Source organism: Gopherus flavomarginatus, chromosome 3 (assembly GCF_025201925.1).
Source record: "Gopherus flavomarginatus isolate rGopFla2 chromosome 3, rGopFla2.mat.asm, whole genome shotgun sequence".
NCBI lineage: Eukaryota > Metazoa > Chordata > Testudines > Testudinidae > Gopherus > Gopherus flavomarginatus.
In genome coordinates this window covers 84,289,596-84,577,953 of record NC_066619.1, presented here as the reverse complement: position 1 = coordinate 84,577,953, position 288,358 = coordinate 84,289,596, and the positions used below count along the sequence as shown (strand labels likewise).

The following is a 288,358-nucleotide window of genomic DNA, read 5'->3' as shown; positions in this document are numbered from 1 at the left end:
TATTTTCACAACACGCCGGCAAAGTATCTCATTTTTAACACACGGGGAACTGAGGCACAGAGCAATTAAGGCCAGAGTTGTCAAAAACGTAAACTAATTTGAGTGCTTAATTTGAGAATCCTGTGTCCTGATTTTACAGAAAGCTTTGTGTTTTATAGCACTTTATATGTGCAGAGCGGAGATCCCATTGAACTCACTTGCCACTCTGAGGGCTCAGCACTTCTGCAAATCAGACAGACCCCCAGGGTCTCAAATTGGATACCCATAGATTGAGGAATGTTACACTGGTCACATATAAAAACTTGGGTTGATGTAACTTGCCCAGCATCACACAGAAACTCTGTGGCAGTGTCAGGGATAGAATCCAATTCTCTGGGATGGCATTCAGCTGCCTTAACCATGAGACCTTCCTTTCTCTTCTTGCAATCCTCTGCTTCATTCACAACACACCTTCCAACTTCTGCAACAAATGAGCCAGTGGTCCTACAGACAACAGTCTCCTTCACTACAAACCCTGATTCATACCCAGATCAGGTCCCTCTTGTGCACTGAAAGAGGCAGGGGTCCTGTGGGAAAACTAATGTGATCATGTAATTAAAGACTGTATCATAAGGCATACACACAAGGGAATCTAATTAAGGGTACACAAGCAACCTCAAGTCTGGCATTTCCTAACTTTTAAATGCTTGCTGTTGCAACATTCATGTTCTTAGAACATATTTAATTTTTATGAACATTCCTATGCTTAAAATATATATATGTAAAAAAAATTTTATCATGTGGAACCGTATTGACACCCTGCATGGGTCATCATCAGGGTTGGGACTTTTAAATCCATAGCACAGTTTTCTACCACTCAAACTAACAGAGTAACTGGCAGAAGAAGGCTATTATCTTGTGTGTGGATCTACCACTATAGAGGGCTGGAGATGCAGACTTTGCTAGACAGCAAGGGACTGTCAAAACATGGGAACAAGGGGTTCAATATCAGGTTTTGTAGAGGAAGGTGCTCAGTGATTACAGACCATAGAATATCAAGGTTGGAAAGGACCTCAAGAGATCCTCTAGTCCAAACCCCTGCTCAAAGCAGGACAATCTCCAAACAGATTTTTTTTTTACCCCAGTTCCCTAAATGGTCTCCTCAAGTATTGAACTCACAATCCTGGGGTTAGCAGGCTAATGCTCAAACCACAGAGCTATCCCTCCCCACTGTAGATTTGTCTTCCCCAGCCTCTCCTTCTACTCTAATCCACAGCCTCTCCCTTCTATCCCCTTTGTTTCTATCTCCTGTCTTCTGCCCTCTCTCTTTTTGCCCCTCTCCCCTACTTTCCCCCCTCCTCCTGTGCCCTACATCTGTTCCCTTCACCTCCAGTTTCTCAGCCTTTTAAACTTTGAATCAGGTTGCTTCCACCTTCTCTTCCAATCGAGGAGAAACTGAAAGTACAGAAGAGCCCAGGGGTGAAAGTAACTTAAAGGATTTACCGGTACTCGAGAGTCCTGCGGAGGGGGAGGGGCCTCAACTGGAAGAGGCGTGGCCTCTATCGGAAGAGGTGAGGCCTTTAAATCTGAGGATTTAAAGGGCTCAGGGATTTGGCTGAAGCTAGGAGCCAAGCCCTTTAAATTAAACCCAGAGCTACCAGCTGCAGAGGCAGCTGGGAGCCCTGGGGTTTGGGCAGGGGTGAAAGTAATTTACATTTCTTACCCATATGGTCCAATTGCAAGCAACACACCCACCTCTCCTACGTACTTCATGGATCCCTCCCATTGCATGACAAAGATAGAGAGAATAAAGCCAGTATTACTACTACCAGTACTGTCTGTAATAAAACTTTACTATTGGAATAAGCCTGAAAAAGTGAAAACTCACTGTCACATTTTTCTCTGTGTCTTCCCTCCTCCTCCTCCAGCCAGGCTGCCATTGCTAGGCTCTGTGCTTTCTCCCTGCCTGGCACTCAGCAGCTGCTGCAGGGAGACTGCTTCCTGCATAAGAACAGTTTAAACTCAGTTGTTCCCTGATGGTTCAGACCCCAGGGTTAAGAGAGGTTTCTGGAATCTTTGTTAATTTCACTCCGAGTTGTTGGGGCGGGCGGGGGAAAGCTGTGTGTGACCATGGCAGGGGCAGTTCTTTTCTGCCCCCTGGATGAGGGGATCTCCAATACTACTAATACACAATAGTAGGGGCCGGTTGCTGGGGTCGGGGCAGTCGGTGGCAGGCTGCAGCTGCATTGTTTGTGACACACACATTCATTTGTACACATACATATTGTATGTATGTGTATGTGTATGAATGTGTCACAAACAATGCAGTTGCAGCCTGCCACCAACCAGCAGTGACCCCAGAAACCGGTCCCTGTGGGTTGCTGCCTGCAGAGAGCCAGCAGGTGCCACTGGGCTGGGTCTGCCAAGGAGTAAGTAACCAAGGCAAAAAACCACAGCCAGCCAGCCAGTGAGGGAGGGAGCCGGGGGAGGAGGAGAGGAAGGGAAAGTCAGGGGTGAATGAAGGACAACTGGAATAGCCTTCATGAAATACACAAGATATTTAAATAAAGTTTTATCAATTTCAGCCTCTTCACTCTGCAGGCAGGACAAAACAAAAAGAGATCTGAGATTGCACCTGCTGTCCTAAGGACATTTCAGGTGTTTAAATCAATATAGAAAGAGGGTGATTGGAATGAAAACTACTATTTCTTTCAAAGGAGGCACAATAATTTAGCTGAATATTCAGTTTTCCCCTCCAATCCTTTTGTGGTTTTGTCTATGGGGGCTATTTGCTTTCCCTGTAAATCTTTAGTTGCTTTAGCAAAATTGCTTTGCCCAAAATAAACCCTAATCCACCATGTTCTCCATGTTTTTTGTGTTTTTTTTTAAACAGTAACATTTCAAAGAAGATCTGCAAGCAGTTTGGACATCACAACCATGATCCTCTGCTGGGGAGGGAATGGGATAGATTTGAACTTGGAAATGGTTCCTGATTTTGATTGCATTTAGGAGATCCCCTCATCCCGGGGGCATAAAAGAACTGCCCCTGCCATGGTCACACAGACCCAACAACAACTGGGAGTGAAATTAGCAAGGCTGCCAGAAACAGCTCCTAACTCTGGGCACTGAACTGCACAGGGAACAGCTGAGTTTAAACTGTTCTTTTGCAGGCAGGAATAGCAGACATCTCAGCCAGTCTACTGCAAGCTAGAGCCCAGAGAAAAACCCCTGCTGGGTGGAATGGGAAGGAATTCAGTGCCTTGTCTGCAGCCTGGCTGAAGAAGGGGGAGGGAGGAGATGAGAAACCAATGTGACAGTGAGTTTTCCCCTTCCACCTGATTTTATTAGCTCAGGATTTAAGCTGTGCAGCCAAATGCTTGTATTTGTTGTGTATATTAGTAGGAGATATCCCCTCATCCCCAGGGGCAGACAGGGACTGCCCCTACCATGGTCAAACACACTCTCCCCTCGACCCCCTTCCCCCAGCTACTGTGAGTGAAATTAACAAGGAGGCCAGAAACCTAGTCCTGGGGGCTGAACCATCAGGGAATAGCTGAGTTTAAACTATTCTTATGCAGGCAGCAGGCTTCTCTCTCCCTCCCTCAGTCAGTCTCCTTTTTTTACCAGTCCTCCATACCGGCCCGTACCAGCTTACTTTCACCTCTGGAAGAACCAGTCTCCCTGCTCTTAGTTCTGGTGTTCTAGCACCACAACAGCCAGGAGCAGGAACTGCAGGGAAAGTCTGAAATACAAGCTCTCCCCTTTCGGGACCATTTCCTCCTTTCTTTCACCTGTCTTGCCTACAACTCCTCCTTTGAAAAGTGTGCAAGTGTATGGAGCCCCCCCCCCCATCTGCTTCAACGCCCTTGCAGAGCTGACAGAAAGGAAAGGGTTTGGTTGGCACTGCCCAGTTTGAACCAAGCCCATAATATAGAGAAAATGTTGGCTGAATATGAGGGAGAAAAATTTCACTGTCAGGAAGTTATTGGATTTTGGACCAGACCTTCAAGTGAAAAGGCAAAAGCTCCCTTGCTTGAAAATCTTGAAACTAGACTGGAGAAAACACTGATCCGGTATGGGTTCCCAGGGGCTGGCCTAGAGAGATCTAACAGATCTTTTCCAACTCAGATTTCTGGTTTCCAACTGATTCTTGTATAGGACAGTTGGCAATATTACAATGATCAGTTATGTCTGGCCATAGAGGTCAAAGAACAGAACATACACAGCTACCACTGTGATGCCTTTCACACCTCTTTGCAATGGTAATAGCAGAATATGTGAAGTATCTGACACCCCCTCTCCTTTGCCATAGATAGGCGTTATTCCATCATTTATCAAATGTACACAAATTCCTTTTCATATGCAAATATGCCATTTGCCTCAGAGCTCTAGCCAAACAGTTGTGCAGTGCTTTGTCATGAAGATAATATCTTTAATCACAGAGTCCTTTGTTTCCATTCTATTGAACAGGTGTTGCATAATGTCAAAGCTATTGTAACATCATATTCATTTGTTAATGGAGTGTAATGAATATGTTGTAAGGACATGAATGTGTCAGTCTCATGGTTAGGGTTAGTGGTTTCATGTGATGTGGCATGTGTAGGATAGTGATATAGACTCAGAGATGCAGGAGTACATTACAGCAAATTTAACTGATGTGGCCTGTTTTAGCTCTTCTCATTTTTGGAAAGAAGAGAATACATGAAAGACTTTACTGCAAGAGTACGTTGTTCAATGTGGTTAATTCTACACTGACTCCACTCCCATCCCCTTTACAGGTAGGTTGTGTATGTGACACTTTTCAAAATAGCATCATCTACATGCAACAGATTTATGCCATATCAGAACAAACCACCTTATCTGGTATCTTGTTTCACACAATGGTCTATCATCAGATGTGGCAGAGAAAGTTGACTACCTCTCATCTTCAGGCTATAATTTTTTTAATGTGGGTATTTATGGGGAAATTTTAAAAAGCCTAGCATCTATAATTACACTAGCAAAGGCAAGCATTGCAAGATCAATCTGTTCTTATGCTTCATGGCATAAGCTGCTCCCAGGCCAGGGGTTGTCACCTTCCTCTGAAAGATCTGATGATAGACTACTGTGTGAAACAGGATTCTGTAGTAGGTGAACCATGTACTTTTTTTGATATGTCATGTATGCAGCTATAGCTGTATGCAATATAACCAGCGCTGTTATCACAGTCCACTTCACCCCTTTCCCACACTCAACAATGCCAGCTTAAAGGTCCCTTTCATTTCCTTCTTTCTCCCCCCTATATTCATGTCTTCTCCTATGAAGCCACCCTCCAAAAACCCAGAGCAGCAGATCCTACCCTCTCTCATCATTTAAATTCCATCTAAAGACCTTCTTCCACAAGACTCAGAGATAACAGAACTATGATAAATATTCATTATTATCCATTATTTTATTTATTCTTCCAAATAATTCTAACAGGTTAGAGATGCACTGGGAAAAGTCATGCAGGTTTGGTTTATATCATACTTTGCGCATCTACTATAGGTGCTGTATAACTAGAGTTTATAACAATATTGATATTATAGTAGTGCTTAAAGGCTCCAACTCAAATCAAGGCCTTACTGTGCACTGTGGAAACACACTCTTGAGATAGTCTCTGCCCGTAGCTAATAGTCAAAAACATGAAATGAGAAGTCATTTGCCCAGGATCACACAGCAGTTCATTGATGACAGAGCCAGCAGTAGAACTCAGGTCTCCTGGCTTCCAGTCCAGTGCTCTCTCCTCTAGGCCATGTTACCTCCCCAGTTGTTTCTCTCCCTCTCTCTACCAAACTATTTATCAATCTTGAGAATTGGTCATCATCTAGTTCTCCAGCAGAATAAATGTAATGGTAAACTAAACATTTTTGTTTGTTGTTTAACTATTGATAATTAGCACCCTCAGAACGTGTGAATGAATGTTCTTAGGACCTAAAGCTTTAATGCAATTTAACTGCATAAGTCGTTACCTTTATCTCTGATAATGCCCCAGGTTTATTACCTGTAAAGTGCAACCTCAGGATAGATATTTAAAGTACGTGAGTTACATAAGTCGCATGAAAAAAATCTCATTACACAGTGTGCAACTAACGGCAGAATCAGGATAAGGCTGAAGAACAAATGAAATGCAACCCTTGCTTCAAAGGTAGGGATGCCCTGGATTGCTTAGTGAATACATGGCCCTGAGCAGACTGGGCTCTTGGCTATAGCACATGGAGGCTAATTAAAACCCAGTTTCTACCAAAGGTGTATCGACAAGCAGGATAGAGGTGGTTTTCAAACCTCTTCCTTCCTAAAGAAAGTGAAAAACACTAAACAGAGTCTGACAAACTGATAGTCTTGTTGAACTCATAGACAACCCAAGTTTTACATGCAATTTTGAGACACGTGAGGTATCTGTGGTCGATATTCATTTTCTATCAGATTGTCCAGCTCATCCAAACCATGAAATGTATTATTAACTCCAAGAGAAGTCACTCATAATCGGTGGGCAAAAATGCTTTGACAACAGCACATAGCAGGGGAATAATACCGATTGTATGTGGAAACACAAAACAAAAATATAAACAGTTTGATAGTAATAGGTCAAATTCTATTCCCAATTATATGTGTGTAGATTACTTCAGTTAAATTATCCTGGATCTACACCAGTGTAATTGAGACCAAAATTTGCCTAGTAAGTATAATGTATCTTATCTTATCTTATAAACAGTCAATAATATGCTTACTGATATCCACCAACTATTAAATTTAAATAGTATAGCAGCTAGACAGATAGGAGGCTTGGCTGATGGTAGGTTTTCCAGAAACATTTTCCCCTGCAGAAATAGGCTGCCCTCTATTAATTTATAAACAATATTTTTCATTCATGGGATTAATCTATTAGGATTGCACTGCATCATTTAAGTGATTATGGGGGCAACACCCCACTGTATGAGGCAATAATCCAGGTTCAAAGCCAACCTGTCTTTCATCCTTAATTGGAAAGAAAAACTGGGAATATTATTGTAAAGAACAAGACCGCGCCCTTCTTTTTCAGCTGTTTCACTGGGATCCTTTTAACATTTGTTTTCAAATAAAATGATAAAGATTAAAGTCAGTCTAAGTAAATCTGCAGTGGACCAAGAAGCCACATAGCAGGAGAAGGCACAGAAAGCTCAGCCAGTGTAACTCTGGCTTTATGAAAGTTCACATATATGTCTGAAGGTTTGAGAATCTACATGTACCTAATGCAACTATGGAAGGTCCCTGGCCTCTTAAAGTGAGGAGACAGTAAAATTATTAGAGTGCTGAAATGATGTGACCCATACACACAGATGATAAATTATTTTAAGGAGTCTTAACATCAAGGAAGAATCTTACTGGCAACAAGTGACTGGATTGGTTGAGAGAGTCTAATTGCAGTGTAATTCAGGGCAGAGTCACTCTAGCCATTGCATGTAACCCTTAAAATAAGCAGAAATAGAGCCCGGATTCCAAAATTATTTTTTTTAAAGTTCCATAACAGTCTCCATCAAGCCAGCTATTAACTGCTCCATAACACTCACTGATAACTCTTAAGGTTTTGCTACCATGATCTCATCCTCAATTCTCATTATAGAATAGACTAAGAGTTAGCTTATCATGCTGGAAAAACTGAGGCCCTAAGTTCAAAGAGCATTTACAGCATAAAGATATTAGCTTCCATCATGTCCCCAAAGCTGTGTTTACTTGCTAAGAAATCTTGGAGCTTGCTCTTTTCTTCCATAATACCATGCAGGTTAAAATCAGACTTAATGTAATAACTAGCATGATGAGAATCTCCACATCTGTAAGGCAATATTACTCCTGAAATGCTCAGCAATGACACTTAGAGCAGAGTTACGTGCTGTGTTCACATGCAAGATAGACTTAGTAAGAGATAGGATTCCAGAAACAGGACCCAAAGCTGAACTGTTTGTTTGAAACATCTGTTGTTACCTGAGGCTGGTTTAACTACCATGTCATTCATGAGAAAGTGTTAAAATGACTCTAAAGAAGTTTCTTTAATGATATTTACCCATCAGGTTTTATTTATCCATCCTCAGTCAAACACTTCCCAAACTTGTAGCTAATGAGCTATTATTTCATTCAAATTACGCAGTGTTTCCACAAGAGCTTTCAGATTATAAATGGATTTTGTCCAGACAGCATACTTCCATGTGTCCCCAAATTATCAACTGACCTGTATTAATCCAGAATTTGTAAAGAGTTATTAGGCAAAACAGCAATACAGTTACAAGAGTAGAAGCTACACATTACTGCGCCCAAGCAGAAGTGACAGCACTAAATCTGCATTACGAACGTATTTCAAAAGGCTACGCCTACTGGATGTAAGTAAAGAACCCAGATGAAGTGTTAATTGAAAGTCAGAGAGGTAACAAGCTATGAAAATAAGATTAGAAGAATAGTTCCAAAGAAAAAGACAGGCTCAACAAATGACAGAGAAATTATTCATAAGACCAACCACTGTACTTGGAAAAACACCATAAGCAACTGATTATATCTTAATATATTTATGCTAAATTCAGAACTGTGAAAAACAATTATTGAAGATGTTAAATCCACATACTGTAAAAGCTACATGGGGACAGACTGACCTTGCCTGAAATTCAGGTTAAGTCCAGAGAGCTTCTACTATTTCCTTTTACTTGCTCTCTATGCTCCATTTTGACTAGTGGTAGTATGGTTAGTGTCAGGAGAAAGACTCACTGCAACTTGAGTTACCCTAAGCAGCCGTTGTTTGAGTGCTATTATGCAAGGCAGGCTTATCTAACTTATAGGTTTTCAATTTTATTTTTATTTAGTGCCCCTAGTGGTAATGTGATAAAAGAATCTAAAAACCAACAAACAGATGAGGAACGTTACATCATCTTCAACCAGGCATAGTTTAGTGAGGACCATTGTGCCTGCCAGAGTGACCACAGTTGATGGCATTGCACCAGGTATTGTGTAGTGAAGTTCCCAGATCTGGCTCGCTCCTGCGAATTCATGAATCTCTGGGGTGGCCCCGCAAGTGACACCAGATAGGGTCACAGGATATAACCTTTGAGCATGGATGCAGAGTTTGAGTGTGCAGTATGCTGTGGTAATTTTGTCCATCCTGGTGACGTGACTGAAGAACATGTAACACCGCATTTACAGCATAAAGATATTAGCTTCCATCATGTTGACGTATGCCACATGAAGCAAGCCATTAAATTCTTGGTGCAGCTCACCAAGAGGCTGGAGGATAAGGACAGCTTTCATAGTTGACTACCCAACAGTGAAACCTGATTGCTATGGATGACAATATTTTTTAAAGAGCAGCTGCATCCTACCAAGCAGAACACAAGCAAAGACATTTTCAGGGTCTGATGCAATGAGATCAGTCTGTAGTTGCCATACTGCAAGATTCTTTGCCCTTGTGCAGAGATACTATGATGCCATCTTTCTATTTTGCTGGTACTTTGCCAGACGCACACACTATTAATGGCTGATGCAGGCTGATGTTCACTGGTTCCAAGGCACCTTTGAGCTACTAAGGTGGAATACCATCAGGGGCAGCAGCACGTCCATTCTATAGCTTTTGAATGTTTGTATTTACTCGAGTGATGTAGGACATTACAGAAGCAGCAAATACATGATGATAATAAATTTCTAAATAATAAATTGTTCCATTTGTTTTGAGTGTTTTTGATAGTGCCCATCACAGGTGTATCTAAGTAGTGACCACTGATATTTATATCCCCTGATCATTCAGGGAAGAACTAATTTGATATATTATTAGTGTGTCTCACTGGAAGATTTGCTATGACTGGAATTCACAATACTAAATATGGCACCATCCATTTATACAGTGCTATTGCATTAAATACATCCAATGCTGCCATGGTGTTGAGAATATTCTTTGCTCTTTTTCTCCCCTCCTCATATTACCAACACTGGATTCTGATGGACCCTTCTTGCCCTCCCCGTTATTTTTGCTGGAGCAGTATGATTAACAACAGTTCTGCACCACTACGAGTGAAATCCTAGCCCCATTGAAATCAATATAAAAACTCCCATTGACTTCTCAGCAGGCAGGATTTCACTCCACTGCTAGTATGTAGTGCAGCAGCCTTTTGTACAGATAGGTGGACAGTGCAATCCCTATTCCAAATATATTTTAGTTGTAAACCTACTCCAGAAGCTATGGAAGGCCCTGACACCCAGGAGGCCATGTGGCAGTTGGACCTGCTGTGCTGCCACCAAAAGCAAAAGTGTCAGGTTCCAAAAACTGCCTCCTTCCCTTTGTCCTTGATTTGTCTGCAGGAGAGGGACAAAGCAAGAAGTAGTAAGGACAACATAAAAAAGCAGGGGCCAGCAGAGGTGGGGAAAAGCTGCCAGATCCCAGTCTCATTGTGTGTATCTCCTCTTGTTTCTGGGAAAAGACGAAAACAGCTGGTGGTTTCCTGCAAACTGTCTGTCTGTCTGCCCCCAAACTCCAGTGGTGGCTTCTGGAGCGGCACTTGTGGAAGGCAGACACTCACCCAGGGGATAATTAGGCAATGTTCTTTTTTGGCAGCCAACAGGAAAAATGAGGAAACAGCACTGAAGACTGATCAAGGGTCTGAGAATGGAGAGTGGTATTGGAGAAAATCAGCAGATCGGGACCAGCAAGGACTTGTGTAAAAGTGGTGTGGGTTACAATGAACATGTTGGGTGGGTACCATAAAGGGTAGGACATGTGAACAGTGCATTTCAAAGGTGTGTATGGGTGCCCTACTTACATATGGCCTTGGGGTACCATCTGAATATCGTTATACCCAACTGGTCTTGAGTTAGTTAGCGGATTTAAGCAAATCAGTTATACTAACTGTGTCTCAGTTTCTCCACTTATAAAATGGGGATATTTACTTATCTGCCTCACAGAGGTGTTATGAGGTTTCCTTAATTAAATACCTTCAGAGTTCTTTGAATATGTAAGGCATTAGAAAAGTATCATTTGACTATGCAAATGATACTTTTCTAATGCCTTCTCTCATTTTATATGCACAATGGTCAGGAAATTTAAAATTATGCTCCCCACAGCATGTATCATTTAGCCACAAAACACACACATAATAGAAAATGCTACATGTGAGCAAGGAGGACTGAATTATAGTTGATGTGGGAATCACAATCTTGAATATTTGTCTTGGGTTTATATATATATTTGGGTATATACAACTTCTCAACCATAACATTGTAGGGGGTTCTCAGCAGTTAAGAACCATGCAGTATTGTAGCTAGCAGTCTCATAATTTTGATATATCCTCCCCTAGTTAAGAAGTCAATTGAGTCATTCTTGTTTACACCAGCCAAGGTTCTGGCCCAATTAGCCCAGCTGCTTAATTTGAAGGGTGATTCTTTTAAGCTGTATTTTCATTTTACTTACACACATACTTACATTAAGGTGATACTCCTAAATTAAAGGCTCTGTTGTACAGTCCTCTTGAATTTAACATATATTTAGCAACAGCACTAGATGGAAATGGAGTTGCTCGTTCTATTTGTTGTTATCAAAATACTTAACCTTGTTTAAAAGCCCAGCTTTACGTAGCATAGTTACAAAGAATAGTTGTCTTTCATATTGAAGCCTATGCATTTCTGGGGACCTGTATCCAGCCATTTTAAGTCAACAAACATGTCTTTTCCCTGACCCTTTTGAGCTTTTGTTCAAAAGTTTGAAGGCTACTTACTGACAAGTGATTTGTTTCCATTAGAACATGCCTCATTCCAGCCATCCGTGACCATTTTGTACTTAGGGCTTTATAAGCAGCACGTCTCAACATTCCTAAAATCCCAGAGAGGATCTGAAAATAGAATAAGAAATAAGCATTTAAATTAAAAGCAACAGTCCATGCATGAAGCTGCCAGGTTTTTATGGTAGATAGCGTCTTTCTGCCCCCCCTTTCTTCACAGGATTGTAAGCCTCATTTTCCATGATATTTTGCAATGCCATGGAGGTTTGCATTCACTCATCTATTTATAGAAGTCTGTTTTAAAGTGAAACAGGTGTCAAGTTGAATGAGGTTGTTGCCTGCATACATGTCCTTTCTGGGGGGCGGGAGGGGGGAGGTGGTGGAGTTTTACTACTTTCTGCACTTGGGGGATTTACAATTCATTTGCTAATCTCGGTGCAGTAGAAAGCGGGGGAAGGGGAATTTAGTTTTCTACTAAGGAGATGAAATGCTCTCACTCCTCACACCATAAGGCCTTTACTTTTGTTTCTTAGTTCGTTTAAAGTGAACTTAGTGCTTGAGAAAGATGCCAGATGGCCTATTCTGAGGAATTAAATCCTCTACATAGCCATAGAACAGGTTTACTACAGGTAATGGGAATACATGTTCCCACCCAATCCTTGTACCACTCAACCTTGTCCTAAGGGGATCATTTCTAAGACACAAATGTTAGTCCAATCACCATACATCTTCAATCCATGGGTTCTCATGTTATTTGTGGTATGGTAGCACCACCAAGGAATTATCAGGAATCAGGGCCCCATTGTGCTAGACGCTTTACAGTCAAATAACAAAAGACCAGCTCTTGAACTAAAGAGCTCACAGTCTACATGACCAACAGGAGGCAACTGGTGTATGAAGCAGACAAATGGATTGGAGGTGGGGTAGGAGAATGAGGTAAGCACATGTCTCAGTTTGGTACTTGCTCTAATTGCTGTGTTAGCAGTTTTTATTATATGAACACTAATATCCCAGGAACTGGAGTGAGGCTGCAGACCTGATAATTGCGACTTGTATCAAACTGAGTTTCTCATCAATCATTACCATTTTACCAGTGCTCAAGAGAATTGCCAGGCACGTCACAGTACAGATAAGGAGATGTTACTCCTGCCCCAAGGAGCTTCCATGATAAATTCAAACTTGACATGACGAGGGGAGGAAGAACATGGGTAACATCAAGAAAGTTATGCACAGCTCAATAGACTAAAGAAATTCTTTGGTTAGAGAGACTGAATTTTTTCTTTTTAATAAGCTAAATAAGTAGGGACAGACTGTTAAGATTCACGCAGGTCTTCGGGGGGGGGGGGATTTGAAAGAGAAGGGAGTGAGTATCCATGCATTCCATGCACATGGAGAAGCAGGGAGGAAAGTACACAGATCGGTGTGGGTGGTGCATTAAGGCTGGCATCACTGGTGGAGTGGAGAGGAGAGGGTTGTGGGGCTGAGATAAAGGATGTAGTTGGATAAGTAGGGCCTTGAAAGCAAGGACAAGAAGCTTGAATGCAGTGCTGGTTTTGAACTGTGACTCTGAGGTGAAAGGCCCCATCTGCCATTATCAGTCTGCTTCTCCAGTCAGTATCACTTGTGGTGGTAGGATTTTGTGATGTTCACATTTATTTAACAAGACCTGGACTGGTAAATCTGATAGTCCTCTAAAAATATACACGTTTAGTTACTATTTAACAGTAATTCAAAAAAGGTAAAATATTTAGGTTTACCACAAGAATGTTGGCCCTCAAAGAATAACGGACAGTTATCTGTGGTTCCTTGAAAGAGAAAATCCACAGGGGGCCATCAATGCTACAACAAGGACTAATTTTTCATTAAATTAGAAGAGTAAAAATGCCAGCGTATTGCTTGCGTATGCAGTTACTGTGATTCATCATGCATTTATAGTAACTGAATATACAAATGACTATAAATGCAAATAGCTAGTTCAAAAGTTAAGTAATGACCATGATTACATAAGCAATCATGCCCTAAAACCATATCACTGCTGTTCCTGAATCAATAAAGTAAGTCTGAAGTAGGATCTAGTAAGAATGACATATAATTAAAAAAAAAAATTTTTCATCATAAACTGGCACACTGCACAAAACATAGAATAGAAAATGCTTAAAGTAAACATTATATGGTAGGTGGGGCAGGATAGGTGGGGACATAAATCTAGCAGCTGGATAAACCAGGAATCACTAAATTCATAGAATTGGATATTGCCACTCTATAAACAAAATTTAATTGTGCAGGCTTCATTTTCTAATATTCCCCAAAAGATCCTTGTAAGCTGAAGATACCCCATAGACTAGGGCCTGTTGGTGGTTACATTGTTTTCCAGTGAGTAGCACAACTCTTTCTCACTCGTCCCATTTCAGGCTGTATTATATGTGACAAAGTTCCCACTCTCAGAAGGATTTAAAGCTTATGTTTTAAACTAGAAAGACTGAAACAGCTTGGGACCTGGTGATCTGAAAGGATAACAGTTCAGTTGCCTTTAGTGGTGAAGCCTGAGTATGAGCATCCCCAGGAAGTGAACTGCTAGGAGGGTGTTTTCCCCTGACTCTCCCTCCTGAGTCCATCAAAGCCCAAATTCATTAGCCTCCTGAACCCTCAAAACTCATATTTTAGACTGTACATTTTTATCTTGTACATTGCCTGAAGCTTAAGAGAAGCACTAAATAAACTGAAATGAACAGACATAGCACTGCTACCTGTTGTTTATCTGTTAACACACAAGCACACAACTCAGTCAGTCTCCAGCAGAACAGCTACATTCACACAAGTTATAGACATTGAATCAGAAATATAGGGCTTGAAGAGACCTCGAGAAACCATCAGGTTTATCCCCCTGAACTGAGACAGGACCAAGTAAACCTAGATCATACTTAACAGGTATTTGTCTAACCCAATGACAGGGATTCCACAACCTCCCTTGGAAGCCTGTTCCAGAGCTCAACTACTCTTATAGTTAGAATGTTTTTCCTAATATATAAACTAAATTTCCCTTGCTGAAGATTGAGATGATATCTTCTTCACCTTCCTTCAGTGGACCTGGAGAACAATTGATTACTGCCTTCTTTATAACAACTTTTAACATATCTGAAGAGTGTTATCAGTCTTTTTTACTCTTTCCCTCATAGGTGAGCTTTTCTAAACCTTTTACATTTTTGTAGCTCTCTTCTGGACTCTTTCCAATTTGTCCACATCTTTCCTAAAGTGTGGCTCCCAGAAATGGACACAATACTCCAGCCGAGGTCTCACCACTGTGAAGTAGAGAAGAAAAATTACTCCATTGTCTTTACAGATGACACTCTTGTTAATACATCTCAGAATTATATTAGCATCTTTTGCAAATGTATAAAAAATTTTCTAGAGAAATCCATGTTGGCTATTACCTATTATCCTGTTGTTGCTTACTAATGGATTGTTTAATAATTTGTTCCAGTATTTTCCAGGTTTTGAAGTTAGGCTGACTGATCTATAGCTCCCTTTGTCCTCTTTGTTCCCCTTTTGAACTACAGGCACTATGTTTGCCCTTCTCTAGACCTCTGGGACCTCATCCATCCTCCATTACTTCTATGATAATCACTAAGCATTCCAAAATTACTTCAGCTAATTCTTAAAGTATCCTAGGGTGAATTTCACCAGGCCCTGCTGACTTGACTACATCCAAGTTATCTAAATATTCTGGTTTATGTTCTTTCTCCTTTGTTGTTAATACTAATTGTGTTAAGTATCTAATCACAATTAATTTTTCTAGTGAAGACTGAAGCAAAATAGGCATCAAACACCTCAGCCTTTTTTATTTCCTCTGTGGTTAATTTTCCTTCCCAGCTAAGTAGTGGATGTACACTTGTCTTCATCTTTCTCTTGCTCCTAATATATATTTATAAAACTTCTCCTTATTTCATTTTATGTCCCTTGCTAGATGTAAACTCATTTTGTGCCTTAGCCTTTCTGGTTTTGTCCTGATATGTTTGTGCTATTCTTTTGTACCCATCCTTAGCAATTTATCCATGTATCTACTTTTTGTAGGATTCTTTTTTGATTTTCAGGTCTGTAAGGAGGTTCTGATGGAGGCATTTTGGTAGGAAAGTACACAGATAGGTGTGGATGGTGCATTAAGGCTGGCATCACTGGTGAAGCAGAGAGAAGAGGGTTGTGAGGCTAAGATAAGGGATGTGGTTGGATAAGTAGGGCCTTGAAAGCAAGGACAAGAAGCTTGAATGCAATTCTTGTTTTTGACCTGTGATTTTGAGGTGAAATTCAATTTTTGTATATATTTTTGATGGATAATATCAATTTTATTTTTGTAAATTTATATTTGACAGTTACACAAAATTATTGAATTATTTTTTTTTAATTTTTTGTCAATTTAAAATATTCACAGCTGATGAAATTATGGTGGTCAGTCAGACAATAATATTTTAATTATAGTAGATGTTCAGATTTTAAAAGTTAGTTTTATAACCATTAAAACAAAAAAATGTCAACATCAGATGTCAAAATACACTATCCTTAAAACAAATTCAAATAAAGTCTGAAGCAGAATTTTTCTTATTTTTCCTACCTGTACTTTCCATCATCTATGGAAATATTTTTTTCATCAGTTTGTGTGTGTATAATAAAATTGATGTTTACCGGTATGTACCAATAAAAATCTAATCCTTCCAAGCCTACATATTAGCCTCTTACTATTCTTTCTACCTTTCACATTGTCATTTGCTGTTGTGCCTTTAATACTGTCTCTAAGAAACTGCCAGCTCTCCTAAATTCATTTTTCCCTTAGATTTTTTCCCCATGGGACCTTACCTACCAGTTCTCTGGGAGTTTCTCAGTCTGCTTTTTTGAAGTCCATTATCTTTATTCTGCTGCTCTCAGAACTTCTTTTTCTTTGCATCACAAAGTCAATCGTTTCATGATCATTTTCACCCAAACTGCCTTCTACTTTCAGAATTGCAACTAATTTCTCCTGTTACTCAGACTCAATGGCTGTTCCTCTTGTTACTTCTTCCACCTTCTGAAACAAGAAGTTGCCCCCAATACATTACAAGAACTTATTGGACATTTTCCAACAGATGTCTGGGTAGTTTCTGTTATTTGTTCTAGAGACATTCCTCACCTACATCCTCCTCCTGATGTGATGGTCTATACTAGACCTCTAACATGATGTCACCCCTGTTTTTTTCCCCTTTTATTTTCACACTAAATTCTCACCTCCTTCTGGACTTCAGAACAAGTGTATATATTCTTGATGTATACTGCAACATCTCCTCCGTTTTTCTCTGCCAGTCCTTGCTGAACAAGCTATCCCTATATACCTCTACATCTGTATTCCAGTCATGAGATTTGTCCCACCAAGTCTCAATGATGCTAGTTAAGTCACAATTTAGTTTATGTACTAACACTTCCAGTTCTTCTTGCTTACTCCCCATACTCTTCTAGGAGTTGCCCAGAGACCTCTTTCACTTGGTCCCCCAAAGACTCAGTCCTACTCTCATTTTGTAACTCAGGTTCCTTTATTTGGCATAAGGCAGAGCTACGTTGAGTTGATCAGACTCGAGCATGGGGTGGGTACAGTGTGTAGCACATATCCAAAGTTACAAAGCAAACCTCTTCCTTCATATACATTTACATATTACATTATATTGCATCAAACGTTTTGATATTGGCTTGGTCACTTGGTTAGAACCAATCCCTGTACAACATGCACTATCTAAGATTTAGCCCTGGACTATACTACGAGTTTAGGTCGAATTTAGCAGTGTTAGATCGATTTAACCCTGCACCTGTCCACACGATGAAGCCATTTTTGTCATCTTAAAATTGATTTCTGTACTCCTCTGCAACAAGGGGTTTAGCGCTAAAATCGACCCTGCTGGGTTGAATTTGGGGTAGTGTGGACGCAATTCAATAGTATTGGCCTCGATGAGCTATCCCAGAGTGCTCCATTGTGACTGCAGTGGACAGCACTCTCAACTCAAATGCACTGGCCAGGTAGACAGGAAAAGCCCCGCAAACTTTTGAAATTCATTTCCTGTTTGGCCAGTGTGTCGGGCTGATCAGCACAGGTGACCATGGAGTCCCAGAATCTCAAAAGAGCTCCAGCATGGACCAAACAGAAGGTACTGGATCTGATCGCTGTACGGGAAGACAAATCTGTGCTATCCGAACTCCGTTCGAAAAGACAAAATGTGGGAATATTTGAAAAAATCTCCAAGGGAATGAAGGACAGAGGTTATAACAGGGACCCGAAGCAGTGCTATGTGAAACTTAAGGAGCTGAGGCAAGCCTACCAAAGAACCAGAGAGGCAAATGGTCACTCCGGGTCAGAGCCCCAGACATGCCACTTCTATGATGAGCTGCATGCCATTCTAGGGGGTGCCCCGACAACAACCCCACTCCTGTGCTTCCCTCCTCCGCCACCCCTACCGAGCTACCTTGGCAGCTATCCCCACATTTGTGTGACAAATTAATAAAGAATGCATGAATTTGAAACAATGACTTTATTGCCTCTGCAAGCGGAAATCAAAGGAGGGAGGTGAGGGCGATTGGCTTACAGGGAAGTAGAGTGAACCAAGGGGGTCGGTTTTCATCAAGGAGAAACAAACAGAACTTTAGCACCGTAGCCTGGCCCGTCATGAAACTGGTTTTCAAAGCTTCTCTGATGCACAGCATGCCCTGCTGTGCTCTTCTAACAGCCCTGGTGTCTGGCTGCACATAATCAACAGCCAGGCGTTTTGTCTCAACCTCCTGCCCTGCCATAGATGTCTCCCCCTTACTCTCACAAATATTGTGGAGCACACACCAAGCAGTAATAACGATGGGAATATTGGTTTTGCTGAGGTCTAACCAAGTCAGTAAACTGCGCCAGTGAGCTTTTAAAAGTCCAAAGGCATATTCTACCACCATTATGCATTTGCTTAGCCTATAGCTGAACTGCTCCTTATTATTGCCCAGGATTCATGAGCCATGGGAGCAAGGGGTAGGTACAATCGCGGGGTGCTGCTGACTGGGAGAACAGCCTGAGACAGAAGCCTCCAGCTGGCATGATATTCCAGGCAGGACTGAATCTCCATTAGATGAAACAAAGAAGAGAATGACCTGGAGTCATTCCCATTTTTGTCCATGTCTGCCCAGGCACCCCCGACCAACCTAACCAAGGTCAGCCAGGAGCACTCAAGGGACAACGACGACAGTTAGCAGTTGTATTGCACTGTCTGCCATCTGCAAGTCAAGGCAAGGGGATGCTGCTGTGTAGCACTGCAGTACAGCTTCTGCCAGCAGCACCCAGGAGACATACGGTGACAGTGAGCTGAGCGGGCTCCATGCTTGCCATGGTATGTGATCTGCATGGGTAACCCAGGAAAAAAGGCAAGAGGGAGGGAAGCCTGACGACATGTACCCAGAACCACCTGCAACAATGTTTTTGCCCCATCAGGCATTGGGAGCTCAATCCATAATTCCAATGGGCAGTGGATACTGCAGGAACTGTGGGACAGCTACCACAGTGCAATGCTCCGAAAGTGGACACTAGCCTCGGTACTGTGGACGCACACCGCCAACTTAATGCGCTTAGTGGGGACACACACAATCAACTGTATCAAATCGATTGCTAAAAAAATCGAATTCTATGAAATCGACCTAATTTTGTAGTGTAGACACCCTTATTCTTTACCTCATTTTACATTCCAGGGTTATTTTACCATTGTTATCTTGTCCATTGCAAATGGTTCCTGGATGTTTCCCCTTTTCTTAACTAGTACAACATTCTGCTTCCACTCTGCTGATCCATTAACCTCCCTAATCCTGTCTCCAAAAAAAAAAAGAAGTCTCACCCATGTCAAATTACTCATGTCAAGCCAAGCCTACAACTCTATGCATTTTTTTATGGACATCTAGATGTTGAGCTGATTCCCCACTATTTTCCCTCTTGCTCCTATTACCCTATTGTAATTTTCCATCTAATGTTCTGTTACGGTAACTTTTAAATACTTACACGTGGGCTTTTGTCACCTATCCCCTTTGAATCCATTTTAAAGCCCTCCTCTGCCAAATTTCCTCACCACCTTAAGCTTGAGTGTGATGTATGTCTACACTGTTCTTTCCATTCATGATGTATTTTCAGTGTCTGAAGTACAATATGTCTCAAGGGTGGCAGCACTAGACTGAGAGTTCCTTGACACTGGGGCAGTAATTTGAACAGTGCTGAGCACACTGGCAGTGCTCAATAAATAACAAAATAATAGGCCCCATAAAAGCAAGTAACGTGCAGCTAAGGCTGCACACTCATCTTTCAAAGATGTGTCACCCTTAGGGAGTTCACTTACATTAACATAAATATTCCATTAGTAGAACCGTTTTTAACGTACTTCTCTCTCAAGACGCATTCTGCAACATGATTCTTCAACCACTTATGATTGACTAATGCGTATCACATTTGAATAATATAATAAGACAACTGAGTTAAGTGATTGACTGCCTGGTGAAAAACAGTGTTAATTTTAATTAAAAGCAAGCAGCAGTCTATTAATTTTCTAGAAAAATAACTGCAGTATTTGGCTTACAAATAAAAATATTTCAAGAAAAAATTCTAATGCTATATTTGGTTTTTAATTAAAATCTTTGGAATTACCACTTGTATATCATTTCCAAGTTATTTCCATGATCCAGAGCCAAGAATAGCAAAGTTCTATATGTTTGATCATTACCATGTTAACATTACCTAGCAGCAGTTTGTGAACGGACCAGTTATATCCAGGTTAAATCCACCTCTAAAAAAAAAACTGGAAAAATGTGTTGGGAAAAACATGCTCTTCCTCACGAAATCCTGCATTGAGCTCTAAGAGTTGGAAGAGACTTATTAAGTAGAGTGAGAAGAATATTAGAGATGGGCTGAGACGAAGTATCTGTTCTGTCTGGGCTACTTGCTGGTTTAATACTTCAGGAACCATTAGTAATAACGACAGTATCAAGCTGTGGCTATCTGGTTAGATCAAAAGTATACTATGACTAATAAGAAACTCTGCCCACCAATACCCAAAATAGACTATCTTCCCCCCTATAGGGGAATGACAGTAAGTAAAGACTATATTACAATTTAAGTTTAACAAGGCTGCTAGGCCAAGCCTCCTACAGAGACGCTTCGAACACACTCAGCTAGTGTGAAGTGGCAAAGCTCCACTGACTTCCATCGAGCTATGTCAATTTATTACATCTGAGGACCCAGCCCTTGAATGCACCAATATTCTGATGTTTTACATTATCTCACTGAAGTAGTGACACCAGATTTCCACTCCAGGCAGATGGAAATCTGACATAAGGGTCATTTAAAGTGTAATTATTCCCACTGTATCACAGTTGCAGAATGTTTATTTGCTCTGTGCTGATTTACTGTGAAAATTCAACTTCTGCTAAAAATGTACCTCTAGTGAGGTTCCAGCAGCTTTGTGGAGATGCAATAAATATATACATATAGGAACATTAATTCAAAGCTCCACAAAGAAGTTTTTGCTCTTTTCTTAAGGTTTGCTACCTGCAGCTATGTCTTCATTTCTTTTCTCAGAGTAAGTCTTTGCTTTTGCATATATTAATTTTTAAAATCCCTAAAATGAAAAAAGCTAAGATGACACATTTTCATTTTAAATCAAATTTAACAATTTCTTTTGTACTGTAACCATTTTAAAGCCAAAAGGAGCTTTAACTGAATAAATCACATAATTTCTTATGCTCACAGCAGATGATGTTTCCACAGAATTTCTCCATTGTATCCAAAAAGGTAAATTTCAGAAAAATTACTTGTTTTTAAGTAGTTTCTTTGCCAGTCATATAATCTCACTAAAGAACCTTCTTTTAATACAATTAGACCTTCAACTACTAATGGAGAGCCTTTTTTTTCTTTTACAACACACTTATTGCTGACTTTATTTATTTATGTATTTTTTTAAAGAGAGGCCCACTCACTTCTCACATCCCTATATGTGATCACAATTATTGCACCGGGTGCACAACCTGAGTGTTCATTTATGCTAATGGCCATTTGACATAGTCATGGACATTGTTCTGTCCAATCTGTGCACGTGCACAATTACATGTAAAAGGGGACATCCACTTAACAAAAACAAATTGGCTCTTAAAAGTTGCATGCAAGGCAAAAAACAAGTTAGGAGTGTATATATATATGAGATTTTTCTATGTACATAGAGTATAAGTTAAGTGATCTCTATGATCTCTGAGAGTCATGCTGATTACAATCTATTGAGAGTAGAGAGTCTTGGCAACAGCTGCTGCAGGAAATTATTTTAGTTTGTGTGACCAAGGGTCCAATATTTTCAACTGTGTATATAAATTCCCTCTGTTGGCTGAACTGCTGGAGCTGCTCTTCCAGGTGCCAATTCAGCAAAGTACCTATGCACACACCTAACTTTAAGCATGCAAGTATGTCACATCCTTAAAGCTAGGCAAATGCTTAAGTTTCTTATTGAATCAGGGCCTTAAAAAAGATAGATTTACTTACCTTACAATGACTGGAGATCTTTGAAATGCTTTTGTCCATACAGAGTCCACTGTAGGTATGTGCACAAGGCAAGAATGGTTTAGCCAGCAATGTCCTTTGGGCTGAGCATGCACCATATGCTCCCTCACACCCCCTTCAGCAAGAGTAATAAAGGTAGAGTAGCCCCAACTTCCACTGAGTTCCTTCACTAATACAGAATATCTAGGTAAGGACTCCATGTCGGTAGGACAGGTGGGCAGGTTGTGGGATCAATGTGGAGAAAGTCAACTCCAGTTACTCCAAGTTAGGAAACCTCTCGTTCATCTTTGCACATTTGTCCACATGGCTCCCACTGTAGGTGAATGACTAGCAATTGCTTTTCCAGGAGGGAGGAGACAGGAGTCCTATTGAGATAACAATTTTAGGACATCCCTGCCAAGTTGGGCATCTGATCCAAAAGCTGGCACACTGGAATAGAGACTGGTAAACATATGAACAGAACACCATGTAGCTACCCTACAAATCTCAGAAATAGGGTCTCCCCTGAAACAAGCTACAGCTGTTAACTGAGCCCTAACTTGAGGTGTGTGTGCAGAGTATGTAATTTATTTAAAGTGTAGAAAATCTTAACACAATCTGTTTCCTGCTTAGAGAGGTTTTGACAGGAAACAGCCTGCCCTTTAAACTTATCACTAAAACCTACAAAAAGTCTGGATGATTTATGAAATGGCTTTATTGTAGACAGGTAAAAGAAAATAAAGCCTGAGGAGTTAGCCTCATAAGAATCAGGAACAAGTACTGTAAGTGGATTTTCTCAAATAAATGTATACAAAAATCACATTTTGGTAAACATTTTTAATGTGGCCTGAGTGTAATTCTGTCTTCACGAAATACAGCCTATGGAGGGCCAACCATCAAAGACTGAATATTTTGCTCACCCTGTGAACAGAGTTGATAAGTTACCAAAAATGCGGTAGTAACAGAGAAGTGATCTAATGAACATGACAACATGAGTAAAAAGAAAGGGCCCGTCAAAGACCACATTCAAGTTTCAGGAAGGAAATGGCTCCTTAACCATGAATCAGGCCTTTTAAAAATTCAGAGCGGGGAGAAGTGGAGGAGGGAGAGGAATGGCCCTCAGCAGGTGGGTCATATGCAGATCTAGCAGCCAGATGAACTCTAACAATGCTGATAGAGTCCTGAATGTGTCAAAGACAGCAAGTAGTCCAAGATAATTGCAATCGAAGAAACCAAGGACTGAATGTGTCTCTGAATGAAACGCAATCTAAAAAACTTCCATTTAGCTTTATATGTCCTTCTGGCAGAGGCCTTTCTGCTCTGGATCAAAATCTCTTGTACCGCCAGTGAATAGCTTCTGTCCACAAAACGTAGTCAGCTAACCTCCGTGCTGTCAGACATAGACATGCCAGGTCTGGACATAGCACCAGGTTTTAGTTCTGTGAAACGATACCTGGGAGGTTCAGAAGTGAAAGAGTTGGTGTGATTAACAGATGCATTTTGTTGGAGTACCAGAACTAATGTGCCCAAGCAGGAACTATCATTACCTGGGCTTTGTCCCGACTTATCTTTCTGAGGCCTTTGGGAATTAGCAGAAAAGGCAGAAAGGCATAAAGCCTACTTTTCCCAACAAAATGTTTCTGCCAGAGATCATGGACTTACTCCTCCTTTACAGCCAAACACTTGATGGACACTTTGTGTTCACATTGGTAGCAAACAGGTCCATTGAGGAAATCTTCCAATTTAGGAAGGCTTGATCTAGAACCAAGTCTCATGAATGATGGAGTTTTTTCTGCTTAGTTCATCTGCCAAATGATTTGGGGTACACACAAGATGGAGGGCTATCAGGCTGATCTGATTCAGTGTACCATCTTGTGACATAAAAGGGAGATAATCTCACTCACCCTTGAATATTTAGAGCACAGCCATTGCATTGTCCATTAGGATCTGAGTGAAGGAGAGGTTAGACGGACAACCCTGAGCTCTAATATATTTATGTGTAACCAAGATTCTGCTCAGGACCACATGCCTTGTATTTGGAAAGAGTCCAAATATGCATCCTAGTCTCATTTGGATGCATCCATCACCAGAGTCTTGGAGTGGGTGGTGGTTGAAAAATAACACCCTGACTGATGTTCTGAGGGTCCAGTCACTAAAGCAGAGATGTCAGGACTTTTGGAGGAACTTCTACATGATGTTTTTGATTGGTTGATAAACCAATTTTAACCATCCTTTAAGAGGCTAGAGGTGTAACCTTGGATATGGACTCATATACAAGCTGCCATATGAACCAGTAAACTGAGGCAGACTCTCACTGAGATTTTTGGAGGAGACCAAAGGCATGACATGAGGTGTTTCGTCATGGAAAGTCTTCCATGAGGAACATATGCTCTTGCCAATATGGAGTCCAGCACGGCTTCTAGAAATTCAGTGGGTTGAGTATGAGTGAATGTGGACTTGTCCTGAATGAACATAAGGCCTAGCCTGGAAAACAGCTGGAGAACTGTGTAAACATCCTTGGGAACCTGTTGAAATCAGCCAGTCAGTGTAATAGATATACAGTTTACGCCCTTGACTCCTTAGCTGATCCCTTACCACAGCCAGGCATTTGATAAATGCCTTTGGAGCTTGTTGAGAGGCCAAATGGTAGGACTCTGAACCTGTAGTGAAGTCCATTGACCATGAAATGCAGGTACTTCCTGTGAGTTGGGTGGATTGTCATACGGGAATATGCATCCTGCAAGACAATGGGATCTAAGGCAGGGATTACAGAAGAAAGGGTGATCATCCAAAACTTAAAGATTTTGTTGAGATGTTAGAGATCCAGTATAGGATGCCATTCATCTTTCTTGTTCTGAAAGCATGCAGCTGAAGAAGACTATCTCTAAGTGCAGTAGGATGTCATAAGAAGAATCGCTGAAGGGAGACTGTGTAGGGTGATGCAGATTTGGTAGAGACTGAAATTGGATTGCATATCTTTTCTGAATAATTTCTAAGACCCACTGGTCATTGCAGTCCACGTATCAGCAAAAATGAAAGGCGCTTGCCAAAGGGAGGACAGAAGGGTTAAAAGTCCTCTAAAACTGGTCCAGGACTCTTGAGCACAGTCTCAAATATGTGATCCTTCACTTGAAGAATTCACAGCACTATCACAGGAGAAGATGAAAGGCGTCTTTTCTTCTGGTAGTAAAGCTTTGATAGGGAGTAGGAAAAACAATGCTGCCTGAAGGCACATTACACCAGGGTGGATTAATTTAAATCATTTTGATTTAAATCAGTTTTAAGTATGATTGAATCAGCAAGCAGAAAACCTTGATTTAAATCATCACTATTAATCTTGTTTGCATTTATACTTTGTTTAGGATAAATAACTATTGATTCACATTTGCTTGGTATAATTTTCTTTTTGCTAGCCAAGAAGATAAATAAATATGTATAAGCACAGTGTAGAAATTATATAATTTAGCTGGCATTTATTTATATTCTTAATTTTTATATTTTTTAATGTTAGAAAATGGTGAATGATTTTTCTTATTTGCTAGATGAGGAATAATTATTACTCAAACTGCATTTGGATTGAAATTGGAATTCAATTAAAAGTGCCCAAAAACCGCATTTTAAAATGTTTTCTATTAGTTAAATAAAATAGTTTAAATGTGCAAGATGTGACAGAGAGGGCAATTTCCTCCAATATGCCGGACAAACCTTACTGAATTAAGTTAAAGTTTATTGAATTAAGCTCAAGTATTTTAGAAACTCATTGAATTAAAACATAAATGTTTATGTGTTATTTTGGTATTATATGTAACTTGCCTGGGATTTATAACTAATGTAAATGTTTGGAGGTGTTATGAACTTCAGCGAACTGTTTAAAACAATGGGTTAAGAACAAGGAAGAACTGTTAGTTGAGCAGGTTTTCTGGGACATGTTTAGGAGAAGGGGGATACAAATCCCCCAGATTCATCCTTGTGAAGCTGTGCCTTAAGCGGGAACCCATTGTCTGGCTGACTACCTATTCAGGGTCTCTTCAAACATCCCAACTGGATAAAAAAGTGACTCTAAGTTTCAGAAGGGTACTTGTTCTGCGCTAACAGGTGTTATGGACTTGTGGCCATGGAAAAACTCCAGGGTGGGAGTTGAAGGACCTTTGCTGGAACCAGGGGGTGATTCTCTGGTAAGCTTTTTGGCATGCGTGTCCATGGTAGCCAACAGGGAGGGACAGGAGGAAGGGGATGATTGCTATTGATTTCAGTGGGAACAGGATTAAGCCCTATTGCAAAAGAGGAGGATTTGGATCTGATTTAGAAAAACAACAGGCAATTGGGAAGGATGTAGAGAAAAATTGCCATGGGAAGCTTCATGTGAAGGCACAGGCGTGTGGAATAACCACAGGAAGTGGCTCCTAGGTGAGGGTAACTCTTATGAGACACAGGAAAGACGAAGGGAAGTAGATTGACAGGCATGGGGGTCGGGTGTCAATATGCACGGAACATAAAGGATCTGGTCCAAACCACCCCTTCCATGTTGTAAATGTAAACATTTCTAAGAGCAGTACTGTGCTCTCTGTGGCAAACAGTTCCAGAAACATCCAGGAGCCTTGAGAGTTAATATGCAAGATGCTGTTTAAGCTTCACATGTCAAGAGAAAAGCAGCTGAAACATACAAAAAACAAAACAAAACAGAAATTTCAGCACTTAAACCATACAGACACTTAATGCCTACAACTCGGTTTAAAGCAATAAACTCCAAACAGCTGAACGTTCAGGGGACATTTGATCACATACAATTACGAAAGTGTGTCAGAAAATATGAAGCTTATCACAGAACTTAGCTTGTGAACTTGCCTGGGGGACGATGCTCACCAGTTACTTTTGCTAGCTACACAAAGTACTTATGCTAAGCAGTGTTTGTAGTAATGGGCTGAGTCAGTTTACAATCCTGCAGGTGCTGCTGAACTTAGGCAAGCTGGGCAGCCTGTGGGGAGGTCAGGGGCCTTTGCTGCACATGCCTGGAGAGAGCTGCACTAACTTTTTACAAGGTTCCAATGCAGCTATATAATACCTATGAGTAACAAACAAAAGCCTATACTGCAACTATAGTGAGCTCTTATCTGAAGATAATTAAATCCAGCATCATGCTAAATGGAATTCAAACAGGGAAGGGCTTATAGTGCAAAAACATTCTTCATGAACCTTCATTCCATTTACAAATGGTTGTTCAGTTTAACCGTATTTGTGCCTCTTTTTATTTGCTAGTCATGTTCTCAGAAATATGCAGGAAATGAGCTGTTCTTGTACAAGTACCCTTATTCATATGCAAACAAGGCTGTTCGTGCATGAATAAGCATGTTCACTTTTATTATTCCTGCGTAAAACATTTTAGCCAACCTGTCAAGAAGAAGAAATACCATGTGACTTAGGTGACCTATTACATTATAACATTAGGTCTTGTCTACACCACAGCTTCTTCCCTAATAATTCTCACTATCATTATCAAACACAGCAACAACTGTAGGTTCTCTAGTGTAAACGGGCACACCAGCTGCCAGCGTTTTAACCACCATATCTAAACTTTTTCCTTTTTTTTTTTTTAAACATTACATGAATCTAGTTTTGCTGACGGGTAGCTCTGAAGACTGAAGATCTCTATTTAGGAACAGAACTCCTATAGCACAATCAGCAGCAGTGTGACTTTCTCCACAGTGTCTCCTCAATGGACACAAGCCTGGCCTGACCTCTCAGGGTCAGTGCTGGTAAATCCCCAGCAGTGATGGTGTGATTAAAATAAAAATCATTCAAATCCAAATAGTTTTGAAGCACAAAAGAGTTCCATTCACCCCTTAATGGTAAAATCCTGAACGAATACTGCAGGCACCGTAATCCAAAAGCCAGAGCATGCCTAAAAAACCTCTTAAATTTCAGATATGCTGGGGTTCCCCATGTATGCAGTGCATTCAAAAACAGTTCTACTGGGCAGCCCCAAAGCCTGTGTAAAATCAAGGCAGCGGGTTGGAACTCTTAACCTCTGCTGCTGCTGGCCGTGGGTTGGAGTTCCCCATTGCTGTTAACGCTAGGAGAGCAGGTAGGGCTACTACTCCTTCCTCTTACACATTTGACTCCAGTGTGAGTTTGGTCTGTGTATGGCCTGAAGCCCCAGTGAAAAGGAGCAAAATTCATTTCTGGTGTAAGCCTGTGGAGTTGTACCTGGACCTAATATGTAGGACAATCTGTTTAACGACCACCTTTTAAAAAATATCATACAGACAAAATATGTTCATTATTCCATGTTCAGTCAAAAACAGGGGTTATGTAAAGTGATATAACACACACCACACCAAAGATGTGGATGACTCACTGCCCTTATGCAAACTAAGTTGTATAAGTCTGTTTTTCACAGCAGTTTAAAAAACCCCATAAACAATGCGTTCAAGTTCTCAGTTATGAAAGTTAAAAATGTTTAATAAAAGCAGAACTCACTCAGCTTTTTCAGGGTCCTTCACACTCACATCTGGTGAAGTGTTTACTAACTACTTAAAATAGAAAGTTGGAACTTAATACACCCTTACATTTATCATAGTATCCAAACACCAAGCATCACCGAATTGGAATTCACTTCAAACAGAACAGCCCTGTAAATAGTCAGATCATCAGTTTTACATTTGCAGAGAATGTAATTATATCCACTGAGATTCCACACCTACTCCAGTTAACAGAGGCAGGGTGGAAAGAGAGAAAGAAAATTTCACTTTATAGAATATTCCATCCAAACTACCAAATTCAGGCCAGTTTTAAGATGACAGTTATCATGGGAGTTGTTTCTTTGTAACAAAGACAAAATGTTTTTTTGTACTTTTTATTAATAACTATTATTAATAAACATTTCTAAGAGACTGATCCCCATAGTATCTGAGTGGCCCAACTTAAGGAGATTAATTCAGTAGTTAATGAATGTGTAACACAAATTAGGTTTCCCAGTAGGTTGTCAGAAGTGTGATCTACAGTAATTAAACAGCAAAGAGTCCTGTGGCACCTTGTAGACTAACAGACGTATTGGAGCATGAGCTTTCGTGGGTGAATACCCACTCCGATGAAGTGGGTATTCACTCACGAAAGCTCATGCTCCAAAATGTCTGTTAGTCTATAAGGTGCCACAGGATTCTTTGCTGCTTTTACAGATGAAGACTAACACGGCTACCCCTCTGAGTAATTAAACAGAGGTTCAAGAAAGATGATTACAAATAACGTAAACAATGTTTTTAATTGCAGTGATTACTTAGGAATTATCAGAATTAACAAAATCTACTGACAATATTACTAGGATGGCATTAGACCAAAAAATTACAAGAGTTCATTAACCTGCTACTATAGGATCCCATTCTAACTCCCCTACGTCCATGAATAGTCCCATTGATTTGAAATCAGGCCCTACAGGTGCATGTTCTTTGAATGGAATGTGAAATCAATGGAACTTCTCACAGAGTAAGTCTCTGCTCAGCATGACCAAGGAACATAGATCTGTCCTCATCACTAGCAGCACTATTCCAGTGACATTGAGCAAACAGCCAAAGCATAGACACCAGAGCAATATGTAAAGTTCCTCTGATCAAGCTTATCATAGAGCTGTTCTTGTGGTAAGTAAAGTGGCACTGGAAACAAGGGGCAGGAAGACAGTAGGGCAAGCAAGAATACCAAGAGAAAGGGTAGAGAAGGGGGTAACAGGAGCCTTGAAAGCCTGGGGAAAGGAATGGGGAATTTGAGAGGAGAGAAGAAAACATGATTTAAAGACTCTGCTCTGTGGATTATATAAAACAAAACAGGCACATTTTGAATTACTGGCTACAATTCTGTCTCAGGGTTCTCGTCCTCATGTATGCCTTTTTGAGGTTTGCTTCTGGTTTTTGACATCAGAAGAACCCCCTGATGAAATTCTAGCCCCATACTTCAAAGGCTGCCTGTTTCGTTTTATTTAATACACAGACATGAAATCTGGTTCGATGCCCACTGCCTTTATTTATTCAACATGACAGCCACACAGAAAGAAGTACAGAATATATTTAGAGCGAATAAAAGCCTAGACACCAAGGCCACAAGCCACAGCTCTATGGGTGCAGGAGATATTTTTAGCAAAGCAGTGTTCAATGTTGTGGTAAATCAACATTCTTGATTTGAATAAAAGCACTGGTTTGTGAGCCGCAGAGTTCAAGTTACAGATTGTAAAAACCAAGATCTTACTCTCTGTCAATATAGGAGAGTTGGACCAAAATTCATTTCCAGATATTTCATTGCTAACCAGACTTCAGGTTTCAGCTCATATCAGTTTATCACCTTTGAAGAATGGGCTTAGAGTACACTAATAACCTGACAGCATGACTGCATTGCCAGCTACAGACTCCGAGAGCTGTTATAATTCAGGGACCACATCTGACCTCACCAACACTGATTCTACACCAGAGTAATTCCATCGGCTGCAATAGTTATTCCTGATTACTACCAGTGCAACAGAGAGGAATCAAACCCTCAGATGCTAAAAAAATTCCAAGCACAGGTCTCTGTTTGCCCCTTAACCTTACATCAGGTTCATCTAATCCTAGATTGGGAGAAAAAAATCCATCAGAATTCAAAAACACTCTAGGTTTGAGCTCAGTGAGCAATGTAATGCCTAATAATATGTATAGTCACAGAGGATCTTTACCCCCAGTTTTAAGTATAGATCAGTGCAGGACAAGACTGAACAGGAAAAAGTACAATAGATAGCAACAACAAGAAAATGTTTCTGAAGAGCTAATGCCACCCAAAAAGACAAAGCAGCTTGGTGAAAAGTGTTCCAATAAGAGGAAATTTATAAAGTCCAGTTGAATAATCAGATACAAAGTCAATTTGGCTGACACAAAAACCAGCATGTCTTAGGAGGACACAAAGGAGCTGGAAGAAGCCACAAAATGGAATAAATCTAAGGTCTAGAGTTAAATTTAATCCTTTCAATAGTTGTGCAAAGTAAGTCCAAGATCTGCAAATACTTTGCAAAAGGCAGTGAAAGGACCAGGTTGTATGTAAAATATTTCTTAGGCCCAGATTCTGTGAAGGCTTACACATGCTTAACTTTACACAAGAGTAGTACCAATGAAGCCATGTAAGATTGGACACACATACAAGTCTTTGCAAATTAGTGACCTTAGATTATAAGGTCTTTGGGACAGGGAATGTGTCTTTCCTGAATGTGTGAGTGCTCAGCATAGTATGTGTGATACCAGACTATGAATAATAATACTATTTCAACATATTAAACTTTCCATTGAAATACTGTCATTTGGAGGAACATCTGATAAAAAATCTTCATGCATTCCATTATTTCTGGAGTAAACCAGAAACGCTAAGTCAGAAATGTTTGACATTTCATTTCTGGGATGATTTCATTTTACTAAAATTAATTTTGCTAAGAAGAGATATAAAAAAAATCCTTGTGACTATAGCTTTAAGGCCTGAAAAAGCAAGAGGAGTTGCATGTGCTCAGCATGTCTCAGGATCATGTTCTCCATGATGATGTTCCTGAAAAAGTATAAGTAGCAAATATGCTTATCTTTAGAAAGAACAGAATCTAGGGTCTTTGCTACCCCACACTTGAGGTACTATTTCAAGTACATAAGTACTTGTATATAAGTACATTCAAGTACTATTTTCAAGGATATAAGAATTAAAACAGAATTCAATTATTTAATTAATGCAAAGTTGCATTTGATGATTTCTCTCTGAACTCTCCACTGATTCTTAAAATCTGTTATGCTGTAAACATCTTACTGTTTGGTGACTAGAGAATATAGGGCAAAACTGTTACTCTACTCACACTCTGTGTGTGACCAGAAAAAGGAAGGACGGAGTGAGCATGGGCTTTTCTGTTACTCTATTGACAGTAGCACTAAGGACATGAATGTGTGTTCTGCAGACATGATGGTCCAAATGCCAAACTACACATAATCAACCCTACTAGGATGATATCATGATACTTTTTTAAATAGGTGTTTTCTGCATGTCCTGTCTCAGAAAATGAACATTTTGGTCTTATAAGACACCAGGTATTCACTGTCTGAAGTTGGATGTCCCTGATACGGTGACTTTTCTACACAAGCAATCTATTATTGTTAGGGAAACGAATTAGCTGAGGGTTTGTTTTTGTTGTTGTTTTTAAATCTCAGGAGCAATGGCTGTATGGTGGCACCTGTAAAATGAGTTTGTGATGTTAATACAGTAAGAGGGGACAAGTGGCCACATCCTTAAAAACTGTCATTATAGGCATCCATTTTCAGCAGAATAGCCAAGAGATGAGGACCCTGGAGACTGAACCAGCCTTTCACCAATAGAGGTCTTTCCTGTGTAAATGCTGCTTGGGAGATCCACTTGAACTATACATGAATAGAAATTATATACCAGCAGCATGGTCCTGTACCAGTCTTTCCAAATAGGGCTTTTTAACCAGAGCTTCTTGTACTGGCACAGTTTAAAGAGCACATGCTACACTTTTAATTGAAGTTATGCCATTCCAGACATGAAAATAATGTTGAGCCTATGTAACTGACAATGAATTTATTCCATATCTAAAACCAGAGCCTTTAACTAAAGAAGGGAACATTAACAACAAACCTCAGGTCACCTGAGTCAGGTGTGCATTGTGCATGATGCTGCTTTTGAGGACACTGCTAACATCAACAATTCAAGCAGCCCTCTGTGAACATTTTACAAATATTAATAAAAGAAAAAGCTAGGACCTGATCCAAAATGTATGGAAGTCTTTCTAGAGATTTCAGTGGGCTTTGGATCAGGCACTGAAGGAGTAAAGGATGCCTCTCCCGCACAATGGATGGATAATCCTAATGATAATAATACTAGTAATGGGAATACAAGGCTTATAAATAAGTTGACTGGAGCACTAATGAGAACTGAGAACAGTGGTACAGTTTAATGGAACTCTTTGCTGACCCAGTGTTTGCTTTGTTGAATCCTGAGAATGGACTTTTGTTAATTTTAGCATGTGCCTTTAGCAAGTACGCATAGGGGCTTATGTTTTCGCTGAGTCAGCCTGGATCAGTAATAAAAAGGTAGCCATGTGCAATAGCGACCTGGCATTTGAGCAACTCAACCCATTTTGTAATCTTTGGACACAACAACTGAAGCTGTGAGTTCATTTGAATTCCAATATAAAATGATTTGGTGAGCAAAACAACATTACTCTGCATTTTTCTACTTTACATACTGTGACAAAGTTCCTCATCTACCTTAGTGGGTCCTGCGCTTATTGGCAGATTTTGCTCACTTCAGCAATCTTCCCCACAGTCTGGATCAACTCCTCCTGTGTCTGATCAGGAGTTGGGAGGTTTGGGGGAACTCAGGACCACCTTCTACTCCAGGTTCCAGCCCAGGGCCCTGTGGATTGCAGCTGTCTATAGTGCCTCTTGTAACAGCTGCATGACAGCTACAACTCCCCGGGCTACTTCCCCATGGCCTCCTCCAAATATCTTCTTTATCCTCACCACAGGGCCTTCCTCCTGGTGTCTGATAATGCTTGTACTCCTTAGTCCTCCAGCAGCACAGTCTCTCACTCTCAGCTCCTTGTGCCTCTTGCTCCCAGCTCCTCACACACACTTCCTCTCCTCTAGCTCCTCCCTCCCTGACTGGAGTGAGCTCCTTTTTAAACCCAGGTGCCCTGATTAGCCTGCATAGATTGCCTGCAGGTGATCTAATCAGTCTGTCCGCCTTAACTGGTTCTAGCAGGTTCCTGATTACTCTAGTGCAGCCCCTGCTCTGGTCACTCAGGGAACAGAAAACTACTCATCCAGTGACCAGTATATTTGCCTTACCCCTACCAGACTCCTGTACCCCACTGGTCTGGGTCTGTCACAATACTTATTAGATAGACATATTTGAACTGCTACTGTATATTGCTTCTTCTGATAAAAATTGTCACACGTGCATACACCTCTTTTAAACTAATTTCCAAGGATAACTGCAAACTCTCATTGTCCACATAGCTGGACACGTAAGTAACAGAATATCTCACTACTGAAATATGCAAGACTTGCAGCCCTACAAGTAGGTCCAATGGATATTTTAAGAGAACACTGATATGAAAAAGGTAATAAAAAGGGAAGAGTGGATAATCATGACTGTCAACTCACACATGGTGTGTGGGTAAGACCTGCCCAGCACTGGCTTCATCTACAGAGCCCATTAGTAATCTGCAATCTAAGCCCAAATGGTTGTTGTCTGGAGTTGGAGATGTGTTTCTTATCAAGGCTTAGGTTTCTATCAGCATCTAAGGGAGTCCTGACCACAGAACTCTGCCTTCCTCTTAACCTGAAGCCCTAAAATAACATTAGGGAAGAGAAGAGGGAAAGAAAGTGAGAGATGGGATAACATATCCCCAAATATACATTGCAACAAGCCCATTTAATGTGCTGTAGAAATATGAGGCCAGGGTAGAAATGGACTATTTCAGACCTCAGGCCTGTAGGAGTAGAACAACTAGTATGCTTTTCAAAGGATCTCAAAGAGATTTAAAATCATTAAACTTTTCACATTACCCTTCTGAAACAAGTATTATCTCCATTTACACATGGGGAAAATGAGGCACAGAGCAATTAAGTGACTTACCCAAATTTACACAGCAGCTCACTGTCAAATTCAGAAGTAGAGCCCAAGAGTCCTTACTGCAAGGCCTACTCTCCAGACCACTAGGACACATTCTTTCCCCAAAGGACATATGTATGTCTGGCTGACCCCTCCATTATTCCTGTTAATAAAAAGACACTCTCTTCTAGCAAGACAGGTGGAATTTTAAGGGCACCAGGAGTGTACAAAGCAGGTTAGAGACAGGCAATGAGATGGGGAAATTAGCTCTTTCCATCTGCACAACCCAAGACTGGCTTTTGCCCTGCAGAATCTTAATTGCTGATGGTGATGTGCAAGAAGGAAAAATAAACTCTGTAATCTGGGCTTATGTTCATATAGCTGCCTGTTAGAAAAGAAATATCTTTTCGCTTTGAGTTTGAGCATAGTGGCACTGGAATCACTGAGATAAGAAATTTACACAGCCATTTACGAAGTTATTTTTCAGAGTCAGAGCCACATTTTAACTCAAAACAGCTACAAGAGGCTCCATTGCTGTAATGTGATGAGTGCTCCCAACATCCTTCTGTGGGAGAGTGCTCTGCACCTCACAGGATCTGGCCTAGAATTTCCAGTCTGATGTGCATTGAAAAGTTGAGAAATATGTCCTTTATCCAGGAGTCAATTAGGGCTAAATATTTTGCATGTACCAAAACTGAAAAAAATTCTGGCCTATCTTACCTCTGGCAGACACTTACAATCTCCCTCTGGGATAGGCTCCCCAGCCCAGTTCTCTCCCCTACCCCACCTCCACCAAGATGACCAGGTTATCCTCTCAAGTAAGGTGGCCTATCTCACTCCAATAAGCACACAGCAACCAGCTCTGATTATATGTTTATTTAGCCTTTGACACACACTTCTGTTGAAGCCCATCTGACCATGGAGACTAGATGTTTTTACACACACACATACACTCTTCTCTGTGTTTATAATCATTAGCAGTTTTCCTTTAAGGGCAAACTGCTCCTTGTTATGAAATAATGTAAACGCTGTTGGTGTGGTAACATTTTGTAACAGTGTTGTGTTATGCAATTAAGGCTGTGTGGTTCACATAGATTACAATGCACCTGGAGTCACCAGTAATGTCCTGAAGTCTTGGAACAGTCAATAATATATTTACTTATAAAAAACGATCCAAGCCCTAGCACCTGCCTATGTCCTTTTACAAGGAGTAATTAATTAGGAAAATTGAGCTCCATGTAGTTTCCCTAACTATAATTATCCACCTGGCTCCACAACATACTTTTCCCTTTTATTTCCCTTCCCTCATTACCTTGTAAATCTTAAAAAATAACATTAGGTCAAAAGACAGTTGTTCCTTTTCCCCTCTTTTCCTTTAGGAGGTGGGGCTGGATTCTCCAACCCTCACTCATGCTAAGAAGTACTTGCTTACACAAGCAATCTGGACTGTACACATGAATAAGTGCTACTTAGGACAAGGGTCACAGAAGTAGGCTCTGTTCTTTCAGGCTCCTTTGCTTTGCTTTAGCGTCTCTTCCTCAGTCCTGCAGCTGAGAATGTAGAAACTTGCCAAATGCTCATGTTAGCAAAATGAGTCCTATTACCAAGAACATTATATTTTATTTATTTAACAAGGGGGTATTTCTAAGGCAGCCATTGAGATAAACCTGGGCAGCAGCATGAATGAAATAATTATACAGTATAGAACATTTTTTCACCTCTTTGTTTAATTCCAGCAAAGAGCAGAACCGTTCATGGCTAATTTTACAATTAGCAAAACCAATGCTTCTATTAAGCACACTGCAGACCATACAGCTGTGCCTACATGAACACAGTTGGCTCTAGGCTGCAGCCTATCCCATCCCATCAAATATTGGCAATATGGCTGCCTGAGGATCCCATCTCAAGACAGAATAAGGGTTTCAATCCCACAGTAACCACATCTTCACCTGGGAGAAGTATAGGCAGTTGTTCAGCCACTTCAGTGTGCCTCCTGTTTTCATAGTGTCAGAAGGCCAGAAGAGAGAATTAGATCATCTAGTCTAACCCCCTGTATTATCACAGGCCAGAGGATTTCACCCAGATACTCCTATATTAAGCCCAAAGATTTTAGTAGACCAAAGCATTTCAGTCCTCAGGAGATTTAATTGTGTGCCACAGGCAGAGAATAGGAGACTACAGCACCACCAATGCCCATAACCCCTGCAATGGCAGGGAATTCATTAGGTGAGATATGCCTATGAGATCCAAGAAGATGAATCACACCCCATGCTACAGAAGAAGAAAAAATCCAGAGGGGCTTGTCAATCTGACCTGGGCAAAAATTCCTTCCTGACCCCAAATCTGATTATCAGTTTGACCCTGAGCAAGTGAACAAGACATCTAGAAAAAGGATTCTCTGAACCATCTAATAGCACTAGTCTGTCCCACCCAATGACCCATCTCCAGTGGTGTCCAATCTCTGATGAAACCCCCGCTCCCTCTCTCAGAATAAATCTTGTCAAATGTGCATGGACAGAGATTCCTCCCTGACCACCCCAGGCGATTGACTGAAACCATGAAGCATGAGATTTGATTATAGTCATTATTGTAGAGCTGCAAGTGTTACAAGAATGTTGTGGGTTATGTTGCCAATCCTGTTCTCCCCACAGCTCATGAAGTAAGGAATGCACTGGAGACTCAGATTCACAGATTCCAAGGCCAGAGAGAACCATTAGGACCTCCCAGCCTATTCCCTCTCCCTCTTCCTTCCCTGACACTCATGGACCATAGGATTTCTCCCAGAAGCCGGATTAAAGCATATTGTTTAAAAAGATATCCACTCTTGTCATAAAGACTCCAAACGATGGACAGTCTATCACTCCCCTTGTTTCAATGCTTAAACACTCTCACAGCTAAGAAATTACATCGTATTTCAAGACTGGATTTATCTAACTTTAACTTCAACTGTCTCAGCTAGGGAGTTCCATTATCAGGCCCTTCTTATCTCAGGTTTTGGGAATGGTGACATCACCGCAGTATCCAAGTGCTCCTACCAGAAAAACCTGCTGCAAGTGGGAGAGTAGTCTGAAGGCTCTCCAGACAACCATGCACTACTGCAGTGTTCCAGGGCAATCAGTGTTCAGAGAATAAAAGTGTTGCAAGTTGGAGCAGGAGCAGGTCTTACAAAGGAGATAAGTCAGGGATAGATGGGACTTGCGGTGAGAAAGAATGAGACATATGTGGAGCTGGCAGGCTAACAAAAGTTTTTTGTTTGTTTTTTGATATAAAATTCTACTAACACCTCACCATTGAAATATAATTCTGGAATCTCTTCGTATATCAAATTATTTTAATTCTGCACTTTCTTTCTTTGCTACTTTTTGTGAAAATGAAGGTTCTTCTGTGCCATCTTGTCACTTCCTTAATCACATGGAACCATGTAACTCACCTGTGCTTTCGCCTTCCATTCTCTAAAGAGCAATGGAAAAGATCAGAACTGCCTGAATCACCTTCAGAAAGATGTTAAGAAATACTATTTCTGCATTCTGAGACTGAATACTCTGTAAAAATAGTCTGTTTCTTTGGCTTAAAAAATGCTACAGCTTGTCCTCAATAATTATCTAACTGGTACAGACAGTGTGATGTGTCCATTTTCCCTCCTCCTTCCTCACTGCTACCGATGTAAAAGCTGTTGGTTCCTCTCATATATATCATTCTCCTGTCCTCAAGCTAATGTCTGGTCTGCATCCTTCCTTTATTATTTATTTGCATTACAAATACAATAGGCACCCCATTGCGCTTGGAGCTGTACAAACATTACAAAACAATCCTGCCTCTGAAGATTTCATAGTCTGTTGCTGCTGCCATTGTCTGTCTTCTGTTTGTATTCATTTCCTTTTCCAATCCCAGCTTCGCTCCGTGCTTCATATCAGAACCCAAATCCATTATCACTTTGACTGCCCCTCCTTGAATTCTTCCATGGCCCTTACTACTGGATCATTCTTCCACCAGGACCCAGGAATACCAGGTGAGGGAAAGGAGAGCTGACAGAGTCAGCAGGGGGAGTCAAAGCTTACTAGTATTGCTGTGTGGCTGTCGCCCCTGGCAGGGCCATCAATGGGTTGCACTAGGCGCACAGCTTCCGAAGTTTAATTATGCAGCTGGACTAGGTTTGCAGTAGCTAGAGCAAATGTGCAAATCTACAGCCATATACCCCAACCCTTGGGTGGCTTACTGAGGGCTGAGGATTACTAAGCAAATTTAAACACACACACACACACACACACACACGAAGCAAAGGATGCTGAATAGAAATCAGTAATTATGTTTTGGAGCATAACGTGTTGAACTCTTTTCTTTTAAATAGCTTATAAATGATGAGGCAAAATAAATGCCTGATACTGACAACTGCTGAGCTCCCTAGACTCCAGGACAGATGCTCTGCACTTACAAGATTTGGCCTTGAGGAATTGAGGTCTGTTGATATAATACTGCCTGATTATATAACATTCAGTATATTTATATTTTTTTACAACAATAGCAACACCCTACCCCAAGGTGACCGAAGAACCTGTTGTTTGTTCAGCACCCTGCACCTATTGTTCAGGGCTATCTTCACCAATGGTACTGTATACATAACAATACTTATTCATTTCTTTCACTTGAAAGGCTTATTACATTTGATTCCTCTCCACAGGAACTGCCCAGAGTGACAACCATCAAGAACTGAGGTAATAGTGTTACACAGTTGACCTATAGGTACTTCTGAAAAATATTATGTTCTCGAACTGCTATGTAAGCCGACTAAAAGCACAGCCAACCCCCCCTTCTCTGTCATCCAGTAGCTACTTCATTAAACCACAGCTCTACTCCAACAAATGATTTTAAAAGAGAAGTAAAAGCCCTAGTTGAATAAGACGTTTTTTATGAAAGCTTTTCCCACACACATAACTCACACTCCCATTTTAGTTTTCATAGTTACACATAACTGGGTGTGTCTGAATGTCTATTCAGCAGAGCTGAAGCTGCTGATTTCAGGCTCATTCAGACTTTAAAGTGAAATTCATGCAGTTGCTCCATGACATTAATGGAAGAGTAGGTCTCATCAATCTGACAAAGTGTCTTTACAACAACAGATGGTAATTTGTTGACACTTAAAGCTTAAAATGGACTCTCTTGCAAAATCACTTAAAAAGCTTTCTTTAAAAAAAAAAAAAAAATCACAAGTGTACAGATACTTTAACCCAAAGAAATTGCTGACAGATTTGTTTTCAGCCCAGCAGAGTAAAGAGCTGACAATATATTTTTGCAGGGTATGGTAACTTGGGTCTATTTTTAGGCTTTTTTTTCTTTAAAAAAGGCACACCAAAATAGCAGTGGGCTTAAAAATCACCATCTGCTTCTAGCAGTGAAATAATTCTCAAAGGAATGGATGGGAGGCATAAAAAATAAACTGATATTCTCCACAGTAAGTCTTAAAAGTCACAATTTTGTATTTCTAAATGGTGTTTATCTAATTACACAATAAAGGACAGTCATAGTTCTGTTAGCATTTAAGAAGTCTGTTGAGCTATTAATATAAGCTGTTTACAATTCTGTTGCAAATCTCTGACTGGCAAAAGCCATTGTTATTATTTTATAAGTTCAAAGAGCCTGGAACTGTTGACCTTTAGGGCACACAGCAGAGTCCATCTATTTTCCCTGGCTTTAACAGATGTGGCGATTTTTTTTTATGGTCTATGTTCTGCCAATATTCTTTTGGTTCTGGGGTTTGGGTGAAATTGACAGAGTTGTAATTTGTAATAATTGTATCTTTAAATAATTTACAGGGCATAGAACCATAGTTAGGCACTCTTTTCTGTATAAATTGAAATGAAATGTCAATAATAAGATATAAATTTTCTTCTACTGTACTTCATGAAAACCAATCTATTTTTTCAGGTATTAACATTAATGATTTTAAACTTTAGAAAACACAGAAAACTACAATGAACTGTTTTAAACATTATCCTGCATGGTTTAAAAAACAACCACCCCTTTTAACCCACTGAACATCAAGAAGAAGCATTTCTGTTTATCTAGCTTGTAGTATCATTTAGGTTAAACTTCACACTCCAGTGCAAAGAGATGGCACAAGCATAGGCCCAGAGGTCTATGTAATTTATTATCCTATCTGATGGTAGCAACTACCAGATTCTTCAGAGGAATGTGCACAAAAACAATTATGGAATAAACTGCCTCCAGGGAAAATTTCTTAATCTTTGTCAGTCAGTGACTGACTAACATCCTGAGGCATAAGGTTATATTCCTCCAAAAAACTAAAATTAAACTTAAATGTTACAGTCAACACGGCTTTTGTAAAAGGAAACCATGCTTCTCCATCTATTAGAATTATTTGAGGAGGTGGGGCGGGGGCAACGAACAAATGAACAAGGGTGATCCATTGGATATAGTGTACTTGGACTTTCAGAAAGCTTTTGACAAGACCCCTCACCAAAGGCTCTTAAGCAAAGTAGGCAGTAATGGGACAAGAAAGCTGGCCCTCTCATGGATTAGGAACTGGTTAAAAGATATCAAGGATCTGTACGGGGACCGATGCTGTTCCACATATTTATAAACGTTCAGGAAAAGGGAGTAAACAATGAGGTGGCAAAGTTTGCTGTTCTGGGTCCAGTTCTTTTCAATATCTTCATCAATGATTTAGATAATGGCACTGAGAGTAACTGATCAAGATTGTGGCCAATACCAAGTTGAGAGGAGTTGCAAGCGCTTTGGGGGTGGGATTGAAATTCAAAGGGATCTGGAAAACTGGAGAAATGGTCTGAAGTAAATAGGATGAAATTCAATAAGGACAAATGCAAAGTACTCCAGTTAGAAAGGAACAATAAGTTGCACACATACAAAACAGGAAATAACTGCCTAAGAAGGAGTACTGTGGAAGGGATCTGGGGGTCAGAGTGAATCATAAACTAAATGACAGTCAACAGTGTAACACTGTTGCAAAAAAAGCAAAAAATCATTCTGGGATGTATTAGCAGGAGTGTTTTAAGCAAGAGAGGAGAAGTAATTCTTCTGCTCTGCTCCACACTGATTAGGTCTGAACCAGAGTACTATGTCCAGTTCTGGGTGCCACATTTCAGAAAAGATGTGGACAAATTGGAGAAAGTCCAGAGAAGAGCAACAAAAATGATCTGTAAAATATGATCTAGGTCTAGAAAATATGACCTGTAAGAAAAGATTGAAAAACTTGGGTTTGTTTAGTCTGGAGAAGAGAAGACAGAGGGGTCATGACAACAGTTTTCAAGTTCATAAAAAGTTGTTACACGAAGGAGGGAGGAAAATTGCTGCTGTTAACCTCTGAGAATAGAACAAGAAACAAATGAGCTTAAATTGTAGCAAGGGCGGTTTAGGTTGGACATTCAGAAAAACTTCATAACTATCAGGTTGGTTAAGCAGTGAAATAAATTGCCTAGGGAGGTTGTGGAATCTCCATCATTGGAGATTAAGAGCAGGCTAGACAAAACATCTGCCAGGGATGGTCTAGGTAATACTTGCCCTGCCATGACTGCAGGGGACTGGACTAGATGACCTTCTGAGGTCCCTTCCAGTAATATGATTCTATGAAAATTACTCAAGATAAGTAAGTCCAAAGCTGACTGCAAAGAATTACAAAGAGATCTTACAAAACTGGGTGAGCGGGTGACAAAATGGCAGATGAGAAACAATATTAGTATTTTTAAAGTAATGCAGTTGGAAAACATAATCCCAACTATACATACAAAATGATCGGGTCTAAATCATCTGCTACCATTGAAGAAAGAGCTTGGAGTCATTGTGGATAGTTCTCTAAAAACATCTGCTCAATGTGCAGCAGTAGTCAAAAAAGCAAACAATGTTAGAAGCCATTGGGAAAGGGGTAGATCATAAAACAGAAAATATCATACTTTTACTATATAAATCCATGGTGTGCCCACACCTTGAATATTGTGTGCAATTCTGTCAACCACATCTCAAAAAAGAGAGATTAGAATTGGAAAAAATACAGAGAAGGGCAACAAAAATGACTAGAAGGATGGAACACCTTTCATATGAGGAGAGATTAAAAAGACTGGGACTGTTCAACTTAGAAAAGAGATGACTAAGGAGGGATATGATAGAGGTCTGTAAAATCATGACTGGTGTGGTAAAAAGGAATAAGGAAGTGTTATTCACCCCTTTAGATGACACAAGAGTCAGAGGTCACCAAGTGAATTTAAGAAGCAGCAGGTTTAAAACAAATGTAAGGAAGAACTTCTGCACACAATGCACAGTCAAGCTGTTGAACTCATTGCCAGGTGGTATTGTGAAGACTAACTGGGTTCAAAAAAGAATTAAATACGTTAGCCACAATGGTCAGGGATGCAACCTCATGCTCTGGACGTCTCTAAACCTCTGACTTCCAGAAGCTGAGACTGGATGATACGGGATGGATCACTTAATGTATTGCTGTGTTCTGTTCATTCCCTCTGAAGCCTCTGGCACTGGCCACTGTGGAAAGACAGGATACAGAGCTAGATAGAACATTGGTCTGACCAGTATGGCCATTCTTGTATTCTTATGTTAGCTTAAATGGTACATAAGGCCTTCTGTGGGATCTCTGTAGAGGGGTCAAGTTAGCTCTAAGTTCACTAAGAGTTGCAGAGACCTAAGAATCAGTCCTTTACAGCCAAGATTCCCAGTGACCTCACTGAGGATTGCATATGCATTAGGAATGCATGACCAGAATAATATTAGTGATGTTAAGTGTGATCCAGCTCCCATTATGTGAATGGAAACAAACTCCTACTGGCTTCATTGGGAATTAGACTGAACTCTTAATTTTAAATATTCCCAGGTTATAGGATATTAATTACTGATAATTTGATATTTATGTATATATTTATTTATTTAGCGCATTCACTATTAATGGAGTGAAAATCAAGTCACATCACAGATTAAAGATAATGTCTATAAAATGGAAGAAAAACACACCCTGAAAACTAACAACCAACAAAAACACACCCAAATACTCTGCTCTAGTCATATAGATCAGTGGTTCTCAAACTTTTTTTTCTGCTGACCACTTGAAAATTGCTGAGGATCTCAGCACATAACTTAATGATCTTTCCAAATGTTGTTTGTATCGTTAGCTAACTACTGTAAAGTGCTTTGGATAAAAGCGCTATATAAAAAAACCCTTAATAATAATTAAGATTTTTTTTCTACAAATAAAAGCACACAACATATTTTTAATATCAGTAGGCTTACCTTTCTAATGTGATGGATGTGCCCTCTCTCCCCTGACACATTAATCCCCAAGCTGGGGCTGGGATGGAAGGGGGTCTCCCCCACCACAGAGTTGAGGCTGGGAAGAAGGGCCATCTCTCCACGGCAGCCACAGCCCTGGACCTGGGGAAAGTCACCTATCTCTGGCCACCGCAGCCCTGAACATTCTTAATTCCCCCCATCCCCTATTCTCACCCCACTGCCCACTCCCACCTACCCTTATTCCCCCCAAGGCCACCACCTCACCTTACATGTGCATCTTCTCCAGCGTCTAGACACCGCGGCTCCACTAATTAGATGGGTGACCCTTCATTCTCTTGTGTGCGGCTGCTCAGGCACGCATCTTAGACGGAACTATCTCGTGGACCACCCGAACGGAGCTCCCGCGGACCACAATTTGAGAACCTCTGATATAGATTTTTCCAGGTAATAAATCCCCCACCCTCAAATTATGTAAATCATCATTACTAATTGCAGTGCCTTCACCTTCCGTTGAACTTAGTGGGTGTTCAGGGCACTTAGCTACTCACGGGAGTTGCTCAGCAACTTGCACAATTGGACTTCTATAATGGCATATCAGAGCCACAAGATTTCCTTCATTATTCATAGATAATAAATAATATGGTCTTCATGATGTGAACAAATGTTTTGATTTTTTTTTTAAATTAGTACATGTAGGCTATGTATACATTGATTCTCCATAGTCATTTCCTGCAAGGGTTTAAACAGTGAAATCCCAAGGGTAAATAAACTAACATTTCTTCCCTTTTTATCTTAAAAGTGTCTACAATGAATTGGTTGCTAAAGAAACCTAATACACTTATGACACACTGTTTTGAAATCCTTAGTGGAGTTCATCTGAAACCTCAGCATAAGTGGCATCTTATCTTCGTACTATTCCAGGAAGAAATGCATGGCATTTCGTCATCATAGCTGAAAGACTAGCTGGCTCTGCACGTAGGCTCTGGGAGAACAAGGGCCCTTAGCTATAATGAGACCATGCTGGTAGCTAATGCTTAGTCAGAGTCTGCTTTCTTGAGCATTTGCTACTGCGTGTAGTAATTAGAATGCAGGAAAGGGCATAAATTAGAGATCACACACAAAAGTCAATGTTTAACTTCATTTGCTTTCAGTTAAAATTATATTCTAAGGAACAGAACACAGGTGGTAATATGGTAATATTCCTAAACCATCCCTCCTAGTGGAATATTAGTTCTACAGCCCTTACTCATGTATGCAGTTCTACTTAATATAACCGGACTATTTGCAAGAGTAAGGATTACTCACATAACTGAAACAACGAGGAGTCTGGTGGCACTTTAAAGACTAACAGATTTATTTGGGCATAAACTTTAATATGACTGAATAAAGGGTTTAAAATAAACAGTGCTCTCCTTGTCATGAAAAAAAAGCATTTTAAAGAAATTCAAAGTGCAAGCTGATCTTGTGGGCTGAATTTCTAAGGATGCAAAACAACTTTTTCCTTAACAAAGCTATAGAACATTATGAACACATAGCAATCAACACCAGAGGTAGAAAATAAGGTATTTTGGATGGATCTTTGTGTTTGAGGTAGAGTGGGAAAGGGACAAAATATTTATTTTTACAAGTTTTTGACCTGTAGAAAAAGGGAATGGAAAGCCATGGCCATTCAAAGATTAAACATTCACAGCCTCTGCTTGGTAATGAAAACAGGAGGAAAAGCATGGAGTATTATTTCAGAGATCTAATTAGTATTGCCAGTAACAGATTAGACAACAATACCCTGCCTATATAGCTGCTTAGAAATATCATATTGGTAGGGAAAGGGTGAGAGAAGAGGACTGAGAAATTATGGAGATTTTAAAAAAATGTGCTCAGTTTCAGCTATGAAAATTCAAATATAATATTTAGGAAGACTCAATTAATTTGTGGCCAAATTTTTATGGTCTTACCGAGTAAAAACTGAGTCTATACTCTGGATGTTAGCTTGACTAAAAAGTTACCTCAGCATATTGCCTCTAGACTCAAAACATATTCTTTTTATTTGTATGTATTTGTTAACTATAATCTTATAAAGGGGAGTAGAACCCAGGAATTAACACCAGAGTTGTTTCATTTAGGACCAGTGTTCTCTCACAGCAGAATAAATACACAGCAACTTCAGTATCTTCAGTAGGGCTATTCTGGATTTACCCTGCAATAACTGAGAGCTGAATTAGGCCCACACTGGACCAAATGCTGACCTCATTTATATCTGTTTAGCGGCAACGATTTAAATGGGGCTTCACAGATCTAATAAGGGAAGCTTAGCTCATTTGCTGAATACTGGAAAGAGTTGGCCAAGATTTTCTAAGGAAATTCAAACTTACACAAGCAAAGGAAAAACACTGTGAATGAGATGCTGCTGTGTCCAAAATTAATCTTGGGTGAAACTTTAACACCTAAAAATAAATCTTGCTTTCAGTTCCCCCAAACAGGCTTCTCTATTCCACTCTGAAGCAGTGGTTAATCATGTACAGTACACAATATTAAGCAGTAAAGAGTTCAGTTATTCCTGAAACATATTATTTTGAGGCTATGTTCGAGTCTTCCATATTTATGTGATGAGAGTTATGTCACAAAGTTAATCATTCCCAGGACGCTAGCATTCACGGTAATGAAAAACTTCTTGTGCAAGCAGTCATTAATCAGTGAGTATAACATTGCATAATGTTTCCGAAGCATGTGTTATGTGATCAGAGTACAAGGCTGCATAATACAGCAAAGTGTCTGTGCCATATGCTGACCTTTTCTAAAACAGAAATGGAGCCATGTGATGCGTCACTCTTGCCAGCAGTCATTTACTGCCAATAATTAAGTTTGATGATATGAAGAAACATAAACTTGTACTCCTTTGGAGTTCTGAAAGGAAGAAGCTTTGAAGTTCCTGGTTTCTGGCACAGAGTGGAGTATAAATATGGTCACGTTGGCATGGATAGATTACTGTTGTCCATTATGAACACCACCCCGTTACAATGGAATCATGCACTCAGTTCAAGTAGTTACTGGCATTTACGTTAGAGAAAACACATGCCACTTGGCTTTGTGATCCAGAAGAGCATAAAGGTTGAAGGAACAAAACAGCCAAATGTATGAATGCTACCTCAAATCTCAATACATCACAACAACATTTGATGTTCTTGAGCAATAATTCAGTAAGAACATCTTACTTAATCTCCCCTACCCGTATTACACAAAAGAACACTTGTGAAACACTCCAGACAAATATGCTGTAATTACAAGAAATAAATAAAAAAAACCTTGTGAAGTACAAGATGTTTGTGTTACTCTGAATACACATATCCATGGAGGTACAGTTTTAATTAGCTTTTTAACAATGGAAACAATGCTTTAGAAGCTTCAATGAGCAATCTTAAACCTAAGCGTAGCAGATATAATGTGCATATATACATATATATCATAGATACATGTACGCATTACACAAAATGATCCAGATCCTCAGGTATGCTGCAGCTGCTTTGTGCTTCACTTCTGGTGAACTCTGGCTATGGAGCTGGAATACCACCTCCAAATGATCGCCCTAGCGAAGAGCTATCCTTAGATTGCATCAGCACAGCACAGAATCGTCCTATGTAATTTCCTGCCCCCGGTGCATAGTTGGGGCTTCCTTGCACTTCACTGATTCACCGCTTTTGTTTTATCCCTTTAGGATTGTTGGCAGCATACGCGCCAACTCCGTGGGTGCTCCAGCCCTGGAGCACCCATGGAAAAAAAATTGTGGGTGCTCAGTACCCACCGGCAGCCCTGCCAATCAGCTCCTCCCCCTCCCCCACATTGCCTCCTGCCAGCCAGCAGGCTGTGCCAATCAGCTGCTCCTGCCTACCGGTGATCAATGGTGTGCAGGAGGTGCTGGGGGAAAGGGGAAGGAGCGGGGGCGGGGTATGTTCTGGGGAAGGGGTAGGGCGGGGACTTGGGGGAGGGGTGGAGTGGGAGCAGAGCTTGGGGTACAGCAGGGGTTGAGCACCCCCTAGCAAATCACAAAGTCAGTACCTCTGGTTGGCAGCTGGTGTAACTAGGGAGACCAGATCAGCACTTCCAGTCTGTAGGCATTAATATGTGTTAAATAACTCCTATTCTATGCTATTCAGGTTCTAACATTGTGATCATCACCATAGTATTTGAACAACTTCCAGCAGTGCATGTTCCATCCCAGAGTTGACTGCATTTCAGTGATCAGGAAATTGATTTTTGATATATCTTACCTGTGGCAGAGTTGTTTTGATGTAAGAAACTCCAAAATATTCTAAATGCAGGCACACAGACCGGCATCAAGTGAAAACATTAGAAGGGGATCTGTAGAAGTGTATTAAAAGTGTAGAAGCTAGAAACTTTGTATAACCCCAAAACTAAAAGGGTTACTTGAAACCTTTGCTTAGATCCACTTCTGCACTCCTGCTTGCAAAGCATATTTGCTACTGAGTTTCTACTGCTCCTTCCACGGGGCTGGAGATGAAGTTGTGCCAAGAAAGCAAGACCAAAGGTTTCATAAAAGTTGCTCTCAGTTTTCCATGCTTCCATGACATCAGCCATTAGGGAACTTTTCATTTTTACTTATTTAATTTAATTCATTATTTATTTATATTTCACTGATTTTTTAAACAAAAAATGAAATAAAAATAAAAATGTGGACCTCATAACTTGCACTAATCCTCATCTCACATCTGTACTGTGGGGTGGAAGGCACTGGATTCACAAAGGTACTTGGGTGCCCTGCTACCCAGTGGAATTCTGAGCCCTAAGTCAGGCACCCAGACTCCCCATGCATTGTATGGGGAGAGTTAGGCACCTAAGAAAGATGTTTTTAAAAGTCAGCAGGCTGAGCGCGAGCCGCCTAAGCTAGTCAGAGGAAAGAGGCAGGGCAGAGTGCTTGCACCCTCACAGTATTCAGGTGTCAAACTGACAGGCTGGAGGAAGGAGAATGTCTCTGTTTGGTATCCTCAGACATGAACCTTCCCCTGGAGTTAGGCACCTAAGCCAGGTCGGCTCTTTCTTGCAGCAAACCAGACACAAAGAGAGACACTCTCACCCCATTATAGCCAATACTCCTCTGGTCAGAGCACTCACCTGATTTGGAGCAGGGAAGTGAACCTAGGTCTCCCACTTGCCAGATGAGTGCCTTACCTACCAGGCTATTTTGTATTCTACTCAGCAAACACCTATGGGATCAGGCCCCACAGGCAAGACAGGTGTGAGAATGCCAAGTTTGAGAATTCTAGACACGATAAATCAACCGACGAGTGCTCTCCCGTCGACTCTGGAACTCCACAGGGCGAATAGCGTAGGTGGAGTCAACAGGAGAGCGTCAGCTGTCGACTTACCGCAATGAAGATACCGTGGTAAGTAGATCTAAGTATGTCAACTTCAGCTACGTTATTCACATAGCTGAAGCTGCATAACTTAGATTGATCCACTCTCACCGACCCCCGAGCATAGACCAGACTTCAGCTAATAAAATTCAATCCTAGAATCCTACTGTAGGTAAACAACAGCTATAGGACACTGGTTCCACACAATGTTTTAAAAAATTCCTACTTTCCTAGCATTTCTACTTTTTAGAATGATGGACTCGCAGTTCTTACAAGAATATACAAGCAACAACATTGGATTATGGAATATACAAGTAACAACATTATGTAACATGAAACACAGCCCCTACCTTATTAAAGAGTATGATACTGCAGACACTGCTGGGAACAGTACTTGCTACTGTGAATAATTCCATCAGAGTCAATGGGCTGTTCTTTTAAGTCCTATCCAACATGACTAAGGATTGGGGCAACAGCAGCTCCAATCTTGCAGTCTTTACAATGAATTACACCAATTTATAGAAATAGTTTGACAAGTGTTCAATTTTAGGAAGCCAGTGGAACTGCTTCTTGGAGCAAAAATTCATCACATGAGTAAGGGATGCAGAACAATGCTCTATCTACAAGAGCACTCAGATGTGTTTATTTATATTCAGCTATAATGAAAGCACAGCAAACTTTTCCCATATCATTTAAATATTAAATTTTGTCTTCCTAAGATATACTATGCAGATGATCCACAAATAGTTTTTTTCAGAACTTGTACCACTGGCATTTGATTTTTTAAAATATGTTATGAAAATTTGAGCCAAAAATGATATCACAAAATCCCTTATGTTTTAAGAAAAATGTTAAATCAATTAGAGATAGCTGAAATAAAAGAACGATAATTTTTTGTTTCACGCCAGTTTGCTGTGTAAGTTTTTTAAATATAAAACAAAACTTGTTCATGTTCTTTTGAAAGTGATTGTATTATGCAGTGTGAAAGCTGGAATGTACTCATTTCTTTAACACAAATATGATGTTATAAACATTTTACTAATTAAACTCTTTAGAAATGATAAACAGAGTTGGAATCACTAATCAGGACTTTGAAGTGTTTTGTGCACACACACAAAAGCAATGAAACTTGTAACATTCAAAACACAAACTTGCATAGGGAATTCTTTACCAAGTCAAAGGTTTTTCATTTGAGTGCTTTACATGGAAACCCAACAGAAAGTTATTATAACACAAATTGCATTCAAGATCAGGGTATTGAAAGGATCTGTTCCAGTCTGACAGGCCAAAAATTTGTATGTATGCATAATGAATTCTGTAAGATTAACAAAAACTACATTGAGTTCTATTCAGAAGCTGCAACTGAATGTAATTTGAGGCTATATATATATATATATATATATTTTATATATATATTTTTAATAAACTGATGGTTTCAGATTCAGTCTTTCTGTAGAAAATAAACAAACCATTTTTGTGAATTTGTTAAAACTATCCTATTAATGCTTTTTTAAAGTTTTGTGTTAACGGTGATTAAACAAATCTATTCAGGTTCTCATATCACACCCTCCCCATAGTACCTGTGCAGCTAGAAAATAATACATGTCCAAAGAAACAATACCAAAAAACAGTAAAATGTACAGGATGAAAAAGGAGTCCTTTAAGAGAATCATGTATGGAGGAGACTCATGACTTCTTACTTTTTGTTACTGTTTAGCTAAACATACCTCTCATTTGGTTTATCTGCTTATTATTCTATCTCTTCTGATTGTTTAAGGATAGCTGTCTCTTTTTAAAATTATTGGTAAAAGTATGTATGACAAGCACACCTTGGGACAAACATATCACTCCCCCTCCCCCATATAGTAACTTCATCATTCCCATTGTTGACGGTGTTATTAGATGTAATGTTTGAGAGATTCAAGCTTACGGCCCAAAAGAAAGAAATGAAAGAACAACAGATTTGATCATGGGTGAATGTACAACAAAGAAACATCTTACAAACAAAAATAAGAAGTGGCTGTGCATGATGTATAGTAGTGCTTAGTATTTTGAGTGCAGTTGGTTAAGAGCACCTCTAGACAGGCTACAGTAAGAACCCTGAAGAAATACTATGAACAAGTATCATTGCTTGAAGACTGACTGACATTTTACAGAAACACAGACCACATAGAAATGCTCCATAAACCAACACATTCAAAGTGATCATAGAATCATAGAATATCAGGGTTGGAAAGGACCTCAGGAGGTCATCTAGTCCAATCCCCTGCTCAAGGCAGGACCAATCCCCAATTATTTATTTAGCCCCAGATTCCTAAATGGCCCCCTCAAGGACTGAACTCACAACCCTCGGTTTAGCAGGCCAATGCTCAAACCACTGAGCTATTCCTCCTCCCATTAACTAGCTTATTAATCTCAACAGACTCTGAAACATTTTGAAAATTGTTGGGAAAAAATTGTAAAGTGACAGAGCGACTTAAGTCATTAAGGGCTGGTCTACACTGGGAGGCGGGGAGGGTTTCGAATTAAGATACACAACTTCAGCTACGCTATTTGCGTAGCTGAAGTCGAAGTATCTTAGTTCGACTTACCTGGCCATCCTCGCGGCAGCAAGTCGACTGCCGCGGTGCCCCCGTCGATTTCATTTACTCTCCTCCCAAGATGGAGTATGGGCGTCTATTAGCGGATCGATTTATCACATCCAGACGAGATGCGATAAATCGATCTCCAATATATCGAACACTACCTGCCAATCCAGCGGGTAGTATAAACATACCCTTAGACACTTTTGAAACTTTTCCCCAGCGAGTCAATAAAGGTTATTTGGAAAAGATGTTAGTATAACAGTAATTGAGAAAAGTCAGTGCTTTAAGATTAATTCATTCATGGATTTTAAGGCTAGATTGGACCATTATGATTATCTAGTAAGACCAGCAGCAAAAGAGGCCTCCCAGCCCAGGCAGACAGACTCATGCTAGCAGTACTGAAGCTAACATGCTAAAAATAGTGTGGACATTGCAGCTCTGGCAGAGACTCAAGCTAGCCACCCAAGCTCAAGCCTGCTTCTGAAATATTATAAATATGAGTTTGGTGAGAGAGAGTGGATGAAAGCTGCTTATGCCCCTGTGTCCCTCCCACCCCCGACTCATGGAACAATCTTTCAGGAAAGCTAAAGAGTGCATATAAGACACTTATACTGCAGCTAAAAAAGGAGAGACAGTGTATGTACAGGAAGACAGAATTCTGCCAGAAACTGACAGGGCTGAGACCCAGTATTTGAAGGAGTGACAGATAGCAGGTATAATGAGCAGAGTTCAGACTAATGAGCAGAGGTCAGACTAGTGAGAGAATTTTTTGCCCCAGTACCCCAATTCAGGAAGCAGAATTCTAATTTTGACATTAATTAATCAAGATGAAGTCATTATGATATTATTTCACTTTTAATTTATACATACACAGAGGTCTCTTGCATATCTTTTGCTGAACAATTTTCCCTCAAAACTATTCAAGTATCATGACCTACAAGTACTTTAGAAAAAAGTCTCCATCTTATACTCCCTTTGCAATATTATTCAAACTGCTGACTTCAAGAGAAGGACCTCAAAATGCCACAGCATGGCCACATCTTTCCCTGAGAAAAACGAATGTTGTAACTATTGTGACAGCAAAATATTTTACTTAAATCAAAACTCCTAGCCTAAATCAAGAATGTACATAGTGGGTTGAGCAGACTATTTTTTCTGCCATAGTATTTCAAGTCAATAAAATGTTTTCATATACATGTACTGAAGTTATTTAATCAGTGCTTGTTAGAAAACTAAAGGAAGCTCAATAACCAGACTGTGTATCATAGTTATGAGACACAAACCATCCTGCATAGATGTAATATTTTTTCTCCTATTAACATAATTATTTCCTACTCAGTAAAAATGAAAATGATATTTTAGCATTTTGAAAATAGGAGAAAATGACCTTACAGGCTTTACATGACTATAAAAACAAGCACCAGTGCTTTATTTGCAAATTATCATGCATGAAATGATCAACTCAGCAAGTTTATCACTCAGCAAAGTGCAGTCCACCAGATATAATCAATTTACATGTAAAGATATGGCTAAATATGAATTTTAATGAGTTCTTGTCATTTCATGTTGATCAGCGGCTATATCTCCATAGTTCTGGAGAGTGACCATAGCTAATGTTGCAGAAACAGCAGTGCATGCAGAAGTTTCACAAAGACAATGCAAATCAAACATGAAGGAGGTTGTTTCCATATAAATAAGTTAATATCTGATTGCTCAGCCACATTTACTTACCAGTAAGTTGACAGAATATTTTAAAGAGACCATTTTCCATGGCACCTCCACACACACAGTACAGTAGTTTCTTCACTTCAAAGCCCAGAGGTTTATGTTTCAACAAAGGAAAAGAGCATTTCAATTCAGAGCAGCTGTATATAAGTACAGTATTATTAGAACCTGAAAAAATGGTCACACAAGATCCAGCATTTTGGGAGCTTTTAAAATGTGTAACTATAGCTCCGCAATAAAAAGTTTAATACCACCTGGAAATAAAAAACAAAAAGAAATGGGGCAAGTGAATTAAAAGTTACTCCTTAGCAGATAGTATTAGTGAGATGATGTTTCGGAGGTATCTGGGATGAGAGGCAAGGTTTACCATATAGCCTTGTGTGACTGAACATGAAGATAGAGTAACACAGAACACCACTGTATAGTAGCCTCAAAATGAAGCTTATCTTACTTATTACAGTATGAGACAAGTAAATAAAGTTTATAATCTTCCAATCATTCTTCTGATTTCGACTAACTTTATTAATAATTTACATATTCAGCTAGAATAGATAGTGAATCATTTAGAAATCTTATTTGGTATAATTTCACATTTTTGGTGTGTAGAAATCACTTATTTTGATAAAATGGAACAACAGACAAACATTCCATATTACTTTATAGACTTTGTCTATTAAAAGAATTTACTTTTTTTTTTTTTAAATTGTGGAATGGTTAGTTTCATACATATGAAATAAAAGAAATGCTTATGAACCTGTGACCTTGCAAATATACAGAGCAACCTTCATAAACCAGGCTGAGTATGACTTGATACATATTCTTGAGCCAGGCACATGTCTGGACACATTCCAGATGTTGTAATGTAGGTAGGGTTTGCTTTTACTTTGGTGGTTGTGATATGCCATGCGCTGAGGCAAAGTGCAGCCAAAAGGTCCTTCCAGCCATGTTTATCTCATTTGTATTTTCAAGGTATCAGTTTCTCCTATTCTCCCTTGTAGTGAGGGGGCCTCTTTTCTTTAAAAGCAAGAAGACCTTCAATTCTGTCTTTTGTTGGAATAGTCTGCAAAGAACAGATTAACTTTGTATTATCAATACCGACATTTAAAAAATAAGGTATATTGACACCTTTCTTTAATGGACACGATCTGCAGACTATAGTATAATACAGAAATTACAAAAGAGTGTGAAAACACTCTACACACAACTGATTCAGAGACTGAGGGCCGGATCTTCAGCTGGTATAAATAAGTATCACTCCACAGAAGTTACTTCAGCCATGCTGACTTATACCAGTTGAAGATCTGGCCTTCTGTGTTTTAAGATAATTATTAAACACTATTATTTTAGTACAGAAAGAACATTTTATCATTAAAGCTGTAAAATAAGACGACTATAAAAACTCCATTATTTTACACCCACAGTTATACTTTCCCAGGCAGTTTAACACTGCTGACAGTGGATGCACCCAGAACTACTGATTGGGGGTAGGGGAGAGTTAAAATTCTCACAAGTGCTTGACAATCAACTATAGTGCCTGCAGTATTTCCCTATGTAACATGTAAATACCTCCTTTGGCAGAGATATGGCAATGGTTTGAAGGGATTAAAAAGATGCTGAAGTGATGGGCATAGTTAAAGATTCCTCAAATAGAGTAGTCAGATAACAAAACAGGCTCTTGTTCAACTGTCTAAATGAATAAGCCTCATATCACTTTAGTTTGAAACCCTGCCCACACCTACAAAATTAAAACTACATAAAACCAACCACGCACTGTACGCTTACTTCTAACCATGCACTTCTACTCGCACAGTTCGTAGTCTGACCTCCTGCATAACAGAGCAATAGGACTTCCATGTTTCAAGTTCAATAGCTGTACTTGATCTAAAGCAGCCAATCCTGATTTAAAAATTTCCAGTGATGAAGAATCCATCACAACACATTAAGTTTTTTCAATGATTAATTACCCTCCTGTTAAACAACTGCATCACATTTTTAGTTTGCATTCGTCTAGCTTCAACTTCCAGCTACAGGTTCCTATTATACTTAGATTCAAGTGCCCTCTATTATCAAATTTCAGTTCTCATTGAGGTACTTACAGACTTGGATCAAGTCACCCCTTAGCCTTCTCTTTGATACACTAAACAGATTGAGCTCCTAAATTGTTTCACTGTAAGACATATTTTCCAATAATGTAATCATTCTTGTGGCTCTTATCTGAACCCCCTCCAATTTTTCAACCTCTTTCTTGAAGTGTGGAAACTAGAACTGAACACAGTATTACTGTAAGGGTCATACCAATGCCAAATACAGAAGTAATATAATAGCTCTACTCTTACTTAATTACTTACTACTCTGTTTAAGGGGTTGGGGTAAAACATGCAGGGAATCTCTTCCCTCTGTGTAGGCAGCAAGGCAGAATCTCTTTAGTTTATGGACCAGATTATGGACCAGACCCTTAAGCATTACGTATCAGCATATCTCCACTGAAGTCAACAACGATATGCCAATTTACACCATCTGAAGATCTGGCTCTGTGTCCAACTTCCCCTCCCTAAATAGCCCCTTTATACAAAGGGATGACTTTGTCTTAAACTCCACTTCCTTCTTTAAGATTTCCATGTAAAAACTAAAATAGAAATGGCTAAGAGAAAAGGTTAAATTTCGATCTGAAATGCTGCTGGGAGAAAATATAAATTACTTTTGAGCTGCGTTTCTGTATGATTTTCAATGCAGTCTTTAACTGAGGGGTTTTGGGGGTTTTTTTGCATAATTGTGTTACATACCTGAGCATAACAGGCTTCTTCAATTGCTAAGCCTGTTACTAAATCCACCTGGGAAACAAAAAATAAATATTGTAAGAGTGAATAACTTTCTGTACATAGCGCACACTTCATTTTCTGACAGTTAACTCAAATACTGTATTCCAATATCCCAAACATTAAAGCAATCCAGCAAAGTCCCTCTGCACAGTAACTTTATGCAGAAATTCTTCACTACCCTGTGGTTATGGGTTGGTCGGTATTTCTGTAATCAGTTTCCTTATTCTGTGATGTAACCACTATTCAGTAGATTGTCAGACCCAACTGCAATTTCAGCACTTAAAAAGGGTCAAATTCATGATCTTTTTATACTTCAATATAGCTAATGTTTTCATCCCTCAGCCACGAGGCCGAGAAAAAGTGAAAAAACAGCAGTCATATACTCAGACATGTTTTTGTGAAATATGGTAATACATTGATAAGGTACATATATTCCTGATGTGATATAATATTTCTCCTTCCATTATTTTATTACATAATATTAGTATATTTTACCTATATAAATTGTATAATTTTACATGTCCTTTATTTGCTTTATCAATAATATGCATTGATAATATATATATATATATATATATATATATATATATATATATAATATGTAGCCTTGACAATAAATACATTTATTTACATTCATGCATTTTACCTATAATGATTTCAATGTTGTACAATTTAAAATATACTTCAATTTTACCAAAATATTGTAGTAAATTAACATATATATATAAAAACATGTATGAAAGTCCAACAAATTACAAAGTGTGTTTCTCAAGAAATGCTATTACACAACCAGCAATCACATGATCAACAAAAGCTTTGGTGATGCAGTAAGACTGCCAATAATGGATAGACTGACTACCCACCCAGACCATCTTAAGGACCTATCTAGAGACTGATCTGTAGGAGCTTGATCTGCCAGGAAGCTATATCTCTTAAGGATTTGTCTTGATGATTAGGAAAATATATAAGGATGAAACCAATTTTGATCTTGGACTGCCTCTGGGACCCTCTGAGATTTCTTTGTGTGGTGGCCAAAACAGTTGAAAGGGCTTATTTTCCTCCTCCATTATTTCCTCTCTGTTTAGCTACCTGCTTTTCATAAGTGTTATCTATTCCATGAGTGGGCACTTTTTCTACTAGCCTCTGAAAGCTGGGACCTTGTGTACCACATTGGGTTTGTCAACAAGGTCATTTTCACTCACCTACCTACTGTGTCGGGAACTTAGAATTTTTTCTTACAAAAGTTTCTACCTTGTGTACCACTGAATTCAACCTTGGATTTATACCCTTAAAAAACTAATTTGTATTTGTGAGCTTAATTTACACCCTTTGTGTACTTTTACTTTTCATCGTTAATGTAACCCTACTCAACTCAGGTGTCTGGGTAGTTGTATGTCAACCTTTAAAACAAACAAATAAAAAACCTGAAACAGAGTACATCCTTAACTTATCCTGTTATACTGAGGTTTTACATTGCAAATGAGCTGTGATCACACTCTTCTCTGGGCCAAACTGTGCTCTAAGTTGTGATGCTGCAAAAATTCATGCCCGGGTTTAACTTTAAGTATCTGAGTAGTCCCATTGAGTTCAGCAGGAGACTCATAGGCTTAAAGTTAAGCACAAGTGTGAGTCTGCTCCCATCTTAATGAACTCTAGAGCTAGATCAACAGAGAACACTCAGGAGTGGCTGTTTGGCATATCTTTTTGTATTTAAATCAGATTCTTAACACTATTCTATTCTATACTAAATTATTATAAGCAGCAATGTCCTTTTTGGCCTTCAGTTTTACTGGCAAACCTTTATCCTGTTGATGATGAGATTGATTTTCGTATCATTTGGTTTTAAAACAACCATAGTTTTTACATGAATTTAGGAAAGCTTTTTTCCCCACCCTTTGGCATAAATTACTATTAAACAAGTTGTATGATTACTTTCTAACATTAATAACTCATGCACATTGTATCAAGTTATAGTAAGTTTTGGTACTGTAGTGCCCCATCAGCATCAACCATATCTTCAGGAGCAGGATGAAATCAATATGAAGTCATAAAAGTAAGAACCATTGCTTTACTTTAGACTGGATTCAACTAACTAGGTTTTGAAAGACTATATGGTTTGAAATTTAAAACAAGTCTAGAAAGAACATTAATTTTTAATCCTCTATTTTAGGAACTGTTCCCCGCTCTCCAGGCTTCCACTCACTGTTACCAACAAATATATATCCTTACCTCCATCCCTTGATTGATGGCCAATTTTGCAACTCTTATTGCTAGAGGTCCCTAAAATTAAAAAATAAATCAGATAGATCTACATGTCAGCAGATACAGCAAAACTGCGGTTCAAAGTGTCTACATATGAATGCTATCAAATTAGCAATCTGTAGGTTTTGTCTGTTCTTTTTAATGAGTAATATGACCATGATACACATTTTCTTCCAAATATATGTATCTAGAACTAAAAAAAACTAAAAGCAGCATATAATTTTCAAAAACGACATGGTACCAAAACAACATAAAAAGCCTAAATTGTAGAGGTGCTGAATGCCAGCAGCTCCAATGGACTTCAACTTGAGTTGTGGGTGCTCAACACCTTTGGAAATTAGGTTCAAAGTAACCAAATTATGACAGTACTATAGGACTCTATGTGATCTACTATATTATGTCCTAATGAGCATATAATAAAAAGACATGGAAGCACCTAAACAAAAAGAGAATAAATCAATGCTAGCCTCAAAACTAAAATGCATGAGCTGCAAAACCAAGCCAGCAGTCAGATGGTTGACCTCTGTCAAACCGTGCAAGGGAGGGAAGGAGGTAGGGAGACAATGCAAGAAGCTCAGTCTCCCACAGAAGGGCCAGGAATGATAGGAATCCTTTCGTCAGGGAGTGCAAGCACTTTGCACAGTTAGAGCCACCACAGGCACTAGCTTCTACAAACACATGTATTGGCCAAAAGAGCTGGTAGGATGCAGAGGGGAGAGGTTAATGCATTCTCTTCAATGGTTATATAGAATTGTACCTGCATGAGAAACAATGCCGTCAGAGCTCCTATTAGAGCAGTTAACCTCTGCACTGTCTCCAGTGTGAATCTGTGGCTACAATTCATAATCCAGGCCCTCTTTCCTTTAAAATGTGTTGTGGCAAACCCAGGACAAATAGCTACCAAAGGAGGGATAGTAATTAGTCCCAGAGGGGCTAAAAGGCCTCTCCCTATTCATTGAGGGGAGATAGCCATGGAGAAATAAGGTTCAGCTGGAACAGGGGTTGCCAGGGAACTAATTAGGTTCAGCTGGCCCAAATTGTTGGAGACCTTTTTAAACCCTCCCTGGCAGGGAGGGGAGTGAGAGAAGCTGCCAGTGAGTAGGTGCAGCAAGACTCTGAACTCTTCCAGCCAGGAAGACTTGCGCTCTTCCCAGAAGGGGAGAAAAACAGAGCAAAGGACTGACTGAGAAAAGGATCAGCCAGACCCTGAGCAACCGGGAAGGACTTTACTTTGCCCAAGCCTGTGTCTCCAAGGAAAAAGGGGACTGAGCCAGCAGAGAAGGAACAGGTACTTTGCCACAGTGTGTTTTTTCATATGTTGTTTGACAATAAGATTTTAAAAACAAAACTCAATAGTTCTTTTCAACGTTAGTTTTATGTACTGTATAATTTGCAGTATTTTCCACCCTATGAGAGGGATTTCTGAAGTTACTGTGGAAAGCCAAATAAAGTGGTGAAGTAAATGAGGATTTTATTTTAAATGACACTCAGTATAGACCAGGATCTGGATGGGATTAATCTTCCTGCAGAGCCTTCAACAGGGAAGAGGATTTATCAACAGCTCCCCCAGAACTCAATCATATTCTGGACACACTGGTGATTCTCCCAAAAATCTTCTCTAGTGCCAGTGTGCAAAGTCTCCTGAAATGTTCCCCTGAAGATATTCCATTTCTGTTGTGAGCTCAGTATCAACCTACAGTGTTCAAGGACTGATCATTTCTCAAGGGCCGTGAAACACACAAAAAGATTATTAATTTGTTAAGTGCTGACAACGAGGTATCAAATAAATATCAAAACAGTTCCTAACACAAAGAATTTATGGTCTACAAGATAGATATAAAAAACAAGGTATACTTAGGAGATCCAAAGGAGTCACTGTTCACATAAAATATGTATGTTTATGATTATATATATATATACATACACACACATATACATACATATATATATTTTCATTTAAAAAAATAAAACATTGAGAATCGCGGGGTATGTCTACACTACGGAATTATTCCGATTTTACAGAAACCGTTTTTTAAAACAGATTGTATAAAGTTGAGTGCACGCAGCCACACTAAGCACATTAATTCAGCGGTGTGCGTCCACGTACCGAGGCAAGCGTCGATTTCTGGAGCGTTGCACTGTGAGTAGTTATCCTGTAGCTATCCCGTAGTTCCCGCAGTCTCCCCCGCCCACTGGAATTCTGGGTTGAGATCCCAGTGCATGATGGTGCAAAAAACAGTGTTGCGGGTGATTCTGGGTAAATGTCATCACTCAATCCTTCCTCCGTGAAAGCAAAGGCAGACAATCATTTCGTGCCCTTTTTCCCCTGGATTGTCCTGGCAGACGCCATAGCATGGCAACCATGGAGCCTGTTTTACCTTTTGTCACTATCACCGTATGTGTACTGGATGCTGCTGACAGAGGCGGTACTGCAGTGCTACACAGCAGCATTCATTTGCCTTTGCAAGGTAGCAGAGATGGTTACCATCCCTACTGCACTGTCTGCCATTGTAAATTGGCGATGAGATGATGGTTATCAGTCATTTTGCACTGTTTGCAATTGGAAATTGGCGATGATGGTTATCAATCCTTTTGTACCGTCTGCTGCTGTCATGGGTGCTCCTGGCTGGCCTCACTGTCGGTTGGGGGCGCATGGACAAAAATGGGAATGACTCCCCGGGTCATTCCCTTCTTTATGTTTTGTCTAAAAATAGAGTCAGTCTTGCCTAGAATATGGGGCAAGTGTACTAGAGAATCAGAGAGCACAGCCGCTCTGTGTCAGAGCCCCAGAGATCCCGCAGAAATGATGAGCTGCATGCCATTCTAGGGGGTGCCCCTGCAACAACCCCACCCATTGCTTCCCTCCTCCCTCAATCCTCCTGGGCTACTGTGGCAGTGTCCCCTCATTTGTGTGATGAAGTAATAAAGAATGCAAGAATAAGAAACACTGACTTTTTAGCGAGATAAAATGAGGGGGAGGCAGCCTCCAGCTGCTATGATAGTACAGGCAGGACATTAAAGGGGGCGGGGGGAGAGAAGTGCAGCCTCCTGCTGCTATGATAGTCCAAGGAGTACAGAATCTTTTCTTTAGACATAAAAGTGGGGGGGGGGCGGCGATGGCGCTCAGCCTCCAGCTGCTATGATGAAGACGGTTACCAAGCCTTTGGTACCATCTGCCGGGAATGACCAGGAGTCATTCCCATTTTTACTGAGGCCAGCCAGGAGCACTCATGGGATGATGAGGATGGTTTTCCACCATTTCGCACCGTCTGCCATCAGGAAAGGAAGGGGAGGGGATGCTGCTGTTCAGCGCCGCAGCACCACGTCTACCAGCAGCATGCAGTAGACATATGGTGACATTGAAAAAAGGCAAGAAGCGATTTTTTTTCCCTTTTCTTTCATGGGAGGCGGGGGGGAAGGAGGGGTAAATTGACGAGATATACCCTGAAACACCCTGGACAATGTTTTTTGACCCTTCAGGCATTGGAAGCTCAGCCAAGAATGCAAATGCTTTTCGGAGACTGCGGGGACTGTGGGATAGCTGGAGTCCTCAGTCCCCCCTCCCTCCCTCCATGAGCATCCATTTGATTCTTTGGCTTTCCGTTACGCTTGTCATGCAGCACTGTGCTGAGTCCCTGCTGTGGCCTCTGTCTATCATATCCTGGAGATTTTTTCAAATGCTTTGGCATTTTGTCTTCTGTCAAGGAGCTCCGATAGAACAGATTTGTCTCCCCATACAGCGATCAGATCCAGTATCTCCCGTACGGTCCATGCTGGAGCTCTTTCTGGATTTGGGACTGCATGGCCACCCGTGCTGATCAGAGCTCCACGCTGGGCAAACAGGAAATGAAATTCAAAAGTTTGCGGGGCTTTTTCTGTCAACCTGGCCAGTGCATCCGAGTTCAGATTGCTTTCCAGAGCGGTCACAATGGTGCACTGTGGGATACCGCCCAGAGGCCAACGCTGTCGAATTGCGGCCGCACTAACCCTAATCCGACATGGCAATACCGATTTCAGCACTATTCCCCTCGTCGGGGAGGAGTACAGAAATCGGTTTAAAGAGTCCTTTATATCGATATAAAGGGCTTCGTTGTGTGGACGGGTGCAGGGTTAATTCGGTTTAACGCTGCTAAATTCGGTTTAAACCCGTAGTGTAGACCAGGCCTCAGATAACTGAGCTCAAGGGGGAGAAGTGGCATCTTTTGTGGATTGGTAGGAGGAAGAAGAAAGATACAGATTAGGCCATGACCAGTTTTCTCATGGATACTGGAGTGGGGAGGAGGGAAGTGAGGTTGGTGAAGACTGATGTCTATGGCAGAAAGGGGGCATGTCACAATCAATCACCACCAAGGCTCTTGCAGCTTTTCCCAGAAGGTCACACTGATTTCTTCCTAGAGTTTTGGTGTTTTGGGGATGGAAACCGGTCTAGCTTCCTCATGTTTGCACGCTACAGTGAGGGAGGATGATAATTTGGTGTTTTGGTTGATGGTACAGAAGAAAACAACTATTGGATGAGCTGCAAGCAGAAACACTGATATGTGTGCACTTCCTTGTGAGAGAGACAGAATGGTCAGCTACATAAACAGAGATGGATTAAGAGTTATTGAGGCCCTGGGCACAAAGAACATTTGGGCCCCCCACACCTCCAAGGCCCAGGGGCACCAAAAGCGGAGCGATCCAGGGAGGCCATGCCCACTCACTTTTTAACATGGGCATAGTAGTCTCGGGCAGGTGCTAAGTGGTGGTGGTAGGGGTTTCACTTCGTGGTGGGGGAGCTGATAAGACTTGCCTAGGGCAGGTGGAGGGTCTGGGGCTCCCTACAGTGTCCTTGGCTCCTTGGGCAGCTCTTACCATGGCCCAGCTCCAGCTTCTGGCTTGGCAGGGGTTGGGCCTTGGGGGAAAGGTGGAGCAAGGGGTGGATCCCCAGAGGGAAGAATAGGAGCAGGGGGTGGGGCCACAGTTCCAGTGCCAATGGCCCCCCACTTCTACACTGGTTCCGGCGCTCCTGTGGGAGCCCCCAAATTGGCCAGGGCCCCTGGGCACAGGCCCTATGGATTAATTCTCCACTGTACAGAAAAGTTCCTCCACCATGCTCCATGACTGACTGCCATGAAAATGTTGAGAATGTTGCAGTTCTCTAATGCTGAATATTTGGAGTATGGCTGTCTGAAAGTAGTCATACTTCAGGTCTCTCTGCCACGGTTACATCAAGTGAAAGGAAAATAGTGCACGCAACCTAGAGCAATGCATGAGAATGACGACATCACTGTGCTGGTGAATGTAGTCCAGAAAGCAAACCAATGAACCTTCCAGTAAAAACAATATGTTGCATAAACGCAAAAAGACATTAATTTTGGAAATAAATTTCACTGTTAAGTTTCCAAGGGGATGTTTAGTAACAAATGTAATTATGAAAAAGAATGAGGATTTAAACAGTCATAGTGTTCGCTTAATGTATTTTACATGCAGAGAATCTGTACATTTTACTATGGCAAATCATACTGAGAAATCCAGACTCCCTGAACCAAAGGTTTAAGAGAAAACTTTATATGGCTAGAGGATAGATCTCTATTTTCACTTGACCTTTCTGTCTTTCTCCTATCCTCAACTGTTTCCCAAAGTGCTCAGTGTTATTTCAATAGTAATATTGTAGTCTCTAGAATTTTTTACTTTGGTAAAAAAGTAATCTACAATGTTAATTAAAAGTAAATAGGAACACAAACCTTAACAGTACAGACAATAAATCAAGATAATGGTAATTTTCTTATTGGTTTACTTGGTTCCTTTGCATATTTACTATTTAACCACTGTACTATGCTACAGTGAACTAACCCACTCCAAAACAAAATCTAAATATGACTCCATTATGTTGTACCTGAGGTAAAAATTCTTGTGCTAGGGCTAAAGCTCTTCTGTAGGCAGCATCCCCTGATTCATTCTGTTCCACTACATGACTGATCAATCCTATTGATTTTGCTTCTTCACCATCTACAATACGTGCAGAGAAGATGAGTTCTTTTGCTAGAGATACACCAATCGTACGAGGTAATCTCTGTGTCCCGCCTGTAATTTGTAGAAAACAGAAAATGCAAGCATAAGTTTTATGGCAGTTTAGTCTATACACTATATGCTCTGCTTTAAATTGCCTGATTTAAACATTGCCATGTTTAAATACATAACAGTTTCTTTTGTGTATACTCACACAATTTTACTATACTATGATATACATGACTATAGTAAGATTTTGCGAAGTGCCTGAATCACTTTTGAAAATGGGGCTTAGGCTCCTAAGTGGCTTAGGCACTTTTGAAACATTAACCATATAAAATCAACTTTTCAGCTTCTTAGAAAGAGGTTTCTTATTTCCTGATAGCAGTTAATATAAATACAGTTTCCATTAATCAGAAGCCCATTTATTCATAACAAACCATAGCTTAAAAGGACAGCTACTTACTAGTAACTGGTTTTCTCTAAGCATTTTTCCTATTTAATCTGTGTATTTAACGTCATCCATAACCACAATACGACCAGTTTTGCAGATCTATACTCTATATAACATGCCACAAGACTCCATACTGCATTTGCTGTGGCCAGACACTGATTCTATGCACAGACTCAAGCACAGTAGGCAACATCTATAAAAAGACTACATCTAGTGTTGCCACCTGGTTGGGTTTTGTACTGCCTTGTTGGTGAAAAGATTAATAAACCTTTTTTATTTTTCTCACTTGGCACAAATGACTGCTCTACAATTGACAACCCTGGTAGCCTGGACCGCAGTACCATGTTAGGATAAGGTAAGAAAAGTGATCAAATAACATAACACATTGTGTTACTGGTTTGTTTTGGTTTTTAAATGAGTCTCTAAAACATTTTAGTAATAATTAGCTATATTCAGCACTGGGACCCTTTTTGTTGGTGATGATGGGGTGGCCATTGGTATGGCTGTAGCCAGTGGCCATTTTTCTGCATCTTAGAGGTGGCAACCATATCAATGGCCCACACTTTTCCAGTTCCATCCTGCTGTTTGAAATCTAGCACAGGACTACAAAGAAACAAGGACATAGTGTGACATGCATGGATCTGTAGAAATAATATTCTCAGAGAGCTTTAGTTAGTGGTAGTTAGCCTTCCTTTCTACTTCAAGAAAATTTCTGTGAATTCCCGCTTTGGTGTGATTAACAAGTAGAAACAATTTCCAGATGGTGGCTGAAAAGTGCTTAATTGTTCAGAGAATAACAAATTTCCCCAAACAAGCATGCAATATGAATGAGAGCGTAACACTGAGTAAGGCTCTGAACAGAACTCCACATGGAAGCCTTACAACATCTTAGAAATAGATATGTCCTTTAACGCTGTAGAAGTTACCTTTGTTCTAGTACAATGGGCTCTAAAACTATCTGGGATTGGGACTCCTGCTTTGACATGGCAGGTCTGAATCAAGTATCTGAGCCATTTAGGCAAATTTTAAATAGAGATTTCTTCCCATCCAGGATTATTTCAACGAACACATGAGAGCACAGAGCAAGAGAGAAAACGTATGTGTGATGGGGTAGTTATAGGGGAAATCCAGGGAGGCAAGTCTGCACTAACTGAATTAACAGGTGTTCAACCAATATAAAATGGATGTCATTTCAATTTAAAAAATGGCAGACTAAATCAGTATTTAATTAAAGCCAATCTGTTTCCTTTATTGCTGTTTTCGAAAGTATTTAAATATGTCTCTGGGACAAAATAAACTAATTGGAAATAAATCAAAAGCTTTTATGAATCAACTTGCATTTATTTTTATTAAGTGCAACCAGCTTTAGCACGACTGTGCTCATTTTCATAAAAACATACCTTGTTTTCAACGCATTACCCAATACTAAGATATGGTCGGCAGATTAAAAAATAGTGGCTTGTTTTGTTACAAAAATTGAGATATGAGGTCTAGCAAAGGGTGGCTATAGCTGCAATAAACATCATTTTTAAAATGTCTACAATAGCAGTGAAAGCAATTGATGTCCCCTTTTCGAAAAAATTGACTTGCTAACACAAGAGAATTTCAATCAAATGATCCCAGTCGTAACCCTAGTTTGGATAAAACTCCAGCAGCTTTCTGAGCTTTTACCACCACATCAGTTAACACGTGTAATGTGTAATTACATTACAATTTGTGTAATAACCCAGCCACTCCCACTCCCAAGCCTGAATGGAGACTGGGAGTGGCTGGGTTATTACACACATTGAATCTATTTCCTCATGTTAAGTATCCTCACACCTTCTTGTCAACAGTCTGGAATGGGCCATCTTGATTATCATTACATTTTTTTTTCTCCTGCTGATAATAGCTCATCTTAATTAATTAGCCTCTTAGAGTTGGTATGGCAACTTCCACCTTTTCATGTTCTCTGTATGTATACATGTCTTCTTACTATATGTTCCATTCTATGCATCTGATGAAGTGGGCGGTAGCCCACGAAAGCTTATGCTCAAATAAATGTGTTAGTCTCTAAGGTACCACAAGTACTCCTGTTCGTTTTGCAGATAATACAACACTACTCAAGACAGTTAAGTCCAAAGCAGACCCCAAAGAGTTGCAAAGGGATCTCACATAACTGGGTGACCGGTAACAAAATGGCAGATGAAATTCAATGTTGATAAATTGAAAGTAATGCACATTGGAAAACATAATCCCTACCATACATATAAAATGATGGGGTCTAAATTATCTGTTGCCACTCAAGAAATAGATCTTGGAGTTGTGGATAGTTCTCTGACTACATCCACTCAATGTGCAGCAGCAGTTAAAAAAGCTAACAGAATGTTGGGAATCATTAGGAAAGGGATAGATCATAAAACAGAAAATATCATATTGCCTTTATATAAATCCATGGTACGCCCACATCTTGATATTGCATTCTGATGTGGTTGCCTCATCTCAAACAAGATATATTGGAATTGGAAAAGGTGCAGAAAAGGGCAACAACAATTATTAGGGTTATGGAACAGCTTCCATATGAGGAGAGATTAATAAGACTGGAAGTTTTCAGCTTGGAAAAGAGATGACTGAAGGGAGGATATGATAAAAGTCTATACAATTATAACTGGTGTGGAGAAAGTAAATAAGGAAGTGTTAATCACTCCTTCAGATTACACAAGAATCATGGGTCACTCAACGAAATAAATAAGGAGCTTTAAAACAAACATAAGGGAGTACTCCTGCACCCAATGCACAGTCAATCTGTGGAACTCTTTGCCAGAGCACATTGTGAAGGGCGAGACTATAACCGGGTTCAAAAAAGACCTACATACGTTAATGGAGGATAGGTCCAACAATGGGTATTAGCCAGGATGGGCAGGGATGCAAAACCCGGCTCTGAAATGTCTCTAGTCTCTGTTTGCCAGAAGCTGGGAATGGGCAACAGGGGATGGATCACTTGCTGATTACCTGTTCTGTTCATTCCCTCAAGCACCTGGCATTGGCCACTGTCAGAAGACAGGATACTGGGCTAGATGGACCATTGATCTGTCCCAGTACGGCCATTCTTACTTTCTTATGTATGTATGTTCCAAAATAATACAACCCCCACAGAGTAAGCCAGCTCATTAGACTTGGCTACCTCGTCAGTGGGAGTTACAGACATTAAATAAACGCAGGATCAGGCTCAAGATGAGTCAGCATGCGTCATGGTACAATTCCCCACTCTGAACCTTAGCGTCCAAAAGATGGGGTACCAGCATGAATTCCTCTAAGCTTAATCACCAGCTTAGAACCTGTAGCGCTGCCACCAACCAGGAATTCCAGTGCCTGGTACACTCTGGTCCCCCCCAAACCTTGCCCGGGGACCCCCAAGACCCAGACCCTCTGGATCTTAACACAAGGAAAGTAAACCCTTTCCTTCACCGTTGCCTCTCCCAGCCTTCCCCTCCCTGGGTTACCCTAGAAGATCACTGTGATTCAAACTCCTTGAATCTTGAAACAGAGAGGAAAATGCACCTTTCCCCCTCCTTCTCTCTTCCTCTCCCAGATTCTCCCTGAGAGAGACAGTAATCCTAACACACAGAGAGAAATCAGCCTCTCTCTCCTCTTCCCTCCTTTCTCCCCACCAATTCCCTGGTGAATCCAGACCCAGTCCCCTGGGGTCTCACCATAATAAAAAAACAATGAGGTTCTTAAACAAGAAAAGCTTTAATTAAAGAGAGGAAAACAGTAAAAAATAGCTTTGTAAATTTAAAATGTAATAGGTACAGGGTCTTTCAGCTATAGACACTGGGAACACCCTCCCAGCTTAAGTATACAAGTACAAATTAAAATCTTTTCAGTAAAATACCAATTTGAACTCCTTCCAACCAAATACACATTTGCAAATAAAGAAAACAACCATAAGCCTAACTCACTTTATCTACCTAGTACTCACTAGCCTGAACTTATAAGAGCCTGTATTGGAGAGATTGGAGAGAAACCTGGTTGCACGTCTGATCCCTCTGAGCCCCCAGAGTGAACAACAACCAAAACCTAACAGCACACACAAAAACTTCCCTCCCTCAAGATTTGAAAGTATCCTGTCCTCTGATTAGTCCTCTGGTCAGGTGACAGCCAGGCTTACTGAACTTGTTAACCCTTTACAGTCAAAGAGATATAAAGTACTTCTGTGCTATTAACTTTTCATATCTGTTTATGACAGCATGTCTCTCCAAACCTCATCTCTGTGCCAAAAAATGGGAAGATGCTCTTTCAAAAGGAATGCTTAATACACTGCTGTTCTACCACCATCCTGTAAGTTAACTAACATTTTTGCATTCCAGCTGTATATGTCTTTTCATTTTTCACCCAAAGAAACTGTCACACTTTAATTGATGTCTATCCTTGTGCACAATCTAAGTGTGCATCAGTACAGAGCTGATGTCTGTTAGAGAAGAATAGGTTCCTCAGAAGTCAATCTTTTTACCACAGCCTGTACCAGAAATACAATCTTGAAATACATCACATTCAGCTTTTGATAAAAGACAAACTCTTTGTCCAAATCTGAAGGTCAGGATTCTTATATCTACTGACTGCACCTCTTCTGTTCCTTCCTTGTTCACTAGTGCTTAATATATTTTCCTACTTATATATCTTTTCTTCCTTTACAGTTTTATCTTCTCTGTTACTGCCTCTATCAGGAAATGTTGAAAACAAAATTTAATTGAGCAACAATATTTCATAACTTTGACCAAACAGTGGATATGTTTAAGCATGAAACAATGCTTATGGATGAAAAATGTTCTCTTGCCAGTATCTTGCACAATAAGGATTAAAGAGAAATAAAACAGTCTACACTGCAAGGCCGTTAAGCAAACAAGCATGTTCTCTGGTTAACATTCACAGAACATTAGCCAACAGTTCAGTGTATCATTCACATATTCAGCAGTAAGCACGGCATATATTCAAAAAAGTGTCAAATTCGATCAAAGATGTACATAAGTTACATAAATCTGCAGGGGAAACAGCAAGAGTATACTGTAGAAAGATGTTCTTTTTTGATAATACATACAAAACATATAGTTCCTGCCAACTGCAATCAGAACTAAAGGAAGTAACACCCAATTTTCAAAGGCACTATTTAAACTAGTCATTTCATCTAAAAGTAGAACACTACTTGATGGAAGAGGTATTGTTGCATTTTTTCAAATTCAGTGTCATATTATTTCATGGACTAGTATTCTGGTATTTACTGACTGTGCTGATACAAAATAACTCATCTGTAGCTGAACTATAAATGCATTCTTACCAGAGGTAATGCCATTTAATGCAACTGTAAATATAAGGTTTGGATGACACTCCATTTGATGTGAAAACCAACACCGGAAAAGATATCTAACTACTGGTAGGAAAATGATTAAACAATGTTCTTATTCAACAAAATCTTGATTTTCTAGAGATATATATTTAGTGTCAGTAATTTATCAATTAAAAAATTATAAAAATATAGTACACAACTGGTTTTGATTAAGGGAATTACATGAACATTTCCCAAAAGCATATCCAGAATGATGAAGTAACTAGCTTACTGGAAATAGATTAATCATTCTGGCAAAAGATATCTAAAACCAGTAGTTTCTCAAAGTTCAAGGCTCCATCACAACATATCAAGAAAAATCCTGTGGTGACAAAAAAGCCAATATTTAATTCAATCATACTGTCATTCATTACGCCATGTAAAAATAATGTTATCTTATTTACACCAACTTTTTTTACTTAAATTAGGTTGGCTTAATTGTGATGCACTTAAATTTTTCTTGTAAAAAGCCCACTACGTATTTATATTTTATTAATAACTAATAGTGAGCCAAAGCTCATCAGCCACAGATTTCCCAGTTATTTGAGTTAGCCAAGAAATGTCTGGAATCTCTACTTCATGGTTCCCATACAAAAGGAAAGGGGAGTAACAGACTTTCTCCTACTCATTAAGACTGTTAGTGTGAAATACATACATCTACTGTAAATTATTTTCCATCTTCCCGCAACACACAAATATTTGAACTCATAAATAAGCTACATAGAGAAAAGTAATGATAGATAAGATAGAAATATAATACCATCTTTAACCATGTTGCTTGTTTTGTTATATATACAAACACACATTTTTTTATTTTTATTTAAATTTATCTGCCATCTATTCACAATCAAGATAGCTCTCCAAATTTAAACATTAAAAATCTAAAATGTATCAATAGAATATTTAGGTTCAAATTTCCAATTACACAACTACCAGTTTACGCCTTGATCCTGCAAAGATATATGCACATTACTTAAGCTTCTGTTTAAGTCTTTGCAGGATCAGAGCTCTCCCACAAAAGAAAAACCACAGATCCAACTCAAGTTATATAGCCTGATCCCAGAGACAGGTCCCACGGGGATTCAAAACCCCTCCTGCTCAAAGGTCACTGAAACCTGTACGCCAGAAGTGGGCAAACTATGGCCCATGGGCCACATCCGGCCCAAAGAACTGTTCTCCCTAGCCCCTGAGCTCCTGGCCCGGGAGCCTAGCCCCCAGCCTCTCCCCTGCAGCCTCAGCTCACTGTGCCACTAGTGCAATGCTCTGGGTGGTGGGGCTGTGAGCTCCTAGGGCAGCGCAGCTGCAGAGCCCAACCTGACCCGGTGCTCTGCGCTGCACGGGGTGTGGCTGGCTCTAGCCGAGCAGCGCAGCTGCCTGTCCCGGTGCAGCCACGCCACCAGTCACTGGTGCTCCAGGCAACACAGTAAGGGGGCAGGGAGCAAGGGAGCGGGGTTGGATAGAGGGCAGGGGAGTTCAGAGGGTGGTCAGGGGTGTGGATAGGGGTTGGGGAGGTCAGAGGAGAGGAGGGGTTGGATGGGGTGGCGGGAGGCAGTCAGGGGCGGGAGATTCAGGGGTGGTTGGGGACAGGGAGAAGGGATGGTTGGATGGGGCAGAGGTCCAGGGTGGTAGTCAGGAAGGGGCAGGGGGTTGGATGGGGCAGCGAGGGGCAGTTATGGGCAGAGGTTCCAGGAGTGGTCAAGGGACAGAGTGCATGGGGTGGGGGTGCAGGGGCGCAAAGGGGCAGGGGTCTGGGTGGGCCGTCAGGGGTGAGAAGCATGAAGGGTCAGATAGGGGGCGGGACCGGGCCACGCCTGCCTGTTTGGGGAGGCACAGCCTCTCCTAACTGGCCCTCTGTACAATTTCTGAAACCTGATGTGGCCCTCAGTCCAAAAAGTTTGCCGCCCCTGTTGTAGGCACTTAAACAAACTTGGTGCCTAAATTTCTGTTGTAAGTTTCCTAGGCACCTATGTTTCTCCCTCTGGGCGTGTGCACTGCTGTCCCACTGTTGGAATCCGGACACCTAAGCTGCAGTATACTTTTTACAATACTCTTTACAACAGTTCTGGACAGGCAGCCCAATATATATTCAAGCAGCTCCCATAGGCCGGGAGCTGCAGGCAGTTGTGCCTGCAAACGGTCAATGTAAACATTATCTTGTGGCCCCCCAGCAGATTACCCTGATGGGCCACGTGTGGCCTGCGGGCCGCAAGTTGCCCACCTGGGAGCTGCAGGCAGTCGTGCCTGCACACGGTCAATGTAAACATTATCTTGTGGCCTGCCAGCAGATTACCCGATGGGCCATGTGTGGCCTGCGGGCCGCAAGTTGCCCACCACTGCTCTATGGGTATGTCTACACTGCAATTAAACACCTGTGGTTGGCATGTGCCAGCTGACTCAGGCTTGTGGGGCTGTTTAATTGCAGCATACACATTTGGGCATGGGCTAGAACCCAAGCTCTGAGACACTTTGCCCTCTTCCCACAGGATCCCAAAGACTGGGCTCCAGCCTGAGTCCGAATGCCTACACTGCGATAAAATAGGCCCTCAGCCTGAGCCTCATGAGTATGAATCAGCTGGCACAGGCCAGCCACAAGTTTTTAATTGCTGTGTAGACATATCCTGTAACATGTTCTAGCAGTCTTTCATTGCAAACTCTACTTTTGCTAAAAGACCAGGCAGTTTAATTTACAACTCAGACCTTGACTTTCACACACAGTTTTAATCACATATATGTAACAACTACATAGAGTTGATTTAAACATCATAGAACACTTCAAATCTGTGTGTGTGTGTGTGTGTGTGTGTGTGTGTGTGTGTGTGAGTGTGAGAGAGAGAGAGAAGCTAGCAGATTGAATCAGTAAAGCGTAATATCTGGCCTAAGAATATATGAGAGCTTACAAAATGACACAAAAGCTTATGTGACTTATTAACATGAGAAACTCAGATGTAAAGATGTAAATACACTTTTTAGAATTCATTGGAAGTTAAATATTCATAGGCTTCATATCAGACAGATTAAATGTTTTGAGTAATTTGTAAAAAAAAAAAAAAGATGAGATGTTTCTGATAAAAGCTATCAATTTTTAAGGGGTGTAAGACTAAGAATGGATTCCCTATATGCAGACATCTGCCCACGTGAAATGCATGAAAACAGAAAATGAATCTGAAAGCTTGTACTTACAGAGAGCAGATTTGAAGGGGTAAAAATTTCTTTGGGGTAAATGAGTCTTCAAAGTTACAGCTGGGGAACAATCACATCTGTTTGCCTGACATTATTAAACATTTGATTCATCAGCTACAGCAGTCACCATTCATATAGTTTTAAATACTTTTGACTCTAGGTAGTGTCCTAGTGATACAATAATAATTAGCTCATCATGACAATGTAGAAATTGACAATGCAAGACCACTTTACAAAGAAATTGAGTAAGGAGAAAAAAATGTACTTAAATGTATTTAAATACAATAAATGAGAGTGCCCATGCGTATTTCACAAGCTACCTGCCTTACAATACATATAGCTCTTGGTGGAAATATTGTTTATATTGTTCTGAAGTACTGTAGTGATAAAAAGTGAACTTAAAAGAAGTCCCCCTCTTCCCCCCCACCCCACACAAAAGCATAATCCCCAACTGGGTGCAGATGTAAGTGAATGGCCCAAGAGAAAGTGCTTTCTAGCCTTATTAGGTATATGCCCACATATTTGTGAACAGAATCAGCTCTTGGCAGCAACAGTAAGCCGGCCTAATGGAGCACCAGCCTACTGTTGTTTTGTATAATCATATCTAGATTTCCAATCACAGTGACTTTAGTCCTAATATTATTTAAGTATTAGAAATTTGACCTGAATTTTAAATAACTGATTTCATACTTTCTATTATCTCCGTCTCAGACTGGTGAGTGACAGTGACAAAATCAAGACAGAATAGAAATGTGAAAGTCTTGCATAATAATTTAAAATAGAACAAGCAAACTGCAGAAAAATGCAGTTAGATTATCACAGATGGAAAGGTATTTCATTTTGATTTACCTGAAAGGATGAATCCACAACCCAAAACTGGGGCATTGTTTTAAAATCAGATAATCTGAAGTTTTAGCTGTCTGTGAACTAGTCAGCTAATTTTTCCTTCCTCAGCCTGACCTCCTCCTCACAGAAATCTATCGCTTTCCCTCACACCCGCCATACAAATAAATTTATCATTTTGCTGAACCCCACAAAAATACAGAAAAGATAATCATTTTCTTCCACCCCAAGTTTCATCAAATCCATCTGTTCTCAACCCTCCCCACCAAGAAGTCCATCTGCTCCCAATTATCCAAAATTAATCTGTAAATGCCCACCCCTGAAATTCTCTGACTCATGTGAGGCTACAGAAGGAGAATTTGCTGACCTTGGTGACTATTGGTAGCAGAAGTCCTGGGAAACAATAAAACAGCAGGCTGTAGCTAGGACTAAAGCTATGTGCTTCAGCAGCCAAGCACCTTGAGCAGTAGCAAATCTGTGGAGAAGTTCTGTAGCTAAGACAATCAGCACAAATGAATGAGGAGAGAACAGACCAGACCAGTATCCCAAAGAAGGGACCATAAGGGCCAGTCAAAGGCCATGTTCAACTATAGAGTAACTCTACTCATGCTGCTAAAGACCAATAATTATTATGGAGAGACAAGCTGCATCACTCACAATAGTTCAGGCTGAAACAAGACTTGTGTTAGCAGGACATTTCTGACCACCATTCCTCCAGTCTCTCTAACTTAATCAAAAATTAGCTGAATACCTTCAAAATTGGTATGTTGTATTCTACAAACTTTGTGGTAAATCAGAAAACTGGATTTTGAGAAACTACATCTGATATTTTTAACTAATCTGTTGTTTTGAAATCTTAACTTTATTGTGTTTGCTCTATTTCACTTATTCCTGTATCTAAAAATTCCAGAATGACCTTCTGTTCTTTGTCTCCATGAAGAGAGCTCCTTGTTATTTTGCAGATGTAGTGGATACCTGATCAGAGATTCACAGCTACAATCAAGTACATACAACCTGTAGGCCACCATGCATACATATTTTATACGTTATTTCTGTATGCATATTTTAATTTGTATCCCAAAAGTGGCATTACTTGCCATGTTTGGTAAGCATATCTATATGTAAGAATAATTACAGGACATATTTGAAATTCTTTATCAATTAAACAAGAAGTCAATATAAACACAAAATATACACAGCTACAGCATGTATTTTATATGACATATTTCATATAACAGTCAGTGAAGCACACAAAATTGGGTGTGACCTTAACACAGTTCAGGTCTGAGTTTTCAGAGGTAGCAGGGCTTAAATTCTCATAGATTCTCGGAGCCTCCCCCCCCTCAAGAGGCTAGAAAAACTCTCGGACCCAGCGGGGGGGGGGGGGGGGAGGGCTCCAGGCTTCAGCTACTGGGCTGGATGGGGGGAGCTTGAGGCTTTGAAAATATTTATTGGAGCAAGTATCTATTGACTTTAGCTGTAGTTGTGAATGCTCAACACTTCTGAAAATCAGGCCCTGTCTCAAACTATGCACCGAAGTAACAGAAACCCACAATTCATGGCCACCTTCAAAAAATTTAAATTTTTAAATTTAAAAAGGGACTTGCCAAGCATCACATATGAATTTTATGGCATAGCCAGGGACTGAACCCAGTTTTCCCAAGTCAGTCAATTGTCTTAACCACAACCATCTTAAGAACATAAGAATGGCCAAACTGGGTCAGACCAAAGGTCCATCCAGCCCAGTATCCTGTCTACTGAGAGTGACCAATGCCAGGTGTCCCAAAGGGAGTGAACCTAACAGGTAATGATCAAGTGATCTCTCTCCTGCCATCCATCTTCACTCTCTGACAAACATAGGCTAGCGACACTAATTCCTTACCCATCCTGGCTAATAGCCATTAATGGACTTACCCACCATGAATTTATCTAGTTCTCTTTTAAACCCTGTTATAGTCCTAGCCTTCACAACCTCCTCAGGCAAGGAGTTCCAGAGGTTGACTGTGCACTGTGTGAAGAGCTTCCTTTTATTTGTTTTAAACCCGCTGCCCATTAATTTCATAACTAACATTAGCAAAACTGCCTATATATTTCACATTTCTCATTCTCAGAAACCACAGCACCAATTTTATTGATTTTTTTTTTATAATATCAACCCAAGACAGACAACAAGCATGGTAAATTTCAGCACAAATGGTTATAGTCTGGTAAAGTTATAAGAAAATGAAAGGGGGATGGAGCTGAATGGTAAATGTTCGGCAAACTTAATATAAAGGTGCCACCAACATCTACTAAATAAAGCATGAATACTGCCTGTTTTGATTACTACAAATGAAACCACTTCATGGCATTTTTTTTATTTACTTACATATTCTGTTGAGGTATAATACTATAATAAGGTTTTAGTACATTTGGTGCATTTAAAATGGTCTCCTTTGTCCTGCACTCATTCTGCTGAAATAGTCTGTTATTTTACTTTATTCACATTAGTAACACATTTTAAGAAATGGATTTCACTGATTTCACTGTTTTCCAATTAAAATGTCTCACTTGAAATTATATAAACACTTTTTAATTGTATCCTCAGCAGGCACAAAGCAGTATAGTTCCATTGATTTCAATTGAGCTAAGCCAATTTACACAAACTGAGACTCTATCCTTACTGTTTATTGCTTCAGAACATTGACATGATTTTCCTCAATAGTACTGCTCTTCCACTGTCTTCCTTAGTCTATGTCACCTTCTATCCAATTTATAACACCTACAAAAAATAAAGTTGTCCATTTACAGGAAATCAAAAAGAAAGAGCTGAAACAAGCAATTGTTTCTAGGCAGTTGCTGTCCAGCCATTGGGGTGCAAAGGGGAAAGTGACCTCTGTAACTCATCCTACCTGCTACTGTGACATAATAATGGAGAGTTAAAGTCAGTGACTAGTTCATAAAATAGAATCCAAGAGGTATGTAGATAACTAGCATTTCCCTTTCTGAACCCTCTGAAAGGGAGAAGTGTCAGGATCTGCTTGGTGAGATTGGGGGTAGGGTTGCCACGCAGATGCCCTTGTCACTTCTTCTCCAGAACAGGAGGGTGGGCACCTTTCGACACTTAGAACATTAATGTTCCATTAAAATATATTTTATTTTTTCATTAAACTCCAGATCCATGATACAAGAGAGGGGTTATTTGGAAGTACACAAGCCAGGCATCAAAAAGTGGTGAATTTATGTCAGTTTAGCACAAAAAGCTAGCACGGTAATTGGGGGCAAATTAATGTTAAAAAATATTTAAATATTTAAAAAGATCGGTTGGACAGTAGCTGCTGTTGCGGATAGTTTACATAAAACAAATAGGCACCCACAGAGCACATGCCTATCACCACACTGATCAATTTGCTTGTACGTTATAACCCGGCTCTAGCACCTCATCCCACTCTCTAGATGAACACCAATCTGTTGTGAGTTGACTTCTTAAGCTTCTAAGCCCACTGGGTACGGGTAGTGACTCATCAATATTCCTAGCTCTAGGTCTGTGAAGCACTCCCTAGAGTACAGACCCTGTGTCTGACAACTTACTTGGACAGTGGGACACTGCAGTCTGGCCACCTAAGACTCTGGAACAAGTCAGCCCTCCTGAACTCCCTGTTGCTTTTGAGTTGACTCTGTTCAACTCATTGTGGGAGCTCTGGTTTCTAGTTAAATCCTTCAGGGACAACATGGCAGGCCCTCATGGAATATAGATTTAGGAAAGGAATTTCTTAATCACAATTACTTTACTGTTGAAAGCACACTAAAGAGTTACAGATATTTGGAAAATAACAGTTATGAATGCAGCCCCCTTGAGTCTGATCACACCCTTCTCACGAATTCTGGCTTTAGTCAGCAAACTTATGGCAGGAAGCTTGTCATGCCTTCTTGGACTGGTCTGCTCACATGTGGTGTTGGTCAGCACCAGTTGAGAGAAGCAGTCACCTTTTAAAAATGTGTCTTTCCCCTTCTTTGTTGTGCTCCAGGCTGAAGACCTGCAGCACATTTTCTCAGCTAGCCTTCTATGTAGAGTGTTCTTGTGGGTTACTGTTAATAATTAGGATTACTTTAGTGCTTGCTAGTCATGGACCAGGATTCCATCATGCTAGGCACTGTACAAACACAAAACAAAAAGATGAGAGATGGCAGTAGAGAGAGAATTCAGAGCTGATGTCTCTCTCGGCATCAGCCCTCGCTAAAGTGTTCCACACTGTAGCACAAACACAATATCCAGAACAGACTGACTCAGACAAGGTTAGACTGGTTTTCTACACCACATGGGTATTTAATCCAACATGAAGGTTACAATGCAAAGTGAAGTTTGTAATGAAGGTTACAATCACAAAAGGCACACTGTTGACTCATATCCAGCTTCTCTTAGGTCCTTTTCTGTAGAACTGCTGCCTAGCCATTCAGCCCCTAGTCTGTAGCAGTGCATGGGATTCTTTCGTTCTAAGTGCAGGACTCTGCATTTGTCCTTGTTGAACCTCATCAGATTTCTTTTGGCCCAATCCTCTAATTTGTCTAGGTTCCTCTGTATCCTATCCCTACCATCCAGTGTATCTACCACTCCTCCCAGTTTAGTGTCATCGGCAAACTTGCTGGGGGTGCAGTCCACACCATCCTCCAGATCATTGATGAAGATACTGAACAAAACCAGCCCAGGACCGACCCTTGGGGCACTCCGCTTGATACCAGCTGCCAACTAGACATGGAGCCATTGATCACTACCCGTTGAGCCTGATGATCTAGCCAGCTTTCTATCCACCTTATAGTCCATTCATCCATCCCATACTTCTTTAACTTGCTGGCAAGAATACTGTGGGAGCCTGTATCAAAAGCTTTGCTAAAGTCAAGGAATACCGTCCACTGCTTTCCCCTCCTCCACAGAGCCAGTTATCTCGCCATAGAAGGCAATTAGGTTAGTCAGGCATGATTTGCTCTTGGTGAATCCATGCTGACTGTTCCTGATCTCTTTCCTCTCCTCTAAGTACTTCAGAATCGATTCCTTGAGGTTCTGCTCCATGATTTTTCCAGGGAGTGAGGTGAGGCTGACTGGTCTGTAGTTCCCCAGATCTTCCTCCTTCCCTTTTTTAAAGATGGGCACTACATTAGCCTTTTTCCAGTCATCTGGGACCTCCCCCGATTGCCATGAGTTTTCAAAGACAATGGCCAATAGCTCTGCAATCACATCCACCAACTCCTTCAGCACCCTCGGATGCAGCGCATCTGGCCCCATGGACTTGTGCTCATCCAGCTTTTCTAAATAGTCCTGAAACTCTTCTTTCTCAAGTCAGCCCTCAAGTCAGAGTGCCTGTCACCTCCTCCCCATGCTGCGCTGCCTAGTGCAGTAGTCTGGGAGCTGACCTTGTTCATGAAGACACAGGCAAAAAAATGAATTGAGTACATTAGCTTTTTCCACATCCTCTGTCACTAGGTCGCCTCCCTCATTCAGTAAGGTGCCCACACTTTCCTTGACTTTCTTCTTGTTGCTAACATACCTGAAGAAAACCTTCTTGTTACTCTTAACATCTCTTGCTAGCTGCAACTTCAAGTGTGATTTGGCCTTCCTGATTTCACTCTTGCATGCCTGAGCAATATTTTTATACTCCTCTCTGGTCATTTTCCAATCTTCCACTGCGTATAAGCTTCTTTTTTGTGTTTAAGATCAGCAAGGATTTCACTGTTAAGCCAAGCTGGTCGCCTGCCATATTTACTATTCTTTCTATACATCGAGATGGTTTGTTCCTGCAACCTCAATAAGGATTCTTTAAAATACAGCCAGATCTCCTGGACTCCTTTCCCCCTCATGTTATTCTCCCACAGGATCCTATCCATCAGTTCCCTGAGGGACTCAAAGTCTGCTTTTCTGAAGTCCAGGGTCTGTATGCTGCTGCTCTCCTTTCTTCCTTGTGTAAGGATCCTGAACTCGACCATCTCATGGTCACTGCCTCCCAGGTTCCCATCCACTTTTGCTTTCCCTACTAATTCTTCCTGGTTTGTGAGCAGCAGGTCAAGAAGAGCTCTGCCCCTAGTTAGTTCCTTCAGCACTTGCACCAGGAAATTGTTCCCTACACTTTCCAAAAACTTCCTGGATTGTCTGTGCACTGCTGTATTGCTCTCCCAGCAGGTATCAGGGTGATTGAAGTCTCCTATGAGAACCAGGGCCTGTAATCTAGTAACTTCTATTAGTTGCCAGAAGAAAGCTTCATCCACCTCATCCCCCTGGTCTGGTGGTCTACAGCAGACTCCCACCACAACATCACCCTTGTTGCTCATACTTCTAAACTTAATCCAGAGACTCTCAGGTTTTTCTGCAGTTTCATACCGGAGCTCTGAGCAGTAATACTGCTCTTTTACATATAATGCAACTCCCCCCCCCCCTTTTCTGCCCTGCCTGTCCTTCCTGAACAGTTTATATCCATCCATGACAGTACTCTGGTCATGTGAGTTATCCCACCAAGTCTCTGTTATTCCAATCACATCATAGTTCCTTGACTCTGCCAGGACTTCCAGTTCTCCCTGCTTGTTTCCCAGGCTTCTTGCATTTGTGTATAGGCACTTAAGATAACTTGCTGATCATCCCACTTTCTCAGTATGAGACAGGAGTCCTCCCCTCTTCGACTCTCCTGCTCGTGCTTCCTCCCAGTATCCCATTTCCCCACTTACCTCAGGGCTTTGGTCTCCTTCCCCCGGTGAACCTAGTTTAAAGCCCTCCTCACTAGGTTAGCCAACCTGCTTGCGAAGATGCTCTTCCCTCTCCTCGTTAGGTGAAGCCCATGTCTGCCTCGCACTCCTCCTTCTTGGAACACCATCCCATGGTCAAAGAATTCAAAGCCTTCTCTCCGACACCACCTGCGTTGTCATTTGCTGATTTCCACAATTTGACAGTCTCTACTCGGGCTTTTTCCTTCCACAGGGAGGATGGATGAGACCACCGCTTGCACCTCAAACTCCTTTATTCTTCTTCCCAGAGCCATGCAGTATTAATAATAAAGACATGTATTTTGTGGGTCACTTCATTCCCAGCTGACTTCAATGAAGATAGACTGGATATGAATTTTGGCCAATATATTGATAGCCTATAAGCTGGATCCTTAGGTACATGAGCGTTCCACTTGATGCTATTGAGACAGAAAGGGTGGGCAGAGATGTAAGAGACCTTTTATTTTCTCTGATCCTGGGAGCAGCCAGGAGCTAATTAAGACGACCTGCAAGTTACTATAGCCGCAAGTCTGCTTCAAATATGTGACAGAATAGCTCCCAGCAGTCAACATGGACAACCGGAGTGTAGTGTGCTCCTGCCATGCCTCCTCCCAGGTCCTATGTAGATAGGGACAATTTTAAATCCTTTATCTGCTGCTGGAGCAGCACAAAAGGCATTACCCTGGATCAAGGATTTAGCCTTTTTTATACAGAAGATGCATATAATTCTGTACATTTGCAAATACTATACTTCAGTGTTTCAGCATACGTCAAAATTTCAGACATACGAAAATTTTAAGTTATATCAAGCCACTTTTTCCTCTAAGTCTCACCTGAAGCCCTCCGTCTCTTTAGCTGATGTTTAACTTTTGGTGCAAACTATTTTGTAATTCTATGAATAAAGACTATTGTACAAAAATAAATTGTATTGCATGGAGCATATAGTACATGACAGTTTATAAGCAGTTTTTGAGGTTGCAATGGACCTTTGCTAGCAGCTCTCATTATTAGTGTAACAAGGACTAAAACTTTCAGACTAGCATCAGCTGCACTTAAAGGCCACTCAGATGGACAATTTTTGGTTATCAGTATGCTGTAATTCTTTAGAATTTGAAGTCAATATTGATAAGGACATATAAACTAGGACTAAGGAACAATAATCAACTGCTTAACCTGAATTAATGTTTTAACTTTAAAAAAAATACAAGACCAAAAGAGTAAATTTAATTGGAAAAAGTGTACTTCATGCACACAAGCAGAAAATACTGCCTTTTTGGACCATCTTTAGCACTAAAATACCATTTTATATAATATATTGGATACTTATGACCTAATCTCGTTCTCAGTCCTAAGTTTATATTGTGAATAGTGAAATCTGTGTGATCATCAGGCCATCTGCCTTAGATGCTCTTATGGCTGCATAAGGTTGGATCAAGGAATGAATAGATCTTCATTTTTCATTATGTATTAGCCTGTAGGAATACCCAGAAATCTAATTAGATTAAATAACAGTATTATAGCAACCCACAGTGCATGTATTCTGATTAAAAAAGATTTTTCAAAAACATGAGACTATGGACCAGATTTTCAAAGAGCTTCAAATTGGCTTCTAATTTTGTACATCCAAATCCCAGCTGCATGTGCAATTTTTAAACATTTGTACATATAAAAGCTATGTTTAAAATATAATACAAAATAGTAAAATAAAATAGACATTTTACTTTTGCTGGGATTTCAGCTTCTCTCTCAATACATAAATTACATGCTTTAAATTTCATGTTAACACTGTTCATTCAAACAATACTACAATATAAAAATCATGGACAATGGGGCATAATATAGGGTGTTAAAATGTTTGATGTAATATTGAATAAAAAATCAACCTTTTTACTGGTGGTTATATTAATAGTAATTACCATTAGGGCTGTCAAGTGCTTAAAAAAATTTATCGTGATTAATTGCACTGTTAAATAATAATAGAATACCATTTATTTAAATATTTTTGGATGTTTTCTACATTTTCAAATATATTGATTTCAATTACAACACAGAATACAAAGTGTACAGTGCTCACTTTATATTTATTTTTTATTACAAGTATTTGCACTGTAAAAAAACAAAATAAATAGTATTTTTCAAATCTCCTAGTACAAGTACTGTAGTGTAATCTCTTTATCAGAAAGTTGAACTTACAAATGTAGAATTATGTACAAAATCCCTTATATTCAAAAATTAAAAAAAAATACAATTTTGGATCCTGCAAGTCCACTCAGTCCTACTTCTTGTTCAGACAATCACTCATACAAACAAGTTTGCTTACATTTGCAGGAGATAATGCTGCTCGCTTCTTGTTTACAATGTCACCTGAAAGTGAGAACAGGTGTTCTCATGGCACTATTGTAGCTGGTGTCGTAAGATATTTACGTTCCATATGCACTAAAGATTCATACATTCCTTCATGCTTCAACCACCATCCTAGGGGACATGGTTCTATGCTGATGATATGTTCTTCTCGATAACAATCCAAAGCAGTGCAGACTGACGCATGTCCATTTTCATCGTCATGAGTTAGATGCCACCAGCAGAAGGTTAATTTTTTTTTTTTACGTGGTAGTTTGGGTTCTGTAGTTTCTGCATCGGAGTGTTGTTCTTTCAAGATTTCTGAAAGCATGCTCCACACCTCATCCCTGTCAGATTTTGGAAGGCACTTCAGATTCTTAAACCTTGGGTCAAGCACTGTAGCTCTCTTTAGAAATCTGACATTGGTACCTTCTTTGCGATTTGTGAAATCTACAGTGAAAGTGTTCTTAAAATGAACAACATCATGTGCTGGGTCATCATCTGAGATTGCGATAACATGAAATATATGGCAGAATGTGGGTAAAATACAGAGTGGAGACATACAATTTTCCCCCAAGAAGTTCAGTCACAAATTTAATTAACAAATTTTTTTAAACGAGCATCATCAGCATGGAAGCATGTCCCCCGGAATGGTGGGCAAAGCATGAAGGGGCATATGAATGTTTAGCATATCTGGCGTGTGAATAAGAAGAGGGCAGCATTATCATCTGTAAATGTAAACAAATTTGTTTGTCTTAGCGACTGGTTGAACAAGAAGTAGGACTGAGTGGACTTGGAGGCTCTGAAGGTTTACATTGTTTTGTTTTTGAGTGTAGTTATGTAACAAAAAAAAATCTACAATCTAGTATGCAGGATAGATCCATGAATGGCTAGTAGCCAGAATGGACAGGGATGGTGTCTCTAACCTTTGTTTGCCAGAAGCTGGGAATGGGCTACAGGGGATAGATCACTTGATGATTACTTATCTGTTCATTCCCTCTGGGGCACCTGACATTGACCACTGGCGGAAGACAGAATACTGGGCTAGATGGACCTTTGGTCTGACCCACTATGGCTGTTCTTATGTTCTTATTTGTAAGCTGCACTTTCACAACAAAGAGATTGCACCACAGTGCTTGTATGAGGTGAACTGAAAAATAGTACTTCTTTTGTTTATCATTTTTACAGTAAAAATATCTGTAATAAAAATATACACTTTGATTTCAATGACAACAGAATATATATGAAAATGTAGAAAAACATTCAAAATATTTAATAAATTTCAATTGGTATTCTATTGCTTAACAGTGCGATTAAACAGCAATTAATCACAATTAATTTTTTATCGCAATTAATTTGAGTTAATCGTGTAAGTTAACTGCAATTAATCGACAGTCCTAATGATCATTACTCAGTTCATAACAACAGTAATGGACAACTGGCCTGGACAGTTTGCATGCTAAAAGACAGATACACATAAGATGAGAAACTAGGATGTGCTTGTTTCCCTCTTACACAAAAATTAATAACTCACTTCTTGTGTGCCTCCCAGAAGTGGGTTTTTAAGCAGCATGTGAATGAGAAGAATGTAGAATTGGTGTTCAGAGATAAGTTAACTGTGGCACAGAGAGGGTAAGTGAATTGCCCAAAGACACAAATGATCTTGCCTTTTCTCTATTCCTCCCTGCCTCTTCCACTCTCATCTGTGGCTTCTTCTATGCAAACCTGTAAGTCTGGAACACTCTCTTTGACCTTGTTTTTCTTGATTCCTTCCTCAAAGCTCTCTGTGGGCACATGGAATGCTGACATAGAAAAGCAAAGACTACATCAGCTATTTCGTAACCATTTTAAAAATAAAAAAGTACTTAAAACTTGAAAAAAATAACAAAAGCAAAACAATCTATGCAATTCAATTTTATTGACTGAGAATTTTCTCTCACCTACTACTACTGCAGTCATACTCCGAAGCTTCTAAGGCATTTTTTAGCTAACACAACTTCTACCTGCTCTCGGAGTAGAAAACTGAGGATTCAGCCTGCCCCAGCCAGTACAGAGTGCTGTTTCAAGTGCAGCATTCAGGCCAGGCAGCAGCAGACTGAGGCTCCACCATAAACTACATTCACACAAATAAAGCAAAAACATAATGTTCTGTGCACTTCCAACTACCACACCCTCTCTGAAAGAGTCTACTTGTTCCCTGATGACTTTAAAACACAGTCCTCTCCTATCAATCAACAACAAAAATCAACCCCCCACAATGGATATGTATTAAATATCACTGCCCAATATATTTGCCTTTTTCTTACATCCCATTATTATTTTTCACCTATATACTGTCTACATACATCCCAATTCTGCAGACTTATGCATGTGGTGAACTTTAAGCAAGTGAGTAGTTTCATTGACTTCCCTGGGAATACTCACATGCTTAAAGTTAAGTCAATCTTAACTTTGCAGGAATATTCAGAATATCATTTGCCACATTATTCAATCTATCTGGGTTTCAAAAGTTTGCAATTGTGAAAATTTATACTAACAATTCTTACGGTGTAAGTAAAAATTAAATAAAATGAATAACAAGCACAGCAATATTGTGACAACGATCCTAACTGCTATCAGTATGGTACACAATGTGTATTCATTCATGGGCCTGGCCATGACAGTAATGTTGTTCCTTCTGGCAGGACAGCTCTAAAACCAAAATGCATTTCACACACGTCCCCATACTTCTTGCCCTTCCTTATCAGACACTGGAGGGATAAAGCAGCTTAAAGCGGTAGGTTCAAATACACAGGAGACCTTTTTTCTATTTCTGAGAATGGAGACATTAGTGGCTCTCCTTCAACATTCTGTTCTGGATTTGTTCCTCCACTTTTACTTACCATTGGGACCAGAGAATGATATGGTTTTATTTAAGTGTGTGGGATCACAAGAATGTAAGTACTCCCCGCCCCCACCAAGACTGAAGCAGTATTTTCTGTAAGTGCAAGTTGTATGTGCATGGCATGCTATGCCTGAACAAGTAGAGGCTGGATAGTGACAATCTCTCTCCCTTAATACCAATTGATTGGAGAAAAAATAAGATGGCTGTAGAGTGGGCACAAAGCTAAAAGTTTTGTGTTGGGACTCATCCTGCTTTGATTGGAGCTTTTCAAGTAACTCATCATGTTAGCAGATGTCAGAACCCTGCATAAAGCTGAAGTTCTGCTCACTCGTGGTAACTGCATCTCCAACCTTTAAATAAGGGGCGTGAGAGAGAATTTCTTGAGAGGGAACTAGGACAGAGCAGGAATTTAGAACATTCACAATGAGCTATTAGGCCTCTTCCTTTTTATAACAATATTAGCTATAGGCTTATCACACTATAGCAAAAAGATCCAAATTAAGTGAATGCTCTGCCCGCCTCTTTTAGTTTAGATAATTTAAAGTTCGAAACCATTTCTTAATCTTCAAATGCAAAATAGACCTGCTTTTTTGTTGAAGCAGCATCAGGAGAAGAATATGACTTATCAAAAAAATTAAGAATATTTAGCTTATCCACCAAATACACACATTTATATCATGTATATTAGTGTGTGCTCCTATTTTTCTTTACAGGCACCCAAGCCTTTAGGAGTAAGATTTAGTTGCCAACAGAGAACTCAGACAAAAGAGCATATCAGCCATCTGAATAAAGCTGATTTGTCTGCTTTCACAGATTGAAATGTAGACAACATTAAGAAAAAATCTTGCACAGCTAGGCACTGATATCTCTTTTGGCAATCTTTACTTTTTAAAATAAGTTTGTTTTTGATTATGGTTGACAACTGAAAAATAAATCCTTTGTTGTGGATACCAGACTGTAGATGATGAAAGAGTGAGCAAGGCAAGAAGGGAAGCTAATGTTTCTGAATACTGACACAGAGTTTTGTAATAGCTGGCTCGAATAAGTCTCTGGAGCCACAGTGGTTCTGTGACATAACTCAGGAAACAATATTTCATAAATCATTTTGTCAAACTTCTTTGTACTGTGAACTAATAACCCATGCAGCTGTACTTTTAAGGTGGACTACATAAATGCCAGTTAATCTGTTGAAATTTCCAGAAGCTCAAAAGAAACAGAGAGAGAGACAAACACAGAGAGAGAGAGAGAGGATGAGTTAACAGTGGCCATGAGAAGCTATTTTACTTCCTGTCTTATTACACTTATAACTGAATATGAAAAAAAGTGAATAGCAACTATTATATATTGATGGCAGATCTCAAAATGGGTAAACTATTACACCAAATTACCTAAACTAGATTTCATAAGATTTTATTTTAATGTATTTCAGGTTTAATGCTGGAGATAAAAAGAATGGATTTTATATTTGTATATTATGTTGATCTAATGGAGAGCTCCCGAATACTCCCAGCTCCTCTACTACCTACCAGCAAAAAACAGAAGCCCAGTAAAGTATCAACACTTCAAATTTGGAAAAGGGAAGTGTAGGGTGCCTAACTCCTCCTAGCCACCAACTTTCATGAGAGTTCAGGAGTAGGGTCGATGGGCTGTGGTGAGAACCCCATCAGAACTCTTCAGTTGGAACATGTTAAGATATTGAAGATGAACTGAGGTCCATTTGTCATTTGTGGCACAAATCAGGGGCTATATTATCTTCTCTGACTATCCTACCTTATATCAGTAATTTATGGAGAAACTCCCCTTTATATAATTTGTCCTTCTTGGCAAAAGTACTTAAAAGTTGTGTGCGTGAGTGGATGGGTGGGGATATGGGCTCCAGGTGGGGCCAGAAATGAAGAGTTCAGTGTGCAGGAGAAGGCTCTGGGCTGGGACTGGGGGTTAGGGTGTGTAGGGGGGGAGTGGCAGAGGAGAGGGCTCCGGCTGGGGGTGTGGGCTCTGGAGTGAAGCCGGTGATGATGGGTTTGGGGTGCAAGAGGGGGCTCAGGGCTAGGACAGGGTATTGGGGGGGTGCTAGCCTCTGTTTGTCAGAGGGTGGAGATGGATGGCCGGAGAGAGATCACTTGATCATTACCTCTTAGGTTCACTACCTCTGGGGCACCTGGCATTGGCCACTGTCGGTAGACAGGATACTGGGCCAGATGGACCTTTGGTCTGACACAGTATGGCCATTCTTATGTTCTAATGTGTTTATCTAACTTATGCTACGTGCATCAAGCCGAGTACCCACATAGTTAAGCAGAGCTCTATTTGCCCTGTTGTACAACCCTCCACCCCTTGGGATGTTCTCTGAGTTATGGGGAGCTGGAGAACTCTCTGCTGGCCATTTACAGCCACAATCTGGCCCCTTTACTTCACCTGACAAGTACAAAGAAGCTGGTATACAAAGAATTTGGCCTCCTATCACACTGTAATCTTTGACCTGATGCAGCTGAGGAAATCTTGGTTTGTGGCTTCCAGTGGAAGCTACTCTGTGCAGATAGGATTGATGTTGCATATCCTATTTGAACTTAAATATAGTATGATCTTTATTCTGTGATGTAAATTGGCTAGGAACACAATTTTGACTATCTACTTTAAGAATTCACCAGCCTTCCCATTTGTCATCATAACTTACTACTTTGCAATTACTGATATTACAAATCTATTTGAAAATTAACACCAATAAAAGTAAAATTTTGATCATTGGTTTTTGTAATTTGATTCTGGACAAAGTTTGGTAGGATGATAATCAGACTCTCCTCTTTCCAAAATGACTAGGGGTTTGGAGTGTTATTGGATTTAGCTCATGGCTCTTTCTTTTCCAAAATGCTTGATTTCTACCCATGTCATTTAACACTGTCAAATGTTCATGAATATTTTTGTAAAATATACATAAAATATAGGTATGATTATTTTAAACATTGGTCTTCTTACTGTTAAGCCTTTCACTACTGTTCATTTAACCTAGCGTGGATATTTGAGAATATAATATTGCATTTATCTCACTGGGATCTTGATAAACAACATTTAAACTATAAGGCTGCATTACAGACTAAAAAGTTATTGCAAGCTTTCCTGCTCCTATTAAACTTTCACGTTTTCACCATATAATATTGAACTATCTGAGAATGACAACTATTGGACTTCTATTTTATTTTTACAAAACTTAATCTGAATGTTAGCAGACCTGGTAGTAACATTGGTGGGATTATTTTTGTAAAATTCACTCGTGTAGCCAAAAGCCATATACACTAATAATGATAGGCTGTGAGCCCAAATGCTTACGTAAGTAACAGTAATAGTTTGGACTTCGTGTTTCTTCATCTTTAGATTGCTAAGTGCGTTACACAGATAGGTAGGCATTACTACTTCACAGAATTCGTAACTAAGCACAGAAATTTGAAGCAGTTTGCTGGGGGACACTATAATCTATTATCAGAGGGGTAGCCGTGTTAGTCTGGATCTGTAAAAGCAACAAAGAATCCTGTGGCACCTTATAGACTAACAGACGTTTTGGAGCATGAGCTTTCGTGGGTGAATACCCACTTCGTCCCATGCATCTGACGAAGTGGGTATTCACCCACAAAAGCTCATGCTCCAAAACGTCTGTTAGTCTATAAGGTGCCTCAGGATTCTTTGTTGCTTTTATAATCTATTATATGCATCTAGCAGGCTTGAGAGGTGGATTCTGTTTCCCAGCTCTGTCACAACTTTATATGTGACTTTAGGCAAACTGTTTAATCTCTCTGTGTCTCAGCTGGCCCATCTGAAAAATGGAAGTGATAATATTTTACTGTCCCATGGGGTGGATATGAGGCCTCACTAAATAAAGTTTGTAAAATGTAAAGCATTAACATGGCCACATTGGAAAAACAGACAATGGAATTTCTGGCTTCGAGCTCTCTGTTCCTTTCTGCAGGTCAAAGCGGACATTTTAGTGACCTGGTAACAGCAGATTTCCTAAAACTCTGACCTGTCCTGAGAGGAAAAGTGTTGAGGTCAGTTTGGAATCAGGGCTGAGAGAGGGAGCAGGCAGCAACAAACAGCAAGGGCAGAGTAAGGGGCAACCAACAGTAAAGGGGAGGAAGGTAATAAACAGTGAAGGGGGGAGGGCAGGGGAAGCAGACAGCAAACAGGGATGGGGGACTCAGGCAGGGCAGGAGAGGCAGACAATAAAATGTGGGAGAAAGGAAATCCACAAGGGGGAGGAGGACATGCAAGATAATGATAGTGGGAGCTAACTTGTCTCTTTCCCACTCTGCTCCTCATCCCAGCCAGTCTTCTCACCCAGCCAGTCCTAGTTTCCAATCCCATCTTCTCATCCCAGTCCCAGCCTCCTCGTCCAGTCAATCCCAGTCCCCTTTTCCCCCAGCTCTTCATCTGATTTCTTTCTCCCTCAGCCCTGGCCTCCAGTTGCTCTCCTCCTATACACACACATTCCCCATCCCCGCTGGTTCCCAATCCTAGTTTCCTTCCCTGGTATCCTAATGCAATCTCAGTGCTCCCCGCTCCTCCCCATGACTCCTTTTTCCAGTTTCTTTGGGCAGCCAATTCCAGTTCTCTCTCCATAACCTGGCTCATCATCACATATCTCCCCACTCCTCACCTCCTTCACTCTGTCCCACTGGTTCTCAGTCCCATTCTCCTTACCCAAATAATCCCAGTCTCCACCCCCACTAGCCAATCATAGCCACTCCCTCATTTACTGGCTCCCAATTCTCCCCCTTTCCCTTCCCAATTCCCAGTCACAGTCTCCCTGCCCAGCCAGTCACAGTCCTCTCACTCTGGGTTTGAGTCTGAATTGCACTGCCCAGCCAATGGGTCCCTCACAACTCCCTGTCCTAGTCTTCTTGTTCAGGCAATTCCAGTCACCCCTTCTCACCTCAACTCCTAGTTTCTACCCATCCCCCAGACTCTTTGCCTCAATCTACTCATCTCGCAAGTTCAGCTCTCATCCCTGTGAATCAGGCAGCTTCCTCCTCCATGCTGCCTGAGCCCAGCATGTCATTGAGAGAACAGGGCAGACAGGCTCCTTGTTCTCAGGTCAGACGTCTAGCTCTGGCATGGCCTACAATAGCCCAGAACTCCAACTGCAGGGAAATTTCTGCTCAGTCCTGGGCTGCAGCATGCTTAGTGAGGATGGAATTTAGCTGCTAACATTGAACTCTGTATTGAACACGTGCAAACTGTGATTTTGCAAAAGCTTATAACTTGGACAAAACTGGGCAGATTTTCATGGTCATGGCCAAAGGCCCATTCCTGACACAAAGGTCATCCCATACCAAATTAAAGTTCCTGTTCCAAAGCATGGGGGTCCTTGATCTTCTCAAAGGAAAGTCACCAGAATTTTTTAATATGGCCAAACAACATATTTGTCCCTTCCTTTTTCTCAGAAATGGCTGAACTGTTTTGGCTAATTTTTATTATTATTATTATTATTATTTAATTTTAGCCCGAGGCAGACACTCAGTCATGAAAATTTTAGCTCAAATGATTAAAGTTTGCCAAAGTTGTAAGTAACCAAAAACAGGGTCTTATAATGGAAAGGCAACCTTAATAACAGGCATTGCTACCCACTATAAATAAGAATAAAATTTGTTTAGCATACCTGGAATAGCACAAATTAATTTCAGTGAAGAAATACTATGCCACAAAATTAATGTGAATTTTGAAATGTGTTACTAAAAACTATAGGAATTTAGTTTCCTATATATATCACCTTTGATTTGAAAAAAAGCAGGAGTATAGAAGGCACAGAAGAAGAGATACATCAAAACCATTAAAATTAGAATGATATACCATACTACAAAAACAATTTAATGTGTTTACACTGCGATGTTATATAACACAGTGTGATATAGATACATCATCAGAACTCATTACAATGTCATATGAAGTGCAGTTATGTGATGCTCTAAGAATGAAATGTAACCAAGTAATACAGTGAGCTGATGAAATTTCATCTCCACTTTGAATATTTTAGAGATTTTTCTTTTTACATCCCCAATTGCCATCATGAAGTTATTTTGTACCTCATCTTAAATACTTTGGTGCTCCAGTTTATCCTCATGACCAGAGTGGTACAAGGAGGTCAGGACAACCTGCTTTGGATGACAGGAAGCACAAAAATAACTCTGATGGCTAAATATAATATCAATAATAATAATAGATACTGTGGTAATATCAACAAGATACTATCAGTTTGCTGAAATTTAGGAGTTGGGGTGAAATATATTCAGAACTCCCTTTGGTATTCTCTTCACACAGAAGCCTAGAAACTATTTTATTAAATATTAATAACAACATAAAAGACATTTGGTCTTATTTTCATTTTAATTAGCCAGGATATACATGCCATTCACTTTGAAGCCAAAAGCTGCTCCTTTGAATTAACCTGCAGGGGATACTGGAAAAGTGAGGCAACTAGCATTTAGATATTTCTCCTCTCTCCAAGAGATAATTAACATCTAATCTTTGCAAACCATTCTAACATTACCTGATCCCCATATATGAATTTTATATTGATTCCTAGAATTTAAGCATTATTAGTCTATTATAGCACCAGGTCAGCCATTTCTTATAATCCAGCAGAACTCAGTAATTGAATAAATGTACTAACACTGCATCTAACTACTGACCCTGCAGAGGGAACAAGAATTCATACTGGATGAGACAAAACTTACAGTAATCACCGAGAAAGGAAAGTATACAAGCATATATAGAGCCAGTTAAGTTTTTCAGGGAAAGATCAGGGCAACCAAAGCACAATGACTTAATGCTAGCCAAAGCAGCCCAGGAGAATAAGAAGGGTTTTGGCAAATAATACTGTGGTAAAAGAATGAGAAAGTTAGATAATCAAAACATGGAAGAAGAAATCAGTGATAAATTATAAAGAGGCTGAGATACTTATTTGAATCTATCTTTAATAAGAAAAATAAAGAAAAAGAGATATAAACGATTAGAAAGTAATGAAGACTTTTCATTATAACTTATGAGCAAAACAATTTTTTCACTAGCCTTATTCTCAAACAATTGAAGCATTTTGGCTTAACTGCCCCTCTCCTCACCCCCCAAAAACATCAGTCTGAGACAGACTTGGCATGGAAAATTTCAGCCCAAATTGTTGAAGGTTGTCAAAGTTATAAGCAACTGAAAACAGGGTTTTATAATGGGAACTGTCAAGCAAAGGCAGTGCTACGAGCCCTCCCTATAACTAACTACACACACACACACACACACAGGAACAGCGGAAATGTTTCTCACCTCCGCTCTGGCCCCTTTAAGACATATAAAAGGTCCAGAGTGACATAAGAGCCTCATGTTCAGATGTGGAACATTCCTTTGGTGTTGGCACTGTGAAAGACAGCCAAAAGTCTGCCTTTCAAGAACTCACTCACAAGGTCTAATGTAGGGCAAGTGCTGGGCAAGTCAAGAGTGAGGCCACAGCACACAGCACTGCAGAAATTCTGGACAGCGCTATGGCCCATAGGACAGCCCAGGGAGCTTGCAATAAGGTAGACAGGCACTCAGGGCTGTCTATATTACACAAGGGGTTGCAGAGCAGGTCAGAATTGTAAGGATGCAATGGTGGCTTAAAGCAACCATGCCCCCTAAGCCCCACCCTGGGCTGCAAGGCCTGTGCTATGCCTAATAAAGGAGCAGAGCAGAATCTCACTCATGGTTCTCAATATCATATGCAAGCCAAAAACCAAACTGACCAAAGTGAAAGAAATCTAATGTTTTTGTTGTCTTTCACAAACTTCCCTAAAAACACGTTCAATCCACTGCTTATGATGCAGAATTTTAAGTATGTTTCATAATCTATCATACCTAAGAAAAATGGGATAGACATGACAAGTTGAAATTGACAAATGAGTGTCTGGGTTGTTCATATAGCAGTCAAGGACTAAAAAGTTTGTAGGTTTGGATACAAGTAATTTTTGAGAACCTTTTCCATCCACTTGCACTACAATTTCAGTTAATGGAAAACAGCAATTCAATATGAAAGACTATTAGTAACACTGTGAAAAAGATTTCATAATATTTAATTACAAAGAATCTATTTTTACAAGTTAAAGCACAGTAAATACAATAAAAAGGAATAATTAACAAAAGACAATTAACAGAGAGCAGCCATCTTGCAGTCTGATGATGTAAGTTAGGACAAAGGAAACAGCTCACCATTGGAATAAATGAAACATTGGATAATTTCAAAGTTGTGTAAGGCAATTACTATTTTTTAAAAATCTGGTTAATTTAACAGTAGTTAAACCCTATAATAATAATAATAATAATAATAATTAATAATAAAGCATTAAGAACTTACCTTACAACAACTTTGAAAAAATCTGATTTCCCATCCATTCCACTGCAATGGTGAAATGCATTTCTTTATCTCAATCTACGTAACTGGAATGGACTTCTTGCTGGGAAGTATCAGAAAAACGTCAGACCCCACAGAGAATGACTCCATCACTATTCACTGAACGAAGATATGGAAAATGACAAGTATTTCTAAAATCTTTTGAAAAATATTTTTGATATGTAGTATGTACTGAAATTAACTACCTATCATAGTTTTCCTTTAACAAAAACATTGCTTGGATCTCTGTAGGCACAACCTTAAAAAAAAACAACTAAGAAAAAAATGCATCACAGGACTTATGTATACTTTTAAGTATTATATTTATTTCAAAGTTTAGGCAAAAAGAGAATGTCCCTTTATTGTAACATATGTCCTTTTAATACTGATTCATAGAATATTAAAATTATCACATACAGCTATCAGCACTAAATGAGCACAAGAGTTTGAAACAGATGAGAATCTGAGAACACTTTCCTCTGTTACAAGAACAGGCAGTTATCTAACAGTTCTACGTACAAGAAGAAATTCACCTCACTGAAGAAGGCCTGCCCTCAGACCTCGTCACCACCTAAACCTACTTAAAACTTCAATATGGTGCTCCACTGGGGCTTAAGTGGATGCACAAGGATTTTGCAGGCCATCTGTTCTAGAATGATTTTTATCCAAAGGGCTCTGGTAGTGCCAAGGGGCATGCACAACGGCCTTATGCACAGAGGTGAATTTCACCCCCTTTTCAGTATATCTGCTGACTAGAGAAGTGTTCTGAATAGCACAAACTCTTAACTTGGCTCCTGTAACACATTATTTCTCAAATCAAACATATTATACATGCAAAACTCTCTGACGAGCATTTCTAATAGACTCTCTCTGTCTCTCTCTCTCTCTCTCACACACATACACACACACACACACTCTTAATGCTTCCAAACTACAGAACAATTTAAAGCATTTTAACAATCAAATAAATTTGGTTAAAATTAATCTTTGTATGTTTATTATACACATAAGTATATTACATTAACTGCAAATCAAGCCTATTTTAAATATAGTCTTGTTAAAGCTACAATGATGAAATTAGGGAGGGTTGTTTTTTGTTTTAGTTAAATGCAGAATCCATTTTAGTAGCCAATCAAGACAGTAAATAAGATGACTGGTGATTATATTATTGGTTAATAAAGTCAAAACTGAAGATAGGACCTAGATGTACAAAACTAACATTAAAAGTTTCATGAAAACACAATAATGTTTAATACGGTAAATGCACCACATTTTAAACATTACCAAAAGCTTAGATTAAACACTCAGTAATGATCTTCAAGTAGTATACTACTGGTTTCCCACTGACTTCAATGGGCTCTGGATCAGGCCCCAAATGCCTCTCCCCATAGACATACAGCAGACAGATGACATTTTAAACAGCAAATGCTCAGAAAGTGCCTTAGCATCTCAAACCACATTGCAAGTAGGAAACCTTAATTCAAACCATCACAAAAGCAAAATACTAGATAAAAGAAAGTTGATTAAGCAACTGAATATTGATTGTCTATGTCAGAATTCGCTATGGAAATATTAACTCTCTTTTTCCCCAACTTGTGTTTCTCTTCTAGTTTTTGTTTATGGGATGAACTATATGTTTTCTATATGTTTTGATATGCTAGGGTACATTCTGAACATTTGCTGTTTGAGATGCTGCTTCTTTTTTTTAAGTAATCAAGAAGCAGACTGGTTACCCAAATTTTTAAAACAGTTTGCCTACCAAGCCACTTCTTTTTACTGGATATGTTTTAAAAATTAAACTGCTGAGGTTTACTCTCATTTGCATTGATCATAAAAGTATGACATTTCACATTTCTTTGCATTTATTTTTTTTTAAATGTGCCTAGACAGAAGTCACCTCCTGCAAATGCTTGGCTCATAAGGCAAGTTCCATAGATGGACTTACACTGACTAAACATTTCTATAGCGACATAGTATCTTTATTACTTAAAATACTGACATCATTTCCATTACAACCACCTATGATTTCAAGGGTCTAGGAAACAATAATGAACATTTATGCTGAAATTTGATGCAGAAAATCTAAGGCCAATAATAATTGTTTTTAAATCAACTTTTTGATTCCAGATACACAGGGTTTGCGAGGTTAAAAAAAAAAAAGTATATTCAAGTTTATTGCAGAAAGGAAAGGAAAAAAGACCTCCATGGTAGCACTATCTGAAATGCTCCTATTCCTTGCCTGTGGCCAGTTAAACATGCACTACTGCAGGGCTTGAATGCGTGGACAAGATGATGGTGCTTTGAGGAGGGATTGTGTGGTTTATTAGTAACTGGAAAACTTTTTGGGAAAGGAGGCGCCTATATAGGATGGAGGGGCTCCACCTAAACCAAAATGAGCAGATTATGACCAGCAGAGGAGTTTTCGAACTAATGACTGGGGGAAAGCTGACAAGTGTGGAGGAACACACGCATCAGACAGAGAAATCCTTTAGTGGAGCCTTTATTTAAGGGGATAATCTATATCGTAGTAAAAGGGGGTAGAAGCTGATGAAGTACAGACAGGAACTAAAGAGAAATAGTTAAATGAAAAAGAGTCCCATTCAATTACATCACATGAAGGCAGACAACTAAATATTGACAAATTTTATACATACTTCAATACAAATTCTAGAAGTCTAAATAATAAGATGGGTGAAGTTTTATACCTGGTATTAAATGAGGATACAGATATAATAAGAATTCCAGAATTTGGTAGAATGATGATAATCAATGGGACATGGTAACACCAGGGTACAAAATATTCAGGAATGACAAAGTAGGTCACGCTAGTGAGGGAGTGGCACTATAAGTGAAAGAAAGCACAGAGTCAAATATAGTAAAAATCTTAAATGAATCAAACTGTACCATAAAATCTCTATGGATAGAAATTTCATGCTTGAATAACAAGAGCATAGCAGTATGAATATACTATTGACCACCTGACTAGAATGGTGATGGCAAGTGTGAAATGCTCAGAGAGACTAGAAAGGCTACAAAAAAGAGACGACACATTAATAATAGAGGATTTCAACTATCCCCATATTAACTGGGTATATGTCACCTCAGAATGGGATGCAGAGATAAAATTTCTAGACACCATTACGACTGCTTCTTGGAGCAGCTAGCCCTGAAACTCACAAGGGAAGAAGCAATTATTGATTTACTCGTAAGTGGAACACAGGATCTGGTCCATGAGAAGCATATAGCTGAACTGCACAGTAATAGCGACCATCACATAATTAAATTTAACCTACTTGAAAGGCAAAAATACCAAAGAAACCAACCACAATAGCATTTAACTTCAAAAGGGGATTACACAAAAATGAGGAAGCCAACTAAATGGAAATAGAAAGGAACAGTCACAAGAATGAAATGCCTGCAAGCTGCATGGAAACTATTTTAAAACACCATAATAGAGGCTCAAATTATATGCATAATCCAAGTTCAAAAAACAGTAAGAGGACAAAAAAATGACACCATGGCTAAACAACAGAGTAAAGGAGGTAGTTAGAAGCAAAAAGACATATTTTAAAAATTAGAAGTCAAATGCTACTGAAGAAAATAGAAAGGTGCATTAACTCTGCCAAATCAAGTGGGGGCAAAAAAGAATGTGAAGAGAAATTAGCAAAAAACACAAAAACTAACAGCAACATTTTTTGAAGTACATCAGAAGCAGGAAGTCTGCCAAACAATCAGTGAGGCCACTGGATGATAGAGGTGTTAAAGGAACATTCAAAGACGACCAAGGCTATTGCACAGAAGCTAATGAATTCTTTGCATCAGTCTTCACTGCATAGGATGTGAGAGAGATTGCCAAACTTGAGCCATTCTTCTCAAGTGACAGAATGTGAGACTGTCCCACACTAAAGTGTTAATACAGGGGTTTTTGGAACAAATTGAAAAATTAAACAGTAATAAGTCACCAAGATCAGATGGGATTCACCCAAAAATTCTGAAGAAACTCTCATATGAAACTGCTCAAGTACTCACTGTGGTTACGTAATCTATTGCTTAAAATCAGCCTCTGTTCTATATGACTAGAGGATAGCTAATGTAATGCTGATTTTTAAAAAGGTTCAAGAGGCAATCTTGGCAATTACAGTCTAGTAAACTTAACTTCAGTACCAAGCAAATTGGTTGAAACCATAGCAAAGACCAGAATTATCAGGCACATAGATGAACACGGTATATTGGGGAAGAGTCAACATGTAAAGAGAAATCATGCCTCACCAATCTAAAGGAATTCTTTGAGGGGGTCAAAAAGCATGTGGACAAGGGTGATCCCGTATCAGTAACTCGTTAAAAGGTAGGAAACAAAGAGTAGGAATAAATGGTCAGTTTTCATGGTGGAGCGAAGTAAACAGAGGGATCCCCGAAGGATCTATACTAGGACCAGCGCTGTTCCACATATTAATAAATGTGCTGGAGAAAGAGGTAAACAGTGAGGTGGCTAAGTTAGCAGGGGATACAAAATTACTCAAGATTGCTAAATTCAATGTTGACTATGAAGAGTTACAAATGGATCTCCCAAAATTGGGAAAGTGGGTGACAAAAATGGCAGATGAAATTCAATGTCGGTAAGTACAAAATAATATATATTGGAAAACATAATCCCAAATGTACATACAAAATGATGGGGTCTAAATTACCTGTTATCATCCAAGAGAGAGTGTCTTTGTGGATAGTTAGTTCTGCTCAATGTGGCAGTGGCAGTCAAAAATGCTAACAATGTTAGGAACCATAAGGAAAAGGATATCTAATAAGACAGAAAATATCATACCACCACTATATAAATACATGGTACTTCCACACCTTGAATACTACTTGCAGTTCTAATCATCCCATTTCAGAAAAGATATATTAGAGTTGGAAAATGAGAAGGACAACAAAAATGATTAGGGGTACTGAATGTCTTCCATACATGGAGAGATTAAAAAGACTGGTATTGTTCCACTTAGAAAAGAGATGACTAAACAAGGATTATGATAGAGCTACAAAATCATGAGTGGTATGGAGAAAGTGAATAAGGAAGTGTTATTTACCATTTCACATAACACAAGAAGCAGGGGTCACCCAATGAAATTAATAAGCAAAAGGTTTAAAACACCCATAAGGAAGGACTTCACATAACATACAGTCAAGTTGTGGAACTCATTGCCAGGTGATGTTGTGAAGGTTGAAAGTATAACTGGGTTCAAAATAGAATTTGGTAAGTTTATGGAGGACGGGTCCATTAATGGTTATTAACCAAGATGGTCAGGGATGCAACCGCATGCTCTGGGTGTCTATAAATCTGTTTGCCGTAAGCTAGGAATGAGCAGGAGGAAATGGATCACTTGATGATTACCTGTCCTGTTCATTCCCTCTGAAGCACCTGGCATTGGCCACTATCGTAAGACAGGATACTGGGCTAGAATGACCATTAGTCTGACCCAATATGGCCATTATTATGTTCTTGTGTTAAGTGATCTTTCATCTCTTCCTTTAGGAAAAAAATCTTGCAGGAAAGGAAAACTTACTGATAGTTGCTCATTACACACAACTTTGTACTCTCATCACTTCTGAGGGGAGGTTTTTGAGATAGAGCTGGGTGAATTTTTTTGGACAAAGTTTATTCACCAAAAAATGCAGTTTCAGATAGATGAAAACTGTTCACAAATTCAATGTAAATTTGATAGTTTTGGCCCGCAATTTTTGAGGGGTTGGAAGGGAGGGAGGGGGTTGCCCTTATCGCCAACAGCTCAATGTTAAGGGCACTTTTCTGAGATGTAGAAGACCCAGGTTTGCATTCCTACTCTGGAATGGGAATTCACACAGCTCTAATTTGAAGGCATGGAGTGTGGCCTGTCAACAGCACATAACTGCTCATGGGAATTCCTATCTCCTAATCTGTGGATACTAAGGTATTCTTGCGCAGGGATTGCCCCCTACCCTTTCAGTTTCCCAGGCTTAGAGCGTTGCTACCTTAGCCTCTCATACATACCTTTGCCCATCACTATGGCCTAGATCCTTCCCAGAAATGGGTGCGTGAGTGGATGGTGGAAGACATGGATCAGAAGTTAATGTTGTAACAACATGCAACAAATAACACTAACTATGTTTACTCTTTAGATATAATCTCCAAAACCTCCCCTCCCACCTCCTCCACCCAAAGCATACCATAGCACACCTGCATAGTTGTTGCACAGAAGGGCTTCTTTGGTCATGGAGGGAGGTGGGATAAAAATGCCATGTAGGTTTCCTGTCACTTCCTCTGATAGCTTTTGGGGCAATATTTCTACTTTTTTAATCACCTGATGTCAAATGCACAGTAGCTATTTTCATAAAGGTTTTTAGATTCTATGATTTTTCTAAACGTATATTTAGCACATATCCTAAATATTACGAACTGTTAAATGAGACATCGAATAAATAATTGTATGTATCTATATGCTCAGTTGGGATGTATCTAATACATAGTATCTGGTTTTTAAAATTCAGAATATATATTTGGACATTATGATCTCAAATAAATATATATCCACTAGTATTCCATGGAATAATTTTTCCTCTTGCATCTTTAGCAACTTCATTGGAAACTGAATTTAAGTGGATCTTAAAATATATTCCTCATTCTTAGCCAGGGAGCACTGAATCTAGCACATACAGTATGAAAGCCATCATGCACTATTCTGAAACACATGGAGAATTAAAAGACAAATTGAAGAGGAAAATTTCTATTTTAGTACAACCAATCACAAAACCACAACATTCATAAAACAGATTATATCCCCGGCTCTGGTTCCTTTGCACCACACCAGCTATGCTAGGCTTTTATTTTCTAGCTATGTAAAGTCTGATTTTCAAAGTCAGGCAGAACTGCCCACATACACTTGTATGTACATAATTTATGTGCCCAGATAGGGGCTTAATGTGCAAATGCAAGTACCTGATTTGCATGAAATGTGACCCCTAATATGGTTTTTACAGCTTTTAGTGGCAATATACGCAGTCCTTCCCATTTTCATGAAGTCAAAAATTAGATTCTTGAGATACATCATGAGTTATTTTCTTTGCAATTGCTACTCCCTCTATCGGAGTCTATGGTTTATGCTTAAAGCACCCAGAGTAATCACATAGAAAAATTACTGATCCCATTTTGCTGGCTGGGAATGTATGCTTGTCCAAAAACCCCGTCAAGGTTTTTTTCCCCACTTTGAACTTTAGAGTACAAAAAGTGGGGACCTGCATGAACACTTCTAAGCTTAATTACTAGCTTAGATCTGGTACACTGCCACCAGCCAGAATTTAGTGTCTGGCACACTTTCTGTTTCCCCAAAACCTTCCCTGGGGAACACAGATTCAAACCCCTTGGATTTTAAAACAAGGAGAAATTAACCATCCCCCCTCCTTTCCCCCCAGACTTTCCCCTTTCTGGGTTGCCTTGAGAGGCTTCACACCGATCCAAACTCCTTGGATCTTAAAACAAGGAGGAATTAACCATTCCCCCTCCTTTCCCCCTACCAATCCCTGGTGAGTTCAGACCCAATCCCCTTGGATCTTAAAACAAGGAAAATCAATCAGATTCTTAAAAAGAAAGCTTTTAATTAAAGAAAGAAAAAAATAAAAATTATCTCTGTAAAATCAGGATGGAAAATGCTTTACAGGGCACTCAGATTCATATAGACCAGAGGGACCCCCCACCCCGGGCAGCCTTAGATTCAAAGTTACAGCAAACAGAGGTAAAAATCCTTCCAGCAAAAAGACACATTTACAAGTTGATAAAACAAACATTAGACTAATCCACCTTGCCTGGCTATTACTTACAATTTTGACACATGAAAGACTGATTCAGAAAGATTTGGAGAGCCTGGATGTACGTCTGGTCCCTCTTAGTCCCAAGAGCAAACAACGAACAAAAAAAAAAAGGGACGAACAAAGACTTCCCTCCACCAAGATTTGAAAGTATCTTGTCCCCCTATTGGTCCTCTGGTCAGGTGTCAGCCAGGTTTACTGAGCTTCTTAACCCTTTACAGGTAAAAGAGACATTAACCCTTAAACATCTGTTTATGACACCCCCTGATTCATCAAACACTTTTAAGTAAGTGCTTAAGTTCCACTAAAGTCAATGGGAGTCAAACACTTGCTTAAGTGATTTCCTGAACTGAGATCTTAAGAATAAACATAGATGAAGCCATTGGTATGATACTGCTGTATATATTAGTTAGAATGAACATTTTTTTGCTTAAATTAGATACTTGTCACAGAAGCCCAGAGACTTCAGCATGGGGGCTTTCCAGATTATTAAAGCTAACGCAAATAGAAAGTATTTTAAAAGGGCAAGCTCAAGATGACTCTTGGCACAATGACATATTGTATTACTGAGTTATTTAAAAAAAATCTACTAGAACAAGCAATACAGATGTTATCTCTATTAAATGCAAACTCTGCAGTAATAAAATTTGATGGTAAAAATATGTCAGCTTCTACTGTGTGGTGCAAATCCTCTGTCAAACACCAGCATTTATCCAGAATTCTGAACTGCTGCTGACACTTCAGGAGAGAAAATTCTGAAAACAATTTTGTTTTGAGATTGCTTTTACAATCCTCTATAGGTTTTAGAAGTGAAAGCATTTACATTCCATTTTCTCAATCTCGTTTAATATTGCCCTAACTGAGCTAAGTATGGGCCCCAACAGACACTCCTTGAATGCCAATAAACTTCAATGAGAATTCTGGATGATCAAGAAATGCAGGGTAGGTCCCTAAAGCAAGTGATCAGGGCTACGGAGTACACTTCTCAGATTGCAGAGGCTAGTGGAGGCTTTAACATGCTGCATATGGAAAATATGAGTCACATTTGAGTGAGTTAGTTCAAAAGTAGCAGTTATTTTTTTTCTTCTAACTGCTAGCTCATAATCAGTATTAGGGAAAGCTTAGTGGTCCGGAAAGCTTAGTGGTCCCGAAAGCATGTGCAATTGTTTCTATCCATGGAGGGTGAGAATATTGAACCATCTTGTTTAGTCTCTCACTTCCATTCCAATATGATTTCAGCAACCTATAGCTCACTAGCAAGATAAGACAAGAGAGTGAGAGAGAGAGACAGACTAAGGGCTGGTCTACACTTAGAATGCTGCAGTAGTGCTCTTTGAAGATGCCACCTATGCTAATGGCATAGATTCTCTCATCGGCGTAGGTACTCCAGCTTCCCGAGAGGCAGTAGCTATGTCGATGGAAGAAGCCCTCTTATCGACATTGCGCTATCTACAACAGGAGTTCACTTGCTGTAAGTGGTTCACTCAGGAGTGTGGATTTTCCACAGCCCTGAATGATGTAGTTATACCAACATAAATTCGTAGTGTAAACCAGGGCTTAGGCATAGATTGTCACAAGCCTTTCCTGAACACATGGGGGATTGTGGGAGAGAGAGAATAAGAGGAAGAGGCTTCTCCTTTTATGTCCCTGTGCAGAAGCTAGCAACAATCAAGATAGGCAACACAAGCTCTCTACTAGGCCAATGGTGCTGCCAAATCTAGCTACCCAAAAGGGACTGGAAGACTGTGGCCATCTTTCACCTTCCTTGCTCCCTGCACTGGCTAACGGAGTCAACTAGGCATGCTGGACACAAGAGGCATATGCTGTATACCTTAAGAGAGTTACAAAGGGTCTGATTCATGAGTCATACCCTAAGGAGGAATTCAGGTCAAATCTTCAGGAAGATCACCAATGGCACTTGCTGAAGTGTGGCCCCTACTCACACTTTGTCTTTCAAACCACGATCTGACCCTAATGCTTCATAAAGCTTGGAAGCTGGGATTCCAGTCTACTAATGGTATAAAGCATTTCTAGCTCCGACAGTTTGAAAAGACAGAGCACATTTGAATTAGGATGGAAGACAAGCAAGCTGGGAATTAGAATATTAGGATCACATATCTGAGAACCTGCTGGGGCTAGAAACCATACCATAGCCTCGTACATTCAAAAAATGACAATCCCTAAATCCATTTGCATAATCCATAATATCCAACCCTGGTAATTTTTGAGATATAGGATATTAAGATTTATTATTGGCCCCTCAATCAAACAGCACTGAATATAGCAAGTCCCAGACTTCAGACCAGTTTAACTTTTATTCCTTCACTGAAGTCTGTTTTATGAAAAAGAGAGGGCAAGGACTAAAAAGTACCTTCCATGACTAAACCAGTTATCCAAGCATCATTAGGACATGGATGGTGCGTTAAGGCATTTTTCTAATCTGTTGTGAAGTTTATTTCTCTTTAGGAAAGTGAGGATTTTTATAGTATTTCACATGGGAGTTAGGCTGCTGCTGCTAACCCACATGTTCCCTTAGGAGAACACTTGAGGTAAAATGCTACTTATAAAAACCTGAGGTGGGAACAGAGTAAAAAAGCTTACCGTACTTACTGGGACATCTCTGGGCTGCCCTCTGTAACCCCGTAAATTAGGGAGCCTGCACAGGTGGTTTGTGTCATTATGGGATTGAGCTGGCTAAGAATGCTGTAAATTGGAATTCATATCCAGTGCTCTCTGATACATCATCACGGGCAGATAGCAAAAAATAAAGACCTAAGATACTAAGTAGTACAAAAAACAGTCAGAGAAAGAGCGTCTCGAAAAAAAATTTTGCAGTCAGAATTTCTTTATTAAAGTTTCACCTTTCTTACCTAACTATATAAATACACTGATATGTACTGAAATAATTTATCATTATTATTTGTATTACTGTTGCACCTAACGGCCCCATTTGTACAATGACTCTGTGCTAGGCATTGTACAAATGCTTAGTAAGAAACAGTCTCTGACCTGAAGAGCTTTCAGTCTAAACCAGTGGTCCCCAAACTTTTCATGGTCATGCCCCCTCTTACCCTGTCAGCGCCCCCCCCCCAACTCCCTCAAGCTAGAACCGGGAGCAGGGCCGTGGCTTGGAGAGGCACACAGCCAGGCGTAAGGGGGGCCGAGGCTGGGGTCAGGGCCGGGAGTGGATGCCATGGTTGGGGCTGGGAGTGGAACTGCAGCTGGGACTGTGGCAGAGCTGGGGCTGGAGTGGAGCTGAGTGGTGCTCCCTTGCCGCCCCACATGGGGATTGATCCATGCCCTGCCACACCCCACAAATATTCTTCCCTGCTCCCTAGATGGTGCGCCCCACAGTTTAGCTGTTCTAAACAGACAAGGTGTATGTGACTGCGATGTCAACTGCCAAAAGGCACAAAGTACATAGGGGTACAGGATCCCCTGGGTTCACCAGAAGAATGTCAAGTAAGGCCTCAAATAAAAGCCTGTGTCACACTGGTCATCATAATCATTGTAAAATATATGTACAGAAAACAATGCACACACAAAAAATTATGTTCTCTAGGTATGTGAGTTGAGACAGGTCACCAAAACAGAATCCACATACTTCTGGCAGTCAAGGGGGAAGAGATGCTTATCTCACTCTGGCCGGTCATACGCAAATTGAGTATTGTATCATTCGCAATGAACACACATTTATAGTCTGAGCAAAATGCCAATCAACAGATTACAGGAACTGGAGGAAAAAATAAAAAACAGCAGAAGTTATCCTGTTTACGAGTACGACAATTAACTTTTGAAAGTATATCCGGGGTACAGATGAACCTCAGATTTCTCTTCAGTCTGTGAGGACAAACTGCCAGCAGGTTTGATCTTTAGAGAGGGAGTCTCAACCAGAGTGGTTGAAAATGCTTGGGAAAGAACTTGGGGTAAGCTATCATGTAGGAGATAGGGAAAATGCCTTGTATGTGTACTCCCTGGAAGATGCGTTGTGATTTTGTTTTATATATAACCGTTTGTTTCCAATATTCCTACTCTCGATCACTTGAATCTCTGTTCTTTGATAATAAACTTTTACTTATTTTCAGTGTATTTATATCTCTATCTAAGTGTTGTGTATCAAGCAAAGTGGTGATCCTGAGTTGAATCTTATAAGCTGGTGTGTATCAATACTTTGGGAATAGCAGATCTAAGAGTTCTGTGAGTGTTCAGCGGAACAAGGGCTGAGCACTCTGGAGGGATACCTGGAGGACTCGAGGCTGGTGTGTGCCTATCAGTAACCTATACAGAGAGAGCAAGGCCTGTGGAAGCCTAGAAGGCAGTGCTTATGTTGCCGGAGGTTGGTAGTTTCTGGTAGTTAGTCCACAGCAGACACGGACAAGGTTCCCTCAGGCTAAGGGCAGGTTGTGGTAAGGTGCTTCACAACCCAGGTACCCATGGGAAGCACTACAGAGTACAGAGGGTAAATGTTCTGTAATGTAATCTTCAGTATTAACTTTCCAGGGAAAGGGGGGTCCTTCCGATATCAGGACAAAAACTATTTCTTCTATTTTTCTCTAGTTCTCAGAGAGCCATATACTAAGCTGCTTAATAGCAAATGAAGTAAAAGCAATATGATCCATCTCAAAACATAAGTACTCTCCAGCTGAAAAGTAGATGAATCTATGCGTAAAACCTTCCATTCTACACAAGGCTATTGTTTATATCTTACCTCCCTGGTATAGTTACCTAGCTGAATCAAAGAAACAACTAAATCAGATATACAACAACAAAAATCTACTAACCAGAAAGTCTGGGAAGGTTCACAAAAGTTACACAAATTAGGCCCCAAAAAATGAGTGCTTCGAGTTAGGCTTCTAAGTGCTGCTTTGAACACTCAAATAAGGAGTTTAAAGCCTACCTTTAGTTACCCATTTTTTAAAATCTTGGTCATCAATACATAGAATCATCTAGTTTTTATCTAAGGCATAAGTGTCAAAATGATTTAATACAGTTTTTTCAAATCTTAATACAAACACTTTTGATAAACTGTAAGCATTTTTAGCAAAAAACCTGATTGCAATGACTTTTTGATATGCTATCAGGATTGATTTCCTCAAATATAGACATCACACAAATAAATCTAGTATTTACAGCCAACAAAACATTAAAGGGATATTTTGGATAGCTGTATACTACAACCTTGTTTTTTTGTCCTTCAAAAGAGCTTTAATTATGTCTAAGAAGTTTTTTCCAGTCACTACAATCACGGCTGCAGTATATTTTACAAATCTGAGAAGAATTATTAAAATCTTTCTTTTAAGTCACTGACAACCAGATTGCTGAGGCTTATGAATAGATCTTGAAAAATGTTAGGATTTTCAATGTTACAGCACCAATAAGACTTCAGTTCAGGTTGACATCAGCAGCCTGCAATTTAGTTACTTACCATTGCCAAAGTCATGGATAGGTTAACAGAATATTGGAATTTTGACCGTCAATCTCTTTGTAGGCTCATCTCAGAAGTTAACCTGTCAAAAAGCCAAGCCTATCTTCATCAGAATGGCTTGGCACAATATTTTTTTTTTAAATCAAACCTCCAAAATTTCAGACATACAAATGATTTATTTTAGATTCATGCACAGAAACCACATTTTAGAAATGGTGATAGAATATTCAAGTTGTTCCCCCTTTTCATAATACTGTAAAGTGTTATTTACTATATAACACTGAAATGACACTTTGTTCCCCTTCTACCTAAAGAACATCAGAAATGGTTTAATCATAAAATACTTTTGAGTAAAAATACATGTTCCTTTTGTTTCTATTATTTTCTTCCCTATTTCAATAAGTAATCTCACAAACATATATGTGCTTGGGCTTGGCTACAGAAGAATGCATACTAAAAACACAAAACTTAGAACAGCTGCTAGCAATAAAACAAAATGTTTCTCAGTGCAGACTGATTAGGATAAAGGTAAATATAGAAATAATAACATGCATATGTCTGAATTGGGGCTCTGGAATAAAGTTGTTTCATTTATTCCCATAGACTTCCTGATATGCAACAGCCTTCCACAGTGAGATAACTTACTTACAGTCATTCTCTGAACCACAACCGAGTTATACACAACTGAAGTTCATCTGCTGAGATCAAAGCTAAAAATCTTCCTTTGCTAAGCATTAAATCATTAAAGTCTAAAATTCACTTTACTTCATCACCTAAGGCCTGAAATCTTCAAACAATATTCTAGACTGTCCTCAACCTTAATTCAAAATATTTCAGGAGCTAACACCTACACAACTTGTGCCTATAAATTGACTTATCATATCAACAGAGCAATTTGTCTCCTTAGACATATGCTCATGTGATAAAGCAATATCAGGTAAGCAGTCTCTATTTAGGAACCTCATGATTAAATGGCTTTGGGTTCCAGTATTTTAAATTTCTTATTTAAAAAATATTAAAGTTGTCTAATTTAAGACATCAGCTAAAAAAAATCTGAGCTTTTTCATATAATGTGCAAGATGAAAAATACAAAATAACTGTCTGCAGTAAGTGAAACAAACGTGGTCAATGTTACGATAGGAATTTTGACTAGCTCATTAAATTGGTTAGTGAGGCTTAAATTGTGTTAAACATATGTCTACTGCATCTACCCAGACTGCTGTAATTAAACTTGCTAGGGTTTATTGCCATAAAATAACTCCACATGAACAGTGCAATATTTTGTAATTTCCTTGTATTGAAATTAAATATACATTTAATAATAAAACTAATAAAAGTACCATAAAAAGGACATGAACTGCTATTTTTACAATTCTTCTCTGAATTAGTGTTAGATACAAATTTAATCACCAGAATTCATAATTCACTGATAAAAAAGTTAGCCATCAGTCATGTATTCAGCAGTGTGGTCTTTTGTGAATGCAATGTTTTCTACACAAAAAATTCTAAAACTATCTGTGTACATTTTAAAAACATCTCAAAGCCACTCAATGTTTTTAAGCCCTGACAACAGAAAAATTAACTGGCATTGTGCAGTTTCATACATTTGGTCAGAGCCAGAAACTACTCCAACTGAAAGCAATAGGAATTCTTGCAGTAAGTTCCACAAAAAAGAATTAGGTCTGAAGAAGGCATATTGATAAGTTCCTGCTGCAGCTAGGAGAACAGTGAATGCAACATAGGGCCTCAAAGGAAATCAAGTAATAGTAGGGAGAAAATGGTAGAGTCTCATGGTATGCCTATTACAGAGAAATAAATTGTTTGTACTTTAACCAATCGAACATAACCAATTCAATTCAACCAATTCAGTGCACCCATACTGGCCATGTGGAGCTGATTTAAGAAGCATTAATGACAGCCCCACATCCATACTATTATCATCTAAATCAATTCAGATGCAGTACATCCTAGGTACCTATTCAACAATGCACTGGCCAGTCTAGGAATGGAAGGTTGAAGGGTTGGAGGAGTGTGAAGACCAGAGCCCCCAACATCACTTAACTGGCAGCTGCTTTCAGTGAAACACCTATAGTTCATCTACTGATTATCTCCTTTCTGCATACCTCATCCACCCACCTTCTACGCTCTCACATAATCTCTCTCTCGCACACAAGCACATAGATGGCATCTCCACTAATGCTCTGGTTCAAAATGTCCTCCACTGGTGAACTAAAGTTGGTTTACTACAGGTGCCCTCTCCTTAGTGTTTCCCCATCCATACTAACCCTCGCCCCCTTTGCTTCAATTCACCCCCAGTCCCAGGGAAAGTATTTATACCTTCTGCAGACCCGGACTTGCAGCCAGCAAATAATACTCTCCAAACATAGAGTCAAATGAATTAATTGAGGATGGAATGAGGGTATGAAGGGCATGGACTGGGGACTCTCAACTGGCACAGTATGGAAATTTGATCAACTGAACCAGTTGCTTCACAGCCCCTTTCTCTGCCCCCTTTGTGACCAGAGAGGCTACATCTATATTAACTGGTACACTGTGGAATGATTCCTGGAAGACTATACTCTCTATCCACTCTAGCACCTAGACAGTTCAAACCGAACTACTTAGGCTCTAACCAATTCTTCAATTTGCCAAGAGGTAGTCCACTCAAACCATTTGGGCTTTTGCATTGGAAATCAATCTTTTTACACATGTTCAGAGGGCTTTAACCAGCCATGGATCACTGAATTACTATGAAAAAGATAAGGCCATTCCTTTTGTCAGGAATGTAAAGAAAAGCTACCACACATATTGGGGGCAATGGAGGGAGGTGAGAAACAGCTACATAGCCTATACAAATTAAAGGCCTGATTCTTCAGAAGTGCTGGGTGCCCATAACATATTGAAGTTGAAGGTGGAGCTAGATAGGAAACTGCTTTCCTGTCCGAGGAAAAATTTTGAGATTTAAATTTTTTTTCTCATCCTAATTCACCCAGGGCTGGCGCTTTCATTTAGGTGGCCTAGGCAATCGCCTAGGGTGCCAGGATTATTGGTGGGCGGCGTTTTGCCGGAGGGGGCGGCAGGCGGCTCCGGTGGAGCTGTCGCAGTCATGGCTGTGGACGGTCGGCTGCTCCCACGGCTCTGGTGGAGCTGCCGCAGTCGTGCCTGCGGGCGGACGGTTGGCTGCTCGCACGGCTCCGGTGGACCTCCCGCAGGCACGACTGCAGCAGCTCCACCGGAGCCATGGGACCAGCACGCGGGGCAGCGAAATTGCCGTGTGCCTAGGGCGCTAAAACCCCTAGCGCCGGTTCCGCAATCACCACAAGATGTTGAAATTTAGACATTCTTTGTAAACTATTCAGGTGAATCAAAATGTTTCATTTAGATAATTTTAAAATGTTTCATTTTGATTTTGAATGTTTCTTTTATAAATATTTTACTATAAATTACATTTTGAAATGAAAAGTCATTTTGAACAGAAAAACAGTACTTTTCATTTAGAAAATGTTTTGATAATTTTGAAACTTTTTCTAAAAAAATTTGAGAGAGAAATTTATTAAAAATGACCTCTCATGAAAAGTTTCCATTTTGAATCAGTATCTTCTACAGAAAAAATGTTTCATTGAAAAATGTCTGAATCTCCAGTTGTAGATAGTCTGCATTCAGGCCCTAACCAAAATTTAGTGCTGGTAGAAAAAATTGGTATGAAAAGTTTCATGACTGCAAGTTTTAAGCAACACCACACTGACAGGATACAGAGTTAGGTAACCCACGCACACCTTGGGTGTGTTGAGACACAAGGCTGTTTAAGGTTCCTTTAAGAAGCCTGCCGGTTCTGTAAGTGCTGTTTTTTCTTCAAAGAGTTATTTTGTTATCACAGTTGCTCATTTCTGTGACAAACTGTGAAACAGAGTACAACAATTTCAAAGGGTTCTGCTTCCATCAGAGTTACCAGCATTTCTTAAAGTTCTCGTTTGTTAAAATTAATTCTACAGTCTTAAACCCACCTAATTATTTATAGCTTTGCTAAATGCTCTTTGCAGAGCAACTTCAATTTCAAAATCTTCCTCAACCTGTGCAGAATAGAGAGTAATAAAACACTGAATTACTCTCCTGTGCACAGTAGTGTTTGTTGGGGGATAGTGAGACAGAAGTGTATTGAGAGGAGAAGACCATGAGTCATGAAGTCCTCAATTCTAATCCTAAAATGTGAACACTATTCAAAGACCCCAACTGATGTAAAATGTATCTGCCCACCTCCATGGCTCAGGACAACTTTAGTACATCAAATTTATGCTCTATTCCCTTCACTGGCTCTTCTAATGCTGCTCCAAGTTCAAGGCCTTGGTCCTAATCTTCATAGCCATATTGTAGCAGGTCCCAACTACATTAGAGACTGCATATCCATCTATGAAGCTTCAAAATAGCTGTGCTTCAGTGGAATAATGCAGATCATAAAGCCCTACACAGAGTGCATGAGTGCTTGAGAAAATGAATTATTAGTCAAGGTATCCCAATTGTGGATAAATTTCCATAATAATTTAGAGGATTCCAGATTCTGATCACTTATAGAAAATACTGCAAAACTTGCCTCTGCAATATAGCTTTTCCACCAGAAACAGAATAATTTTCAAAAACAACAAAAACAGCTCCCACATACAACTCTGCCCTCTATATAAGATGCACAAGATGTGTAATTAGATGCCTAGTCCATTGTTTTCACTGAGCCTTTACCGAAATACTGCACTACTGTCCCTGTTTAAAGAAATTCAAACCTGCAAGTACAGTAAATGATATTCTGTGTGTGTGCGCGCCCCAAGCAATAGATGGGTTTCCACTGGTAGCACGGAAAATTTGGCCCTTTTTCTGCTATGATAGCTGGAGAACTGTTACATCCTCCAAAGCTTCCCTAGCTTGAATTAATGTTGAAAGCAATACTGGTAAAAGGCCTTGTTACTACTGCTATTATTAGGCTGGAGATCTTCAATCAGATCATAGCTTCCATCCAACCCATTTTATAAAAGTAAAGTAAGATCTACACCAATAAGATCAACAATGCACATATTTATTTTTATACAAACTGGATTTATCTGCGCACATTTTATAGTAATGGAAAACTGAATATTCACCTATTACTATTACAGTGTTTATATTCCAGTTGATCAAACTTATAACAATGCTTTTCTTATAGTGTTAATACACCAAAAAGCTCAGCAGGTGATGAAGAGCTAACAATTAAAAATGGATACTTATCTTCTGCAAAGGACATTATACAAATTGGGCTTGTTCCCTTATTTGTTTCATTATAATTTACAATGAAGGCCTGAAAAGTTCCCCCCACTGCTTCCCCCCCAAAAAAAATAAAAATAAAAAAGAAGACAGGATCTATGTTATAAACAGGTTTCCCTCTGACTTTTCACCTTTGATATATCAGGAAAGTAAATTGTGTTTTCCCCTATTTTTGTTGAAGGACTTGTTGAGTGCCTCTATGATGTATATTGTTAACTTCCTCACCTTCATAGAAGGGGTGGGATATTGAATCTTCAACAAAGGCTTCCTTCTCCAAAATACCAATTAGTCATAGATGCTAACATAACCAAACAAAAAACAGGTTGTAACAAATCCCTTTCCCTCTCAACTGCTCAGCTTTTAGTCTCTTGCCTCTTGTGATGTTATCATTGCACTAGTTTATAAGGCAAAGAAAACTCATAAAATCAACCCCTGAAGGACTTCTTTATACTTCAAAGAAACAAAATAATGCACAAGCTCAATTTTGCTTTTCTGGAAAGTCACCTTTAAAACTGTAGCATAAGTCCCAACTTAGAAGTGCACATGGTAGCTGGAAAAAATATATTTTTTTTAATTACTTCTGTAACTTCATTACAAACCAGTTGTCCAAGTACAGATATATCATACTTTCCTATACAACAAAATTGCCAAGTTCTACTGCACTGTTAACTATATTAATATATAATACCTGAGTGCTGATTCGCAAGACTATAAAACAGTAGGCTGATGAGGACCACAGTTCAACTCATCTTTACCCCAGTGAGACAGTGTGATTCATATAATAGACATTTTCTAAATGTCTGAGAAACTATTCCACTTAAACTCCCCCATAAAAGAAGGATTAAAGTATAATACAAAACCTTAACTGGCCAGAAGGCCTGATGCACAGAGACCTGAGAGTTGATGGGGTCAAGCAAACAGTGATCTAATGCAAAGACTATTTAGTTACAGAGATCTATATGTGAACATTAAAATGTCCATCTTATTTGCACAAAAACACTGAGGAGAATTGCAATAGAAGAGTTATTTTAGTATGTTGTATACAGGTATTCTCATTTTATGATTAATTTATTCATCTATTTATTTATCGTGTATTAATTTCACTTGTAGTTCCAACAGTCTTCAGAAAACATTGTGCCTTCATTTCAGAAATTTGGATTCTGCTGAATTCAATGCTCTGGAAAGGCCACAATATACCATAAATTTTAACTCTGTCACCCACATTTTTGAAAGTGAATATACAGAAGGTTATATGTGTGTCATAGTTCAGAATGACAAAAGTTGAAAAAATTAATTAAAAAAATCTTGAAAAAACCCTCAGTGAAGGTGGTACTCTTTCCCTCTCAAAAAATAATCTTGGGTTTTTCACAACCCTACCCAAATTTAAAACAAAAATGTAGGAACTGACACAACACTATTTTTGCAAATAGAAAAATCTTATTTATTGCATAAAATCTGCTCATAACTCTCCATTTTTTCCTAGTAAGGGTATTCCAGAACACCAAGTATCCAGCAGTAGCTAAATCTGCCCTATGAAAATGCCTTGTAATTGAGCTATTTCTAAAACTTTTACATAACCTGTGATATATAAAATAGCAGAGATTCTGTAATAGCAACCAAAAATACTAAGCAAATGTTGATACAACTATCTGCTCTTCAAAATGAATCTCAACTTTATATATCTTAATACATTATGTGCTACTTAGGTGCACATAACATCTTAATGTAGTTCATGTAATTGTATACCTAGTCCATTGATTTCACTGAGCATTCACCGAAATACTGCACTACAGTCCCTGTTTAAAGAAATTCAAATCTGCAAGTACTGTAAATGATACTTTGTAAAAAGAGTCACATGTCTTTCGTTAAGTATTTGAAGTTTCAGTATAAATGATGTAAATACTTTTCTCGCTAGACTAAATGCATGTACTATATAAAAGCATACAAATATTTCAGATGCAATATGGCATTATTCAATCTCTATTTATGGTCACCTAGCCTATTCTTAGTCTATATATACTACCTCAACTACCTAGCTTCAGTAAAACATTCACAAATGTAAGTACTGTACCAGCTTATATGAATATAACTCATGTTATATACCTCACTAAACTACATTTCCAAGTATATGGTAAAGCCCACTGCTGTGTGAAATTCCAGGGTAATCGTCCTGAATCAATCACGTCTACCAACCATCATGCAAAAGTTCAGCAATTGAAGCTCTCTGATACGGAGTGGAAATACACAGTGGAAATACACAGTAGGGACTCAAGGCAAGGGAATATCCTTGATCTTAATATCTCCAAATCTTTTCTGGCAAACTACATTCAAACTAGACAAGTCTGCTATTGAAATATGAGAATGGGAAAGATTGTGTAGATTACAAAAATGGTGGTTTCTGTTATCCTTTTTTCAAATTCTGAAAGTAACAAAAGTATGATTAGATAGAAAGAAAGTTTCAACACTCTCTGGTACCTTGGCACTGCTTATTGAGGATTATTATAATTTTGGTTATTTGCTTCTATCATCTTAAACTATATTTACCAAAACATGGCATTATAAGATTGATTTTCAAAGATATGTTACATAGGAGTTCACATACTAGTTGACTATAAGGCAAGAAGGGACCATCATCATCATCTAGTAGTCAGACTTCCTGCACATTGGAGGCCACAGAACCTAACCCAGACTTCCTGCACATTGGAGGCCACAGAACCTAACCCACCCACTCCTGTATATAGACACACCACATTTGACTGAGTTAATGAAGTTCTCAAATCATGATTTAAAGACTTTAAATTACATAAAATCCACCATTTACCTGCAAGTGGCCTGTGCCCTATGCTGCAGGGAGAGGCAAGAAAACAAAACAAACAAATAAAAAACCCAGCGTTTCTGTCAATCTGACCCGGGGGATAATTCCTTCCCAATTCCATATATGGAGAGCAGTTGAACCCTGAATATGTTGGCAAGGCCCACTGCACAAACACCTGGGAAAAAATTATCTGTAGTAACTCAGAGTCCTCCCCATCTAGTGTCTTATCTCCAGCCATTGAAAATATCTGCTACTAGCATTTACAGATGGGCCACATGCCATTGTTGGCAATCTCATCATACCATCCCCTCCATATACTTATCATGCTCAGTCTTGAAAGTCAGTTAGGGTTTTTTTGCCCCTCACTGCTTACTGTGGAAGGGTATTCCAGAACTGCCTCCTCTGATGGTTAGAAACCTTTGTCTAATTTCAAGCCTCAACTTGTTGATGACCAGTTTATGTTCATTTGTTCTTATGTCCACATTGGTACTTAACTTAAATAAGTCTTTTCCCTCCCTGATATTTATCTCCCTGATGTATTTATAGAAAGCAATCATATCTCACCTCAGTCTTCATTTTGTTAGGCTAGATAAGCCAAGCTCCTTAGGTCTCCTCTCATAAGAGGTTTTCCATTCCTCTGATCATCCTAGTAGCGCTTCTCTGCAACTGTTCCAGTCTGAATTCACTTTTCTTAAACATGGGAGACCAGAACTGCACACAGCATTCCACATGAGTGCTTTCTATAGTAATACTAACACTGCCCTGTTTCTACTGGAAATACCTCTTCCAATGCATCCTAGGACTGTATTAGCCTTTTTCATGGCCGCTCATAGTCATCCTGTGACCAACTAGTAAACCCAGCTCTTTCTCCTCCTCTTATCTCTTCCAACTGGTAAATCCCCAGATTATAGCAAAAATTCTTGCTGTGAGTCCCTACGTGCATGACCATGCACTTTGCATTATTAAATTTCATCCCATTTCTATTACTCCAGTTTTCACAAGTCCTTTGGATCTTCTTGTATGATATTCCGGTCTTCCCCCATATAGGCAATACCTCCCAAGTATGTGTCATCTGCAAATTTTATTGGCACACTCCCATTTTTTGGGCCAAAGTCATTAATGAAACTGTTAAATAAGATTGGTCCCAAGACTGATCCCTGAGGAACTCCTCCAGTAACCTCCCTCCAGCCTGGCAGCCTTTCAGTATGACCCATTGTAGTCTCCCCTTTAACCAATTCCTTATCCACCTTTCAATCCTCATATTAATCCCTATCTTCTCCAATTTAACTGTATCAAATGCCTTATTGAAATTCAGATAGATTAGATCTGCTGCATTTCCTTTGTCTAAAAAAGCAGTTATCTTATCAAAGAAAGTGTTGAGATTGGTCTGGCCCCATCTAACCTTTTCTAAAACCAAATTGTACTTTATCCCAATTACCGTTTATCTTTATGTCCTTAACCACTTTCTCTTTCAAAGTTTGTTCCAATACCTTGCATACAATTGATGTCAAACTAACAGGTCTATAGTTTCCTAGATCATTTTTCCCCCTTTCTTGAAAATAGGTACTACATTAGCAATTGCCAGTCATAGGGTACGATACCCAAGTTTATGGATTCATTAAAAATCCTTGCTATTGGGCTTGCAAGCTCATGTGACAGTTCCTTTAATATACTTGGGTAAAGGTTATCTGGGCTCCCAGATTAGGTCCTATTAAACTTTTTGAGTTTGACTTCCACCTTGGATGTGGTAATTTCTGCTTCCATATCCTCATTTCCATTAGCCACCTTGCCACTAACCCTAAATTCCTCATTACTCTTATTAAAAACTGAGGAAAAGTATTCATTTGGATATTAGACCGTGCCTAGATTATCTTTAACCTCCACTACCACCTCAGTGTTTAGTGGTCTCACTTCTTCTTTCCTTGTTTTCTTTTTATTTCTATGGCTACAGAACCTTTTACTACTGGTTTTAATTTGATCTGCAAGGTCCAACTCTGCTTGGCTTTTGGCAGTTCTCATTTTATCATTACACTTTCTGACCTTCAAGAGGTAGCTTTCCTAGTTGATCCATCACGTCTTCCATACCTCATAGGCTTTCTAATTTTTCTTAATCACCTGTCTGAGATATTTGCTCATCCTGTTTGGTCTGCAACCCTTCCCTATGATTTTTCCCCCCCCTGCTTAGGGTGCAAGATCAGATATTTTCTGCAACTTTGACATAACGTAATTCCAAGCCTCCTCCATATTCAGATTCTTGAGTTCTTCAGTCTAATCCACTTCTCTAATTCCTTTAATTTCATAAAATTTGCCTTTTTGAAATCAAGGACCCTACTTGCCCACCTATTTTTGTTTATCCTTCCATCTAGTTTAACCTGAATTAGCTTATGATCACTCACACCAAAGCTGTCTTCTGCAACCAGTTCTTCAGTGTGGTCCTCATTACTTACCAATATGAAATCTAAAATGGTATCACCTTTTGTTGGTTCAGTGACTATTTGGTAAAGAAATCTGTCAGCTATACTGCATCAGGCCAGTGGTCTATCTAGTCCAGTTTTGTGTGTCTGACAATGCTCAGTACCAGAAGCTTCAGAGGAATGAGAGAGAAATTCTGCAGTAGGCAGTTTTAGAATAATCTGCCTATAGGGAAAGTTTTTCCCTAACTCCATTTAGTTAGAGTTGGCTTATGAAGCATGGGGGTTTATTTCCTTTCTATTTGTTTAATTTTTTTTATTCCTTAATATAACAACTTGATTTTTTTATATACTGTATAAATGTCCAATCTTTAATTAATCTTGCTAACCTCTTAGCCTTAAAATCTATGTATCTGGAGGGAATGAGTTCCTCAGCTAATTGTGAGTTGCGTTACAAATCATTTTAAATCATTTTTAAAGTTGCTGAGTTTCAATTTCATTTATCAAATTAAATCAACCATTTAATTTTGCTGCAAAGCAATATGTCTAGTGGCCTTTCTCACAAGGAAAGTGGCTGAGTAAATGGCACTAAAAATTGAGGTAAAAGAAGGGAGATTGATAACCACTAAAGAAATTTGTTTGACTGTTTGGTGGAATATGCAATTTGAAGCGCAGAGTGTGATAGATAGATAGATAGATAGATAGATAGATAGATAGATAGATAGATAGATATAATTTTTTTATCAAATTAAATTTTGTTTCTGTAAATGAAAGTAAGGCAAGTTTTCACAACACTGATAAAAACCACAAGTAACTTCTGACAAAAAGAGTCTCAATCATTACTAAAAATGAAAATGTTAGTCATATGGATGTGTCTAGCATTTAGATGAACTGATATTCTAATGTAGTTCTTGGAAAACATTTTTCTCCTACACACATTCTTATAGCTGATTCTTTTTTTCATTATGGAAATGATTACTACTATTACACCACTGCTATATTTCTGCATACTACTACACCACTTCCGTATTTCTGTAATGATTGATATAATTTACTTAAATCAGATGCTCGCACAGATGAAGCCGCACTGCAAATGCAAATATCCCAGCGTCACTATTCCCATCGTTACATAAAATTAGTTTATGGATTATTTTGGATTTGTAAATCATTTAGAAATTTCCTTACTGTTAATCTATTTTATATATGACTAAATGTTACAAATCATCGAATTTTTTTATACTATCTTTCATGGAAAACTGAATATCTAAACTCTGTTTCACAATACACAACAGTCTATATCTGACTCTAAATTATATTCACTTCCAAAATCTACATTAATGCAGAGTTAAAATTCACCAGCAAGGCCTCATATCCTTCCAGATTGTTGAGTGCATGTAATATTGAAACCTTTAAAATGAGGAAGGGAAAGTATAATAAACATTTTTGAAAACTGGAAAATGCAAAGGTAAGGTACATAACACTTTGACTTCACAACCTTAACTCTTTCCTCTGCATGCCACCCCACTTCACCTCAAACACACATAATAAAACACTCTATCCTTCCAAATGATTTGGAGCACTGCAGAAAAGAGCCCAAATACAGTAAAAGAAACTTGTTTTCACCACGGTAAAAGTTGTGTTTAGGGCAGGTTAAGGAAACACCAGCTAGCTACTATGCCTGATCTATATATATATATCTATCTATATCTGATCACCATTTTGTATACTTCACAAAAACCACACCAGCACTGCCAGATGTTATCCACTCTCAATTGTTGTCTCATGAATTCCTTCTGGAATATCACCTGAACTTGCCTGTGAATAAGTCCTGTAACCCATCACAGTGTGCATGCAGAATGCTCGACACTTGATTTATGGCTTATTACAACAATTTGTATCTCACTAACCCCCACTTTTTGTCCTATGACTGCAGAGGTCCATTAGAATGGTCCATTACAATAGGTGCTAACTGCATATGTTAACTTCTCTAAAGTATCTGTTCCATCTTGCATTTAGCTGTGACACTCAGACCTCAAAAGCTTTCCTCTCATCAACAGAAGGTGGTGCAATAAAAGATATTATCTCACCCATTTTGTCTTTCTAATAGCCTGAGACTGACATGGCTACAACAACACTGCATATAGAAATCCCAATGGGAAGAACAGACTATTGTGCACATCTACTTGCCCTATCAACATAATTAAGCACAGAGAAGATGGTTCCATGATCTCTCTGGGTGTAGAAAACCCTCTCTTCATATTGTTGACAGTGCTGTGGCTATGTGCTGCAGGTAACCCCTGTAACCAGTCAATGCAGCTATCCTTAACACCGTGAACAGCAGCTGAGAATATAATTCTGTGGGACACAACACACAAAATAGCTCATGTTGTTAGTCATTCTTCATGTATGCTTATTATTGGACATCACTGGCTGGACCATTTTATTCCCAGTGACTACTGTCACTCCATAGTTCAGGTATATCCCACCCTTAACCAGCAGCCTTACCTTTGTGCTGCCTTGTTTTCAGAGGTTTTGGTTTGTTTTACTGCAACTCTATTTCCTGCATTTTAGATCTTTAAACATCAGTGCACTTGGCATCCCAAAGACTTGGCTGAATAAATCTCATGATTGCAATATTGGTACAGAGGGGCATAGCTTGTTCAGTAAGGATAGGCAGGGGGAAAAAGGAGGAGGTGTTCCTTTATACATCATGGATACATACACTTGTTATGAGATTCACGAAGAGAAGAAAGGCAGACCAGTTGAAAGTTTTTGGGTGAAGATAAAAGGGGAAAACACAGGGATAATATCATGGTAGGGGTCTATTATAGACCACGATACCAGGAGTAGGAGGTGGATGAGCCATTTTAGAACAAACAACAGAAATATTGAGAACAGAAGACCTGGAAGTAATAGGGGACTTTACCCAGACATCTGTCAGAAAAATAATACTGAAAAAACACAGTAAGTTCTTGGATTGCATAGAAGACAGCTTCTTGTTTCAAAAAGTGGAGGTAGTAACCAAAGATACAGCATTTTAGCCATGATACTGACTAACAGGGAGTAATTGGTTGCAAATCTGAAGGTAGAAGGCAATTTTGGTTGAAGTAATAAGACTTCATGATTCTAAGGAAAGGAAGAAGTGAGAGCAGCAGAATAAGGACAAGGCATTTCAAAAAAGCAGACTTTAAACAAATGCAGAGAACTGATAGGTAAGGGCCAATGGGAAGAAAACATAAGGGGAAAAGGAGTCCAGGAGAGCTGGTAGTTTCTTCCTTCCTGAAGTGAAGGAAAGATAGGAAAAATAATAAGAAGCCAATATGGCTCCATCAGGAGCTCTTTAATTATCTGTAAATAAAAAAGGAATCCCACAATAGAGGATATATGGACAAATTGCTAAGGATGAGTACAAAAGAATAGTACAAGCCTGTAGGGAAAAAATAAAAAAAGCTAAGGCACAAAATGAGTTACATCTAGCAAGGGACATAAAAGGCATATGAAGAGGTTCTATAAAAACATTAGGAGCAAGAGAAACACAAAGGGGTAGGTCCTCTACTTAGCAGGTAAGGAGAGCTAATAACGGATGATATAAAAAAAGCTAATGTGGTTAATGCCTGTTTTCCTTCACTCTTCAGTAAAAAGATAAATTGTGACCAGATACTTAAACACAATCAATATTAACAACAAGGGGAAGGAGTGCAATCCAAAATAGGGAAAGAACAGGTTAAAGAATATTTACATAATTTATATGCATTCAACTCATCAGGGCCTGATGACATTCATCCAAGAGTACTTAAAGAACTAGCTGAAGTAAACTTGGAACAGTGAGTGATTTGCTTTGAGAACTCCTGGAGGACAGATGAGGTGACAGAGGACTGGAGAAGGGCAAACATAGTACCTATCTTTAAAAAAGGGTACTTTAAAAGAGAATCTGAGAATTATAGACCTGTCAGCCTAACGTGGATACCTGGAAAGATATTGGAACACATTATTAAACAATCAATTTGTAAATACTGTGACGGGGCAAGGCCAGATGGCTATAGTAAAGTAGTGAGGAATGGATATGTTAAGCCGCAGACTAAACAAATCCCTTGTACCGTGGTAACCAAACTGCAGTTGCTCCAGGTTAATCAAGACACCTTGGGCCAATTAAGATCCTTCCAGAAGGCAGTGGAGATAGCTAGGTGGATTGGGACACCTGAAGCCAATCAAGGACTGGCTGGAACTAGTTAAAAGCCTCCCAGTTAGTCATGTGTATCAGGAGCTGTACTGTTGGAGAAACTAAGCAGTACAAACCCATATCAGCTGCAAGGAAGGAGGCTCTGAGGTAATGGTGAAGGAGATATTGAGTAGGGGCTGCTGTGAGGAAGTGGCCCAGGGAATTGTACATGTCCTATTTCCAAAAAGTCAGATACTATAGCTGCTACTATTAGGGTCCCTGGGCTGGAGCTTGGAGTGGGGGGAGGGGGCTGGGCTGCCCCCTCCCATCCCTGATTAATCATTGAGACTGGGAGACAACAGAGACTGTGTGAAGGAGGATTGCTTCTCCTCACCTCCCTTGCTGGCTTATGATGAAAATGGCTCAGTAAGCTGTGACCCTTGCCTCTAGAGAGAGAAGGGCTATGTGGAAGATCACAGTGAGCCTCTGAGGCTATAAAAATCCTCCAGGAAATGTGGGACCCATGGAGACAAGGACAGAGCTTTGACACAGTACCTACAAGATAATAAGCTTATAAGTAACAGCCAACATTTGTCAAGAACAAAATCATGTCAGACCTACTTTCCTTCTCTGATGGAGTTACTGGCCTAGTGGACAGGGAGGAAAGCTGTAGATGTGATTACATATCTTGATTTTAGTAAGGCTTTTGACACAGTCTCACATGACATTTTACCAAGCAAACTAGGTAAATGTGGTTTAGATTAAACTGCTATAAGGTGGATGCAAAACTGGCTGAAAGACCAGGCTTAGAGCATAGTTATCAATGGTTTGCTGTCAGTCTGGGGGGATTTTTCTAGTGGGGGTCTCATGGGGGTCTATTCTGTGTCTGGTACCATTCAATATTTTCATTGCTCACTTAGATAAGGAGTGGAGAGTATGCTTATAAAATCTGAGGATGATACTAAGCTAGGAGTAGGTGCTGGCGCTATGAAGGATAGGATTAGAATTCAAAATGACCTTGACAAATTGGAGAATTGGTCTGAAATCAGCAAGATGAAATTCAATAAAGACAAGGAAGGAAAAATCAAATGCACAACAATAAAATGAAGAATAACCAGTTAGGCAGTAGTACTGCTGAAAAGGATCTGGAGGTTACAGTGGATCACAAATTGAATATGTGGTATATTAACAGGACATATGTAAGACATGGGAGGGAATTGTTCCACTCTACTTAGTAGTAGTAAGGCCTCAGCTGGAGTACTATGTCCAGTTCTTGGCACTACACTTTCAAAAAGATGTGGACAAACTGGAGTGTTCAGAGGACAGCAACAAAAATTCTAATGGTTTAGAACTTGACCTATGAGGAAAGTTTAAAAAAACTGGGCATGTTTAGTCTTGAGAGGTGACCTGATAAGAGAGTCTTCAAATATGTTAAGGGCTATTATAAGAGGATGGTGATGAATTGTTCTCCATGTTCATTGAAAACAGGACAAGAAATAATGGACTTAATTTGCTGCAAGAAAGATTAGGTTAGATATTAGAAAAAACGTTCTAATTATAAGAATAATTAATCTCTGGAATAGGCTTCCAAGGGACGTTGTGGAATCCCCATCGTTGGAAATTTTTAAAAACCACATAGACAAACTCCTGTCAGGGATGGTCTAGGAATACTTGGTCCTGCCTCAGCACAAAGGGCTGGACTAGATGACCTCTTGAGGTCCCTTCCAGACCTACAATTCTATTATTCTGTGACGTCCTGGAAAGGTAGAAGGCACTGCTGGTCCTTAATTTGATATTAATTGTGGTTCTGAAAGTCAATTTCCCTTGTTTAAGAAAGTGATGGTAGGGAGGGAGGGGCATGATTTCAGAGCCCTTGTTGGGGGGCAGGACACAAGGGGTCTTAGTAAACACAGGTTGTTAACTGTGTTACCTATATTTTGTCTTGCTTTATGGTGGACTGAAGCAAAATAGGCATTAGAAACCTCACCATCAAAAAGGCTGAGGTTGAAAGGTTTGGGGAGCTCACATCAGAAGTCCAACAGTTCCTGACACCAACCATGGACACTATTTGGCCCTGTGATAGTTCTGAGATGCATGAAATTTTCCTTTGTTCATTGTTTTTTCTTTCAGAATGTATTTGAAAGGGCAAGACAGTTCCCTATAAGAACATACATAAAAACGGCCATACTGGATCAGACCAAAGGTCCATCTAGCCCAGTATCCTGTCTTTTGACAGTGGCCAAAACCAATGCTTCAGAGTGAATGAACAGAACAGGCAATCATCAAGTGATCCTATAGTGTATTTATTAACTTGTTATTCTTTGCTCTCCGAGTGCTGAGCAACATGCGGCTTTGCGGCCAAAACATTCTGTACTAGGTGATCTAGCATTCCAAGGAACAGAATAACAGCTGCCAGGATATTTGGCACTTTCAAGTCCATCGTGTAACTGTCCAAGGGGCTTTCTATTGCATAAGTGCTAATAAACCTGGCTGGGAACAAGTTTCAAGGCTGCAACCACACCAGCAAAATTCTGACCTATAGTTCTTCATTTGTGGGAACTCCATTGTGGATAGAGTGCTAGTATTTTTACCACTGTGGATCCAGTTCTCTGAAAGACTGACTGGTTTTAGGTCCAGTGTATTTAGGGTACCCTACACTAGATCTAGTGCAAAGTTTGCTCATTCTATTAAAATCTGCAGCAAATTTGACCTACAAGTTGTGTGTCATCTTATTCATAGCCAACTTTTCAGCAATTAAGTTATGCATCTAGTGTCAAACTTCAGTAGATTTCAATCAATGCCCGACAGCTACCAGTGCTTTTTCAGACAGAGTAATTATAACAAACAGTATTTAGTCTTAATCTTTCTGCATTTTTTTTCTATCCAGAGTGCAATCAACAGGATCTGAAATAAGTTCTGGTTTGTTTTCCTTCTTTGATTTTTCTTTTGTATTAAGCAAAATTAAAGTTCAATAAGAACAAACAATTTACATTCAGAAGGTATGGATAGAAATTCACTTTGTTTTTATATTTTATTTCCTATTATAACAAGTGTTGCTCTGATCCCTGCTGTGGCTTTTCTATGACAAACTTCTATGGAAATTGCTAGCTAAGTCCACGGAATTTCCGTTTGCTGAATTTTATTTCTCCACCACAACATTTTTCTTTATCCTCAAATTTTCAGTGTAATGTTGATTGTTCATATCAAAAAAGATGAAGCTACTGCATACACTTCTATGCTATATGTTCTGGGCCAGATTTTTAGAACTGCACTCAGATTAATTGTTTTGTGCATGCAATCTGGGTTACTGCATAAACAAATGGCCAGATGATCAACTGATTCTTTGTGTACACAAAAACTATGACTGCATAAGCTTGTTGTTACCAGCATAAATTATACACAATCAAATATAAACAAATCTTGCCATGTTTGTTTTCTATTACTCCAAAAATAAGAGAGCTCAGAAAAAAAGCAGGCAGTTCCTTCTGAAAAAATATGACATTAGGAGCATGAGCTATGCTGTTATATTTTGTATCTGTACAAAAAGTGCCTTTATATAAATTCCTCCTTTTTCATTCAAGGACATTAAAACATTCTATAGATTATAAGGCTTATAACACAGATTATGTCTTCTAGCTGAAGGATGAAGGTAAGGGATCCTAGAGAGAATGTGTCATCTTGGTGCCAGTGTAATATTTACATCTGAGTCCAGGTCTGGAGGGGAAGAGTTCCCTTGCCAGAGTGTCTGGAGAGATTTGAAGTTGTCCTAGCAAGCTCCTCAAGTCCACAGGAAGAAGGGTATAGTTGTCCAATTCAGAACCACTCTGAGCCATATTTGGGCCTGGTTATGGCCGTATTGCGTAACACTGAGGCAGGAGGTGGGTTGAAGAAAATGGTCCGTAGAATAGACCAGTTACCAAAAGTTGTAGGGGAGAGGCACAACAGAAGCATTTTTTGCCATTCTTCCCCAGCTCCTTCTGAGAGGAAGCTTCCCTTGTGCACCCAAATCCTCATCCATGTCATTTTGTAGCTTTAAGGAGGCCTGGAAAAAAAAATGACTTCTGAAAAAGGTTACAGCTGCTTCTAGGAAGGCAAGAAAACATCTAGGGAAGTCTGTATATTTGGAGTTGGAAAAAGTGAATATGAAAATTGTGCATTTGGATCACCAACACCGGGCTGACTTAAGACGTGAATGCGGCTCACATTCATTCATCTATGCGGGCAGAACCTATTTCACATTTTTTTCCAGTTTAGACAACACTCCAATTTTAGCTATATTTGAGACTGAGGCAGCAAGTTCCCCAAGGGAACACCAAATTGATCCTATGACACCATAACTTGTTTCTGTTCCACAGCCTCTGTAGCAGAAAAGCTTTGGATTTATGAGATCTCATAGGCAATAGGGCTGAGGTGGATATAGTATCCTCACATCCTAAGGGTTACCTCTGCAAGTAACTTGAAGCCCTAAGGGAACCTATGATCCAGGCATCAGTTCTTAGCCTGTCAGGTCCCCATTAGCTATATTCTTGTGAACCAAGTCCTGGATGACTGAATTTCTGTTACACAACTTAGCCCATAGGCATAGGGTGGAATCCCAAGAGAACCTCAACAGGCACTATGAAGAATCAAAGGAACTGAGAGCTCTGGAATCATGCAAATTGGTTTCTAAGATTTCTAATAGTAAAAGAGTCTATGAATGGTTCCACCCCTTTCTACTCACCTACAAGGTGAGAGTCTCATAGATAGAGCTTTGGAAGGAAGGAAAACCCTCTCCCAAAAGCACGGTATCAAGTTTTTGCATCTGAAAATGCCCAAACAGGAAGTACAATGTAAAAACACTATCCTGGAACAGAGAATCACCATCTCGGATCTGATCAAAAGCTTGTAATAGGAAATACATTACATCTCAGTGTTCTGAGGAACTCCATGCCAGATCTGTTTGCTCAGATCCCTATGTTGGGCACAGAATCAGTAAGGCAAGTAGTTCTGCAAAGATCATGGTGATAGAAGTGCAGTACTGGACTCCATTGACCTGGGTGGATCCAGGGCCTCAATGGAACAGAACCAAAAGACAAGTGACTCAACAGTTAAAGGTGCTAGATCCTCATGTTGGCTGGATCCCTTCTTGACAATTGTACTTGGTAATCCTTCATGTCAGGCTGTCAAATCTGGATTCAGGTTCTCACCCTAGAGCATTGTTTGGCTGCTAGATCCCAAAGCAGGTTTGATTTCTGGTTCCATATCCATACTTGACAGCTACAGATACACGCTCAGCATGCTTTTGAGGCTTTTATTTTTGTAGCTCTGTATCTGTGCTCTTTTGTGATTTTGCAGCTACCAGATCCATGCTTCATTGTTTCATCTGGATTTTGCAGCCCCAGATCTGTTTGACTGCCAGATCCAGACTTTGCCAACTCGGATCCATGCTCAGCTGCCAGATCCAGATCCAAGCTATGCAGCCCAAGATCTGTGCTTGTCTGCAGGTTCTGATCTGTGTGGTTCTAGATCCCTTTGAAACCAGCTCCAACAATCATAAAATCATTTTAGGCACACAGATAGGTCTCCAAGATCAACCTGGACAGAGCCAGGGACCTTGACAATGAGCAGATTGAGGAGCCTCCCTCACCAGCAGAGTTGTGAGAGACAGCCAAACCCTAGAGGACTATCTTTGAAGCCAATGCTGGATTTATTCAGTGACAGTTTAGCTGATTGGGCCTAAGGAGCTTCCCATATTAGCAGGGATGTTTGAAGCAACCCTCCCACTCCTGCAGGTTCAGACATAGTCTATGCTGGACAGGCATCTCTTTTCTTTTAATAAAAAACCTGACAAGCTATAAACAACATTTGCACCAAAAGGGCAAAATGAGAGCGGGAAAAAGAAAAAAAAAAAACATTGAGGCAAGTGTTGAGGATACTGTGAACAATCCAAGCTCACCTCACCTTTGGCAGCTTGAAGGAACAGAGGGGCAGATTGGGGCCATTCCCCCTGGCTTTTACCTTCAGAACGCTCCAGTATGTGAAGGAGAGGAGGGGCGAGTGGCCCTAGTGGACACTGCTGTCCAGAAGCTCGCAGTGCAGGCATCTTGAATGCTCAAGTGGGAATATGCAAAGGCCACTCAAAGAAGAAACCCAAATATCATGAGACTTGTGATTTTTATCAAAAGAGCTGGCAACTCTGCCACTGAAGAAGAGAGAGGTCAGAACTGAACACTTTGAAAATCCCACCACTGGCACATTAAGATATTCTTTAATGTTATCTGGCCTGCCTTCACTGCATAGACCAAGAACTATGCAGAGACTAGGCCAACAAAATAACCAAGTCTTCTCATTAAGATGGAATAATATACTTCCCCTTCTAAACCTAACCCCCAATTAGTAGTCTTACCAGAAGAACCAATAGTGCATGACACAAATGAACATATACTGTGCATTAACCATACTTTATACAACTGTACTCTAATTCTGTCGTAACACAAAATAATTCTAGCAACTATATATTTCTTTTAATAAATTCACAACAATGAAATTGTAATGCATTTTAAAAACATTAGATTCTTAAAATAATCTTATATGCCTTAAAAATACTGCCTTCAGATTCTCCCCCCGCCCCCAAAAAAGTTATCCAGAATGTGTAACTAAGATATCCACTAGCAAAAAGTTCTATAAAGCAACCACTTGAGGTTGCTTATCCCCTCAAGATATTTACCAACTACAAATATTTTTCTCTGCTTAAGTAGCTAGTTGGTTTTCATAAGCAGCTAGGCTCTTCAACATGATCAAAACCAAAATACTACAGTGTATTGAAATCCTGTAACTAATCATCTAACAGAGTAACCATGACTATTTCCAGACGTTTCCTCTGCCTCTGTAAACTAGTGACGGATTGCAGTTATTAACAGGTCAGTGAATAAATTAATTCCAGGGCACTGGAAATTATGTTCGTGAAATGAAAAGTGGCCTTGCTGACATTGCATCACTATTTCTAGACAGTGTGCTTGAACACCAAATAAATCTCACAACTTGGATGAGTTCCAAAAGCCAGTGACCTAGTTTCATTAGGGTGCAAAAACAATAGCAAGTGGTCCTATGAGAGGAGAATATTCAAATAACTCTCTATAGGAGAACAATTACATTCCATAATTTTATTTTATTTTTACATCACAAATTATCCATTCTGACAGATCACTGAGAATCCCCATCCCCACAAAAAATTCTCTTAGAATTAAAGTTCCTTTAACATTACATTACTCACACTGACATCCCTGTTTTGCATTCACATCCACTGTATTAGATTTTTTTAGAATTACTTTTACATCTCATTCATAATATCTTAATATTGTTTTAAATCAGATTATTTTTGATTTTCCAGTGAAAAATGTAACACTTCATGCTTAAACCAAAGAGAGCTTTACTAATAAAAGTATGTCTATTTTTAAATATTCAGCATACAGTAATCTGCTCAGTAATCTTTCTTGATTAAAAATTCCTTGGCTTCTTTTCAAAAAACACACAGAGTGTGGATGAGCTCAACAGCTGCCAACATAATTTTTTCAAGAACTCACCAAGCATTACTGCCTCTATAAAAGGCCCCATTTATAGAATGAAGCATATACTGTAGAAATCAACTCCTTCCCTCCCATCCCACAACCACCATTTATATTGAAATGAAGACATATTGGCAAAGTATCGTAACAATAATATGCAGCAAAAATCACTTTGTCTTAGATTGATCATCTTTCGAAAACGTCTTACTATCCTCTGCAAATTGCTTTCCATTCACTAGCAAAGTAAAGTACAGAAGATAAATTGGTATGCTATGTAAAAAAGACTGTTCTTGTAAAACAAACATTTGCAGGACTTTTTTACTAACCAAATTGGGAATATGACATAATTAATGCAACATATTGCTTTCAAAGAAGTGTCACTTGCAGCGCAACCCAGCAAATCCTACTCACACAAGAGGTCCTTAATTACATGAATATGCCATTGACTAAAATGCAACTATTCTTTCTATGCATAAGAGTTACTTGTGTGAAGAAAAGACTGACAGGTCCAAATTTTGAAAAACAGAAGCATACTATTCTTATTACCCCCACTATGATTTACATTACCAGATACACTGCTACTGGACAAAAATTAAAAAAATTATTCAATTTTTACATAGCCTTTACTCGGGCAAGTTCTCACGGACTTGAATGTGAATTTTGACTGTGTAATGACATCAGGAACTGTGCTCAGTTTAGAGGGACATTTAGGTACTCAGTGATGAGTTTGGGGATTCTGAAAAACAAACAACACTATATTATGTATAAATTTATAACTACTTTTTAAAAAAGCTTTTTAAAGCTTAATTTTAAAGGAAATTAAATTGGGAAGTTTTAGCATTTTGTCTGTCCCTTTTATCTATATCCCATGGAACAACACAGGTGGATAAGGCACAATTTGTCCCCATATTGACAACTTTCTGAATAACAAATGTAAGTTTCTTCACTCTTTCTCCTTTACCTCTTGTTTCTTCCATGTTATATTTTCAGGTTTGTGCTAAAGAAAGCTAATATTATTAATATAGCAAAACATTTAATTATCCATAACTCTGCAATTAAAAACATTAAAGAAAGACAAATAACCCTCCTTCTCCCACAAACAAACAAGGCATCTCCCCAAAAACGCTGCATGGGATTCACCTTCCAATTGTGGGGTCTAAGAAACTAATAATAAACTAGCACAAAGCACATTTGGTTCTATTGCCAAGTGTTAGTGGCTAGCCTTGAAAGAGTAATTTAAAGAACTTTCAATATGTGCATGACCACTTGTTTTTTTTAAAGTGAGACTTGACCACATTATGTGCTCAGTTGTATTTAACACTGTGAGTTAAAACATTTTCTAACACTATGTGTTTTTCCAGTGTAGACAAGGCCTAAGAACTGGTGGTTGGCAACAACAAATTTCTGCAAGCTTCTGTTCCTAAAACAAAGGTCAGTTCAAGCCTTTTCCTGACCATCTCAGTGGTAGAGGAGAAGTAAACATTTCCCATCTGCATAGATCCACTCCTGGCTTTTCATCTTCATAGGGATTAATCAGTATCTCTACAAGACACTCTCTTCAGCCTGCCTGCATTCTCTCTGCCTGTCCTGCGACTAATAAGTACAGCTCACTCTCCCTTTAGTGCCTCTGTTACCATAGAGACAAGAAGAGTTAAACAGAGCTGTGCTCACTAGCAATCAGTCTACCAGGGAAACAAAAAGGGAGGGTTGTGGGGAAAAGGGCAGTGCAGGGTTACTGCTTAATCCTTGCAAGGCTGGTGAACAGGGAATATGCTTCTTCATAAAGAAATGGAACCAGAATGGAAAGATTATTTTAAATCTTCATCAGCTCCAGAAAGAGTAAAGGATGCTATGGCTGAAAATACTTAAACCTGTATTTTTCTGTATTTTCTTTGTGTCCTGCCCCATTTCACTAGAGAGGGGTCTTGAGTGCCCCAAATACATAAGAAATGTATTAAGCTTATTGTGAATTGTCTCCACATAGTTTGCACTCTGCCTAAACGTGGATTTTTATTCAATGTCACAGACACTCCTATACTTCATTATACAATTGAATTATAAATACAGAAGTTTGCCCTTGCATCATTTTTCAAACATTCACCATTTAGTCATCAGTGTCATGGAAAACTACAATGAAACAATCTCAGAAAGAAGCCAGTGACATGATGCAACCCACACTCACTGAGAGAGAACGTGAATGGGACCTAAAGCTGTAGGTATTATGGAGGAGGGAACAGGTCACACCTTCTATCAGTTATTCACATGAAGCGAGCAACAGATTAGTTTCATACTGACCAATACAATTTTTGAAAGATATGAGGAGAACTGTGTGAAGGGGAAACAGCTGATACTTTCTTTTGGTTGTGTAGCTGAGATCACCTCTTTTTAACAAATGTGGGGAAAGGAAGAGACTGTAATACAATGGATTCAAGATCCCAAACTTTGGGGTTTAAAATTCTAGCTAAGGTCACAAAAAAACAACACTTTGGAGTTCTAATTCTCACCCTTAGGGTACACAGTAAAAAACAAACAAACAAAAAAGTGTAATGGCAGCAAGTCTCAAAGCCTGAGTCAACTGACTTGGACTTGCAGGTCTAAAATTCAGGCACTGACTCCGTGGGTGCTCCGAGGTGGGAACACCCATGGGGAAAAAATAGTGGGTGCTCAGCACCCACCAGCCACAACTGTTCAGCCCTGCTGTCAAATCGCCGCTCAGGGAGGGAGCACCCTCCAAGAAAACTAGACATTGGTGCACCTATGCTAAAAATAGCAGCTTGGGCTAGAGTCTGAGCTCTGAAACCCAGCAAAGGGAAAGGGCTCTGACCCTGGACTCTAGCCCCAGCCCAAACATCTAGACCACTATTTTAGCCCTGCAGAGTGAGCCTGAGTCAGTTGACCCAGGGTCTAAAATTCACTGCATTTTTTTTTCCTGTGTAGATGTGCCCTGTTTGAACACAGCATGATGAATTCTGATTCTCTAAGGAGCAGGTCATTGTACTACCAAGAATTCAGTGAAACATTCTCAGTTTTGTACATAAAGATGTTGCTATTGTATAATTGTATTTATAATTTGGTAAACAGATTTTGAATATTAGCATTGTGTGACATTTTAAAACTCTGCCTCCACACCAACATCATTAGAATTGCTCAGAAAGCCAAGTATAAAATGACTCATTTGGTGAAAGACAGCTTATTTTTATTTAAGAAAAAAGAACAAATCATATGAACCATAATTCTCCATAACCTACAGAGGCAGAACTAATTTACCTCCCGCTGTTAGCATTCTACATATTTTGTTTAATTACTTTGAAACAAGAGTGGATGTTCAAACATCTGTTTTCAACACTATTAGCATTTTTTTTTACTTGAGGCCATTTATTTAACTTGATACATAAAATAAACATTACAAAATATTAACAGGCAAATAAGGTTCTATAGATTTACGTTGATTGAAGAAAAAGCCGATAAACGTTCATATACCAAGTTACTTGTCTTATTACAATACCAAATCATGACAGCTATCATGAATGCTCAACATTGGGACCAATGTGAGATCTATTTTAGAGACAAGATGCATGAAGTAATATCTTTTATCGGACCAACTTCTGTTGATGCAAGGTACAAGTTTTTGAGGTCAGCTCTGTGAAGCTCCAAAGCTACTTCCTTGCCCCAGAAAACGAATCTAAAGCAAAACAGATCCACCTTTTATTTGCTTTCTTTTTTCATAGTCTTTACTAAGGACAGAATTCAATACTTTAAACAACAACTTCTAATCTGGCTCTTCATTCCAGGAGGATTAAGATGTTAAATTTCTATTTTAGAAATTTGAAAGTTTTCCCCCTAAAAAAATTTCCTTTTTTTTGTTACATTTAGCCTGTCATTGTATCATAGAAATTAGAGGTGGAAAAGAGTAATCAAATCTTTTATTCCATCAGCCTGCCAATGCAGGAGTAGTCTCAGCAGTAAATAAATTATATTTTTAATTATATGGAAGGCAAAATGTTATATTTTGTTTTTGTTTCAAATATTCTTAAATTAGCATCTGAGCAGAGAAAAATTACAAATTGTTTTTGATGTCATGAGTCCTGTTTCCCTCCCCTCTCTGCCATTACCAAGTTGTACAATAATTTTCTACTTTAGTAGAAGCTACAGTTTTTACACCAAGAAGATATTCTACCATGAAAATGTAGGTCAAATTTCAGGCTCAAAGTGTCACAGTCTTTCTTTAACCTTTTACACCTGCATAGATTGTACAACTGCTGTTTGCATGAATGCATTTTGCATGTGTCACATCTGGAAATTCCCCTCGTATCTTACTCATCACAAAAGGAATATTTTTTAATTGTAAGGCAAATCCATTAATACAGAACTTTATTCTGGTTTTAACTGTGAAATGGGAATAATTTAAGGGATGCTGAAGAGTCACAAATATCCACTAAGATCAACTGACACACTTTCCTTCATTTTCTTTTCATACAAAAAATAAAACTACTCATGTTCTTGCTCTATATTCTTGGAATCCACAATCTGATAGCTCTGACTTTCTAAAACAGGTAATCAGCAAAAATGGTCAGAAAAAAATAAACAATAAAGTTTTCTTAGGTGACAGTTACCAAACTGGAGAGAAACAAATAAACTTGAAAAGCTTCAATTAATTTTTCACTTGCTCTACATCTGCACCACACATTCAAGAGATAATCAGTCCCATGTGTCTAGGTACATATGCTTTATACAGTTGCATCACTGGAAAAATCATTAGTTGCATCTCTGGAAAAATTTGAGACATATTGAGAAGATGACAAATGATATTTATAAGATTAAAGCAGGGGTGACCGAACTACAGCCCGTCATGGCTTTGGATTCGGCCAGCGGGATTGCCACGCCTGTGGTGCTGCAAGCCCCATGCCACTCCCAGAAGCGGCCGGCGCCACGGCTCTGCAGCCCTGGAGGAGAGCAGAGGGTTCTGAATGCTGCCCTCACCTGCTGGCACCGCCCCCCCCCCCAGCTCCCATTGGCTGGGAATAGGGAACCGCAGCTAATGGGAGCTTCGAGGGAGGTACCCACAGGCAAGGCAGTGCAGGGAACCCTCTGCCCCCCCCTCCCCCAGGGGCCGCAGGGACATGGCGCCAGCAGCTTCCGGAAGTGGCGTGGGGCCAAGGCAGGCAGGGAGCCTGTCTTAGCCCCGCTGTGCGCCGCTGCCACTCCAAGACACTCCAGGTAAGCGGCGCCGGGCTGGAGCCTCCACCCCGAACCCCTCTTGTACCCTGCACCCCAACCCCTGCCCTGAGCCCCCACCCCGCACTCCACATCCCTCCCTGCACACCAACCCCCTGCCCTGAACCCCCTCGTACACCCTACACCCCTCCTGTGCCCCAACCCCTTGCCCTGAGCCCCTTCTGGCATACCACAGCCACTCCCACACCCCAACTCCCTGCTCCAGCCCTACATAGAGGGCCCTGTGTGCAATTTCCCCACCCAGATATGGCCCTTGGGCCAAAAAGTTTGCCCACCCCTGGGTTAAAGAAAGCCTTTAGGGTGAAATATTTATCTTCATTGCAAAAAATGTCAAGAGTTAATGTCCAGAAGAATTTTTTTTAAGACACCATTGTTCAAGACTTTGTGGCAGATAGCTGCATAATGAAATAATCCTATTTGAACTAGGGGAAGCAATGGTAAAATTTGTTTTGTGGGACCTTTGATGAAATATTGCAAATTAAAATGCCTTCTTTAAAAAGGTTTAGAAAGCTGTAAGTTGCAACTCCAGTACTAGGATTTCATCTAATTTGGTCAAATTCTCTGTTGACATAACCCCAATGACTTTACTAGAGTTATGCAAGAGCATAATTTGTGTCTATCACTGTCAATTTTTCCAAAGAACTCAACACCCCATATGCAATCACACCAAGAATATTTAGGTAGTACCAGAAAGTACCTCCTGTTTTTATCATAATAGTATCCTTACTCTGTCATTTCCTGTTAGCCCAGTAAGTATTTGCAAGTCTACCAGAATTACAAACTAACCAACCACACACTATGTTACTCATGTTATGTTCCCACAGTTATGTTCTTTATTAGCACTTTCATGTTTTCATGACACAGCTAAAATCCAGAGCTTCTTAAGTAATGTACCATACAAATGGAGGCAGTTCTGCTGACAAGGAACCCTCCAAACATTATAGCTCCCAAAATAAGTTTACAATGCTAAGCAAGAGAGAAATAATAGCAATAAACTATACATCAAAATAATTCAAAACAGCAACAAACTAGAAAAGGGAGAAGCGTTCATGTTCTGAGAAGAAAATTTCCAAATAAGAACAAAATTACCCTATTCTCATATATAGTTTCTGCCTAAGTCAAGAGGTACTACTGGAAATGACATCAATATACTGAAAATGTATTTTTCCGTGCTTAATTTAGGGTATAGCCATAGGACAGAGATGACTTATGTGGAATGGAGAGATGAGTTTTATAGTAAATCTAAATTCATGAAGAGCACAACTTTTTCTTGATAAAGCTGAAATATGGCTTTGAGACAGAGAGTCCAAAAAGCTCCTCAGTTCTCTTAGGAGGGCCGGCTCCAGGCACCAGTGAAGGAAGCAGGCGCCTGGGGTGGTCAATAGAAAGAGGCAGCAGTACTTCCATTGTCGGGGCAGCACATCCGGATCGGCGGCAGCACTTCAGTGGCAGCTCAATCGGCCCACTCCAGGTCAGCCGCAATTCGGCGGCGGGACCTTCACTCACTGTCTTCCACTTTGGCGGCAGCTCAATCAGGTTTTGGGGTTTTTTCCCCCACCGCGGCGAAAAAGCTGGAGCCGGCACAGTCTCTTAGCAGCAGTGATAGACTTGAGAAAGGTCATTCTCACTGATACAAAGTGATATTATCTCATGAGATTAAAAAAGGGGATTTCATAGGGGTATAGACCAACTAAATTCAAGTTCCAGCTCATTATAGATTGTCAGATAGCAAGTCAAAGTTTGGTGATTGCCTGAGGAAAATCTTGCACTGTGGTTATCACAGACTAGATTCCCTTGCCATTGTAAGACCTTGGTAGTCCTTAGCATTGTGATATGAACCTGGACAAAGATCAGGTCCAGACCCTTGTGAAGTCACCCAGATTAAATTTTAGATAGTCTCCCTTTCTAGGAGTTGGTGTTTAAACTAGCAAAGAGTTTTTAAATACATAAAGAATACTAGAAACAGATCTTGACTGCACAAGACTGTCCACCGGTAGAGATGAGTAGCCAAAACCCAAACATTTTAGCCTTCCACAGTGTCTGTTTCACCAATGAAAATATCCCTGGGTCAGAATACAAGATTGGCCCCTGTAACAGAAGGACCTTGTGTGATTGACTGACGATATCCTGTAATATCACAAATGAAATTTACTGAATTAAGTTAAACCTTATTGAATTGGGTTTGATGCCTTAGGGGTCAATCATATTGAAAATGAAATTGTTTGTGTGTTATTGGAGGACTGCACTAATATAAGGTCTTCACTAACGTAAATGTTAGGAAATTCAAAAGCAGCAAAGAATCCTGTGGCACCTTATAGACTAACAGACGTTTTGGAGCATGAGCTTTCGTGGGTGAATACCCACTTCCTCAGATGCATGGAAATTCAAAGGACTTTTTGGGACAATGTGTGTAAAGTGGATTTCCTAGGAAGTACCTGGGGGATAAGGTGAATGCAAATGATCCATTTCAAATCCACCCTTTAGAAGCTATGCCCTGGGGAAGAAATCCCATTGTCTACTAATTACCTGCTCCTGGATTTACCCCTGAACTGTGTAAAGGGTGAACTAAACATGTTATGAGTGTGCTAGTTCTAAGCTGAAGCTGTGATGAACTTGTGACCACAAAGGAAACCCAAAGGACTGCTACTGACAGAGCCCATGCTGGAGTTGGGGTGATGTCTAATCAGCATGCGTGTAGGTTCTTTTATTGTTTGTAATGTTTTCTCAGTAACGCTTTTTACCTTAAGAATAAAGTAGGTTTGCATAGGAAGTGCTGTGTGGCACCAGCTTGTGTCCTGGGCAATCTAACTATACTGTGAATAACACAATGAAAGCTGGGAACTGTGCAGCCTGGAAATGCCCCAGTCAGACACACAAGTCTCCACTCACAAAAGGCAACACGGCTGGGGTGCTGGAAGCCCAAGAGTGGGTGCCTTTGCTGGACCACTGATCGGAAACACAGGTGCAGTGCCAGTTGCCCTGAACTGTGACACCTTGCATGTCGGCAATATCCATGTAAACAGAAGAATCTCTCTACTATATGGTAAACCATGTCCTGCTAGGCTAATATGGAGCTATGAGCACTATGAAGTTTGCCATTCTGATTTTTATGGCTACCTTGGAAAGGACAGAGACAAGGCATAAAGGGCCTGATGCTCAATTATAGGAAGGGCCATTTACAACTGCCAGACCAGTGTAAATAAGCATCAGGCCTCAAACAGAGTTCTGACACTCAAAGGAGAACGCATCCACCTTACATGTCTTGTTTTCCAGGTGTCTAAAGCAGAGGAAGCTTATTGTTGATGAAAGACGGAAAGAGGCCAAGCACCTGGCATTCCCATTTGAAAAGACAAAGTGCAAAACTTGTTGATTATTTTTACATTCACCCAGAGATATTCATGAGTTTTCTTGTTATCTTAGGTATAAGGAGCCAAATTCACCCAATGGTGTTACACAATTACTCTGACCAGGAAGTTAGAACTGTCAGATTATTGTCTCCATGCAGTGAAGAATTTGCGGTGCTTTTGACTTAAGAGGGACTCTGTTCCTCTTCGCTTCTTTATGTAAATGAGGAATGTACAATTGTCACTCTGTATTAACAGAGAGTTGGATTCAGAAGCATTGTGAACATCCTAAGGGCACTTCCTGTGACTGAGTTCCAGCCAGTTACTACTGTGCCGCTCTGGTGAGGACCATTAGCTCTGATGTGTGGTGGTTCACATAAGCTCCACAAACCTGACGGGAGTCTATTATGATTTGGGTTAGTACTGGTTCAGTCAGTCATCTTCCACCTGATACTCATGTTGAGAGCCCACCACTTTATGAATCATGAATCTTTGGGGATGAGCAGTCCAGGAATTAATTGCATCTTGGTAATCCTAGACAAAAGGGGAAGAAGAATAAGAAGGTGGATGACAGCTCATTGTATACAGCCATTAGAATAGTTTGTTGAGGGATCTGACAAATAGTAATGTTTCTGTGGGAAGGAATAGATATTTGGCCAGAGACTTGATCCCGGATACTTCCTTTTGAGAAAAGACGCCATGTATAGGGCTATGCAAAACCTGGAACATAGGTCACAAGAGATCTTATCCCTATTCATCACAAATCCACAAGTCTAAAAAACAAGAGGAGGCCTGAAATGTGATACTTTGATTCATGGTGATTAACTAGTCTCCCATGTATTTTTTTGTGAAACACCTGTGTCATAAACAGATAGTTAAGGGTTAATGTCTCTTTTACCTGTAAAGGGTTAACAAACAGTGAACCTGGAACACCTGACAAGAGGACCAATCAAGAGACAAGATACTTTCAAATCTCGGTGGAGGGAAGCCTTTGTTTGTGTTTTTGGGGTTTTGCTCTGTTCTCTCTGGGTTCTGAGAGGGGCCAGACATGTAAGCAGATTTCTCCAATCTTTCTGAAAAAGCCTCTTCTGTTCAATTTAGTAAGTACCAGTTAGAAAGGCGGTTTAGTTTTTTTGTTTGTTTTCTTTATTTGCAAATGTGTATTTTGCTGGAAGGATGGTATCTCTGTTGCTGCAACTTGTATTTGTGCTGGGGGGAGGATTCTCTCTAGTGTCTATAAGCTGAAAGACCCTGTAACATTTTCCATCTTGATTTTACAGAGACAATTTTTACTTTTTTCTTTCTTTTATTAAAAGTTTTCCTTTTTAAGAACCTGATTGATTTTTTGGTTATCTTGTGTAAGACCCAAGGGGAGGGGGTTTGTACTCACCAGGGAATTGGTAGGAGAGAGAAGAGAAGGGGGGAGGAAAAACCTGATTTCTCTCTGTGTTAGTATCATTGTCTCTCTCTCAGGGAGAGTCTTGGAGGGGGAGTGAAGAAGTGGGGGGGAAGGTGGATTTCCTCTCTGTTTTAAGATTCAAGGAGTTGAATCACAGCAATCTCCTAGTGTAACCCAGGGAAGGGAGGATCTGGGAGGAAGAGAAGAGGAGAATGGTTTATTTTCCTTTTTCTTGAGACCCAAGGGGCTTTGGGTCTTGGGGTCCCCAGGGAAGGGTTTGGGGGCCAGAAAGTGCCCCAAAACACTATATTTTTGGGTGGTGGCAGCTCTACCATTTCTAAGCTAGTAATTAAGCTTATGGGGTTCATGCAGGTACCCCATCTTTTGGACGCAAAGGTTCACAGTGGGGGTTCATACCTTGACAACCTGACACACTAATGCAGGAGTAGGCAACCTATGGCACGCGTGCCAAAGGTGGCAGGCAAGCCGATTTTCAGTGGCACTCACACTGCCTGGGTCCTGGCCACCAGTCCAGGGGGCTCTGCATTTTAATTTAATTTTAAATGAAGCTTCTTAAACATTTTAAAAACCTTATTTACTTTACGTACAACAATAGTTTAGTTATATATTATAGACTTTTAGAAAGAGACCTTCTAAAAATGTTAAAATTGGCATTATATTATTGGCATGCGAGACCTTCTAAAAACATTATATTATTGGCATGCGAAACCTTAAATTAGAGTGAATAAATGAAGACTCGGCACACCAGTTCTGAAAGGTTGCCAACCCTGCACTAATGGGTGCTTAAACAATAATGTTGTCCAAATAATGGAAGAGATGGAGTCCCTCTTCTCTCATAGAAACCACCATGGCTGACAATGAACATGGAGAACATACATGAGGCTGATGAAAGATCAAATGTCAAGGCAGCAGATTGGCAGCAAAGACAATCCATTGAGAAGCAGAGGATTCTGAAGTGTACCAGTGAGAGGGCAGGGCACAGGAAGATACAAATCCATGAAGTCAACTGAACACAGAAAATATTCCATCCCAAAAAGAAATCTCTATTTATAGCATAGGAAGTTTTCCCACATGGAAGAACCTGGTTCATTGGACATATAAAGGAAACATCATATCCCAAAATGGTCAAATACCCCATTCTTCATTGGAACGAGGAAGAACCAAATACAGATCCCTGAAACCTTCTCCTAAATTGGGGTGCAGACGATAGCTCTCATACAGCATAGTTTCTGCGTTTATTCCCAAATACTGTATCTTGTGTTGTTTGAACTATGCTCATAAAAAGGAAGAGAATATTGGTGGGGGTGTTAAATTCATTAAGTGATCTCATTTCATGTTTTCAAAGTTCCTTATTCATCAAAGGATCTTAGGAAAAACTGCTTTTGGAAAGTCAGTTCTTCCTCAAAGCTTGTGTCAATGAACCAAGCTTTGAGAACCAATGTCTGAATGGTCATTTACATGCTCCAACCACTCCAACATTCCTTCTAGCATTCTCATAGCTCTGAGCCCTCTCATGCCCTCACTGTACTGAGCCCATTTCCCCCCCCACACACACACCAGCTCCAACCTCCTCCTCCTTCCCACTCCATGCACCTGTTAACCTGGAGAGACCATGGGGAGAAGGGAAGGTGGTGTGGTTGGGAAGAATGCATGTACTAGTTGGAGGCAGAAAAGGGAAGGAAAGTAGAGATACGGTGTCCCTGTCTGGGCAGAGTGTATGAGGAAGGGGCTCTGTGCATTCATCTGAAGTATATGAGGCTCAGAAAGGTGTGAAGTGGACCATTCATCTCAGTAAGATGTTCTCAGCTGAATGAGAATACACCATAGAGATGAATACACTCTGGAATGATAACACTCTGAGATGTGTGAACTGCTCCACTCATCTCACCCCCAACCTATCCCTGCAGTTTCAGCACTTGTGCACGTAATGTGCATAGCATACAAATCACTTAAGTAGAGGATTCAACTTCACTATCCTTGGGATAGCACTTGCACCCTTAAACCACTAAGGGAATACACCGATCAGTGTATGTCACTCACTAAAGTTTCAGAGGAAGCAACAGCTCAGACAGATGTTTTAAGCAGAGGTAGTAAATGTTTTGTAGTGCAATAATATTTGAAATATTTCTAAACTGGTCCTTAGACCCATTTAATAGCTGATCTCAGGGACAGTCCATGCTATAAACTAAATGAAATGAAATAAATGAATCCCAAACTAAATTTAGGATTTTCCCTTAGTCTACATCAAAAAAGTTGTAAGAATCTAAAAGTGTTATAAGCGGTTCATTTTAGGAGGGCTGACTCAACAACTCACTTTTCTTTAATCATACTCGGTCCCACTGTTCAGGAAATGGTTGAGGAGCACAAGTCATGATTACATTACCCTAACTGCTTCCTAGAGTCTCATCTTTCCTCTATTTAATTAATGCTAATTTTCTTGACAGTATTTCTCAAGTAAAATCAGAATCTGTGTGTGGATTTTAGAACACTTTGAAATACCAGCTGTTAAAGCAGATTTTGGGCAGGGAGCATGAACAACATACATTTTCTATCAAGGGAAGGATGTAAACTCAGAGTAATTGGGTGTTGCTCAGGTTCAATGGGCACTGCATGTTTCCTTGAGCCACGTTGCTACTCTAACATTGGGCTGCCTGCAAAGCCTCTGACTTGCAACAGATCCATAATTTTGATGCACATGTGCATTTCACTTTCTGTGGCATGTCAGTTTAGCTTGAACCAACCTGCAGTTACAATTTAACCCTCAATATCTTACTCAATATTGCTTCTTCAAAAGGGCAGTGGGTGCCATGAAGTCACTGAAAGGAATCTTGAGCATGTGATATCAGGTTGGAGAGGATTAAAACTATAATTTGAGCCACAGATAGATAGATTACACACAAAAACACTACTTTAAAGACTAAAAAACATTATTAAGGTGCAAACTCAAGCACTCAAAAGTAGGAAATGCCAGAATTAAGATTCATTGTGCAACCTTAACTTACGCTCCTTGCATTATGATACCATCATTAATTACATGATCACATATTATTTTTTATCCATTCAGTGTACAGGATGGATAGTGCTTGATATTTTTGTTTTCTCCTCATTATTCAATGCCTTATTTACAATATACGATTCAAACCCTGCTCTCAAGATAGACATCTTAAACTTCCTCATGAATTTTCCTATGGTGCTCATCACAATAGTATCTGAGTGCTTCACAAACGTTAATCTATTTTCACACTTCTGTGAGGTGAGGCAGTGATATTTATTCCCATTTTACAGATGAGGAGCTGACGGACAGAGGGATTAAGATCAAAAGTTTTCACTAATTTTGGGTGCCTAATTTGATATGCCTAGGAACTGATTTTTCAGTCATCATTTTCTTTGATTCCCATCCATCAGTTCAGTAGCTACGATGGGGCTGAATGAAGTCTTTTCACCATTTTCCATCTGGTACCAGCTTCACAGCTTCATTTATCTTGAAATTGTTTTGCTTTATGTTCATTCCTCACGTTGTTAGTTGATGCATCCTTGGTCTTCTTCTAGTTCTTTACCCTCTGGTATTTATTGTCATGCATGGTATCCTTTTCGAGTCCATTCCTGACACATGTCCAAATCACCTTATTGTCTTTCTTGAATTTTCTGTAACAGTGTTGTTTGTTGCCCTACTCATTTTCTTATCAACTTCATGTTTTATTTTCTGCAGTCTTGGAACTCTTCATATTGGCCTCAGCAAATATCTTTCACACATGGACTTTCCTCACACCAGTATTCCGACCCATACAGCAGTACGGGCACAACAGTTGTCTCATACATGTTGATTTTCATTTTAATCATAATGTCTTTAGCCTTCCAGATTTTGCAGGGTTTTTTTGAATGCCATAGTGGCTAGTCTGATTCTTCTTTTTGTCATTTTCACAATTCCCATTCTTCAATACTAGTCCTCCAAGATACAATAAATTTTCCCACTTGTTCTAGTTCTTTGTCTTCGACTTTAATCTTTACCTCTTCCTCCCGTCTTGCAATTGCCATAAATTTTGTCTTCTCCATGCTGATCTTCAGTCTGAATTTTCTGATTTCTTGGTCTATCTTGTCAGTTATTCTCTGTAAATCCTCCTTGGTCAATGCTATGAGGCCAGTATCATTTGCAAATCTAAAGTTATTTACTGTCCTCCCACATAACATGACTCCTCCCATTTCATCTCTGAGTTTTACTGCCATTACTGCTTCCAGTACCAAGCTGAACAAAGCTGGCAATAGCGTGAATCCTTGTCTCACTCCTACGGTCATTCTGAACCATTCCATCAGCTTCTTGTCTATTCTCACTGCTCTCATCAACTTGCTATAGATATTCTCTATCAGCTTGATCAATTTCTTGGGGTGCCAAACATTCTCAAAACTTGCCATAGCCCTTTCTGCCAGATGCTATCAAAAGCCTTTATGAAGTCTATAAAATGGTTATAGAAGGTTTGGTTGTGTTCAATGTACTTCTAATACCTGTTTTATCATAAATACTGATCTACGGTAACAGACTCTGGTCTAAATCTAGCTTGCTCCTCTGCAAGCACCAATTTCACATCCTTTTCATTCTCTGCAATGTGTTGGCAAATGATTTTCTGGGCACACACAATAAGCTAATTCCTCTGTATAAAAAAAGTCATCTTTATGTATATACAGTACTATTATCACTTTTTCCCATTCACTAATTTAATAGCTTTTCTCCTCAATTATTTTTGCATAAGGATCGAACGAAAGAGGATTTTTCAGAGTACTTAGCATAATATAGTACTTTATATGTTAAATGCACCACTCCCGTTAACTTCAGTTGTAGCAGTAAGTGGTCATCACTTCTACAAATCAGATCCCAGCGTGATCATGTAATTAAAGATCATCATAATGTATATACAATGGGGCTAAATTTAAGGTTGCACAGGCAGTATTTATTCTGGCATTTCCTAACTTTTCAAGATTTGACTATTCAATCTTAATTTTGTTTTTTTCAATTTACTTTGTGTGGGTGTTTTTAATTTCCCAGGTTTTAAAAAAAGCTGACTGGAAACACAGAAATCCCACCATGTGTCATCATACTACATCTTGGTCATCAGTGAGGTTAGAACCTTTAGATTAATCACACAAACCTCAGTTACTTGAGCTAACTGAGTAACTGACAGCAATAGTATGTTTTCCTCCTCTATTTGGAGCAGCACTAGAGGGAAGATGAGACACTCACTTTACCAGTGGGTTTCACAGCTATTTGCAGACAGCAAAGGAATGGAGAGACTCTGGAATCTTGGGTTCTATTCCAAGATCTGTAGGGGTATGAGCCCTAGTGGGCTAGGCTCCCTACTCTCAGTTACAGCCCCACCCTGTCCTGAAGCAACTAGAAGCAGCCATTACTGGGAAAGGTCTAGCTTTGCCCCTGTAGCACATAGACTCATAGACTTTAAGGCCAGAAGGGATCATCATGATCATCTAGTCTGACCACCTGCACATTGCAGGCAAGAGAGCCTAACCACTCCTGTAAAAGACCCATAATCTCTGGCTGAGTTACTGAAGTCCTCAAATGATTTAAAGACTTCAAGTTACAGAGAATTCATCATTTACTCTAGTTAAACCTGCAAGTGACCCGTACCCCATGCTGTATAAAAAGGCAAAAAGCTCCCAGGATCTCTGCCAATGTTCCCTCTAATTTTTTCTATCCATGTGCAGAATGAATTTTGTTGTGTGCACCAATATTGAGGTAATGTACAGATGTGTGCCACCAGTAGACACAAAAAACCTAAATATAATATATATTTTTAAAAAGTTACCATAGGGATAATTACTCCAGGCAAGACAGGTTAGGCATTTTAGAACTCACTACTCAAAGAATTATATTTAAGTGGAAGAGAGGAAAAAAAATTATGAAATGCACAGACCAGTCAGAAAACTAAAATAGCAGCACTTGGAAAGAATAAAATTACAGAGAATATATGTGCATTGCAGGAAGTATCATGAAGTAACAACAATAATAATACAAGTAAAGAAAGAACAGCAAATATGGCAGGCGACCAGCTTGGCTTAACAGTGAAATCTTTGGTGAGCTTAAACTCAAAAAGGAAGCCTACAAGAATTGGAAATTTGGACAGATGACTAGGGAGGAGTATAAAAATATTGCAGGGGTGTACCAGGAAGGCCAAGGCACAGCTGGAGTTGCAGCTAGCAAGGGATGTGAAAGGTAACAAGAAGGGTTTCTACAGATATGTTAGCAACAAGAAGGTGGTCAGGGAAAGTGTGGGACCCTTACTGAATGAGGGAGGCAACATAGTGACAGATGATGTGGAAAAAGCTGAAGTACTCAATGCTTTTTTTACCTCAATCTTCACAGACCAGGTCAGCTCCCAGACTGCTGCGCTGGACAACACAGCATGGGGAGGAAGTAAGCAGCCCTCGGTGGTGAAAGAACAGGTTAAGGACTTTTTAGAAAAGCTGGACATGCACAAGTCTATGGGTCCAGATCTAATGCATCCAAGGGTGCTGAAGGAGTTGACTGTCATGACTGCAGAGCCATTAGCCATTATCTTTGAAAATCTGTGGTGATCAGGGGAGGTCCCGGTCAACTGGAAAAAGACAAATACAGTGCCCATATTTAAAAAAGGGAAGAAAGAGAACCCCAGGAACTACACACTGGTCCATCTCCCTTCATTCCCTGGCAAAATCATTGAGCAGGTCTTCAAGGAATCCATTTTGAAACACTCGGAGGAGAGGAAGGTGATCAGGAACAGTCAACATGGATTCATCAAGGGCAAGTCATGCCTGACCAACCTGATTGCCTTCTATGATAAGATAACTGGCTATGTGGATATGGGGAAAGTGGTGGATATGATATATCTTGACTTTAGCAAAGCTTTTGATATGGTCTCACAGCATTCTTGCCAGCAAGTTAAAAAAGTATGGATTGGATGAATGGATTATAAGGTAGATAGAAAGATGGCTAGATTGTGGGGCTCAACAGGTAGTGATCAACAGCTCGATGTCTAGCTGGCAGTCGGTATCAAGTGGAGTGCCCCAGGGGTCAGTGCTGGGGCCGGGTTCACCATCTTTATTAATGATCTGGATGATGGGATTAATTGCAACCTCAGCAAGTTCACAGATGACACTAAATTGGGGGGAGATGTAGATATGCTGGAGGGTAGAGACAGGGTCCAGAGTGACCTAGACAAATTGGAGGATTGGGTCAAAAGAAATCTGATGAGGTTCAACAAGGACAAGTGCAGAGTCCTGCACTTAGGAAGGAAGAATCCCATGCACTGCTACAGGCTGGGGACCGACTTGCTAAGCAGCAGCTCTGCAGAAAAGGACCTGGGGATTACAGTGGACGAGAAGCTGGATATGAGTCAGCAGTGTGCCCTTGTTGCCAAGAAGACCAACAGCATATTGGGCTGTATTAGTAGAAGCGTTGCCAGCAGATTGAAGGAAGTGATTATTCCCCTCTATTCAGCACTGGTGAGGCCACACCTGGAGTATTGCGTCCACTTTTGGTCTGCCCACTACAGAAGGGATGTGGACAAATTGGAGAGTCCAGCAGAGGGCAATGAAAATGATAAGGGGGCTGCGGGCACATGAGGAGAGACTGATGGAACTGGGGTTATTCAGTCTGCAGAAGAGAAGAGTGAGGAGGGATTTGATAGCAGACTTCAACTACCTGAAGGGGGGTTCCAAAAAGGATGGAGCTAGGCTGTTCTCAGTGATGGCAGATGACAGAAGAAGAAGCAATGGTCTCAAGTTGCAGTGCAGGACGTCTAGGTTGGATATTAGGAAACACTATTTTACTAGGAGGGTGGTGAAACACTGGAATGGGTTACCTAGGGAGATGGTGGAATTTCCATCCTTAGAGGTTTTTAAGGGCTGGCTTTAAAAAGCCCTGGCTGGGATGATTTAATTGGTGTTGGTCCTTCTCTGAGCAGGGGATTGGACTATATGACCTCCTGAGGTTCCTTCCAACACTAATATTCTATGATTCTATGTGTTGGGAGTTAAGCATGTGAGAGATAGAGAGCGTGTGTATGAGTGTATGTGTATGAGTGAGAGAGAGACACACACAGAGACAGCGTGTGAATGAGAGACAGAGTGTGTGTGGGGGGGGTTGTGCGCGCCCGCTGGCTGCTGGAGAAATATATGAGAGACTATGCACTTTCTCTTTAAGCACAGTGGCACTCAACAGTCTGAAGGCTCATTCAGACCGCAGCAGTCCCATCTAACTCCCAAGCCCTGTCCCCCTCCCACATTCTGCAGAGAAGGGGTACATGGGTGGAGGGAGGTGGGGGAAGGGGAGAGACAGAGTGTGTGTGTGTGTGTGTGAGAGAGAGAGAGAGAGAGAAAGCAACAGAGACAGAGTGAGTAAGTGAGTGTGAGAGAGAGAGAGAGTGTGTGTGTGCTGGCTGCTGGGGAAGTGTATGAGAGACAGTGCACTGTCTCTTGAAGCACAGTCGCACTCACAAGTCTGAAGGCTCATTCAGACCACAGCAGCCACCAGCAGTTCTGTCTATCTCCTAAGTCCTGACCTTCTCCCCTGCTCTGCAGAGATGGGGTACACGGGAAGAGGGAGGCGGGGGGCGAGGGACACCTTGACATCAGTGCCCCCTCCTCCCTACACTCTGCACAGCAAGCAGGAGAGTCCCAGGAGTAGCTGGCCAAGGGCTCCAAGGCAGAGGGCAGGAGCAGTGCGGCAGCAGAGCAGAAGAGTGGAGGGGCATCTGAACACAAGTTGCTGGACGTGCGCACCTCTACTAATCAAATGCACAGCACTTAACTGACTCTTGTGTGGGAACGCAGCTTAGGGAACACTGGTCTCAGCCAATCAGACCTAGGAGAAAATTCCTTATCAACTCCATATATGGCAAATCAGTTAGACTCTGAGCATGTGGCAAGACCTACCAGCCAGACACCTGGGAAAGAATTCTCTGGAATAACTCAGAACCCTCCCCCTTCTAGTGTCCCACCACTGGCCATTGAAGATATTTGCTGCTATCAGTCACACATCAGCTGCATATCAAACTATGCAGTCTCATCATAATATCCCCTCCATAAACTTATCAAGCTTAGTCTTGAGGCCAGTTAGGATTTTTTGTACCCACTGCTCCCCTTGGAAGGCCGTTCCACAACTTCACTCCCCTAAATGGTTAGAAACCTTCACCTGATTTGAAGCCTAAACTTGTTGATGGCCAGTTTATATCCATTTGTTCTTGTGTCCACATTGGTGCTTAACTTAAATAACTCCTCTCCCTCCCTGATTTTAATCCCTCTGATATATTTATGGAGACAATCATATCTCCCTTCAGCCTTCTTTTGGTTAAGCTAAACAAGCCAAACTCTTTGATTCTCCTCTCATAAAGTAGGTTTTCCATTCCTCTGATCATCCTAGTAACCCTTCTCTGCAACTGTTCCAGTTTAAATTAATTTTTTGTTAAACATGGGAGACCAGAACTGCACACACTATTCCAGATGAGGTCTCACCAGTGCCTTGTATAATGGTACTAACACTTCCCTGTCTCTACTGGAAATACCTTGCCTGATGCATCCTAGGACTGTATTAGCCTTTTTCATAGCCGCATCACATTAGCAGCTCACAGTCATCCTGTGGCCAACCAATATATCTAGGTCTTTCTCCTCCTCTGTTGCTTCCAACTGGTAAATCCCCAGCTTATAGCAAAACATCCTGTTGATAGTCGCTTTGCACTATTAAATTTTATCCCATTTATATTACTCCAGTTTTCAAGGTCCTCCAGACCTTCTCATATGATATTCCAATACTCCTCCGTATTGGCAATACCACCCAACTTTGTATCATCCACAAATTTTGTTAGCACACTCCCATTTTTTGTGCCAAGGTCATTAATGAAATTATTCAATAAGATTGGTCTCAAGATCTATTCCTGAGGAACTCCACTAGTAACTTTCCTCCAGCCTGGTAGCCTTTCAGTATGACCCATTGTAGTCTCCTCTTTAACCAATTCCTTATTCACCTTTCAATCTTTATATTAATTCCCATCTTCTCCAATTTAACTGTATCAGATGCCTGACTGAAATCCAGGTAGATTAAATATACTGTATTTCCTTTGTCTAAAAAAAAAACAAAAAAACAGATATCTTGTCAAAGAAGGAGATCCATCTACCTTTTGTAAAACTATGTTATATTTTATCCCAATTACTATTTACCTCTATTTCATTAACTACTTTCTCCTTCAACATTTGTTCCAAGACCTTGCATACAAGTGAGGTGAAACTAACAGGCCTGTCATCTCCTGGATCATATTTTTCCCCTTTCTTAAAAATAGGATCTCTATTAGTAATTCTCCAGTCATAGGGTCTAACCCCTGAGTTTACAGATTCATTAAAAATCATGGCTATTGGGCTTGCAATTTCATGTCCCGGTTCCTTTAATATTCTTGGATGGAGATTATCCAGGCCCCCAGATTTAATCCCATTAAGGTGTGGAAGTTTGACTTCCAACTTGGATGTTGTAATTTCTACTTCCATATCCTTGTTCCTATTAGCCATCTTGCCACGACCCCTAAACTCTTCATTACCCTTATTAAAAACTGAGGCAAAGTATTTGTTGTGGTGTCCATGCCTAGATTATCTATAATCTCCACCCCATCTTCAGTGCTTAGAGGTCCCACTTTTTCTTTCCTTGTTTTCTTTTTATTTATATGGCTATCAAAACTTTTACTATTGGTTTTAATTTCCTTTGCAAGATCTAACTCTGCTTGGCTTTTGGTAGTTCTCACTTTATAACCACACTCCAAGAGGTAGCTCTCCTTGCTGATCTATCCCATCTTCCATTCTTGTAGGCCTTCTGCTTTCTCTTAATCACTGTTTGAGATGCTTGCTCATCCAACTTGGTCTGCAATCCTTCCCTACAGTCACAGTCCAATCACAAGTAGGAACTGAGAACATATGGAGCATGCTCAGTCATTCTGTAAGGGTTGTGTAAGTGCAGTGTGGTCAATACTAGGAATTGTGAGAGGTTTGAGCAAGCTCAGTGAGGATCAAATCTTTGGAGATTTTAGCTAATAAAATCAAAGAAGTCTCTACCGAGCTTGAACAAACTACAATTTTTCAAAGGCTTATAACCCAGCCAGATTTGGGACTGAATCCACATCTCCATTGCAGACATATCCCTGACAGAAAGGCATGAGGGCACTAGAGCTGTTCAAAGAAAAGCTCACTAGAATTTAACATGGCCAAAACAACATGTTTTTCCACAGTCTCATTCTTGAAATGACTGAACATCCACCAGTCACTGCCTATACTATCTTTGGTTTTCTGCCTCTAGGATGCCACCATCCTCAACACCGCCCTTTTGGAGCTCTCTGAAAGAAAAGAACATAGGCAATCAACTGCACCTTCATTTACTCTCACTAGGATCAATTGTCAAGGCAATAATATATCATGATCAATGGCACCACAGGCAACTGACAGACCTAAAAATATGAATATCTCATCTTCACCTATGGCTAAGAAGGGATCAACCATCAGGATAACCCAGTGCTGTACCCACGCCAAACAAAGGTCTGCATTCAAAACTGAGAATAAACTAGGAGATCTCAAACACCTAATTAAGATATTGTGAGATGTCTCATCACAACTTCCTCAGTAATCTTAACCAATAATGGAGAATTTGAAACAGGACAAAAAGCATCCAGACTGTCAAATTCAAGTGGTTGTTTCTTATCCAGAGGTTGCACCAATGTTTCCTTAAGGACAGTTGGCACCCTGCTCTCCCTGCTACAAGCACTGACAATCTCCATTAGCAACAGACTTAGTATTTCCCCAACAGCCTTCACCAATCAGAAATAATATTACTCTAAAGCTGAGGTATAAAATTCTGTCAACACTTCTAGCAACATCAGCTAAAGCCATAGCAGAGAAGTTTTGTTTCCTCAAGATATTGTTCTTCCATCACAAAGGCAAATAGTTTGGTTCAAATCAGTGTGCTTTTATCTGGAAAACAAAAATAAATGCCCTTCTCAGTAGAAGGGACTCAAATCAAACATCATTACCCCTTTATTCTTTTCAGCCACCCTGAATCCTGAGTAGGGCCAACTGTCCTTCCAAGTGGAAGAGGGTGTTAAAATAAAATAGTAGTCTCTGTCCTCTGAAGACACCAAAAAAATTCTGAATGAGATAGAGTGATACATATACCACACTTTCACAGTCAGTATCTTCATATAACTGACTAAAAAGCAGTACAAAAGTTGAATTAGTGTACTAAAGGAACAGATTTAGGAACAGATTGATTTACTTAGGGTTGGTCCTGCTTTGAGCAGGGGGTTGGACTAGATGACCTCCTGAGGTCTCTTCCAATGCTAATCTTCTATGATTCTAAGATGGTAGACAGTGTTGGATTATCAAATTAAATTACCATTTCTGCTATACTAATAGTTACAAATTAATGTTTTTGCACATGCTCCTACACAAATGACATCAGCCTTCAAAGACATTAACCCTATTTACATAACCATTAAGGCGGGCATCCATTAAAAAAACAACCAACCCTACATAACTCATTTCTTTATAGATATTAGAAAAACTTCTTACTAATATTCAGTAGGAAATATGGTTTTAAACTATGTTAATAACACTTAATAAGAATACAAAGTTAAACATAAAATGTATAACCAACAATGCAAAATCACAAGCACCAGGATCACTGGTTAGCAGTTGGATTATCTCCAGTATTGTACAAGACTAAAATTCATACCTGCACCCGGAATGATTGCCAGCTTTGTTTCAACTAGACCCATTTTAGCAGAAGAGGCTTGAAAAGAAGCATAAAATGTAATGAGTTTTTGATATAATCTACACTAAATAATAATTTGAAAAAGTTTATACAAAAGAAGATTCTTTACAACAATCTGTTAATTTATTAAACTTGTCTTCCGAACAACAAACCATCACTTAAGAAAGCATTTGCCTATGGAAATACAGAAAGACACAAATTGATCTGCATTTATTAAAAGAACCAAGAAGCTATTCCTGTCAAGACAGGCTCTGTACCTCATTAATTTTCACACAGGATGATTGCTGATGCAAGTAAGTTATTTAGATCCAATTATGCACAGAATTATTTGTACATTTTAAAGTACTAAAAGAAAGTGGCAATGTTATTATTTAACAACTTGAAATGGTGGGGAAGTCTGTTTCTGATGATTATGAATTCTTTAGCTGACTGACTATTCCCTCAGGGTCAAACAGCTTAATATACTATGAGTATGCTGGCAACTGCTCAAGAGCAAGTTTCCATTTACTTTCCAACAAATGGTTTTGCAGTTCTGACAGCTGGATAGATCAAGGTTCCTCTTTTCATGTGCTGTTGTCACTTTTATTTTATAAGAGCTTAATTACTTATTTAATAATACACTCACAAACTAGGTTGGCCTATTTCCTGCAACCTGTTTGTATAGTAACAAATTTTGACGACAAGAGCACTTTAATTATAAAAAAAATTCTCAATCTCTGTCCTAGCCTTCTGGGATCACGGCTAATAATATACTGAAGACTGCTAACGATAAAATGAAGATCATAAGAATAAATTAAAACAGGCAACAAAAATGGTCTAGCTATCAACAGTAAGTGGTATGAAATTAAACATCAGCTATTATTTCAGTCAAGTTTCCGCTAAATCACATACAAATAATTAAGCAAAAGCAATGTCAGAATATAAAACCAGTTTTATAAGGACTGTTGCCAAGGCAAGGATTAGTCAAGCCTTCTGTAATGCTAATAATCTCTTGCTCATTTAATAGGATTCAGTCTTACCTGCCACTCTTATGTCACAAGCTAACGCCAGTTCTAGGCCACCACCTAATGCAGTCCCATCTATTGCAGCAATTGTTGGTACTGGAAGATTAGCTGAAAAAGAAAGTATCAGTTAATATCTGCTCACAATGAACATTTGTGAGTCATTCCTGTATTATCTCTTGTTCATATTACAATCAGACAAGGAAAAACAGTAACATATCTTCTTCATGCTGATCTTAAAATCAATTGTTCAGAATGATTGTTCAGTGAACACGACATTCAATCTTTCTGCAACCAAATTGTGTTGCAAATTTTCCCTTCAGCAGCTACTCAGTTCTGCCCTTAATTTAGATTGTAAACTCTAAAGACAGTCCATGGCATTACAGAAATAACAAAACATTTAAAATTCCAGTACATGTAGACTTGCCAGAGTACAGTTGAAACATATATGTAATTAGCAGCAACTGTAACCAGGTTAGAGCTGGCAGCTCTGTGCATCTGAGCATTGCCAAGTATGGTATCCCCATAACATGATGGGTCTTTTCCAATGTACTTGACCATGAGGGAGTAGCTACTAGATGGCCGGGTAGGGTGAAGTGCGGGAAGGAATTCTCAATCTGGTGATACCAATCTCGCCAAACATATCTAACAGGTTGTATGGTCACCAGGGAACTGTGAAATCATGATATTGTTTGCATATCATTTTTATTATAATAGTCTTACATATATAATTGTGATAAAAATATAAGCATCCATCCTCATCTTTATTGATTTTAGGTTCTTTACTTTCATGTTCACAGTGCACTAAATGAAGACTGAAGGAGAACATTATTCCAGGGTTTCCTACTTTCTTCAATGTGTGGATCACAACTCAACAGAGAGATAGTTGAGAAGACAATCTCTGACCAGCTCCCCTCCTATTCACGAGCGCATAATATCCCTTTGGAAAATACAATAATTGGTTACAGAGAAAAGCAGTATTGGGAAACTAATTCATTTGTAGCTGTCTTTATTGCAAAAACAACAAAAACAAAAAGGAAAGCCAGCACAATCTGGACAGCCAGCTGTCTTTAGACCACTGATAAATGGTCCATAGATCACCTCTAATTCAGGACTGAGGGTTTTGAAAGTTCTGCACTAGTCTATACTACACTTATGCTATTACAGCAATATGGTAAAGAAACAAATTGATTGGTTGGAATTATCTGTAAGTAGTCTTTTACTGCCAATAAAAACTGGTGCCAGTAAAGCACCCTAAAAAATATTTGTCACTCCAGGCATCAGAAGTTACCTGCAAGGCTCCAGAATAGCTAGTACATACCCCAACTGCCAGATAGCATATAGGGAGTAAAGGATCAGAACTAGACCTACCCAGCTCCTATCTTTGTTTGTCTACTTTTCCCATATATAGTATGTGAAGATAGGAAGAATAGACTGCTCCAACTCCCTTCAGGACCTGAGCTGGCAGCATGATAATCAGGAAACCATATCCATGCCCTCATATACTAAGCATGACAGAATCTGACTTCAAAAGTTAAAAGTTGGTATACATCAACTAACAGAGATAGGTAACTGAAAAATAACTCCTGGAGCATTAAAAGCTTAATTGCTAGTAATCACAATTTTTAGTGATTATTACCTACGTTACTCTGAGGGGAATTCTGCGCCACTGTGCGTGCACATAATTTATGATACACACACATTTTTATTTTTGCACAGAAAAAGCTTCTGCCGAAAAGTTGCTGCAGTTCCTTCTTTTGCCCACCAGAGGGCGCTGTGGCGATAGACCACAGCAGCTGATCCGAGCCAGCTAGGGAAGAGAAAGAGCCTGCAGAGCCTTCTTCACAGTACCTTTAGGGCCAGGTCAGGAGACCGGGGGCTATGGAGAGACAGACAGTGTAGGGCTGCTGGGGACTCATAAGGGCTAGTGGGGGAGGACAGACTGGGGCAGGAGCTCAATGGGAGATGAGGCTCTGGGCCACAGGGTGAAGGGAGGTGCAGGGCCACATAGGGACGGCAGAGTGGCGGCACAGAAACACATGGAGACACAGGGAGGTGGTGCAGGAGTGGTGTCTGAGTGGAGATTGAGTGACACGTGGACAGGAGGTGCAAGGGCACATGGGGATGGGGAGTGGGTGTCTGAGTAGGGGTGGAGGGACACGTGTCTGTCTGAATGGGAGAGGCTAGGGGTCAGACACGGTCTGCATGGGGGGAGCTCTCTAACAGTCCTTCTCTGCTCCCACCAAAAAAACGTGTTCCATACTTCCCCTCCCATACCCAACAACCCTCCAAGTCCACACCCAGGATCCTTCCCAGCAATTATTTCCCTCTCCCTCAGCTCCTCCATTACCCTTGACTCCCCCGCAGCCTTTGCACTGCTTATGGGGTGTGTGAGAAATATGGTTCTGTATTGTAGTTTAAATGAATTATTGCTCAGAGTTCTGTATTAATATATCTACTAAGGAATCTATTTGTCAAAAAACATTTTCTGATTTTTTTTGTTGTTGTCTATATTATTACAGACATACTTGCTGATAGGTATTTTGAAATAAAAGGACCAAATACTTGGCACTGGTGTGATTATATTTGAATTATTTATTTTAACAAATAAAATATGCAGAATTTTGCAGAATTTGAAAATATTGTGCACAGATTTTTCAAAATTTTTTGTTGCAGAATTTTTTATTTTTTGGTGCAGAATTCTCCCAGGATGACTACGTGGATTCCATACTCTGGAGAGGATAGCAAATAATCACAGCCTCCATGGATAATGTTCTGAGTGCTAATTAAATAGTGACTGCAAGACTGAAAGCTAGGCTGCTTCATCTGGTGGTAAAGTAGATTAGTCATTTAGAATGTTAGTTACAGTGCAAAGCAAACACACTATCACATAAGGAAATGAAGTCTCAGGAGTAGAAAAATATTATAAAATCAACTTGTTTTAAAGAATTATAGCTACAGTTCCTAATAAACAGTTCTAAAATTCAAAACTCAGCAATAAAAAGCAGCTTGGTTTTATTTGCTATGTGTTAGCATGTTATGCCATCACTTCACAATGAGTTTAATTCTAAAGAGCCAATTGCAAACTGGCAGTTGACTGAGGGACACTTGAAAGGTAGTCTCTGAATTCTCCATAGATGCTCTGTGCTAATGTGGGACATGCACATATCAAAAGAACAGCAGAATTATCCATTTTAACATCCTTTCACATAACAGAAAAAAAAAACAAATGTAAAAATGTAATTGTTTTGGATTAAAAAAAAAAAGTGTTCCAAAGCAGTAAAAATTAACATCAAGGGTATAGCCTGTTGGAATATTCATAGATTGCTCATGTTTATCTTCATTTTTGAAATACTGTATGCATAAAACAGTGCAGTTCAAAGCAAATTCTGATCAAACATTTGAAGATCAAGTCCTGCAGATTCAGTTGATTTGGATGCACTCAAATTTGAAGAATGCTAAATTGAGCAGATAGACATGTCAGTCTCAACAATGATTTTACATGGCAAGACTCAGTTGCCAAATGGTGAGTGACAGACAAAATTTATTTAAAGCCTTTTCCAGCAGCTTGATCATTTTATTCCTGAACATTCCACAATTTTTAGTCACTCTCTGGAATGGTTTTGACACACTGTAAATAAAGGCATGCCACATTAAGGCATGTTTTGCATATCCTAGTCAGCAGCTGGGCAATAGGAATAGATTTCAAATATGATTAGTATTTATCAATGCAGAATCACAAGCTGCAAGTCTACAGAAGGAATTAAAAATATGGTTGAGTGGGCAGATTAATGAATAATTTAACAGAAAAATAGAGAGTTCAAAATACAGCTGAGATAGGTAAAGTAATCTATATTAGTATAGAGCTGAAAGTTGTCTTTAGAGATGGAAATAGTAAAAAATAAAAAAAGGTCTAGGTAATAATGTAACGCATTAAAATATATACAGAACTAAGAGTTGTGTCAAAGTATAGTAGAGCATCCGAATAAGGAATCTAAGGCAAAATAAGATAGATCATATAATAAATTTCTGAAGGACCATCAAATACACTGTGAGTCACAAAGCAAAAAAGGCCAAGGAACTTCAGTCACCTAAGAGAAACAATAATTCACCAAAAATACAATTTCAAGTAGAATTTCTAAACAAAAACTTGATAGGAAAGGTAATTCCCTCCATTATTTTTTATTACTGGCAAAGATACAACATTAAGGAACAAAGACACCACAATGGTGGATACAAAATAAAGACCTAGGTAGGTAGATCACACAGTCAAACAGAAAACTTCAAAAGTTGTGTCCAGAATTTAGGATTCACAACACTGCAGATTAGTATAACACTGGTATGCACATCAAAGTGCACTGTGGAACTTCTAGTGCATGGTAGCAGGGCCACACAGCCAGTTAACATGTGGCAAGCTGGTGTGCTGTAGATTTACACCCTAGCTTTCCACCCACAAAGCCTCCACATAAACAAACCCTAAAATAATTGTCTGTCTGATTGGAGAGGGGTAGTAGGAGTCCTTCTTAAACAATAACTGCAGGACAGTCCTACTAAAGTTGGCATCTGGTCTGGAAGCCTCCACTTAAGAGCAGTGCCTTGTAAATGTGTGGCCCAAACTCCACTTAGCTGCCCTACAAATTTAAGAAATAAGGCCTCTCATCAAACAGGCCACATAGGCTGCCTGAGTTCTAGTGCAGCAGTTTTCAAACTGTGAATTGGGACCACCAGGGTTGGCTTAGACTTGCTGGGGCCTGGGGCCAAAGCCCAAGCCTCACCTCCCAGGAGCCAAAGTCCAACAGTTTCAGCTACAGGCAGCAAGGCTTAGGTTACAGCAGGGCCGCCCAGACGATCCAGGGGGCCCGGGATCTTGCCTTGTGAGGTGGAAGGACCCCTCGCCGTGGGTCTTCGGGGCACTTCAGAGGGGGGTCCCGGAGCGGAAGGACCTCTCGCTGCTGAATTGCTGCCAAAGACCCGGCACTTCGGCGGCGGGACCCAGGGCAGAAGGACCCCCTGCCACAGATCTTCAGTGCACTTCAGTGGCAGGTCCCAGAGCAGAAGGACCCCCTGCCGCCAAAGACCCAGAGCGGAAGAAGCTCCGGGGGCCCGGGCCCCGCAAGAGTTTTCTGAGGCCCCCGGAGCGAGTGAAGGGGCCCCCGAAAAACTCTCGTGGGGGCCCCTGCAGGGCCCGGGGTAAATTGCCCCACTTGCACCCCCCTCTGGGTGGCCGTCGGTTACAAGCCCCCTGCCTCAGGCTGAAGCCCTTGGGCTTCGGCTTTGAACCCACCCCCACTCCCTACCCAGAGCACTGGGGCTCGGCTTTGGCTCTGACCCTCCCACCTAGGGCAGCAGGACTTGGGCAGGCTCACACTTTAGTCCCCCCCGGGATCATGTACTAATTTTTGTTGTCAGAAGGAGGTTGCAGTGCAATGAAGTCTGAGAACCCTTGCTCTAATAGAATGAGCTCCAGTGTGACTGTAACCAGGCTAACCTGTAAAATGCCTTTAAACAGCTGAAGACCCATTTATATAAGCTCCATGAGACTACTACCTTTCTCTTAACCTTTTCTGCAAAAGCCACCAACAGTCTAGGTGTGTTCCTGAATAGTTTTGTCCTGTCAATGTAAAAAAAGATAGTGCCCTTCCCACATCAAGTGTTTGAAGGTTAGCTTCCCCAGAGATTGAGTGAGGCATGGGGATGAAAACTGAGAGACAATTAAACTGGTTCACATGGAATTCTGGAAAAAAATAATTTGGACAGGAACTTGGATGAGGACTAAGGGACTCTGTCTTTATGAAACACTGTATAAGAGGGACCCATCATTAGGGCCTGAATCTCCCTTACCCTTCAAGATGATGTAATGGTCAGTAAAAAGGCAGTCTTTGTAGATCTATGGTAAAGGGAAAAAGGCCTCTAGGGGATTAAAGGCAGGACCCACCAACCCTCCTAATATTATGCTGAGATCCCAAGAAGGAGGGGGATCCTAAATTGGGAGGATATACAAATAAGGTCCTTAAGGTACACTACCACTGCACAGTGGGAAATACAGCATGGCCCTAGATAGAAGGATGATGTGCAGATACTGCTGCAAGACGGATCATTATGGTCTACCAGCTATTAGAAAGTTCATTTTGTTTCATAGCTAGTAAATAGTCCAATATTGCTGAAACTGGTAACGTCAAGGGTGACAACTGGTGCTGAGATGCCTAGATAGAAAACCTCTTCTGTTTAGCTTTATGAGTCAGTCAGTCTGGTTGAGGATTCCTGCTTTGGAGCCGAACATTCTGAACTTCAATGAAATAGCTTCTTTCGGTGGATGTCATCAAGACAGCTTCCAGGCTAACAAATGTAATAAAGGTGGGTCTGGATCTGATGATTGTTCCACGAGACTATGTCGGCTAGGGCAGGTACAGTCATGGGGGACTGTGTTGAGTGGTTCATCGGATCTGAATACCAGAACTGCCTGGCGCATGCTGAGGTTATTATAACCATCAGTCCAGAGTCTTGCTTCAATTTCTTCAGAACCTTTGGTATCATGGGATCAGCAGAAAAGCATGCATTAGCCCCTGTGACCAAAGGATGAGAAAAGTGTCTGCCAGGAGCCTGAACTCAACCCTTCTCTGGAACAAAATGTTTGAAACTTGTGCTTTTGGCTTGTAATAACCAGGTCTATTTCTAGGAATCCTCACTTGCAAAAGATGTTCTGAATATCTGACAGACTACTCAGGGTTGTTTGAGAATTACTGCTGAATGATCTGGTAAGGTGTTCTGAAGCTCAGAAAGATGCAGAGCCACTGGTGTGATTTGATTTGGAATGCACCACATCCAGAGCCAGATAGACTCCAGACAGAGTGAAGATGACCTGGCTCCTCCTAGTCTGTCCATGTAATGCATAGCTGAGATGTTGTCTGTCAGCACCTGGATTGTGGCTCTTCAGAGTAAACGCAGAAATACATTGCATGCCAAGTGGAAGTCTCTACTTTCCAGGATGTTTATATGCAGATGAACTCCCTGAGGGGACTACATGTCTTGAGCTGTTAAGTAAATCTAGATGAGCTCCCCATCTCCACTGTGAGTGTAGACATACATCCTTAGTGCCTTAGTAGGTAGAGGTGCAGAAAAACTTATTCCTTTGCACACCTGAAGAGGGACTTTCCACCAGTTTAACATGACAACTTCTTGATCAACATGTCCATGTGGTTTCTCCTAGATATATACACAGTTTTCAACCATCCCTGCATGGAACATAGGTAACATCTTACAAACTGCATCATACAGGTGCATGCGGCCATATGTCTCAGATACCTAAAGTATGCTCTTACTGGTGGTTTTAGGTGATCTTGAAGTTGGTTAATGAGGTTTAGTGTCACCTGGAATGATTCCTACAGAAGACCAGTTCTCACTGACCTGGAATCTAACAGTACTCTAGTGAATTCTATGCTTTGTTCTATATGGAACAAGTTTGGATTTCTCTGTTGACTTTGAGTTCCAGGTTGTGAAGAGCTTTAATGGTCACTTGTTAGAGTGATCTTCCTCAAACCAGCCAGTTGCTGAGGTATTAGTCCTGGACTTCTTGTTTCCTTATCACTTGTCAGTTCAAAACTGCAGCCAACACCTGGTGGTTTCATTTGTCTCAAATAGTTCCTTGGGGTTGGATGTTGACAGGGGGCACAGGATCAGGAAGTGTTCAAGTGTTTGCTTGGGCTCTTGACTTTTGGGGGTCATTCCTCAGCTTCCCCTTGATCGTATAGTCTACAGTCTTCGCCATTCTAGCTCACACTCAATTTAAGGTACAGCAGTATTTTCATTCAAGATCAGTGCTTGGGGGGCGAGGGGAATCATTCTGAAAACAATAGGTTCTCCAGGATCATTGGCATTTCTTGCCATTTTGTTACTCTGTAGCCTTCCATAGAGGTATTTTGGGGTAAAGGATTTTCAAAGGCAAAGTTTTTTGTGGACTTTAGCCTCTTGCATGGTCAAATGTGCCCATACAGTGGGTGTCTCAGACTTTATGCACTTGTTTTTTGTCCTTCCTTTCTACTGAAGGCATCCTGCCTCACTGATGATGGTGTAATCCCTGTGAGGCAGTGTAGAGACAGCATTCAGGTCAGTTTCAAAGTCCCTGTGATGATCCTATAGGCTTGATTGAGTGCAGTATCAATTTAGTGTGCATGGCTCGAACATGACCATACCAGAGCCCAGTACTCCACAGCTGAGTAACACAAGTTAAGACTGGTTGCTCTATGTATTTTAAAGTCAGCTACCCCGTTTGTAGTGTGTACTCCTGAGCTAGTGCAAGTCTAACAACTAACATTGGGACTCACACCTCCCAGCTGCAGTGTAGTCATACCCTTTGTGTCCTTCTCCCAAGGTGTAGATTTTGGAGGCCCTGGCTGCTGCAACCTCTCAGACAAATAATCCTGGTAACTAGATGGAAAAAGTACTCAAATCCCTTGGAAGAGACTTTGTACCTCCTGTCAGCTCACTTGGACATGGCCAGAATAGATGATGGTATGTGCCACAGGCCTTTCACAGGCTCCAACAGTCCCTCATTTATAAGCCCCTCCCCAGGCATGGAAAGGCGCAAGATGTCCAGGAGTTTGTGAGGATGCTCCTGCACCACTTCCAGAGGTATAGCTAGAGTCTTTGCCATTATCTTAAGGAAGTTATCAACTGAAGAAACAGTTGAGGGATTTACTGCTTCATTGGGAGATGAAGTGATTGGAGCAGGAATAAGTTGTTCTTCCCATGCAGATGTAATTCCTCATCACTTTCTCCTGCCTTTGCAGGATCTGAGGCTGCACTAGCTAATCTGGCTGTGTGGGTTTATAGTGCCTCTTTGGAAAGGGTGATCTAGACCTAGAGCGGGTTGAAGATGCAGGCCATGAATTGTGAATACGTCTGCTCCCCTAGGGCATTCAGTAGGGTCAAAACTAATATAGGTATTGGTACCGGGATGGAGGACGCGCGAGTGGAGGGGGGAGTACCAAAAGGAACGCCCCCTATGAGCCCTGGGTTCTTTCCTGCTATCCCTTATAGATCCGTCCTCAAAAATCTCTTCCTGACTCCCACTTTGCCACCCTAGGAGGAGGCAGCGGTGGCGGCTATGTAGGAGAAGAGTCCCAACGACCTATCAGTGGGAATGAAGAAAACATGTACACCATTTTCATGACAGGCACTGTCCTGTGAGGAATTCTCTGTTTCTGCTAGGCTCTCACTAACTAGGTAGGGCATAAAGGCTGTATCAGAGATATCTCTATTACCTACTATGTCAATAAACTTAATAGCCAGTAGCTTAGTTATCACCTCTTTCATTCAAGAAACCCCAGTACAGCGACCACTGTTAAATCACTTGGTACCATATATGCCCTGGGTACCAAACCACTAGGTACCAATGTGCTCGGCACAAAGGAACAGAGTTCCAATGTTGCCTGTACAGAAGCACCATTTGCCAACATGCTTGGTTGAAGAACCAGTACTGAGGTAGTCACAATCTGGAGAGTTAGTGGGTGCCATCAGTGCTCTCTTAACAGTTGGGACCAGGGCACCAGAGGGACTCTTCCCAGCCATTGGCTGCTTTGACTGTTGAGCCCCAGTCAACATGACTTATGCATCTTAAGCCTCAACTTAGTAGGCACCAGATAGTGTGATCTATGGCTTGGCTCAATTCTGGAGCGTTGCTCCTTCCTAACCTTGCCAGAGGTCAAAACGGGAATGGAAATGGATGACAAGGACTTCTTGATTGAAGTAGCCATGGAGTTCAGGGTAGAATCTCAATTTACTAGAGAGCTCAAGGACAGGGACTGATAGAGGAGCGAGGGTCAAGCTGCATCATTCCTTTTGATGTCCAAGGTAGCTTGCATATAAAGATCCAGCAGAAACAATTTTAAGTGAGCTTGTCCACCTTTCTGAATCCATTCAGAGGGGAAGTGACATATGGTAAATTACCAAGGAATATGTCCTTCTCCTAAGTGAAACTGGTATGTAGAGTATCAACCATTAAAGTATTGAAGATTAACAGAAGGAGCATGTTTTAAACCACACACAGATTTTGCTTCTACCATTTTGCTAGAGCTCTTGTGTGGGGAGAAAGGATAGAGGCCTTAGCCTAAAAAACAGAACCTAACTAAAATGGTTGTTTGGTTTGTGTTGGTAACAGACAACAAAACTAACAACTAGCACAATGAACAGAGAAGCAGGCACTGCAAGTGTTCCATCTCATTGCCATGGGCAGTAAGAAGGAAGTGAGGGGTGGCTGGGCTCTCTCTGCCCTTTATGCCTTCAGGTGGGGGACAGGAGGACAGGATGCAGGCATGGCCCCAACAGACACTGCTGGCTAAGATAATCTGATTAAGCACACAAGGTGCATATGCACAGGAGTGGACTCCACGTGGATAATCACGTGAAGAAGAACACTACAGATATTTGTCGTATGTAAGGGTATGGCTAAACAGCAAATAAAATCCCATGGCTGGCCCACGCCAACTAACTCAGGCTTGCAGGACTTGGGCTGCAGGGCTGGTTCACTGCTGTGTAGACTTTCAGGCTTGGGCTGAAGCCCGGGCTCTGACCCTGCAGGGCTGGAGGTTCCAGAGCTCTGACTGCAGCCTGAACTTGGAAGTCTACATAGCAATGTAATAGGCCTTCATCCTGAGTAGGCTGGCATGGGTCAGACGCCAGTTTTTCTTTGCTGTGTAGACACACTCTAAGAGGGCAATTTATGAAGTCCACTCATCTTCAGAATGTTGGAAGCTGTCCTTGGTGAGTTTCAGAAATTTCTAAAGAATTTAAGTTTTCAATTCTGAGCAAGATTTTCAAAATTAACTAGTGATTTTTGGTACCTTGATTTAGGAATGCTCATCTTCAGACACTCAGTGAGGCTTGATTTTCAGAAAGTGCTGAGCTCCCACCTCACAGAAAATTCACTAGGATTGACCATGATCAGCTAGCACATTTTTAAAGGGGTTAAGTCTATAACAGGTGCTAAGTGGTGTTTAAAATGTGTTAATTAAAACATGCTAGCTATAATGCAAGCAAATTTCCTAATCTATACAAGGCCATGATCTCACAGGTATTTTTCACTTTGGCTCAAAGACTTAGGCCATGTCTACATTAGCACTTACATCGGCAAAACTTCTGTTGCTCAAGGGTGCGAGAAAACATAAGCCTCGTGCACACAGTGCTACGTCGGCAAGAGACACTCTCCCACCACCATAGCTACTGCTGCTCACTGAGATAATTTTATTATGTCAATGGGAGAGCTCTCCCCCATTGGCATAACACGGCTACATGAGTGCTCTTACAGCAGCACAGCTGTATTGGCATAGCTGTGCCACTGTAAGCTTGTAAGTGTAGATATGGCCTTAGTTCTCATGCTAGCATGTGTCAAGTAAATGTTTTCAGGCCCTGAAAATAAAGTCTCTAAAGCCTTATCTATACCAGAAAATTGTACTGATTTAATTAAAAGCTGGTCCACACAGAGTGAAATTGATACAAACACTATTAATTTAAAAACAGATAGATATAGTTAAATTGGTGCAATGCCCTAGTGCAGTTGCAGTTATACTGGTATAAAGGGGATTATATCAATATGGTTTATTTCTGTAAATTTACAAGAGTGTAAAAAAAATTGTGCATAGACAAGTCCTAAGTCAACTGAGAAACCAATTTAGTTAACTTGGTGCAATCTCTTTATGGAGACATTCTTAAAACCAAACTAAATTATCACAGAGATATGGCATATGATTCTGAAGGCTGTAGTCAGACATTGCTCTGATCTTTGTTTTGCTGGATGAGTTTGCTGAGGAGTGACAAATACATGCTGCAGTAATCACTGATACTTGACAGAGTTTATATTGCTAATAGCCTTGCAAAGAAAAAATTATAAAGTCAATAAGTCACATTAAAAATGCATATGCAGATCAGGAAGAACTATAAAGTATTTTGATTATGGATTCCCAAGGATTTCAATATCCAAATACAGATTGGAATAACAATGGTGAAAAAATCACTGAATGGATATACATGACATGGCAGTGCACAACAATTTTCTTACACAGTCTGTTGAGCAACTGACAATATCAGATGGTATTTCTGACTTTATAGTGGCAATTAAAGCAAGTATAACAAATAATATAGCACTCTTAAAGCCTCGTAGTTTCTACAGCTACTACTAATATTGCATTTTAAATGCTTCTGAGACCATATTAAACAGCAATTATTAACAGTTGAAAGAAAACATTTCAAAACAATGTGCAGTGAGTTTTTCTTTAAAACAAAACAAAAAAAATGTGTTATCTGTTGTCTGGATCAATGGCTACATTTAAGTTAATCAGGCTGACACAGAAGGTGAAAAGCTATGGTCATCATGATAGCATTTAGTTCAAAGAGATGGGCAGGAGTATAACAAATCTCACAATTGAACATTGTCCTGGCTCTAAAATTGCAAATGTTCTGGCTCCATTTCTGAAAAACGTATCGCTGGCATAGTTTCCAACTGAGATCTGGGGCAACTGACTTCAGTATTGGTGACACTGCAACTCGGTACTAATCTGAAGACCAGAGTGTGGATCAGAATAGGAACAAAATACTTTTCTAGTGTATTGCTTAGTTGAATACTAGTCCCAGAAAAACTCGGAGGCTATAATCCTACTATTTCACACCTACTCTTCTGGTCATGTAAAGAATCTTTTTATATTGTGCAAAGTGAAAAGAGAGGAAGGAATGCTTCAGCTGGAATGCATTTGCAGCTTGTTTTCTATCTTGAATAACGGATTTTGAAGTATGTAAAGACACCAGGGTCATCTGATTAAAAATGGGTTGCATCTGCCAATGATCTATGCAGCACTGGAGAAGAGTGCACTGTAGACTGATAGGGCTTGTCTACATCAGAAAGTTGCAGCGCTGGTGAGGGAGTTACAGTGCTGCAACTTAGGAGGTGTACACATCTGCAGGGCACCACCAGCGCTGCAACTCCCTGTTTGCAGCGCTGGCCGTACTCCCGTTTTGTCTCGGGTGTAGAGGATCCAGCGCTGGTGATCCAGCGCTGGTAATCAAGTATAGACACTTACCAGCGCTTTTCTTGACCTCCGTGGAATAAGCAGGTATCCCAGCATACCTGAGGAAGCCTCTGGTAATCAAGCTGGTCTCCTTTCCCGGTTTGCTCTCGCGTTCCCCGAACCCCCGAGCAAGCAGGTCTCCTTCCCTGCGGGTTGCAGGGTGGTTCGGGGAACGCGAGAGCAAACCGCGGCGAAGCTGGTCTCCTTTCCCGGTTTGCTCTCTCGTTCCCCGAACCCCGAGCAAGCAGGTCTTCCCTGCGGTTTGCAGGGTGGTTCGGGGAACGCGAGAGCAAACCGGGAAAGGAGACCAGCTTCGCCGCAGTTTGCTCTCTCGTTCCCCGAACCCCGAGCAAGCAGGTCTTCCCTGCGGTTTGCAGGGTGGTTCGGGGAACGCGAGAGCAAACCGGGAAAGGAGACCAGCTTCGCCGCGGTTTGCTCTCTCGTTCCCCGAACCCCGAGCAAGCAGGTCTTCCCTGCGGTTTGCAGGGTGGTTCGGGGAACGCGAGAGCAAACCGGGAAAGGAGACCAGCTTCGCCGCGGTTTGCTCTCGCGTTCCCCGAACCCCCGAGCAAGCAGGTCTCCTTCCCTGCGGTTTGCAGGGTGGTTCGGGGGACGCGAGAGCAAACCGCGGCGAAGCTGGTCTCCTTTCCCGGTTTGCTCTCGCGTTCCCCGAACCCCCCTTGAAGCCGCCCAACAGCGCTGCAGTGTGGCCACATCTAACATCACTTGCAGCGCTGGTTGCTGTAAGTGTGGCCACTCTGCAGCGCTGGCCCTATACAGCTGTACTAATACAGCTGGAACAACCAGCGCTGCAAAATTTTAGATGTAGACATGGCCTAATAGATATATAGAAAGTGCTGCAAATCATTATGAGGTTAAAGATAGAAGGAAACAGTGACAGATGTACTACATACGTATGCCTGAGGCACAAGTGAAGAGGGAGAGCCTTCTAATAATACCATATTCAAAAGACATCTCCCTCTTTAATATCTTTCCCAGTATATTTATCAAGAAGGCCTAAGGAATAATGGTGCTTTCTAGATAACTAAGTGATTGCCCAAAAGATGATTAAGTAGAGCTAGTCATGTGTCACAGTAAATTAAACAAAGTGATGGTCTTATCTCTGGGAGAATGAGAAGGAAGAGATAAAAATTATAATATTCAGTAAAAATGTCCAGTTATGACTTTCTTCAAATGTTATTTTATTAATAATGTTAAAAGGCGTGTTTATCAATATATTATCTATTTCATACTGAAGACTGCTTGTAACAACTTAACATTTAAATATAGTTTAGAACTGCAACTTCCACCCTGCAGGTTCATTCCCACAAGAGTTGCAGTGAAGAAAGATCAGTAGAAGAGGCTGCTTCTTTAGCGCTGCTTTACTACGTCAACCTCTGCAAATTTTCTGGTTGCAATTAGCAAAATATTTTCAATAGGCCATAGATTTACATAAGACTTTTGACTCTAGACTGGGTGATGACTTAAAACCAAATATTAAATTAATGTAAAATTGCTATAACCACTAGGGTTTTGGCTTTAAGATAATTTAGTTTGTGTCTAAATATTCATATTCCCCACCATTCAAGGTTACTTTCATAAAAAGGCTTCTCTTAAATATGTTCATTAAACAAGTCTCCGCACTCAGAGCAACAGCTCAATAAGATGTTACCTTACACTGAGATTTTAGCCTCACAAAATATAATCTACTTCAGTGAGTGGCAAGCACAGACAGTTAAAACAACTTAAATGGTCCTTATATTAGGAACATTTTAATCAGAAATATGCATTAAGTCCTGAAAAAAAAATTTTTTAATCTTTTTACAGGAAATCAAAAAAACTGAACTATCCCAAGAGACAGAATTTTAACCATTAACTCATTGTCTTCATTCTCAAAAATGACAATATCAAATCCCAATGCACAATAAAGAATTAGATGTTGTATAAACTATGGTTATCAAAAAATGAAAGGTAAATGTGCAAACCTAATAAGGGCTTAACAACACTAAAATACATATAACTTCACAAAAAAAAATATGCTGGATTCTCATTCCTGGAGAGTAAGAAGGTCAAGGGATATCTCAAAAGAAAAATCAGAATAGAGCTGCAACTAGTACAATAAGAAGGCTAATGCCAACAGTGTGAACAGGGAGTGAGTTTGTGATTTTCCTGTTGTCATACATAGCATAAACATAAAGAGGAGAAATCTATCTTTTACCAGTCCAAAAGCAAACACAGTATTCAAGTCTACGGAGTTAGCTTGCATGAGAATTCACTCACTGGCCAAGTAAAAATAAAGGACATCCTGATATAAACAAGAACTTCTTTTCAGAATGGGAGAGTTAGTTTCTTCTTCCTTTAACTTGAAAACAAGGTCTGGAACGAAAGTCTGAAAAAGATTCCCTTCTGGAGGCCCAATCCAAGTAAGAATGCTCTTAAAATACAATAGAGAGAAGACAATATAGCTACTTTGCAGAAGTCTGTGATGCAAACATCTCGGAAGCAGACCTATAGTAGCAGTCTTGCCACAAATCCAGCAAACCTATTTTCAGGTTAGCCAGGCCATAACAATGCAAAGTACAACCAGATATCCATTTAACACAGTCCGCATTGCTCAGCAAACTGATGCTAAAAGAAACAAAAACTTGAAGAAAAAAAAGGTTTATATTAAGGGCTTAGTCCATTCCAAATAGAACTCTAACAATATTTGACACCGAGACTATGGAAAGGAGCTTAGGATGGGTATTGCAGGGATGGGAAGAATATTGGCAAGACAATTTAAGGCAGCACACCAACCCCAACTTAGAGAGGAATGTCAGCTGAGTTTGCAGTACCGCCTTCACCTTGTAAAATCTGGTATAAAGCTCAGTCACTAAAGAGTCAACCTTACCCAGATTCTGAGCTGCAGTCATTGCCACCAGGAAAAGGTTATATCCATGGTAGTCCTTTCATAATTGCTAATTGTCACTGCACTGCCACCAGGTCAGAAAGACCTGTTAGAAAACTGTGTAAAAATTATGTTAGTCAAATAAACATACCAAATAATGTTAGAGAAATATATATACATAGCATTATAAAAAAGTATAAAAGAAGTTTTGCTTTTGTATGTGTCTCTGCTGATGTAGCAATTCAGAATTTAGCTGAAACTGCTTCAGGGTTGTGTAAACCAGTTAGCTGTAAAACCTTGTCCTGTGTAAACAGCAAAGTGAAAAAGTGTCCTGAAGCAATTGTTAACTTCAGGTTCCCCCCAAGACAAGCTAACCAGCAAAAAAACAAGGCCACAAAACTAGACCAATAAGATAAGACCTGGATGAAGCCAGTGAGGTTAGCAACAAAGAATAGATGGATGGTATAAGCAGACAGATAAAAGTAACTTTAAGCAGGATAAGCAAAAAACGTGTATTAATCTAAGTTACTAGGATTTATGCATGAGTGTTTTAATTAGAGGTTTAGAATAGATAGGTACATAGATGAGGTAACTGAGTAAATAGTCTATGCAAAGTTACAGAACAAGGGATAAAAGATAGGTGATTGACAGTAGGAGAATGGAATCGCTCTGTCCTCAGGAGAGGTAACTTGCTCAATTATCTTTCTTGTATTATCTGTTTCTGCATGTTTATGTAATTCATCAGTGTTAAGAGTACTGTCTTAAAATGAACAAAAATAAAGGCTAAAAAACTGTTTAAGCCTAAATCGAAGTGGATCTCATTTATCATCCAATAGATTTGAGATTATCCATTACTCAGGTACAATGCGAGAGTCCCAGTATTTCACTGCTCTTCTAGAGCAGAATTATTCCCCCTTTTAAAAACAGCACAAATCTTCATATCTTTTCCATTAAAAAGAGATACATATCTTGAGAGTTTTAACATCATGCTGCGTGGACCTGACACTTTCAGAAACAGTTAGCATCCTTTGGATATATCTACATTGCAATTAAAAAATGCAGATGACCCATGCCAGTTGACTCAGGCTTGCAGGGCTGTTTCATTGCAGTGTCATTTCCAGATTCAGGCTGGAGCTCGGGCACTAGGACCCTGTCATATGACACAGGCCAGCCGTGGGTTTTTAATTTCAATACAGACACATCCTTAGTCAATAAAGAAGCCTAATAGCACAGAGATCCCACTTATTTTTTAAAATGTAAGAAAATATATATATACACACCCATATAAGTCCTTTTTACTACCCATTATTGTACTTGGAATCACTAGTATCTTGTCAATCTTCATTTTTCTGCATTGAAACCTATGAAAATTATGTCCATAGACTAGCATTCATATAGACTGTGATACAGATAAATCAAGAGTCAAGAACAGTAAACATTTCTATTGCAGAGCAACTCAGATTACAAAAGATGCAGCAGGGCAAGAGGATCAAGATATGCAGCACCAAGCCAGAACAAGATGGTACACAACTCAAAGGGTGAGTCTCCATGGATTACTGAAGAAACTTCAGTTATTGGTAACTATATCAAAACAGAATCTAAGTTAATCACATCATCTGGATACTGTACAGTAGGCAAAAACCTGCACTTCGATTTGTACTCATAACTTGCCAGTGCTAACAAAGATGGCTGTTTCAACTTCTTGCTTCACTAGATAACAGAAGAAAAGATCATTCAAATATATCTCAAAAAGTAGATATTTACTATGATAATTTGAGGGCTCTTCCTCTTAACTCTATAATATGCATATCTTGGGCTAACACACCTTGGATTTATGATTTAATCTAGTTTAGTGTATGTTCTAGCTCAGAATCACAAAGTTCCCTCAAGTACCGAAATAACCTTTTCAAAAAGGGCTCTGTCAGAAGTCTCACTATTTAAAAAGCAAAAGAAAGGCTATTCCTGCAAGATGTTAATATGTTAAATTAAAAAATAAGTTCTTGCCAAATACACAAAGAGATCTCTGTGCATCCAAAAGCATGCCCAGGCAAATAAGCTGTAATGAGTAACAGTATGCACGTGCACAATTTTTATTTTCTCTGTAAATGATACAGAGAGAAGCCTTACTGTTTGATGAAGAAGGTAGATATTGTACATTGTTTCTAGCTGACAAACTATTACCCAGTTAGGTTTCTCCTCTATGCCAGTGAAAGAGGATGTCCTCAAGATACAGCGTTTTTCCTTCTCGTCTACAAATTTCCATCATCGATGGAAGAATACAGATTTTATTAGCAGCTTTTTAATGTTACATATACCAATGTAGAAACTTTCATATAGGCCATGTATGAGAATGAATCAATCAAAATAGAAAATCAAGGAATCGATCAAATTAAGATGGATGTTTAAAAAGGACCCTCTAGCTACAAATATTGAACATATTCCCTGATTTCCTTACATCTTTTTGTACTCATTTAGCTGGCTGACATGTATAAAGAGACTGCAACAAGAACCCAATGTACACCCATATTTACTAACCCTGGGCTCCGATTCCTAGCTATCAATTTTTGTTCTAACCCCGATCCCTGACTCCTGTTCAGGCTACCTTACATGATAGCCCACATCTGGGCCACATGATAGTGGGGTTCTTGAACTGTGGTAAGGCAATAGCAGGAATACTTATCCCTATTCCAGCATCATCCAGTCTTGCTAGTGAATACATAAGACAAAAGGGGTACTTTTCCATGGTTATGCAAGTGCTAGTGGATCACCAGACATGTTTCACTGGTCTGGTCAGGGACACAGGTGCTGGAACTATAGATGCTGGGTTTGCAGCAGCATCCCCCAGCTTGAAATGGTTTCCAGGATATGGAAGGTTTACAGTTTGGTTCCATGGTTCTCAGCATCCTCATTTACAAATTGTTCCAGCACTCCATGTCAGGAAAGGTGCATGCTGCTTGCTTCTTTAAGAACATGGGACTTTTTCTAAAAGATGCAAGCAGGAACATTCTTTCCTGGCTGGCACATTCTCATTGATGATGTTGAAATGTCAACTGATTCTGAGGGACCCAGCTTACGCCTTTCCCCCCTGCTCATGAAACTGTACACTTGCCACCTCAACGGAACTAAGGAAAGATTCAACTACCAGCTGAGCAGGTGCAAGATGACTGTTGAATATGCTTTTGGTAGATTAAAATATCATTGGTGATCTTTTAAAGATTAAGTTGGATCTCAGAAAGGCAAACATTCCTATCGTTTTTGCTGCATGTTGTGTATTATATAATATTTGTGAGGTGAAAGGGGGGGAGGGGGAAGTGGTTTATAAGAGGCAGGAACCATGAGTTTTCCCATGGTTTGGAAAGTCTCCTGTGCATGAAGTCTTTGGGCATTCAGTTCAAATATATTCTTCAACATCTGTGTTGGTTTCCTGAGCCATAATATCCTGGTGCACTTCCCATGCACCTCTCTGTCCTTTTTCCCTCTCCTCCAGCAACTGTTCTCCCCGCATTCCTACAAAACATCATTAGATTTACAATCATAATGGAAAGATAAGTCCCAAAAATCCCTTACATTATTCCCATAATACCTTTAATAAGAAATATTAATTGTAACTTCAGTTTTGGAGCACCTCATTACACAACTGCTTTGCAGCTCAAGCCGTGGTGAGCATGGACTAGCAGGGACAAGACAGGGGTGAGGACTATTGCACGAGAGGCTTAGAAGCTGTGTGCCTCTGGATATGAGTATAGGGAAAGTGCAGTAAATATTGCCAATATTTTCACAGGAAGTGTGATTTGGCTGATCTCTCACTCATGCAGGTTACAGAAGCCCACAGAACACAGCTGTTACTTACATCCTCATGCTGCCCAGGCCTATATGCTGCTGCCAATTTACTGTAGTGGTGCCTGTGGAAATCATAGCATGGGCATAGGAAAGTCTCCTATCATGGGGGAAGACAAAGCAGCCATCCCTAGAAATGTTCGGGAAACAACTGTATAGTACCTCCATGAAAATTTCACTGAGATTGTTCAAGAGGATAAAAGGGATGTCCCTGTTCAGATAAACTAAGTACTCTGCTTAGGGTAGAACTGTGGACTCCTTCCCTTTCGCCCTACCCAGGTTAACAAGCCAAAGAAAGGAAAAGCAAACTCTTCTCTTACTTTTTTCTTCTAACCTCTACCAGATCACAGGGCAATGATCTGATGAGGACTGTGTAATTAGGCTGGCCACACTAATTTTTTTTAAATTTATTTTCTCACATACATTAGTTGATTGAAGTGCCAACTGCATAAGCACTCCAAAGCATTAACTTTAATCATATTCCTGAGGGTGGTTTTACAATGAGAAATCAAAAGTTGACATTTTTGTTCTCTAAACACATGGATGGAATGGTCGCCATTTTAAATAGGGAAGAAGAGAGAGAGGGAGAGACAGGTAACAAAAAGAGGGGGAAATTATTATAAGGAATAATGTATCCACACACTTACCTCAGCTCCCTTCCCCTCTTCATTTGTGCTTGCCTGGCAGGACTAGCTTGACTCCAATTGAGTTTTGAATACCTCTTCGTTCACTGCATGGTTTGCATGCCCTTCTGTCTCCACCCGCCACCTGCCCCAGATACTGCAGCCATTTCAGCATCCAGCTCTCACCAAGTGTCCACAGTCACTGTGCTGGTGTGGTCCCCGCCAAGTAAGGCAGCAGAAGCAGCAGGTCTGCAGGGGACAGCTCCAGATTTGTTGCTACTCTCCCTTGCCTTCTGATGAGCCTGCTAAAGTTTCTTGGCTTTCACCAAGAATTGCTGCTCATCCCTGTCGTGCCCTAGATTTAGCATCACCTGAGCAATCTGCAAGTAGTTGTCTGTATTTCTTTGGGTGCACCTTAGCTGGCCTTGCACAGCCACTTTTCCCCACAGGCAAAGGAGATCTGTGGCTTCTTTCCTGCTCCAGGCAAGAGCATATCTACTAGCTCTGCATGGATCTGGCATGATTGGATGCTCACAATGGTGGACAATCAGGAAAAGGCATTTCAACAGAGATCAAAATTGTGACCTGAGTGACCACTTTTGCAGGGACAGGGGCATTGTGGGACAACTCCTGGAGAACAGTTAGGTAATGCCGTGTCTACACTTGTACTATGTCAACAGAAGTAGGTCAGCTTTAGCTCTGTGTCATCTCAGGAGGTCGTGTTATTACATCAACAAAACAGGGAACTTATGTCAGTGAAAGGCAAATTAAGATGTGGACCCATGCAAAGTTATATAGAACCATGTTAGGTCAACCTAACTTTAATGCAGACCAGGCCTTAGATCCTACAATTCTGGATCTGGAAGATTTGGGATATTAGAATCTACTAACATTTCCTTACCCATCCTTACAACAAATTTTAAAGTCTTACTAGGAAAGGGAAAAAAGTATAACAAAAATCCTGTAAGCAATGTTGTTATGTAAATGGGTAATAAACATCTTGGATGGAGAAGTTTAATGCTGCATTCATTGGCATTAGCAAACTTTATAACTCCGTTTTTTAATTAAAAACAATCCAATGAAATTTGACAAAGCACATAATTTCAGCTCTCAGGGACAGCACTGCCTACTTAGTTAACTGACAATACTTAGTTATTTCTTATATAAAGAGTAATTTAAATTAATTCAACATTAAAAGAAGCAGTAAATCAAAGCTACTGCTGGAAAACAATCAAGACCTCAGCAATGTGTTTCAGCCTACTAGCAAGTCTGACTACATTAGCCTTGCTCTATACTTCTGCTGAACAGGCACTGAACTATCTACAGCTGGAAACACACTGGGCAAAATCCTCCCCCCTTAACATTGAGCAATAATGAGAGAGAAGGTGACCCAGGGTTGTGTCAGATATGAGCCGGTTATGGTTCAGGGGTGAGCGGTATCTATGATCTTCTTCATTCTTTCTGTGGGTACTCTTACGTAATAGGCCTACACGTGCACTTGAAAGAGTGCCCATAGAAAGAGTGGAACCCTGCAATTCACTCCACTTTAGACTGGATCACCCCAGGCTACAGCACCCCCTGTTTACCAACCATGTTCCACCTCTCTGGAACTGTGATCAGCTGATAAAAGCAATGCCCCCCTGCAGAGTTTAGCCATTAGTCATATTTTTAGCCAGCACAATATAAGCACCAAACCCACAGATACATATTTAACATTCATAGAAATTAATGCATATTATTCCCATATTCTTCACAGAGCCTCAAACTAGATAAACAACATTACGATAGGATAATGTATTATAGTGTTGAATATTTTATTTATTTTCTTAGCATTGGCCATTATACCAAAATTGTGTTATTTCCCAGTGAGAGAGACTGGGGGGAGGTAAGGAAGAGGCAGGGGGTGAGAGACAACAGATTTATAGCATGTCTATCATAGAATTCACTTTGGTGGTGTTATGGTTTAATTCTCCACTCTGAACCTTAGCGTCCAAAAGATGGGGTACCAGCATGAATTCCTCTAAGCTCAATTACCAGGTTAGTACTTGTAGCACTGCCATCAACCAGGAATTACAGTGCCTGGTACACTCTGGTCCCCCCAAAACCTTGCCCGGGGACCCCCAAGACCCAGACCCTCTGGATCTTAACACAAGGAAAGTAAACCCTTTCCCTCACCATTGCCTCTCCCAGGCTTCCCCTCCCTGGGTTACCCTGGAAGATCACTGTGATTCAAACTCCTTGAATCTTAAAACAGAGAGGAAAATCCACCTTCCCTCCTCCTTCTCTCTCCCCCTCCCAGACTCTCCCTGAGAAAGAAAGTAATCCTAACCTTTCTCTCCCACTTTCCTCCTTTCTCCCCACCAATTCCCTGGTGAATCCAGACCCAGTCCTCTGGGGTCTCACCAGAATAAAAAAACAATCAGATTCTTACACAAGAAAAGCTTTTAATTAAAGAAAGAAAAAACAGTAAAAATTGTCTTCGTAAATTGAAGATGGAATATGTTACAGAGTCTTTCAGCTATAGACACTAGGAATACCCTCCCAGCCTAAGTATACAAGTACAAAGTAAAATCCTTTCAGCAAAATACAAATTTGAACTCCTTCCAGCCAAACACACATTTGCAAATAAAGAAAACAAACATAAGCGTAACTCGCCTTATCTACCTAGTACTCACTATTCTGGACATATAAGAGACTGTATCAAAGAGATTGGAGAGAAACCTGGTTGCACATCTGGTCACTCTCAGAACCCAGAGAGAACAACCACCAAAAACTAACAGCACACACAAAAACTTCCCTCCCTCAAGATTTGAAAGTATCCTGTCCCCTGATTGGTCCTCTGGTCAAGTGACAGCCAGGCTCACTGAACTTGTTAACCCTTTACAGTCAAGAGAGACATGAAGTACTCCTGTTCTATTAACCCTTAACTATCTGTTTATGACAGATGGGTTTAATTGTACATTAAAATTCACTTCAAGGTCTTGACCTGGAACCAATTTTACATCCCTCTTTGACAGATATTCTATATCCTTGATTAAAACCTATGGATCATTTCTCATACCTCACGCACTTTCCAAACAAATACCTTTGTTCTAAAAACCTACAATCGTCCAGAATCTCTGAATCTTAACAGCTTTTAATCATCCAGATAGATCATTGCTGGGCAAAGGAAAGTAAGCCCTCAGGTCTGGGTCACTGCCTCCACAGTTACACTATGTATTATAAAAGTAGCATCAGTAGATGTACTACAGCCCAGATGAAGGATGTAGAGTAGAATGGTTATGTTTCAGACAGAATGAATGTAGTTAGAGTCTCAAAAAGCATAATTTAATTGGCATTCGTCTATTCTAGTACTGCTCTGACCATGTAACTCCCTTCTTTACATTCTTTCACTGGCTTCCTCCTGCCTCCTCCTGCAAGGCACTTCACCAACACCCAGTCTCGGTGCGTGTTACCTCTTAGTTCTCCTCCTACTGCCTACGCTATCTAACCCATTTTGCATAACCCTTTACTGCCTTCGTCTCCCACTCCTGTTTTTGTGGTTTCTTATGTTTGGAACTCTTCCTTCCCATGTTGCAGCAGGTGATGTTCTTTTCATTCAAATCACTCCTTTCAAAAAAAAGAAAAAAAAAACACTTTTATGGAGTCTTTCAGCAATAATCCCACAAGGATTATCTTCATTGTTCCAAGACTGAATGTTATTAACATTATTTTATGTGTCTGAAACTACTGTAAATTAAGACAGTACGTTCCTTGAAACAGAGATCATTTATTTTTGTTGCCTTAGCATCAAGCACACTATAGGCACTCAAAGATATTGTCAAACATATTTACAAACAATAATCCACAAAACACCACCAGTACTGCCACTACCCTCTCCTGGAGGTTCCATCACCACGGAAGCTGGTCTTTTAACCTTCAAATCAGGGCCCCAAAAGAACCCCACCGGCTGAAACACTAAATTATGACATCACATGGCCAGGCTGAACCTACCCTACCCAGGCTGGCTCTGCCTACTTTTAAGGCTGTGCCAGCCAGTTTCATAAATTGAGAAGTGGTGGCCAATGGCTGGTAAAGCGGGTGTCAGGGTAATTTACATGGCTGTGCATTCTTGGGGGCTAAGGGATCAAGTTCTGCTGCCCAGTGCAAATAAGAATTTATGGCATTAATTTGGCATAGTATTTCTTTCTATGCATGAAGGATGTAGAAGATTAGGAAAAGAAGACTTCAGAGGATGAGTGATTTTTTCCAAAGTCTGAGCAAGGACTTAAGTTTGGAGGTGACATTTGGGAAATCCTTAAAGAAACAGGGATGACAGATGGAAATTAAGAGAGAATAAAAATATGCCTTTCAGGAAGTTCTCTAGAAGCAACTATTTGCTTAGGCTTTGAATATTGATATCCTAATTACTAGGGAAAGTAAATGAAAATAACCAAATGTATGGCCTTTTTATCTGGGAAGGTCATAGTCAAAGAATAAATTTAAAAATAATTGAGGAATGTGAAAGCTATCTCCAAACAAAATAACTGCATATTACCCACTGCCTACAGCCATAACAACCACCTCAGGATAAAAATTAATTAGAGCTTATAAGCCAAACAGAGTAAGGCCTATTTGGTATTTAGATGGACGATGTAAATCAAAAACAAAAAACAGAAAACCACCAGTTACTTACAATAATATGAAAATTTGGTATCTCTCTCGATTGAGTTGGTACTGAACCAATGATCCAGCATGGTACCAGAAAGCAATGTGCTGCTATAACCCACACACCTCCTGGGTGTGGTACTCTGTCCCATGCGAGACTACTTAGAGAGAGATTAATGAATCTGCTCTACAACTTTAGCCAAGAGTCATACGGCTCTTGGCTCATGCAATAGAGGCTTGTGTATTTAGCTTCAGAGGCTCCAGGTTCAATCCCACCAGACAACGACCCAGGGCTGTCAGTGTTACACTGCTTTCAGACAGAGTATAAAATCAAGGCTGACCACTCTTGGGCTGGGATTTTCAAAGGCATATAAGAGAGTTAGACATCCAAATCCCACTGAAATTCAATGGGATTGGACACCCAATCCTTAGGGATTTTTGCACATATATAAAGGATGTGGCCAAACTCCAGCTGGAGTAATTATATATAATACTGCCCCAAATGAATTCTTGTTATTTCAATTTTTCATTCTCCCTTCTAAACAAAGTGTTTTGCTGGCACAGAATGGCTACCATGTTCCACCCCACAAGGAGTTACAGTTTATTTTGTAGCTAAAATCTCATTGGATGAACTGCACTGTGTAGATAGAAAGGGACAGATCCACAGCTGGCATACGCAAACATAGCACCATTGACTTCACTGTAGCTATTTCAGTTTACAGCAGCTGAGGATCTGGCACAAGGTATTATTTATTTCCAAAACATCAAAAAAGTGATGCATGTGTATGTGCCAATGAGACTTTGCTTTAGTTTAGCCAGAAACCCTTTTGAAACTGTATACAAATAGGCAGATCTACTAATGTTTTCCCCTCGGAGAACTTTCATCGTAAAAAGCAGCCTTACGTCAGTAATGCAGAGTCTCAAGGTAGAATATAGTAATGGACAAGTAGTCTTATGTTCCTGTTCTATAAAAACAACCCACACAACTCTGGTATAATTTTAGCAAAAGCAACTAGTGCTAAAAATAGCAGTATGCTTTGATTTTTCCCCCCCTCGACTTCAAGCATTCAGAGCTACGACTAATAGCTCAGTACAATTTTTTCTCTTTTTTCAAAAGCTTATTTTTATACCAAGTGATATTTAATGTACCCTTAATGCTTCTCACAAATTTAGCATCAAGTCATAAATTAATCCCACATACAATTATATCTAAAAACTGTAGCAAACAAGTGCAGTATGATTTTAATTTATAAAAAAATCTTTTCTGTTGTTATATTCCTAATTAATGATGCTGCATCTTTGAAAAAAAAATAAATGAAGAACTGGTACAAGAACAAAAAAAATAATCAAATTGTCAATAACTGCGAAAAGCTAAGACATATCAATGCAAAAGGCTGATTTTTAATAGTTAACGTCTTAAGCAATATTTATCTTTCATCTATTTTGGCTACACAGTTAAACAAGTTATTTTTCTTAAGGGCTCTGAAGACACACTTCTTTAAAAGTATCTCCAAACATCTGAATATAAACACTGTTTTCATAATGTGTTCTATTTCTGAAGAGCAGAAAGTAGTGCATAGTTGAAACTGGTTTTCATCATTAATGTTGTATGGTAAAGGGACAAAAACAGGAAATTGAAAATATGTTTCTACAGCATTTGTACAATGACAAATAAATAATTGTTGGAAGATATTTTCCCCTTCGTGAAGTGTCTCTTGACATTATGGTTGCTTCTGGGCAGGAAAAAAAAAATCTTCATTTGCTTGTTTTTAGTATACTGATTCATTGCCAGGAATCCAATGCAAATACACTGTCCCACTTGCTCTACTAAAATTAGTTTTTGTAATGCTAGACTACTCCTTCAGAAGAAAAAAAGAAGAACTGAAAACCTGACTTGTTAAAAGATTAATGCTCACTTCCATTTGTAAAGTTATACTTCATAACACACTGATGTACAATTTGTGACATATACTTTTTTTTTTATATATTCTTCATCAGCTTCGTGATGGAGAAGACAAAGTGCAAACTATTTTGCAGAAATATTTCAGATTAAGTTATAATACTATCATGGCATGTACTGTTGGCATTGAACATACAAAACAATAATGCCCAAAATATGTAATTAATGTAAATATGTAATTAATACTTGAAATAATTAAACAAGAAAAAAATGTCAAAAACACAGAGTATAAAAATAAGTAAATAGTATTATGTATGGATGGTTTCCTGGTATAACCGTGGAACAATCTATTCCCATTACCTTTCAGGGGAAAGATGCATGGGAAACAGTTTTCCAACGTATGGATATTTTAAAGAGTTCACAATTTTTTCCCATCTTGAATCAGGATGAACAGTTGAAGTCTCAAAAATATTAGTGGACCCTAATTTTTTTCTCTTTTAGGGCTGGGAAGTCAATCAAAAATCCTTTTGATAAGTTTCAAATATTTTGTTCGAATCTCCATTTTTTTTCAGTTTAATTAGCTTAAGTTTCAAAATTAAAAGTAATTTCAAACAGAAAACCATTTTAAAAATGTCAAAACAAAACATTTTGACAATTTTAAACTTTTTTCCAACATTTTTTCAACTCGGGACAATGATCAAACCCAACCCTGTTACACGAATAGTTTCTTTTTCAACAAATTTGCATTTTTTGACAAAACAAGTCATCATAAATTTCCCATCCACCTCTAGTCAGGATACCATATTAAGTTAAAAAATCCTTTTGGCATTAGGATTCTCATCATTTTAAAAAGGGTGAGTTGGCTAAGATATTAAGTGCCTTTTCCAGGCTAAAACAAAGGATCTTTAAAAATATTTAGGAATTAATATCTGCAAATCATGCAATTACATTTATTCACAATTGCATTCCTTTTCTTGAGAAAGTGAATAGAGACATATAAGAATGAAAGGGTGCCCCTATTATGAGTAGTATCTCTGGTCTTCTAAACCTCATATAATTCAGTATCAATATAACATTTAAGTCTTTACCCACTTGGTAACAATGGAAAATATACTTTTGAATGCTCAATACTTACACAATCTCCTACAAGATCTAATTATATTAAAGATAATCATCCATTTACCCAACGGGATTTTGAAATATAAGGCAAAACACAGAGAATGTCTAGCATCTCTAACTTTCCCATTTATCCCAATATAAAGATCCAAAAACTTTACCAGCTTCAAGGGGAAAAAAATATTTTATTTATTTCATTTCTAAGGACAGACAGGATCCCATTCCCTCAGTTGGCGAAAAATCTTTAAATCTATTACCTCTATCTAAACATTAAACTGAGTGTCAAAGAAAATCTTTTCAACAACTTGTTACCATTTGTTTTATAAGCCAACCGGAATGTTAACACTAGCACTTAAGGTAATAGTTACTGCAAGAAACTAATGGCTTATAGACTCATAGACTCTAGGACTGGAAGGGACCTCGAGAGGTCATCGAGTCCAGTCCCCTGCCCTCATGGCAGGACCAAATACTGTCTAGACCATCCCTAATATCTAACCTACTCTTAAATACCTCCAGAGATGGAGATTCCACAACTTCCCTAGGCAATCTATTCCAGTGTTTAACTACCCTGACAGTTAGGAACTTTTTCCTAATGTCCAACCTAAATCTCCCTTGCTGCAGTTTAAGCCCATTGCTTCTTGTTCTATCATTGGAGGCTAAGGTGAACAAGTTTTCTCCCTCCTCCTGATGACATCCTTTTAGATACCTGAAAACTGCTATCATGTCCCCTCTCAGTCTTCTCTTTTCCAAACTAAACAAACCCAATTCCTTCAGCCTTCCTTCATAGGTCATGTTCTCAAGACCTTTAATCATTCTTCTTGTTCTTCTCTGGACCCTCTCCAATTTCTCCACATCTTTCTTGAAATGCGGTGCCCAGAACTGGACACAATACTCCAGTTGAGGCCTAACCAGCGCAGAGTAAAGCGGAAGAATGACTTCTCGTGTCTTGTTTACAACACACCTGTTAATGCATCCCAGAATCACGTCTGTTTTTTTTTGCAACAGTATCACACTGTTGACTCATATTAAGCTTGTGGTCTACTATGACCCCTAGATTTCTTTCTGCCATACTCCTTCCTAGACAGTCTCTTCCCATTCTGTATGTGTGAAACTGATTGTTCTTTCCTAAGTGGAGCACTTTGCATTTATCTTTATTGAACTTCATCCTGTTTACCTCAGACCATTTCTCCAATTTGTCCAGATCATTTTGAATTTTGACCCTGTCCTCCAAAGCAGTTGCAATCCCTCCCAGTTTGCTATCGTCCGCAAACTTAATAAGCGTACTTTCTATGCCAACATCTAAATCGTTGATGAAGATATTGAACAGAGCTGGTCCCAAAACAGACCCCTGCGGAACCCCACTTGTTATACCTTTCCAGCAGGATTGGGAGCCATTAATAACTACTCTCTGAGTATGGTTATCCAGCCAGTTATGCACCCACCTTATAGTAGCCCCATCTAAATTGTACTTTCCTAGTTTATCTATAAGAATATCATGCGAGACCGTATCAAACGCTTATTCCTTTCTTATTGTTTTATTGTATTTTTTTAAAAAACAGCCTCAAGAATTTAGCTTACTTTAAAAGGGAGGAAAGGGGAATCAGACTGACACCACCATGAACTCCCATACTAAGACTATTTTTTAAATAGTTTGTTATTTACTTGACATAGCATATTGGTTTCATTTACAGCATTATGCCAGTTCAAGTTACGAAGCTGACCCAATGTTAATATGGTACAACATGTAAAATTAGCCTTTAAAAAGCAATTGGCTCTTCTAGAGCAATTTTGAAGTATTAATAATTCATCTTTTTAAAGGTGAAATGAAGATCTAACCCTAGCTCCCCAGGATAAAACCTAAAATTTTACACATCAAACTTTGGTCCGGTTTACACTTTATGGGAGCCCATTGATTTCAGCCAGGTTAAGCAGAGTGTTACATCATGGCATACTTTTGCTCACAGGGTCTACATTTTGCTCTCATTCTTACCCATGTAAATTGGGAACAACTCCATTGTCTTCAAAGGCTCTCTGACTTTTGGGCTAGATAACCTTCCCAAACTTCTTAATATTTAAAATAAACAACACCACAGTCCTATAATTTAAGATGTTTATCATCCAACATTTATTTTCTTTAAAAAGAACGTAAATCCCACACAGCAACCCTGAAGGATTACACATTTAGTTTTTAAAAGAGTAATACTTTTAATAATGTTGCTTGGGTCATCAGGCACTGTCAAAATTATGTATGATTGGATTCTTTAACTTCATATTAGTAATTTTCATAGCTTAAAATTATAAAAGGGATTGCTCCAGAGATACTATGTTAGACTAACCTTCCTTTTAATAAAAATACATTAATAATATCCTGTCAAAATCAATCAGATTACAATCTACAGAAATGTCACTTTTGGATGGAGATTTCATATTCCAAAATGCACAGGCAAATTATTAAGGCCTAAAAGGAGTACTTACCACAAAATGGAATTTAAAACCAAAACTATTATTACCAAAAGGCACCACTATAATAAAGTAGATACAGATTTAACAATATTTTGCAATGTCATAAAACCACATTTTCCATCAACAGTACATATTTAAAACTTTTATACGATTTATCAAATGCTGTTATTAAATGTATATCCAATAGAAGAAGGGAACAATAAAAATAAACCCCACGCCACTGAGGGGACACAGAACTACAATTCTTCCTCCATGAAAATATGATTCCAAACCACTTGGCTATATTGTTAATCAGTCTGTAAAACAGCACCTTAATTTATTCTATAAGAAGTCAAACACTATTGTGCACATTTTAAAACACAATGTGCCAGTGACTCATAATTATCTCATCGACAAAAGTAGTTTTGGATATCCCATCGCATAGCAAGAATGAATCATACATGTCTATGTCACTTCTTTGATCTGACCTTTAGAGATTAAAGAAGTTTGAGTTCTGCAACTATTCAACAGTGAGCTTATTTTACTTACCCATTTCATTAATAGTTGCTCTTGCTTTTGAGACAAAAGAACTAACTTCACTGGAGTGCATTTTGGCTCTTTCCTGAAGGTCAGCACCTGTAAGTGACATTGTATACATATATTAGTAAACTAACTGCAATACGGTAAATAGTATTCAAAGCTAGAATATTATTATCTTGTGCCAATAAGATTCAAGTGCACTTTGAAATACTTAGTTCAAATTAATCAGTTATTCTCAGTCTATATTTTTCTTGAACTATGAGAAGAACTGAATGTGTACACTGAAAAAACAGAGAAATTCAGACTATCCACTTTGATCAATTTTGCTCCAACTCAGACTTCTCCCGCAACTTAAGGGCTTAATGACAAATCTTGATAGACAACACAGCTGCAATATATTAATCCAACTGTCGTACTTGTGTTCACTTTTCTCAACTGTGTCCCAAAGCCAGGACTCTGTATTTTTTCATGTTACTAAACACATGAATAGAAATTCTTTGTTTCTTTCTTCAAGTATATACTAAAACACTTCTAGCAGCTTACTTATACAATATTGTAGTCATTATAATGTGTGTTATAAAATTAAAATGTCCTTTGAAGCTTGCTCTATGAAAAATTGCCCTTTTTTCACTTATGGAAAAAAGAGATATAGACTCAATCACAGTATCTAGATATGGAAAAAAACCTATTAAATAGAGTCCATCCCCCTGCAACAGTAGAATATCATGTAAATGGAACAGACACAAGCAGTCAACCCATGTGCATGTATTCTCCAGATAACATGTATGTCATTCCCACTAGGATGAGTAAAATATTTTTCTCTGATCTGTAAAAATGCTATTATCAAATTAGTATTTTGGCATACGTATATCTTGTTTTTAACCTTTATGTACAACTAATGATACAAACTGAACAGATTTGCATCTCAAAAATAAAATTATTCCCCACAATCAGCACCTCACTCCTGCCCTTTCAGGTAAAAGCATCAGACGCTGATCCAGCAAAGCTCTTAAAACACATGCTTGAGTACGTTATAGGATTGGAACAAGATTGAACAGATGTTCTTACTGGGCTCTATTCTTGGTCTCCTCCTCTTCTCCTCCTATACTCACTCTCTCGCTCTCTCTCTCTGGGCTCCTTCATACAAAAGCACAGCTTCAGCTACCATTTTTCTACTAACAAATCTCAGGTTTACCTCTCTCTCTCTGACCTTGTCTTTTCCCGTGCAAACTAAAATCTCAACTTATCTGGTGTGTCCTTGTGAATATGCAGCCATCATCAAATTCAACATGGCCAAAAATTAGCTCTTAATCTTCATCTCCCAATTCCACTGTATGTTCTTATGTTCTTAAAGATGCCAACCTTTGCCACCCAACAATCAAATTTCCCCTCAAGGTACTTCACATTTTCTCCCATGCTGCCTGTTATGCAGTGGGGGAAGAGTGTGGGTGTACAAAAACAAAAAAGCCATTACATTACTCTTCTCTAAACCTATTCTTAAAGTCCACCTATGCCATGAGGCATACAACACTCAACAGCTGCAGTAATGCAACTAATGCTTATAATACTAATCATAATTGTCTCACTGTTCCTTTGACTTCCATCTGTTCACTCTATTTGTTGTGTTTAGTCATATTTGTGCTGTAACCTTTTGGGGCAGGAACTCTTTTCATTATCTGCATGTTCAGTGCCAAACAGAATGGGGCATCGATCCTGACTACTGGCTCTACATAATACAAATAAATAATAATATATTATCTACAGCTAGCACTGTTAAGTTTAAATAGCACTATTAGATATAGGCCAAGTTTCCAAGTGTAAGGATAGTCCCATATTGACAACAGTGAAATAAAATAATTGGGTAGTCATGAAAAGTGGGCATTACTGTGGTCAAATCTGTATTGGAGAGGAATGGCTGCAATTATCTACCCCAGTAATACACAGACTTTGCATACCAAAAACTTACCAAGAACCTGTGAGTCAAACAAAATTTGCATGTGAATGTGCATAAATTTGGGTAGGCTTTAAATCATAGACAAATGCATACAACTATTCCTTTTATTTATAAAACTCTAACTGAATAGAGGGCTTTACAAGACACCAAAAGGCAAAATATGCTTTGAAAGCTGAAGAGGAAACGGTGTGAATAAAAACAGTAGCATTGTTGCTTTGACACCAACTTATTAATGTCTGGCTTTAACTCTGTAACTGTATCTAAAAGCAAATTACAATAGTCACAATAGAAAAAAATTCTATACTTTACAGACTGAAAAAAAATATGATTAGTTAGTTAAAAATCTGACTCAAAACTTCCATCTACCGTACAAACTGAAATATATTATTTACTTCACACACACACACACACACTTAAAAAATGCATAGAGCCAACTTTAAAATGAGCACAACCAATGACCCTATGACTGCATCAACATTATAGAATATAGCGTCATTATGAGTCTGAGAGACAATTGTAGAGGTTTTGCTGTTGCTGTTGTTTTTCTTCTGTTGGTGAAAGAGAGAAGGTTTCAAGCTTGCACATAGCTCTTCTCCAGGTCCTTTGGGAGACATTCATAGAAATTCAATCAATTTTTTTGGCAAAACTTGGATAAGAGCAGATAAAACGACTGTAAGAGTATTAAAAGGGCCATTGTCAACATGAAATGTAATTGTTAAAAAAATAGTTCAAAGTCATTTCAGGTACCATATTTGCTCTTGAGCACCCCAGCCAATTTCTGTAGTTTTACAAATACATTTTCCTATTTAAAAAAATTTCTCTGCCCTATTGACACAAAAAGATGTCAAATTCCCACAGCAGACAAACTTAAAAAATAGTGTGTGTTTTTTCTAATCTCTTCCTTTTTTAGTAATCTTAGATGATGTAACAAATGTTGCTAAACTTTTTCAGAGAAAAGTGTGAGTTTTAAGTAGATGTGTTCTTTTAAATTAAGCTTCAGCATCTTTTAGTCCAGGAAAGAGCTGGACTCCCAACAATCTAATATTTTTGTTCTCTTTAAAAGAATCAGCCATAGATCAAACTTGATCCATTTTGCAAAGAAGCTACTCAGATATATTTCTCAGGAATTTGCTCACAAGTCAGAAAGTGGCAATGGCTATGTTACCAAAAGCAGTCATGAAAAAGATTGCACTACAAGCAAAGGCCTCCATTCCCTTAAAAGTTTACTATTTTAAAGCATCAGAAAACAATACTTTGTTAACCGCTCAGAGTCAAGAAGTAGCTTCAGATTTTCAGACAACAGATAGCCTTGCAGAATGAGCCTTCACAAGTTTCCTCAGTGAATTGCAGCTGAAGCCCCAGGTTCAGTTTAGCCTAATCCTTCCAACACCCACCCTGAACATACCTCCAGCTCAGCTCAGAGGCAGCAGGTATTGTAGACAGGAAAGGCTGTGCCTCCCCAAACAGACTGGCATAGCCCCGCCTATGCCCCACCCCCAGACTCCCTCCTGCCTGCTGTTCCCTTCTGTGGTCCAGAGGCTGGGGCAGGCAGGCTGATGGGCCACAGTGCATACAAGATGGCTGTGGCCACACTGCCCGCCCAGCACTCCAAGGCTGGAGGCACTCCGGACATGCCATCCACCTGCCCAGTGTTCTGGGGCTGGAGGAACTCCAGATGCACTGCCTGCCCGCCCAGCACTGGGGGCTCGCTGGCCATGCCTCCTGTCTGCTCAACGCTGGGGGTGCTCCAGCCACGTCGCCTGCCCAGCGCACTGGGAGGATGCGGGGGAGAGGGAGTGGCTGTGGTGGGGGGGTGCTCTGGCTGGGTAGGAGTGAAAAAGGGGGCAGGGCCTCAGGCAGAGGGGGAGGGACTGGGGGCTAGCCACCTCCAAGGGTGCCTTCACCCGCTGCCCATGCTAGAGGTCATATACTCTGAATAGGCCTTTTCCCTCTCTTATTTATAATACCAAACTACAACAGAGAAGCAGAAGACCAGCTTTAATACAGTTATAGTTCTATCCTGAACATTAAACACATTTTGTAGTTCTCCTGTAAATATCTTTGCCCTCAGATACATGTGCAACTCCCACTAAAGTCAATGGGTGAAATCTTGGCTCCACCGAAGCCAATGGCAAAACTCCCGTTGATTTCAACAGGAACAGGTTTTCACCCAATTGGAGTTGTCCATACATATTTAAGGGAAATATGTATAGACTGCATACAATCAAACTTGGGAAACAAACATTTAGTAATTAAGTTATTCCCTGTTTTGACTGTCATTTTTTGTATTTTCTAATATATGGGTCTTATAAAAGTTCTATCAAAATGAAGTTTCTTTTGCTTCATCCTGCAATGAATTCATAACCTTGCACAGAAACTACACCAGGGATCGGCAACCTTTGGCACGGGGCACGCCAGGGTAAGCACCCTGGCGGACCGGGCTGGTTTGTTTACCTGCCATGTCTGCAGGTTCGACCAACTGTGGCTCCCACTGGTCACAGTTTGCTACTCCAGGCCAATGGGGGCTGCGGGAAGCGGCGCAGGCAGAGGGATGAGCTGTCTGCCTCTTCCCTGGAATAGCAAAGCATGACCAGTGGGAACCGCGATCGGCCAAACCTGCAGACGTGGCAGGTAAACAAACTGGCCGGGCCCGCCAGGGTGCTTATCTTGGCGGGCCTCATGCCAAAGGTTGCCGATCTCTGAACTACAGTATTATAATGTAACACATACATTTTACTGAAAGATCAAGAAAGAATAGATAGACTGCGGAGGAATAAAGCCTTGTTTAAACAGAAATAGCCTGCTTTTTAATTATACAAGTCACAAAAATAAATAAAAGTTATGATTATTATTCTACGAAGTAAACAGATTGTGCTTCAATTTAAAACCCATAAAAGTTTCCCCCAGTAAAAAAATTCTCATTTAAAGCTGCTGCTGGCAGTGCTACAATGTAGATTGATGAAATAACTTAAAATCATTTAGCAGTCTTCTACACTGACAGCCATTTGCTTGACAAACCACCATAAAAATCAAAGCCAAGCACTATTGAAATCTTTACCACTGTGCCTAAAACCACTTGCAGGAATGAAAGGAAAATCTCTTATGCTTTGTAGACCAAATACACGTGTTTGCATAATTAAAATGTGACTCAAAACTTTCATATACCACACAGAACATCCCACTCACTGTACAGAAATAGCTAAATTATACATTCAGAATAAACCTTAAAAGGACAATAAATCAGTAAGGAACAGAATATACTTACCAAAAGAAATGTATCAAATAAATTAAAGAATTAAAGTAAAATCAAAATAACCTAGTTTTATGTTGAATTCAAAGTGAAAAAAAATGTAAAGAGGACTTCAATAGTAGTCACTTATATATGCACAAAATTCCATTTAAAGAAAAGTGACCAGTGGCAGGTAAAGTAAAAATAAAGGTCATTTGTATACCTGTTAAAAAGCATATATACAAGAAATACTGAACAGAGAGACAGACTGAAGTGATTTCTAAAAACTATTACCATTTAACTCCGTGGCTACCAAAACAGTAGTTGAATAAACCTTTCATATATAAAATGTATTTTTTTCAAGTCAGAAAATGGAAGCCACCAATAAGATCAAATGAATAATGACAGAGAGAGAGAGAGAGTGTGTGTGTGTGTGTGTGTGTGTGTGTGTGTGTGTGTGTGTGTTTAGAAGTTCATGGGTAAATATTTACCCCTTCTTAATATTTCAGTAATGTGTAACCATTTCAGCTCCAACTTTTGTCACACACAAAATGTTTCTAGTACAGAAAATTATAGCTGTTAAATCCTATATGTTAAGTTGATGTTCATTCTTACTAATATTAGGAAACAACATCAAGAGTTCACTTAAAGTGCAGTTTTACTCTCAAAAGTAACTGTTTGAACCCCATAATGTTATTTTTAGAGTTTATTGTCCCTCAGTGACTTCAGATCAATTATGACTAATACATTAGTAAAAAAAAAAAAAAAAAAAAAAAAAAAAAAAAAGTTTTTGCTAATTGCTAACTTTGCAAATTGAACATAGGGTCCAAATGGCAAATTGTATTCTCTCTAATGCTAGTGATGATGCGTGAGCAAATCAGGCTCTCAGGCCATGTCTACAGTACAGAGACTATAGTCACATAGCTTCATCAGGTGTAACTCTGTTGCATAGACACTGCCTATAGCAATGGAAGTGGTTTTTCAGCAATCAAATACCAAGATCTGTTGAGTAAAAAAAACATTATTTATCTTTACAGTAACTGGAGTTCTTTGAGATGCATTGTCAAGAGAGAGTGAGTGAGAGTGCACTTTTCATCCACATGTGCCACCTCGTGCCCTCAAGTCAGAGTCTCTGGGCCAGTAGCATCAGTTGAGGGCACGCACATGCCTTGACTGTCCTTGTGCTCCTGTACCATGCCCTTGGCAGACCCAACTGCCACTCAGTTCCTTTGCCACCACAGAATGCTAGTGTGCTAGGACTCCATAGTAACAGGAAAAAAGGGTAGTTTGTGGAATTTATGTACATGCACAACACATTTCAAAGAACCCTGTGATGATATGGGAATCTATATGTATAATGTATTAATTCTGTGTGAAATTATGAACTATCTGTATGTACCTTTACCAAGATACAAACTCCATTTTGAATGTGAAGCTTTTTTGTCTTTTCTGTGGGGTCTCTGCCTCCATTTTGGACTGAGTCCAACAGGGGTGGTGATCAAGGCCTAACAACAGAGTAATTAAATGCTGACAATTGTGCTTGTAAATTACAGCGAGATGGCTGCTGCCCAAGGCAAGCAGGGTTTTCAAGTCTAAAGTGGGGTGAGGGGGTTGCCTTGGTAATAAAGTCACTTGATAGGGGTCTCTGATCACCTGACAAAGAGGGCGCAAGGTATAAGCAGGCAGGGGCTGTTCTACTCAAGAGGCCATTTTTCTCCGGCTCAAGATAAGGGAGAAGCAACCCAGCATGTAGGAGCCTGGTGAGGCAGGAGATCCTGCCTACCTTCCTGAACATATGGTCCCTTAAGGACTCCCAAGGGTAAGAGTGAGCTAGTGAAGGGCACTGCAGTTAGGATAGTTTCTAAATGATCTGTACTTGCATGAGCTTTATCTGTAAAAGAGAAATGATGTTAGAATCTGTGCAAAGTATTGAGGTATATAAGCTTTACACTTACTATGTGCCTCCTGAGAGAGTTAAACTGTAACCTAGAAGGCTCACACCTTTGAGTGGAATTGTGGAAGATGTTATCTTGAAGCTACAGGGCACCTAAAGGGTTAGCACTGACATAGGGACTAGGAAGCTGCACAGCGAGTTCCAGTTCTGCTAGAAGGTGTGTTAGGCAGAGGGCCTGCACCCCAAGACTGCCCTAGGGACTCCAAAGACTTGGGCAGTGACTGGGCTTCAGTCACGTGTGAAGGTTTGAAACCCCCAGGGACCAGGTTTACACACACACACACACACACACACACACACACACTATAGTAAGTGGCAAATAGAGGGCACTCAACTGAGGTCTGTGACAAACCCCAATTATTATAAAGGTAAATAACCTCTCTTTTTTAAAGTGTTTGCCATTTATCTATTCCCCTTTTGGTGATTTCCAACCAGTGATCTAATATAAGCAGGTGGGTACTCAGGGTCTACTTATAGATTGCAGCACTGCTCTGCCAAAAGAAGCATCAGACAGATGTTTCCACTATGGAAAAGTGCTTAGTAAAAGTATGCATTGAATCCCAAACAGTTTCCTTACAGATGACCAAAATGGGAATTCTTTACAAGGGAGCAACAGAGGTGGTCTGTGCCTGATAGAGTTGGCTCTGATAATAACTGGGGATTCTGAACTACCTAACTCACAACAAAGTTTAATACATCTAACAAACCATTTAGCTAATCTCTGAGATGAAACCAGTTGACCCTTCATTCTTTCAATAAAATATTGCAAATGATTTTGGGGAAGCTCTGAAGGATTTGGTACTTTGCAGTAAAATAAAAAGTCAAAGCCTTACAACCACCTAGGCATGCAATTCAGCATCTCCTTAATTAAAATGAGACATTGACAGCACTTCTTTTGAAAAGCCATACCTTTGGAGCTAGGATGCCTGTCTCAACTACGGAGTTGTCATAGACCGCGAAATTATATACTCAGTCTCTAGAGCTGTCTGTGAAGGCATTCTAGTGATCAATGGTCCCTTTTATATCTAAAGATTTAAATCCACTCTGCTTTCCTGAGATAATTAATAAATGAGATCAAAACATTTAATGCAATTCAAGAAATCATAACAGGCCAACAATTGAAATTCTGAATTGCGAGCTGGCAGAGGAGTAACATTACAACCGAGTAAGTCAAGACATTTTGGTTCCCTTTCACCTGGAGTTGTTCTTGGTTAATGCTGTGTTTTTTTCATTAGCTGCCAATAGTACCAACATAGACTCATAGACTCTAGGACTGGAAGTGACCTCGAGAGGTCATCGAGTCCAGTCCCCTGCCCTCATGGCAGGACCAAATACTGTCTAGACCATCCCTAATAGACATTTATCTAACCTACTCTTAAATATCTCCAGAGATGGAGATTCCACAACTTCCCTAGGCAATCTATTCCAGTGTTTAACTACCCTGACAGTTAGGAACTTTTTCCTAATGTCCAACCTAAATCTCCCTTGCTGCAGCTTAAGCCCATTGCTTCTTGTTCTATCATTGGAGGCTAAGGTGAACAAGTTTACTCTCTCCTCCTGATGACACCCTTTTAGATACCTGAAAACTGCTATCATGTCCCCTCTCAGTCTTCTCTTTTCCAAACTAAACAAACCCAATTCCTTCAGCCTTCCTTCATAGGTCATGTTCTCAAGACCTTTAATCATTCTTGTTGCTTCTCTCTGGACCCTCTCCAATTTCTCCACGTCTTTCTTGAATTGTGGTGCCCAGAACTGGACACAATACTCCAGTTGAGGCCTAACCAGCGCAGAGTAAAGCGGAAGAATGACTTCTCGTGTCTTGTTTACAACACACCTGTTAATGCATCCCAGAATCATGTTTGCTTTTTTTGCAACAGTATCACACTGTTGACTCATATTAAGCTTGTGGTCCACTATGACCCCTAGATCTCTTTCTGCCATACTCCTTCCTAGACAGTCTCTTCCCATTCTGTATGCGTGAAACTGATTGTTCCTTCCTAAGTGGAGCACTTTGCATTTATCTTTATTGAACTTCATCCTGTTTACCTCAGACCATTTCTCCAATTTGTCCAGATCATTTTGAATTTTGACCCTGTCCTCCAAAGCAGTTGCAATCCCTCCCAGTTTGCTATCGTCCGCAAACTTAATAAGCGTACTTTCTATGCCAACATCTAAATCGTTGATGAAGATATTGAACAGAACCGGTCCCAAAACAGAACCCTGCGGAACCCCACTTGTTATGCCTTTCCAGCAGGATTGGGAGCCATTAACAACTACTCTCTGAGTACGGTTATCCAGCCAGTTATGCACCCACCTTATAGTAGCCCCATCTAAATTGTACTTTCCTAGCTTATCTATAAGAATATCATGCGAGACTGTATCAAATGCCTTACTAAAGTCTAGGTATATCACATTCACCGCTTCTCCCTTATCCACAAGGCTCGTTATCCTATCAAAGAACGCTATCAGATTAGTTTGACACGATTTGTTCTTTACAAATCCGTGCTGGCTATTCCCTATCACCTTACCACCTTCCAAGTGTCTGCAGATGATTTCTTTGATTACCTGCTCCATTATCTTCCCTGGCACAGAAGTTAAACTAACTGGTCTGTAGTTTCCTGGGTTGTTTTTATTTCCCTTTTTATAGATGGGCACTATATTTGCCCCCTTCCAGTCTTCTGGAATCTCCCCCGTCTCCCATGATTTCCCAAAGATAATAGCTAGAGGCTCAGATACCTCTTCCATTAACTCCTTGAGTATTCTAGGATGCATTTCATCAGGCCCTGGTGACTTGCAGACATCTAACTTTTCTAAGTAATTTTTTACTTGCTCTTTCCTTATTTTCTCTTCTAAACCTACTCTCTTCCCGTAAGCATTCACTATGCTAGACATTCCTTCAGACTTCTCAGTGAAGACATGTCAGATACCGGATATATATAAAAATATCCTGATACAGTAGATGGCACCTAGCATCTTTTATTTGCCCTCAGAGATGGGGTGACTATCACAGAACTTTAGGGTGAGACATCCTAATCTCTGGTACAAGAAAAGATCCTAATGCAGGGAAGAGAAAGAATAATAATGAAGGAAGGTAAAAACATCCTACACTATCAAAAAAGAAATCTATTAAAAACAGGCAACTAGTAACTTTCTAATGCAAATATATATAGTATTAAGCTTAAAGCTTAGGAAAGAAGTGATGTGACTAGACATGGACACTGGAAGCTTTGTCTTCCAGGCTCAGGAGATGAGAAAGAACTGAGTGGTAGTAGGGCTTCAACCTCCCTTTTTGTCCTCTGTGCAATAGCGCACAGACACTGAAGGCACATGTACAGTTTCAATGGACAATGCCAACCACACAATTCTGATTTTGAGTGCAGCGGGAATCTGCGCACAACAAGTGGAATATATACATGGACAAACTCTCAAAGAAGGTACCATTTTTACATTCTACCTTTCAGAGAGAATCTACATCTTAAACAATAAGCCACAACAGGCTGTTCATTCTTGAGTCACTGATGAACAATCACACAAAAATCAAACCATAAGTTAAATAAAATATGGGGGGAGGGAACGAAGAAAAATTTTGTGTAACATTCTTTCACTATGAAAGGAAGGATTTGTTGAAGGATAAAAATAAAGGAGAAGGTATTTATCTTCTCTCTTTTGAATACAATTATTTATAAATTTAAAAAAAATTGGTGGGGGAGAGCATGCTCTTCAGGCATCTTCTTCCTTAGTCCCCTTTTCGTCACCCTCTCAGTAGTAGGGCCCAACAGCCCATTTTGAAGCTTACTTTCTATTGCAAAATCTACATTTGAAGGGTTAACCTGGCACTACATCTTCCTCCAGCTCCTGTTCTCCCACTCACTGCTACCTCAGGCTTGCCTCTTTAGTTCCTCCTTTATCCCCACCAACTAGCATGCAACTGTATAGCTCCTCCCCCAGGGCAGGAGGGCCAGCCAATTAAGCTCAATCTACAGACTCCCATGTCCCCATAATGAGGGAGTTGTGGGGTGAGAGACTTACCCTACATAACAGTGGTTGTTCAAGAAGTGTTCACATGGATTCTACTCTTGGTGGACATATTCCCGAGCCTGCCTTTTCCACTACCGTACTGCACTGGAGATGTTCTGCCATGGCTTACCACAAAATTCACTTGACTCTCACGCCACTAACTCTCAACACTAATACCAATTCCCAATTTAAAAAACAAAAACAAAAATCACGTTGTTAAGCAGATTCATATTTAGCTTTTACAACAGAAAATAAGATTTAAAAGTGACCTATGAGCTACAAACACCTCTTCTTGAAAGGCAGGCAGTGGGCACTTTTAAGAATTTATTTTTACTCAAAAAACTAGTTTGGGAATCTGAAATAAGCCCTCAATTAGAGATTTTATTAAATGTTAGCTTTTAAATCCCAACTACATAAAACCGTGCGTGAAAATTAGAAAGAAAAAACACAGTCTTTCTGTGAAGTAAATCTTTTCAAGGGCAAGCAGAACATCACAGCAACCTAGTGGCCAGTCATACATGATACTCTAGCTGAGGAAGTGGGAAACATACCCCAGCTGCTTTATTTGAAATTTGGCGACCAGCACTACTCAATATCAGACAGAGTTGCTATTTTGGATTTCAAATATAGTTTCTTTTCATTTTCACTTCAGCCCACGCAAATTCTAATCAGCCCACTTTGGGGCAGAAAAGAAAATCAATTTTATTTTGAAGGAACACAAAAAGTACTATGCTAGACAAGAGTATTGGACAATGTGGCCTGGTATCTTGCTTGCAACAGTAACTCATCCCTTCAAAAACAGCAAAAGATACCACTCCCAAAATGTACTTCAACAATTGTGCATTGATGTACACCACCGAGGGCAGCCAACCTGTGGCTCCGGAGCCACATGCGGCTCTTAAGAAATTAATATGAAGCTCCTTGTATAGGCACTGAATCCGGGGCTGGAGCTATAGGCACCAACTTTCCAATGTACCGGGGGGGGGGGGGGTTTCCACTGCTCAACCACTGGCTCTGCCACAGGCCCTGCCCCCACTCCACCCCTTCCCATCCCTCCCCTAAGCCTGCAGTGCCCTTGCTCCTCACCCCTTCCCCCCAGAGCCTGCTGCATGCCATGAAACAGCTGATCAGGAGGTGCAGGGAGGGAGGGGGAGGTGCTGATCGGCAGGGCTGCCAGTGGGTGGGAGGCAATGGAAGCAGATGGGAGAGCTGATGGGTAGGGGCTGCTGACAAATTACTTTGGCTCTTTGGCAATGTACATTGGTAAATTCTGGCTCCTTCTCAGGCTCAGATTGGCCACCCCTACTGTACATGGTGGCAAACTCCTCCCCATCCTCTGCTGCGGATTTCACACCTCTAACATGGGATGAGATTTCCCTTACTGTTTTGGTGTACATAGCTAAAAGTGATACTAAGGATCATAGAATCAAACAGTCCTTTTTCAAATCCAGCCACAATATTTGCCTTGACAACCTCTTGAGCCAGTGCATTTCACTGGTTAACTATATTTCATGTAAAACAGCATTTCCTATTATTGGTTCTAAATTTATTGCTCTAATTTAATCCAGTTCCTCTTCCACCATGACCACACACTGCATTTCTTCTTGTTTTATATATGACCTGGTAAACAAAACAAAAACCACAATGGCCTTTAGAAACATTTAGTCAACTTTAGCCAAGACCTATTTGTCATATGTTCTCTCTTGGTTCCGTACAATGTCTGGGAGGAACTCCCTTCAGTACGACAGCCCTTCTCAGAAGTCCATTCTCAGGAGTTAAGCTGTAGACCCCTCCACCTCCTAGAACTGCATGTCCCTGAGACTTCAGCATGCCTGTCTCTTGCCATGGGCCCCCTCAGGGAGTCCACTTGCCCTGGACCACCAGCACCTCCACATCCAGAAGGAATAATGCCACCCTGATCTCTAGATTGGAGTGACTCTCAGCACAGCATAAAGCAGAATGATTTATTCAGCACCTGAACCCAGCACAGAAAACTCTCCAGGCCCTCAGGCCTAACAACCTTCAGCACAGTGCATCTAGGTCTCTCTTGCACCCGAGGGGCTTCTGAACTGCTCCATTTAGTGTCTCCTCTTTGGACAACTTAATCATAATTCCTGTAATTTCCTGTCCCATTACAGTACTAAACACTAATCACTTCTCTCTGTACCCTTTTCATCTCAGCTACATTTTTAAGACAAAGAAAAAAAATCTTACTTATCCTACAGGAACTGCAGTTGTTCAAGAAGTATCCACATTGTTTCTACTCTTGGTGTACATACTCCCCATGCATCTGAGATCAGATTATTTTGGCCAGCAGAGTCCATTGAGGCTGCAGCTTCACCCTAGAGATCCTCACCATATATGCCCTGGGCTGGTGGTGAGGAGATAAAGGGTAGAGCAGGCATAACAATCCTTCAGCTCCTTTACCAATACAGAATCCCAGAGGAGCAAGACTCCTTAGTAATGGGAAAAGAGATCAGGTCACAGAATCCATGGGGCAACACATATCACAAGAACCAGTTACTCTAGGGTGATTGTTCACATGGATTTCACCCTTAGTTACTATCAAACAATTGTCTGTTTGCTTCCCCAAAGATTGATGAGGCTTGGGGGAAAAGACTGAGAAATGAATAAACAGATTGATATGAAATTCCAGAAGAACTCTGGGCAGGAATGTGAGGTGAGGCCCGAGAATGAGCCAGTTATTCTAAAACACTGTATAAAGAGGAATATGACCTTCCATAAGGGTTTGAATGTCCCCAACCCTTTCGAGCTGATAAAATGGTTAATAAAAAGTCTTCATTGACAAGTGGTATGGGGGCAGGTTGTTCAGGACTCAAAGTGGGGCTGCTCATCAACCCTGCTAATACTACACTGAGGTCTCAAGAAGGAGGGTGATCCTGAATTGGGGGAAAAACCATGAATAAGGTCCTGAAGGAATCTTCACTATAGGATGAAAAAACACAGTGTGGTCCTGAAAAGGAGGGTGGTATGCAGATATTGCTGCAAGACAGACCCTTGTGGAACTGATAGAAGATCTAGATTGTTTTAGGACTACTCAATAGTCCAATATTATTGAAATTTGTGTTACAAAGGGAGACAGCTGGTACCAAGATACTTAAATAGAAAAATCTTGTACATTTAGCATAATAAGTCAGTCTGGTTGAGGTTATCCTGTTTTGGAGCAAAATGTGCTTATCTTCAGCAGAACATCATTTTCTGATGGATTTCAGCATACAGACTGTCAGATCTTACGAGCCTGGGTCCAGGTGTAGGATCTGACTGTTCAAGACTATGTCAAAACAGGCAAAATGACTGAGGACTACATTAAGAGGTTCACCAAATGGCCCATGCTGGAGTTTTAAATCCAGTATCTTGCCTCAGTTTCCTCAAAACCTTCAGTATCGGGGGATCAATGGAAGGCATACCTTATTCCTGGTGTCTAGGGGATGCGAAAGACATGCAACAGGAAACCCAGAGTGCAGCACCCTCGAAAAGAACACTTGGTATTTCTTTTTCTAGTCTGTGGCAAATGGGAATACCTGTCAATAGACCTATTTCCCTTTGTTTGACCCTTTGACCTCACTCTCGTCCCTGTTATCTCATTAGTTGTCCCCTGGAATTATTTGGTTTCCAGGCCCTGTGGATCCTCCCCTTAGGCTGGGGGGAGGGTCCTTTAGCAGTGGGCGGGCCCGCCCACTTCCTGGTTCCCAATAGGAATAGATCTATTTGCGAAAGATGGTCTGCAACACTGGGACCTAAAGCAACTCAGCTAGTAGAGGTAAGGGACTCCTTCACACACTCAAAGTGGGTCTTTCTACCAGTTTAATGAGGAGAAGACTTCCTGTGGACCAGTGATCAACAGACCCATGCAGTCTGCTGGTTAACCACATGGAGCACTGGTGAAGTCTGGCAAACTGTATCACATCAGGCCATATGTCCCAGAATTCTGAGGCAGGCTCTTAGTGATGTCTTTGGGTGATCTTGAAGTTAGCTGATGAGGTCCACTATAGTTCAGAATCTTTCTTGTGGAACATGAACATTCATGACCTGAAATTTAAGATGATCCCTATGAACTCTATGCTAACAGTAAGAATAAGTGTGGATTTCTCTCTGCTGACTTTAAGGTCCAATGTGGTAAAGAGTTTCAAAGTTATCATCTTCACTGGATCCCATGAAGAGGATATGGGAGATTCATTGAGCTACTACTGAGAAAAGTCCGTTCCCAAGGAAAGGGAGTTAGCAGATTTAACTGGTATGGCATGCACTGTTTTAATAGCAGTATGGAAGCACCAGAAAAATCCAGCTGAGGCCATTAGCTGTCCTTAGGCTGAAGTGCTTGAGACAAGTCTAACATGTCAACTCTTCTGCCTTGGTTGCAAAGGTCCCAGAGCAAAAGACCTACATCTTGGCTCATCTCTGGAGTGATACTCCTTCCTATCCTTTCTTGAAGGGATTGACAAATAGATTGAAGTCAACCACTGGGGTCTCCTTAGACCTCTTAGCCCTGGAATCACAGCTCACTGGGGCACTAGCCTAGAGAGAATAGAGGGAGGACTAAGAGAGCCTTAGCTATGTTTCTTCTTCATACCCAAGGAGGTTTTCATGAAGCACACCAGAGGAAATAACTTTAACCTGTTCTTCCTAGCCTTCTGAGTCCACTTACAAAAATAGTAATAGATGGCACAACTGTCAGGGATATGCCTTTCACCTAAACCAAAAAGGCACTTTGAGGGCCCATCACCAAGGGATGGAGAGGGACACAAAGTCTACTAACAATTAAAAGTTAGTAAAAAAAATCTTTTAAAAATTCTTTTTTAAAAAAAGCCAACCTACATTTTACTACCTAACAACTACACTAACTACACCAGAGTCACAAAGAAGCAGCCAGACACTGCCAGGTTCTGTTTCACTGCCACAGGAAGTAAGGAGGATGGTTAGGTCCCCTTCATCCTATATGCTCTCGAGTAGGAAGGCATAAGGTCATCTAGGTACAGACTTACCCCAGACACTGCTGGCTAAAAGAATCTGATTTCACATCTATGGATGGAAATCATGTGGGCAATCATTTGAATAGGAAACCAAAATTAGACTAAGATTATAAAATTATACCTCAGATAAGGTATACCACTGTAATTTAGTCACATATGCCAGTCTTAACAATTCATTCAAGTATCTCTTCTTTAAAAACAAAACCTCTTGCTGTGTGCTAGGCAGACATCTACTTTGAGCTGTCCACTATAGTTTCTAAGTCAACATGTGATACTAAATTTAGAGGCACCTGTATTTCTATTTGCAAACAGTTATATTTTCACAGGGTAAAGAACAAATTAAATCACAAGAATCTCCTGAACATGTGATATCAGCACAAATTTAAATAGGTGTAACAGACTGAATCTGGGTCCAGAACATTATTTGATACCAACAATTTACAGAAAGTTTTAGATGAGGCATCCCCCTATCCAGCTGAAATTTAGACAGGCTCTAGAAGCACTTCTCATTGTGCACCAAAAGGACATCTTAAATTCGAATATCAACAGTTTTTGAATGGTCACAATAGTTTTACTTTTTTATATTTCAAATTAATTTAACTCGTATGGAAGGTATGGATAGGGCACTAGAGTAATGTGTCATTTGAGAAAACAGGTCTCCCAATGTGATTTGACCACTGATGCAGTACTAACAGATACAACAAAAAAGCACACTTATTTTGTTCTCAGCCAACCTCTTCCACTTCCCTTCAGGAAATAAACAATGAACTAAATAATTCTGAAATAGGATCAAGGTACAAAGTTATTCAAATACAGTGTGAAATGTTGGCTATAAACCATTTAGCATCAGAATGATAAATAACTATAGTAAATTTGGGTTCAAGCTGAGCCAAAGGTTCAGTTAAAAATTCTAAAGTACAGTTATCGAATAATGTAAATCAGTTATATAAATCTTAAATTTTACTTCACTATTGAAACAAGTTTAAAAATAGCTGGAAAATTGGAACTACACTGTAGTTTTATAGACAGCAAGGTAACTACAATCAAGGGATGAAATCCCAGTCCCACAGGCTTCAGTGGAAATATTGCCACTGATTTTAAGCAGGCCAGAAATTCACCCCAAATAAACGTTCTTCCTAGACTCGCCATTCCATTCCATTGCAGACACTTCAATTACAAATATTGGACAAAGTGCATCTGGAAATTAAAATAAATTAAGGATTTTTTAATACACAAAAAACAAAACCCCAATGTTCTTTAGAGACCCATTAAATTGGAAAGGATGGCAGGCCTAATCATTAAAGTTTCTTGTCAATCAGCATCTTAGATAAGGCAATGCCACATCCAGGTGCAACTCAGACATGCTCCAGAAGAAGCTGTTACATATTTTATATTGATTTACTTTGAAATGAGTCTTCAAGATGCTCTGTGCACATGGATCCCACTTATGGTGTGTTGGTGCCCCTGCCCAGGAACTTGGAAGTTTCTCTCTACTAGTTACCTTTAAGGGTCATGCATGTGTGTCTCATGTTCTCATAAGCTCTCAGGTTGAGGACTAAGGGGCAGAGTTCCTTGGCTACCCAGAGCATTAGTGACAAGGCTCCAAGCTATGGGAATGGAATGTGGGTCATGGGATCCACATGCACAAACCATCTCGAAGAATCAGTTATTGTAAGGTAAGCAACCATTTTTTCTTTTTCAACTTCATGTGCATGTGGATCCCACTCATGGTGGCTACCAAGCATCGTAATTCTTTCAAGGTGGAAGAGAGGAATTTATCAGAACAAAGATTGTAGGACTGCTCTTCCAACTTGAGCATCTACTCGTGATGAAGCCTCTAATGAGTAGTTCCTAATGAACACATTAACTGAAGACCATGCAGCAGTTCTACATATTTCTATCAGAGGGATCTTGCTGAAATATGCTGTTGAATAGGCCAGTGCCCTGGTAGAATGAGCTGAAATGTTTGATGGAGAGTTTATCTTACTACTCTCATGAGCTTACTTATATAGCTCATAATCCACTTAGCCTTTGGGACGACACAGATGTAACTTAGCTCTGCCACTAAATGCTACAAACAATCTAAAAGTTTTTTCTAAAAGGTCTCATTCTGTTCAAATAATATAGAAGAGTTCTTTTAACATCTGAGGTAAGAAGTTTTGATTATGCTAGAAAACTATGGGATCTAGGGAAGAAAACTGGCAGGTGCAAATACTGGTTAATATAAAAATCCTAAACTCATCTTCGGTGGAACTTAGGTTGTGACTCCATCAGCATGAAGACCAGGGCATGGAAGGTTAGACAGGAGACCTTGGATTTTACTATCTCTACGGGTAAAAGTAACAGCTGCTAAAAATACAGCCTTCATTCATAAATGGTGAATAGTGCAGTTCAAAGGGTGGTTCCATCATACCCCAAAGCACTAAATTCAAGTCTCATGAAAGAGAATTTTGCTAAGTGGAGCAAACATGAAATTTTTTTTTTTTAATCCAATGACCGTTTGCTAGCAGGTTTCTCAGTTTTTTCTCTAATGGTGGGTAATAAGCCAAAATTGCTGCCAAATGAATTTTAATAGAGCTTAAAGACAACCCAAGCGTTTTAAAAATAAAAGGTAATCTAAATTAAGTGGAACGGACGAGGAGGTAGGAACACATCCTTTTGTTTTCACCCAAATTAAAAATCCCTTCCATTTTGCCGTGCATGTTTTCCTAGTGGAGGATTTTCTACTCTAACAATACAGAATGTACTTCCAGCAAGCATTCCTTATCCACTGGTATTAGCCAAAAATCTTCCATGCTGTCAAATTCAGAGACATGGGGTCTGGATGAAACATTAGACCCAAGTTTCAAGAACTGATGTCCTTTTGAGGAGGAAGGATTTTAGTTGATTCCTTGAAAGCTTGAGAAGATCTAAAAACCAAAACTGACAAGGCCATGCTGGAGCTATGTGGATGACCTGAGCTCTGCCTTGCCTCACTTTCTTTAATACTCTCGGGTTTAGAGGAAACAGGAAAAAAGCATACATCTGACACATGCCCAAGGAATCAGAAAGGCATATTCCAGAAAACCTAGACTCATCTCTGCTCAAGAGCAGAAAATGGAATACTTTCTGTTGATTTTGATTGTGAACAGGTCTATATGTAGAAATCCCCACTCTTGGAACATCTAATGAAGAATCGCATCTATCAGTGACCATTCATGGGATGAAAAATTCTTTCTGCTTAACTGATCTGCTGGAACACTGATCTCTCCTGATAAGTGCGGTGCTATGATGCTGGCATGATTCAGAATGCCCCACTCCCATATTATGGCTTCTTGACAAAGATGGCCTGATCATGTTTTCCCTTGTCTGTTTATATAATACATCGCTGTGGAACTGTCCTTCAACACCTGAACATACAGTCCTTTTATTATTGGAAGAAAGATGTGCAGGCTTAGTGAACTGCTCTTAGCTCCAAGATATTTTTGTGATCCAATGAATCTTTTGTTGATCATACATTCAGACTTGATTTTGTGAGCTGTCTTAAGACCTCCGTGGCTCAAAAAGATCTTCCTCATCTCCAGAGCACTCGAAGCATGACTGAAGACCCCTCTTCCTTCAATTTCTGTACTGGAAGCTGATCTCAGACCTTCCACAAGAAACAGCTTGAGTCTTGATTCTCTAGTCTTCTCTGTGCATTCCTTAAAAGCCTAACAAATTGCATACTTCAGTTATATGACTAAGTTACATAACTCAGATGTTATTTCATACAGCTAACAAACAGAACTGTAGGAGAGAACTAATATTGTTTTAAATTCCTAGCTACCAGAGAACTGGGTAAAAGGATACATTCTCACAGATACAGCTAAATATTTGATCAATGGGGACATAAAAAAATAATTTATCTTCCTGAAGACATAGGAAAAAGATATTACAGAAATGCCTATGAAGAGGAATTGTAATCAGTTAGATCTTTTGGATAAACTTCTTTTACAGATACCATTCTAAAAGAAAATCCCATCAGACAATTCTAGGATTTATTCTCTGCCTTGGCTTTAATCCGAAACATCCGAAGTGACAAACCATAAATCAGAAAGACAACATAATGTCAACTTGTGGGCATGTGTGTCCAAATAAATGGTGAAGTTTACATGAAAATAGCTTGTCCTGAGAGATGGGTTATGACACTGTGACAACAGTACATTGCTGGAAAACCAAGCACCTAGACCAGTACTTGATGTTCAATGGATTTGTTTCACTTTTCTTCTTCACCATAACCAGTTCTGGTCTACACTAGAAAATTAGGCCTGTTTAACTATGTTGGTCAGGGATGTGAAAAATCCACACTGCTGAGCAGCATTGTTAAGCTGACATAAAACGCTGGGAAGGTAGATTACCTATCCCACCAGGAGAACCCCTGCACTGACAAGATTTGAAGTGTAGACATACTACAAGCAACCTCCTATTTCTTAGTGGTTTTCACTTTTTTTATTCCTTAAAAAGGAGTTATGAACTCAAGGTTTCTGTTAACACACAAATACGAGCACACAGTCTCAAGAGTATCTCAGCGCTTTTCTTCTTTTTTAAACTGACAAGGGATTCCCAAGGGATCTCAGTTTTGTCTCACTCCTCAACTTCAAGTTCAAGCCAGGGTTCTAAATCCTCATTATAGTTCACTTCATCCTATTTGTTTACATTTAATTTGATGTTAGAGATTATCAATGCTCCTTGAGAGTCTAGTATGAATTTTATTTGCAATACAAATTTTAGTGCATGTATAAATATAATGCTATCTGACAAATTAAATGGAAAACAGACCATTAGGATGAAGAAATCATTAACATACTAAAAGATGCTTCCAAAAGCAAAATGTTTTCTCATACATTAAGGGGACAAGACATTTTGAAAGGTATTTGTAAGTATTCTGTATTCCCTAATTGGTTGTGTATATGTAAGGTTTTTAAATTCAATTTACAGACTAATACTTACACAGGTTCAGAGTGCTTTGAAATGAATAAAAATAATTTCATATGCATTCACAAAAATTAGGAGGAAGTATTATGTATCCGGAGGCATAGACTAAGGGAACTTAAATGCACGTTTATGGTATACGTGTTTAAGTCTGAGCTGAAGAATGAGTTAATATTCAACGCGTTAATAAAGACTTAAAACCTGAACTCATTAAGCCCAAAAGCGCTATAAACAAAAGATCACTGGTTAAACAGGGAGATCTTGACCCTGGGCCTAGTTTGGTGAGTCATGTCACAAATTTCCAGACCAAGACCCTGACACGCAAAGAAGATATGGCTGTGGTGGGGCAGGGAGGAGAGTTTGTTATGTGAGGTTTTCATTTGCCTAAGCAAGGGTCAGGCCTAACCAGCAATGCTTATCACAGTGTTTTACTCTAAGCATCTGTCTGGCATAACTTGTTAATTATTTTCTCTTTATTTTCTCTAGTAAATGTGGGTTTTATTTAAGACAATAATCATTAAGTCCAATTGAAGCTAAGCATTCAAGTACTACTCAGAAAAGGACTCTAAATTATTACTTCAAAAGGGAAGGTATCTCAACATGGATATATTAAGATAGTCAGACTTTAGGCCTTGTTCAACCACAGAAACCTGACCCAAATCCCATTGACATTGCTCATAACAGATGTGGTTCTGTTGTACTGGGTCACAGGGATAATTTGGACACCTGCATATGGCATGGGCATCCCCTCTGTGTCATAAAGATAAACTCCTGCACGCAGTCAAACAGCAAGAAACAAACAAGAGTTTGGAAAGGATATAAACAAAGCCTAAGTCACCTATAAATACTGGAGATTAGGAGAAATCTTTCTCTGGAGACAGTTCTCTCATAACCACCAATTGCAGAGTTTCTTGCAAATTACTCTGGAGCATCTGGTCCTGGCCACTGCTCATGACAAGATTCTGGAACATATGAATCACCAGTACAATCCAATAATGCAAATCCTGCCATCTCTAGCTAACAATCCATCTTTTTGGGTAGTGCATTGAAGTGGGTTTTGAGGATTATACTCCATGTCACTCACTGGTAGCTGTGGGTAAATGCTGACATTTAATGGAACACAGGATATATGGCAAGTACTGTATGTTAAAGGGATAAAAAGAATTGAGCCAGTTCCTACAGTATTTGTATTTTAAAGTTATTTTCACAATGAGCTGTATTAAGGAAGTATTTCTTTAAAGAACTGCAATGACTGGATTAAAAACCCAGCTTCCTCTATGTCATTTTTAATTTTCAAATTCACTCCTCACTGAGAAAAAACTCTTACAAAATTACTGTACTATTAGGCATAATATTGTTTCATTTGATGAAAACAGGAATGACATTTTCTATTCTTATTTCTTTTACAGAGTAATCTTGTTTAGATTATACATTTTAAATGATTATTTTCCTACTAATTGGACAGTTAAGTTTTCCTACTATGGAAAAATATGATTTTTGTTTATCCTGTTATCTGGATGTCAAAATTCTCAAGAAAATCTATCTGTTTCAATACCTTAAGTTTAGACCTAAAGGAAGACATGACACAATATATTAACTATATATAATTTTAGCACTATCTTACTGAATAAACCACATTAGTATAACACTGCCTCTCAATCATAGCACTTGCACTATTTTTGCTGCTCCACATAGTGACAGGACTGCAGAGATCATTTTCTGATTTTAATTAGAGTCAACATTTCTGAAGTTTACCAACGATTAGGTTCTTTCCCTTTCCCTTTTAACAATATATAAAATTTTTGTAAGACTGCAAAGTGGTATTCAGAATGTGTGTTCTTAGTAACTGGTACTGAAACCCTGTAATTCAGAGAAATGAGTACATTTAAAATTCTGTGTAACTCACTGGGTTCGTTCCTCTTTGATTTCTACTAAATCATGTAATTACTACAAACAGACCTTTCACTGAAATGATGCAGATGATTGCTTGAAGTGTTTTGCATATACTGTACATTTAGCTACTACAAAAGTGAGTTTAAAAACAATATACTGTTACTAGGAATTAATACCTCTTGGTATACCTATTTTGGATTAGTAATAACTAAAAAAAAAAAATTAAACAGCACGCTTAGCTTGTTTTTAAAAATCAGATTATGAGCTGCAATCACAGAGGAAGAAGTTATGTGGTACGAAAAGAAAAGTCAAAATCTCTCCTAGCAAAATCATAAAATCTTTATCCAGTCACAAATCCCAAAGAAGCTTTGATTGAATTAAGTCTGCATAATTTGGTCCTGCAACATTTAGTCTTCTAAAAAGTGATAATGACAAGATGTTGAAGGGATGAGTTTAAACCATTTTGTTTCTTTTTACATTAAAAAAAAAAAGTTAATTCCATCACTGATATTTGCAACTTAAAATGCTACAGTGCAAACATTCACACTGAGTGCACTCCAATTTACCCAAAAAACAAGTAGGCTAGAAGGAATAGGTGTGTTGAAAGCGATGCCCCCTCCTATACTGACCCTCTGCCTTAGAGAGAATATCACTGGGTTCCTGCTTACCCCATTTATTTATTACTATTATAATTTGACATTGATATTGTGGCAGCATCTAGAGGCCTCAAGCAGGTCCAAGCCCAATGTGCTAGGCACCATACAAAGACATACCAAATGACAGATTCCGTACCTGTCATAACATTTTTCCCAGATCTGGACCTTAGCGTCCAAAATATGGGTGTTAGCATGAAAACCTCCAACCTTAGTTACCAGTTTGGACCTGATAACGCTGCCACCAGCCAGGGATTTATACAGTGCCTAGCTCACTGTGGTCTCCCCAAAACCTTCCCTGGGGGACCCCAAGACTCAGATTCCTTGAGTCTCACAACAAAGGGGAATAAACCATTTCCCTTCCCCCTCCTCCCCTCCAGGTGTTCCCTCCATGGGTTCCTGGAGAGATATACAGAAGCAAGCTCCGTGAATCTAAACAGAGGGACTCCACCCTCCCTGTTTCCAGTCCTGGAAAACACAAGTACCGAGAGAGCTAATCTCTCCCCCACCCCCCTTCACCCAGAGAGTATGCAAAGTCAGGCTTAGTAAATCTAACACAAAGAGATTTTCCCCCTGACTTCTTCCTCCCACCAATTCCCTGGTAAGCTGCAGACTCAGTTCCCTGGAGTCCTCACTAAAGAAAAACTCCAACAGGTCTTAAAAAGAAAGCTTTATATAAAAAGAAAGAAAAGGACATAAAAATGGTCTCTCTGTATTAAGGTGACAAATACAGGGTCATTTGCTTAAAAGAAAAAAATGAATAAACAGCCTTATCCAAAAAGAATACAATTTAACACATTCCAGCAACTACACACATGTAAATACAAAAGAAAACAATATAAACCTTATTGTCTTACTATCTTTGTACTTACAACTTGGAAACAGAAGATTAGAAAGCCAGGAGATAGAAAAATCACTCTCATAGCCGAGAGGGCACAGACACAAGACAAAGAACAAAGAACTCACACCCAAAACTTCCCTCCACCCAGATTTGAAAAAGTCTTGTTTCCTGATTGGTCCTCTGGTCAGGTGTTTCAGGTTACTCCTTTCCAGGTGAAAGAGACATTAACCCTTAGCTATCTGTTTATGACAGTACCAAACACCTGACTATCTAAAGAAGACAAGACATAAGAGATAGATGAAACAAACAAGTGGTCCTGAGAAGGACAGAGGCAGCAGTAATAAGAAGATGGTTTAGCACAGACTGTTTGTCTAAGAAATAGGCAATCAGTAAACGCAACTCATCACTTGACTATTCATATCAGATAGCTGGTTTTTGAATACATTATGGCAGAGGTGAGCTTTGAGGAGAGGCTTGAGAAATACTGTAAAATATTAGCTTTAGAGATTTTGACTGGAAATTTTTCAAATGTATAATTGATGATGTAAGAAAGCACACAGACATTTGTGTGTGACACAGGATAGATAAAGGCAGAGCTTCAGGAAAGAGATCAGCTTTGGTTGTGTTAAGTTTCAGTGGACAGCAAGACATTCAAAAGATGCCAGATATGCATGATATCTCATTCTAGACCTAAATGTACTTTCATCCCACAAAAACCTTCTGGTACTTCAAAATGTATGTAAACTGCTGACAGCAGAAATGAGAAATCCTGAAACTGAAGTTACAGAAAACAATATTCTGTACATGTTAATCATGCAAATAATCTCCTGGAAAGCAAGGGACTACACACTGATCTGTATTTATGGAGGTAGTCATTAAAATATACACAATGGGTCAGAGCCTCAGTGGATATAAGTCTGCATAGCTCCACTGAAGACAAAACAACTAATATAAAACTGTTCAAAAGTGCTACCTTTTCACAGTATATGCTTTTTTTCCGTGCGCAAACATGCACATGAGGAGAGAAACACATGTGGACAATCACTTGAAGAATCTACACTGGTTTATACCTAATCCAATGCCACTGACTTTCCTGGTCAAGTTAGATAATACAACAAAAATGTAGTTTTCCTAATTATTTACCAAAAAGCAAACAGAGCACACTAATTATGGTCCACTTACTAGTAACACAGAAGGTCACACTAGGCAATCACAATGATCCCCCTACTGGCTTTATAATCTATTTAAAGTATATTCCACTTCTGTGGTACAGACTATACTCCTAGGCATCCTGGTAAAGCAAGCAGAACTCTGAGAGGCTACGTGTCCTACACAATCCAACCTGTCATGGAGGGGCCAGTAGGAAAGGTACCCATTTATTACACACAAGCTGATCAACTCCTAAAAACTTAGGTACAGAAATATGCTCTTGCAGCTGCTTAGGACCTGTAGAAAGGGTCCCCATAATAAGAGAAACATTTTCAATATCTATTCAGAAGATACAATATATTGTAACACTTTTACTGTTGACAAAACAAGTGGCTTTCCTAGACACCTCCCAATCAAGCTGACGATGAGGATATGGGATGGAGACAACAATGATCACATTTATCTATAGCTACAGAATTAACAATTGCTCTAATAGTGGTACGTTCCTTGATAACTATACAGCCTGCTGCCTGTGCAGTGTTGATGACTTGACATAGCAGGGTGAAAATAAATTACATCAAGCATGCTTTGCTCATTTCATCATAGAGATCCAATGGGGACAGTTTCCATAAGTAAGATCTCCTGGGACAGAGAAGAGTCAAGGTTCAGTCCTGTCTCTAAGTTTCCAACTTCTACGGGAGACTAAAAAATGCTGTGGATTATAGTCCAAAACTACGACGCCCTGCAGACAAACATCCAATTACCTAAGTTCATGAAAAAAAATAAGTATCAGGATGAAAACAAATTAGAAAAAGATTAACCCAAGTAAGGCAACAGTGGTGAAAAGAGAAACTCTGCAAATCAGCCACAGAAGTATCAGAGGGTAGCCGTGTTAGTCTGGATCTGTAAAAGCAGCAAAGAAAAGCAGCCACAGAAGGTAGTCAAGTTTGATATAAGCCTTGGAGTCATACTAGATACAGTGCTGCTCCCACACATCTTGTAGCAGCAAGAGTAATAATAAAATAATAATAATAATAAAATGCCCACCATGCATATTTTTCTTTCTAATCATCAGAAGTGGGAGTTGTGCCCTTTCCTTTCATACACAGTCCAGCCTATGGTGATACTAGTTAATTACATCATAGAAATAGGGTCATAAGTTATCTAGATATATCCAAGCAATCATGCCCTGCAGGGCTGACTGCTATAATTCCCTCTTTGGAGAAGAACTCTGTGACTCCTGGAAGCAAAGGTTGAGTTCAGCACATATCAGCTCACCTATTCTGTAAAAAAAAATTAACAACTTGCATATTTTATCAGTGATTTAATATGACACTGGCTCCTTTTACAATTATGGATTAATTTCCAGATATTGGTTCTAATCTTTACAGTCTACAACAGCTTAGTGCCTAGTTATTGCACAGACACAGTGGAGGTTCTGCCATTATGGTCCCTGAGGCACTAACCAACTTGGAAAAAAGAGAAAATAAATTGAAAGTAAACTAAACATATGTTGATCCCAATCTATACTATTAAAGCTGTTATGTGATAGAATAGCTCCTTCAGATGAAGGATACCAATGGGACAGCTGTTCCAGTGCATCACGTTTTATAGTACATGTGCCTATATTCCTGTAAGAGGCTTCAAATGGGAGAAGGATTTCATTGGAGAGGAGTTCTCAAAAGTGCCCTTAAAATAATGAACACAAGTCAAGCCAAATCAAGTTAGTGCCCACAATAAAAATGGCCTCAAGCCACCACTGCAAGGAACACTATGTCTTTCAACTTATCACAACAGATGCAAACAATGGGGAGATGGTCTCTCACAAAGCCCAGGAGAAAACTCTCAAAGGTCAGGGACATGACATTCACTTGAGAGTTCCCTTGCCTGTATGATTATCTAGCACTAGAGAGGAGCTTATGTCCAAGTCTTTCAACCTTAATGGCAGAATGCAAGACTCGTAATTGCACAAGTTTTTGTGCAACAGTAGTGACTGCACAATAAAAAAAAGTTAAGAGCATGGTCCTCAGCCAGACACATGCCTTCTTTATTTTGTGCCTGATGCTAGGGTAGTGGAAGCCTTAAAAAATGCAATTACACCTCTACCTCGATATAATGCTGTACTCGGGAGCCAAAAAATCTTTCTGCATTATAGATGAAACAGCATTATATCGAACTTGCTTTGATCCAGCGGAGTGCGCAGTCCCGCCCCCCCGGAGCACTGCTTTATCACGTTATATCCGAATTCGTGTTCTATTGGGTCGCATTATATCAAGGTAGAAGTGTATAATAAAGGTGGAACTCCTATAATATAGAAAATAGAAAGGGTATTGAAAATATATTTTATATGCTGCCACTAGTGTAGCAATTGGCATCATACAATATGAAAGATGCAACAATCACTCTCTCTCTAGAAATAATTTTCTTTCTCCTTCCTTCTCCTCAGCAGATTTTTTTCAATGATCAAGGGTCAGTGTTTGACTTCCAGGGAGGTGAGTTACACATCTTAGGATGCTATTTGGGGGAAAACTAGCTTTAAAGTCCAAATTTACAATTTTGTAAAAATAAGCTTTTTATAAAACTTAAAGCTAAGAGAAATATTTCCACAACTTTGTGTGTTAGAGTGTAAAAACGGTTTGTAAACAAATATTCCCCTGAAATATTTGAAACAGAAGCTCTAAGAAAATGAAAGTGTAAAGAGCTAAAGTCAAGTGTGAAAATTTATTTATTATTGTCTAATAAGAGACATATAGACAATAAAGACTATAAATATGTAAACTGTTCAAAAAAAGAACTAAGCAAGTTCATGGAGGATAGGTCCATCAATGGCTATTAGTCAGGATGGGCAGGATGGTGTCCCTAGCCTTTGCCAAAAAGGTAGGAATGGGCCGCAGGGGATAGATCACTTAATGATTATTTGTTCTGTTAATTCCCTCTGGGGCACCTGGCATTGGCCACTGTCAGAAGACAGGATACTGGGCTAGATGGACCTTTGATCTGACCTAGTATGGCCGTTCTTATGTATTTTTAAAACTTGTATATGGTAAGGAACTTTTAATAGAAGACAAAGAAATTTGTCAACTCAAACATACATTGTAAATGAGCCATGTATTTTCAAAAAGATGCACCTTACATTGTGTTCTTAAGGAAGTGAAATTCAGACTCAGCCTTATCTCCCACAAAAATGAATCCTATAGTCATGAGCTCTCCACTAAAAATACTTTGTTCTGAGCATCAACATCTCAAATCTTGGCTCTGACTCTAAAAACACTGACAGTACAGCAGCCACGGAAAAGAGCAGAGTCACTGATACAGCTAGGCCCTAACTCTCTCAAACCTTTGCAAAGTATGATTCATTCATATCAGTTCACTGTGTTTAGGAGGTGAACCACTGCACACCCTGCTAGCAACAGCTTCCAAGTGCCTATAGGGTCACCACGACATAATACACGTTGCAATAGTCAAATACAGAGATGACAGATACATGGACCAACTCAGTGACTCATATATGCAGCCACACTCCTGATACATTAATCATATATAAACCTGATAAAAATAAATTTGATAGTTATATATCAAAGTAAATTATAGCATCATGTGTATATATGATTATAACCAGTAGTATAAACATATGATCTTGATGTACTGAAAATACATTTTCAAAGGTTAGCTAATGTATAGTAAAACTATACGTTTCTGCCATATAGGCCTGTAACGTGAAAGGGGACCAAAGCTTTGAGAAGCCTAATGTGGTCACGTCAGTGTTCAAAGTGTGAATGCCCACGTGTAAGTTGCTTACATCACCACAGGTAGATGAGTGAGATACTTTCTCCTGCTGCACACACTTTTTTTCAGACAGCTCTGGAACCACTTTTTGCTCCACTCAGCTCTCCTATCCTCTCTGTGAATGAAGTAGATTTAACATACTCAAATTACTACTTTAGTACTTACATCTGTTTTCAGATCATCTTGTATGCAGCAACTTACACCACTGTTTAAGGGCTTGCCTAGATGGGAAAGGCTTTCTGGTATACCTTTAGCTTTTACAGCATAAGCTGCCTTACATCCACATGCACAAAAATTCTTTTTTCTATTTCTCTGGTGTTTATCCCACTTTAATCAGTATGCTTTGCAAGTGACATGACTCTTATTTTGGAATGAATTATGCCCTATAAGGTTTGTGTGAATGCTTCCAGTTTCTGAATTCAGTATGCTGCTTCAGGCAGTCCTCCCACTGCTATTCTATGCTGCATTGCTTCACATCTGGATGAAGCTGTCTTGTTAACTGTCTGCCCTCCGCTGCTCCAGGTCATCTTGACCAGATGTCATTTCCCTGTCTAAATCCTGGCAGCTCAAGGCAAGTTCACATACCCCAAGTCACTATAAAATTTTGCCCAGGACATATATCACTTATCATTGATAATCTTTTGAAGATAATTTGCACAATGTTAATTTCAAATATTCCAAAAGGCTGTAGTAACAGTTCAACAGCTCAGGATCACATGTAACTGTGCTATTTTCAAGTCTGCTAACATAACTGTATGCATTCATTCTTGAAAAGCTGGAATTTCACAGCCATATTTTCATAACTGAGTGCCTAAAGTTAAGCTCCTAAACCTATATTATGGGAAACGAAAAATAAATGGCTTTATTTTCAGAAGTGATGAGCACCCACAAAGCCCACTGAAGTTTAGGGAAGGTTAGGTGCTCAAGAGCATTGGAAACACAAAACAAAACAAAAAGTCCACTTTTTTCAATGTTGATAAATGCAAAGTAATGCACACTGGAAAACATAATACCAATTATACATATAAAATGATGAGGTCTAAATGAACTGTTATCACTCACTTGGATCTTGAAGTCATTGTGGATAGGTCTCTGAAAACATTCACTCAGTGTGCAGCAGCAGTCAAAAAAGCGAACAGAACGTTGGGAATCATTAAGAACAGGATAAGTAAGACAGAAAATATCATATCCCCTCTATATAAATCCATGGTATGTCTACATCTTGAATAGTGTGTGCAGATGTGGTTGCCCCATCTCAAAAAAGATGTATTGGAATTAGAAAAAGTTCAGAAAAGGGCAACAAAAATGATTGGAGTGTGGAACAGCTGCCATATGAGGAGAAATTAATAAGACTGGGACTTTTCAGCCTGGAAAAGAAATGACTAAGGGGGGATATGATAGAGGTCTACAAAATCATGACTGGTGTGTAGAAAGTAAATAAGGAAGTGTTATTCACTCCTACTCATAATACAAGAGCTAGGCGTCATCAAATGAAATTAATAGGTAGCAGGTTTAAAACAAACAAAAAAGTATTTTTTCCACACAACGCAGAGTCAACCTGGGGAACTCCTTGCCAGCGGATGTCGTGAAGGCCAAAACTATAACAGCATTCAAAGAAAGAACTAGATAAATTCATGGAAGGTAGGTCCATCAATGGCTATTAGCCAGGATGGGCAGAGATGGTGTTCCTAGCCTCTGTTTGCCAGAAGCTGGGAATGGGCGACGGGGTGGATCACTTAATGATTACTTGTTCTGTTCATTCCTTCTGGGGCACCTGGCATTGGTCTATGTTGGAAGACAGGATACTTTGGTCTGAGCCAGTTTAGCCGTACTTATGTTTTTTAGGTGCCTAACATGAATTTAAGAACATAACTTTAGGCATTCATGTACGAAAATTTTGGTCTACTTTTCAATAATTTAAAAAAAACTCTAATGTATAAACAAACAGACCATATAATCAAACAAATAATACATGGTGTGTAAGAAAGGTGGAAAGTTCTTATTTACAGAAGGATAATGTCTAATTAGCTACAAAAAGAAGATTGTTGAGTTTGGGGGGTTTGTTTTTGTTTTACTCATCAAATTATTTCTAGTACTATAAATGATAATGTGAAAAATATTAAAATGTGAAAAAAACACTTTCTTAGTATTTTATCAGTAATTCAAACTTTTTACAACTATCATGGTGTTATACAATAGCCAAAGGATATAAAGTATATGTCTTTTCGAAAAAATCTGTTCTCAGAAGATCCAGGGTAACTCACAGAAACTAATGAAAATTCACTAGTGTTAACATATGTTACCAAGTGGGTTCATGATTCAGCATGAAGTGAGAAAGGATTAGGCAAGTGGTGTCTCTGTGCTATTTGCATTCAATCTTAAATATAGGACTCCTACTACTCCAAAGCTAGATCTGAAAAAGTATGTCCATTATATGTACAAAATGGAAATATGACTGTACTATAAATCAATACTAATCATACTCATTGCACTGCAGAGTTTACCCTTGAGCTAAGAGTTCCATCATGCATCAGTACAGGAGTCACCAAGCCGGACTGTTCTTGGTAAGTTAAATGTCTGTACAGATGTACTCTGTTCTAGATTAGCTCACGTTTTTTATGGTCACGAGGACAAGCATAGAACCACTCCAGGTGGTTTCCAGCTCAGGGAGAGAAGGGTCATTCTTTTGTGATTTATCAACCATTGTCTTCTCCAGTCTCAGGGTCAGGGCACACACTTCTCACAAGGGAAGTGATGAATAATTAGTCTATTTAAATGGTCCGCACTCAAAGACTAAGACAGACAGTGTAATTTTAAGTCTGTTGAGGGAAAATATTGTCAAGTCAAGAGATCACTCAATAGGTCATCTGGTAGAACTCTATAATTTATCTTTATCCGTGATTAAAAATAGGCTGACCCCTAAACTCCCTATTCACCAGCACCATGAACTATAGTATACAACTCGCCTGAGATAAATGAAGCAAGAAGGAAAACAGCACCAGATACCCACCACTGTCACTCTACCCTATCCAACTGATTAACAAAAGAGCCTTCTTGAAGCTTTATTCCAGGGCTATAAAAGGAATGAAAACAGGTTTTTTTTTTTTACTTCTGTCACGGCCTATGAGAAGCTCTAAATGAGGACAGAAGCTCAATATAGTGGGCAATGTCATTAATCAAGCTGTCTTCAAAACAGTTACAGTGTGGAGTTTCTCTCACCATGAGGAAATTTCATGATATTTTATAGCAGCTCCTTGGAGTTCAATAACTGCAAGATACTAATACTTCTTCCCAGTGGATCTTAGAACATCTTGTACACTAAGAACATCTTGTGAGATGTTGAAAAACTTTACATACCCGATGCAATTTTCAATTTCATAATTCTTTACAGGCCATAAGCTGATCCGTTACACTGGTGAAAATCCAAAACAATTCCATTAAATTTGCCTCAATTACAACATGACATGAAGAGCTGAAAAATATACAAATGCTTTCTTAAGATTACATTCCCATGTAAACAGTTTCTATTTCCCACAAGGATATTATGTAATCACACATGAAAAAGCAGATAGACTAAGAGAATCTCTCTTTAAGATGTGGCTCAGGTTATGAAAAAAGTTTAGAAGCCCTAGGGTAGTGTGAGCAGTCCATCATACAGTTGGAACAATTCCATCTGCCTCCTGAGTAAGCAGTCTTTTCTGTTGTATCAGAGTTGAAAAAAATGATATAGAAGCAATGTTTGCTCATGATGGTAGGAACCTTGTATTCTTGTGTATTTTATGTAGCTAGCAGATAATTTACATGGTTACTGCATTGACAGGCACTGATCTGGCTAAAGACAGGGTATCCATTGACCTGCTTCAGGGAACTAGCTGCTGGCCAACAGATAATTATGAAACTTGCTATTAGTGATACCTTGTCAGGAGGTGGTCAAAGTAAACATGAGCAAGATATACACACTGTTATACATCATTTGGTAATGGGGGCTCATTTTAATGCAGCAAAATGCAAAGCCTCACATATACTTAGGAACAAAGAACGCAGGTTACACTTATTAGATGGAGGTCAACACTGAAAAGGACTTATAGGTTCTGGTAAAAAATGAACTGAACATCAGCTCCTAATGCAATGATGTAGCTAGAGTAGCTAATGTGATCCTGGCATCAACAGAATATCATCAAGTAGGAGTAAAAAGATGGCATTACATCTGTACATGAGGTTAGTGAGACCATTACTGGAATACTGCACCCAGTCCTGGAGCTCCCACTTCAAAAAGGATGTTGACAAATTGAAAAATGTTCGGAAAAAAAAACACACACACACACCAAAATGATCTGAGGTCTGGAAAACATGCCTTATAGCAAGAGGTTTAAGAAGTTTCATCTATTCAGTTTATACAAGAGAAGGATAAGAGGTGACTTAATCATGGTCTACAAGTATCTTCACTGGGAAAAGATTTCTGATCGATAACGCTTTAATCTAGCAGAAAAAGACATAACTATGATCCAACATCTGTAACATGAAGCTAAAATTCAGACTAGAAATTAAATTAGCCATAGAAATAACTTATGCAGGGACCTAACAATTATCCATCTATCCAAGACTGGATTTGTTCTAAACCTTTTCTATAGCTCAAACAGAACTTTCATCTTGAATCTGATGCAAAACTATTGGATGAGATTCTATGACTTGTGTCATGCAGGAGTTAGATTACAGGATCATAATGGTTCCTTCTGGTCTTAAATATTTATGAATCCTTTTTATCCCATCTTCATCCCACAAAACTACTGTGCTGCACTCCAAAATGCTGCAACATGCCTCCTTAGACACAAGGTTTTTCCCCACACACACACTTAGGGACAAAGTTTTTAACAAACAACAAAAAAAATCCTCAAGATCTATGCACAAAAATGTGTATGCATGCAATCACCATAAGAATCTATCAATCTACATAATTAGGCTTGGAAGAATTCAATTTTTATATCATTTTCACAGCAATGTTTATTTTTAAGATTTTTTTAAATCAATTTAAGTTCACTATTGTGCAAAATTATGGGATTTATTTATTTTGATTTAAATTTTCAGTTGGGGTAATTATGGGGGGGTCAGACTTATGTAATGGCAGTAGATACTGAGATTCACAAAGATAAAGCTTTATAATCGCCAAAACACAAATTGTCAACATCACGTCATATATACAAAGTAAATAGCCTTAAATCAAATTATAATACGCTCTTATACAGTACTTTTCTTACTTTGCCTTTCTGTAAATTCAATTATCATCAATGGATACACTTTTCATCCATTTGTGTGTACAGTGAAACTGACATTTACTAATAAAAATCTAATCCTTCCAACCCTATATATAAATAGTATTACAAAACAAAGTATTAAGGTTACAAATTTAAGCACTGAAATTTGGAAATGGCAGAATTAAGGTTACTTGGATAACCTTAATTTTCCCTCCTTGTGCATATGCATTATGATCCAGTATTTAATTACACAATCATATACTTTCTCTACAGAATCCCTGCCTCTTTCAATGCCCAACAGGAACCTGCTCTTAATATGAATCAGAGCTGTGTAGTGAAGAAAGCTGTTGTCTGTAGGACCCTTGTTTTACTTGTTGCAGAAGTTGAAAGGTATATAGTGAATGTGGCAGGTGATTGCAGGAAGAGAAAGAAGGGTCTCATTATTAAAGTAGTTGAATGCTGTCCTCAAGAACTGGATTCTATTCCTGAATCTGCCATAGGGTTCCTATAATGCTAAGCAAGTCACTCAAGCCATACTATTGAGAGGTGGTCATTTTCTAGGTCCCTGACTTGAGAGACTGAAGTCGGATTTATAGAAGTGCTGAGCACTCACAGCTGCAACTCAAGTTAATGGGAACTGTGTTTTGAACACATAGTGCTAAATCTTCTGAAAAACAAGCTCTTGGGCATCTCAAAATGGGCACTCAAAATTAGTGGGGTTTTTTTTTTAACCTTAATCTCTCAGTGCTCAGTTCCGTCAGTAAAATGGAGATAATGCCGTTACTGCCCCACCTCTCAGAGATAGTGTGAAAGTAAAATGAATGCTTGTGAAACATTCAGATACTATAATGATGAGTGCCACAGAAAAAAACAGAAGGAAATTAATAATTCTGTCTTCCAAGCAGGGTTTGAACAGTTGCACTAGATAACATATGGGCTATGCTTTGAAAAATGAGTAGAAAACAAAAAACAAAATATTAATAGCTGTTCATTAAGTGAGTACCATCCATTGTGTGCTGAAACTATCATAATGCATATGCATAAAAGGGCCCAATTAAAGTTGCACAGGCAACTTTCTGGTATTTCCTAACTTTCCAATGCTTGACTATTCAACCTTAATATTGATATTTTAATTTAGTTTCTGTGTAATTTTCCAGGTTTTTAAAAAAAGAGCAAACTGAAAAACGGGAATTCCACCTTGTCGCAGGCAGACACCCATGTGGATTATCAGCAGGCCTGGACCCTTTAGATCCACACCAGAGACCTTTGCAACCTGAGCTAACAGAGTAAGTGATAGCAGCAGTAAATATGCATCCTCTATGTGGACCAGCACAAGAGGGGGATTGGACATTTTGTCAGCGGATTTCACAGATATTTGCTGAAAGCAGAGGAATGGCAAGGAATCTTGGGTCCCACTCCAGGCTCTGGAAAGAAGTGTGCTCTAGTGAGCACGAACTCTTCTGCCCAATTCCCACACTCATAACCACTTCTGCCCAGTCCCCTCCAACCAACCCCATCCCAGTCCTATCGCTCCCCTCCTTCCCAGTCCCAGTTTCCACACAGGCTTTTCATCCCATCTCCTTGCCCAAAAGTCCTACCTTCATCTCTCTGCATCTCTGTCCCCCACTCAACCCACTAGCTCCTTGTCCTGTTTCTTTGCCCAGACAGTCCCTCCCCACCAGCATTGTTGCCACTCCTTCCCATATTCCCCAGTCCCACTGGCTCCTAATCCTACTATTGCCTCTTTTCAACCCTGGCTCCCAGTCTCCTTGCTTGGCTAGTCCCAGTCTTGCCACCACCACCCTGCCTCCAGTTTCCCTCCCCCAGGTCTGGCTCTTGTCCCCTCTACATTTGAATCAAGTAGCTTCCTCTTCCACATTGTCTGGGCCCAAAGGGACGGGTGGGATGCCACTGAAAGCACAGGAGACATACCTGCTCTCAATTCAGGTGCCTGGATCCAGACATGACACAGCCCAGAGCTACAACTGTAGGGAAAGTTCTGCTCAATCTGGGCTGAAGCATGCCCAACATGGATGGAACTTCAGGGAATTTAACCCAGAAGGTCTAGCAAGTCTGAACATGTGCAAACTGACATTTTCCAAAGACCAAAATAACTGGGCAAAATCTGAGCCAATTTGCATGGGGGATGTGCCAAAAAGCACATTTCTGATTCAAAAATCCACTCCCCAGCGAGGTTTCAAGTCCCTACTCCAAGGCATGGGGGGAGGGCAAGCTTTTTCAGAAAAAAGGTCACCAAAATTTTTTTTTAATGGGTAAACATTTTTCCTCTAGCCTTGTTCTCAGAAATAGCTGAACAGCTTTCACTGAAATTTTTAAAAAAGTAATCCAACTTGAGGCAGACACCCAATTACAATTTGGTAAAGTTATAAGCATCTGAAAATAGGGTGTTAGAATGGGAAGTGTTGCAATTTTAATAGGCTGTGCTGTCAGTCCCATCTATAATAAAAATGACGTCTGAGATAATCTCTATCCCAGGGGTCTCAAACACATGGCCCACAGAGCTATTTCCTGCAGCCTGTCATTGCTCCCCTCACCCCCCGTCCCCTGAGCAAGCCGCTTCCCTGCTCCTCTGCCTATCTCCCAGCGCTTCCCACCACCAAACAGCTGTTTGGCGGCACTTAGGACTTTTCAGGAGGGAAGGGGGAGGAACGAGGATGTTGCATGCTCAGGGGAGGAGGCTGAGAAGAGGCGGGGCCGGGGTGGGGATTTGGGAAGAGGTTGGAATAGGGGCTGGGAAGAGGCAGGACAGGGGCAGGGCCTCATGGAAGGGGTGGAGTGGGGCAGGTCCGGGTGGGGCTTTTGTATCTTTGTATGAAAAGATGTCAGTGATGTGGCCCTCGGGCCAATGTACTAGTTCTCATGTGGACCTCATGGTGATTTGAGTTTGAGATCCCTGCTCTATCCTAAGCTACTGAATAGAACCAAGGGAGTTAACATGAATCATGAATAAGTGTAGACCCCAGGTCCTAACAAACCTAAAGACAAACAAAATTACTGGTGTATATAATCAAACCCCCCCCCCCCCCATTACATCACTCAAGTTTGGAAATGATGGTTATTACTGGATCTTTAGCAACTTCTGTAAGTCCAGATAGCAACAATGGCCCAGGCAGTCTATTTTCCCCACCTTCACCTATCTCATATCACAAGATCTTTTCTCTGAGAAGTAAGCCTTGAAACAGTTCTTTGTACCTTTCTCACCTGCATACTGGATTATATGCAATGCCATTTACTTGATGTTACCCTTAAAGCTACCAATTTTTAGCTACTGCAGGATGTGCCTGCTGCCTTAGTAATGCATCTCATATGGATATACGTAATTTGAGTAACATAACTCTATTTACTTTCCAAGTAGTTTTAAGGGCGATTTTAGATTTATCACCTCTAACTCCTTTTGGTTTGGGGGCTCTATTTCAAAGAGAGTGAGCGAGAGTGAGACGATACCTCCTTATAAACATTCTTATCCGGCAGTCAAAATTAAGGGGGACAAATCAGCTGACAATGTCATTATTTGCATGGCTAGGGAAAGGACATCTCTTAAATATTAGAATCTAAGCTCCCACCCTAGCCCAAATTTGTTAGCCCTTGAGGACACCAATAACTTACCAATGGTTTTCCTGAAAATTTGAGTTTCCATTATTTTAACTTTGGGTGTTTTTGTGGGGGAGGGGGGGTGAAAGAGAAGCAAGGAAGAGTCACCATATTTCTGAGATTATTGACATATCAGCATAGACTTAGGACTGTTCTATGTAGTTTTAAAAACTGAGTTAAGACATTCCTATTGGTGCATTATATACACTAATATAAAATAAGCAGTAGCAATTTAGGTATTGATCAACAGGATTTTATTACTATAATACACAGATTTCAGGACTCATGTTTAAGCATTCTTTTAAATGTAGATTTCATTTTTGTTTTACAGGTAAAATGCTCACAATCTATACACATACAGCCCCTCCTCCAGAAATATAAGCAGTGCTTCTCTGCAGATATTTTATAGCACCTGAGGACGTGCTACACACTTTATAGAAAAACATGATCCCTGCCCTAATGAGCTTACAATCTAATTTTACACTTCATGCAGTTAGTGGGAGGTAACAGTATAAGGAGATGGAAGTGAGTGATGATGATACTTGCCACTCCAGGCTTATATTACACTCCCAAGGTTATAGCTTTTCTCTTGGCTTGGTAAACATGCCAATACCCAAATGCAAAAAACCCAACCTTTTAACCCAGGAAGGAGCACTTGGGAATTCTTCCTTGTGGAGTACCCTCAATCCCTTTCACCCTTGATACTGGAGACAGTTTCTCGCTGGGTTGTGGACTTGGGCTTGGTCCCACTGGAAGCAATGCAGGTGATGGGATTGTTTCCGTTGATATGGTTGGCTAAGTCTTTTCCCAGTAGCATGGGAATGGGATAATCGTCATAGACTGCAAAAGTCCATATTCCTGACCAGCCCTCGTACTGGACAGGCAACCTGGCTGTAGGCAAATTAAAAAAGTTGGCCTTAAAGGGTTGCACCACCACTTGGGCCTCTGGGTCGATGAATTTGGGGTCCACCAGGGATTGGTGGATAGCTGACACCTGTGCTCCAGTGTCTCTCCATGCAGTAATCTTCCTCCCACCCACATTCAGAGTTTCCCTTCGCCCTGGGGGTATTTGTGAGACATCTGGGCCTGAAGGCTCTTGGTGGGACTTCGGGGTGATGAGTTGTAGTCGGCTGGTGCTCTTGGGGCACTTGGCCTTCACATACCCCAGCTCATTACACTTAAAGCATCGCCCAGCTGACTGTGGGCTGGGGTGAGGTGGGTGGTTGGACAAGAGGGCATCTGGGGTCTCCCTGGCTGTGTGGACTGCTCCCCCTTGTGAGGTGGGGCTTTGGGCTGACCCCTTCTGATATCCACTCCAACTGCTACTTTCTTCTTCTCCACCACCTCCACTCATTTGGTTCCGATCTCCCCCCGCCTCGATTACAGTTTTGGGCTTTCCATCCACGTTGTACCTTTCAATTTCCTCAGGAACACCTTCTAAGAACTGCTCCATTTGCATTAGGAGAGACAGATCTTCCAGAGAGTCAACACTTGCTCCTGATATCCAGGCATCCCAAATTTTTGTAATGTGGTAGGCATATCAGGAAAACGCCATGTCTGGTTTCCACCTTAGGGCTCTGACCCACCAGCGGGCATACTCAGGTGTTAGCCCCATGCTAATTCTGGCCTTTTGTTTAAAAAGTTCATACTCTTGTGTGTGTTCTTTAGGCATTTTAGCTGCCACCTCTGCTAAGGGTCCACGGAGCTGCGGCCTCAGCTCCACCATATACTGGTCTATAGGGGTGCTGTACCCAAGGCAGGCCCTTTCAAAATGTTCTAAGAAGGCCTCTTATACATCGCCTACCTTGTATGTGGGGAATTTCTTGGAATGGGGAGCAGTACCTGGAGAAGGACTGTTAGGATTACCTGCTGGACTCAACTTAACCCTTTCCAGTTCTAAGCACTTCAGCTCTATCTCCACCTCCAAGCGCTTTGCCTGTCTCCTCTCCTCTACTTCCGACTCCAAGCACTTTGCCTCTCTTTTGTCCTCCACTTCCAAATGCATCATCTGTAGGAAGAAATCCCTGTCTTCCGCAGTCAGAACCCAGTGTGGGTTAAAGGCATCCCTCCAGCTTGGCACCTGGATCTTGGTTGGGGGAGGGCTGACCCTTCCCTCCTGGGAAGTTCCCGGTCCCCCATCCCCTCCCTTCATTTCCATCATGGAGCTGAATGTCTGGGCTTGATCTGCACCTGATTTCTCTATGGCGTGCCACTTTGGGAAGACTGTTTTTAATAAGGTTTCGGTGCCTGACCTCAACCTCATGCACACGCTGCCCTACTCTGAGCCTAACTATTTAGTTGCCATGAAGCTAGAAAAGAAAATAAATAAATAAACAAACAAACAAACAAACTGCCTGTTTGACTCCCTGGCTTCTTTGGTGTGCCTGATCCCCCTCAGGCAGAAAAGAAAGAAAAGAAGGAAAAAACCTCCCTAGCTTTTCAAGCAGCCAGAAGGAAAAATGTGTCCTTTTAAAATCCTGAGGTCCATGCTTCTGGTTCAAAACTATCCTATCGCTCTGCCAGCATGTCATAGCTGAACCCTCACTCTGTTACTCCGAGTGCAGAAGTGGGGGACCGCAAAGATTTTAAAAATTAATACTCATAGACTCTAGGACTGGAAGGGACCTCGAGAGGTCATCGAGTCCAGTCCCCTGCCCTCATGGCAGGACCAAATACTGTCTAGACCATCCCTAATAGACATTTATCTAACCTACTCTTAAATATCTCCAGAGATGGAGATTCCACAACTTCCCTAGGCAATCTATTCCAGTGTTTAACTACCCTGACAGTTAGGAACTTTTTCCTAATGTTCAACCTAAATCTCCCTTGCTGCAGTTTAAGCCCATTGCTTCTTGTTCTATCATTGGAGGCTAAGGTGAACAAGTTTTCTCCCTCCTCCTGATGACACCCTTTTAGATACCTGAAAACTGCTATCATGTCCCCTCTCAGTCTTCTCTTTTCCAAACTAAACAAACCCAATTCCTTCAGCCTTCCTTCATAGGTCATGTTCTCAAGACCTTTAGTCATTCTTGTTGCTCTTCTCTGGACCCTCTCCAATTTCTCCACATCTGTCTTGAAATGCGGTGCCCAGAACTGGACACAATACTCCAGTTGAGGCCTAACCAGCGTTGAGTAAAGCGGAAGAATGACTTCTCGTGTCTTGTTTACAACACACCTGTTAATTCATCCCAGAATCACGTTTGCTTTTTTTGCAACAGTATCACACTGTTGACTCATATTAAGCTTGTGGTCTACTATGACCCCTAGATCTCTTTCTGCCATACTCCTTCCTAGACAGTCTCTTCCCATTCTGTATGTGTGAAACTGATTGTTCCTTCCTAGGTGGAGCACTTTGCATTTATCTTTATTGAACTTCATCCTGTTTACCTCAGACCATTTCTCCAATTTGTCCAGATCATTTTGAATTTTGACCCTGTCCTCCAAAGCAGTTGCAATCCTTCCCAGTTTGCTATCATCCGCAAACTTAATAAGCGTACTTTCTATGCCAACATCTAAATCGTTGATGAAGATATTGAACAGAGCCGGTCCCAAAACAGACCCCTGCGGAACCCCACTTGTTATACCTTTCCAGCAGGATTGGGAGCCATTAATAACTACTCTCTGAGTATGGTTATCCAGCCAGTTATGCACCCACCTTATAGTAGCCCTATCTAAATTGTACTTGCCTAGTTTATCTATAAGAATATCATGCGAGACCATATCAAATGCCTTACTAAAGTCTAGGTATATCACATTCACCGCTTCTCCCTTATCCACAAGGCTCATTATCCTATCAAAGAATGCTATCAGATTAGTTTGACACGATTTGTTCTTTACAAATCCATGCTGGCTATTCCCTATCATCTTACCACCTTCCAAGTGTTTGCAGATGATTTCTTTAATTACCTGCTCCATTATCTTCCCTGGCACAGAAGTTAAACTTGCCACTCCAAGCTTGTATTACACTCCCAAGGTTGCAGTTTTTCTCTTGGTCTTGGCTTAGTAAATGCTGCCACCACCCAAATGCAAAAAACCTTTTAACCCAGGAAGGAGCACTTGGAAATTCCTCCCCGTGGGGTACCCTCAAGCCCTTTCTCTCTCTCTCTCTCTCTCACACACACACACACACACACACACACACACACACACACACACACAAAGGAAATTAGCTACCAGCTAATCAAACAACAGGCACAAACCTTTTAGGACACCAAAAATTAAATTCCGTTCTTAAAAAAGGTAAATTTTATTAAAAACAAAAAAGGAAAACATTACATCTGGAACTTAGGCTTTTTCCTAGATCTTAAAAGAAAATTCCCAAAATTAAGCATCCAAACTAGCTTTTGGGGGGGTTCAGCTTAAAGGTTACGAGCAAATGAAAGCATCAGGGGTTAGCACAAAGGAGATCCACAAGCCAAAATAAAAAATAACCTGATTGTGTCCAACTAAACATTCCCTATCCAAATAATTTCTTCTAGGTATGGAAAATGAATTTTCATACTTGGTTCAAGCTTTACACAGCATTGCTGCTCCATCCTTGCAGCCCAGAGAACAGACAAATGGAAAGCTTCCCACTGGCTCTTTTGGTCAGGTGCCCACTTCTTTTCTTTTACCTGTGGGCTTGTTAACCCTTTACAGGTAAAGCAAGCAGAGAACAGCTAGCAAGAGGGATTTTACAGCTAGCTAGCTGGCTGGGTGTCTATCAAAGGGAGCTATAGCCCCCCCCCCTCACTTATCACAGAAGGATGGGGAGGGATAGTTCAGTGGTTTGAGCACTGGCCTGCTAAGCCCAGGGTTGTGAGTTCAATCTTTGAGGGGGCCACTTAGGGATCTGTGGCAAAAATCAGTACTTGGTCCTGCTAGTGAAGGCTGCAGGCTGGACTTGATGACCTTTCGAGGTCCCTTCCAGTTCTAGGAGACTGGTATATCTCCAATCTTATCTTTATTAGGCTTACAACGAGATCACTTGGGCTTCTCACCTTTTAGACATGATGATGGTTCTGTTAGATATACATACAAAAGTATTGCCTCATTTCCTGTAGTCATTGCAAAATAAGAAACCTGAGATTTGAATGAAGTGTAAGAAATAACTTGGTGGATCTCACCTCTCCTTGGTTCTGACCCAAACACAACATCAATGTTACCCATAGTGGTCTCACTATTCTGAGAAAAACTTTCTCCTGTTCTCTCTCCATTGTCATCACTGACCTACTTTTCCAGCAAGGAGGACAGGCAATAAGCCTATTCAAAGACAGAGACCAATGCAGCTCTCTAAACTTGCCAACAAGGGGTACTGGCACAGTGAATAGAACCAGATGTCCTTGAAGCCACAGTACAACAATTCAATAACATATCTGAGGCTTTTTATGGGAGTAAGACAACTGATATTTGGGAATTCATGTTTCTCATATCACAGCCATCAAGATAGCCACTTAAATGTTTTACTTAAGAGAAATATGCTTTTGAAAACTTTGATTTGGTAACCAATCCCACCTAATGGCTTCATATACCACAATCACCCATCCCACACATTACAATGCATTTGTATGTATTACCAGTGAAGGCACAGGATCACATTCTTTAATAAAATTATCCACATTTAAGGGAACAGCCAGTTAAAGTTTGCTATCTGTTTTTAATGCCATAATGCAGGGATCAGCAACCTTTGTCATGTGGCCCGTCAGGGTAAGCCCCTGGCAGGTCGGGCTGGTTTGTTTACCTGCAGTGTCTGCAGGTTCGGCCAATCACAGCTCCCATTGACTGCAGTTCACCAGCCCAGGCCAATGGGGGCCGTGGGAAGCGGCGCAGGCTGAGGCGTGTACTGGCCGTCCCTCCCCGCAGCCCCCATTTGCTGGGGATGGCAAACTGCAGCCAGTGGGAGCTGCAATCAGCCGAACCTGCAGACACTGCAGGTAAACAAACCAGCCTGACCCGCCAGGGGTTTACCCTGACAGGCCATGTGCCAAAGGTTGCCGATCCCTGCCATACTGTTTGCCTAGTTTCACAAGTTGTTTTTATGGATTTTATACCTCCAAGTTGAAAGTAAAGAAAGCATCCTTCTCTATTTACCATTAATACTCTACCAGTCCGATTAACCACTTAGCAATATTAGGCTCTCATTCCAGAATATAAGCAAGTCTTTTAAGAGTTCAACAGAATGCATTTATCCATTACTTTGAAAAAATCTACTACATATTGTGAAGTGTTCTTTATGATGCAGAAAGAAGAAAACAGAATGAAGTAGATGTTTCTTTCTTGTTAAAAATCAAGGAAAATCACATGAAGAGGTTTTGCTTACAACAGAGATGAATGTGACAAGATACAATGCTTCCTTGGAATCTGGGCCATTTCTACTATAATGCTAGATTACAAATATCCAACTTCACAGTAAAATGAAGTTTGCATACCAGCACAGAATATCCCAGGGACTTCACTTCGGAATATAACAGTTCGTACTTTCTTATCAGATTTCAGAGCATCCACAGCTTTTGACATCTACAGAAAAAGAAGGGGAAGAGGAATTTTTTTTTTCAAAATATTTAATTCCAATACATTGCCTTCAAATTAGAAGCTGTTAGTTTTTCCCCCTTACCATTTTTATAAGATTTTTATTAAGTGCATTTTTGGCACGAGATCTGTTTAATCCAAGTACCACAATTCCTAGAGGAAAAAAGAAGAGTTTGAATCAGTGTCATATTAAAAATATAATTAAGTATTAAGTACATACTTGTGTCCATGTTATTTTGATTCCAAACAGATATCAAGTTAGGACTGTAAGAAAATTGACACGTAATTATTTCGACTGACTTGTTTTGAATATATTCTTGTTAGTTTGCTTCGTTTTTCAGAGTGTTTCAATCGCCATTAGAAAGGACAATCACTTTAAGGACAGACTCAGAACCATGACCTGATACACATGAAATTACCACATCTGTGCATGCAACCTGACTAGGCCAAATTTGCGAAAGCAAATAATCATAATATTTGCCTGAACAATTAAGCATGTATCTTGGTACTTAAATGTAGTCTTCAGATATTTCTTCATAAAGCATTTTAAAAAAAAAGTTTTTATTTAAAAAAAAAAGCCCACAAAGGCACTGCCAGGTCCAAAATTTTGACTTTTTTTTTTGGTATGCGTGTGTAGATGCATATTTAGCATAGCACCCTCTTGGTCTTGACAACTCAGTCACCACACAAAAAAGCATGGTTCATGTTAGTTACAACAATAAACGCACCAGCAGCGAGGTACAGGTACTTTGCATGTAGCACTTTTCCTTAGCCGTATCCCAATATATTCTTTATTTCAAAATTATTTCAAACAAATACTCAGCTTGGTCATAGAATCATAGGACTGAAAGTGACCTCAAGAGGTCATCAAGTCCAGTCTCCTACACTGATGGCAGGATTAAGTATTATCTAGACCATCCCTGACAGGTGTTTGTCTAACCTGCTCTTAAAAATCTCCAATGATGGAGATTCCACAACCTCCCTTGGCAATTTATTCCAGTGCTCAACAACCCTGACAGTTAGGAACTTTTTCCCCAATGTCCAACCTAAACCGTCCTTACTGCAATTTAATCCCATTGCTTCTTGTCCTAACCTTAGAGGTTAAGGAGAACAGATTAAAACATACACAGCTGTGTGTACATGTAGTGAACAGAGTGGGCCTAGAGCTCTGATTTTAGATTTAGACATATGCCGCAATTCTTGTTATTGAAAGGTTCAAGGATTTGGATGATACTATAAAAAAAATTAAGGAAACTGTGTGACCTTTTCAACCTTTGTGATATCCTTTTAAGTAAAACATGTACTTTTTATCTCCAAATAAGGATGATCATTGTTTTCTAAATTCAGTAATACAATACTGAAAAAGATCCCCTAAATAGCTGTAATGAAGCACTTCTACTCTGCCATGTAATGCACACGTCAATAAAGCAGCCACAGTTCTTGTGGACAGCTGAATTTTCCCCGTGTATTTTTCTATACTTGTCATTGGATTTATATATCTTGCTAGGAACTACGTAGTTAACGCTGACAACAGCCACACCAATAGAACCAGAAAATTCTCTAAGATGTTCACATCAACCTTCTTTCTTCCTTTTGTGCATTTATAATAAGTTTTTCACATAGTGCCCGAGAAGCCCTAGAGCAAGAAAAACTTGAGATTTTTTTCAGGTATGTGTGTACTCTAGTTCTAGTATGTGTTATTAACAAGGTACTATAGTAAATTTCATTGCTTAGCACAAAGGTATAGGAAAGAGTTGACAAATATGGTCCAGAACCTTACAAAGGTTTTTTGTGTGTATTGGTAGTACGAAATAGTTTTGACTGTACTGATTGTCCATTTTGACCATGATAGACACACACTAGGGAGAAAATTAATATTCATGTTAGCACCTTAATTAAGAATGTTCTGACATAAGGATTAAAGTTGTTAAACACAAAATATAAGAAGTTCTCTGCAAGGGGAAAATCCCTAAAGAGAAAAAACACAAAAGTGTATAAGCCAATTCCTCCTACTATTCCCATCAGTTTCACAACAAGTCATAACCCTACCACTTCCTTCCCCCACTCAAAAAAGTGACAAATGCTCAACAGCCCTCTACCCAACTTTTCAACCTTCCTATTTATGGAAAAAGTGGTGTGAGAATTGTAATCAGAAATGTGTGAAAAGATTAACATAACAGGCACAAAAAGTGCAGTCAGGTGTACAGAGGACTCTTCCATGGATTCTCCACCCTACTCCTTTTTTTATTTTTAAATATAGCCATATCACCATAGTATCAGATCACCTCTGAAGATAAATTTTCAGGTTTATCTTTATAGTGGCAGTATGAGATAAGGAATGTATTAAATTGGTGTCTGAAGTACAAAAAGTTAAATGATTTGCCTGAGGTTGCATAGGATGTCTGTGGCAAACCAGGAATTGAATATAGTCCTCCTGAGTCCCAGTCCAGTGGTTTAACCACAAGATGATCCTTTCTCCTTTTTTCTCTCTTGAATAGCTCCTACTCGAATACCAATCAGATCAAATGTTGACTATTTTAGGAGATTTGACAAGATTATAGCCATTGGCAATATGGATACAATGTAACCATTTTATCTGCAGTCAAAATTCAAGGAAGTGAGATAACAGGAGCAGAAATAACCGGGTTTCCTTCATACCACTATATGGCAACACTATTAAGCTACAAGGGGGAAAAAAACTATAGTAAAACCTGCCAAGAGTGACTACTCATGAAAGTGGCAATGTTAGGGAGTTGATGCTCAGCAAAGTACAATAGAGGCAAGGGGTAACTGAGTGACTCACTATCGTGATATCCCAATAACAGTCATAATAAGGTAAAATTGTTTCCTGTTTTTCAGTTATGGCCAAAACAAACTTGATTTCTTGACTTCAGGGCCCAAAAAATTAAATTCTGCATATTAAAATAACATATGGTGAATGTTGTAATACAGCAGTGTCCATAAACACCATAGGGAATGAGCCTGGGGAATGGAGGGAGTCAGCTTCTCTGCCACATTCCACATCCCACATGCACTGGTGGAGAATAAGAGAAATCTTTTGTCTTGCTCGATGATTTGTCAAGAGCTGGTAAAGTATATAGCAATGTTGACTTTATCATCATTAGACTTCAGGATTAGTATTTCTTGGACATGAATAGGGCCCTACCAAATTCACGGCCATGAAAAACGTATCATGGATCATGAAATCTGGTCTCCTCCTGTGAAATCTGGTCTTTTGTGGGCCCTATACCATACAGATTTCACTGGGAAAGACCAGCATTTCTCAAATTGGTGGCCCTGACCCAAAAGGAAGTTGCAAGGGGGTTGCAAGGTTATTTTAGGGGGTGTCACGGTATTGCCACCCTTACTTCTGCGCTGCCTTCAGAGCTGGGCAGCTGAAGAGCAGCGGCTGTTGGCTGGAACCCAGATCTGAAGGCAGCGCTCTGTCAGCAGCAGCGCAGAAGTAAGGCTGGCACTACCATATCATGCCACCTTACTTCTGCACTGCTACCAGCAGCAGCTCTACCTTCAGAGCTGGGCTCCCAGCCAGCAGCCACTTCTCTCCAACTGCCCTGCTCTGAAGGGAGCACTGCCAGCAACAGCAGTGCAGAAGTAAGGGTAGCAGTAACACAACCACCCTCCACCCCTGCAAGAACCTTGCGGCCCCTCCACAACTTCTTTTGAGTCAGGACCCCTACAATTACAACACTGAAATTTCAGATTTAAATAGCTAAAATCATTAAATTTACAATTTTTAAATTCCATTACCATGAAATTGACTAAAATGGACTGTGAATTTGGTAGGGCCTTAGACATGAAGAAGGCAAGTCATTTCCTGTTTGGGTTATTCCAGGGTATTTGCCCGCTTAAGAAGACTGGTTCATATCCAGAAGGCTGAATATTAAAAAGTAATTATTTGCACACCACCATATTCAACCATAAGAGTAGAAACATAACTCTGCAATCATAAGAGTAGAAACAACTTCCTGATTTTTAAATGAAAGCTTAAATTTTGCAGAAACAGAGCAGGCCATTGGAAGAGTGTTGGAATGAGGCTGGAATAAGAGAGAGAATTGTGAGGAAAGTGGTCATATGATACAGTGTGGTTGTTATTCATAGTGTGATCATACTGTAACTCCACATCACTTTTTACACTGGAGTCATCTTACTACAGTACTTGATAGGAAATCTGATCTGCACTCTAACAGAAATTTAAAAAGTGGAAAAAAATTCCAAAAGCCATTCTATTTGAATTCCTACTTATAGTACTTTATAATTTCACTCAAGCTTAGCCCATATCTACACTGGGAGCACTTTCCCCATACAGGTATATTACTGGCAAAGCGCTCCTACTGTGGATGTATCTACATTGGTAAAGCTTGTACTTCCTGCACAGATGGCAAACTGCACCATCTCATCACTTTGCAGGTGACTGAAACAAACTATCTCAGCAAAACTGCTTTTACTGGTACACCTCTACCTCGATATAATGCAACCCAATAGAACATGAATTTGGATATAACGCGGTAAAGCAGCGCTCCGGGGGGGGCGGGGCTGCGCACTCCGGCAGATCAAAGCAAGTTCGATATAACTGTTTCACCTATAACACAGTAAGATTTTTTGGCTCCCGAGGACAGCGTTATATCAGGGGTGAGGTGTATAACTGTGTCTGTATTAGGGACGTATGTGCTGTCACACCCCTGAGAAACATAGTTATGCTGACAGAAGTCAGTAGTGAAGACATAGCTTTAGTGTATGTTTTAAGGTGAGATTTTGTTTTTTGGAAGCTTGCAATAGAGTTTCAAGTTATCTTTGAATTATAAGGCATATTTTTCATGTTTCAGTTTTTTTTAAATGACTTTTTTTAAATACTTAAAATACTTTTCTGTATAAGGCCTGGTCCACACTTAAAAGTTAGGTCAACGTAGCTATGGAGCTCAGGGATCTTAAAAATCCACACCCCTGGATACCGTAGCTATGCTGGCCTAACCCCTGGTGTAGATGTGGCTAAGTTGATGGAAGAATGCAACCACCATTTGGAGAGGTGGATTAACTATGAGGATGGAAAAAACCATTCCATCCCTGTAGGAAGCATCTACACAGCTATTAGCACTGCAGCCCTAGCACCTGTAGTTAGACATGGCCCAAGGGTCTGAATGCTACAGAAATCCACTGATGTTTGCTGAAATCTTGCTGTTCCTAAGGACATAGCACTATCCCAGCTGGATGCTATTTGATAACCCTCTCACACCTACATTGTTTTATCTTCAAACCCAACAGCACATTTACATATCTTGCTACATAACAAACATTAGCTGAAGTTGCTAGACAAGCACAATAAAAGCCTAAAATGTATCACTGATATCATTCTTACCTGTAGTTAGAAGTTATCTTTACTCAAAGCAGGGTACCCTTAATAAAAACCTCTCTTTCATAATGTTGGTCCAATAGTCACTTTCTCCCTATTGACGATTCCTACTCCTGAAACACTTGGCATTGTAACATATGATACAGCACTGATTTCCGCTAATGGCCTCTGTCCTTCTCTTGGCCCTATCACAAACACCTTGCCCTTCTTTACTAACAGAACAAGACTATATCTATAAAAAGGGGAACTGGACCAGTCAGCTTAACTTCAGTATCCACAAAGATAATGAAACAAATAATCAACCAACCATTTTGTAAACACCTAGAAGTAAAGACGATGGAAAATCCATGTTGACTTACTTACTAAGAACAAATCATGTCAAAACAACCTAAAACCTTTCGCTGACAGGGTAATAAACCTTGGGGGGGAGGGGTAGAGAGCACTAGATGAGATATCTTTTTGCTTTAGAAAGGTTTTGGATGATGTTTCACATGACCTTCTCTAAGGAAACTAAGGAATTATAGCCTAGAAGACCTACTACATGGTGGGTGCACAATTGGTGGGGAAATCATACCCAGAGAGTAGTTATCAATGGTTCACAGTCAAGCTGGAAGTATATATTGATGTAATGGTGTTGCAAAACAAAACAAACAACATTCTGGGATGTATTAGCTAAAGTGCTGTAAACAAAACACAAGAGAAAACATTTTACTTAGCACTTACAAGGCCTGATTTAGAGTAGTATGTCCAGTTCTGGGCACCACACTTCAGGAAAGATATGGACAAATTGGAGAAAGTCCAGAGGAAAGAGACAAAAATGATTAAAGGTCTAGAAAACATGACCTATGAGAAAAGATTGAAAAAAATTGGGTTTGTTCAGTCTAGAGAAGAGAAGACTGAGGGAGGATGTGATAAGTTTTCAAGTACGTAAAAGAGGAGGAAAATAAATTGGTCTCTTTAACCACTGAGGACAGACAAGAAGTAATGGGTTTAAATTGCAGCCAGGGAGATTTAGGCATTAGAAAGAGCTTCCTAAGTGTAAGAGTAGTAATTTGCTCCAATGCTTAACTAAGGAAGGTTGTGGAATCTCCATCATTGGATAATCTGTTCTTAAAAACCTTCAAACATCTGTCAGTGATGGTCTAGATAACATTCAGTCCTGCCTCAGTGAAAAGAACTAGACTAGATGACATACTGAGGTCCCTTCCTATCCTACATTTCTATCATTCTATTTTGTTTTGACTAACAGGAATGGGTATATGCTGGGAAAGAGGAAACCATTTAAAAATAAAAAATAAGCCACCACCACTCTTCAGCAGGAAATAACCACCCTCCCCATTGCAAGGATTCCCCTAGATCTCTGAATGGTGGTAGCCTTACCATGTTTTACTTTTCTACCCCCAGATTTCTTTCCCCGAAAGTCTCCACCAACCCACTGTATAATGCAATCTACAGTATACTATATCACATGCACTCAAGAATAAATTGAAGGTCATGTATCTTGATCACCTGACTCACATTCTAACCAGTAATCCAACTTTGCTGAAAGTACAGGACTCTGTTAACACTGTCAGCCACTGAGCAGTCTCAAATAGTCACTATTTGAAGCACAACTCAATCATGTGCCAGTGAACAATTTAAGGTCAAATATTTCACAACCCCACAAGACTAAAGATGGGTGTTTTATAACATTAAAAAAAGAGGGGATTCTGAGTTTCCCAACACAGCACAGAATGTACTTACAGCAATGCACTGTCACAATATTAAAATCATAACCTTTCATAGGTATAGTTATTATATATTGTTTACAGCTGGTTAAACAGGAAACATTTCACACACTCTTGCCAAGATCTTTACCCCTTTCTGCCACATAACTCAAAATTTCACTGAAATTTTTAAATTTGAAAGATTTCAACTCTTTTATAGCCGATTACAAAACGGGGACTGTTGCAGCAGGATCATCATGGTATTGGAAGATGAGAGCAGGCACATCAGCGGCCAGATTAAGCCATTGAAACAATAGGTCCATACCTAGGGCCCCAAGTCCTGAATTCTGGTGATGAGGTCAGAATCTTAGCTTTCATTTAAGGAAAACATGTATCTAATGTTTATAGTTAAGAAAAGCATGAAAAAACAACCCATGTATAATGTTTGCCTGAGCCTGCCGAAAGCTTGAAACAACTGGTGACAGGTGTAAATTGCACCACCAATCTCAATATAACTAACTACAAGACCTGCTGCTCTAGGGCACTTTGTCAACCCTATTCCAGCAAATGGCTTCATCTGGAGCAAAAAAAGGGAACAGCAGGCTAGAACCACCACTCAGTGTAGAGACACCCCTACTTCCATCTCCACTGCTCCCCAGGTGTGAGACCTCCTGAGACTCCTCAAACGCTCCAGGAAGAGGGTGGGGATGATAAAGTGCCCCACCACCACTACTGTAGGCGCGTGGCATGGCATATGGGGGGCCCTGATTCAGAGTAGCAGGGGTGGGAGTACAGACAGGCTAGTTCAGATGGGGCTGGCAGGCAGCCTAAAGGGCAGCTGCTCCTACTCCATCGCCCACCCACGCGCCCCCTGAGGAAGCACTGCGCATGGGCAGCATGTGGAGGCGGAGCAGCCACTCTTCTTCCCCCCGCCCCCTGTGGATTTAAAGGGCCAGCCCCGTGCATCAGCTGCCCCGAGATCCCAGCACTGCGCCGGGAGGGTGACCCTGCGGGCCTCCAGCGCATCTCACCGATGCACCAAGCCAAGGGGGCGGGGGGGTGACACTAGTCCCGGGACTCTCTCTGCAGAGTCCAGCGCGCAGAGATGGGCAGCTGCACCCGCGGCTCGCAGCTCTCGGCGGAGCAGCCTCCCCCGGCCCGCGCTGCCGTTACCTTGGTTCTCCTCGTCCAGGTATCGGACCCGCAACTCCTCCTCCCCCTTCGCCTCCGAGCTGTAGCCCCTCCCCGTCGGAGAACAAGCGGCCCCTCCCCGCACCAGCCCCCGCGCGCCCGGCCGGCTGAGAGGCGAGGAAGCAGCAGCTGCCGCAGCCAACCTGACTGTGCCCTGCAGGAGGCCCAGCCCGCCCAGAGACGCCGCCATGCTGCTGCCGCTTCCCACCGCGCCGGCCCCGGCTTCGTGCCGCGGAGCCACCCCTCCTCCCACGTTCACACACACCACGTGACCCTACGGCACGCACCGCTCGCTCACACCCTCCCTCCCACGGGCGACCCCAGGCAGCGCGAGGCAAGTAACGCTCATCGTGGGAGCGTGAGGCCCCCCTCCCCGCTCCCCTCAGACGCCTCGCGCTCTGAGCCCCTGCTCCCCTCATGCCAGGATCCTTCCAGCCATGCCCTCTGTGGCACCAGGCACCCAGCTAATGATGGGTGCCCGGCAGCCCAGGGCCAGTGAGCGGGGACCATGCCCTGGTGACCCTGCCCCCACCATTGCCCCTCCTCACTTGCATACAGAGCAAGAGCCAGCTCCCCTGCAGTCATGTGGCATAGTGTGGGACCTAGATTTTGTAGAGCACTTTTTCATGAGTAACAACCAATGCACTTCATAATCCTTAATGGAGTTAGCCTCGCAGCACTGCTCCTCCTGATAGGTAGCGAAATATTCTGTTGCTGGTTTTTTAGAGGGCTAAATGACTTATCCAAGGTCGTTAAGAGAGACAAGGTAGGTGAGATGAAAACTTCTGTTGGTGAGAGAGACAAGCTTTTGAGCTACACAGAGCTCTTCTTCACCTCTGGGAAACTAACTCCAGCCTAGTCCCCGCTACAGAGTTAAGTCGATGTAAGACCACTTATGTCAACCTAACTCTGTAAGTATCTATACTACAATGGTGCTCAGGCTGATTTAAGTCACTCACTACATCAACTTAATAACTCCACCTGCGTGAGAGGCATAGTGCTCAAGTTGATGTAGTTAGGGCAACACACTATGTAGACACTGAATTACTTACATCACCTGTTGGCTGTCAGCCCTGCCTGCAGCTCACAACTGTAGCCCTCTCAGCCCCAGGGCTGACAGCCAGAGAGGAAATGAGAAATAATAGCAGCCATGAAACTGACAAGCATGTAAATTTCCCTGCTGTGAAATTGAGCCCTGTACTGGGCTCAGGCTGTCAGCCCTCACTGTGGGGAGGCTGCAGCAGTAGGCCTTGCACAGCTATCAGTGCCCCACAATGACCCGCTTCAGTCAGTGCAAGTGGTGCTGGTGAGGATGCACAATACCAGCAGAAAGAGGTTAGTGTGGACGCCAACAGCTGATTCAATGACTGCAGTGGCCTAACTTAAGTTGACCTAATTTTGTAGTGTAGACAAGCTCTCTGAGTGTCATTGCTAAATACTAAGTGAAACAGATTTTTTAGCATATGTAGTTAACACATTTCAAGATACCATTCAAGGTAAATTGTCCAAGGTCCCACAGGGGACTTGTGGTGGAACTGGGAATTCAACTTGTGTTTTCCAAGTTCTAAGGGTAGGGTCCCGACTGCTGAACCATCCTTCCCCTCCAGCGATGCCATGTTAACATGTTTTTGAACCAGCTTTTAGTGTGTTATTCCACTAGTACAGACAGAGCCTTTGACAGTACACCTCATTTCTATGTCTGATTTTCCTCTTCTCTCCTAAACTTTGACTAATTTAGAAATATGTTGTTTTTTTTCATGTGAATGATTAAACTAAAAGATAGATTTTAATTCTGGAGAACAGTTTTGTAACCAAGTTGTAGTCAGATCTCTGGCTTGCCTAATGCATTTTGTCTCTTTTGTCTTTCTTCTAGGTCCTGATTTTGTAACTTGTTCCATGCAGCTGTCAGGAGCACCACCAGCTTTTTTGCCACCGTAGGCGGCGGAAGGTCCCACCCCGACAGAGGCAGCGGAAGGTCCAGCCGCCGCGGTCGCCGCCCCCCAAATGTTAGTTCCCTAGGTGACTGCTTAGGTTGCCTAATGGGTTGCGCCAGCCCTGGCAGTTGCAGAGTTCCAGCCACATGGAACAAGTTGAAGGATATGACCATGAGAATGTAAGCTCTGTAGGTACAAACCATCCTGTACAGTGCCAAGCACTTGCTGACACTTTAAATCAATAATTACAATCAAATCACTATAGATAGCTGTTTTTGAAGTGGTTTCTAACCACATCTCTCTAGGTAAATAGAGAAAAAAGCTGAGCTACCTTCCTTGATCTATTGCAAATTCATAATTTTATAGATTTTAAGACTAGAAGTGACCATTATGATCATTTAGTCTGTCCTCCTATATAAATAACACTGGCCAGAGAATTTGCATCAAGCCCATATCTTTGCTAGAGCGTATCTTTTTAGATCTGATCAGTAGTGCCCCTGCTGAATGCTTTCTGATGAAAGCAAAATTCTGTAAAATAGTGCAGTGGTTTTCCATCTTTTTTTATGTGTACCCTTAAAAAGTTTCAAATGGAGGTGCGGACCCCTTTGGAAATCTTAGACTTATATCTTTATGATATAACAATCTTTAAGATTTATTTTTCAATGATTTGTGTAAAGTTAAAAAATAAAAATTTAATTATAAAAAAGAGAAACTAATCATGCATGGTTTCAGAGTAGTAGTTGTGATAGTCTATATCAACAAAAACGAGGAGTCCATGTGGCACCTTAGAGACTAACAAATTTATCTGGGCATAAGCTTTCGTGGGATATAACCAACTTCATCAGATGCATGGAATGGGAAAATACGGTAAGCAGTATGTATTTTACAGCACATGAAAAGATGGGAGTTGCCTTACCAAGTGAGGGGTCAGTGCTAATGAGTGCCCAAATAAATTTGTTACTCTCTAAAGTGCCACAAGGACTCATCGATGTTTAAGCATGCATGCTTCTTAAAGTAGGTCATTCCCCTCTTTGTATTATATCCTCTTTTGCCAACTGTGTGACCTTCATATAACTGTTTTTTGTTTTGTTTTTGTGCCACAATGCAGTTTGCAGTATATCCAATTCCTCCCTTTAGACTGGCATTTTAAGCATGAGTCAGAAGATTTGGATGGAAACACACTTTTCCATGTATTCTGATTCCCTGATTGTTCACTGTGGTTTAGTTCTTCCCACACAGTGTTAAAGTAAGAGTAGCAAATGGAAGACAAGTTTAGTTCCAGAAGGATTAAAAAAACATACTTTTATTTGTAAAGAATTTCTGAAAATACAGACACTGATGCTCCTCATTAGTGAAATAATTTCTTTATATAAACTCCAATTGTGGAGGAAGAAGTTATAGCGCATGGAAAATCTCTCTAAGAGCTTCACTAATGAGTTAACACTACGTAGAGCTTAAGTGTGCCTTTTAACTGGACTCCATCCACACACCAAAATCCAAACATTTCTGTGTGTTGGTGGTAGTAACAGATGTTGATTGGCACAAGTCAACTGAGCCTCTCTCATTAACTATTAATATGACCTACCTGTAAGCGTGGACATAGGTTAGCACTGCTACACAACAATCAAGAGCAACTTGCCTGCCAGTGACTTCTCAAAATCCCCCAGGGTGTCCCACCTCTTATTTTTTTATTGCCATGTATCTGTTTCCTGACTAGAAGTCACCTACCTCTGCATATAGTTCTGCTCAGCCTTAGTTCCACATATTCATATCTGGCTTCCATTACCAGCAACTTCACTCATACGTCTATGATACAGCGATCCTTTTTGTGAGGCCAGCCCCCAAAAAGACATCTCATCAGGCTGCCACCTGGCTAGAGATCTCTACCAAAAGTTCTGGTGGATTTTTGGTGTGATTCTGGCATGGCCTACAATTTCAGTAGCTGAAACAGGTCTGAGCATGGAATTAAGCAAGGTCTCCTGCACCCCAACCCCCCTGTCCCAGCCCAGAGCCTGCGCTCAGCACCCAAACTCCCTCCCAGAGCCTGCACCCCAAACCCGCTCCCTCACCCCTTCCAGAGATGCATGCAGCAACTGACAAGCATTTCATAAGGTCCAAACACTAAACACATGTATAAACTTAACATCTATTTTAACAATACTTACACACTGGTGAAACAGACTTGTTTTCAGCTAGGCATTTGTCAGTGTTCAGTGAGGCCTGGGGGTCTTGGCCTGAGCTGGCACCTGGTCTGCCAGCATCACACTGGCAATAAGCTCAATCAGCTATTTTCTCTTACAAAGATTGTCTTAATTTCACAACACCTGCTAGGACATTTTATCTCTTGCACTCTTTAACATGTTGCTGTTAAAGTAATGAGTGATAAAGTTTGCTATCCACTGGGTCCAAGCTTAGATGGTTAGCCTGAGCCTTTTCCAGAGGTCCAATGTCTACACTGCTATTTTTAACACACTAATTGAAGCTGAACTAGCACAAGTCTGTGTACCAGTGCTGGGAATCACACCTTCCGGCTGCAGTGCTAACATGCTTATAGGCTCTTTTGAAAATTTTACCCATAAACTATGGGTAAAATCAACTGTGCCACTACATAGCTATCAATGTTGTTAAATGTAGTTTATACATGACTTTAAAGTCTTACTAATGAAAAATCTGTAGGAAAGTTCCAATAGGTTATGCAATAAGACTTTCTCCTCACTATTATACAGGAATATGAGAGCTCAGCATGGGGTAAGACATGAGCAGGGATAAGGGAGTTAGGTGTGTGAAGCCCCTGCTGCCAGGGAAACAAAACAAACATTCAAGCAAACAATTAAAACTCCTAAAAATTGAGATATTTATACCTAATTACAGCTCTGAGGCCTTGAGTACTTATACGCTTCTTCCTCCTGCTGGTGCTGGAAAAAGACCTGGCATGTTTAGAGCAGCTCAGCAGAGAGGACATTTAACTACTTACACACATGGGCACATGAAAACTGTGTTGAAGAATGTGATCTAAAAGCTTTTTCTGATTTTGGATGTAACATGTACTCCACTTAGGAAGGAACAATGAGTTGCACACATACAAAATGGGAAATGACAGCCTAGGAAGGAGTACTGCAGAAAGGGATCTGGGGGTCATAGTGGATCACAAGCTAAATATGAGTAACAGTGTAACGCTGCTGCAAAAAAAGCAAACATCATTCTGGGGTGTATTAGCAGGAGTATTGTAAGCAAGACACAAGGAGTAATTCTTCCACTCTACTCCGCGCTGATTAGGCCTCAGCTGGAGTATTGTATCCAGTTCTGGGCACCACATTTCAGGAAAGAGGTGGACAAATTGGAGAAAATCCAGAAAAGAGCAACAAAAATGATTAAAGGTCTAGAAACATGACCTATGAGGGAAGATTGAAAAAAATGGGTTTGTTTAGTCTGGAGAAGAGAAGACTGAGAGGGAACATGATAACAGTTTTCAAGTACATAAAAGGTTGTTACAAGGAGGAGAGAGAAAAAATGTTCTTCTTAATCTCTGAGGATAGGACAAGAAGCAATAGGTTTAAATTGCAGCAAGGGCAGTTTAGGTTGGATATTAGGGAAAAACTTCCTAACTGTCACAGTGGTTAAGCACTAGAATAAATCAGGGCCGCCCAGAGGATTCCGGGGGCCTGGGGTCTTCGGCGGCGGGGGGCCCTCGCTTCAGCAGTAAGTTGGAGGCGGGGGGTGCTTCCGCTCCGGGCCCCGCCGTCGATGTGCCCCGAAGACCCGAAGTGAGGGGCCCCCCACCGCCGAATTACCGCCAAAGCGGGACCCGCCGCCGAAGTGCAGCCGGGTCTTCAGCAGTAATTCAGCAGCAGGGGGCTCCCGCCGCAGGTCTTCGGGGCATTTCAGCGGCGGGTCTCGGAACAGAAGGGCCCCCCGCCGCCAAATTACCACCGAAGACCCAGCTGCACTTCGGTGGCAGGTCCCGCTTTGGCGGTAATTTGGCGGCGGGGGGGTCCTTCCGCCCCGGAGTGGAAGGACCCCCGCTGGCAAAGACTGGGAGCAGAAGAAGCTCCGGGAGCCCAGACCCTGCGAGAGTTTTCCAGGCCCCCGGAGCGAGTGAAGGACTCTGCTCCAGGGGCCCCAAAAAACTCTCGTAGGGGGCCCCTGTAGGGCCTGGGGCAAATTGCCCCACTTGCCCTTCCCTCTGGGCGGCCCTGGAATAAATTGCCTAGGGAGGTTGTAGAATCTCCATCATTGGGGATTTTTAAGAGCAGGTTGGACAAATACCTGTCAGGGATGGTCTAGAAGATAATACTTAGTCTTGCCTTGAGTGCAAGGGACTGGACTAGATGACCTCTTGAGGTCTCTTCCAGTTCTATGATTCTATGGCTGTATGGTGTATTTTCAAACATTTACAGTTTTTGTATTTAGAAACCAAACATTTTTAAGTTTGCACATATAATACTAATTACCGTGTTACATTTTGTGGATTGGGATACTGGACTGGGACACAGGAGATCTGTGCTGAGGTCCTGGCTCTGCCATACACTCCGTTGGTGACCTAAAACAAGTCATCTACTCTCATTTCAGATCTATAAAATGGCAATAATAATTCCCTGCCTCAGAGAGGAGTTGTGAGGATAATTAATACATACAGCGCTCAGACTTATTTTATAGCCCTCATCACTACAATAAGTATCTAAATAGTCCTGGCCATGTACCATTCATATATGTGTGTAACATAATCTGAGTAAATTACCTCTTATTGATCTGGAACATTTCCTGATCACCAGGTAAAGGAGGAAGTTGAATGAAAGGAGGAGAGCAAATAGCAGAAATTAATTTAGCTGCATGGATGAGCTGAGTGGGGTGTGGATGGTCTACTATATCTATCTTTGTTTAAATTTCCTTTAGTTACCTGGTGTTAAAGTGGCATGTTTCCTTGGGATTAGAATTCCAGAACAGACCAGTGTTGTCACCCATCTTCATACAACACTGGTCCTTTCCTCTGTTGATACCACTGCTGGTCATCCTTCTGAAGAGCTCCATCCAGGGAAAGCTTTGGCAGAGTTCCTATTAACCATATATTTGAGGCTCTACAGTTTGCTAGCTGAGAAAGCAGGTTCCTCTTGACTTCAGGTGGAGAGTACTTTCCAAGAGCAGAAGCTGCACAGTACACAACTGAAGCAGAGCACTGTGTTTCATGTGACAGCTTGGTAGAATGAGGATGCCCCATTTTATCAGATGGCTTTTACCCAAAGGACACACAATCTGGGCCGCTGCTTGACAGGCAACAAAACTGTTCATTTTATGGTAAAGCATGTAACAGATGGACCAGAACTACGACATGAACCCAAAAAAGGAGGCATCTTTTTATAACGAGAACATTACTATATTAAAATTGAACCTCAATCCAAAAGGTGGAAATTTCCTCCAATCTGGCATTCAGTTAAAATGACTCACTTTAATCACATGCTTATGAGAGAATGGTTTCTTTGCACAATGGTCAGGGATATCTTACTAGAACCCTCAATCACACTGTTTAAATATCATTAGCATGGTTTCAACCTTAGCGTGGACAGGGCCTATGACACAAGATCTGACAATACAAACATGATTGAGGGCACAAGCTTGTCCAAGAAACTGCTGCACTGGGCAAGGCAATAGATTTATCTTGAGATTCAGGTTCAGACTAGGAGTTAGGAAAAATATGGTCTTTTATGGTTAGGTTGTAAAATGTTATAGAAAATCAGTTGCACTTTATAGACTGTTTGTTGGACATAATTCTTTATTACTGCTCATGAGCAAGCAAGCAGTTACACTGTATGTTAAAACAGTTGAATGCAATAATTATATTTCCTTTCTGTTCATCTAATCTTTATCTTGATTTTAAGGTGGCTTATGCCTAAAGACATTTACTAAGCTCACAGTAGATGGGGTGTAGATGATATGTGATGTTTAAGACATTATTTACCCTTTTGCTAAAGCTGTTGCATTTTTAAATGAAATCAGTTCACAGTTACTGTTTAATTAATGTTATGTTATTACGCACAAATCACTCAGAAGACAAATTTTAAGTTGTTATAATGTAAAAAGTATTTATGCTCATTTCTTTTCCTTTTAGGTCTATTGTGATACATAGTTTGTAATACAAAGATCTTCTGACCATATTCTATCTTTGTGGAAACTGTCCCCTAATCATTCTGACTTCATGTGGGGAAAATACTTACAGTTTGTTAAGTTTTTGTTCATAATATGAGTATTACTGTCTTTTACCTGCCCAGCTGAACTGTTTGCCAGCATCCCCTCCCCTCTAAGCACTTGTGGGGGGGTAATAGGAGCCTGTATAAGAAAAAGACCCAAAAATCAGGACTGTCCCTATAAAATTGGGACATCTGATCACCCTAACCCCACCTTCCCCCACCTCCCTTCTCCACCTAACAGACTGGTGGGGTGGGGAGTTCAGGGCTTCTGCCCTCTGGTGGGGCTCAGGGCTTTAGGTCCATGGGGTGCACCTGCTGGGACCCCGAACCTTGGCAAGTGCCTCCCACGGGGCAGAAGCCTCAAGTCCCACCACACTGCTGCAGGGCAGAAGCACCGAGCCCCACATGACTGAAGCCCCTAGCCCCTGCAGGCGCGCCCAGCTCTTGAAGTTATGAAGATTATCGTATGCAGCTCAGAGGGTCAGTAAATTTGGCCACCCCTGCTCTATATCATATCCAGATGTAAAACTAGATTGACTTGATCTAGGAAAACTAAGGACTACATGTACTGCTAGAGTTATATGACCACAACCTTTTCTCTCATCATACCCCCAACCCCAAAGGGAGAGACTGTTCCTGTGGAAGGAAAAAAATAGTTTCTTGAGCAGTCATCATGCAATTCTTTAAGAAATGCGGGCATTGCTTCCCTAAGGATAATATTAGCAGTCTCCTCCAGTGATGAACCCAATGCCTCACCAACCAAGAGGCTCATAGCTTTGGGGAGAGAGGGAGGAAGGAAAAAGAAATAACTTTCTCCCAGCAGACCTGCGATAAAATGTCTGTATCTACTGCGGGCAGATTTGCAGTTCCAGGATCAGACTGCTGAGTCATCTCAGGACCCATATGTAAATCTTTGGTAGAGATCATCCTCGAATCTAGGGATTGCCAATCAATCAATCAGCTCATAACTCCCTCATAACTCATGCAGGAAGACCTCATATTTATCCTCACCACATATGTTATGCTACTGTGGCAGCAGTACTGTAGTTCCGTCCAAATCCACATGATTTTTATCCATGAAATAGGTTGAAAACTGCATAGCTGAACTCTTTCACCAAATGGAGACAGTAAGGATCAACCAGTCTGTGTATCACTAGAAATACTTCAGTTGACTGGAATTTCACAGAGGTTATAATGGGGGATGGGAGGGAAGCAAAAACAAACAAAAAACCCACCTCCCTCACAACTCCATTTAATTAGTCTCCTGCACAGCCACGGTATAAATTTTCAAGGAATTTTCCTGCAGCTGTTGGTTGACACTGAATGAGACCGCCACTAACAGCTCTACAAGTTTTTCATCATGCTTCAGCTATTGCAGGTAATTGTATACCGTGATGACTTGGATGACAAAGCCAAGGAACAGCATCTAAACAGAGTGATCTCTTGGCTGAATAGTATTGTTTCCTTAGAGCCGTCTCAAATCTAACTGGTTCCAAGAAGAGACCAATTATATAGGTAATTTTCCCAGATGAAAAAAGGGCTTATCCTGGGATCGAAAACAAAAGAGCTAATCATTATATAATTTGTGTATGAAAAAAATCAGGAAAAAAAAATACAAAATGGCCCGCCGTTTATCTGCCTAATTTCCTAATTTGCATGAACAGTCATGCTAATTATATGTATTAGTGCACATTTTCTCCGGGGCCTTCAACTCTTGGATGGTCAGCACTCTTAAAATCAGGCCACTTATTTAGATCCCCAAAGTTAGGTTCCTGTATCCTTATTTTGGCACCTATTTTTAAAAATCTTGGCCAGTATTATGTATCAACTAGGAAAAAATTGCAAAAATGAACACTGATTTTCAATGTCAAAGTCATGGACAAGTTAATGGTAAACGAAATATTTACCTTCCAAATAGCATCTGTTTGTATGTGTCACTGTTGTATAGTGTGGAGTCAATCTTTTGCCTGGAAGTTGCCCCAACTGGAAGGAGGAAACTCTATCTGCCTAGGAAGAAATAAGATAGTGTTTTGTCAGAGATGGCAGCAGTTGTCAAATAAGATTTACATGTCCAAACACTTCATTAAAGTTAATAAGTAATAAAGCTAAATTATTAGGTTCTTAGCATATTGCTCTCTGCAGGCTTTTCCTTTCAAAGTGTCCTATTATATATAAAACATATAATGCTTTGCACATTTTTTGAATATACTTAAAAATGAGTGAGGAATGTAGTTTTCTCATAAATGAAGTCTGCAGAAGTGGCCACTTTCCTGTGATATGTGATATCCAACAATAGCTGGAAGAAGTAAAATATCAAAGGATGTTATGTTTCCGTGTTCTGGAAGAATATTTAAAGAAAATATATTTGGTGAAAAAGGTGCTCAAGATGAGATGTTAGAAGAGCTAATAAACTGTGAACATTTAATATGGTTGCTGTTAAAACATACTGAGACAATTCCTGAATTTCTTACTCATTAACTTTTTACTTGGGATCTGATTGCACCTTCTAGATAGCTATACCATGATGAAGGGATAGGGAGTGTCCTTAGCATCCATCTCTTTTTCCAGATGCAGCCAATGACACATTATGCATCATAGGATCCAGGAGAGGGTGCCATGGGCAGTCAAGGACCGGGATGCATAATGCCTACGTTATTAATAATAAAATGTGTTTATTGTGTCTATCTGCCATTATATTTGAGACACCTTCCAACTGTAGAATTCAGTGAAAAATATACACTAGGTAAAAAATAAAGGACTTTTTGTTTTTTTTTTACAAAAAATCACATTAAGTGGTTAAAGTTAAATCCTTATTCTGGATTGAAACTATTTAAAAATAAAAGTGATTTTCTACCTCTCTTAAATTGAATCGGTGGTGAATACCATACTTAGGTAATTTCGCCAGTTTTGCAGGAAGGTACACTTATTTCTTGTGCATCAGTTTTTAGGTGCCCAACTTGAAATGCCTTGACCTAATTTTTCAGAGGTGCTGTGGTCCTGCAACTTCATTGGCTTCATTTGTACTTGCAAGTGTTCAGCACTTTTGAAAATTCCGGCTCTTGGTCTCTCAAATTCTGCACCCAAAAACTGAGGAAACAACGCTAGTAAACACATCTGTAAGTCTGGCCAGAACCATGATTAGAGATGTTACATCACAAACAGAGAACGCCTAGAAATACCCGCACACGGGACTTTCATATTGAAAATAGAGAATGTTAACAAAGAGAAATGTATTCAGCCATTATTATCCTTTTTCTACCTTTTTATTAAAATGCAAATGCCTTTAGTTAAAATCTTTCCCTCCCGGCTTTTCCCTCTGCTTGATCCAGCACTGAAGGCATCATAATTCTGTTTAAAATATCAGTCTGTTGTCATGGAAATGACTCTGATGTCACAAATTCAACATTAGAACTTAGCTACAGGATCAAATATATTGAGAGAATGGGATTGTGAGAAGGAAGCCATTGTTTAAACATATACCTTTGGTAACAAGCTAAAAGGGAAAAAATGTAAGTTAATATATTAAGAGTAAGTGGTTATTGTTTAAGCCTGATATAGGAAAGTCCATCTTTATATCTTATATATATCTTTATATATTATTAATACACACAGAAACAATTGTATATACTGTCACCAGTTTTCAGACTCAACTAACAAAGCATATTGTGAAATCCAATATTACTGGCTTTATATCTGAGTCAATAATATATTCAAAAAATAGGAGTATAGGGAGCCAGTGTGGTCTCCCTCCAAACCAGAGTGGGCAGAACCTGGCCAAGTTTACCTCCTGGAAGAGGAGGGGTGGAACAGGAGATACAAAAGGCGAGGCCCTAGCCCAGTGTGGGCAGCACCAGAGATGGAAACAGAAACAGGCTGCTAGCTGCTCCCTGTGGACCCTGCTGCCGAACCAGGGGAAACCTGACTCAGAGGAAGGACTCAGGCCACCAGGACTGCTGGCCGCAGAGTACCCCAAGGAAGTGGAAGAGCCAGGCAGCAACCTGAGCCCAAGTGAGCCCAGTGCTGAGGGCGAGCTGGAGCTACCGGGGTTAATGACAGTTGAATATCCTGATGAGTTGGAGGAACCAGGGGCACTCACTTGAGAGACCGGGTAGGAAGCAGCTCAGGGGCAGAACTGGACAGTGCGGTGAGTTGGTGTTTGGTCAGCGTGTTGCTGATGGATCCCTGCTGACCCAGTGGCAGGACCCCACCACCACTGTCAGGGCTCTGGGCTGCAACGCAGTGGAGTCTGGTGGGCCTGCGTTCCCCTACCTCTGCCACTCCGCCTCAGGGTTGCAGAACCCCGATAAAGTGCTAAGGACTCTTGTCGGCGCTCCCCTGCCTGAAGGGCACACCATGGACTCTTGCCAGTACTCCCATGTCGCACCAACTGCAGTGGCACACCTCCCTCCACTAAGTCCCCATCGACAGGTGTGACCAGGGCCTTTTGGCAAGGCAGTAGTTCCCCGCTGCCCGCCAGCAGCTCGGTGGACCAACTGAGACCTTGCTACATGGGGTAATAAAAAACACAGTAGTAAATATAGAAGAAGGAATGAGGAGATGTGTTTTCTTAACAGGAAGGATAGGAAACGGGAATGCTACTTTTCATTAAGAAGTTACTTTTGCCAGTAATGTAGATGATGGGACTTAAGCACTAGAGTGAGCATGTATCCAAATGGATAAATGGCATTTGCCCAGTATAGCATTCCTTTTCTTTGCCACCAGATAGTCACCTTCTTGACAGTTTGTTTTGATTATTCAATTTATCCAATGCTGCTCATAATTTCAATATTATGTGCTGAATACAGCTGTTTTTTCTTAACTGGACTAGGCTTCCTCCCTAATGCAAAGGGTATACAAGATATTTTTTGCAAATAGCTTTTAACATTCACATTTTATGGTTGAATCACCAAGAGCAGTTTAGAACACATTGTTTGAGAAGTCACTTCACTTGCATGTTGTAATGTCTGAGGCCCTAATCCAATGTCCATTGAAGCCAATGGAAAGACTTCTGTTGACTTTATTGGGCATTGATTAATGCCTGAATGATTAAAAAATAATGTTATAGAAAAGAAAGACCTAGTCAGGGTAAATGAAAACAGCCTTGTGCTCTTTTTTTTTTTTGCGGGGAGGGGGAGAGAAGGGGCGGTTAAGCACAGTTTTACCTGCTCTTAGGTTCCATGCTGCCAACCTGTTTGGTCTCATTCCCTAACTAACAAGAAATGGCTTTATGCTACCTGACTGAGATCAGCTTTTTAATATCTAATCTGAAGCCGGGCATGTACCCTGTTTTTTCAAGCAGGAGTCTTAATTACATATACAAACATTCCTAAACATTCAAGTGTGGAAAACAGAATAGATTAGACAGAATAAACTACTTTATTCGCACAGATCTATTCACCCCGCCCCAATAATGTCTTGTATATCTGAACGACAAAGGCAGAAAAACATTTTATATTTTAGGTGGGTGCCACCTATAGTTAAGGTTATCCAATACTCCAGATTATAAACAGTGTTTTCAGTTGCTTATAACTTTAATAAATTTTACATGTTTGGGCTAAAATTTCCCATGCCAGATATCTGCCTTGGGATTAAATTTTGGGGTAAATTTAAACTAAAATGACTAGCCATTTCTGAGAATAAGTTTATGGAAAAATACATTGTTTTGTCCATGTTAAAAACATGCTTTCAACCATTTTTCTGTAGGTTTATCTAGTGCAGGGGTCGGCAACCTTTGGCACGTGGCTCGCCAGGGTAAGCACCCTGGCGGGCCGGGCCAGTTTGTTTACCTGCTGCATCTGCAGATTTGGCTGATCATGGCTCCCACTGACTGCAGTTCACCACTCCAGGCCAACGGGGGCTGCGAGAAGCAGCGCGGGCCGCAGGATATGCTGGCCGCAGCTTCCTGCTGCCCCCATTGGCCTGGAGCAGCGAACTGTGGCCAGTGGGAGCCGCGATCAGCGGAACCTGCCTATGCGGCAGGTAAACAAACTGGCCCGGCCAGCCAGGATGCTTGCCCTGGCGAGCCACGTGCCAGAGGTTGCCGACCCCTGATCTAGTGCCTCCATAGTTGGTGCAGAGACTTGAAATTTAGCAGAGAAGCCCCATACCTGGTGCCAGTGTTGGGCCTTTTGCCACCCTTGTGAAAATTCACCCAAATTGGGCCAAGGTCTAAGCCTCTGAAAAAAAAATCTAAGTTTGCACATGCTTTGTAGACACTTGCTAGAATTTAGCAGCTACATTTTCCAAAGATTCTGTCAGCATTGAGCATATTCCAGCCAAGAGCTGCAAGTATTGTTGAGCTGGACTTTCCCTGCAATTACTACTTTCAGCTGCTGGGGGTTGCTGTTGCCGCGCTGTTGTTCTCAACCTGTGGCTCAGGTAACACATTGTGGGTTACATATGCAGCCCACAATGATAAATAGGTTGAGAACCACTGCAGTAAAATAAGGTGAAAAACCCCTAATATCAATGCCAATCTGACGGGGGGGGAGGGGTTGATGGACCCATAATTTAATGTATTAAATTTTTTGTGAAATCCCTCAGGAAATTCTAAGAGACATTTCTCTCTCCCTCTCTACCAAACTATAGGTACGTCTAAACTATAAGTATTGCTGCAGCTATGTCACGGTAGCACTTGCTATAGCAATGGATGGGGGTTTTCTGTTGCTGTAGTAAATCCACCTCTCCAATACCTGTGTCTACAATGTGAGTTAGATCAATCCAATTATGTTACACAGGACATGTAGACCAGGCCTAAATCTCTACAAAACTATGCAGAAGCCCCACTCTGTTAAATCATATGTCAAGGAGCTTCCATAGGGTCTAAATATGTCACATTGTCTCAACATCTTCATCATGCTGGAAAGTAGATTTTTGTTAATTTAAACTTTAACCTCTGTCCTAGAGATGGATTTTTTTCCTCTTCATGATAAATTGTACAAGCAAAATGACATGCTTTCATAGTTCATTTTTTTCCCTTAAATGGCTTCCTTCCATGCTTTCATTCTATTCCCCACTTATGCCTGAACTTTTTTTAATTTTTCTTTTTTTGCCAGAGTTCTGATTGTGCTGTAATGCAACTAGATCATTTTCTCCTATTCACTCATAAGTTTCTAGAGTTTTCCAAAAGAATGTTATTATTTCAATAAGAAGTAGATGAAAAAGGTAATGTAATTGTGGCACGAATCTGCTTCTCAGACTGACAAGTCAGAAAATGTATATTCAACTTTTGTATACACTGGAAGTTCATACTTTAGCATAGATCGTCATTCAAAGTAAAACTACTGATTAATTTTGGATATTAAGTTTAATTAAAGTAAAACAAAAACAAGGAAGTTATGTACATGTGTAAATAAACTCAAACTATTGGGATTAAATTATTTATCAGACACCACCACATATGGTGTTAAAACAGTCCTTTTTGTTCATCCAGCCCAATTCCTCATGTCAAAGTAGAAAGAAATCTACACTATACTTTCAAGTAGGCATATCTAGTCTTAACTTCAATGTCTTTAAGCTTGTTACAACTACCTCAACAGATAAACTGCTTATTCTTACCATTACAATGTTCCAAATATCCAAATTGCATTTTTACTTTAACTTAATCCTACTTCTTTTATTTAAAAAACAGATGGTGTTCAGTGTAAATTTCTCTTTTGCATACATTATTTCCTGGAAGTATTTATTATGTCTCCCTATAAATATCCTAAGTGAAAGCAATAATGAAACTCCAATTGACTTCAGTGGAGCCAGAATTTCACTCCATTTCTTTAGAAAATCTGTTTCCTTAATTTTCCCTGTATTTTTTTGGCTGGACTTCTGTGAACCTTTTCTTCCTTCTTAATCTGTTAGATTAAGTAATAATTTTAAAAAATAAATTACTAGAAGTAGACAAAAATAGTCACCATGGCCTAAATTTTCAACATGACTAGTGATTTTTGATGCCTTCATTTTTGAGTACCCAAATGACACCTAAAAGAAGCCTGATTTTCAGAAAATACTGATTACCTATTCTCTGAAAACCAGGCCCATGCAAGTTGTCTCAAATTGGGCGACCAAAAACAGTCACCCAAAATCACTAGTCACTTTGAAAATGTAGGCAAACGTTTTTTAAAATTAGAAAACGGTTAACTCCTGTAATATTTTAAATGGCAAAAAAATCAAACAAAATATAAAAGAAAAAACCCTGAAGATGTTCAATCCTATTTTATTTTCTTAAACAGATTTCATTCATGGTATACCACTGAAAGTATTATGTTTAGCCATATTTTAAACTTTTTATTAAGGGCCTTATCCAAAGCCCATTGAAGCCAGTGGAAGACTTCCATTGGCTTCAATGGAATTTGAACCAGGCCCTAATATCTCTTAAAAGGTAGTATGCAGTAAGAGCCAAATTCCCCTCCATTGCTACTCCATTCCAACTCCAACAAGGAAGTTATTCAAGGGTTAATTGATCCCATAATAAACTATATTTAAAGATAATATCAAATTGTGTAAGGTTTGCAACACAAAGTGAGAAGGGAAATTATACAAAGGGAGTGAGAAGCATGAATGAAAATACATTTAAATTCAGCTGGGAAAAACATATATTAATACATCTGAGGGACAATAATCTGAAACACAGATGCTGAATGGGACAGAAAAAATTGAAGACAATGATGCTGACAGAGTCCTAAGGGTCATAGTGGCCAGCAAATTTGAAATGAACATGCAATACAATGAAGAATCCTGTGGCACCTTATAGACTAACAGACGTTTTGGAGCATGAGCTTTCGTGGGTGAATACCCACTTCCTCAGATGCATGTAATGGAAATATCCAGGGGCAGGTATATATATGTGTGCTAGCAAGCAAGCTAGAGATAACGAGGTCAGTTCAATCAGGGAGGATGAGGCCCTGTTCTAGCAGTTGAGGTGTGAAAACCAAGAGAGGAGAAACTGGTTCTGTAATTGGCAAGCCATTCACAGTCTTTGTTCAGTCCTGAGCCGATGGTGTCACCATCACTGAACAAAGACTGTGAATGGCTTGCCAATTACAGAACCAGTTTCTCCTCTCTTGGTTTTCACACCTCAACTGCTAGAACAGGGCCTCATCCTCCCTGATTGAACTGACCTCGTTATCTCTAGCTTGCTTGCTAGCACACATATATATACCTGCCCCTGGATATTTCCATTACACGCATCTGAGGAAGTGGGTATTCACCCACGAAAGCTCATGCTCCAAAACGTCTGTTAGTCTATAAGGTGCCACAGGATTCTTTGCTGCTTTTACAGATCCAGACTAACACGGCTACCCTCTGATACATGCAATACAATACTCACACTTTGGCAGAAGGTGCCCTTACCTTTCCCCCTCCTTACTTCCATGGAGAAGAGAAATGGCTGGTGGATCCATCTACCAGGAAGTCATCCCCTGGTGTGCTGACCTTCTCTGACATTGCTTCTGCTGAATCTGGAGCCCTCCATGGTCATAAATGAGAGGGCTGAATTTGGCTCTTGACAGTTGTATTCAATTCTAGGCATTTCAATACCATGGCTGAAACCTTGACTCCACTGAAGTTAATAGGAGTTTTGTAATTGACTGTAATGGGGGTAGTATTTCACCACATACATATTCCAACTGGAGGGAAGAGTAACAAAAATTATTACTCAACCAGAGTGAATAACTGATGAAAAATGGCTAAAAGCTAAATATGTATAGCTAAATAATGACTTAGGAAGTGAAAGAGAAGTTGAGATATACACACACATACAGATGTACATAAACATACATAAGTGTACATGGTTTACACCAAGAAGGGGGAGGAATTGTTTAGGATGATTTAAGGAGGCATAACTAGCCATAATGGGGCAAAATTAAGAAAACATCAGTTTAAGTTGACCATCAGGGGAAAAAAACTAATTTCTATGACTCATTCTGTGAAATCTCAACTATTTGGCAAAGAAAGACTCCTATCAAAACAGAAAAGGAATGAGCTCAGAAAATCTCATATGTTTAGTCAAAAAATGGAAAAAAATATTTTTAACTGAATGTCCATCCCAGTTGAAGAATATGAGATAATTCCTATATTATTACAACTGTGGTTCAGTTATCTGTTTTAAAAAACACTGTCAGGCTATTCAGCTTTTCCACATTATAGATCTCTCTTAAAACTATCAAATTCATACATGACCAGATGACAGGGCCCCTGTTCTATAAGATATACATACATTCAGGCAGGGTGGATTTGATTTAAATCACTAGTCAGGAAGACTCGATTTAATCATGGATTTCTACCTAAAAGTGCATTCTTGTTGGTTGTTATAACCTTAACACATACTCAGAGATAGTTGTAGATTTCATTTTTAGAAGGTACACACTATAATTTTTAAGTGATTTATTTTGAAAACTTTTCAGATTAGTTTTACAGCTATATCAGAAAATGAGTGATTATTTATTATTATTATTTATTTAGTGGTTATTCCATTTACCAAAGGTAACTGAAGCAGATATTGGGAGGCGAACTATCATTAATATTTGGAAGATATTCTTGCCATGCTGTATTAGGAAGAGAACATCACCAGACAGACATTTAAATTGTTTTATTTAACTAAAACAACAACATTATGTATTCTGGATTTTTTTTCTTCAACAGCAAGCATATAATCTTTTAACAAAACAAGCATATGAATTTTTGAATTTAGTTAAACATTCAAGATTTTTTAAATCATGTTTGTTTTTGTTAAAATTGTTTTTAACTAAAATAGTTAAATGAAATATTAAAAAAAAATCGACTATGTCAGCCAGATCAACATGAGAAACTTAAAATATTGGCTTCTGCAGCTAACTCAGTTGTCTTAACCTTCATTTTCCTGTTTGTTCATAATCTGGAAAAGAAAAACAAGCTTTCCTACTTTTTCAGGTCCCAAATGATTTCTCAATTTGGAAAGAATTGGTCCAAGGGAAGAAAATAGTCTTTCTAGACTGGCAGAAAAGCTACTGCTGTTAAAAGTGGGATTATCATTTCAACAGTCTCTGAATCCAAGTGCTTAAGTGACTTCCATCAGTTCACTGGTGTGACTTTCTTTAAAAAATCATCAGCAAATATATATTTCTCGAATGGTTCTTATTCCCATACTGGGTCTCTTTTACGGCCTGCTGCCATTATAGGTTTTCCCTTCTAGTAAGAGCATGGTATGGTAGATCTCAAATCAATGAAGGCTACACTCAGAAAGACCTCAAGACTTCTGGAACATGCTGCTTAAACAGTTTCACTTTTGTTTCTACTGCCTGTCCCTCCCTTCTCATGTTTATCTCCAGACTTCTTCTCCTTGTCCAGATCTATTCCGCCCACAACAATCTTCTATTCATTGAACTTTTTGAAACTTTGCACTTTTAGAGAGAGGTAAGGGATTGACTGTGTGTACACAAATTTGCAAAGGGACAATAGGGTTGAGGTCTATTATTTCTCTCCTCTATATATTCTTTATTTTATTTATTTATTTATTTATTTATTTATTTTTAAAAACCATTTTTGCTGTTAACAAGCACAAATCCACAGTTTGAGAACTGCAAAACTAAGCATCTTTGATGGTATCTTCTAGACTGAGCACTGAGTCCCATTGTGTAGATAGAAAGATTAACCTAAATAACCCACCCAGAAGTCCCTGGAACCACATAAAATTGGGTCCCTAATCCATGAACTATTGGAAATCATTTACAAAATTTTTCTTAAACATTACATGAATATATTGTTTCATATTATATAATTAGAATTTATAATCCCTATTCCATGTTGAGATAGTTTTAATTAAGATACATTATAACTCAAAGATACCTTTAGATAGGGGGTTTTTTTCCCTCAAAAAGCATTTTATCAAAAAAATCCAATTATTTGTATTTTTGTTTTAAATAATTGATTTTTATCCACCCTGCATTCAGGCTTAAAATTTAATCTTGGGTTTCTGATGGATAAATGAGTGAGCCAAACTCTCTAGTGAAATACAACCTTATTTTATTACATACATTTGGTGATACCTGAATATTCACATTATGATTAAAATGCTTCTTGATAATAATACATGCTGTTCTATCTAATTTCCTTCTCTTCCAGAAACATCTGTGAAGCATAAGGAATGAGACTTTCTCTTAAAGATTGTGGGAACACATAAAATATACAGCACACTTCCTGTTTTAGACAGTTATTTATTAGATTAAATATTTGTGCAATATTTTACAGATGATCAAAACCAGTTTCTCCTGATGTGTTTACAATGTTCTAAATTAAAAGCAAAGCCTGTTTTCAAGTGACATTCGTCATACAAAGCTAAATTCTTCTCTCATGCTGCATATGGTTGTGGTTTCTGCTAGACAGGATCAGCTACAAATGTTGCGTACAAAAGTTTATAACAAAGTTCTTGTGAGAATTAAAACTGATATCTAATAATTCTTATGTAAAGGCACTTTTTTCTCCAGTTTAGAATTTTTTCTATGAGTTTATATTTACTTAATTGTCAGCCTTATGCTATAGTTAACCTCTACACTGAGAGAATGTCTTTTGATTTCACTCTGTATTCTGTTGCTCTTTACCCCCATTTTAATGTTAGTTCCCATAACCTTTGAGTAGTAAAGTGGTCAAATACAAGAATGAGGAGCTCCCAGTTCTCTAGTGAATGCTATAGAAATGTGTTTGGGCAGGGGTTCTCAAACTTCATTGCACCACGACTCCCTTCTGATAACAAAGTTACTATATGACCAAAAGACAGAGGGGAACGGAGGTAGAACCTGAGCTCTACCCACCCTAGGTGGGGGGAGAGGGACCGCAACCCGAGTCCCACTGTCATGGGGGGAGGTGGAACTTGGGCTTCAGTTTCAGTTCTGGGTCCCAAGTCTAATGCTGGTCCTGGCAACCCTATGAAAATGGGGTTGTGATCCACTTTGGGGTCCTGACCCACAGTTTGAGAACCGCTGTATTAGGGTGTAAAACTGCTGAAAGTTTTAAACAGTGACTGTGTTGTATACTTTGCTGGGACAAAATAGCTTGCAGTGCTAGGGAAATACACTTCAAGCATTATCCATTGGCTCATCTATAAAACATTTTACATCCAGTGCATAAAAAACATTATATAAATGCATATTCATTAACTATGATAATCATTAGGATTTCCTAAAGATTCTTTACAAGTCTTAAAAAAAGTGTTTGGATCTTTTATTCATGTTTAATTACCATCATCTTAAATGTTAAATAGTTGCTTTTAAGCACATTTTACAGTTATATATATATATTCACAGTCCAGATGACACTTCCCATGTTCAACAAGAAAAACTTGCTTCCGTCATGTTTCATGTTATAAATAGACAGCTAGGCAAACATGTACACTGTATCATTTCCAAGAAAAACATTTCATATTCCTGTAACCTATTCCTTTTCTCACATCTCACACTTTATATTCTCTTTACTGAGACACAGACGGTCCATCCCTTAGCCATCATGACTTTTAAATAGTAATTACTAGCATCTGCAATTTTGTTTCATTTTTCCTTTACCCAAACACTTTAATAACCACTCTGTATACTAACTGTGAATGGTCCTCATTGAAATTCAGTTGTGAGAGTCTGCTGTTGTTCAGGAAAACCACTGCTCACCACATGCAAGCAACCACATTGTGGGTGTTTTAGTACCGTATGTAGGGGCTGACTCTGGGATATTAGGGAAGGGTGGATAAAAATGGACTTGTGTGCATTTTTTGAAAAAAGTGGATTGTCTTGTATCCCAATATTTGTCTACATCTAAGGAGCATAGTTTGCTTCCTGTTTTGCAATTGTCCAAATCATAAGAAAAAAGTTTTTCAAGACTTATTTTTCTCCACTCAGGAAGAATAATTACCATATCTTTGGGAGCCAAGCAGGGATGGTTCCAGGCCCCAGCATGCCAAGCGCATGCTTGGGACGGCAAGCTGCGGGGGGCGCTCTGCTGGCGCCGTGAGAGCGGCAGGCAGGGTGCCTTGGGCAGCTTGCCTGCGGAGGGTCCGCTGGTCCTTCGTTTGGCGGACCTCCCGGAGGCAGCCAGCCTGCCGTGCTTGGGGCGGCAAAAAGCCTAGAGCCGCACCTGGAGCCAAGCATTTGTACTGACAATGAAGGAAGGTATTCAATGTAGCTGAGACTGTTGATGAATTGACATTGTACCAGAAAGCAGTTACCACAGAACATCCTGTAAAGAGAGAGGAGACGAGTATAATAAACAATAAACATTGGCTGAGCTATCAAAACTGCAGAGTGAACAAGAATTCGCTAACTGCTGTTGCTTTTCCTTTTTATACCCTCCCCATTGCTAGCCACAGCATGTACATTACAATAGTGTAGCCAAAAAATATTGTCATACTCAAATCAGAACTTTGATAAGGACCAGATTCTGCTCTCTTGCACTGGTGTAAATCTGAAGTAGCTCCTATGTCTTCAGGAGAGTTACTTCAGATTTACATCAGTGTAAGAGAGCAGAATTGAGCCTGTAGTGTTTATAATGCTATACTGCAAATGTAGTGAAAGAAAGAAGGAATCATACCATGCAAGCAGAACATATCATAATACTCAAAATATATATCAAAGGCCATATTCTGGAGTATAGTATTACACTATTTAGAGGGTCAGGTTTCTTTAGGCTCAGTTGACTAATTTTGATTTTTTTTCTATGTATTTTCAATTAGGTTTGCCGATTTATTCTGGAATATTTGCAAAAACCTTTCCTAAGAAAACATATTTCCTATCTCTCTATGATACCAAAGAAAATACAGTACGTTAAAACAAGTTACTGATGGTTGCAGCCTCATTGGTCAAGACTGTTTTCAGTTCAAACAATCTTGATCGGTGATGCTGCAGCCATCAGCAATGGCCTTGGTTGCTTTGGGGTTTCAGAGACTTTGGGTCATGGTTGTTCATGAGACTAAAATAATGACCCTGCAATTTCCTTATTCTAGCAGATAACTTCAGCTGTTTAGGGAAAGTTTAAACATCTGGGGTCTAAACTAACAGTGATGCACTGAAAATAGAACATGCTGAACTCATAGTGGAAAGTCACATTAAATGAATCATAGAATATCAGGGTTGGAAGGGATCTTAGGAGGTCATCTAGTCCAACCCCCTGCTCAAAGCAGGACCAATCCCCAACTAAATCATCCCAGCCAGGCCTTTGTCAAACCTGATCTTAAAAATTTCTAAGGAAGGAGATTCCACCACCTCCCTAGGTAACCCATTCCAGTGCTTCACCATCCTCCTAGTGAAAAAGTTTTTCCTAATATCCAACCTAAACCTCCTCCACTGCAACTTGAGACCATTACTCCTTATTCTGTCAATCCTGGGAGAGGGTGTCCATAATCTGTATGTGAGAATAGGGAGAAAAAAGAACAAGGTTTGGATTAGATTTTTGGGAAACATGCATTAATAATCCTGGATGCCAGCAGTAAATCTGCCCACAAATTACATTAATCTGTGTACACTGCCTTTCCCCACTAAGGACCAAACCCAACCCTTGAGTGAGGTTCCACAGGCAGCTAATGGTAGAAGGAGGTGCTGATAACATGACTTCATTACAATCACACCTTTAGGAGCCAGAGTAGTGGCAGAAGACCACAGCATGGATGGTCCTCTGTCTCTGAAAGGTCCCCTGAGATCTGGGCAGATGTTGGTGGAGGACAGGAGGTTATTTTTCCTAGGGAAGCTCATGCCATGGGTTTTTCAATGTGAAGGTGTGATCTATATTTGAGTTACTTGAGAACAGTAAGCATCGACAACCCCTGTGGACTTTTGAAAATAAAGTGTAAAAACATGAGAAGTGTGAGTTAGCTAACCAACATAAGTTAATCAGATTGGGATAGTTTCTTTATTAAATGGGTACTGGAGGCTCTGGGAGTTTCCTCACTGCTAGACTTTATTGTTTCATATCCTACATATAACAGCAAACTTGAAAGCCAGCTGGTTTGGGGTTTTTTTGTTTTTGTTTGTTTTTTGGATAGTCTGACAGGCTACTTAACTGTTTAGCCCATTTATATGAGAAAGATCATAAAATTCTGAGACGTGTAAGGAGGGTGTGGTGTTTTTTTTTTTAAAGAAATCAGATTGATTACTAACCGTTTGTTAAAAAGATGAGAATTTTCCAGCAAAATAAAATGGCCTTTTAGGAACTTACAACATGAATAGGGGTTTTGTCATCTGTAGACCACACTTACATTTTTGCCATACCTGATGAGGCCAAAGCCAGCATACCAGGAAAGCAGATATAGACATAGAAAGTTCTAAATAAGACTCTTAGAAAGTTAAGAATAGCAGTTTGGTAGTGTGATGTACTGCTGGTTCAAACAGTTGTTTCAAACAACAGTACATCAAAGCACACTATGGAACTTTCACTGTGCTGTAGCAATGTCCACACGGGACATTATTGCATGGCTAGCCGGTGCACTGCAGATTTACACACTGGTAGCCACGCAATAACAATCCATGTAGACAAGCTCATATCAACCTATGGGTAACATGTTGATGTCTTACAATAGTCATAGTGGACTGATTTTTTAAAAAATCATATGTTCTTTGACATCTCTCAATATTTTGATATGACTTACAATAAAGTTTTTTAGCCTGTGGGTGTTGTCTAGAAATTGAGGTGGATTAATGAGGAGTCACTCGAGAGAGAGAATCTTTTACTCTTTTCTATGATAGTCAACATGCCCTTTAGCACCATAAAGTCATGGTCACTTCTCTTGGAAGTCTATTCCCCACATTTCACCATTAGAAATCTTCACTGATATTTAGCCTTAATATTTTCTTTTTAAATTTGCCATATTATTCCCAGTTACACTCCATTTTACCATGCTCAGTAATTCCCTTCCCTCCTCTCAGCCCTCAAATATTTATAGATAATTATCATATTCCCTTTAATTGTCGCTTAGTCAAGCAATCTATATTTAGCTCTTTTAATTTTTATTCGTTCATGAGTCAACTCTCCAGCTCCTAATTTATTTTTGTTGCTTTCATCTGAACTTCTAATTTATCAGCATCTTTCTGGTAACAAAGTGCCCAGAACTGTGCATGCTCTGTTCTGCTGCTATGGCTCTCAAGGTATTTTATCACATTTTCAGTTATTTTATATGATACAGTATGCTGAGGTGTTTTCAGTCAGATTGTTATGTAGGCCATTAATAGCCATTTTCAGAGGCACTTGAATACAGCTCCCATGGAAATCAATGGGAGTTGTCATGCTTAGCACCTCTGAAAATGAGACTATAAGTATATTTGTATACTAGATTGAGGACAGTTTTTAGGGGACCAACTACTTAGAAACAGAGGTTCAAGGTCCACTCTCAAAAATGCACACATCATTGTTTGTCTAAATTAGCACACACAGCAACTAAGACTGCATGCATGTATTTAGAAATGTTTATTTAGATGCCTAATTATCCATCAGCACACCCAAGTATTTGATTAATATAGAAAAGCAACTGTGCATGCAGAGGTAAGCACATGCATTTTTTCACATGGGCTTCTTTCTGAAAATTTGACCATGGTTTCTTAGTGTGGGTATGTCTATGCTGCAGCTTGCTCCATGTTGTGCTGAGTATTATGGCCTAACTACCCCTCCACATGCCCCTATCCACACTCGAAGCCCTTACCTATGTGTATGTTGAACCCATGCTGATGTGCCTGGGACAAAGCGTGTACTATCTGGGAGCCATGCCCTCACCTGCCTACTTTGCAGCATGTGGAGAAAAAGTGCAGGTACTTGTGCCGATGTCTAGATAGTCCTCCGGTGCCATTTCAAAACTTCCCTCTTCCTGTGACTCAATGGCAAGTATGGAGTGATAATTAGAGGTTCTGGTGGCTGTGCAATGACCAAAGTGCTGACTGCTGAGCTCATTTTAGTAAAGACTTACTGTCACACTGCTCAGTCTCTAGCATATACCACCTGACTGCTCCTCACTCCACTCAGCAGCACAGCCGAGCCCACCAGCACAGCTGCATTCACACGCTCTGGCAGGAATAGCAAATTCCAGCAGGGCGGGGATCTCAGGTGGTAGACACCAGTGCCCACTCTGGCTAGTTTGGAGCTAGCTCCAGCCCAGATGGTGCTGCCTTTGTGGGTGGCTTTGCTTGGGCTCGCTGCAATTGTACCACAGAGTGATGATGGGGTTCCGTTCCTGGAGTCGGTGCAGAGCAAGGTACTGGGGTATCCCTTGTGTGGCATCTGTGCTGGCATCCTCTGCACAGCTGAGCTGAGCCAAGCCCAGATGCAGCAAGACTGCCTTCTCCCCTATGCCCTTACCTGCCCCCTACCTGCCTCCTCCCTCACTCATAATTCCCCTTTCTGCACCTACCACAGCACCCCTTCTGCTCAGGACTACCCCTTACAGCCCTGTCTATATTTGCCCCTTTCATCCCCCAGGTCTCCTGTTCTCTGCCCTCTTTCACATTTGTAGGTCCCATGGTCCTTGACCCCTCCCAACCTTCCTCTGCTCCCAGCTTCTCCAATCCCTGACCCCCCAAGCTCCCTCAGTCTCCAACCCGCACCTCCCCTGGTTCCCTTGATCCTCAAACCCCCTGGTTTCTGACCCTTTTTCCTGTATCTCTCCCGAGCCCATCCACAGAGGAGTGGGCAGGACTAGATACAGAAAGACTGAGATGATCTCTGTTGAGAAGGTGGCCAAGCTGCCAGGCAGTACTTCCTTCCTTTCAGGATTAAGATGTTTCTCCAGAGCCGGGCATTGGAGCCTGGGATCCACCAGTGCTGCGGTCAGGGGACCAACCCCACACTGAAACAGCAGCATCAGAGCCCTGATTACTTCTGGCAACCTCCCTCTCTCACTGCAGTCCATCCTCTGATGGCACCCTGGCTCCCCATTACCCTAGGTGGTGGCATCTGCTGCTGCTGTTCTTCCTGTACTTTCCTTACCCTGCTGCTGTCCATGCAGGTGGAGGCCCCAGGCAAGAGCATTTGGATCCAGGGGGCAGTGACATCCCAGCAGATCCCTGAGCTAGTCAAAGAACTCAACCACATGCTGGCTCAGTTTCTGCATTCACACAGGCTAAGATTTAGCCTCCTGTGTGGCTACTCCCTGCTGTATCTTCCAGACTTTCTATCAACTTACTTCCCTCTCACTCTCTGTACATCAGAAATTACCTGCTAGTTTACATACACTTACGTATCATTTAACCTTTCATTTCCAGGTGGCTTCAATTTCTGTGGAGCTCAGCCCAACTCTCCCAAACAGCAAGATGCTCACCATTCACCATGCTGCCAACTGGCCAGAGGAGCACTCCAGGGTGCTGGCTTATCTCCTGTGCAAGTACAGCAGAGATAATGATTTTGGGAAAAGCACCTGAAATATCCACTTACATGAAATCATCTTGAAGAGGTGGGCATCAACCATATTGGTGTGCAGTTCAGGGAGTACATCAAGGACCTAAAGACCTTCTACCACAAGGCTTAGGATGGCAACAGCAGGTTTAACAACTTCCCATCTACATGCCCCTTTTACAATGAGTTTGACCAAGCGCTTACCACTGCCCCAAGACTATAGCCTGCTGTTCTCCATGACACAGTTCTGAACACAGTCACATAGTCAGACCAGATGGAAAAGGGACAGCAACAGCACTGTAGGAGACCAAGCCAGAGCAGGGGCTGGTGTCCCAGGAACAGGCTGCAGAGATGGAAGCTCAGAATCAATCCACACATCCAGATGGGCTAGTGGGTGTCATATGTGTAAGCCACTGTAGTGATCACCTCACAAACCTCCACCAACACAGCACCAACAGTTGACTTGCCAACACCAAACTGGAAAGCCTTGGATCTGTAGCCATCTGGAGTAGTCATCTTCCAGAGGCCATCCCAGGTCTGCCTGTCCATATGGTTCCACCATGCTGTGCTAGTTGTCCTGTACCAGAAGTGCCAGGCTATTTATGGGGAAGCCTCAGTGATTGCTGCAAACCTCATGGCTTTCCAGGCTGCCATGTATGAAACCCCCTCTGAGTCCCAGTGCCACCTTCTGCAGTTCAGAAACAACTGCTGAAATGTCATCCAGAATCTCACAAAAGGTCTACCCTACTACATAAACACCTCATCTAGCACTGACAGATCCCTGGTCTCCTGTCTAGAAGGGAAGCAAGGAGAATGCAGAGACAGCTGTGCCTTAGCTAAGTCTGATCTTCCACAACACACCATGAACCAATTTCTTGAGCAGCTCAAGCTCATGAGGTGCTAAAGACCCCTGGGATAAACACCCAGAAACATATGTCAACTAGTGTCAATCAAATGTAACTGCAGCACTGGTGTGTACAAGGATACACAGGCACAGGCATGTTCGACTCTCCAGTGTAGACCTTTGAAGGCAGGCTTGGATAGCATGTGCCCATATGTGCACAAGCCAGGACACTGTAGACATACCCTGTGTGTCTGCTAGATGGCCAGTTGATGTCCTCATTAACGCTAAAGTTGCTTAAGGATTCCCCCTGATAAGCCCCATTTATCTTTAATCCCTTAACCAGGGCCAGAGTCTGCTTGTTCCTTTAGTGGAGTGCCGTGAGGGAAGGAAAGGGTGCAAGAGGCCTTTACATCTCTTTGCACGACCTATATAAAATCTTGGCAGAATTGCAGACCGTGTGTGCAGAGTACCACACAGCTTTCTCCATCTATACTCTCATGGAGTGCATAGTGCCCCAAGGGGAGTGATGATGATGAGGCAGTACCATCCTTTCATACTAGTCAGTGAGTGAGACTGGCATGCAGGTGGCAGCTGGCTGAATCATAAAGGATGTAGTAGCAAAACTGGAAAGCCTTGGATCTGAATCTTACCCTCTGCAGGTATTTCACACTTTGGAGCTCAAAGACAAAAATCTCTCTTTCCTTGGCATGGAGGAAGGGCAGCTCCACACGACCTTGTACTCTGAGCTATAGCTCATGTTTTACTCACTCCTTTTACAGCTTCCAGTGAAGAAATAATAATAGCAAGCTTGCTTCTCCTCTCACTCACATGATTGTAAATGATGTGTAGCTCTAGTAAAATCAATTTAGTTACTCTGTTGTAAATTTGGTATCAGAGGAGACTTAGCTCGAGTTTCTGAGGGTCTATGGGAGTTTGCTTGAGTAAGGAATTAGTCAACAATGAGGACCAGATTCTGCCATTCTTATTCAGAACGATAACATTGCTTATTCCACACATGAATAGTTCCACTGAGTTAAGGATAGCAGAATCTGGCACTGAGTAAGGAACCCAGGATTTGGCCTAGTATTTTTATCTTTGGACTTGGCATTCTGTACTGGAACACGTGTTATTTACTCTTTTGCAATTCATCCTGAAAGTTGTTTTGTTGTATTCATGCGGTTACCAAGTTTATGTTGTGCAATAAACTGTAAACGTATTTTAAAAACAATATGGTGTTAATAAAAGCCATACTTTAACAGGGTTCTCTGTAGATGTTCTACTGAGTTCACTGGATGTTTCCTGTTTTCAGATGCATATTCACTGATCAGCAAGTAAAAATAATTTGTAGTATTTTTGAATTTTAACGCACTTTCAGCAATGGTCACTAGGAAAAATATCTTATAAGGCTAAGGTACAATTGTAAGTTTATATTCAAGGAAAGTTCAATGGAAGATGCATGCTGTGCTTTTAAGACCACCACCTATGGACTCACTTATTTTCACAAAAGACAAGTAAGAAGGCACATGATACAGACCTAAAATAATAAATGGTACAGAGAAGATACATCAGGCATTCCCCATTAATTCAAGAACAAGGGGATGTTCAATTACACCGAAAGGCAACAAGTTTAGAACTAATAAAAGAAATGACATGTTTACACAATATAGAATTAACCGCTGGAACTCCTAACCCTCATTGAGGCCAAAAGTCTATGAGGATTCAAAAAAGGATTAGATATGTATATGGGTAATGAGTACAGCTACAGTTACTTCAGAAAGAGAGAAATAGAGATGTTTCAAGGCATCAGTCAACCATTAACTGATGGATTTAAGAAGACTCTTACCCTCTGCAGGTATTCCACAACTATCCTCTACAAGCATCTGGTATTGACAACTATTAGAGACTGGACTAGATTGTCTCCTCTAGTGTGGCATTTCTAAGTTCCAATGTAAAATAAAGATTCTTCTGTTGATAATACTATTATGTTTCCAGTTTTCAAATGTGAATTTTCTTACATTTCTTATTTTAAAGCATACAAATAATTTTCTGTGGTATTTTCAGCCACTCTATATCAGTTTATGTCAATTCAACCAAAATAGGGATTTGCAGCTTCTTGGATGCAAATATTTTCCACTGAACTTGATAGTGTACAAGAGCACAAATGCTGTTTCCAAACTTAGCATCCTCTCTTCCCCCACATAAACGCTCAATTATTCACTTTTTTTTTTTTAAAGATTTCTCTTGGCCATACAAAAACCTTTATCTGTTCTTTTTATGTCACACGGTATATCCTGATAGAATAACAGTGTAAGTCTTCACATGACCACACCCCTCAGTAAGAGGTTTTAGTAGATCTGTATATTTATACTGTAGTTTGTTTTATGTTTATGTCCTGTTTTACTCATTATTACTGCACCTGTGTATATTTGTACTTATCAATTTCAAATACCACTGTACATCAATAAATCCTATTTTTTTCAGTGGCATGTTCACTTGTGACTCAAAAGCTTAACAGCTTGAATTCCATTGTTGTCAGGACCTTAGGATACAAAACTGTAATTGACATGTATTGCTGCACAAATTCCTAGTATTACCTGGCTGAGCTATTTGCCTAGAAATAAAATTTGGCCATGGACAGCTATGTTCATTCTTGTTTTTTTAAATGAGTCAGTTTTTGAAAAGTACTATATGCATATTTGAACAATCCATTTATTCCTTTACAAAACCTGTCCTCAAAGTGACCTTCTTTCCCTTTATCTGAGCAGGGATCCATCTTCAGCATACATTGATATTGCTCTTTGAGTTGATCACAGAGGTCACTAGAGAGCGCTCTCCCTTCCCCACCCTTTTTACACCATCACGAGTGTAAGACCAAGCTCAAAATCGAACTCAGGGCTTGTCTACTCACAGGACTGCACTGTTTCAACTAACGGTGTGATTTTAAATTGATATAGTTAAACCAGTGCAAAAGACTGCGTGCGACACTCTTATTTCCATTTAAATCAAGATTATTCAGTTTAGTTTAAATTGATTTGGAATTTAAGCCAAACCGAAATAAGGGTATCCATACAAGAATTTGCACTGCTTTAGTTGAAGTGTGTTTATGCACAAACAAGGCCTCAGATCCCCAACATGGGGATTAATGGACCAGCCATTGCAACTCTTTTAATGTAGGTCAGATTTTCTCCTGTGCCAGGAAACACTCAGTGCAGGAAAGGGGATATGGGATTAGGGCTGTCAGGGACATGGTTAAGACTCCTTGATTCTCAAATATTCCCAGCTCTGACATAAGGGACCATATGCCAGCTGCAAATTGCTGTCAGGGACTGGAGTTCCATTCCACCCTTCTCCTGTCCAAGTTAACCCTCTCTCTCCCCTGACATGCTCCTGTGCCGGGGGAGGGAAATTGATGCCGAAGTCAGCTATGCTTTATATCAGTTGAGAGTTCTCAGCTGACCAGTTTTGATCAGATTCTGGTGCAAAAGGGACAGAATTACGGTTGAGAACCTGGCCCTGTATGTGCAACCTCCTCCCTGCCTCTTATACTGTAATTTTATGTGAGATGCACATTATTCACATGAAAAAAAAAATCTGTCATTACCTTCAGAGCTGATGAGATAACACCTATAGACCAGGTTAGTATAATGCACTAATATTTATAGTGATTTTAGCAAACAACATATTTCTTTTAAAGGAAGCAAACAGCTAAGATGCATGGGAGAATACATATAAACACAAGATCCTGTTTCTAAGCTGGGTGCTATGGTTGATTTCCAGTGAGACTCCCCAACAATCATTGCTATCAAACAGCGGTTGCACAAAATAGAGACATGCATATTTAATGTAAAAATATAACCACCTAGAAAGGAGGGCTGTGTTTATCCATTACAACTGACAACTATAAGTAACAAGAGCTAAAATAATCAAACAGAGGAACAGCTAAAGATGTTGGTCAGCTTACACAGATGTCATTACTCATCGTTTTAAATCATCCCATTGAACACATTTTATTACACAAGGAGATATATAATATCTAAAATATTTAAAGAATTCTGAAATATTTAAAGAAACATTACAGATGTTTTTCAAGCAAACAGCTAGTAGCAATCATCTTCTAGTGTTTCCAATCCTACTCATTCACTTGCAGTTCCCTAAGTTTTGTATGATAATCCTGGACTCATTTTCAGAAATGTTCAAGTGTGTTCCTTCTATTACTTGCCATATGTACACAAATCCTAACTATAGTGTCTATTGCAATATTAGGACATGAATTAAGAGCAACAGGTGATTTAAGAGAATGGTATACTTCTGTTAGCAGCTCTGAACACTATGATTGCAGTTCAGCAATTAACAGGCTTTGTGAATGCAAAGAAATGTGAAAGATCACCAGCTGCTTCTATGACAAGGCCCACACACAGAACACAATCATGGTTCATCAGCCACAGAAAAGACAAGGTGTGAAATCCTGGCTCCACTGAAGTCAGTGGGAGTTTTGCCACTGACTTTAGTGGGCACAGGATTTCACCCAGGTTCCACAGCTATAGAAAGTTGCTTCAGATGTTCCTCTTCACCCAACATCCCCCACACCTCCAACTAATTTAAATCTGCCTGTCATTCTTAGTGAAGTATGAAATTAATATCACTGACGCCAGTTTTTTTAAATCAATGCTGACAAACTAGGGTTCACTATGGATCATGGCAATTAATCGTGATTTTCTCCAGGAAACTGTAAGATGTTTATTATTATTTTTTAAATGATGGCAAATTGTCTAGAAAAAGAACCCTGCCAAACGCAGATACTATTTTAAAAATGATTTAATATTTAAAAATGTGAGAATTTGGCCAGCCAAAGTGATAGGAGTATGATTTAGCAGGAAGTCTTCATGCCCTAATGGCTCCTCACAAAGAGAAAAAAAGTACTGACTCTAGCCCAGCCAAACACAGTGTTAAACACTTGTTGCCTGAGCAAAGATCAAGATGAGCTGAACTGCACAGAAGATTTGAATCTCTGTATTTTGTCTTCTTTACACTTAAAACGCTTAATACAACATCCAAGGACATTTGTTGTCAGCTCACTAAAGCGGATGAGAAAATTTCAACAGAATGTTTTTTGACAAAAAATGGAAATTACATTTGTTTTAGAACTTTCTCGCATCTTTTTCATCCAGATCTAGAGCTAATCACTTCTGGGGATCTTGTATAAACCTTATTTCATTCCTATAACTGTTCTGGGCCTTGGTATGTGAACCCAGGTGTCAGCTGGGACCCTGCAACTCCACTGGTGATACCATAGTCTGCTTTGTAAGGGTTTTTAACCTGCGGATATCCCTAGCCAAGCCACAATTCTCCACCATATTGCTATGGAGAGAACTACTACATCCAGGAGATGCAGTCCTTTTGCATGGCCTGTCTGTAGATAGCCTACTCCACACCTACACAGTGGAAATGATGCACCTACACAGTGGAAATGAGCAGATCCACTGTATTTCAGGCCTGGAACACTGATTAAGGGCAGAGGGGCTGCAGCTGGATTTACCTATTATTCCAGCTTCATGATTTTGCAAATTACAAAGATCCACAATCTTAATTTTATATGGAGAATCAAGCTATACAAGATAAATGCCTAAGTATCCGTCTCAATAAGCTGCACTGAAAGCCAGATATTCTTTCATTTGAGACAACAGTAGAAAATTTTCCTTAATATTATTGTTTTGGTATATCTACTGTAATAAATAAGGCAAGAAAGCTTAATCTTCATATTTACATCTCTTAATACATCAAGCCAGTTTCTATTCTCTTACAAAAGGGCAGTAAGAAAAAAACGTGACCGAGGATTTTTTCAAGCAGGTATGTCATAAATTTCAATTTGGTTTATTTAGGCTGTAAACCTCAAGAATATGGGTGAACTGAAATACATTTTGGAAGACTTATTTGATAATTAACAAAATATTTACATGTTTATAGAAATCAATTGACCTGGAGTAGATGTTCTGTGTTTGTCACCAATATTTTATTGTAACTGGTAACTTGCACACTTTATAATAGAACAACAACAACAAGAAAAAGAAAAGGTTCACTATATACAGCCCCCATACAGGCTACTTGACTATACACAAGGCATAGTGATCATAACACAACCTAGTCTTCATAATAATTTGTGCACAAAAAGACACCATCAATCAGACATTATATGAACATTACAGTGAACTGACATCACAAGTCCAGTGAAAATTCAGCATAATACAAAACATATTGATCTACTGCAAATGACATCCTTTAAAACAATAAGCCTTTAATCAGTAGTAACTTAACCAGAGTCTGAAGCAGAGATTTGTTGTGTAGTTATAAGTCTTTTAAGTGAAGCAACCTCTGCAGATAAGTTTGCTATGCCCTGCTTCAAATACAAGTTTTCTGACTCAGATACTTTGTAGACACTGTCTTTAATTTCAACAACTCCAGTTTTGCAACCACTCTGAATTTTTACATTGAGTTCCTTTGGGTGCCAATGTTCTGGTTTGAGAGACCAGTCTTGGATATTAGTCACTTGAACAGAGAAAGGAGTGTGAGAAGAATGTACCAATTTTTGTGCATTGTGCTTTTCAATCTCAAAATGTCTTTTAGATGTCATGTCAACTGGTGATGATAGTTTCTGTGTGGCATCATAGTCATTATCCATTGCTTCCACTTTGATTTGCATGGCTTTGGCCTTAATTCGAAGCTTGTGAGGCAGTGCAGAAGAGTTCACCTCTGGAACTTTAACTGTTGCATGAACATTTTTAAGTTCAACTGGGGAATGAATTGGACCTTTAGGGACCTGCTGTTCATCTTCTCCATCAGATGACTTTCCTATGACCACATCATCAGCTTCTGAAGTTCTTGGAGAATTACTGGAGGACCTATTAACTTGCAGCAGAGGAGGGGAATGTGAGTATCCATTAAAGGTATTTACTATGTAGTTTGGAAACATGGATGCTGCATAGGAGCCTCTATCATCTCTTGACTCTCTTGCATAGTTCTCCAATTCCATGGGCTCCTGCTTTATAATTTGAAACTTATTTTCAGGACTTCTGCAATTGTTCTGTATAGGACTTGCTTGAATATGCTCTACTGAAGATACTTCAGACACATCAGATAAAGAGCTTTGTGGAGAGTGTTTGATGACAGAAATACAACTACTACCCACCATAGATGGTTCATGTTCATCCACAAATGAGTTAATATTTGATTTGGAAGTTTGATAGTCCTGGAAATACACAGCTGTTGAATTACTGAGCTTCTGTATCTCTTGAGCATATGCTGCAGAGCTAATTAAACCAAACTTTAGCTTCAATGAAAGCAGCTCAGCCTTTAACGTGGCATTCTCCTCTCCTAATGCAATTAGTTTGTTCTCTAAGACAAGGTCATTCAGTCGTCGTTTTTCACGAGATCTTTTGGCAGCTTCGTTATTTTTTCGTCTTTTTTCCCAATACATAGCATCTTTCTTTTCATCTGGAATGAATTCCCGCTTTCTCCGACATGATGATGATTTGTTTTTTCCACTATTTCCTTCATTAAGTAGTATGTCTTCATTTGTAGCCAAGTCTTCAGACACTTCTGCTAAAGTAGAATTAAGTACCATAATTTTGTCCACATTGCTACTTGTGTCAACAGGTGCCTGTTCCTTTTTAATGGTCTGCATTTTTCTAAGCTGCATCAGAAACAATTTTTAGTAGATCTATGATGAGTAACAGAGTGAGCTGTTTTCCCAGTGCTTCTCAAATAATAACTACCTAATAAATACAGTACTTTTAAATCCATATGCATTATTCCTTTTGTTTCATATTATCAAACAGAAGAATGTTCAGATCCAGTTTACTTCTTGACAGACGTAATGGGAACCTTCTAAGTAATCTGTAATAAATAAAAAACACCAATTATTATTTGGTTATTGCTGATTTTCTGCTTTAAAATGCTACTTTCAAAATACATAATTTAGAATAATGATTGATAGATTAAACCTGCTAGACTACAAAAGAAGCTCAACACTTACAATGATCCAGTTCACTTTATGTAATCAGCTAGCAGCTTTTCTCTCTCCTCCATGCAATTAAACAAATCAAAAATAAGGTTCCCGTTTTTAAAACAAGTAAAGTATGATCCAAAGAAAAGCAGTAAAAATAACATTTGTTTTTGATTCGACAATAAAGTTGTCATAGAACTTTCCATTACATCCTTGACCAACTTAAGCCTCTACACTAACAGATGACTAGACATGTTGATTAGCAGCACTGGAAAAAATCTTATCCCTCCATATAAAGATATCTCTTCCAAAAGCAGCTGTGGCTTGTGATTTAGAAATGTTATATATTTGGGTGCATTACAGATTAAAAATAACCCAGGCTGATTTAAAGAAGTTAGAATGCTTTTTTCATTGCCTTAAAATAATGACAGAACACATTTCAGCTATACAGCACATAAAAATAATTAACTTTTAAAACATATATGATTTTTATATTTAGTATAGAGATCACATGACATTTAAGACCCCCTTTTGCCTGGTCATATCAATATAATTTAGATTAAGCACAAGTTATATAAATCTGACAAATATGTCACTCTTTTTCAAAAATCAACGACCAAGAAAAAAAATTATATTACATAAGGTTGATCTCTCATATCTAAAAGAAAAAACTATTGAGTAATTAGTGAAATTACATTAGGATGTCAAGTATCAGAGGGGTAGCTGTGTTAGTCTGGATCTATAAAAGCAGCAAAGAATCCTGTGGCACCTTATAGACTAACAGACGTTTTGGAGCATGAGCTTTCGTGGGTGAATACCCACTTCTTCAGATGCATCAGTTATGTATTTACTCTAAATTAGGATGACAACATTTACCAACATAATTCTCATTTGAAAAATGTTTTTACTATACCACAGTACAATTTAGTAACATTTAAGGATGCACAACTGCAGCAAAACACTGCACAAATTAGAAAAGAAGTTTAAATCTGAAATGGGATCATCAACTAAAGAAAACTAGCTTAACCTTTAACTCCAGACATTTTGTCATTAAAATTTGACTTAGCATTTAAATTAGCATTTTGTATTATTTAATTCATATGAGTACAAAAATACTTTGTTCTCATAACAAAATTTCTTTTTGATCCTAGACATAGTTCCCCTCCATACCAAATTTTCCATGGTTAATCATGTTCCCAATAAAATAAATTTAGCAGGACAACTGCTTTTACACAACTGACTATCCACATAGCAATGACTCTGTATGCTGCCTGTATATTTAAAAAATAAATATACCAGTGACTTTAGCTTAATGTCACTACTTATTGGGCATGTGTTTACAATGACTAATGAAACTAATTTTAACTTTATCAGCTGGGAAAGTTACAAAAGAATAAATGAATTGTATGCTGCCAGTTTCTCTTGTCTTTTCCAGCAGACAAAGTGAAGTAAGTAATGTAATAACAATTAATCAGGGATCATAAAGACTTGGGTTTCAAGCTGGGTTCTGTTTCATCAAACCATGCCAACTCCTCTGTCATGAAAAATTAACACATTTAATAGAACAGCTAAGCAGACTTTCCTAAAATCCATGGTTAATTACTGGCTTATAACTATTTGTCTTTCGTAATGCAACCTTAATGGGAAATGAAGTCAAGAGCTAACCACTCCATAGACAACATTAACTACTTACAGTAACAGCAGCACCACAAATTACTGTGCTTGCAAAGCAGAAATGTAACTAATATACAAATAACTACACAATTAGGCCTGATCTAAAGCCCATGGTGAAGTCAATGGGAGTCATTACATTAAGTTAAACATGCTTTGCATCAGGTCTTTAAAGAAAGAAAATCCCCACCATATATCCCCACAACTTCATATAAAATCCACTATAGTTTGTTTTCCTGAAGTACCATTACAGCAATTCTACTTCTTACAATGGTATATTTTAGCATTGGTATTAACCGAATGCAGTATAATACTGTTAAAAATTCACTGTTGAACATATGAATTCTAATGTACATTTATTTAAATGAGTCAGAACACTTGCAATACAGGTAAAATGTGTAAATGCATCACAATGTTGTGCTACAGTAACAAAAAATATAATCAATCTGGTCAACTGGAAATTGAAGTAATTTCCAGAATGTTCATCCTTTGACTTATGTCATGTAAAATACAATGCACAGGTTATATTTACATTATTCTGCAGCACTGGGATTACTGGATCAAAAGAATACTGACCAGTAACTATCTTGGTACATTATGTATACTGGCAATCACATTTATTCAAGTCATTAAATAATTTTTGGCTTTCCAATGAGGAAATGTATCCACTTTCTAAAGTACATAATGTGAAACAGTACACCTTTTCTATCAAATATCAATGAAAACATATCTCTACCAGAAGTTATGTATTTACTCTTTAAGACTCTGATCCAATTCTTACTGAAGTCAGTGGGATACACAGTGGGCCTTCAATGGGAGCTGGATCAGCTCCTAATGACACAGAGATTTGAGTAAAATATAAAATGTAATAGATAACTGAAATCAAAATCAGATACGAGATATTGATAGTCCTAGAAGAGGGGATACTTATATACACACAAGCTAATATTCTATACATTTATGTGCTGTGCTGTACAGGTTGGAACGTCAAGGTCTTTTTAAAGTTATTACTTATTGAAAATAAATACTCAGCAGTGATAGAGATTTGATGATAAATAGTTATTTGTACATATTTTAAAAATATTTACATTATTTGGAATTTTCAAGCTATACACAAGCCAGCTTAAGTAGCAAAATGATCTTATTACAATTATTCTCATCTTCCCTCCCTCTTTCTTTCCTACTGTGGGAGTGTGGTATTTTGTCTTTCAATTAGATTGTGTTTCAAGGCAAGGACCATGTCTTTGTATGTTTTTGTACAGCATTCAGCATGAGACCGCAGTCCATCCTGAATGAAGCTTTGGGGCACTACCATTATACATATAATTAGGAACAATAATAATAAATCAATACTAATAGTAATAAAAATAATAACAGACAGATAACTGGTAGGATCAGAATTATTACAAACCCATCCAAACACCGAATACTCAGAATTCAGTTCTTTACCACCAATCGTCTCTCAGTCACTGCGAGTTTTGAGTATGCAGTGATTCTAAATTCATATGTAGTTTCCCAGGGAAATATTCAGGCCTAAGGTTGCACTTAAGCCAAAAAATACAACCAGGATGGGCTGTAATATTTTGCTTACTGAAGAGTTCATGAGCCACAGAACTTCTGCAAATTGGGGCATTCCAAGGAGGCATGGTCTGATTGTTTCAGCAAACGTATCTCCTGTTTTGGCCACGCTCCATCTTGTGCATATTACTGGTGCCCTTAGTATGAATAACCTGAATGAAGGAGGGATTGTACAGGAGTCTATAGCTCATCTAAGTTTGTGTTCAGAACAACAGTGCTTTGCAGGCAACATTCATATGCGTGCCTTGCTTGTATCCACGTGAGACGTGCATAAGGTCTAAATTTGGCCGATGATTTTTATGTCAACCTTACATAATTGCCACTTATGTCAAAAGCTTTGACATTATGCTTTTGGTAAATCATTAAAGCACCAGCAAATTATTAGTTCTATCAGTGTCTTCCTTGAACATTTGTATCATCTTAATGAAAACCGCAGTTATACAAACAGAGAACTAAAACCCCTTGTCTGTTAATGGTTTTCCTTGTGGATCAGCTCAGTACAGAGTCTGTAAACAAATTAAATTCCATCTGATGATAATGGCAAAATGCCTTCAATAAAAACAGCCATTTCACTTCAATTGTATTTTATAATTCCACTGGAAAACATGAGTAGTTACACATAAACTAATGAACTGTAATGATTCCTCTGACTACATTTCAAATTCCAATATTTTCCCTTATGATTAATTTTGCAATTACTTTATCACTCCCTCATAAAGTATTCTAAAACCAACATTTAATACTGCTGTACATTAGTCACTGCTGAAGGTTTTTATTTATTTAATTATTTATTGGGTTGGTTGACGTTAATGGCATCGAGTGCCAATTCAACAATGTAATAGCACTCAACCCTCTTAACTTAATTACAGACCCAATCCTGCTCCACTGCAATTTTGCCATTGACTACAATAGGAGCAGAGTCCAACCTCAGATTCAAGAGCTAATATGACTGGTCTATAAAATTCATACTAATGAAACAAGAAATGATGTACATGGAAGCCATGAGATGTTAATTTATGCATGGATTTTAAAATATTGAAGCATAGAGATAGTCTCAAGATATTATAAAAAGGTCCTGACCATGCAGCTTTTACTCGCATGTTCATATTATATACTTAAATGAGCAAAAGTGTGATAGGACTGGACCATAACTTTAACTCTCTTTGTTCTTTCCAATGTAATCACGTAGGTCAACTGTGTGTTGGAATACGCACATGTTGTTCCCACATACACGTGCGTTTCCCAAGCCAAAATATGACCCATAACGTTTCATTGAACAAGATTTATGTTCCTTAGCAAATAATGATTCTATATTTATCAAAAATAATTTGCATTATATCTGTGATTAAATTCTTCAAAAATGTTTTATGCAACTCTGTACAGTTGATTTTGAGGACCTTAAACCAAAATCTGAAACAGAGCCTTCCTCTCTCCCTCCCCCTCCTCCCCAGAAAATTATCATGGAAACAAAAGAATTTAAGAAGAGGAGAGGGCATGGGGGACAGAGAGGCCCCAGGCTTGTGGGATCACTGCCCTCCCTATGGAGCTGGGGGGAGGGGCTCTGCCCTGTGTGAAACCAGGGAGCTGCTCCCAGTCCTGCCTCTCCCTGAGTTCCAGCCCTACTACTGGTGGGAGTGGTATCCCTAATTCCACTCCTACCTCCAGGCTTTTGGCCTGGTGGGTGGCCTTGGGCCCAGTATGATGATGTCAGTGGCGGTGATGGTGGGCCCAGCAAGTCACTCCCCGCACTACTGATGGTGGCCCCAAACCTGCACCCCAGATCCAACACCTCTCATTCAAACTTGGCCCAGTTGCCCCTCCATCATTTTGGGGGTGATTGGGAGAAACTTTCCCCTCCCCCTCCCACACCCAGCAGCCTTGGTAATTATTTCTGTTCCCTTAACATTCTGGTGATGATTGCACTGGACTAAATGAAATACAGTTTCAAGACCACTGCAAAATATTCATTTCTAATCTTTCTAAAGTGAGAACCACATATTCTGCCACTGTGACTTCTCAGCACCTATTTAAATAAACACTGTCAAGTATAATATAAACAATTTGCCTAACCAACCAACCAAGCAAACTAAATTTAAGTATATATATTTAGATTTCCAATTGTTGTTTTCAATGTTTTGCATAGTTATCATTGGATATGTTATCGTTAGCATCCTGTCACAGAGCAACTTAACTAAACTCTCTTCACGAACCAGAAACACTGGCATTTATAGGCACCCAACCCAACAACCATTTTGCACTCAACAATTCTAAAAAATTATGAATATATTTACTATTTTTCATCTTCAAAGCACTTTACAAATATTTGCTGACAAACTGACCCCAACACCTTAATAAGGTGAAGATGTATTCTCATCCTCATTTTCCAGCTGGGGAAACTGAGGGTGCAATTTTGAAAGTGAGCATGCAGCCAAATACTACATCTAAACTAAGAGCTAGGGATGTGATTCTCCTGTTCTTGCACCCATACTCATGCCAGCTCTCACAGAGGTAGCACAAATATAAATAGCAGTGGTAGCACAGGTAATGACAGCAGTGGCACGGCAGAGCCATGCTGAGTATGAATATGCCTGAACCTGGTGAATATGTACTTGACTCAGCTCAGCTATGCCTCCACTGATGCCGCCCATGCTACACGGCTATTTGTACTCATGCTAGCTCAAGCAGAGTTAGCCCAAGTATATGCACTCAAGCAGGGGGAAATCACAGCCCTAGCTTGTAGCGTAGATGTAACCTAATTTAACAGGTGAGTCGGAGGAACCAAATCTCTTCCACAATTTAGAGTCTGTCTACAACTACTTCTTGCACATCATAGGCAAATGTAGTGCCATGAATTTCTACTACTCTGGGCACAGATCTTCACCTTATGTAAACTGTCATATTTCCATTGAAGTGACACACTGAAGTTAATGAGGCTATGACAATTTACCCCAGCTGCGGATCTGGCCGTTATGGTCTGAGTCAAACCCCACTGAAGGCATTCAAAATAATCCCATTTATTTTGAAGGAACTTAGATCTGGCTTCACACAGGATCAATGGGAGTTTTGCCACTGGTTTGAGTGGATCCAGAATGCCAGCCCTAATGCAGGTTTGTGGGTCAGCCAACCCATGCAGTTTAGATCAGATGAAGTTTAGCCTTTCTGGGAGCACACTGGTGAACAGGATTACATGGTATGACTGAGTGGCTATTCAAGGTTACAGAGGAAACATGATAAAATTAGGATTAGAATTCTGATTTTATCTACTATTTTTAATCCGGTGCACATAAGACACCTCTCTCAAATCAATGAGCACCTTAAGCATTTAACGACTGAAGGATCAACCCACAATTAAATTACAGACCAGTGTAATAGTCATTATGATGTTTTCGCACAAGATGAAACTTTTTGGAGAAAACTTATTTTACTTTTTTAAAAGTAATAAAAAGAGGAATCTACTTGATACACTTGATGTGAATGTAAGAGAATCATTAAGTTATTAGATTCTCCACAGTCACACAAATACAGGAAAGCTTATCAAGGTAATTGAAATACTATAGTACTTCCATATTGTCAAACTTGAAGCTGTACCCAGAAGACTGAAGTCTTATGAAAGGCCTTCATTGTTAGGAAACACTTCTGTTACTGTTTATCTTAATAATTACAGATTAACTCATTAAAGTACAGTTTGCTTCTCAAAGGTTAATAACACAAATTATGCAAATAAAATTATCTGGAGAGAACTAAATGTGTGTTAAAAATAGCTGTTGCTCAAAAGGTCAGTCAAGGTTAGTTGACCTACATTTTCTTCCTATTAGTTTGGAAAGCCTGTGTAATTCTCTATTGATTTTTTATTATTATTATTTTTCCAAAACAAATGCTTAGGTGCTTTGTTCTAGAAAAATCTGTGTCATTAATTTAGAGTACTATGGAGCAATCTTAATGACAAGCTGGTAGTGCAAAGGTGCACAGAAAGACACACTCGGGTAAAGAAACAAATTTCACTGTTATGGTTCTAATGGGTTATTATAAAAAATATTAAACTGAGCTAAAATAATTCTTAAAATTATGAAGAATATAACAGGAAGTTTTTTTTTTATGTCACTAGCTGTTTCATAATAAACATTTTAGATTATACAAGACTATTTTCATATTAAAAGGTTTCCAAAAACAAAATCACAGCCTCGCTAATTTCAAACACTCAAAATATTCTTTTGTTTTGTTTTCCCCTCAAACAAAGGCCCTCAGACAAAAATACAAAAATGATTATGGAATGTTGTTTCCATTATACCTAAAACAAATAACATTCTTATATATTAATTGTATTGTATTTTCACCAATTCAAAATATGAGCCAGATCCTCAGCTGGTGTAAACTAGTGTTGTTCTATTGAAGGCAATGGTACTATGTCAATGTACATCAGCTGAGGATTTGGCCCTATATCTCTGACATAAGAAATGATGTACAAAAATGTGAAACATCATGATGTGACAGACAATATATGTAATAATTTCTAACACACACTACAAATGAAACAGAAATAGCAATATATGCAGGCCCCAATCCTGCAAGATGATCCACATGCATGGACCACTGTGTCCATACAAAACCATGGACTTTGCTTCGGCTCCATGAAAATGTACGGGTGGGTCCATACCCACAGAGCCAGTTGCAGTGGCTGCTTGTGATGCAAACTCCATGGGAGGCTGAATTTGGTCATTCAGTCAGAAACTCTTATCAACAAACTCAGCGACAGAACAGAAAACTGAGTCAAAGCTGTATGATAACCCTGCAAGATATGGTAACTAAAACAGGATACATGCCAAAAAAAAAAACCCCAGAAAATATTCCAGCACAGAATGACAAGGAGTGAAAGCTTTAAAAGAATGTTATATTTAATCTTCTATTTACAACCACTGAGATACGAAAATTTCTTCCTAAACTTGTTAAAACAATGAAGAGTCTATGCTCTGATGAACGTGGGCTTCCTTGACAAAACATATTATCAACAAACACAAAATAGAATAATCTAAGCATGTGTTAATAATAAACAATATATGCTAAAAATATGAACTTAGTCTTCTTATAACAGTATTTACACTCCATAATCAAATTATATGATTTCCTACAGACAAATCATTGTTCCTATTTTTATACTGTAAGTTCACTTCAGAGAAAACTAAAAAAAGTTGTAAAAAAAGGTATTTCTTTCCAATCAAAAAGAAAATCTCTTATGTAATATCAATGCTCAGAATTTACAAAGTCTTTTAGTATTCCTATGTTATGCTAATTTGGACAAGCACCAACTCAAGTGTAAGTTAGAAAGGAAAAAACACAGGATATCAAACAATATATTAATGCTAATAAATTTCAGGCACACTTTTTTAAAAACAGAGAAACAAAGAAGGAGTTTTCAAAGGCGTTGTTTCTATTACATTTTGAACCAAATTCAATATGTCTTCATTTTTCAAGTTCTTATTTTTGACAGTTAAGCTCACCCCACCACTATCAGTTTTAAATTACAAATATTTCAATGAAAATGTTTAACTAAATGGGTTTTTAACTCTGAAAAATAGTTTAACATCTAAATCAACTGATATTTTCCTTGGGAAGGGACCACAGGATTTGGCCATATATTTGCATCTTTTTTTATTACATATCCTAAGCACATTTATATCTCATAACTGGCTGTAATTATCATGGCAAGGTCACCTGGAAGAATCTATTAAGCTGATGACTCAGACACATTGCTTAACTGTGTGTAGTAAGACTCAAACAAAGGATTTTATTGTTCAAGTTATTGCATCACAGTGATGTTATAACTGCAGCTCAGAAAAATATGGTAACAAGGTTGCTGTCTGGAAAAACAAACTGCATAAATGTTTGCATAACCATCTGCAAGCAAGTCAGCTTAAAAAGAGCAAAAGATATCTTGAAATAAAAAAGACAAGTGCTTGAACAGGTAGAACAGTGATTGATATATTTGTTGACTATACACTCATGCTATAATCAGCAAAAACAATATCTGCGTGTTCCACAATTTTCAGCCAAAGTATAAAAAATACTGTTTCTCCATAGACTAAGATAAGCTGTGGGGAGGTCATGTAAGTTCATATTGCTTGTGGGAAGTCTGTAAACTTTTTGACACCTTTTAAATCATTTCCTTAGAAAATCAATTCCAACAGAAATGTGAAGCTTTGAGGGCAAATCCACGAAGCTGGATATTTTGAACACTAGTTAACAATTCTTTAGAGAATAAGACAAGCTAAAAGAGAAGATAACTAAAAATGGAAAGTGAAGACAGATAATTCTGAAAAATGTTAACACATTAACAGTCAAATAAAGATATCTATAACGTGACAACTTTTACAGTAGTTTCTGCTAGTGCCAATAATGTGAAGGAGCATTACTCGGTGTTCCTTGATTTTGCTGGCTCAAATCATGTCTTGGGACAAACCTGCAGACCTTATTCAGTGACAATTCCTGCTGAAGTCAATGTTTTGACTGAGGACAATAAGAATAATGCCCCTAGCATTATTTTAATGTAGGCTTTGTGTTGCATGAATTACTAAGTGGGGCAATGTAAATTCAAAATAGATTTTATATACAGATAACTGGAGATAATATACTTGAATTTGATAATTAAAGCTGAAAGGATAAGGAATAATCACATTATATTTTTTGACCATAACATATTTATCCATTGCTCCAAATAGATATATTGTCACATTGTTTTGAGTCAAATTCAGCAAAAGGCATAAACCCACTTAAATAATAACCATTTCCATGGCTGTGTCTGCTTCCACTTCTATAAAATGAGGATCTTAATACAGGATGCATTCGAATGTCTCACCTTCAGCACACGGTGTTGTAAGAGTAAATTACTTAATAATGTTGTGCTTGGAACAAGTGAAGTTCTAATTGTTATTACCAGACTCAGGACAGCAAGGCGGGGGCGGGGGGCACAGTTCTGCTCTGTAGCGTGCTCGTCTCTAACGTCCAAGAGAAGTAAAATTCTCTCGCTGTATAAAATTCAAAGACATGAGCAGGCGATTAAACTATGCAAGCGGCCCTAGAAAGCCCAATATTGTACGCGTGGCTGCCAAGCCTAGGCACAAAGGCTGCTGAAGCAGGGCGCTCTGGTTGGTGCAGGAGAGAACGTGGGAGCAGGCTGAATTGCTTAACATATTTCCATTCTCAGCACAGAAGGAGAGACGCTTCCTTTCCCTCCCCCCATCGGCTCCGTGTTAATGAACAGCGAGTACACACACTACGTGACTGGAGACGCATCCCTCCCTCTGCCGAGCCTGTTTTTCCCTCGCTCGCTCCCTGTCAGTACAAAACAACCGACTATTATTATCTTGCCTTATTTACTCCGCTTTCCTTAACGCTCGCGCTCAGCCCAGGCTGCCCTCCCCAAGCACTCGCCTCCTCCCGCCTTCCCCGGGGCTCAGGGCTGCCTCCCCTCCGCCCCCAGCTCCAGAACAAAGGAATGCGGAGCAGGAGCAGCGACATCCGCCTCCCCAGTCACAATAACCAACGCCCAGTTCTGCGGCCCCTCCCTGTGCACACCCCGCCCCGGGTAAGACAGCTACCCTGGGAAGGGGCTCCTGCTCTCCCCCAGGCAGTAGGAGGTCCTCCGATCTGCACTAGCACTCCCGCCCAATGGACTAAGCCCACGGCCCTTAGCCCTACCCTCCCCCCCACAAAATATACATCCACCCGCCTACCTATGCACCAGCTACACTGACCCCACATGGGCCGCAGGGAATAATGTGCAACAACAATAAACACTGTCAACTAGGGGCCGTGGCTAAAACCAGCTTCGGTTCCTGGAAAGAGCTTGACCTCCTTAATTATCCTACTTACTTAATTCATCTAAGAAAGGAGTCCAGGCTTCTCAATAAGGGCGCATGTAAAGACCCTGCCCCCGAATTGCATCCCCGGCTTCAGCCACTGAAACCAGTGGCAGTTCTGGCTCCACAAGGAATGCAGGACCGGGGCCATTAATTGTTTTTCACATATAAGGGAAAGATTCTTATTTTCTCATTAAGCATCATCATCATTATTCTAAGCTACGACTGTGTGCATTTTATTGTGATCACAGGCAGAGGATAATCAAAAACTCGTTTTATATAAAATGTAATGCTAACCTACATCAGCTTTTCTCATGTTACATTCTAAAACACCAATATTTAATGTGAATGGGATACCCTTTTACATCCCTCCCCCCGTTTTACTTCGTCAGGGTTCATTATGATCATGAAGGGAGGTGACAGACTATCTTGCTTCTTCGGTGCTGTTGGCTTGATCTAAAATTTGTATCAATCTCTTTAATATTTTTTTTTAAAAATTAAAGCCAATGCCTAGCAAAATGCTTAGCGTCTAGGAGAAATACCTTCCTAAAATACAGTCTTATCAAGACGTGGGGTTAAAATTCAGCCAAATGGCCTTGAACGTCTATTTGCCCAACTCTGGAGAAAAGACCGAAATAGCACACGAAGTCGCAATTGCTAAAATATGATAGGGCTAAATATAGATTAACACAAATTTCATTACAAGGGTGTATACCACATTCAGCAGCCACGAGTTACCTCCCTACTTACCATTTGACTACTTTCCTTGTTAAACACACTTTTTAAAAAAATCTGTTACCGTGCATTTTTTAGCTTGATGTTGTCCTAGTTTCTTTGTATCGAGATTACAAAATCGCGTAATTAGCTCCCTCTTCCTACCCACACTGCCAGCAAATTCTGTGGTTACATAATGCAACATTTCCAAGAACTATTAAATGATCAGTATTGCAGTGTCTGAAAACCAGTGAACAAAGTGAGGGAAACGGCACAAATACAAACTAATATAAGAGAACTGCATGTACTCTTTTCCGTGTATAAAAACAAGATCCCTGAGCGCAAAGAGAAAATGTAAACTCTCCGACAGTCACTGACAATCGACATAAAAACTCCTTATTTGGTGTGAAATACACAAAAAACGGTGCATTTAATGATCTAATTCCCTAAATCTGCACCAAAATTATCAAAAGTATTTCACACGCAAAGAACACATCACATCCAAATGCTTGCCAGTACACAGTGAACAGATTATGCAATATGCGAAAGAACAAGACCTACAAACCTTCCCTCGGGCTTGTTACAGTCAGATGACAAAAAGGGTCTGAGGTTTGTTGTTTTTAAAATCTAAAACAGCTAAATGTTTAAACAGGCATTTTCTAAATTCCTTCTCCTGCTTATTCCTTCAACTAACCTCCTTTTAGCAGGCAAAACCAGTATTTTTAATCAGCTATTTCCCCACTCCCCCAAACGTACCCTTTCTCCACCCAGAGTGAGATGGATCAGCGTCAGATCAAACCTCCCTGGCGCTTTTCTCTACGAAAACATCAATTTTCCTCAAACAAGGAGATATATTATGCAACAACAACGTATCCAAAGCCAGCAAACAAGCAGCAGCAGCTCCAAGTCTACGTGCTGTCGAGAGGGCGCTGCAATCAAAGCGGCCACCTTAAGGTGGCGAGTCCCAGTACTGACATGCTAGCAAAAGTTTTTATATATATACACACACAAATACACATACATATACATAGCCTACAAGCCTCTATATCCAGCTACATGGAGCCATGGAGAGAGAGATTTACACACACCCCGATAAGTGTGTAAGACAAGGTAGGGGAGCACCACACCGAAGGATCCAGTGTAGACTACAACAAGCCATTACAATGTTACCATACCTTCATAATCGCCACTAGCAGAATGAAATAAGCGGTATCCTTCCAGCAAACCGCTGCATTTGCCTCTGTTCTTCTCCCGATCGCTGTGGGGAGCGGGCCGAGAGAACTCGGAGCCAGTGGCTGCGAAGCCCCTTGCACCAGTCCTGGGAGTGGAGCAGCTTCTATCTCCGCGAGGGAGCGAACGTGTCTGCTGGTGGTGCTGCCGTTGGAGAGGGATCTGTGTTAGTAGGTCAGTCCTGTACACTCCTCACAACGCACAGTCCTCATGCCAGCCTTTGCTGTGACTGGCAGCGGCCCGCCCCCAATCAGAGCTCAGCGCTCTCGGGGTGCAGCCAATGGCGGCCTCCCAGAGGGGAGTATTAGGGCAGAACCAGACTTGAATTGAACCCCCTTTCCTCCTCCCTTAACACTTCCCCCGCCCTATGGGAGCTGTGTGGTACAGTAGATATAGGCGCTGGGTATTGCATAACCACCCGAGGGGGGCACGGGGGGAGGCTGCTGACATTTACGTAATTACCGAAAGGAGAGCCAGAGGCCAGAGTTAAGGTGGAGACTTTCTCTGTGTCTCTCGCTTATTGACTCTGGAACACTTTCAGCCGCAATTTAGTTACCCTGTAGCTTTTACCGAGCTCCAGTGCA

At 40.0% G+C, this 288,358-nt stretch overlaps 2 protein-coding genes and 1 long non-coding RNA gene across 7 annotated transcripts; 1 reads left to right on the top strand and 2 right to left on the bottom strand.

Moving 5' to 3' along the window:
• Nucleotides 1–50,934: 50,934 nt before the first annotated feature.
• Nucleotides 50,935–238,782, bottom strand: AUH (AU RNA binding methylglutaconyl-CoA hydratase). Of its 3 annotated transcripts, none has more exons than XM_050945940.1 (10): nucleotides 238,435–238,782; nucleotides 230,273–230,340; nucleotides 230,088–230,175; nucleotides 185,409–185,495; nucleotides 154,371–154,463; nucleotides 153,313–153,369; nucleotides 64,790–64,977; nucleotides 58,882–58,932; nucleotides 56,617–56,664; nucleotides 50,935–54,893 (listed from the first exon to the last, which is right to left on the bottom strand). In XM_050945940.1, exons 1-10 carry the CDS (start codon nucleotides 238,640–238,642, stop codon nucleotides 54,816–54,818), a joined length of 966 nt encoding a protein of 321 aa, XP_050801897.1. In that variant the 5' UTR covers nucleotides 238,643–238,782; the 3' UTR covers nucleotides 50,935–54,815. The 3 variants fall into 3 exon arrangements, with proteins under 3 accessions (XP_050801897.1, XP_050801899.1, XP_050801898.1); XM_050945942.1 differs by having other exon boundaries at nucleotides 238,596–238,668; XM_050945941.1 differs by lacking the exons at nucleotides 153,313–153,369; nucleotides 154,371–154,463.
• On the top strand, nucleotides 238,203–241,102 carry LOC127047614 (uncharacterized). The gene is made up of 2 exons (XR_007773408.1): nucleotides 238,203–238,453; nucleotides 240,326–241,102. It is a non-coding gene; the product is annotated as an uncharacterized LOC127047614 (long non-coding RNA).
• Nucleotides 241,103–272,717: 31,615 nt separating this feature from the next.
• NFIL3 (nuclear factor, interleukin 3 regulated) lies at nucleotides 272,718–287,934 on the bottom strand. Of its 3 annotated transcripts, none has more exons than XM_050945884.1 (2): nucleotides 287,720–287,934; nucleotides 272,718–274,619 (listed from the first exon to the last, which is right to left on the bottom strand). In XM_050945884.1, exon 2 carries the CDS (start codon nucleotides 274,420–274,422, stop codon nucleotides 273,037–273,039), a length of 1,386 nt encoding a protein of 461 aa, XP_050801841.1. In that variant the 5' UTR covers nucleotides 274,423–274,619; nucleotides 287,720–287,934; the 3' UTR covers nucleotides 272,718–273,036. The 3 variants fall into 3 exon arrangements, 2 of the variants coding, with proteins under 2 accessions (XP_050801841.1, XP_050801842.1); XM_050945885.1 differs by lacking the exon at nucleotides 287,720–287,934 and adding an exon at nucleotides 287,301–287,409; XR_007773394.1 differs by lacking the exon at nucleotides 272,718–274,619 and adding an exon at nucleotides 282,724–285,303 and having other exon boundaries at nucleotides 287,720–287,833.
• Nucleotides 287,935–288,358: the final 424 nt, after the last annotated feature.

Excerpts from the sequence above, each read along its gene's own strand:
- AUH (XM_050945940.1), bottom strand. The coding sequence starts at position 238,642 with ATGGCGGCGTCTCTGGGCGGGCTGGGCCTCCTGCAGGGCACAGTCAGG. Across the intron at positions 230,341-238,434 it reads CCTGGACGAGGAGAACCAAG|GAATTGTGGTACTTGGATTA; the intron begins GTAACGGCAGCG and ends TTTTTCCTCTAG. Across the intron at positions 58,933-64,789 it reads CACAAGAATTTTTACCTCAG|GGACCTCTAGCAATAAGAGT; the intron begins GTACAACATAAT and ends TTTTAATTTTAG.
- NFIL3 (XM_050945884.1), bottom strand. The coding sequence starts at position 274,422 with ATGCAGCTTAGAAAAATGCAGACCATTAAAAAGGAACAGGCACCTGTT.